The 285,026-nt window shown below is 37.0% G+C and overlaps 6 protein-coding genes and 1 long non-coding RNA gene across 15 annotated transcripts in view; 6 read left to right on the top strand and 1 right to left on the bottom strand.

Annotated features, from left to right (window-relative positions):
• Positions 1-11,529: 11,529 nt before the first annotated feature.
• Positions 11,530-57,768, top strand: mtmr10.S (myotubularin related protein 10 S homeolog). The gene is given in 16 exon segments (NM_001095007.1): positions 11,530-11,807; positions 12,117-12,177; positions 34,334-34,470; positions 35,552-35,624; positions 37,066-37,208; positions 40,933-41,023; positions 41,429-41,588; positions 43,782-43,869; positions 44,310-44,398; positions 45,992-46,122; positions 48,573-48,642; positions 48,979-49,049; positions 50,304-50,473; positions 50,742-50,912; positions 53,105-53,287; positions 53,936-57,768. Coding segments are annotated over 16 exon segments (2,298 nt in total). The 5' UTR covers positions 11,530-11,750; the 3' UTR covers positions 54,539-57,768.
• A 2,597-nt stretch (positions 57,769-60,365) lies between these two features.
• Positions 60,366-68,903, top strand: LOC121393122 (U3 small nucleolar ribonucleoprotein protein MPP10-like). Its single transcript, XM_041587761.1, has 2 exons — positions 60,366-60,389; positions 67,899-68,903. Exons 1-2 carry the CDS (start codon positions 60,366-60,368, stop codon positions 68,658-68,660), a joined length of 786 nt encoding a protein of 261 aa, XP_041443695.1. The 3' UTR covers positions 68,661-68,903.
• A 2,964-nt stretch (positions 68,904-71,867) lies between these two features.
• LOC121393113 lies at positions 71,868-73,199 on the top strand. Its single transcript, XR_005966636.1, has 2 exons — positions 71,868-72,975; positions 73,132-73,199. It is a non-coding gene; the product is annotated as an uncharacterized LOC121393113 (long non-coding RNA).
• An 847-nt stretch (positions 73,200-74,046) lies between these two features.
• Positions 74,047-76,298, top strand: LOC108712325 (U3 small nucleolar ribonucleoprotein protein MPP10-like). Its single transcript, XM_041588329.1, has 2 exons — positions 74,047-74,147; positions 75,912-76,298. The coding sequence occupies exons 1-2, from the start codon at positions 74,085-74,087 to the stop codon at positions 76,152-76,154; spliced, it is 306 nt and encodes a 101-aa protein (XP_041444263.1). The 5' UTR covers positions 74,047-74,084; the 3' UTR covers positions 76,155-76,298.
• An 8,789-nt stretch (positions 76,299-85,087) lies between these two features.
• Positions 85,088-92,138, top strand: mcee.S (methylmalonyl-CoA epimerase S homeolog). The gene is given in 3 exon segments (NM_001096150.1): positions 85,088-85,152; positions 86,073-86,413; positions 91,594-92,138. Coding segments are annotated over 3 exon segments (525 nt in total). The 5' UTR covers positions 85,088-85,121; the 3' UTR covers positions 91,747-92,138.
• A 32,704-nt stretch (positions 92,139-124,842) lies between these two features.
• apba2.S (amyloid beta (A4) precursor protein-binding, family A, member 2 S homeolog) lies at positions 124,843-270,944 on the top strand. 7 transcript variants are annotated; one of them, XM_018254382.2, is made up of 14 exons: positions 124,843-124,954; positions 178,619-178,679; positions 203,803-204,787; positions 221,647-221,727; positions 222,601-222,640; positions 234,095-234,240; positions 235,114-235,149; positions 245,750-245,836; positions 250,510-250,695; positions 255,771-255,950; positions 256,033-256,245; positions 257,364-257,483; positions 265,680-265,820; positions 270,197-270,944. In XM_018254382.2, the coding sequence occupies exons 3-14, from the start codon at positions 203,843-203,845 to the stop codon at positions 270,266-270,268; spliced, it is 2,247 nt and encodes a 748-aa protein (XP_018109871.1). In that variant the 5' UTR covers positions 124,843-124,954; positions 178,619-178,679; positions 203,803-203,842; the 3' UTR covers positions 270,269-270,944. The 7 variants fall into 7 exon arrangements, with proteins under 7 accessions (XP_018109871.1, XP_018109870.1, XP_018109872.1 ...); XM_018254381.2 differs by lacking the exon at positions 124,843-124,954 and adding an exon at positions 124,977-125,050; XM_018254383.2 differs by lacking the exon at positions 124,843-124,954 and adding an exon at positions 131,766-131,964.
• An 11,453-nt stretch (positions 270,945-282,397) lies between these two features.
• fam189a1.S (family with sequence similarity 189 member A1 S homeolog) overlaps positions 282,398-285,026 on the bottom strand; it is a 333,221-nt gene continuing 330,592 nt past the window's right edge. For all 3 annotated transcript variants that reach the window (XM_018255499.2, XM_018255500.2, XM_041588328.1), the window contains 2 exons: positions 284,211-284,539; positions 282,398-283,086 (listed from right to left, as the gene is read on the bottom strand). In XM_018255499.2, the coding sequence (XP_018110988.1) occupies positions 282,901-283,086; positions 284,211-284,539 (515 nt within the window). In that variant the 3' untranslated portion in view covers positions 282,398-282,900. The remainder of the gene's footprint in view (positions 283,087-284,210; positions 284,540-285,026) is intronic.

Here is a 285,026-nt window from a genome sequence, read left to right as displayed (position 1 = left end):
GATGTTCGTAATCGAAGTATTCCAATTCGATGGTCGAATTTCAAAGCTCTTTCTACTTCGAAATTCGATCCTTGATAAATCTGCCCCTTAAAGTCTTAAGCAAAATATGTTTTCCATTTTTATTTCTCTAAAATAAAACAACACTATTACAGTGAATCCGACAAATACAATTCCATCTCTACACCACCTCCATTCTTCTTACATATCTCTTTACTGAAGTATTTGTCTTTCCAAAATAAGGTGCTATGTTTTGTAAAATAAAATACAGTTTTTCCACATGTTTCTATGTCTTTTTTTGTGTCCTGGTGTATTCAATTGGTATAAAAATGCTTACATGAAAAAAGTATTTTTTATTTATATATCACTGATATAGGCACTGACTGATTAAGAGCATATTGTTTCTGTTTATGCACCATTGTCAGCCCTATGTATATTTTACTACCGTTCCTTATAACTACAATTACTAAAAATAATTGTGCAGTGTTAGGACCTTAATTTCAGAAAAGTTACCCTCCATTGAATGACCAATTGCTCTTTTCATTTTTTTCATCATTTTATTTAATTACATTTTCAAATAATTTTCCAAAAGTGATACATTTTTTCCAAATTGCTTTTGTATTGAAAGACATTGCCTTTGAAAGTTATTTCAGCAAATATGATGTAGCCGCTGCAAAAAAGCTCAATAAAAATATACACGTTGCGCACACAATTGCAAACACAGTTGTAGTCACACAGTTGTAATCGCTCTAAGTTATCCTCAGTCTGGTATTAAAACATTCCATCCTTGCAATTCTGTTTAGCTTGCTGCAATCTCCACGACAATTATGCTGGAATCATGGGAAGTAAACCGTGCGTTGAACTTGTTGAATAGTTTTACTTATGTCTATTCACAGCTTTTGTATTTGTCTTGAAGTACTCCAGCACTAGTTTGCTATCAACTATACAAAGGCTACACAGAAGAAAAATAGGGGGTGGTATATTTAAATATAGAAATGGAGCTGTGGCATGGTCATTTCAAACTTCACATGAATACACACATGGGTATTTTTTGTAGCTTTTTCCAAGATAGCTGTAGCCTGTAAAAGACAAAATCTTTCCAATGATTCTCTTCTGTGGCAGCCATTATAATACCAATAACAACAATGTGGCCAGTACCTTATATTATCTTAGCTATTCAAGCATTAAAAAGCTTTTGCACCTCTATTCCACATACTTAATCCGGTGTTTCTAAACATTTTGTTTTGTAACCCAAAAGCTGGTTCAAAATCAATAACTCACCTTGGGGCAGATTTAGTAAAGGGCGAAGTGGTGCTAGCGACAACTCACAAAAGTGCGAATTTTACAGAACGTTACTTCTTTCGCCAGCGTTTCCTTTGCAAACTCAGTTACCAAGCTAACTGATAACACAAAGCTACATCCTGCTCAATTTAACTCCTGACGAAGTGACACAAAGGGGCACATTTACTTAGCTCGAGTGAAGAATTAGAAGAAAAAATACTTCGAATTTCGAATCTTTTTTTTGGCTACTTCGACCATCGAATTGGCTACTTCGACATCGAATCGAACGATTCGAACTAAAAATTGTTCGACTATTCGACCATTCGATAGTCGAAGTACTGTCTCTTTAAAAAAAACTTTGACCTCCTACTTCGCCAACTAAATCCTAGCGAGATACAATGTTAGCCTATGGGGAAGGTCCCCATAGGTTTTCTAGCTATTTTTCTGATTCGATGGATTAAAATCCTTCCAATCGTTCGATTCGAAGGATTTAAGCGTTCGATCGAACGATTTTTCCTTCGATCGATCGATCAAAGTATTTGCGGTAAATCCTTCAACTTCGATATTCGAAGTCGAAGGATTGTACTTTGACGGTCGAATATTGAGGGTTAATTAACCTTCGATATTCGACCATTAGTAAATGTGCCCCAAAGTGTCGCCTTCGCTGGCGAATATTCGCCCTTTAGTGAATTTGCCCCCTTTAGCTCAGGTTCAGACTAGCCTGCTATGATACCAGAAAAAAAATCCTGGCTTTCCTTTCTGAAGCACTTCATATTAACACTTTACTACCTTTCATTGGTTTTGGCTTGATTTTTTAAACAGGTTTAATTTGTTGATTTCCATAATATCCATATACGTGTATGGGACCTATTATACAGAATGCTCGGGACCTGGAGCTTTCCGGATAAGGGGTCTTTCCATAATTTGGATCTTCACACGTTACGTCTACTAGAAAATCATGTAAACATTAAATAAACCCAATAGGCTGGTTTTGCTTCCAATAAGGATTAATTATATCTTAGTTTGGCTTAAGTACAAGCTACTGTTTTATTATTATAGAGAAAAAGGAAATCATTTTAAAAAATTTGGATTATTTGATTATAATGGAGTCTATAGGAGACAGCCTTTCCGTAATTCGGAACTTGCTGGATAACGGGTTTCCGGATAACGGATCCCATACCTGTATACATTATAGCAAGCAGGCAATGTTAAAAAAAACATACACCATTATTTTAGTGTTTGTTAACATTTTGCTTTGTATACATTGTTGGAGGGAAGCAGGTATAACAGCTGCCATCAACTCAAAGGAATTTCTTATGTTAGTTTAAATAAGAACTACTTGACATATTTCCCTTAAGCCTATGTGCACACTGTCTGTCTGTGGGCAAAATGTCTGCATGCTATCCAATGCATTGCTCTGCGCTCTCACACAGCTTGTATAAGCAAATGAAACACAATGCAACAAACAGAATACACAGAAATCACTGCGTTTTGGCATAGGCAGAGAGAGCAGCCACAATGGTAGCAGTGATATTCTTTGCATAAAATATTAACCTCAAACTTTAGTTACATTTTAAAAAAGACAAAAGCGCCAGATGTAAGTGCACTAAGGGGACCAAAAGCCGCTAAGTGCTTATTCACACAGCATTTGCATCCAGAATATAGCTGCACAACTTACATCTGATTGTTATCCAGAATGCATGGGACCTGTTATCCAGAATGCTTGGCACCTGGGATTTTCTAGATAATGGATCTTTACACAATTTGGAACTTCATACTTCAGGGGACAATTTATCAAAGGTAAAATTTCAAAGCTGTGTGAATTTTTTTAACTCTAATAAGTTTGAATGTACTCACAACTCGAATGGGAGGTTATTTATGAAAAAAACGTCTAATATTTCATCGAATACGAACGACCCAAAATTTCAAATCTAATTGTAATCAAATTCAAATCGAGTTTTCCTCCGAAAAAAAAACTTGAATTTTCAAATGGTTCCACGGACCTCTGCCACTGACTTATAAATCAACTCGGCAGGTTTTAGGGGGTGAATATACAAATCAGAACTGTTTCCAGGGTCGAGATGTGATAAATCTCATATTTGAATTTAAATTCGAGTTGGTGATTTAAAATTCGAACCTGTGAGTTTTGATCAAAAAAAAAATTGAAAATTCAAATTTGAATTTACCACGAGTAGTAAATAAACCCTTTGGTCCTTATGTGTTGACCAAAGATGTTCTGCTGCTGAAACTTTTAGATATTACACAAGGATACACTGAAAGAGCACAAGGAAATGTATATTATGCTGTACAAAGCTGGCTTGACTTGTCTATAAGGGACAAATACTACTTTTCCATAAATAGTTTACTTCCAGCCGTAGCAGTGAATGCTGCCTTATGTGTTCAGCTTATTTAAAGTGAAAATATTATATTTACATGGGGAGGCAGCTTTATCGAAATTTCAGTTTCAGTATTTTCTATTTTTATTCTAAGGGGCAGATTTACTAAGAGTCTAAGTGAATTAGAGGGAATTTTCGAAATAAAAATTTTTTAAATTCAAAGTAATTTTTTGGATACTTCGACCATTGAATAGGATACTACGACTTTGAATTTACTTCGACTTCGATTCGAAGTAAAAATCGTTTGCATATTCGACCATTCGATAATCAAAGTACTTTAAAAAAACTTTGACTTCAATACTTCGCCAAATTAAACCTGCCGAAGTGCTATGTTAGCCTATGGGGACCTTCTACAACATTTTTGTAAGTCTTTACACATCGAATAAAAATCCTTCAATCGATCGCTAAAATCGTTCTATGGAACGATTTTCATTCGACCACAGGATTGCCAAATTTGTTGAAAAAACTTCGAATTCGATATTCGAATTTGAAGTTTTTTAATTCGATGGTCGAATTTCGAAGTTTTTTGTACTTCAAAGTTCGACCCTTGATAAATCTGCCCCTAAGTGTATTCAAAGGTTTTTTAACATATAATGGGGTAATGTAATAAAAGGCACTAAGTTTACCCTGGGTAACTAACTCATAGCAACCAATCAGCAGATAGAATTTACAAGTCGGCTGTTTAAATGCAAGCATCTGATTTGTTTTGTTGCGCTAACGAAACATATTTCATTCTCCCAATAGTGCCTTATATTACATATAGAGGATAGCGTATTTACTGTATATATATTTACAGTGTATTTATGATAATAAACTGGAACTCAACCACTTAAAAATGTGAAAAATAACTTTTGCACTTGTATTTTACACTTTGTTTTGTTTTTTGTGGCTTCCACCAATTAATAATTCATTTAAATAGGTGCTTTTCCCTAATTTTACATGATGTTTTCCCAGATGTTCCCAAAAATGTTGCCCTAATATTCCCAAAACTGTTTGTCCACTGTGAATAGTAATTAAGAGGTTTTAAATAATAATAGTGAATAGTCAGCACCTCATACAGTCATGCTCCACTTATTGCCTTAGGTTGTGTATGCAACTGTCAGAGAGGCCTTTCACATGCTATCCCATAGTGTAATATTAAGGGGCCGATTCACTAAGCTCGAGTGAAGGATTCGAATGAAAAATACTTCGAATTTCGAAGTATTTTTTGGGTACTTCGACCATCGAATGGGCTACTTCGACCTTCGACTACGACTTTCGACTTCGATTCGAACGATTCGAACGAAAAATCGTTCGACTATTCGACCATTCGATAGTCGAAGTACTTTCCCTTTAAAAAAAACTTCGACCTCCTACTTCGGCAGATAAAACCTACCGAAGTCAATGTTAGCCTATGGGGAAGGTCCCCATAGGCTTGCTAAACTTTTTTTGATCGAAGGATTTTCCTTCGATCGTTGGATTCAAATCCTTCGAATCGTTCGATCGAACGAAAAATCCTTCGATCGATCGAACGAACGTTTAGCGCTAAATCCTTCGACTTCGATATTCGAAGTCGAAGGATTTCAATTCGAGGGTCGAATTTCGAAGTATTTTTTACTTCGAAATTCGACCCTTAGTGAATCTGCCCCTTAATGAACACTACACTCCTGAACAATGTTGGTCTCTATAAAAATATATTGCATTAAACAGCTCATATGTAAAACCCTGCTTCATGTAAATAAACCAATTGTTCTATAATAATATACATTTTAGTAATATGTGCCATTGGGAAATAGAAATAGAAAATTGCCATTTTAAGACATAAGGGCCGTCCCCAGGATCCTACGAATCACAGTCTTTTGCTTCCACCCTTCTTCCTGTTACAGTTGGAACTGCAGTATTTCTGGTCAGGTGATCTCTGATGCATCACAGAGATTACTTTAAAATGGGGGCTCAAGGGAATAGCTGAAAAGGGCAATATTTACTTACAGTATATTGCAGTTTGGTAAAATTCTTAAATATGCCACTTCATATTATATAAACCTGTTTCTATAGTATTCATTTTGGAGATATAGATTTCTTTTAATGCTGCCCTGATTAACCCTTGTAATTAACACAGTAAATATTGTATTTCAAAATAAAATTGATTCCAGTGCGTATATCATGTGGTTACTTGAAGAATAAGTTGCTTTAGCACAAATCCTTGATTTTATATTTACCCGGATTTTACACAGCTTTTCCTGGTCCAAGAAAAATGTAAAAAGGGGGGTTCTACTGTAAATGCCTACAGAACAGTTGCATTTTTACCGTTCCTTTAAAACAATGACTGGAACGTTTGGTTCCTTTCCTCTAGCTAAACAAACTATTTGAATAGAATTAAACACATTCTGACTGTCAAGTGCAACGTCACAAATTCCACTCTAATATTTTCAGCTGTTTGATTTACTCTGTCTCTTACCTCTTCAGCCACGTGGAATGACACTTTTCTTTTTAAATGAAATATATGCACATTCTTTAGAAATCCAGTTAATATAAAAAAAAACTGAAAAAACTAGACTTTATCAAATTGCCATTCGGAAAATTAAAATTGTTGGAGTTTTTGAGCAAAAACCAGCATCAAACACCCCAACATTCATAAAGGAAACATCTTCAAATGGTTAAAGGGACAGCTCCATTGACTTTTACATGAATTCAACAGGTTTTACATGGAGTATTATTGGATTCAGACTTTTAGCAGCTTCAGGGCCTAACACATCTCAAAAATTCTAGGGTTTTTTTTCCATAAAAATTCTCTACAAAGTTTTTTTACTAAAAAAACATGACTAGCAAAACCCACATTTTTAAAAAAAATAACCCCTAGGAAACTTTAGGGAGTTCTAAGATAAAGCTATAGTAGCAATGACATTCCTCTTTGCTAAGCACAATTTAGCGACTTTGGGAATATCAAATCTGCACGGTAGACATCTGCTCGATTTTCAGACAGATATCAGTTGGGTGGGCCTGTCAAAGAACCCCATTCATCATGGGTAGATAAACTTCCAAATTAATCTAAAGGACCCAAATTAGCAGCTTCAATTTGCAGGTATATGGCCACCTTGAGGGCTCATACAGACCAATGGTTTTGCCAGTGCTCCCCTGCGTTCAGTTTTAAAGTTTTCACCCACAGGGGAGCACAGGAAGGTACACAACTTATTCATTTAAAAGGGCCCGTACTCACACAGGCCCATGTAAATACCGAACGCAGGTGGAACACAACATGCTGTGTGTGAATAAAGAAAAGCTGAGAATCAGCCACTATACTCAAATCAGCGATCTTCTGTGCCTGCACCCAAAACAACAGCTTCACGTTTTAGCACTGGAATCCACTGTGCCTGCATGCAAAAAAAAATATGCAGACTGACATCCAACTCTCTATGTGCCCTGGTCCTAAATAATAGAGAACTTAGACAAAATAATTTTAAAATATCATACTAAAAGTACATGTAATGGTAAGCTACTCCTTTAAAAGCTGAGTTACAATATTTGTCAAACTAACAAACTTGCAAATTTTAGGCACAATTTTTATATGCACCCATAACAATTATTTCAGCAGTACCCAGAATAAATAACTGTTTAAGGAACAACAAAAAAACTGAGGATGCTCCCTTCATCCCAGTAAAAATGTATGCAAAATAGATGGCTGTGGATTTTAAACATCAAAGTTACAAAGCTTAAATATTGGACTGAATAATATCTTGGCAAAGAAAGTGCCTTTTAATTTACAACTGCCCTAGGCACTGTCATTTCAAAGCAGGGCCATAATCTTTTCAAAACAACCAAGTCATGTTTGAAATATGAAGATATGTATATCTGACCCTTGAGCACTTGCCACGCTTTTGAAATATTAGCATGTTGTGTTCTTTGTTCATGTTGTGACACCAAACAAAATTGTACTTTTTGGAGTAAGAGGCATATTCAATAGTTGAAATTCCACCAATTTGAAAGGCAGAGTCAGATTTCACTGATATGTAAATATCTTTATCTAGATCCTGTATCTATGGGTCGTGAACCAAAACAGTGATCATGTTATTAAGGATGGGTATGAAACCCTTTTATACACTTCTTCCTAAAGAAGAAGAATTATTAAACTAATGTCATTAATTCATATACAATTCTTTTTACAGTTATGTAATCCATTTTTGGGAAACCTGTTATCCAGAAAGCTCTGAATTACAGAAAGGCCATCTTCCATAGACTCCATTTTCCTTTCTCTCTGTATTAATAAAACAGTACCTTGTACTTGTTCCCATTCCCAACTAAGATATAATTAATACTTATTGGAAAGATTTAGGGGCTGATTCACTAAGGCTCGAATATCGAGGGTTAATTAACCCTCGATATTCGACTGGGAGTTGAAATCCTTCGACTTCGAATATCGAAGTCGAAGGATTTAGCGCAGATAGTACGATCAAACGATCGAAGGATTGTTCCTTCGATCGAACGATAAAATCCTTCGAATCAGACGATTCGAAGGATTTAAATCCGACGATCAAAGGAATATCCTTCGATCAAAAAAAGTTAGGCAAGCCTATGGGGACCTTCCCCATAGGCTAACATTGACTTCGGTAGCTTTTAGATGGCGAACTAGGGGGTCGAAGTTTTTTTTTAAAGAGACAGTACTTCGACTATCGAATGGTTGAATAGTCAAACGATTTTTACTTCGAATCCTTCGATAGTCGTAGTCAAAGGTCGTAGTAGCCCATTCGATGGTCGAAGTAGCCCAAAAAAACCTTCGAAATTCGAAGTTTTTTAACTTCGAATCCTTCACTCGAAGTTAGTGAATCGGCCATTAATGTTTACATGATTTCCAGTTAGATTTAAGGAATGGAGTGTCAAATTACAGAAAGATCTGTTATTTGGAAAAAAAGTCTAGAGCATTTTGAATAACAGGTCCCATACCTGTATTGCAAAGTTAACTCCCTGTTTTCGGGACATATTTTTCAAAGAGTAAAATAGGTAAACGTGAGAGTTCACTCCTTTAAAAATCTCATAGCAATGAATAGAAAGAAATGGAATTCTTCTCTGGTGGACTGTAGGGAGCTCTCCTGTATTGAAAACTATACCTCTCAAACGATGTACGTCTCTATAAAAAATATTGCATAAAACAACTCATATGTAAAACCCTGCTTCATGTAAAGAAATCATTTTTAGTAGTATGTGCCATGGGGTAATCATAAATAGAAATCTTCTATTTTAAAAAATAAGGGCCGCCCCCTGGCATTGCATGATTCACGGTGCACACAAACATACCAAAAAACTATATTTGAGCCTATGACTATTTATCAAAGTCCGAATTTATCTCAATATTTTCTGCTACAAATTCCGATCAAATGTGCTTGGGTTTTTTGCACTTATTTATTCGAAGATTTTCCAGAAAATTTGCTTTGCAGGAAAAAAAATCAGATTTTCATGTTTTTTTCAGATTTTTCATGCGATTTTCACAACTTAGTTTTTTCCTCAAAAACTTCAGGGATATTGCGCGAAACCCAGCGCACATCAAAAAATCATTGGGACTTCTCCCATTGACTTATATGCAACCTCGACAGGTCTGAGATGCAGGATTTTTGGACTTTTCCAATCTCGGGGTTTAATAAATTCTGAAAAATTTATGATGATTATTATGATTTTTTTAAAAGTCCGATTTTATAAAATTATTTTATAAAATTATTTTTTTTCAGAGTTTAGAAAATAACCCCCTAAGTGTTTTAACACGAAACGCATAAGGCTGTGGACACAATAAACTTTTTCACTTTGATTCAACCACCTGGTTGGAAGATTGCCTTTATTGAATCCCTGCTCCAAAGAATTTTCCTTTTGTCCACTCCCTGTGCTGAGGGATTAGGGCGGTGCACCTCAACCTCTTCTCTGATGTGGTGAGTTACTTTTTCACTAGTGGAGACCCCACTTTCACATTTATTATATTTGTTAGATCACATGAGCCAATAAACAGACAGAGTTCTGTTTCACACTTCTTCTTGTTACAGTTAGAGTTGTAGTATTTCTGGTCAGCTGAGGCAGCACACAGACCATCGCAAAATGGTGGATTGTAGTAGTGAGTAGCTCTCACCTAGGCTCTGAGACTGCCTATAGTGAAGTGACTGCAGCTGTTTAGGGTGTCAAGCTTTAGATTTATTCTCTCTGATCATTCCGCTGTATGGGATCTGGACTACGCCTGGGCATTCCATTCTAGAGTTGTATCTTAACCTACCCTGATTACGTCCACATGGTGTCACATCATGCTGTCTGTGCCTGAACTGTCCTGGCATATTGATTTCTGAAATACCTTGCCTCTGTGTATCTGTGAGTATTAACCCTGTGGATCATTTGTCTCTATACAGCAGTGATGTGCAACTGTTAGAGGGCCACATTCAGCTGGAAGCTGGAAATTACAGGATATCCTTCTGAAAGCTGTGCATAGAGACGCCTGTCATTAGGAACTTTGTTTTAGTTTTCAAACAGTGTTGTCTTTTCTAGGAAACGTATCATCTGTCATTAGCCTTAGAAGTTCCAATATAGTTGTTTTATCTCTTTAACTGCTAGGCTAGGCCATGCATTCTAAGCAACAGTACAGTCAATGTTTATGAACTATTAAAGGAAAACTGAACCCCCCAAATAAAATATTAAGCAAGAGATAGTTTATATCAAATTAAGTGGCATATGAAAGAATCTTACCAAACTGGAATATATATTTAATCAAATATTGCCCTTTTACATCTCTTGCCTTGAACCACCATTTTATGATGGTCTGTGTGCTGCCTCAGAGATCACCTGACCAGAAATACTACAACTCTAACTGTAACAGGAAGAAGTGTAGGAGTGAAAGACAGAAATGTGTCCATTAATTGGCTTGTGTGGCATAACATGTTCGGTTTGTTTGCGTGCACCTTGAGTCGAAAGATCCCGGGGCGAACCTTAGTCTTTAAAATGCATACCTCCCAACTGTCCCGTTTTCAGCGGGATATTCCCGCTTTTGACAGTTCAACCCGCAATCCCACATTTGTACTGAAAAGTCTTACTTTCTCTGCACTGAACAGCCAGAAATTTTCTAACTTAATTGGCTTTTGGCAGAGAGCCCACAGGTGCAACTAAGATACTTTGTAACAATTTTGAGATAAGCAAATAAGTAATTGTAACTATTTAGATAAGGAGGTCCCTTGGGAAAAGTTAAACTCACAGCTTAAAGGGCAATTCACCTTCATTAGCAAAACTGTAAGAACTGAAAAAAACACAGAAATATGTTCAAACTTTCATAAACTGCCACATTTTGTAAAATTAACATGGTAATTAGGGGGTGTGGCCACAAATTTTCTATTTATGATTACCCAATGGCACATACTACCAAAAAAGATTTTTTTTTTATAAATGGTTTATTTACACGAAGCAGCCAGTTTTACATATTAGATGTTTTATGCAATATATTTTTATAGAGACCCATACTGATTGGGGTATAGTTTTGCTATGTATTATGGGTCAGTGTCTCTGATCAGGGGAGAATATAATAAAATCCCTGCCGTAAAGCAAGATTGGCTTCCATTGTTTGCTTGAAGTAAAAAAAAGAAGGTTGGGAACCAGAGAGGTAATTCAATTAGACTAAAAACATAATAGGAGTTAGACAGGAGTTAGAAATGTGTTGTAAGAATATTCTAAGGAGCATGTGTTGCGCATCAAAGGGAACAAGCTGAGGGGAAAGGAACTAGGAATGTGGAGGTAACGCACTATTCGGTCAGCAGATGGCGCTACAGAACCCCCTAAGCTCAAGCGGCAGCGCAGCACTTCTGCACATGTGCACATGTAGGGAAAGAGAAGGGGACAGGCTCACAGGAAATCAGTGCAAATACTCAGTGCGTGTGGGAGAGACTCGCACACAGGGAAATGTCTGCCCTGAGACGCAACAAAAGCCAGAAGATCCCAGTCATGAAGGAGGCTGCACGAATGTTGAAGGGACTGCACTGAGCTGTGAGGGCTCGGGAGAGCAGTTGCCCCGCGTGTTTTCTGTTCCGGTTGCCTTTAGGCTTCCAGTCCCAGTGGCTGAGGTGGAACCCCACTTGTGGCTCAGCAATGTTCTCTCTCAAGCAACCCAAACCTTCATTTAGATCCTACCTTCTGCCTCCTCAGGTGAGTGCCTCAGAGATTGTCTCCTCCTAGATTTCAACTCCCAGCAACCTTAGCCAGCCTGGTGGGAGTTGCAGCAGAGTTGGAATTGGACTCCTTTTGGTGTGGCATGACATCCCTGGCAGGGTAAAGAGCTCTGTTCACCCCCAGTCTGACTTTATTTTGCAAGCTGTGGCTGCTTAGTGTTATATTTTAGTTTCAGGATGCTGGGAGTTGTAGTTCACTGATAGCACTATGAGAATGGCAGGTTTACGCACGCACCTGTCTATTTGCACCCAGACTAAGCGTGCATTGTTTATCTCATTTATGCAGCAAGAAGACAAACTAAATCCAGAGACAAAGATAAAAAAGCTGAAAGCGGTCCTTCTGCCAGGTGAGTGACGGTAAGATGTATGTGCCCATGTAAGTATGCTAATGTGACACACACACGCCCAACCTGTAGCACCCTGTCTATGTAGGAATGCTGGGACGTGTAGTTCAGAAGTAGGGTGTTTATTCACATTGTATTCTTTGGAAATTGCCCTGAGGGCACACAGTGTAAATGTGTGCCAATAGCTTTCTTCAAAGGGTTTGCCCATAAATTACATTGTGCTATGAGCTGATCCTATAAACTTCATTATGTCTTATGGGCACTTCGAATTAAATTGATTTCTTCTCTTTTATTGGCCGGTTAGAAGCATCAAGCATTACGGCGGGGTTAATACAAGCCGATGCAGAAATGGTCTGACATTTGTGCAACCCCATTCATTGAAATGGAATGCGAGGGCAGGCGTTGCTCCTCCGCTGGAGAGAAATCATGGCATTTTCTCTTTATTTTGCAACCCCCCTAACTTTGCCTCCTAGGGATCGTTGTTGGGGGAGGGGACCTATTAGGAAATCTACCCATGAAGACTGGCACTTGTACAACCCAATGGCAATTGCACACTGAAATTGTGAAAGTTTTCTTCCCTCGTATAAAGCCGAGTAATAGTTATTACTTTGTGTCCCATCATTACACATTTGGTCCCTTGCTCTTTTTCCTTTTAGACTGTAAGCTCTATTGTGCAGGCTCCTTTTTTCCTCGTAGTAATTGGCCACATTTATCTCTATGTTCAGTATCTACACTATTGTACAGCTCCGAGGAATCTGTTAGCACTTTATAATACGTTTTAATAACAATATTACTTGTGGCAATAACTGCTGTCAGCATTGGAAGTACTACTGTATGAAAAACGACATGGTGAATTTAATGAGGGAAGAACAGACAGGGTGCTTAATGACATGCCCATGACTTGCCTTAGTTTAAGTCTAGCAGTTGAACCTGTGCAATGCTGCACTTACTTGGTGCTCTTTAGGGCAAGGTGTCATGGCGATGCTGCATTGGCTTGATCTACATACATTGCTACGTTGATGTATTTCTGATTTAGATGCTTTTTAGAATCCCTTAGGCTTGTTTAGTCCATTTGAAAGATCTAAAAATCATTAAACATGATATAAAATTTGTGCCAGTGACTATGCTAGGTACTCGTGCACTCCTGTTCTAGAAGATAACTTCATTCTCGTGCAAAAGGGGGTCTCTGGATTTTCCAGCAACTACAGCCCTCTTCTGATCCCTTGCATGCAAATCAGTGTCTGGGGCATGCGCAGAAAACGCAAGTGGGCCAGTGTAGCAAGCACCATAGTGAGACACTGCTAATCTGTCTATGCCCAAAGCACTGATTTGCATCCCTGGAAAAAGAGTTTTAAGATTGGGTACAGCTGAGCTTTGGCCATCTCTCTGATATGCAAAAAGGCTATTTCTGCTTATTTGGTGTTAGTTAACATTGAACCTAAATAGCTGTAAATGTATAGGATCTGTTATCCAAAGACATCTCATCTAGAAAGCTCTGAAATATGGGAATGCCATTTCTATTGTGCCCTATAACAATTCTTAATTTTTGACTGATTCAGTTTTACTAATAAGGCAGTACCTTGTAGTCAATTATAACTTAGCTGAACTAAATTAGTTTTTTTATTTGTAGCCTTATGGCATGTTGTTTCACATTAAAGAAAGCTCCCTTATCCAGAAGACCCCAGGTTGCAGGTATTCTGGATAATAGATCCCATATATAGTGCCCAGTGTAATATAGCTGTTGCCAAAACAAAGAAGTAGGAATGTCCGTTCCCATGCACCATATACACTTAGAACTGTGACCCTTGTTGTTGCAGTGATAAAATAAAAGTAATTTGTCTTTATCTATATGATCTACTAGCATGGACCTCACAGGGTCTGGAAGTGCATATGCTTGCAATAAGCTTGTGTTATAGAACTAAAATTGTAACAATGCTGTGGAATGCTGGTAGGGACTGCAGGGGGGGGGGTTCAGGATTTTAGCCTTCAATCTGGAGTGCCAAGCCCATTGGTCATGCTGCAGTTCAGGGCAGTGTGCTTTTTTTTTTTTTTTTTTTTTGCAATTTTCACTTTGCCACCACTTTGTAATCGAGCCCTTCTGTGTTGCAATACTACTATTCCCAGCATTCCTTCCAGTATGTGACCTTTCAAGGCAATGGTGGGATTTGTAGTTCTGAATGGCAGGTGTGTAAAGGATTCTTACCGCTTACATGAAGTATAAGTGGCTTTAATCTGATTTAATGCTGGCTTCTTTGCACGCACCATGAGTATAGTTGTAGTGTTCATCTGTCGGTCCTTTTAAGAAACTCATGTGAACTTGAGATTGGTCACTGGGCTTTGCAGTTGGATACTTATGTGGCCAGTCTGAAGCCTTGTCACTTCTAGTTGGTCTGTTAGTAGTACACACTGTTTTTGTGAATAGCGTGAGTATTTTTTTTTATTTGTATGCAGATCTCACCTCCTCCACAATTTGCAGTGGTTTACTGCAGCATTTTTTGCACTTAGTAGCTGCAGACACTTAACCACAGTTCCCCTTTACACCTTGTAGCAAAGTACCACATTTTTAATGCTTGGAAAATAAAGTTAGCGTGCAATGCACTGGCTCATAATATTTCTGTAGTAGAGGCTGTAAAGCTGGCCAAAGACGCAAAGATCTGATCGTACGAATCGAGGATTCGTACGATTTTCGGACCGTGTGTGGAGAGTCCCGTCATTTTTCGTCCGGCGGAGATCGGTCGTTTGGTCGATCGGACAGGTTAGAAAATTTCTGTCGGCTGCCGATAATATCGCTGCGTGTATTGCCGATCATACGATTTTCAGTGGGAGACTGTCACTAGCTTTGGTTGGACATAGATATTGTACGATTGCTGTCAGGGGGAGAACATTGCTGATCTGTTCTTTTACTAATCTGACTGGTAAGACTTTGATTGGAATGGTTAGTGGCGGGTCGGGAGATGGGAAAGTCCGATCGTACGATGATTTGTACGATCGGATCTTTGCATCTATGGCCAGCTTTATGCCAACCTATTAGCCAGATAACTTGTGTGTCTTACTCTGATGGAACTTCCATTGGAGGCATTTCACATGCTCAGTTGCTTTGATTTAATATAAGTTATTTGTAATACTTCTTCTGCAGGGGCAGAAGGTATCGTAGATATCTGCTTCAAAGTCCAATCTGTCTTCCCCTTTTCACTCCAATCTGTGAGGCATCTGCAAAGAGGCCACTTAATGACTTTTGTTACTCAACCTTTTAAGCTCCTCTAAAGGCTACAGCCCCTCTTAAAGGGTTTGTTCACCTTCAATCACTTTTTTTCAGTTCATTTGGTTTCAGATTTAATATTGAAGTGTAAAGTTTTATTTTTCACCTTCTAAAGGAGCTCTGGGAGGGGGTCACCGACTCTTTAACTGTTTTAAATTGATACATTTAGTTTGTATCTTGTCTTTCAGTCGATTTCCTGAGTTTCGTTAAAGGCAGCTGTTAGAATTGATACAATAGTTGCTACTATTCCACAGATACGGCTGAGGAATGTATCAACTAATTGTATCAACTAAATGTAGCAAATTGTAACCGTTCAGAATCACTGAGCTGCCAGACTGAAACACCAGAGACATGAACATTAAACTTTAAACAAAATTTTAGGAAAACTGTATAAAATTAAAGATGGAAAGTAATTGAAAAAAAGTCTTTGTTTATGGTGAATAATCTGAAAAAAGTGTTTGTAAGGTGAACAACCCCTTTAAGTAAATAATAGTCAGGGGGTTTAATAGGTAAGATATTAATGACCTTTGTAATGTGACCTGAGGCCGCACACTGCTTTTCAAGTCTGTGCAGTGACTCGTCTGTATATACATAACTTGTTTGGCATTATGGGATTTGGGACATTGCCATATTGGTAATTATTTGCTCTTTCTTGTCACTGAAGATAACCGATTCCTGAGACGGAAGCAAATACAGAAAAAGCAAATGCTTTCTCTCCTAGCCTGCTACAAATCAACATAACTGATACAGTTGTAGCAAAAAATAAAAAATGGGTTGCTGATTGGTTGTTAAGGCAACTACATTTGTGCAGTTTAGCACCTATGATTGTAAATGAACAGTACGGAGAGTAGGGATGCACCGAATCTACTATTTTAGATTCAGCCGAACCCCCGAATCCTTCGCGAAAGATTCGCCCGAATACCGAACCGGATCCTAATTTGCATATGCATATTAATTAGGGGTGGGAAGGGAGAAACATTTTTTACTTCCTTGTTTTTTGGCAAAATATCACGTAATTTCCCTCTCCATCCCTAATTTGCATATGCAAATTAGGATTCAGATTTGGTTCGGCCAGGCAGAAGGATTCGGCCGAATCCTGCTGAAAAACGCCGAATCCCGAACCGAAGCCTGGATTTGGTGCATCCCTAACGGAGAGTAGTACAAAAAATGCTTTCTGGTTTCCCAATTCTATATATCTTTGGGTTTTTTTCAAGTCCTTTTATTTCCTTTAAAAGCAGTATGTTACTGCTATACAGCTAATTGTGGCATCAAGCCAAGTTCACTCACAGATCAGTGTAACGAAGTTTTGGAACGATTGTTCTATAGCACAACTGTTACTAGGGGAGACTGCAGTCATGTTGGCTGGCTAGGCAACTTATAAAGGAGTCTGTACTCTTTATCTAAGGTTTGCATGAATGCTTGTCACTAGTTATGAGTAAAAATTTTCACCAGGTTTCACAGCGAAAAAGACGCCCATAGACTCCAATGGATGAAAAAAGTTGTAGATATCAAAAAAATCTGTTGTCAATTCATTTGGCAAATCTTTGCCATTTTGCTAATTTTTTGCCAAAGAGAAATGGGTCAAATTTTCCCATCACTACATTACTTAGCATTGTGGGTATTTACAACAAAACTGGCAGGGCTATGACACACTGGGAAATGCATGCAAAAACATACGTTTTTTCTGGTTATACAAACACTCAAGTTATTTATCCTTTTTCATCTCCAGACACATGTCCTGTGATACAGGCTCACTGGTAAAAGAAGCCTCATGGCTGCTCTGGGCTTTAACATATTTCTTCATTGTGTCAGTGGTAAAGTAGGGAATTTTATGGAATAACATAGTAGGTAAAGTGTAGATGTCTCCATCCAGGTTTATAAATGACCATTCATTTTTCATGCCCAGATTCTTCAATAAAAGCTGGCAGAATTCTCATATATTATGCAAACACACACACACTTGCTTATTTGTTTTCTCATGAATCCTTATCATAACATTTCTACAGTTTCACATTTAGGTGCACAGAAGGAAGCTGTGCAGTGTAAAGGGCGGGGCAGATGAAAGGCCAATAATTATTTGCAGTTTTTCTACATTTTTCCACAAACATTAATTCCATCCAAGTTAAACAGATGGGGAAGATTATATTGGTACTATGTTGTATTTTTTCAAGCTGTTTCACCCTTCACGGTTTTGTTTTTTCATATAAATGGTAGGATGAGAATATCCACTGCTGATGGTTAAATAGTATATTTAAAGTTTTCAGCACTATCTATCTAAACACTTTCCTGCCTATCTAAACATTTTTTTTAGAATATTCTGGTTCTGTTTAAGAGATAGTAACTCTTCTTTTAATCATTCTCTCTTACTGTTAGGCCACAGATGTGATGTGTATGTCCTTCTCACAGATCTTCTTACAGATCTGATGGGCTTGAAATTATAGTATGCAAGTTATAATATGCAGAGAGTAATTTCTGTGTATCCTTCTTATGGAGGGTACACTTTATTTTCATAGTAGGCAGAGTCCTACCATTTCAGATTTTTATCTGTGGATATCCGGAATTGTAACCTGTTGTAAAGATTGCCCAGTAAGAGGATGTTCACACAATTTGGGCTCCAACACACTGAGCCATATCAGGAGGATATCTAGGGGGACTCATCATGAATGCACCTCATTGCTGCTCTGATGGGGTCCTTTTCTATGCTGCCCAATAGATATCAGATAGAGCTCTGGGAGGCTGTCTTGAGGGTCACAATAAACTAATAAGCTTATCTTGCGGTGCCCATCTGTTCTGTAAGTATATTGTTTGACTGAACAGTTCTGTGTGAACAATTAGCACTGTATTACTAAATAAATTCACTGTGCATCACTCCATAATAGGCAAGGATTCTATGAAGGTGAAAAAAATGTATTCACATTTCTTAAAATCAAATGGGAGTATATGATGCTCTTAATACTTAAGGTTTGAAATTTGCTCTTTAGCAAAGTGATATCGGTATTTAGCATTCAGTCTGGCTTTCAAGTGCCTTTTGTTGCTCTCCCCCTGTTTTGTCATGTTAAAGCTTTGGTATGATAAACAGCTCTGCAGCAGTGTGAAATTAGCATGAGGACAATAGTGGCCTGTCACTCCAACCGATTCCAATTATGTTTGGGATACTGGAGTGCTGTAAGATGAAGGGTCAGCCAAGGGAAGGCCCCAGTGAAAGTATAACAGCTGCACAGAGATTGACTGGCATTCTTTTAACTGGGTAAAGTGATTACAAACTGCAAAAGAGACAGCTTCTGGAAAATGCAAAAACATTTAACACTTTACACTTTGTAACACTACTAGATGTGTAAATGTTTTCAAATTATGAAAGCTATAATACAGTGATGGCATTTCTGTACAGTCCTACCATTTCTGACTCACGGAAAACGTGTGTATTATTTAGTGAATAAAGTACCCCCTCTTGTAAAATATAAGGATATTATAAGTTACCGAGGAGTTTCATGACTATATAAAAACACGAGGCCGAAGGCCGAGTGTTTTTATACAGGTCATGGAACTCCGAGGTAACTTCTAATATCCTCATATTTTACAACTGGGGGTACTTTATTTATTATAATACACAAATTTCAGTGAGTCATGTGACAGAAATTACATCAGAACTCACCGTTTATAACTGATGACATCAGAACTCACCGTTTATAAGGATATAATTTACAGGATATTCATGACTTTTGTGTATTATAAAAAAATAAAGTACCACCTTTTGTCAAATATGAGGGTACTAGAAGTTATTTCTGAGTTCCATGATCTTTATAAAAGGTATATGTTCATGGAACTCCTCAATGACTTACTTTATGCTCAATATATATACTCTAGAGTATATAGAGGAAAGTCACTCTTCATTGTGCTGTTTACTTTGAGGATTGTGTTCTCTTTCTTTTGTAAGATAAAGGAAGAAGTAAGAAGACTCGAATATACTTTTTTCCCAGCAGGGCCCTCTGTCTAATTCTGGAACCCTTATGAGATCTGCATAAATAAATGATGAATCTCAGCTTATACAATATTAATGAGGAATTAAAAGCACTGTTTATATTTAATATTTTTTCTCCAGATGGCTTCTAAAGGGTCTACAATTTGGAAATGCTATTATGTTAGCAGTGAACAAACGTTACTTTAGTTTGTTAATGTATGTAAACATCTGGTTGTTTGGCAGTTTAGGGACTGGTCAGACTGCATCGGCTCTCGTCAGTTGTAATTTTTAAAAAAAATAATCTGGCTAGATTTTTTTATCATATTATTTTATCATCCCATTAAATTTACTGTTATATATTAGTTGCATGGTATATTATCCTTTGTATACTTCTTGGTGCTTTAATGCACACATACTTTATAAGCTTTTCCATGTGCATATGTTTTTTCATGTCTACTTTCATTTGCATTCACAATCTTTTTATTGTATCATGTGATGAGCTTTTTAGACGTCAAGGAAGCAGTTTTACATTACTGTGTGATATTGTAGAATCCTATTGATCCATTTATATGTAAACATATCATAAACAACAGTCAGGAGGGAGATTTATGAACTATGTTGCTGTAGATATTTAGATCTGTCTGTCCTTGGTTAAACAAAGAATGGCATGTCATATGATGTGGCTAGAATAGTATTTGGTTCTGATGTTTCTTTATAAGTGAAGGTAAATAGAAAGGTAGACAATACCAGTAGCACAAAAGATTCAAGGAGTGCAAACAGCATCATAGATTTTCTCAGTCTAGTAACGTTAGTGGCAAAATCTGTATAATAATGCAATAACAAAATGTTCAGCAATAAATACTGGGACTTTATTCTGTATTTAGTAGAGTTGTCTCTTGAGAGCTTTTGGCAGTTGACTGCACACAGTGTTTTGCTGGTTCTAGAACATAATCGCTGGTGGTAAAATAGAAGTTTCAAGTTTTTCACATGCTTCTCCCATTTTGCGAAATTACAAATTTCGGGAAAAGGAACGGGAGGCAATATGTTATTCAGATGTCTGGGAAGTTATTTTAATTGTAAGCCTTATCCTAAGGCCCTCTGATGGAGTTGGGCAGATAATTAACTCTCATTAAAATAACAAAGCTGGGTTCCTAATGACTGGGTAATATAGTATAAGGTTATCATAGGTTGAAGGTTAATAATGATAATAACCTACCATCTCAAACTAAGTATAAAAACTGGACATGGCTACTTCTTCTAATGTATTAATTTTATTGTATAATGTATTATAATTAACTGTACATGAAAGCATATTCCTAAATATATGGGTAAAAGTACTATACCAGTACATTGACATAACCATACAATGTACAGTGTCATTGCACTTAATATGCTGATGTTTTCATTAGCAGCTTTGCCTTTTAATAACACATGGGATATGTGGTATTTGTTCTCTCTGATCTGTCTTTTTGGCTAGTAGAATTTACTGCTGACATGTTGCCACAATCTTAAACCCGGTATTATTGGTGAGATTTTGCCTCCAAGTTTGAGAACCAGTGGCGGCGCTGAGCAGGAAAATTCAGCCTTTAGGCCAACTTACTCTCTTTAGCTCCAGCATCCTATGGGAATAAAGTTCATGCTGATTATGCTTTGCTACATTTATCTAGGCACTACGTATTGCTTAATGCATGCCTTATGATGATGATTGTTCAGTTATTATGGGAAAATAAAATGTACCACTCATGCTTACAAGCCAGAAATGCAAAGTGCTTGACGTGACAAAAGCACACAACTTCGGTATCTTCCAGTATTTTTTCCATGCAGAGCTGGTTGTTGTTGCTATATTTGTCTCTTTGCAGGGATTGATCTCTGCTAGTTAGTCTAATTCTAGTTTATTAATTGGCTCTAAGGGGATATGATTTATCGTGGAATTGCAGATGTAAATAAATCTGAGGCCAGCTGACATCAGAGCTGAAACATAAGCCTTATTCATTTTCAGAATGAACAATGATTATTTCAGTGATTGTCTGTTTTATTTCAGGCCTTTCCCTAAAACCAGTGTTGGTTACTGTTCAGCAGAAAAAGTCCCTCATCCTTACAAATAGTAAACAGAAGTGAACAGAAGAGACATTTTAGTTGGTTAATCCAGGCCAAATAGGAATTTTCACATGAATTGCTTATGTCCCTGATAGTTGCTGTAGTTGCCATTTTAATGTCACCTAGTATCCCTTGTGGTACTGATCTAAAAAAGTGGCACAGTGACCACCTAGCTTAGCAAATGTTCCATAGCTTAACCACTTTAGTGCTTCGGTTATCTGCTTTGCTGGCTCATAGTTGTAGATTCTCTGGGTTTCCAGGTTGTCTCTTTAATCTTTGCTATACTTTTGCTTATATGGCAAAATGCAATGTGGCATCACAAAAATTCACAGGAACTAAAAGGGTTCACAGTAGGGATGAGCGTGAGCCGTGGATTCGCTGTGAAATTCCGCGCTTTGCCATGTGTGAATTTTTTGACAAAACTGAGGCAAAAATTCACAGCGGAAACATTTGCTGCAATAAAGCACCAATTATAAAAAACACCCATTGACTTTAATGCATTAGGACAGAAGAGTGACCATAATAAAAAAAAACCATCGACTTTAATGCATTTAGACAGAAAAGTCACCATCATAAAAAACACCCATTGACTTTAATGCATTAGGACAAAAGTCTGCCATAAAAAAAAACGCTCATTGACTTTAATGTATTTGGACAAAAAATTCACCTTAAAAAAAAAAATTTAATGCATTATCAAAAGTCCGACATAGGAAAAAACGCCGATTTACTTTAATGCATTTGGAGTGAGAAAAATTGTTGCTCACATAAAAATTGTTGTGCGTAAAAACGGCCATTCACTCATCACTATTTAACATCACTATTCAACAGACTATTAAATCCTGAAAAATACAGGAGCTGCCATGTTCTTGCTGGAGTTCAACCTTATAAATATAGAATTTTACACATTTAGATGTTTTGGTTTCCTTGGTATATTTCATCATTTTATAGCATAGTGTCTACCACAAGTCAATAAGCAAAGAGGTTTGGGCTTGGGCACATACACTTCAAGCGAATCATAACACATTGTACTGTGTATTACAGATATTGTGAAGAAGGGAATGTGTAACTATTGTATGAACCTGTTAGATGCATTTTGGTGATAGCCTTACACTAAGTGCTTACTATACTTGTCTTAATTGCAGATTGATGGGAAGAGATGGAGCAGAGCTATTAGTGTGGTCCTGACAGAGAACAGAAGGTCTCACTTCTCACATATGCCAGAGAGGAAGTGTGGAAACATAAATAAATTGGCTATAAATAAATCCAATTTTAGAAAGCAAAGGGAGTATTGGCCTCACAGCTCACAGCACAGAACACATGACAATGATATAACAGCATTGGAGACTTTGCTTTGCTAAGAGTTGAATCCCAAAAGAAAACTTTTGTAGTAGCTTTTTGCTGTATATTCAGTCTTATCCAGTCTGGAAAGGGGCTTTAGGCTTTCCAGTGGTAAAAAAAAACCCAGTTCTGAAGATTTTTCATGGATATATATTTGAAAATTGTTTAAAAATGATTCTTTTATTATGCAAAATTTTGTTTTGTTTTTTTTATTGTGTGGGTGGGCTCCTCCTTTAATCCTTTCTTTGTCTATGCATTTTGGTCTTGCCATACCAGTTTTTGCCTGTAACTATGTCAATCAATAGACAACCCAGAACCATAGAATCAATATTGATTCATCTTTCAATAGCAATTACAAATAGATTTTAAACCCACTGAATACATTTAAGTAATGTATAATGTAAGGTTGCCTAGATTTTAATTTTTTTGTTATTCTGTGGAGTTCCCCTTTAATCTCCATGTTTCCACTGGACAAATACAAAAAGGAATATTGGCTTCCTCATTATTGGTAACTAGACAAACTTGTATAGCAAGTGAATGTAATCTCCAAACCCAGGCATGAGGCTTTGAGTTTCATTAATAGGATATGAACAAACTATAACACAGTATATATTTACAAATGCTAGATCCATGAGACAACCCTTTGGATAATAAGCATTCTAATCTATCTAGCAGTTTGTCTTGATCCATTCATGTGAATCACAGCCTGTGTATTATTCCTGATATGTTCTATTGCTTCATCATTCTTTGCACATACAGGAGAAGTGGCCAGCTTCATGTTGTAGCTCCGAGCCTTTCCAGCTACAGTCAGGTGATCCCAGTGTTGGCCAATAAAAAGGCAACCATGTTTGGGAGTTTTAATCTGGAAAGCAGCAAGTAAGTTGCAGGTAAAACTTAGTCCCTTTGTAAAATGTATAATGAAGCAATAGAATTCTTAATGAATCAGATGAAAGTTGAGTGTAGGACTGGCCAGACATGGGATGACACTGACGTAGTTGGCCATCTTAAATATATTGCAATATATGGACAAACAATCCCTGTTTTGTTTAAAGGAAGGCATTTTTTTTGGTAGCTTAAAGGAGAAGGAAAGGCATTTTTATACTGCTATTGCAAACTGTTGGATGCATTCCCTTCTCCTGAAACGCCATAGTTTGACTAGTTTGAAAAAAATCACTACTGTGGACTTTGCGGCCTCCATCTTGGTTAAGGTTGTTTCATATCCTCTTTCTCCTGGCTGGAAAGTGCACATGCGGCAACTTAAGTCCTCCCGATGACTCCTTCATGTCACACTTTCAATGCCCAATATAGACCCCAGACAGACAGAACGCTTCAGTTTTTGATCGCTCCAGAGAAGCTACCAAGCAAAAGCATTCACATTGCTATGGTAACCCGACACGATCATTGGTGTTGATGCAGGGGAGGTCATTGAGGATGTTCGTTTTTACCACATGACCTGAACGTCATCGCTGGTCTGAGGGAAAGTAGACTATCATTTGCATATACGCAGGGCTTGAATGATTTATTCTGTGCATGTACAAGCCCTGTTGTGCAGTTTTCAATCAGCAGAGGGATGTCTTTTATATTTTGTGCACTTTTCAATATTTTTACAGTCAATCTTTGCATACAGCTGATCAGGAACTCGTATAGAGTCAGCATTATTGTAAGTAGCTAATCATTTAAGGGGCAATCCATAGAGCTTTATTTATATTTTACCTTTCCTTCTCCTTTAATGCACAAAATGTTGCAATGTCTTCAATATATTGATAATGGGTTGAGTGCAGAGGAACTCTTGTATTTGTCTGTATTGAATGGATGCATTTTATTCCCCCAGCTTAATGGTTCTGAAACCATTTCTGAAAGTATTGTTATTCTTTAAAGTTTAAAACTAGTTAAGTACATGCTTTAGAATAAAACTTTTTTTTTTTTTTTTTTTTTTTTTTTTTTTTTAAATATACTGCACCCTAACTATAGATGGGTACAAATAGGTTTTCACCTCATGAACCTGTACCATTCGTTCTGTCCCAGACAGCTGAAAAAAGTATCAGAAAATAGCTGTGGAGAGCATCCCTTCTGTACAGACAGCACATTAAAGATAAAGGGTTACAGCCGCATGTTTCTTGGTTTTTACTTCCTGTAAATATTTGTTTCCTACCACCAGAATCTGTTAATGATTTTCCCAATGTGTGCACATTATTTTTTAATCTTGACCCTGAAAGGTACAGATAGACAGCTTTACAGGCAATCTGTTTCCTTCCACTATAATATTATTACTTATAGTTCTGGTACAGGTGTGGGATCCATTACTCGCAAACCCATTACCCAGAAAGCTCCGAATTATGGAATGGCTGTCTCCCATAGACTGCATTATTATAATACAAATTTTTAAAAATGATTTCCTTTTTTTGTAATAATAAAACAGGACCTTGTACTTAATCCCAACCATGATATAATTAATCCTTATTGGAAGCAAGACCAGCCTTTTGAGTTTATTTAATGTTTAAATGATTTTCTAGTATACTTAAGGTATGAAGATCCAAATTACGGAAAGATCTGTTGTCCTGAGCATCCTGGATAACCGGTTTCATACCTGTATTTGGTGTTTATACGGCATTTTTGCGCACTGGTAGATTAGTAGCATGGTAACAGTACTGGCTAAAACCCTGGCTCAGTGTTTGTTTTTTAAATCATTCTAATACAAATTAATTCCTGTCTTGTATAACATGCTACATGTTCTTGGTAAAATGCAACAATGTTTACAGGCCCGGATTTGTGGACAGGCAAAGATCCGGGGCAGCTAGATCAGAGAATATGACAGTTGTTTGAATCTCCTGCCCACCCAGTCCCCAGCAACGGGGAATAGGTAGGGAAGTAGGAGTGTGAGTGTTTTGGGAATGGTGTGAGTGAGTGATAGTGTGCGAGTAGTGGAAGGATGAGGGTGAGAGCAGTTTTGGGACACTGCGGTTTGAAATCCGGTCCTGTATGTTTAAATGCCACTTTAAAAAATATGTAAATTAGTTAAATCTAAAATCTGTAACTTTAGAGGTAGTGCTGCTGTGACCTACTGTCGGCAAGTAGGAAGAACCCCTTCTGACATCGTCTTGGGTCAGATGCAGGCTTACTCCAGCACATATCATATCCAAATATCATAATACTGTGAACATAAAACCTAGATTGCACACTTTTTCTTGATGAGGTTCAGTACGGCTATCTATAAAGTCATTCAACAAGATTATGGTAACAACGCAAGTAGATTTAGTCTGAAAGAATATCACTTAAAACCAATCTGAAATGTAAAAGATTTAGAAATAGTTATAGAAACTTTCTACTTTGACAGCTAGTGCACATTTCATCTGCAGATAAGGAAATGAAAAGGAGCCTTCAATTGTGAACATTAATCCAGGGAAAGTGACCACACACAAATGTGACCATTCATGCATTGTCTGTTTTTTAGCCTATAGAGACCAGCTAGTTTATGGCCACCTTAAACACTACATCTGACAGAACATATCTCATATCCCAGGAGGAAGGATGATGATGATGATGATGATAATGTTCCTTTTAGCAGGGAAGGTTGTTCCACAGAACAATATGACCTTTTTATCTGCAAAAGGGTCACTGAACAAACAAGCAAAACTTTTAGGACTAGCAAGGTGGGGCATAATGAAATGTTTTTTGTTTAAATTGCAGTTGTACTCTTTTTATTGCTGTACACGTGAGAATACCGTAAGAACACATTTCCTGTTTCCACTATTACAGGATAAAAAGAAGTCCCCGTATATAACTTATTGCTAAGCAATATAAACATTGGCTACAACAAAACAGCAGTGCTGACTTCCCTTTTAGGCTCACATTTTTTTAATGTAACTTTGCTTTCAGATGTGGGCTGTTTATTTACTTGTGTTTTGCTGGATCATTCCTCCACCCCTAAACAGAGACCCCGCAGGGTCTGTGATATGATTATGCCTCCTACACTTGCTGTGCATGTGTTGTGGGTAGATTGGCTGTGCTAGTACAGCAACATCATTAACTGCTTAATTTCAAGTACAAGATACTGGCTTATTACAGTGCAAAGTGTTCATTAGTATGCATGAACGCACTGCTGTATTTCAGAGCTTTCTTAATTATGGAGTTCCTAATAACAGATCCCATACCTGCCCTATATTTCAAAAATGACAAGTAATAAATAGTTGTGTGTCATCCTGTTGAGATGCATGCAAAGATGTTAATATCATTTGAGATTCCACTCTATTAATTTATTAATGGCAGATTCCGACTTCCTGGATGTATTTCAGGGAAGAAATGTTGGTGCTGCGTCCCCAATGCGAAAGATACTAAGTTGATTGTTGAAAATTAAGTTGGAAAATAAGCTCTAATGAACCACCCTAAAAGTCATGGGGTTCCAATTTTTGGGTCCTGATCAAAAGGCTAGTAATCCCTATCTTAAAGAAAGACTCACATTTGGCTCTGCATATAGGTGCTAAAACAGAACCAGTTTCCTCCTTGTTTGTTTTTTTGTTTTTTTTTACTATCTTCACATGGCAACAGAACAAAATCTAAATATATCCTGTAAATTGTTGGGAAAAAATACACTCAAAATGTAGCTAAAGTTGATAGAGAAGAGTTGGCAAGGCAAGTATAGGCGGTAGCTCCTCAGTTAACATTCCAAATCGCTGCTTATTTCAGGGGATGGGCGGGGCGCTGTGGTTGCAAGCTATTGGCTGGGTCTTCTTGTTCTGCTCCCAGTTTAGTAAGTGACTAAACTGGTATAAAATAAACTGTAAATTATGTTTCCCCCAAGAAAACCAAGATTTTAATGATAGTTCTTTCACTTGTTTTGGATAAACAAGGTGGCCGTTGTAATTCTCTTTTGAAAACTATGCATTCTTATCAAAAGAAAATACATTTTCTAATGTATTCTGCAAGTCAACAACTGATCTTTTTGTTGCTCTTACAGAAATATATTAGAAGTCTCTCATTTGGTTTACAATGAGTTTCAGTGGACATGCTCTAACCCTTTTTACATATTGTGCTTTGACTTCAGGGTGGATTGTTAAACTGTCATATATCCCTGATGGTGTATTGAATAATTTTGTATTGTCTTTTATAAGGACATTTAAAACTCCAGGCATAGTCTTAATTGTATGTTAATATTAGCGTGGGAATCTTTGACGTTCAGCATGTAATCACAGTAATCTGGTTAGAACTCATTTTTTTTCTCAGTCTTTACAGTTGAGTTTGAGTTAGATGAGTACCCTGTTATGGTAGGTTGTGTTCTTATAGGTATATCTGCATGCCAAACAATTTATAATATGTTGTCTTGGTATCCTCCTCTCTCCTTGACTTCCTATGCTGGCACTATGTACTGTAAATTACTATATTACCTCTATGGGTAACATGCTGACCACAATTTGCTCATTTTGAATGGATCTGTTTGGTCAGTGTTTATTACAGAAAACCTAGTTAACTATTTACCTCCCATCACCACCTGCATCTGGGACATACACCAACCAGAAGTGTACCCAAAATTACCAATGCAGTGCAGTTTTAAAAATAAGACGTTGCCCAGTTCATCCAGAAATTCCATAGCCGTGTAACATATTACATGCAGTCTACATGGAGCAATCCATTGATTAGTCCTTTACTCTTACATAGCCTCAGACTCACTGGAGAAGGCCCAAAATGTAACTGTAAATTTACTGTAACTGGCATGCACAGCTGAAGACTTGACTTGAGCCCTACTTTAAAGCAAGAAGGCACAGCTTCCCATCATGGGGTTTTCACAATTGCTGTAGGGATAATAAAAATAAGAGACTGGGCCTTGTAGGCAGGAAAAAAGCCATCTCCCATTCTAATTTTTAAAAATGATTTCCCTTTTCTCAGTGTTAATAAAACAGTACATTGTAACTACATGGCATCAACATATTGGTAGAAAAACAATTCTGGTGATCATTATTGTAAAAAGATCGCTTTATACAGAAAACCCCTGGTCCCAATAGTAACCCCCTATACCTGTAGAATGCACAAGATATAAATTGATTTCTCCATCTGTATTTTCTTTTCTGCTTCTCTCTGGCAGTCTTTATAAATCAAATTCACTCTGTCCAAGAAGTGGCATTACAAGTTACAATGTTTCAAAAACAAATATTCAGGCAAAAGTGATAGTTTGCTTTAAAAGTAACTTTTAGTATGGTATATAGACGGTAGTATTCTAAGACAATTGGCTTGGAATGTGGACTGTTATTAACTCAAAGGGCTTTATTAGCCCAGTTAAAGGGAAGCAACCATTAAGCGGGACTATAAGATCAATAGTGGAGGGCCTAAAAAAATAAAAATAACAAAACTAAAGCCTCTTAGTCAATTAGCTTGTTTTGTTTTGGTTGGATGCTGATGTCAGTGACCCCAAAGCAGTCTGCTGCAGAAGTGAAAGAAGCAGAAATCCACCCCAAAATATAAAAAGAAGGCCATCTGAAAACTTGCTTGGAGTAGGTCCATCCATAACAGATTAAATGTTATTTAAAGTTAATTGTCCCCTTTAAGCAACTGGCAACATAACAGAACCTTCCTTTCAATGCTTTGAATAAGCTTTCCATATTTAGATTTAAAAAAAAAACAACTTTTTATAATGCATCACCTTTAAAGGGCAAGTAAGCCCTGATTCACTGAGGGATGCCAGTGTGTTACATTTTTCCACTCAGCTTTTCAGCCTGCATGTATAGTGTTAATGTGAAAGCATTGTATTTCAAGCTTACCTTACAGTACAACTGGCACTTTTGGCATGAGGGCTTTTCTTTTGTTTGACAGCAGCACCTTCAGTTCATTTGCTTGGAATGTAAAACAAACGTTCCAATGAATTTACAATAAACTGCTGCCTTACAGCGCTGCTACCGGGAATATAATGGGGAAAAGAGAGCCTGATCCGATAATGACTTGGCTTGCTTCCCCACCCCCCCTACTTCTGGTTGCTATTTCAAATGAGGGTAGAAGATGTATCAAGCTGATCTAATTCCTTCATAATTAAATTATTCACTTATTTTGTGCAGGGATACTGTAGAGTTAGCCAATGTTGGACAAAGGACTGTGTGTTCGTAGACCTTTAACATAAAAGAATGTTACTGGCACAGTTTTCCATCGATGACTAAGAATCCATGCATGTGTCAGCCGTTGGGCCTGCCAAGTAACAAGGAATTTCAGCAAAATAGTTTAACAAGAAGATTTGTATTTTAGTCGCCTTTCAGTGTGGCTTGTCACATTAACCCCTTTGCTGGACCTATATTCTCTTTTTATATATTTTCAGTATTTATGCAGTGGCGATTTTTGTGTTTGGAATAATGGCAATTTATTGTGGTTATCACCATAAATTGCCATGTGACAATGTGAACATTTTTTTTTTTTTTATACACTGGCGTTTTCTATATCTGTATGAACTGAAGCCTAGTGCTCCTGCGGGTTGCAAGTAAATCATACCTGTGCAGGACTTGGTGGCTAGCCTGGCATGACTGCAATAATACTGTGCATGGAGCACTTCAACCAGTGTAAATGGTGCTCTCTTATATTTTATAAAAACAAATACACATGATGCATATAAAGCTTGCCCAAGCTTAATTTCCCTACTGTCTGACATAAAAAACAAAATAATCATGCAAGTTGGTGTATAGAACCTCATTTACTAGAGCAGTGGTCCCCAACCAGTAGCTCGCGAGCAACATGTTGCTCACCAACCCCTTGGATGTTGCTCCAATGGCCCCAAAGCAGGAGCTTATTTTTGAATTACTGGCTTGGAGGCACGTTTTGGTTGCATAAAAATAAGGTGTACTGCCAAACAGAGCCTCTTGTAGGCTACCAGTCCACATAGGGGCTACCAAACAACCAATAACAGCCCTTATTTGACATCCCCATGGACTTTTCAATGCTTGTGTTGCTCTCCAACTCATTTTTACATTTATATGTGGCTCACGAGTTAAAAAGGTTGGGGACCCCTGCACTAGAGTATGTATAAATGGCACATCAGCTCTAGGCAAGGCAAGGATCTAGGCAAGGCAGTTTTTAGACACTAAAAACGCAACAATCTCCAAATGTAAAATAATGATTCATTTAATTCCAGTTAGAGCAGAAATCCTAAAGCAACAGTTGAATGCAAAGGGATACATAACAGTATAATGTACACAGCAATAGTCTAAAGCAATTAGTCTTCTTGTTTTTCAATTTTTTGAGATTTTTTTCAAATATTGTATTTTGGTTTTTCAACTTTCAGGCTTTGAATTTAGGCTGCTAGTTGGCTGCTAAGGCTTAATTGTCCTAGCAACTAGACTGCAGTTAAGAATTTGGAATAGAACATCAATAACGGAGCGCCAGAAAAGAAATATATCCAATGAAAAAAACAAACATAAACACAGCAGTTAAATAGAACCTTCACAGTCAACCATTAGGGGGTTATTTATCAAAATCCGAATTTCTCACTTTCTTTGGAAAACCACTCCAACCAAATCCGCACAGACTTTCCCCTTCTATTTATCATTAAATTTTCCCTAAAAATTATTGTGCGGGAAAAGTCTCGGTAAGATCTAAAAAAAATCCAAAACTGCAACTTTTTTTGGATTTGACGCCCGAATAACGTAACTTTTTTGGAAACCCATCGCAAATCAGGATCTCTTCAGGACATCTGCTATTGACTTCTACATGTCTGAGTTGGAGTACTATTTTTTTATTCAGACTTTTAACACCATCAGAGTTTAATAAATCACAAAAAATTCTGAGTTTTGATAAATAACCCCCTTAAATTTGACCTGTCTGCCCTTTAGCAGTCTAGAGTTCTTTCTCTGTAGGAAACCCCAGTAGCTCCCCATCTTTTTTATGCATGTTCACAGCACTGGGCTGCTGTCATTTACCTGAGCTATGGGACCAATTCAAAATATGCAGTATATACATAATATAAAATGTACAATACAAGGTTGATTAGTAATTCATTCAGATTCACAATACATGGCAGCATAAAAATCAGTGCATCAATATATTAATGATCAGTCTTCCCACATCAGCTTCTATGACAGGTATAATCTTACTGCTACTACCCCTTAGCTTTCAGCTTAGCTTCCCATCAACAGCCCAGAGCATACTGAGCGTGTGCAGTTTCACTGACTCTCAAAACATGGCCCAGTGAGATCCAAGATGGAGAGCTGCTGTAAACACCATTGAATGCATAGGTCATTACTGTTACAGGGCTGCTGAGCCTCTGGTACAGTAAGTTCAGTATATAAAATACAGCCTTTTGACTTTACTTGTCTTTTAAGTACCCTATTGCCAAATGATGTAACAAAGAAATGTCCAACTTTATTCAGTTTCGTGCAGGTATTTTATACAGAACAGTATCTTCAATGGATATGTTATTGCTATTACATATCTCGTCAGCATCATTCCGATGTGCATTAGAATGTGTATGCAATTAAGAGATGTCAATATTTGCATATTAAGCCCTGGTAGAAAAAAAAAGAATTTTATAGAATCTGTGTCCCTACCTTTATAGCTACAACTGATCACAAGTTGGTTGTTTCAAATACCTTAAAATGTGTTGCGATAGTAACCAATCCCTGTGACACTTTTTCATGTCAGACTAACGATTGAGTCACGTTACACATTCATTACAAAACTGACTCATCAAGCTCTCAATCTTGTCTTTTACTAACTGAGAACAATTCAATAACTCAGCCCTCCTTAAAGGAAAGGGGAAGGAAGCAGTAGAATGATTAGGTAAGTGTTTTGCTGTGAAGCATTGTAACATGGAGTTAAGTCCAAATCACTCTTCTACTTACTCTTGCTTGCCGCTTCTCCAATTAGGATAGGCTATTGATTTTACTATATTTTTAGCAGCAGAGTTGTCTGAAGAGAAACCAATGTTTGTTGCCTTGCAAGGAAACCTTGGGGCAATTTCGGACATTTAAGCACAACATATGCTTCCCCACTGGTGATTTACTTTATTGCTGGTAGGAAAGCATTTTTGGATGATTTGTTGCCTGCCGTGGCACAGAATTAAACTCTGTGGCCAAATCTTCCCCACGTGCCATTAGCCGAAGGGCTTATTTAATAAAGGTGGCATGGGGCATGTTCATATTCCGCAATGCACTTTTCTTCCCCATTTTAGTGCTTATTGATGTCAGATGAAGATGTAATCTACATTAAAAGTTACCTATAGGTCATGTTGATAGTTCTGCTTTTGTAAGTGTCACTTGCAGTTCCTAAACCTGACTGTTTTGCCAACCTCTGTCCCTTCTTAACCTGTCCGTAAGAGTTTCTAATGCTAACGGATATAACAAATATGGCAGCCCCCTCATAGAGGAACAGGGTAGTAAGAAAGGTAACGTAAAAGCATCAGGCAAATAATTTTATGACAAAATTGTAAATAGCATTCAAAGACAATGTTATGATAGATAATAAAAAAGGTTATTTTCTGATGTCAGTATCACTTTGTTACGTTTTAATATGCAATACCCTATTCCTAGCAACTTAGCAATTAGTCTTCATTATTTTTTTATATAGTTTTTGAATTATTTGCTTTTCCGTCTTAGAATATCATTGTCTACAACATGCTACCGGATAATTTAAAGGGGAACAACCCCTTTAAGTACTTCTGAGTACAGAGGTACTTCATTGCATTATGGATATGCTTTTACCTGTAAATTTGCATTGGATTCAGAGACAATTAAAGCTGCTATTACAGGTTCATATGATATATATATATATATATATATATATATATATATATTATATATATATATATATATATATATATATATAAATAAATATATATATATATATATATAATGTGTGATATGTGTATGATGACACAGGAATGCAACACACATGCCATGTAAGCTCTCTCAGGTATGGGATCTGTTATGTGGAAACCGATTATCAAGAATGTCGGATAATGGACTCTATTTTATCCAATTAATCCAAATTTTTAAAAATGATTTCCCTTTTCTTTGTAATAATAAAACAGTAGCTTGTTAAGATATAATTAATCCTTATTGGAGGCAAAACCAGCCTATTGGGTTTATTTAATGTTTACATGATTTTCTAGTAGACATAAGGTATGAAGATCCAAATTACGGAAAGATCCATTATCCGGAAAACCCCAGGTCCCAAGCATTCTGGATAACGGATCCCATACCGTATTACTCCATAAATCAATGTGTTTTATTTTTAGGTGGAAGTGTATGGTGTTTGCACCGTGTCAAACTGGCCAAAATACTGTACAAAAATAACTTGTTCACACTCAGTTTTTCTTTTATCTACTGTATCAGCCACTTGCATTAAATCAAGAAACACATTTATTCTTTAGTCTTAATTTGATTTGATGACATTTGTGGCCTTTTAAATGAAACCACATGGCATGGGTCCCAGACCTCCTTGTGTGTTATTCCAGTGGTGATTTCAATTTGTCAAGAGTGAGGAAAATGACTAGCATTATTGAAGCTCCATGTTGCCTAACCAAATTATTCTTGTATTTTTAGGGGAGATAGTGGTGAATGAAGTGAACTTTGTCAGGAAGTGCATTGCTTCTGATACAAGTCAGTATGACCTCTGGGGGAAATTGATCTGCACCAACTTCAAGATTTCCTTCATTACCGAGAACAGCGTGCCCTTCCAGGTTTGTCTAAAATATGTTGGATACATCTATTGTTTTTACCTGCATAGCAGTCTTTAAAAACTAAATCAAATTACTATGGCCTAATTGAAAGTTGAGTGGCTCCTCAGTTTGGGTTCACCCTTCCCTTATTGCTTTGCCTGGCACAGTCAGGCCTGCAGCCCTGCTATCATTGTACAGGGGAATCATTTCCATATTAGAAGCAGTAGAGGATTCCCCTGCAGCTTTACCCTTGAGTGCAATGAGCTGTAGTGAACATCTGGAACAGCTTCTCTCTTCCAGCAGGCTTTGACCTCCAGATGTGCTGGCAGAGCTGCAGTGATAGGAGCCACATTGCACTGCAAGGGTTAGTTCGGACTGTGCTAGGAAAACTGTGCAGACCAAACATATTTTTATAATTTGGACTTCCAAGAAAGAGAGGAGACTATTACACAATGACGGGACACAGGCATGTGTTAAAAGTGTATTATAGTTATACATGTGAAAACCAACAATTATTTTACATTTGCTTTCTTTTGGAGTTCAACTATGGCAATATTGTATCCTAGTTACGAAGTCAATAAGTAATCACTTTGTAAAGGTAAAGAGTTATTTAGCCTTATGAGTGCGCTGAAATGTGCACTGGAGTCCATAGGTGATTGTTAAATCATTACTTTAATGAAGAGCAGCTTCCACTCATATGAATAAATACAAATCTGACATCTTTGTAGACAAACTGATCTCTGAAGAAGATGGATGAGAAGCATATTTAAGTTAAATAGTGCTTTAAAATGTAAAAAGGACCAATATTTTCCTTGTGCATGTAACTTCATTCATACATCATTTGCATCAGTCTCTGCCCCAGTGAAGTTTACAAGCTGCGTTGCTAAAACGTTTACCATTTAACCCGCCTGCAAGGCAGCAGTGCTAATAACCATTTTGCCAACGTCCTGCCAATATCTATTAATTAGTCATTGTAACAAATTCATTGTTGTAGGGATAGATTTCAGCAGATTTTGCTTGTTTGATATACAGCACTATAAGTACAGTTGTGTATTAAGATATTATTTAATATGATTTTTTTTTTAAATATGTCATGCTTCAGAGATTCCACTATAAGAACCTCCTCCTGGGTGAACATGATGTCCCTTTGACGTGCATAGAACAAATTGTTGTAGGTATGTGATTTTTATTGTCTGGACAAGGTCATACCATTCAAACCATTCATTGTTGCATTTAAAATGGCCAAAGGCAATTTTGTGTAATTTATGCTAACTTATTGCCTGTTCTATGTGCTCGGGCTATGCTTATGGTTAATTCTTCATAGTTAAAAGGTTGAGGGATGGGTTCTGGAAAGTTGGTTCCTCTTTTGAGGGATCACGTCCTGCTGGTAAATAATGAAATATTTGCTATTTTGCTTCTGTGAATGCCACCCTAGCTATTTCATATGTCATTGTCTCTCCTAGGAGACAGAAAGGAATTTTATATTCCTAAATTTGCTTGCGTGCCTCCTTCCTGAAACGCCATACTGTAATTTACAGAATTGCTATAGTTTAGCTGTACAGGCACCTTGAAATAAATCACTGCTGCTGACTTTGGGTCCACCATCTTCAGAAGAGCACATCACTTCCTCCATGCTTGCATGCGCCAAATTAATTCCTCCCCATGACCCTTTGCGTCACTCTTACAACGCCCCCAAAACATAAACAAAGGCACATTCTCTCTGGGCACGTGCAAACCCTGTTCTGGCAGTTTTCAATCGCAAGAGTGATGTCTGCTATATTTCATGCACTTTTCAATATTTTTAAAATCAACCTTTGCATGCAGTTGAAGGGGAACTCATGTAGAGGGTGCATTACTGTAAGTAGCTCTTGATTTGGCAATACATAGACATGGGGACTTTTCAAACTATCATAGAGCACTTGTGTATATTATTGCATTCCATTGTGTTCTGTCAGTCCCCGTGAATCCGATCACATCTACACAAAGTAAATTTTGAGGTCTGCAGGAAAAGCAAAGTGCTGGGGAAATATATATTTAATAGCGGACCTCCTTTGCTGTTGAATACAGAATATTGTTGTGCAGCTGACAATCAATGTGTGCCTTTGAAAACATAGTTAAAATACTCTGATTAATGTAGTGCCATCTCCTGGGCGTTTGTTGTACTGACAGCATCTTTGAATGTTGGCATATTTCTTTTATCCCATAATATCCTAATTCTAACATTGGTATATTTTCTTGTGTTTTTTTTATGTACAATATCCAGTTTTTAGAAAATTACTTATTATACATACATTTTGTTGCAGAGTTTTTTTTTTAAATTTTATTTAAAGGGGAGCAAAATGATTTATGTAGCTTATTATGCTTTGCTCTAAAATAATTGCAATATAAACTAACAGAATACTTTACACCTTGCACTTTCAATCAAATTTATCAGATAGGTATGATAGACAATATATTCGGAATTAGTAACCTGGTTATCTGGAGGTTGATATAAAAGGCTGAAAGTAGGTAAACCAATGCATCCCCTGCCCCATAGTAGTTACACCAATGTTCTGTCATAAGGTGTTTGTTTTCCATCTTGACTAAAATTCAATTTCCATTTATTTTTTTTCCTAGTTAATGACACCAAGAGAAAGCAAAAGATTCTCTCTCACAACCAGAAACTGAAGTTTAACCCTACAGAACTTATTATTTATTGCAAAGATTTCCGCATCCTGCGCTTTCGTTTCGATGAAGCTGGCCCAGAGAGTGCCAAAAAGGTGAGGATTCTTTATGCACAGTTTCCCCAGAAAATGTATATAAGATTGTACCATCTTGTACCAAGATCTAGCCTGCAGTTATATTGTTAGCATATTGTTACAATATGCTATTTTCTGCCAGTTAGATCTTTGTATGTTTCTAGTTATATAGTGCAACTTGTATACACAGCACTGCTAATTGAAACAATGCATTATTACCTTTATACAATATATACAGTTACTTAGTTACAAGATTAATTGCTATGTGTTAAAGGAATATGGACAACCAACTATAAAAAAATGTAATTGCAGTAATTTTATTGCAGTTTAATGGCAGTAGTACCTGATAGCTTTGTAGAAGTCACTTCACAGCTATAGCAAACCCTTAAATACTTCCACTTCATTGAGCACAAGAAGTATTGAACTTTTTGTGAAGAGCATGACTTAACTTTTTTAATAGGTCAATGTTAAAGGAAGTCAGACCTTTAGAAAATCCAAATACATGGGCCAATAAGCTGCCAGTATGGTCCAGAAGGACTGTACCAGTAACTTATTGGCTTGTGTTGACCACCTTTTGTTACAAGTATAATTAAATGAACAGTGGATGATCTAATAATGATGCTATTTGTGGGCAATATTGCAATCCCATCAGGAGCGGGAGGTGACTCATGCGTTACATTTTAAACAACACTGCTTTAAAAACATGTTTTACTTTGCTCAAATGAAAACAAAACAAGTGTTTTCTCCTTTAAAGGAATAGTAACACCAAAAAGTTAGTGTTTTAAAGTAATAAAAATATAATATGCCCTGCACTGGTAAAAATAATCTGGTTGCTTCAGAAACACCACTATAGTTCATATAAACAAGCTTCTGTGTAGCAATTGCAGAAATGTAACCTGAGCCTTTTCTCCTTTGAATGGCTGCCCCCATTGCTACACAGCAGCTTATTTATATAAACAATAGTAGTGTTTCTGAAGCAAACACAGCAGTTTTACCAGTACAGGGCAACATTGCATTATATTTTTGTTACTTTCAGGGCAGAGACACAGGATGTGATTCGGGGAGATTAGTCGCCTGGCGACAAATTCCCTCTTCTTCAGGGCTACTAATCTGCCCGAACTGCCTCCCAGCCGGCTAGAATGTAAATCGCTGACGGGATTCGAGTGCCATCCTGCCGGCGATTTACATTCTAGCCGGCAGGAAGGCATGGGAGGCAGTTAGGGGAGATTAGGCGCCCTGAAGAAGAGGAGATTTGTCGCCGGGTGACTAATCTCCCCGGATTGCAGTGTGTCTCTGCCTTTAAACACTTACATTTTTTGATGTTACTGTTCCTTTAAGGTGAACATCCTTATGCACTGTAGTGTTCCATCCTAATTTACAGCATTTGCATAAATATTCTCTGAAATAATGGTGAATGTATATTATCTTCCCATTGTACCTTCAGACACAACTTTACATAGAGATTTGTGCAATACTCATGAGCTTTTTGCATCTAGCTGATGTGAGCTGTGGGGGCTTGCTGGTATATGCAGATCCTTTACAAAAGCTGGGGATTGTGCGTTTTGATATTCTTGATTTAGGGGCAGATTCACTAAGGGTCGAATTTCGAAGTTAAAAATACTTCGAAATTCGACCCTCGATTTGAAATCCTTCGACTTCGAATATCGAAGTCGAAGGATTTAGCGCTAATCCTTCGATCGCACGATCGAAGGATTTTTCGTTCGATCGAACGATTAAATCGTTCGAATCGAACGATTCGAACGATTTTAATTCAACGATCGAAGGAAAATCCTTCGATCAAAAAAAGATTAGCAAACCTATGGGGACCTTCCCCATAGGCTAACATTGACTTCGGTAGGTTTTACCTGCCGAAGTAGGGGGTCGAAGTTTTTTTTAAAGGGGAAGTACTTCGACTATCGAATGGTCGAATAGTCGAACGATTTTTCCTTCGATTCGTTCGATTTCGTTCGAATTCGAACGAATTTAACCAATTCGATGGTCGAAGTACCAAAAAAATACTTCGAAATTCGAAGTATTTTTCATTCGAATCCTTCACTCGAGCTTAGTGAATCAGCCCCTTAATGTTGAGTTGTTTTTGTCGTTTTTTCACACATGAAAGCACTTGCGGATCATCTGTATACACAAGTCTGATGAGCAGATAATGTTTCTGTAGTTAGAGGCAGAGCGTTTTAGTGGAAATAACTCTGCATTCTGCCAATGAACTAGACTTGCCGTATATGGTTTGCTATGTTAGGCTTGGAGGTACCTGCATGCATGATTAAAGATGTGTGATATTTATCCCATCGGCCAGTTCCTTTTGTGAAATGGAAAATGTTTCTTTTCCCAGCTTTGCAGGACATTTACTCACTCATTAATGTAATCTGTGTTCATCTCCTGGAAATTGTGCAGAACTAGCATTCCTTTGGCAAGGGAGCCGTGCTTCCTCACACCATTCTACCTGCCAAGTCAGTGTTAGAAGGTTCAGGAAAGGGTGAACAACAGAATTATTCATCAGAACTTCCTAAAAACATCACAGCGTGCATTTGGCTACTCTGAAACTCTATAACCTGGCTTGATTTGGAATTGCCAACATTCTCTGAAACTCTGTATCATACATGCATCTGTCTGCTGTGAATCACATATTCATGCGAAAGAGCCACAGCTCAGTTCAACTGCTTGGAGTCATTCCAAGGCATAAAACTGCGTGTGGCTATTTCAGAGGCATGTCCTAAATGCCTTATCCGTAATATCAGGACAGGATGCTAATTGTTTCCAGTAATGATGCATTAAGTAAGCTTATCTCCAGCAGGTTGCAGTGATGGCCTAGATAGAGTTAAGAAAATAACCATAACTTAGATTTAATGTGCTGTGTCAGTGAGGTCTTTCTAATTACTGAAGCCTTCGTATTGGCCAGCTAGCTATGCCCTCTGTTTTGGTTAGGGATGCACTAAATCAAGGATTTGGTTCAGGATTCGACCTGGATTTGGCCTTTTTTTCATCAGGACTTGGTTCGGTCGAATCCTTATGCCTGGCTGAACAAAATTGGAATCCTAATTTGCATATGTAAATTAGGGACAGGAAGGGAAATCGCATGAAATGACATGAAGTAAAAAAAATTCCCCACTTTTTCCTTTTCCTAAATATGCAACTTAGGATTCTGTTCAGTATTTGGCAAAATCTTTCACAAAGGATTCAGGGATTTGTCTGAATCCTAAATAGCGGATTTGGTGCATCCTTAGTTTTGGTATGTAACTTTCATCATGGTGGGGTTGACAAAATGATTTTTTTTAAAAAACACCCTGTATGGGTGAACCTGCTTTCAGTGTACTTTTTTGCCTCACACTTGGCTGATTTTGCCTGTAGCTTCAACAGTAGATAACGATATAGTTCCCAATGCTGGGAGCTGCAATTCAGTAAGTTTAGTAATTCCATTTTAAAACATAAAATGAAATATGAAACCAGAATATTGTATTAATAGTTTAAGTTAACCATGGTATTGGTTTCAGGGCTGGTCCAGGCAAATCTGTTCATGTTAAGGCTTCTTGCTATGCCTTGTGGGCATAAAACCTGATTGGTTTGTATGTATTATATGTACAGATCACAACTGCACAGTGCTTTGGAATATGTTGGTGGTATGTAAAATTAAATTCACATTTATAATAACACGAATGCTACACGGTCTCATTGGTAAATATTTCTTTATTTTCTTGATTTCTCCTGATATGTTGTTCTTTTTTTCACTTAGGTATGCCTTGCACTTGCTCACTATTCCCAGCCAACTGATCTCCAGCTTCTTTTTGCATTTGAATATGTCGCTCAAATGTATCATAAACCAGGTAAGATTTACTTCAAAAATTCCTGACAAAATATCACAGGTCTAATTTTTGGAATGATAAATACTAATGTACCTTAGCTTTTAACTCTTGGGATATTTCCATTGCACAAATACATATTAAGAGGGGTCAAATCAAGCCCGAAGGATATTACAGGTAAGGTTACACTTTGGCTCATATCAATTGGCTACAGCAAATTGAATTGTAGGCTGCTAATTAACCATGTTGTCAAATGCTCTGTCTTCTGTTAGCCCACAAGTCACAAGTTGCTGGCCAAAACTTCCCAGCAAATGGCAGCAGCAACTGAGAAGTGATAGCCAGGTGTTCTGAAAAGTACCTCAGCCGACACTTATTTGTTCATTTTGGTTGATCTTCGCTGTACTCTAAATATACACCTTTGTTTCATAGAATATAAAGTCAATGGGATAGACCCTGGAGGAGGAGGGGACTTTTGCCAAAGAACTCCTTTATTTGAAACCTACTCTGACTGGGATCGAGAGATAAAACGGACAGGGGCTTCAGACTGGAGAGTTTGCTCTGTAAACGAGGGATACATGATTTCTACATGGTAAGTATATAATGATTTCCTTATATCATTGCCTAAAAGTGAGTGCACATACACTGCCTTCTGAAGCTTGCTTATCCCATGTGATGATCTGATATAACCAGTTGGTTTGGGGATCACTCGGATAACTGTGGGTAAATGGTTCCTATGCATTTTTTAGTTGGACCATAACCTTATTAATTCACTAAGCTGGTCGTTTCAACTTTAGTTCATTTGCCAATATTGGTTGTTTAATGGGCCACACCTACAGATGATTATGTATTCAGAAGTAGCTAAATAATTGAGAGGGTCATCTCCCATCAAGCCATTTTTAAGCAAAAAAAAAAATCAAATTTTTAAAAAATGATTCCCTGAAAAGAGACCCTAACTTATTTTAGCAGTCTTAAAGGACAACACGGCAATATACTACTGTGTTGTCACATCTGATAGACCCCCTTCTGATGTCTTTAGTCGTGATGTTTCCTATTGGCTGGAATACTTTGGAAGGAGGGCATTAAGTGGGTTACTCGTGATGTCTACTTTTGAAAGCTTGATCTAGCTGGTCTGTTATGCGAATGCTCGGGTCTTGGTCTGAGTCTCAGACCACAACTTTATGGGAAAATACTATGGGACAACTCTGATTCCAGAGCACTGCAGAATGTATTTTCATTTAAGACTACATGGCTTTCCTTGTCATATAAGATGTGATTATTTGGAAATCCCCAGATTCCAAGCATGCTGGATAATACATCCTATACCTATAAATGTATAAGGATATTGTTAAGTTTACCATGCAGTTTCTTCGTAAGCAACGTAAAATCATGTTTTAGTAAAATCATGTTTTACGACACTACTTTCACCAATATGATATACAAGATAAGATTTTTCAAACAAAAAATATTAACAGATGAAACTTAAAAATAAAAAAAAACAAGCTTAGTCATCAATATATCTAGGCCCCGCTGCCTGCAGTAAAATATTACAGCTGTCAGTTTGTGGACATATAGTAAATTGTCTGTAATGAGCTACATTGAGAAAGTTGAGCACAAATGGGTAGTTTTGCTCTTTAGCCTTGTGGAATACTCTATTACTTATCAAAGAGCATACAGATGATAGTGAGTGGACACACCCTGCTAAGCATATGTTAACTAGTCAATATTGTCACTAATGTGTAGCAACTGCACTTGTACACATTGTATTGTATTGGCCAGGGATTTATCCAGCTCACACATTCAAACCAACATAACCTGTAAAATAAGAGCCATTAAAAACCCCTGATTTAAATTTAGTTGCCTTTTAGGGCAGAGACACGCTCAGATTCGGGGAGATTAGTTGCCCAGCGACAAATCTCCTCTTCTTTGGGGCAACTAATCTCCCCGAACTGCCTCCTGCCGGCTAGAATGTAAATCGCCGGCAGGGTTGGTAATTGGTGCGCTTTGTTTTCTGAAGTTGCCTCACAAAAAAACTTCGGGTGACTTCGGAAAATGCCATCCCGTCTGCAATTTACATTCCAGCCGGCAGGATTAGTCGCCCCGAAGAAGAGGAGATTTGTTGCTGGGCGACTAATCTCCCTGAAACTGAGCAGGTGTCTCTGCCCTTAATATTTTTTTTCAGTAGGGAGTGCATGAAAACAGTTGTAGGAGCCATGAAGGTAATTATAGGTAATCAAATGAAACTCTTATGGTTACCAATCTCAGACCTGCTTTGCACAGATAATTTCTCATGAAAAACACAGTATAATTGGAAGCTTTGGCTGCCAGATAAAAGGAAGGGAATGCAGACCTATAATTACCGAAATTATAACATGCTGATTTGGCTGCCTGATTTCTGGTGCAGTTCTGAGCAATTATTTACAGAAAGTATCCTAATCATTGTCCTTTCCTGTGTGGAGCTATGCACTGATATAAAAATGCTTCCTAACTAGTAGCAGTTGTCACATGATAGTTCCTTTCTACATGACTTTTGCCTTACTCTACACACTAGTCTATCAGATTCTTCAATTTACTGATGAAAGTTAGTGTACAGGGGGGGGCTTTGGGGATTCTTGATAATTAGTATAATTTCCTACGATAATTAGTATCATTTCCTTCATAATTAAACACATTAAAAGCTTGAAACATTACCACACAAAGGTGTCTCCTTAACCATTACATGTTTGGTTAAAGTTGACTATATGTAGTGTGTATACCTTACAGAAAATGCTGTGTTGTCTTGCAGTCTCCCAGAATATTTTGTTGTCCCTTCTTCTTTGGCCGATCAGGATTTGAAGCAGTATTCACATGCGTTCGTTGGAAGGCGTATGCCAGTGAGTATATATTGACCTTAAGGTGGATCTTCAATAACATATGTGTGAAAGATGGGCTAGACTCCTAGGAACATTTCTTGCCTCAGTTCCCAAGCATTGTAGGTTTCTTTTAAATTGTCATTTAAAATTATGAACTAATTGATATATTTCTGCATTATATGATTATATGAGATGTATAGTTAATACCTTGTAGCTGAGATATAACTCTCAGCAATTCAGTCAGTGTTCATCAGGCTTGGGGCTGAAATTTGTAATTCAGCTACAGCATGAGGGGTGCAAGTTGGACATCTCTGATATAAGTTCCTGTGCTTCTCTGTACTTCTCTGCATCCCTCCCAGGGGCATTTTGGGATTTCAGTACTTCCGTCACAGTGCAATAGAGTTTGTGCAGAATGAAATATAAAGCTTTCCTGTACATCTCCTTGTGTTTCCCTAATACAGTTGTGGTGCTGGAATCATTCCAATGGGAGTGCCCTGGTGAGGATGGCAAGCATTAAAGATCTGTTACAGCAAAGGAAAATAGGCCAAAGGTAAGAGAAGAGTTGTACAAATTGGGACACTGGGAAAATTCCTGGCGCATGTATAATCATAATAGTCTTAGTATCTAATCTGCTAGTAATCCATAGCAGCAGTCTTGCCTAATGCTGAACTTGACAACAGATGCAGTGCTGTTTGTTCTGCAGTGGGTTATTTACTGCATTAATTTAGTGAGGGCGATGCAGCCGGACTGGATGCTTGACTAGCTCCCATGATAACATGCTACAGGACAATAGGACAATAGGTGTATTCAGCTGCCCCATAATAGAATGGCTGATAAGAACTATTAATGTCATTGAATGGAATATATATATATATATTATATATATCATATATATCATATATATATATATATATATATATATATATATATATATATATCATATATTATATATATATATCATATATTATATATATACATGTTATTTAGTGATCATTTACCATTTTTAAAAAAATTGTTACCCCCAACCGGAGTGCAGGCTCTATTTCCCGCAACTTTGGTTGGGGATAATACATTTAGCCAGCAGGTGCCCTTAAAGTGATACTAACTCAGTTTTTTTTTTTCTCAAAATATTAATCTACATAAAAAGTCACCTATAGGTCATGTTAAATCATTTTTCGCTGATAGTCTGCTTTTATAAGTAATTGTCTCTTGATGTTCCTAAACCTGACTCTTTTGCCAACCTGACTGTCCCTTCTTAACGTGTCAGTTAGAGTTACTAAAGCTAACGGACTATTGCTGCACAAATATGGCAGCCCCCTCATAGAGGAACAGGGTAGTAAGAAAGGTAATGTAAAAGCATAAGGCAGATACTTGTATGGCAAAATTATAAACAGCATTCAAAGACAATGTTATGATGGATAATAAAAAAGGTTATTTTCTGATGTCGGTATGCTATTTGTTAATTGTTAGGATTCTAAGATGACGAAATTGTAATATTGTAATATAACTGAAACTTGCCAGGATAAATAAATATGATTATTCTTTTAATATATGTTTCATTTACAATGGCAAATCCTTATTTTTTGCATGTAGAAAGTATAATGTGAAGGCCAGTTTGACTCTGGTAGTGAGTAGTGACCTTTTACATATGTTGGGTTGTCTCAGTCCACAGTGTACTAAAAACGGTTCGATCAATTAAGCTGTTCTGCTAGACATTCGTTCTTTGCAAGTGCACATGTTTTCAAAAAGCATGGAGATTTTACCAGAATAATGCTGCTAAGCAAAAAAGTCACCTTCTACTATTAAATTACCTTTAAGTGGTATGATGGTTTAACAGCTTCATCATCTGAAATGTATTCCTTTTAACCCCTTTTTTTTTTGTAAATGTAGACACTTGCAAATAATGAATGACTAATACTTGGAACAAGGTTATGCTGTACTGTCCACAGTCCTTTAATAACACAAAGTATTCATTACTCACAGAAACACACTAGGATGCCATTGGTATGCCAGATCCTCCAAGGCAAACTCTACTATCATAAAGATTATCTATATTGTAATATATGTAACTTTCAGTTAATGTAGTCTAATGGTGATAGTGATAATTAGGTTTATAGTGAACTGTTTGATTTGTGTTCATAAGGGTTTGCAGTGGAATCACCCGCAGCCACCCTCTACGGAGCGATGTTTACAAGTGTGATCTAGATCATAATGTGCCCAGTATCCAGGACATCCAGGCGGCATTCAGCAAACTCAGACAGCTGTGTGTGAATGGTGAGTAAAGTCAGCTTTTGTCTCTGCATTCTTTTTGTAGAACAGAATTTAAGGCTAGGGGCACACGGGGGGCGAAATGAGCTTTCCGAAATCCACTGTCTGATTTCAGCCTTAACACGGGCAGTAGCATCCTCTCTTTTTTACATTGAATAAGATCTGTGGGTTTCAGTGAAGAACCTCAAGTCTTTGCATTTTAAGCCTAAATGCACCAAAGTCTGTTAGCGACAAGCTGATTTGAAGCAGAAAAGAGAGGAGAATACTGCTCGCAGTAGGGCTGAAATCAGCCATGGGATTTTGGCTAGCCTTAGGGAACAGTATGCTGCCCAGTTATGACAGAGTGTTTTCCTTCTTTCTAGGCAAATCAAAGAACTATGAGAAAGGGGAACTATCAGAAATGAAAATTTAATATAAGCTTCATCTCTTGATGAAAAAAAAAATCAATTAAAATATTATCGCATAGCTCTTCATTATCCCTCAATAGGCAATCTGTCTTTCTACATGCAGCATTATGTCAGGGTTGGTTATTTTCAGCACACACACACACCAATTTATTTGACCTGTTAATCATATTCTCCTGCATATAGAGAAAATAAAGAAACAGATTACTGACAGTGGAGATAATAAAGAGTAACTTGGTTATATCAGAAACGATAGAATGTTTAACTGATTATGTTTAAAGATCATACCAAATTTATACTAACATTTTATTTTCACAATAGTTCTGCTTAGTTCAAAAGTAAAATTGTAAAATCAGTCCAGCATCCTACCATTTGTAATGATAGAAGGTAATGTGTGATTTTATGTGTATTTTTTAAATGTATATATGCAGAACTGTTAGATGTGGCCTGGCAAGCATATACAGTAATTGCTTCAGGCATTTGGGAACCTAGTGGTTCTTTGTCTCAGGAACAGACTGATTTCCATTGTAACTTTTTCCAACAACTATTGCTGTTGAGGAGAGCAGCTGCTATAGCCATAGTGACTGTGAGAGGCAACAAGGGGAATTGTGATTGTACAGTAGCTCTGCAAGGCAGATGGAGGCATACAATAAGCAGTTATTTGGATTCATATTCATGTAGAAGAAATTAAATGGAAAATAAACCCTACATAAATGTTTGTGTGTCATGCTTTAATTTCCAGATCGCTGCCAACATATTCTTATGTGGTTCAAACTACCCTGCATCTCAGTTTGCAGTTTTTTTAAAATCATGATTACTTTTAAACTGTGGGTGTAGACCCTTAAGGACAGGTCACAGCAACATTCCTTGGTAATCAGAGTGCGCATGGTGTGAGTCTAATACAATTCCTCGCAGTAAACAAGTTGAGAGTCAGCAGTGCATGATGACTTTCAATGAAAAGCACGTTTTGAATAGTTTTTTTTTTGTCATTTGGTTGCTGATAGAATTTTTATCTTCCTGTTTTGTTTTGTTTGTTGTTCGTTTTTTTTTTTTTTACCTGTTATCATGGCTGAAATCTTTAAAATAGTAAATTAAAATAGTAAAACTATTCACATTAGGGCAGTTATATAAAGCCAGTTCTATGTGAATGTCCAGAAAGACCCAATATGAGTGAACCAGAAGGTTCAGAGAGCCCTGTTACAGCTTATATTTTTCCATAAGCTTTTAGTTGAATTTTACTTTCCGGCACAGTAAATGCATAATTTTTTTAGGTCTTGCCCCCAAAACATACTGCCCATATGTTGTTTTTCTATTGTTTAAAGAAACAGTTCTGTGTAAAAATACTGGGTAAATAGATAGCCTGTACAAAATAAAAAATGTTTCTAATATATTTAGTTAGCCAAAAATGTAATGTATAAAGCCTTGAGTGAGTGGATGTCTACGTAATAGCCAGAACGCTACTTCCTCCTTTTCAGCTCTATAACTCTGAGTTAGTCAGCGAGTTTAAGGAGGGCCACATGGGGCATAACTGTTCAGTGAGTTTGCAAATGATCATTAGCATGCAGATTCAGATTCAAAAGCTATGACCCATGTGGCCCCCCTTAAGTCACTGATTGGTAACTGCCTGGTAACCAATCAGTGGAAACCAAGAGAGCTGAAAAGCAGAAAGTAGTGTTCTGGCTATTATGTTACACATCCAGTCACTCCAGCCTTTATACATTACATTTTTGGCTAACTTACTATATTGAAAACATTTTTTTTTTGCACAGCCTATCTATTTACCCAGTTTTTATTTTAATACTGGAAAATTCCTTTAGCAATAGACAATAAGCTCTCTTCAAAAATGATTAGTTCAATGTGGCTGCTGTTAAGTAGCCATATATACAGTATACTGGGTAACTGCCCTTCAGTGTGGCTGAAGTTCATCTGTAGCACCATTCCCCATGGGAACATGTTCATCTTCTTGTCCAGTTTATTATGTGGAAACTATGTTACAAAATTACTTGCTGGTTTACCATTTACCTATCCTGACATGCTTCTATGCACTTTTAGAACCGTTTGATGAAACAGAGGAGAAATGGCTTTCATCCCTTGAGAACGCACAATGGCTTGAATTTGTCAGGTATAAACTGTGTATCTGTTTTGTTGCTAATCAGTAATAAGCTTATTGCTAACTGGTATTGGAAACATTCTGTATATGTTTGCACTTTCCTTCATTTATGTGTGGATGCAGTCAGGTGATCTAATCTAATCTAATCTAGAAGATTGTGGGGACAAACTGTTCCCATTAAGGTTTGTGGAAATTCAATGACTTTCGTGTCCAGAAGATAAGAACACCCGCACCCCATACACCCTTAGATCAGAGTGGCCTCTAGTGATTCCAGGGAAAAGCACATTATTTATATGGTAGTTTTATCTAAGTAGGATAAATACTTTCTTTATTCTCTCTTCCATACAGGACATTTCTGAAGCAGGCTGCTGAACTTGCATATGTGCTCGATTTCAGCCGGCGTTCTGTGGTTTTGCAAGGTGATTATGAACAATATATTTTCATGCCGCGCCTCTAATTTCCCAGCATTCTCATTTCCCACTATACAAATGTTTTATTATGGGCATGTGTTAGCAGTGACCATCCCTTCTGTTTGTCCCATACATTCCTAATCCTCTAGTCCCTAGAGTTACTTCAAATAAGATTGTATTCAGTCTGCTGAAGACTGAGGATTTCCCTCCAATCTGCGTGACTCATACTCTGCTCTTGCCAAGTCAACTGATCTAACATGCTCATTGCTCATAAAGTTACTGAGTCAGAATATTGCTATTTCACTGAAGCCCCGAATACTTTCCAGCCAAATATTTTAGTTCCAGCTCACTTATTTTCTTTTTAACCAGTCTCAAAGTCTCTCTTTTAACTATCAGTGAATATTGAGAGTTAACTGATGTGAGACTTCTCTTGACCTTTCAGTAGGCTTTAACCAGTTTCAGATTGTGGTGAGTGTAAATGAACTGGTTATGGAATGGTAACCCAAAAGAGAAACTGCCACTTATGCATTATCTGTCACTTAAAAGAACCGTTCGGAACAGTATCATGAACTCATAAGCACAAAAAAGTGGTGCTTAAAGCTTGTGAACCATTTAAACATTTTCTATATTTTTATATGAATGTGACCTTAAAACATTATCTGATTTTCAAACAAGTCCTAAAAGTAGATGATGACAACCTAGTTAAACAAATAACATTATGCATTTATTGAAAACATTTTCCAATTACATCTGTGTGTGGCAAAAGTAAATGAATAAGTATTCACACACTTTCACTCAGTATTTGGTGTGATCCCCTTGTGCAGCAATAACTGCAACTAAACATTTTTAAACATTGCGTTAACTGTTGATCGGAAAAATTTTAGCCCATCCCTCGATACAGGACAGCTTCAGCTCTTGGATGTTGGTGGGTTTCCTTACCTTGAACGGCTTGCTTTAGGTCTTTCCACAACATTTCAATTGGATCAAGGTCAGGACTTTAACTTGGTCATTCCAGAACATTCATTCTTATTTAACCGTTCTTTGGTAGAATGACTAGTGTGTGACTAGTGTGTTTAGGACCATTGTCTTCATCCATTTTTAGGGCTTGTTTGAAAATCAGATGATGCTCAAAGTCACATCCGTATAACAATAAAGAAACTGTAAAGGGTTCACAAACTTTGAATCACTACTGTATATAAATCCAGTTCATACCTAAACTTGATACATTTGGGGTTATATTACATGTTTTTCTCTTTTTTGTAGAAGAGGAAGGCCGAGATGTCAGCTGTCTGGTGGCCTCTCTTGTCCAGCTCATGCTCGATCCATACTTTCGGACCATTGTTGGCTTCCAGAGCCTGATACAGAAGGAGTGGGTCATGTCTGCATATCCATTTCTTGACAGGTGTAACCACTTGAAGAGATCTGAGAAAGAGGTACCTCACTTGCTTGACCTATACAGCATTACGTACAGTATATCTCAGCCAGCTTTCTAAGGAAAGTTAGTCTTTTCTCAACTAATCTTTTGTAATTTCATTTGATAGTTTTTTCTATACAGAAAACATGTTTATTTGTTAAAATTAAGTTGCTTTTTGTTGTACATGTAACGCTGGTAGGCTGTAACCCAGAGCAAGAAGCCAGCAGAAAAAAGCATTTATATTTTCTACTTTCTTATAACTAAAAAATGCTGTTTTCTCCTCCTAGAGCCCACTGTTTGTGCTGTTCCTGGATTGTGTTTGGCAGCTACTACAGCAGTACCCAGCAGCTTTCCAGTTCACAGAGACTTACCTGACCGTGTTACATGATAGTACCAGGATCTCACTGTTTGGAACATTTTTGTTCAACTCCCCTCACCAGCGTGTGCAACAGAGCACTGTGAGTCTCTTCCAGCCTTTAATACTTGGTAATCTCACCTTGTTGCAGTTTTCCATTAATACCAATGATGGTGCAAAATTGATGTTCAGCATGCCCCTGCCAGCCTCCAGTGAACTTCTAGCAAAGGGAACTGAAAGGCCTCAGGTTGCTCACCCCTGTGCTACAGGCTCTTGGGCCTTAAAGGAGAAGTAAACCCTTAAAAATGAATATGGCTAAAAATGACATTTTATATACTGAACTTATTGCACCAGCCTGGTGTTTCAGCAATGATGCAGGATTTCACACTTGTCACAGGGGGCAGCATATTGGAAAGTGTCTGCTACACTCACATGCTCAGTGGGCTCTGAGAAGCTAAGCTTCGGGGTCATTGCAAATTATCAAGCAGAAAATGAGGTTGGTCTGTAATATAAGCTGATGCTACAAGGCTGATTATTACATGATGATGCTAATTGCACTAGTTTCTGTGCTGCCATGTAGTAAATACCTGTATTAATTATTATCAGCCTTATATTGTGACATTTGGGGCATCTTTGGAGACACAGATCTTTACTGCTAAAGGGCTGTGGTTGCCTTGGGCTGGTACAGAAGCCCAAAACATAATGTACAACATTTGTAGCCTACGTCTTTAGTTAAGATTTAGTTCTCCTTTAAAGGAGAAATAAACCCTAAAATTAATATGGCTAAAAATGCCATGTTTTATAGGCACCAGCCTAAAATTTCAGCTTCTCAATAGCAGTAATGAATCTGGACTTCAAATTTGTCACAGGAGGTCACCATCTTGGATAGTGTCTGTGACACTCACGTGCTCAGTGGGCTCTGAGCAGCTGTTGAGAAGCTAAGTTTGGGGGTTGTGGCAAATTACCAAGCAGAAAGTGAGGTTTGCCTGTAATATAAGCTGATGCTACAGGGCTGATGCTAGTTGCACTGGTTTCTGTGCTGCCATGTAGCATGGTAATTTTTAAAGCTCTATCATGAATCAGAAGAAACTGAGTAGGTTTAGGTTCTTCCTTTCTTGTACTGAAGGATTCAAGTCTATTAAATAGGTCTTACTTTTCTGTTGTTGATATATGAAACATGATATTTGACTTCCAAAAAAGAAATGGTATCTGGAACCAGTGCATTGACCATATAATAGATGGCATTGCCAGATTAAGTACCATGACCATTAGAGGGATATAGTGATCAGCGTGCAATAATGTGCATTAACAATTCATACAACCTGCAAGACTTGTCTGTGTCCTGTGTCCTGTGTGCTGAGTCTTAAACCAGTCATTAAAAATGGAATAATTAAAGGCCCAGTGCCAACACAGGCATATTCTTTAACCACAGCTCATGCTATTTTGCAGTTGTTTCCCTTACTTTTAATTACAGTATCAGCTCTGAATCTCTGTTCATCCCTATGCTTGGCTTTGTGGCTTCACTTCCATGCTACTAACATTACAACCACATAATACTAAGTTGCTTTTCATCTTGCATGGTTATAGGATGAATCACTTTGCATTTACCTCTTTAAAATTTGTTTTAAAACAAAACGTGTAGCCACTAGATGGCACTTCTATAAAGAAAAACGCTGTAGAATGCTGAAGTATGCATTACCTAATTTTGTCACTGGGGCTAGAAATTAAAAAAAACTAGTTTTGTGCTATGGACATGCACAAAATATACATTAGAACTAGTGGCATTTAGAATTAATTTGCACAGTATCTGTTAACCCTAAGTGCATGAAAAGCTTTACAAAATAGTTTCAGATACAGTCTAAAGTGCTAATAGAATCTCCGTATCAGATGGACAGCTGCAACCACTAACCACAGAGAAAACCGCATGAAATTATAGATTTTTTTTTTCTGGTAAAGGTAATATGAACAGAATACAACAATTTATCCATTGTGAAGCAAGTGCTCACCCACTGTTCAGCTGTCATATAATAACTTTGAAAAAAAAGTTCTGAGACTTCGCCATATCACATAGCATAAATGTCTCAAATTATGCCCATTTTCTGCCCTCTCTAAATGGAACTTTATGTAAGCAGTACTGAGCTATCCTGCTGAATAATTAAAAACCTATAAAATAGCAACATCTGCAATGGAATTTCCTAAGTTATCTGAGGCTTCCTGATGGATCTGCTACTGAAAGTGAACTGATATATAATGTGTTTATGGCTGTTTTTTTTCTCATACTGTCTTTTTATATAGGAATTTGCTATTGCCAGAAATATCCAGTTGGGAGAAGAAAAGGGCCTAAAGTTTCCCTCTGTGTGGGACTGGTCCCTACAGTTCTCTGCCAAGGATCGGGCTCTGTTCAATAACCCCTTGTATATAGGAAAGAGTGTTCCGTGTGTGCAGAATGGAGCTGTGAAATCCTTCAAGCGCACAAAGGTAGGACTGATAACTATTCTACTGTATCTTGTAACATCTTGAATCCCAATAATCTGACTTACAATGGAGCTCAGGTAGTGTTTTATTTTTCATAATGTTTTCGAGCAAAGTTCCATGTATTTAAGGGCTAATAGGCATCCCATTATGAACCACTGATCCATTTTGGGACTCCTATTACTCCTTAAAAGCCAATCCAAGTGAAAAGGATACTGGTGACCCTTATAGTTCTATATTATTATATTATTCTATCATAAAGATCAGAATGCTACAAGGACATATCGTATTTTTCACTAAATATCGACAGATCTGACACGCTTCCATTGCCTAACTATAATCATTTAGAATCAAAAATATATTAGTTTGGCAGTTTTGAAAACCTTAATCAGCAGTTCACAGTGAAAGGGCCCCAGCAAATTGCATGCAGGTCCTCAACCCAAGGACAGTCAGATCAAGATGACAAACCAAATACTGCAGTCTTTCATTTGATCTAGGTATTGACCAAGGCATATTTTGGTGTTGAATATTGCTGTACCATTAGATAAAAACAAATATCTTGGAAACTTGTATTGGTTATAAAAAGTTTTAGATTCAGTGTGATTCATGACTGTTGCAATAAAGCAGCTATACATTGTCATTTTCTGATTCTAGAACTACAGTTCCACAATGCGTGGGATGCCGCCCTCTGTGAAGAATGGAATGGCGATTCAGCAAGACTTTATGCCTCGCAGGAACTCTCTAATACTTAAACTGAAACCTGAAATTCTCCAGCAAGTGCCAGTAATAATACCCAGCAGTGGCTTTGAGCAGTACCTCAGAGACTGGTTTACCAAACCTGCAGACCTGCATGGGGTGATCCTACCCTGCCTGCATGGAACACACATAAAATTATGGAAGCTTTGTTACCTTCGCTGGACACCTGAAGCACAAATTAACCATGGTGGCTTTATTACAGCCTTCCATAAAATCTCTCTTTTGGCAAGTGAGATTGAACTGCTGCAGTCAAGACTGCGTCAATATAGGGCTTATCCACTATCTACTGTCACTTCCCCTGTAGGAGAACAAAACCGAATGTTCTTCAGACCAGACGAGTTACACAGCAGCAATGGAAGCTTGGACATTCTCACCTCATCTTTTCCATTCTCCCCTATTGGGAACTTGTGCCGCCGAAGTATTTTGGGGACCCCTTTAAGCAAATTTATAAATGGTGCCAAAATATGGCTATCAACTGAAACACTTGCAAATGAGGACTAAGGTGCATTGGGATGTATGCTGCATTCTGCAGGATTTGGATGTTTTTATTGTGATATAGAGGTGAGGCTTTTGCACTGAATTCGTATTGTAGAAGCGCTAACATCAGTGTTTTAAAGGAACAGTTCAATGTAGAAATAAAAACTGGGTAAACAGGCTGTGCAAAATAAAAAATGTTTCTAATATATGTTAGGCAAAAATGTTATGTAAAATGGCTGGAGTGACTGGATGTCTAACATAATAGCCAGAACATTACTTCCTGCTTTGCAGCTCTTAAACTCTGAGTTAGTTAGCGACATAAATGTGGGCCACATGGGACATAACTGTTCAGTGAGTTTGCAATTGATCCTTAGCATTCAGCTCAGATTCAAAACAACAGTTATGACCCATGTGGCCTCCCTCAAGTTTCTGATTGATAACCAGTCAGTGGAAACCAAGAGAGCCAAGAGAGACATCCAGTCACTCCAGCCTCTATACACCTATCTATTTACCCAGTTTATATTTTTATACTGAAAAATTCCTTTAAGTAGAAGAAATATGGGTGCATCAACTCGTGGAGTGTTTGTGTGGCATTGTGAACTATGCGTTTCTAGAGAATGAAAGTGTTCTTGGATGTTTAGGCTGTGGCTCTCCTGCGCTGCACTCCAAAACAACTTCAGCTATCAACATTTTTGGAGCTGTACTGTAGTTTGGCAAATGACAGACAGCCACATTGCAGCTCTATGTAATTAGATGTTTGGATGCCTTTATGTGATGCTTGGAATTCGCAAAAACACCACTTACGTATATTGAAATTATTCAGATTTGTGTACTAAAAGCTGTGACTGAACTTACACATAATGACAGACTTCAATTTACAACTGTGGTGCTGAGGTTGCGCCTATACTGGGGGGCACATTTCCAAAACTGCCATTGTGACTTGCACTCAACCAGGTACAAGACAGACATCAGCCTTGCAAAGAATAGAATCTCTGTACCTCCAATATATGCACTGATTAGCACATTCATTACTCCAGTAATGTCTCTGTGGAAAGCGTCTCCCTTCCTTGAGGTAATACTGATGTCACTCAATGTCCTGTGCTCAGGGTACAACTTGTAAATGAGCTGCCTCAGTGCATTCCATTCTTGGTTTGAGCTTTGATCAGATTACATGTTACCTTTTTTGTAAATTTTAGGAAATGTATGAATAGGGTACAAATTATTACTTAAGCTAAGATAGTCTTTGTACATTTTCCTGAGACTGGAAAGTATCTCAGTTGGGTACTCTTGAGTTTGATCAAATCTGTGGAAAATAACCTGCAAGGTAATGTGCACTGTTAATCTCTGTTTGTAGATAATATAGGTTTAGAAGTGCCTTAAGAGACCTTAAATTAAAATATGTATATAGTTAGAGTTTATAGGTTGATAACGGTGGTACGGTTACCTGCATAGACCCTTTACTAAATGAACTGCATTTATGCACAGTTAGCAAATACCAAATCCCAGCTTTGGTAAATCCTAGTTTTAAATGATAAAGAACCACCAAGGCAAAACAAAATTTAAATCCACGAAGGTTAAAGGAAATATTCAGAAAGTGAAAAAAATCTACATACATCAGAAATGTAGAATTTACAGCACTGGAATTCTATAATTTGGGTCCAGTCCTTGCAGTAATGGAATTCTAACTCTATAGGAGAGTATTGGGTATGAGCAGTGATCCATATCTGACATACTGTTACAGGTATGGGACCTATTATGCAGAATGCTCGGGACCAGGGGTTTTCCAAATAATGAATCTTTCCGTAATTTGCATCTACATACCTTAAAGGAGAATTCAAACCATAAAAAAACTCAATCCCCAAACTTTACATAGACGCTGCTCCCCCAACCTAGGTGTTACCCTGGGTAAATGCCCCTAGCTCTTTACTTAGCCTTCATTGCAGGTTCAGGGCATCGGAGTTCACAGGCACCATCATCTTCTCTTTGGTAATCTTCAGAATGAGAGTGGTATATCAGTGCATGTGCAGTTTGAGCAATATTCCGTTTTGCGACAAATGTGCCAAAAGTCACGGGAATTGCTGAAGTGAAGGAAGAAAATCCGTAGTTACTGAAATGCTGGAAGATGGTGCCCATGAATTCCTCTTGCCCTGAATCTGCACCGAGGGGTAAGTAAAGCATTAGGGGCATTTACAAGTGGTAGTAGCTAGGGTTTTTTTCATTAAGGGTTTAGTTCTCCTTTAAGTCTACTAGAAAATCATGAAAACATTAAATAAACCCAATAGGCTGGTTTTGCCTCCAATAATGATTAAATATATTTTAGTTTGGATCAAGTCCAAGATTCTGTTTTATTATAACAGAGAAAAGGAAATCATTTTTAAAAATCTGGATTATTTCATTATAATCGTCTACGCAATTCGGAGCCTTCTGGATAACTGGTTTCCGGATAACGAATCCCATACCTGTAATACTAAATAAGCAAGTACCATGAGAAAAATAGCAAGTGATACTATTGTCATCTGCAATATTTTCCTCTTTTTCATTTCAATATTGCATATACGGATATGTGTTGATTGTTTAAGCCAATTCTTCCCTCCACCTTGCCTGTACAGGTGTAGGATCTATTATCCAGATAAGGGGCCTTTCTGTAATGGGAAGCAGTGTCATAAGGCTACTAAAAACACTGAATAGTTTTGCCAACATGGACTTGTGCCATCTTATTTAACTTTTAATACAATGCTGCTGTCCTTCAAAGCTTTCTGTATAATCTGTTTCCAGATAATAGATCCAGTACTTGATAAATATTATTGTGCTGTGTTATGATAGAAGAAAGCATATGACAAGATTTTTGAACTTGATGTTGCTGCCGTGGTCTCCCAGTGAGTGGATGGGAAATGCCCAAGTGTCAGAACTGGTGACTGTCAGGAAAAGAACATATTTGTGTCAGACCTTTCTGGACAGTGATGGAAGAGGAATTAAAATCATGGTTTGATTTGAACTGGTGATGTTGAGTGGCAAAGCACATGTTATTTAAGCGCATATCCAATAGAACCCTTAAAAAAGCAAAAAGACAAGTTTTGCATTGGTGACATTTCTAATGAAAAATATCAGCATACATGATAAAGAATAAAAGCCAAGTATGTTTAGTCTGATTTATGGTCAGGGTGCGCTTCCTTTTGCTTGTTGGCTGCCAGCCATTTGCACTATGTACTACTGTGTGTTACATTTGTGTATAAAGTATCAATGACTTGTGTCTACTTGAGCTTGTTAACAATCTTTATTGTTCATTTTAGCCACGGTCAGTTTTAAAGCATTGTACCTGCGTGTGATTACAGACCCCTTTGAAAGCATAGACTGTGACTGTGCAGGTAAAAACACTTGTCAGTAGGAGCCCTTACAACTTCATTATGGAGAATCGCCTGTACCCTATTGTAGGTAATGTTATATGAATATCGTGAGTTTTTCACAGTATGAAAGAAACATATTGATGGGTATCTTGGCTAGATTCAAAGAATATTAATGCTCATATAATAATAAATATCTGATGAGAATGATATATTTGGCAGAAGGCAGAATATATTGAGTTTGTTTACCCAATACATAGAACAAAAAGCCCAATACTTTACAAATAACCATATTAACCATTATTACTACTTTAAGATACTATGGTTCAATTCTATGGAGATATAATCAACCCAAGTCTCCTGATCCAAGGGTCGTTTTTTTCAGCGGAGAATGTGGAAAAGCTACTAGGGCGCTGGCTACGTATGTTGACATTAATAAAGGTCAAAGCTGCATTAAAGCTGCCTACATGTTTAAGGGTTGATATGGTTCATCCACGTAAGGACTCATTTAATTTAGACTGTAAGCTTTTTGCCCACACTGATCTGCAGGAAGACCTGTATCTTCTACCTTTGCTACAGTGATTGGTGCAGGTGCCTATAAATGAGCTACTGGACCTGCCAATTAAACTGGAAAAAAAAACAACAGTTCCACATCATCTGGCTCTGACCACATTAACCTGAAATAGTTGAGGCTTTTTGTTCAAACGCAGCAAAGGGGAACAGACTAAAACCTTTGTGCCTCTATGGGCTGCTCACTTGTTGTTACTGGGGGAAATGTATGGAAAAAAAATGGGAACTCTCAAAACCTTGTTTTGTGGCAAATATGAGTGACTAAGGAACGAAATAAAAACCGTTAGTTAATTTTATATTGAATATTTTTACAGACATGCATATACTGTATACTAACAGAGAAGAATAATTTCAGCTAACTCTGTTGCTTTTGGCTCCAACTGAAACAACATGACAAGTGTCCACTTTGGCTCCCTGGCTCATGTAACCAAATGATTTGCTTGTGTACCAGTCAATCATTGGAGCCTTTCACATCCACCAGCTACAGAATAAGAAGTTGCACATCATGGAGTTTAACCACACATATGGAGTATATATAAAACAAAAAAGTAAATGACACCATCTTGGGCCTCATGCTTACTGTATAAGATGCTTAAGTGTGTGACCAGTTGAAGCTGGACTGGATGGGTTAGAAATCTAGTTTGAAAATATTTTGACATTTTGGGTAGGATGGGAAGTCTCTTTTGCACAAGAGAAAAGATATAGGTTCATATAGATCCATCTAAGTGTCGTTTATAGCAATTCTGCCACCATTGCAGACAAAGTGCCTTACTACCAGGCATGGATATTTGGTATTACAGGGAAAGATGGATCAACAACTGTTTGGTAAAAATGACCTTACACTTATATAACTGTCTCTACCTAGACTTTTAATGGTTCTCAAACTAGGTTCCAGCCAGTTCCAGGAGTATGCAAATCTGACTCTTTGAATGAATGTTTTAGGGCAATGGTACATTGTGAATTTTTCCACCCACCCACCTTCTAGTTTGTGGGTGGCAAAACACTGGAAAATACCTTTGCAGTGACAATGATGGTGCACCGTCAGGGTCAGCCACCTTTTCATATGTCTATGGCCACTTCAATAGGTCTTTCCCCAGTGATTATATAAGATCATGATCCATGTTGAACACAGTTTAAACAATGAGATAACCATGGCACCAACAAATCAGAAAATCTCAAAGTCAGAATTGATTAAAAATAGTACAATAAGATCAGTCCAACTCCCACTGACTTCTTTAAGATGATATCATTGATATGAAGCTTGGATATTTTACCAAACTTGTTTATTAGATTGTATAGATTAGGGAGATATACAACAGAGAAAATAAGTATTAAACTCGTCAACATATTTCTCAGTAAAGATATTTGTAAAGGGGCCATTGACGTGAAATGTACACCAGATGTTGGTAACAACCCAAGTAATCCACACATAGAAAGATGTCCATAAATGATGTGTAATAAAGTGGAATGAAACAGGGAATAAGTATGACATGTGAAGAAAAGGAGGTGCAACTATGCATTGAAAGCCAAGAAACCTGCAGAAATCTGTCAGTATTTAGAAAGCAATCCTGCCCCCTATCAGTGCAAATTAATATCAGTTGGTTTAGCTGAGTCTTAAAAGGTTTCTCATTTCTATGGTATCACACAAGAAGCATCTCATGATGGGCAAAAGCAAAGCGATCTCTCAAGACCGTCACAACCTTATTGTTGCAAAACATACATTGGTTACAGACATATTTCTACGCTTCTGAATGTTCCAGTGAGCACCTTTGGGGCATAATCCAAAAGTGGAAAGAACTTCATTTCACCCTAAACCGGTCACGACCAGATGCTCCTTGCAATATTCTGATAGAGGAGTCAAAAGCATAATCAGAAGAGTTGTCCAGAATAAGCAGGTCCAGTTATTTTAAATAAAACTATAAGTAATGCACTCAATTGACATGGCCTCTGTGCACACTGGAACGGTTAGAATGACCCGACTTGAATCCAATTGAAAATCTATGAAAAGAATTGAAGATCAGAGTTCATAGAAGAAGCCCCCAGAACCTTCAAGATCTGAAGACAGTTTGTGGGCCAAAATCACAGCTGAGCAATGCATGCGACTAGTTTCTTCATACAGGAGAGGCGTCATTGTCAACAAAGGCTTTTCTACTAAGTATTAAAAAAATTTCAGTAAGTGTGTTCAATACTTATCCCCTGTGTCATTCCACATTACTACACATCATTTATGGACTTATTTGCTTTGAGTGGATTACATCTCATACTGTCGTGTCCCGTGACAGATGTGAAATAATAAGGGCCAATGGTTACCATTACTATTGGATCTTTATATAGACTTCTGAACCATTTAAGGGCTTTCATGCCAAAGCCCAAATATTGTAGTGGAATTAAAAACCGCTACTACTATTAACTTGACTTTGAGAAACTGGCTATGTTTACCTGGGCTTGCTGAAGAGATGAAAAGCGCTCCCAGTTAACTAATGCTTTACCCTCATGAGCATTCCAAACATCAGCACTGAGCTGAAATGGGGTCTCTGTGGCGCATTCCTGGAGCAGCTGGAGCCGGTGTTCAATAGCTTCTCTTATATTATCATAAAAGCTATCTGTGTACAGATCCAAAGGGAAGGCCTGAATCAAACACACCAACAGCTTCAGCTGCACTTATCTTACTGTACATAGAACTTAAAATATTTTGCCGTATTTAGGGTAAATTCAAACCGGATTTAGAAAGGAAACGAACAACAAATGCTTGGGAAAAATTTGCTGTGTTTTGACATGTACAGTTAGGCCCATAAATCTTTGGACAGAGAGAACTTTTTTCTAATTTAGGTTCTGTACATTACCACAATGAATTTTAAATGAAACAACTTAGATTCAGTTGAAACAGTGGGTTAAACAAAAAGATTGCATAAAAAGCCTTTTTTTTTAACTCAATCACTTTATTTCTGGGGCTCAAAAGTAATTGGACAAATAAAAAAAACTGAAAATAAAATGTTAGATTTCTAATACTCGGTTTAAAACCCTTTGCTGGCAATGGCAGCCTGAAGTCTTGAACTCATGGACATCACCAGATTCTGGGTTTCATCCTTTTTAATGCTCTGCCAGGCCTTTACTGCAGAGGCTTTCAGTTGGAAAAACCCGTACCCCCCACCCTACGTAGACCCCCTCCCTCCTCCCCCCAGCCTAACTGCCCCCCAGGGAAATGCCCCTAACTTTATACTTACCCCTCGGTGCAGATTCAGGCATCAGAGTTCCCGAAGACCTGGAAGATAGCTGCGTGAAACTCCGATGTCTGAATCTGCGCCGAGGGTTATAAAGTTAGGGGCATTTCTCCAGGGGCAGCTATGCTGGGGGGGAGGAGGGTTTTTTTTAAACCGGTTGAATGGTTCTTTAAAGGGGGAGATTAGTCAAATTTGAGTTCTTAAAGCGCCAGAGTATGATAAATTTCAAAAATCTAATTAAAACTCACATCAAGTTTGAATAATTCACAATTCGAATTTGAGAGTTTTGACCAAAAAAAAAAAAATAGAAAAAAAAAACTAATTTTCACTTTGACCCCGAATAAATCTGCCCCCTAATGTACTGTATATCCACCAACATATAATATAAAGCAAATATGACTGAACTACCATTCTCCTTTTCCCAATTTAGTCATCTAGCAAGGGGTGCTGGGAGCAGAAGTTCTGTCCCCAGTTTTGAATATCAAGCCAATACTGATAATGCACACATACATGATTGCTTACATACTTTAATCAAAGTCCTGCTGTCTGTAATGGGCGAGAGACAACTCAGAAGACAATACATCACAGAAGAAAGAGCATTTGCTCCAACCTCTTCAGACAATTCTTCCATTAGAAATACAGATTTGCGCATTCCAGTCTACAGATACATTTTGCCTTTGAACCTACATATTACAGAAAAACCTACATATTACAGAAAAACCTACATATTACAGAAAAACCTACATATTACAGAAAAATTCAAAATTGCAAAATTCAATATTAGGGTTAAAAACTGTCAATAAAAAGGTAGTTTGACCATAGATAAAATTGTCACATCTTAATGTACAGCAGGCAAGTTTCTCCCTCAGCACATTGCCTGTAACCTGACGAAGCATTAATGAAGAACTCATGAAGAACAAATGCATCTATAAGGGGGGGGGGGGTAGGAAAAGACTTGGTGGAAAACAATTACAGAAATAGGTAATTATAGGTGAGTGGCAATTAAAAATGTCAATATCACAGTAAACTACTAGGGCTTACACACATCATTCCTTTCATTTTTGCATTTGTATGAGCTCTGCCTTGTTTATTACTTTCCAACCAGGCTTTAACTCACATGAGGTGCATCCTCCACTTCAATAAGAGGCAGTTCACAGAACATCTGGTGGAATTTTTTTGCAGCTGGGTGAGTCTCTTATTCGTACAGAATGTTGATACAGTGAAAGTTGGTTACCCGAGTGCACGTGAAGATCAGACAAACCCTCTAGGACAACACTAATTGCCTAGGAAATAAGAGAAGTTTAGTATGACCAAACCAGTAGCATACAACTTCAGTATACATACTACCTAGAAACATTTACACATGACTGTAAACTGCAAGGAGAATTAAGAAAAACAAATCCATTTATTATACTTGCCATGGTTAAACTGGAGAATTATGTTGCTCACCTAATATCATCCCACTAACAGATAATTAGTTGCTGCCTCCATGCTGATGTATAGCGCGGGATTTGGACTTTTTACCGATCGCTATCATAAATATTTTAAACTTCCAAATATCAAATAACTCACAAGATGTTTTTATCAGATTTTAATATAAAAATACATATGAATGTAAAGGTTATGAATGCATACACATAGTAACTGTTACGCATATAGAAAACTCTACTATATCAAAAATAAACCAGTAACGGTATATAAAAGTATTCCTTCTCTGGACTCTATATTTAGATTATAGCAATAGTAAATTAAAGACTTTTTCCCTTCTGGGTGTGATTTAAATGCTAATGCAAGTTAAGAGTCAGACAATCCCACCAGCGGCCACTACTCTCAGGACAGTAAACTTTCTGAGACAAAAGGCACTGCATCAGTTCTGCTTCCTGCAGGAAAGAAATACAGATGGGAACCAATGGAAAAAGACCTTCCCTGAAAGGTTTACATTAAGTTAGCTAAAATAGCTTCAACATTCAGTATGTATTTTTGGTGATGTTCATATTCAACATTTTAGGTTCAATTGACATATTTAAAGGGAAAGTCAACCCCAAAATATCTATTTGCCTAATTCTAAGGAACTTTCCAATATACATTACACATTTTCAGTGCTTTTAAAGTTATTTGTAAAAATATTTGATATTGAAAGCAACATTTGCTTAACTCCCAGTTGTCACTTTGTAAACAATGTTGCAAAAGTCTTGGTTCCTCAGCAAAGACAGGTCTGTTAATCAGTCTTACATTGTAGCAACAGTCTTAGACATCAGAGCAGAGAATAGAAGGGGACAGACAAACACTGCTTTCAATAACAATACATATACAAATAACTTAAACACCATAGACAATTTATAAAGAATGTATATTGCAAAGTTGCTTAGAATAATGTTTTGTTTTATTAGGCAATTTTTTATTTTGAAGGTAACTTGCCCTTTAAATAATATAATAGTAATAAAGCAGGGCCTTTAAACATTTTGCAAAATACCATCATTACATACATACATTTTGAACAAATGTAACTGCTTCTCACCTGTCTCTACAGTGGCAGTCCTGGAGATGGGACAGACCCACTGGAGATGGGACAGATCCACTGGAGATGGGAACAGACCAACAGGACTGGACCAGCTCAAAATTGCTGAACCATGATAGTTAGAAGCAGATGATGGCAATGAACCTAGCAAGGGTATTAACTGTCATCCCAGAAACTATCCTATCTACACGCCTCCAGCCTTCTCCAGCCACTACACTACCTCGGTGGCCTGCTTCTTGCTAGGAAGGAGCCTACATAAAATAATGCTGATGTGAAAAAAGTGGGCATGTTTTTGCAGTGACTGTATCTGTTCTGTAAGATTAATGTGATTTAATTCTCCTTTTAATCTCTGGCTGAAGCAAAGCAAGAGTATGGCACCAATAGACTATTTTGTTCATCTTTCAGATTACAATAATAAGTGAGGAGTACTGAAACGCACATGCCTAGGAATGATCAGCAGAAGTTTAACCATCATATTGTAGGCTGTATAGATCTGTTATTAGGGGGAAAAGTAAAATATTCCACTATAGTGGAATACATGGCAGTGCCACTTTATGCACACATAAACTACACATGATTTATTGAGGCCCAGGATAGATCTGAACCACTTCCTCGTTATATGCTACCTGTAGCCAAAGACAGTAATTATAACATTTGTTATAGATTGGTGTAAATGTGAAAGTCCACATCATCCTTGTTATTTTTTTTTTTTTTGGATAAACATTATCTATGACAGGTCTGAATTAGGGATGCACCGAAGCCAGGATTCAGTTCGGCATCGGGCCTTTTTCAGCAGGATTCGGATTCGGCCGAATCCTTCTGTCCGGCTAAACGTTACCCGAATTTGCATATGCAAATTAGGTACAGGGAGGGAAATTGGGTGACTTTTTGTCACAAAACAAGGAAGTAAAAAAATATTTTCCCCTTCCCACCTAGGGTTGCCACCTGGCCGGTATTTTACTGGCCTGGCTGGTAAAAATGATGGCTGATCCCAATGTTATTAATAGGGAAAAATGATAAATATATAGGGAGGCCGGTATTTTTTACCAGAAAAGGTGGCAACCATAATGAGGCAGAGGCTGGGGAACCAAGGCATGGACTGGAACAGTGTATTGAGTTGCTGGAATCAGGGGCGATCCTGGCCCCTCCGCTGCCTGAGGCAGCAGCAGTTGCTGCTGCTCCCCCTCCCCTGGAAATTCGCTCTTAAAGTACCAGGAGCAGCATTTTTGCTGCCCCTGGTACCTAGTGGGGCGCTGCCACCTGAGGCGACAGCCTCAACTCGCCTCATTGGCGAAGCACCCCTGGCTGGAATCCGTGAGTGCCGACCCGGAGCAGCTGCCGAGGTACAGAGAGACAACTCCTTATTGGCAGCCTAATCCTGGAGATTTACAGAACTGTCTGTGTTGTTTATTTTTGTATAATGGAATAATAACACCTCATTCTAAGCAGCATTCCAACATATATTAATGATAGCTTTTCATTGGTTGAAACGTTGTAAATGTAAGTGCAGCTGAAAGCACTATCCGTCTGCCCCTTTCTTTTCTCTGCACTGCTTTTTCAGACTCTAGAATCTGTGTCAAAGAAACTGCATGAACAGACCTGGAAAATAAATGACTGGTTTTAAGGATCAAAGCCAGAGAACAGAATAAAAATATGGCTTTCAACTGAAAACTTTAAACGCAATGTCTGAATTAATATACCTGTAAAAAAAAGCTGCTTAAAATTACAGTTTGAATAATTGAAAAAAGCGAAACAGCTTTTTTTTTTTTTTTAGTAGTGGAGAGTGAAACAACCACCCATCCATTTACAATGTAGCAAGCCAACCAGTTCAGGCTATGGTTGCAACAATATCATAAAATATAACTTTTAATTTAAATTAGTAAAAAGAGCTTTAACTGGCAACACCAACAAATACACTCACAGCGTGTGAGACTCTACGCCATGCGGGACAATGTCCCTAAAATCACATACAATTAAAAACAGTTGCGCAGGCTGGAACAGTGGTGGATAATGCTATAAGCTAGTAACGGATTTCCATTTCCATCAGTGCCCTCCCTTCCACCCTTCCCCCAGCACACCTCCTACCTAGCTACGTTGGGAAGAGTGGGAGCTATCCACACCACCTTCCACCTATGCCGCCCTACGCGTTTCGCTGCCAAGCAGCTTCGTCAGGATTACAGTTTCTTTTATGATGCCAAAAAGCTTCTAGACAGACATACTCCTAAAGTTGTGTTGAATCCAAAAGTCTGCTAACTCCAGAGAGCAGCCTTGCACACCAGAGCCACAGCCCACAGATAATTTAGAAGACTACATATTTATTTCATTTTTGCTCAGGTTGTGCTAGGCTGCTGCAGGCCCATTATGTCATTCACAACTCATGGTCATGTTGTATTTTTTGTGTATAGACCACTGCTTCCGTGGGTAACAGGTCCGGACTGAGAATTAAAATAGGCCCTGGCATTTCAGGTACACAGAGGCCCAATCAGCCCACATAGAGGCCCAAACAGCCCCCACCAGCCCACTAAATACTGACTTTCTATGGGACCTTACAGCAGCCCCTCTGGCATTTTCCAGAACCCACAGATTGCCAGTCCGGGCATTGGTAGGTAATGTCTGAAGGGTACAATAGAAAAACACATGCAGGTTTATATCCAAAATTTTCTAGACACGGTGAACAGAAGGTACCCCAATTGTAATTCCAGTCTCACTGTGTTTAATCATTAAAAGTAATTTTCCCTGATCTTTAAGTGGGCAGCCATGTGATGGTTTATTTGGAGTTAGCACCACCCCCAAGTTTAAAGGCTAAAAGCTAGATTGAAATCAGGAGAAGGCCACGCCAGTTTCTAAAACCTTTTTGGTTGCATACTTAAAGGGAAACTATCGCGAAAATGAAAATGTAATATTTATGTCCACATACTGAAATAAGAAACTTTCTAAATACAATTAATTAAAAATTCTGTACTGTTTCTGAATTAATCAAGTTTATCTTAACTATTCCTCTCTCAGCATCTGTTTCTTCTCATTCTGTCTTCATTCAGGAGTTGGGTGTCAGATGAATGATCCAATATATCTTATGGGGGGGGGGCTCCTTTTGCCTAGAAGATGTATTAGAGCTCACTCTATTAAAATCATCAGAAATCCTGTCTCTCTACATGCAGAGTTTGTGCAAAGGGCAGTTATTTTGTTATATTTTGTTTCTACTGGAATCAGTGAGCTCTAATACATCTGCTAGGAAAGGAAGCCCCCCTATACGATATATTGGATCTAACTGTTGATGACTATCTGACACCCAACTGCTGCATGAAGAGAGAATGAAGAGAAACAGATGATGAGAGAGGGATAGTGAATATAAACGTAATTATTTCAGAAACAATGTCGAATTTATAACTGATTGTATTTAGAAAGTTTCTTAATTCATTATGAGGAAGCTTGTATCAAATTTTAATTTTCGCGATAGTTCCCCCTTTAACACCAAGGCACTTACAGCTGTTTATTTGCATCTAGTACTGCACTCTTGTTTTTTTCTTTTTGTGTCTATAAGATTTTTCTGTTCTGAAATATGCTTTGCTACCTAGCAATGTGGCCAACAACTATATTTTATAATTATATTGCAATATTGCATCTGAATTTTTTTTTTTTTTTACTGCACAGCCAAGTTTAACTTATTTGAAGGATTATTTTACCTTGTTTTTTCAGTGTGCAGGATGGATTGGCAACAGAGTTCTCTAGTTTAGCAAAAGTGCTATTATGATTTGCAAAAGTCACAGCTTGCACTAGCGGTTGGAAGCCCATTGGAGGTACTGATTATTGAGAATTTTGATGAAGAGCAAATATGGCAGCAACTGGAACTGCAGAACAATGCTGTTCTTAGCTACTTCAAGAAAGCAGTTAGCACTGCACAAAAGGACAAGGATATTTATCTTGCACAGTCAGCTGAGGAGGAAACCCCAGACGAAGGTGAAGGTGTGTCAGAAGAAGAGTCCGAGTTAATTAGTGAAAGTGAAGAGGAACAAAGAACTCAGGAGAAAATACTTGCTAATACCAAAAGACCCAAAAGAACACCAGTGGAGACATTTAGTGATGACGATGATGATTCAGATATGGACTTTGATATTGATAAACTGGAGAAGCAAAATAAGCAGAAACATAATAATAAAAAAACAATGGCTAAAGCTAGTGAAACGTCAATACTTGACGACAAGTTCTTTAAATTGTCAGAAATGGAGGCCTTTTTAGAAAAAGTTGAAAAAGAAGATGGCGAGGAAGATGACAATGATGAAGTTGATTATTTTGAGGATATTGACTCTTATGATGATGATGATATGGATGAAGACTTTCACATTACGAAAAGCAATAAACGGGTAAGCTGTGTTTTAAGGAAATGGCTGGAGAAATCAGTAAAGCGCATAAAAAGCTTTGCAAAGCATTTGTATCTCAGTCTAAACATTAAGATAAAATGGTTTGAACATGAGATCTTCAGGATGCTATGGTATTAATTAACCAGACACAACTGGTCGATAAGGAAAAATAATCATAAATTGTTTCGGCAAATGGCTAATTTTTAATAATCAAAAAGGTATCCAAAATATCATTTTTCAATTAGTGTAGCATTCAAGGACAAGGAAAGGTAAAGTCATTGGGGGAGTGCCAGTTTGTGTGCCAGTGAATTTAATTGCTTACTGAGCATACACCAAACCCCAACCTGCCACTGAGAATTGCACTGAGAATTGCACTGAGAATTGCTTAGCCATCAGTTGTTCAACACTTTGCATTTCCAGTATTGCTTTGCCCTAGACAGAGTATGGGGTACCTTCCAGTGTTGGGCTATCAGTCTACAGGCATGAAAAAGTACTTTATGAATTATTTGCTGAACTGGTTGTGTTAGTTAGGTTGGTGGGTCGATACCAAATAAATACCATCTAGGTTCAAGGGGAAGGGGAAGTTTGCTAATCTACTACTAGATTACTATTTTCTATTTGTGACAGTTTTTCTAATATTGAAGTGTAAAGTTTAATTTTTCACCTTCTAAAGCAGCTGGGGGATGGGGGACGCTGATTTGGTAACGGTTCCATTAAAGGCAGCTGTTGCTGATACAATAGTTGCTAATGTTTCACAGATGCTGCTGAGAAATGTGTCAGCTAATTGTATCAACTAAATGTAGTAAATTGTAACAGATCAGATGCTCCTGGATCGCTGAGCTGCCAGACTGCGACACTAAAGACAAGCACATTAAATTTCAATTATGAGAAAAAAAGTAAAAAAATAAAGATAGAAAGCTGTTGAAAAATATCTTTGTTTATTACATCTGAACTGAAAAAAAAGCATTTGAAGGTAAACAACCTATTTTTTAATAAATGAATAAAACACAAACATTTGGCTATTTACAAAACATCAGGTACAGCACGTAAAAAAAGAGATGAGTTCAATTCAGTCCAATGCGTTTTGCGTGGTTCAACGCTTCACGCTACTGAATTTATGAAAATACCGAAAGATGGAGACATGTCGGCATTTGGTTGTCATAGTAATAAAAAGACCTCCACCTTCTTGTATTCACATTGCACACCTTTCAACCATTTTAATCTATGCCATTTAAGAAAACCATGGTAACCATGTAAAGTTATTATTATTATTATGCTTCTGTCTGTCAGTAAGGGTCCATGGAAGAACATTGAGTTCGTTCAGATCTGCTATATGTAATTATATTTGTCAGTATTACAGTAGAAGCTAAACGCCTACTGAAGAAAAGCCTTGAAGGCTTTTTATGCTCCCTTGTTTTCCAGTGAGGTATGCCTTTCTCCAACAGCAACCTCCCCACAGTGCATTTCCACATGTTTGATGAATTTGCTATGTCTCACTTGAGCAGATGTAATTTTCTGCCACATTAGCTTTGCTTCTTCTATTGCCAACGTATATTAGCAGTGCAGTAATTCATAGAATTGCATAGTTCTGTTACACAAACCTCTCTTCAAATGCACTCGATTGCGAGCTGTGTCTATACATCTTTCCTAGCTTGCTCAGAACTGTATTTTACCATGTTGTTGTTTATTGTAGTACATAACATATCTAAGCTGATAAAGAGTGAGCTGTAAATTATACGCAGGTTGTACCATGCAAGCTCAGTCTTACAAAACACCTAGAGCAGTAAAGACAAATGCCTCCAGGCTGGTTTGTAGCTGGGGCAACAAGAAGGTTCTTATTATTGGCCAGTTCCAATGACAGTCTTTTGTAAATTTGGGCTTATATAGTATAACCTGTGCATGATTTATTGTGAATGTTCATCTACTGAGCAATAGATGTACTGCAGTACCTATTTGTGCATCTTATTGCACTGACATTTTTCTCATTAGCAGCGATAGCTTGGGTTTAATTTTTGCTACTTCCCTTGTCCACTTCCTCTGTGAAACTTGAGTTATCTATATCCGGTATGGCTGAGCTGGACATCAAATACTCTCTTGGGAGTCTGGCCTGAAACTCTGTTGTCTATCTGATGTGTGTGCCATTGCCCCAAGTCTTCATATTCTTTACCAGAGGGAGAAAAAAAACTAGAGCTGGTAGTGGCAGTTTTAAGCACCTACGTGTAACATTATGAATAACTCATTATGATTAAAATTCCATTAAAACTCCATAAGAAAACTTGAATTATTTGCAGTTTATATTTCTGTTCTCTGCATAACTACATACTTAGCAGTAACTTGTAATATCCGGTTTAATTGCTGTTCCCCCACTTGCTGAACACACGTTAGAATGATACCTATGTCTTTTTTTAAATATTCAAGCAACATAGTTGCCACGTTGTAAAAGAAGCCTCTTATTACAATACAGTAGTGACAAGCCGGTTAGAACGTGCTGAATTGTTTTATCATATCTGCTCATGGTTTTTTTTATTATTGTTTCAGATGAAAAAAAAGTTCAAGAGATCTTCAATACCAAGATTTCTTTGACCCTTTTGACGGTGAAGAGGGATATGGCACAGATCCTTCTACAAAGAGAAAGGAGGAAGAAAATGAAGAGGAGGAGGAAGATCTTTTAGAAGAAGACGAAGGCAGATGTTTTGGAGGAAGATGAAGATAAAATGTGTGACAAGTAAGATATATACAATGAGAAGTTATATGGTTCTGGGTTACTGTAAACTCTAACTTTAGTCAATATGTAAATCAACTATCATACATTATTTATTGCCTTAATGATGTATGATTTAGAAAAAAAAATGCATATGACAGGTCCCCTGTCATTGAATAATCATTCCACTTTCATCGTATCTTCATGTCTTTGGCCTTAGTCAAGGCTTGATAAAGGACCCTGCGAGGTCCGAAACGTTGCCCTGTCTACTTTGCATGAGCCAATAAAATAGCGCAACTAAAGAGTTTATTCACCTTTTTCAATGTGCAGCAACTTTTTTGACTGTATTTGGCCTTAGTACAGTCTCTAACCTGACTGTGTCAAATATCTGTGCGAGACTGTTGTAAATCCTTTAACCAGACATAAAGTACTAGTCAAAGGAGACCGATATATTTTTCTTTTCAAAAACTTGGACACCCTAGAAGACACCTGGATCTGAATTAAATATATTTCATTTTGCGAATATCTAATGTGTTCCTGCTAACATATTTTTGAATAAACATTGTGTTTCTGAGGGATACTTCATTTTAGAGAACTAACTATGGCATTGTGTTTTTTTTTGTTTGTTTGTTTTCTAGTGAAGAAAATGAAGAGAGCCAAAAAGCAAAGGAGGCATTTAAACGTGTAACATTTGATCTCTCTGATGAGAGTGAAGGCGAAGATGTTGGTGAAATACTGGGTGGAAAGAAACAGGAGCTCTTAGAGTCTGGTGAAGTCAAGTCTTCCTTTGAAAAAAGGGAAGAGAAGGTCAGTGACTTCTGTTTTATGCTACATAGTGTACAGCCAGGTGTGGACCGAAACTCAAAATAGTCCCCAGCATCGCAAGTACATATCAACAGCCCCCAACAAGTCCAATAAATATTAACTGTCTATGGTGTTTCCCAGCAGCCCCTCTGGTATTTGCCTGAATCTACAGTTTGCAGTCCTGTGCTCTGCGTCAGACTGAAGAGGTCCCAGGCCCACAAGGGCTTCTGACAAGAACCTCCTCTCCAGGGCCCTCCCTTGTGTACCTGTTGGGGCTGGAGGAGAGCAAGATCAGAGGGAGAACGGACTTTACGGGCAGCAGAAGGGTGCAGGTCTGGGTCGGCAGGGAACACCGAGTTTTTACCTGGTGTCCAGCTGGCCAAGTCCGACCCTGCCTGTGCTCAACTGATGAAATAATATCCAAAACTTCAAAAATAGACCGGCTATCAATAGGTTTTTTTAATTCCCCAACAACAAGGTGTAGTTTTAAGCAAAATAATGTTGCCCAAATTTAATTTGGAAAAATTCTTTCAGTTTTCATTCAGGCTACTGCACACAAAACATTTTTATCACCTTTAATCAGTAGTGGCACAATACATACTGTCAATCCAAGCACAGATATCCTAAGGATAAGCTAAAAATCAAACCCCACTATATGTTGCAAGTACTGATAGTACCACAGGTGTGACGCATGTTGAGAATGCAGTATTTTAGGAGGACATGCCCACCCTCCTTCACATCAGGAGTAGCCATCTATCTTTTTGTATTTTTTTTCTCAACTGCAATCATTTTTTTTTTTATTTTAAGATGGCAGAAAAGATTCAAACGCTGCAAAAACAAATGCTATAAGAGAAGCAATGGCAGTTATCTGGTGAGATAACTGCTCAGAAAAGGCCAGAAACAGTCTACTTTCAGAATCATTGGTATTCGACCATGCTTCCAGGATGGGTAAGTAATAGCTTTGTCCAGTTAGGTTCTTTAGGTAGAATAAACTGCTCAACATTTATGGAAACCTTACTTTAGACAAAAAAAAATTACTTGTGGTCCATTTTTGTTGGATGGGTACAGATTTATTACCATAAACCCTTGTGTTTTTTCATATAGCACCTGTTATCTCAGAAGAAACCACAATGCAGCTTGAAGATATAATTAAACAGAGAATAAAAGACCAGGTGTGTATTGGTTCATTTGATAAGCTATTAGTTATTTTATTATTATTTTAATCAATCACAAGCAACTTTATTAAGCTTTGGCATATACTAATTACAGCCAGTTTACACCACTCAAATCATTGATCGGTAATATCATTAAGGTTCCAAACACGGCTTGTGGGAAGAACAACTCAATATGGCACCCATACCATTTCACACATGCATGACCAAACTGCACTGGTCCAGGTATAGGATTGTGAGAAATGTGCCTTTCTGCATTATTTATTTTGTTGGTCAGCAAGGAATTGTATTCAAAATCCAATACTTATCGTGTATAATACTCCATCAGCACTTTTGCATTATATCAACCAACAAGAGTCCACTGTTGTAGCTAGAATCAGATTTTATTCTTTTGAAGAGGCATTTTGCTTAAAATATAAGTTTTACTTGTTTTTTTTTAAACCTGTTGAAAGTGTTCTGTGCTAATTCCTCTGTATTTATTTTGCCAAGCTATGGGATGATGATAATCAGAAATATTGCTGTATTAGTTATTAAGTTGTAGTTCGAAGGATATACGTTTCATGCTAAGTAACTATGAAGCTGAGCTTTTATGCCTATGTAAGTGAACAAACAGACATTCTCTCCAATTTTTACTTTAAATAGCATTGGGGCTGAGCCTCTCCTGTAACTGCTTGAAGCCCTGTCCCAAAGTTTGGTAACCACTGCTTTGTAAAATAAGTTGTAAACGCCACTATTGCTGTTTTAGGTACCAGGACTAATGATAAGCAACACTCTGAGAAACTCTGGCAGCTCTTGTAATAATATTACTAATAAAAGTTTTTTTTCTTAATTACAGAAAAAAAAAAAGAAGAGGAAGAAAATCCAAAACACACGGAAATCCAGAAAATGATGGATTCCCTCTTCCTAAAGTTAGATGCCCTTTCAAATTTCCATTTTATACCCAAACCAGTAAGTATTTGTTAAGGACTTATTTTCTCAAACCTCTGTATTTACAGTGTAAAGATCTATGCTTTGTTCTTTTATTCAAGCTCTGACATACTGACTTCCAGGAAGACCTTTTTGAGCTGCTGTATTGTCGCCAGACCACACTGAGCTTGTGCATGGTCTTGGTCTTGCAAAGATTTTTAACAAAGTTACAAGATGATGACCCCCTGTGGGCAACTTTGTTTAATTAGGTGCTGTAAGTTTATGTTTAGTAGACAAAATACAGCATTTCTAGCATTATTCTATTTTAGACTTAAGGTCCCCTTTAAAGGTGTAGATTGTGTTTATAGGAACTCTTAGTATGATGCACACAATGATATACTACTACGGCTGTTCTTAATTTTTTATTTTTTGGTTTTTAAATTATTTAGCTTTTTGTACAGTAGCTTTCCAGTTTACAAGCTGAAATTGTGAACGCTCAGTCTAACCCATGCTGTAGCATTGACCAGCTGCTTTATTCCCAGTGACTAAACTACATTCTGGAGTTGACTAGCTGCTACAAATGATATTGCCAGAGCTCAATTGCAGCACATGTGAATTTATTTAAATACATTTCACAAACATTGAGGTCTTAGTACTACATTTTACCCAGAATATGTAAGCTCACATGCCACATTAAAGGTCCTCATTTAAAGGGATTATTCACCTTTAAATTAACTTATAGTATGATGTAGAGAGTAATGGTCTGAGATAATTTGCAATTGGTTTTCATTTTCTATTATTTGTGATTTTTTTTAGTTATTTGGCTTTTTATTCAGCAGCTCTCATGTTATTCAAATTTTCAGCAATCTGGTTGCTAGGGATCAAATTACCCTAGCGACCAAGCACTGATTTGAATAAGAGACTGGAATAGGAAAGGCCTGAATAGAAAGAGGAGTAAAAATTGCAAGAACTATATTTGTAGCCTTACAGAGCATTTGGTTTTTAGATAGGGTCAGTGACTCCCATATGAAAGATGGAAGAAGAAGGCAAATCATTTAAAAAACTAAAAACTAACTATATTAGAAACATTTTTTATTTTGCACAGCCGATCTATTTACCCAGTTTTTATTTTTACACCAAACTGTTCCTTTAAACCATATTTTCTGGTTGCCAAGCTACCCCTGACTTGAGGACCCCTGAGGAAAAAAAGTTAAGAAACACTGTTTCAATGAAATGTTCTACATCCCATTTTGCTAGTTTTTGCAGATACAACTAAAGCAACAAAATATACAATGCAATTTATATTGTTAAAGCAAAAACAAGCTAACTGAAGCAGTAGTGGTGACCAGCAAACACATTGTATTTACTGTTTTTATTCGCTTTCTTAATTTGAAAAGATATCATGCATTATTAATGGGGGATCATGGAGACTCACCACAAATAGCCCGGGGACCTAATTTTGGGACCTGTCCAAGGTAAAGAACTGAGTTTGACGTTTGGCAGAACCAAGCTAGAACCGAGTTTGGAGTTGATTTTTTTGATTGTATTGGAGTATTTTTACATGTGCTAAATACCATGATAGCCTAATGATGGGATACTCACAGCAGTGCCATAGTGCTAAATGGAGCCTGTATCTATGTGCACATACCAAGGGCAGTGAAGACTTTGAGCGTAAATAAGTATGCTGACATGTGCTCTTTGTGGCTGTTCCCTAGAATCACTGTAATCATTGCTTATAGGAGTAATATGTTTTGCAAAGCTAAAATCCTATGAACACAAGTTCTTTGTTTTTTTTTTATTTTACAGGAAAAGAACAAGGCTGGAGATGTAAAGACCAGTGCAGAGAAAACAATCACTGATAGGAAACGGGAGAGAAGGAAGAAGAAGGCTGTGAAGAGGCAGAAAATAAAAGAAAGAGAAGAGAGGAAGAAGCTAGCTGACAAAATAAGAGCAGAAGAAGGAATGAAAATGTATAATAAAGCGGCTGCTGCAGCTGATCTTAAAAAACTGACCAAAGAGGGAAAGGCCACAGTATTAAAGGTAATATAATTTATGCACCTGTTCACTAGTAGTATTGGCATATGTAAATATCTGCAATCATTTACTTTAATAAAATTTGAACTAGTGCAATTACTGATCCATTTCATTTTCAACTTGATCCTTCAATTCGACAAATAAGGCAATTTTGTCCTGGTTTTTATTTTAGGAAAGGAGAGGCTGTAATGATTACTTTATTATCTGTTAAATAGCACCAACAAATTTACACCGCTTTTTAGGTAGACTGATTGTTAATTTTATATGAAATAAACATGTATTCAAGGCTGGAGCACTGCAAGGCCATATGCTAATGCTGGAGTTGCACATATATAGTATATCCTAATTTTCAACATTGAAAAATTCATTGTGGTTTGTTTGGTTTTTTTTTAAACATTACGTTAGGTCATGGTGTACTACCTCTTTAAATCTAAGCTGGACTCACCATTTCATCTGACAAACTTTCTTATCTCTAAAAAATTAAGCACTGTGCAGATTGCAGTGCCTGGAACTTTCCCCTAACAATGGAGGAAAATTGCAGAACACAGAATTCTCTGTGTACATGAACATATTTAATGTATTTGTGGCACCTCTTGATTACTTCTTAAAAACTAGAAGCATCACTACTTTCATAGTGCCCGAGAGAATGAGAAAATTCAACATTGTACAAAGCGCATGTTTTTGTGATGCATTTTTTTATCAGTAAAAAGCTAAATTTTGATTTGCATTCTTCATAACATACATTTTTCTGTTTCAGGATGAAGGGAAGGATAAAGCTTTAAAGTAATTTCAAGCATTCTTCTCTCAGCTGCAAGATCAAGTCAAATTACAGATCAAGGGAGCCAAGTCAGCACAGAAGAAACAAAAGAAAGATAATTAACTTTCGGTCCATAAACTTAAACTCTAGTGCACATGTAGCTGCTTCTTTTTGCAACATATTATAAGATAATACACTGATGCACAGTCAATATACATCCCTTAAGACTACACCTCAGTACAACTTCAGTAACTTTACTGATGAGCTGTCAAGACTGTATGAAACCAGCAGAGGGAGCCTAAGGATTTGTAGGCTCCGTATCTGTAGCTAATGGAGTGAAGAGGGGAATTGCAGGCAAGAGATTGTGTTTTTTTGTTTGTTTTTTAAATGGTACATATTTTTAAATTAATACATATTGGAAATATGTGTCCAGGCTTTTAGGTTTTGACTTTACAACCCCTTTTAAGGGGTCCAACAAAAAACATTATTTAATATTTCATTTAAAAAAATGAACTGTCCAGTATACATTAAAGGGGTGGTTCACCTTCCAAACAATTTTGCAATTCACTTGTTTTCAGATTCAGAAGAAATAGATTTTTTTTCAATTGCTTTGCATTTGTTTTATTCTTTACCGTTTTTCCAAAATTGAAGTTTAAATGAATGTTCCTGTCTCTGGTGTTTCAGTCTGGCAGCTCGGTGATTCCAGGTGCTGATTGTAAACTGTTAAAATTTGCTCCATTAGTTTATACATTGCTCAGTAACATGTGTGGAATATTAGCAACTATTGTATCAATTCTAACCTCTGCCTTTAATTAAACTCGGGATAGTGTTAAACAGGGACAAAGATAACAAATGTATTCACTTATGTATCAACAGTTTGCAGAGTTGCTTCAGATAGACATAAGGTGAACAATAAAACTCAGAAAAACTGTCACAAATAGAAAGTGATTGGAAAAAGTATTTTTTCTTTGCGTCCTCCAGGCAGCACACCAATGGGTTAACATCCTGTTCCTCTCTGATAGGACAGAACTACAAGACAGAAAAAACATTCATAAGCTCCCCCTACCCCCTCTCTGGTATTGTTTTTTTCTGTCCTCAAAAAGATAGGAAGAGGAGTGGGCCGAAGGGCCTGAAGAACCAGGTTTTTTTTCCAAAACTTGAAGGCCGCATGAGTGACCACCTTATGGGTGGGTCATTCAGGGGTTGTATACCCTTAGGCTTACCAGGGAGCGCATGGGTCCGAGGTTGCAGGCGGTGGCTTGGCAAGCTGGAAGACAGGTGTGGCAGGAGGCGTCCCTGTAGTTCCGTTCGTTCGCCTGGCGTTTTTTTTCGCCTGGCGTCCGTTCGCCCTGGTGTCTGGGTCAGAGGCGCAAGATGATGACGTCACGGGCGCTAAGGACGAGCGCGAGCGGCGTTCGGGTGCAGGGTGAGTACCCTAATTTTATGCTCACTTCCTGGGGCAAGTAGAGGTATTTAAAGGCCCTCCTTGGTGTAGCTCTTTGGCTGTAGTTCCTGTAGCTTGTGCTGCCAGGCTGCATATTTGGACGGAGGCTGCTAAGGTAGTGTATCCTTTAGCAGGTCCACTGTTGTAACTTGTTTGATTGATACAAAGTAAGAGCTACCTCTCTCTCTCTCTTTTTACTAGATGTCTGATCCTAAATCTGGGAAAAGAAAGAGGAAGTCGAAACATAGTGCATGCTCTGATTGTGGTCAGCCTCTGCCAGAGGACTGTGTGGAATCAAAATGCAGAAGTTGTGCTAATACCACGAATGTGCAGGATCTTTCTAAAGTGGAGGATTTTGTGTCATGGTTTAAAGACATGTTATCTAAAACCTTTGAGGAGGTTAAATCATCCGCTGTTAATAAACCTTCAGAAAGGGCAGAGTCGGATTTGGAAGATGGGGTGTTACTTGATTCAGAGTCATCTGACACGCTTGAACAGGAAAAGTCAAAAGATGAATATTTTCTGTTTCCCCTTGAAAAAATGCCACGTTTAATTAAAGAAGTGAGGAGAGTAGTTGGTCCCCAAAGTACTTCCTCTGAGTCATCCAAACAAGAGGATTTGTTGTTCATGACTCCAAAAAAATCATATAGCTTTCCGATTCATTCCTCTATTAAGCTGTTGTTTGAAAAGGAGTGGAAGAATCCAGGGAAAAAGCCAGAAAGCACGAAGAGATTTAGGGAAATGTTTCCTTTTGACTCTCAGGATGTGCAACAATGGGAAGAGCCTCCTAAAGTAGATGTGTCAATAGCCCGGTTGTCCAAAAGAACGACTATACCGGTTGAAGAATCAGCCATAAAAGATCAAATGGATCGTAGGGCTGAGTGTGCTCTTCGGAGGTCTTATTCAGCGGGGTCAAATGTTTGTAAGCCATCGCTGGCTGCGGTGGCAGTCTCCAGGTCCTTAAAATTCTGGCTATCTTCCTTGGAAGAAGAAATCAATTCGGGCACCTCCAGAGATACCTTACTTGATATGTTGTATCCAATCAAGTTGGCATCAGATTTCTTGTGCGATGTTTCCATTGAGACTTTGAAGTCAGGGGCCAGGACAATGGCACTCTCCACAGTAGGTCGAAGAGCTCTTTGGCTGAAGTCGTGGTCGGCTGATGTGACATCAAAGAATAGTTTGATCTCTATGCCATTTGAGCCTGGGAAACTTTTTGGATCACACCTGGATAAGTTAATTGAGAGTTTGGCTCCAGGAAAGGATAAAACACTTCCACAGGATAAAGTGAAACCGCAGAAAAAGCCTTTTTTTCGGTATTCAAGAAGCTCTCCAGCTCGGTCTTCCTCTCAGAGAGGACCTTCCTTTCGTGAATATGATAGACGAAGGGAGTTTTATCGAAACCGAGGATTCGGAAGAAGAAACTTCAATAGCAATCCTAGCCAGAAAAAAGATTCCCCAAAGAAAAAATCTTCTGAGTTCTGACGCCAGGAGCCAGGAAGCGGTTGGGGGAAGGCTAGCCTTTTTTCTACCAGCTTGGGAAACCACCACCAACGATTCCTGGGTGCTAAGGATAATAGAGAATGGTTATTTGATAAATTTTCAAAAATACCCCCTACAAAGATATTGTCTGAACAAAAGGAAGTCGGATCCAGAAAGACGTTTGTTCTTAGAAAATGCAATTTCGGATTTCATCACCTCCAAAGTGTTGGAACCAGTTCCTGTGGCAGAGCAAGGAAAAGGGATCTATTCCCATGTGTTCCTAGTACCAAAAGCGGATGGTCGATTTCGACTAGTGATAGATTTAAAGCATTTAAACAAGTATATAAGGAAAGAAAAGTTTCGCATGGAAACAATAAGATCTGCAATAGGAATTCTGCAAGAAGGGGATGTGATGGCGACCCTAGATTTAAAAGATGCTTATCTTCACATACCAGTTCACCACGAAAGTCGAAGGTTTCTCAGAATTGCAATTTTTCTGGGTCCAGTCCTTCATCATCTGCAGTTCAGAGCCCTTCCGTTCGGATTAACATCAGCGCCAAGGATCTTTACAAAGATCATTGTCGTCCTTGCAGCGGCATTGAGAAAAAAGGGAATATTCGTGGTACCGTATTTGGACGACTGGCTTCTAAAAGCTTCCAGCGTAGCTCAGCTAGAAGATCACCTGAAGCTGACAATAGATCTACTTACAGCGCACGGATGGATCTTAAACGAAAAAAAGTCGAGTCTGCAGCCTTCTACCTCTGCCAGGTTCTTGGGGCTTATCTTGGACACAGTCCGAATGAGAGTTTTTCTTCCGCAAGAGAAGATACAGAGATTGTGTTCAGCAGTGAAAGATCTCAAGAGAGCTCGTTCAGTGTCTATTCGTCAAGCAATGAAACTGTTGGGCCTGATGACTGCCTCATTGGAAGCAGTTCCTTGGGCGAGAGCGCACATGCGTCCCCTGCAGAGGGCGATTCTTCTGCAATGGAACGGGGATCCCAATTCATTGGATCGTTACTTCAAAGTTCCAGCGGAGGTGAAGAGTCAATTGAGCTGGTGGATGAATCCCCGGAGATTGGCTCAAGGAAAATCATTCAAGACACCTTCTTTTCAGATAGTGACGACGGACGCCTCAGCCTGGGGCTGGGGAGCTCATATGGAAGGCCAAGTGATCCAAGGGAGATGGAATTCTTGGGAGCAGGTTCGGTCTTCGAATTTCAAGGAGCTCAAGGCCATCAGGTTAGCCCTCAGGTACTTTCAACCTCTTCTAGGGAAGAAGGAGGTACTGGTACGGTCAGACAACGCGGCAGCTGTGTTTTACGTCAACAAGCAGGGGGGAACCCGAGCTCCATTGTTGATGGAGCAATGTCACAAACTGATGGTATGGGCAGAAGGTCACCTCAATCTCCTCAGAGCAGTCCATATAAGAGGAATGGACAATGTGCTGGCAGACCGTCTCAGCAGATCTCACATAGATCACGGGGAATGGGAACTCAATCCCCAAGTCTTCAGATTATTAGCCAACAAATGGGGTTATCCCCAGATAGATCTAATGGCGACAAGGGACAACAAGAAACTGGCCTGTTTTTGTTCATTGAACAAAGGAGACAACCCGAATTACCTGGATGCCATGTCGATTCCTTGGGGCTTCAGATTGGCTTATCTGTTCCCTCCCTTACCAATGATACAGAGATCGCTACAGAAGATCAGGGTAGAGAAAGCTTCTGTGATACTAATTGCTCCGTTTTGGCCAAGGAGGACTTGGTTCTCGGATCTGATGAATCTGTCCAGGGGGGAATATTACAGACTGCCTATCAGAGAAGATCTTCTGTTACAGGGCGAGATGAAATATCCAAATTTGGAACGCCTGAGCTTGACGGCCTGGAGGCTGATAGGGAAGCATTGACAGGTCAAGGTCTTTCGGAGGAAGTAGTGAATACTTTGATGAATTCAAGGAAGAAATCCACTTCAAAAATATACGGAAGGGTGTACCTTTGTTTTCAAGAATGGAAGAAAGATAAGGGGCTGAATGAATCTAATTCCATTCCAGTGATTTTACAATTTCTTCAAGATGGGTTTACAAAGGGGCTGAAACCGAGTACACTTAAAGTGCATATTTAGGCATTGGCAAATATGTTACATCTTAACCTGTCTTCGAATCCGTTAATCAAGAGGTTTCTAAAAGCTGCATCAAAACTTAGACCTTCAATAAAACCGTTGGTGGCTCCTTGGGATTTAAATACAGTCCTTTCAGCCTTGTGTGAGGTCCCGTTTGAACCCTTGCCTGATATTGGATATAAGTTTTTGTCATGGAAAGCTTCCTTCCTTGTGGCGATAACATCAGCAAGAAGGATTGGAGAGTTACAGGCATTAGCGGTAGACCCGCCTTACACCACCTTTTTCGATGATAGAGTTGTTCTAAGGACTTTACCTTTCTTCCAGCCAAAAGTTCCTTCTACAACCAACATTAATGCGGAGATTATTCTTCCAAGGTTTAATGAAACCTTGACAGAGTCAAATAATAAGCTGTGCAGTTTGGATGTCCACAGATGTCTATCTACATATATTGAGAAATCAAAATCCTTTAGGAAATCTGAGCATTTGTTTGTTCTGTTTTCAGGGAAAAGAAAAGGTCTCAAGGCCTCGAAATCCACCCTCGCTTCATGGGTGAAGAATTCCATTCTATCAGCTTACACAGCTACTGGTCTAAAGGCTCCAGATTTGATTAAAGCTCATTCAACGAGGGCCGTTTCTACATCCTGGGCAGAAAAGTCTGCGGTGTCTGCAGCTGATATATGCAGATCTGCGACTTGGAGTAATCTACATACCTTTTCAAAGTTCTACAGGTTGGATGTGGCAGCCTCGCAAGATGCAGCGTATGGCAGCCGGATTCTTCAAACAGCCTTGTAATTTTCTCCCTCCCTTAATATGGCTTGCTAAGTCCCATTGGTGTGCTGCCTGGAGGACGCAAAGAAAATTGAAAATTTGTATTCTTACCTGAAATTTTCTTTTTCTTTAGTCCGAAAGGCAGCACAGATATTCCCTCCCAAAATAAATTACTGAAGCATTGTGGTGTTGTCTATCTTTTTGGTGCTATGAAAGTTACAATACCAGAGAGGGGGTAGGGGGAGCTTATGAATGTTTTTTCTGTCTTGTAGTTCTGTCCTATCAGAGAGGAACAGGATGTTAACCCATTGGTGTGCTGCCTTTCGGACTAAAGAAAAAGAAAATTTCAGGTAAGAATACAAATTTTCAATATTTCTGTTGAACTATCTCAAAATAACAGAACTGAAAAAAGTGTTAGAAGGTGAACAACCCCTTTAACAAAACATTAAAATGTTATTTGTACATGTAATTGCAGCATTTGCTTACCCCTTTCTGTTCCCTGCATCTAACTCTTAAAACAATGTTAAAGAAAGAGTTCTCCTCCGGGTTTGTTTGTTGAGTAGATTCAATCAGTGTATGAGTTTTTTCACGCTCAAACCTTTGTTTTAATGCGGGTCAAACGGATAAAAAAAATCATAATTTTAAAGTATATGTGGTGTTCAAAGTACAAATAAAATTGCACAGTAGATTTTGAACAATTGCGAGGCTTTCATTCTAGTGTTAAATGCATTTATATGTATTTGTATTCAGGCCCTCCCCTCCTTACATTTGCATTATTGCTGGTTGCCAGAGTTACAGAGGTATAGCAACCAGTGCAGCTGCCCAACAAAAATGACACTCAAAACCCACAAACAATTAAAAAAAAAATCAACCACAAAATGTATAATCTGTCCAGAAAGATAGTACCGGTACCCAAAATTGTATCTAAAAATTCTGAATATGACTGAACAGTTTAGTATCCTGTTTGCACTGCTCGGCAAGGACGCCTGGAACTGCTGTCCGGGTCCTGTAGCTCAATGTTCCTTCTTGTACTGATCCAGTACCTGTTGGAGCAGAGGGGAGGAGCATGTTCACAAAAGTGCTATGAGTGGATGGCATAATAGAGCTGCAGCAGTCTGCCACCACCTATGAAAATGCTGCAGGTTTTAAAGAAGGAAAGGCTGTATTTATTTGGGGGTGCCAAAAGTTAGGCACCCCCAAGTGATTATATTTGTTTACCTGAAACCCAGTGCCGGTGCTCCTTTCAGCAGAAAACCACGGAACGATCAGCTACCCTCGTCTTCTTTCTTCGTGTGGGTGCGCATATGCAGTTGCGTGAAAAGCTGAACTTTAACGAAGAAGTCAGCTATTTTGTTCTGCTGCACATGTGTTTGCCCTGGGAAATTTGAAGAAAGAAGAAGGAAGCCAATCGCTCAGTGGTGGTCGCTGGTAGAATCCCCCGACCGGTGCAATTTTCTGCTGATAGGAGCACCAGCCCGGGGTGTTGGGTAAGTACGTACATCCACTTGGGGGTGCCTAAGTCAGTTGCCCAGCAGAAAATCGCTTCTTCTTCGGGCGACTAATCTCCCTGAACTGCTTTTCCGCCGGCTATAATGTAAATCGCCGGCTGGATGGCACTCGGAGCGATTCATTTTCCGAAGTTGCCTCGCGAGGAAACTTTGGGCGATTTTATTCTAGCCGGAAGGCAGTTCGGGGAGATTAGTTGCCTGAAGAAGAAGCGATTTGTTTCAACAATGAGGCTAAATAGATAATAATTGATTATAGTATAAAGAAAACAGACTAGGAGAATAGAGATTGAATGAGGAGATGAAGAATATTAGTACTGAGAGTGGCCTCTGGTCTAAGGTTTTTGGATGGGCCCCTGGACTGTCCCAGTCCCACACTGTGTAATTGGAATGCAAGCAATACTTGTGCATTCTCATTCTCGGATTCTGACTCTTGAAACAATCATGTAGAATAAATGAGTCCTCCTCCTGCCCCAGGTCTGTCCGTCAGCTCAGTTGGCTTCTGCTACATTGATTTCCTTCCAGAAGCAGCAGTGCAGACTAGATACAGAGATCGCTGCTACTTTATATTGCAAATAGCGAGTGTCATTTAATACCTGAACGGCGGAGGGCCGGACTCACACATAATAATGTACTAATGATTGTACGTAATACAAGTGGCCACAAGTCCACAGGATTCATTTTGACAGACATCACTCTATAGGGTTCATCGCTCGCTTTACATTCAGCCCTGTGGTAACTTTTAACTGCGATTAAGCCGCTTGCTGTCAGCTCTCTTGCCAGTGTTGTGTCTGCTAATAAAGCTATGCTTGTTTCGATAATATCCATGACGTCACGGAAGCCGCGCTCACTGGAACGCACGCAGCGTTTGTTTATGTGTAAAGGTTTGTTTCAATGACAGTGGAAAGATGGCGGCGCACAGAGTTAGGACTGCTGCAGGTACAGTGACCGACTGTAATGAGAGCAGTCAAGGAATGGTCCTACTGCGCCGTTAGAGCACCCTTTATTTGCTGGGAAAACTGTGCCGAGAACAAGACAAATAAAAGCTCCGCGTTATGTTATATTTAGATTCCCCTTTAAGCTACATTTTTGACAGAGGGGAGACAATTTTGTTATCGGTCTACCTGCATCGTGATTTTCGGGCAGTTCTTTAGTCTGTATCTAAGATAGAGCATGGGCAGTGGCTGTGGATCTGGTCATGGCCATACCTCCCAAAATTTTAGAAATAAAAAGAGGCACAAAAAGATTTAGGGTTGCCACCTGGCCGATGTTTACTGGCCTGACCTGTAAAAATTATGTTTGACCCCAATATAATTAATAGGGAAAAAATCAGAATGTATGGCAAGCCTAAACGTGACAACTTTTTGCCCACGCCCATTTTTGCGGCTACACCCCCAAATTTGGCAGTTTACGAAAGTTTAAACACATTTCTGTGGTTTTTCTGTGTTATTAGTTTTCTTAGTGAAGGTGAATTGCCCTTTAAGCTGCAAGTCACAGTTTCCCCCAAAGACCTGCTTATCTTAAATAGTTACAATTGTTTCTTTGCCTATCTTAAATTGTTACAAATGTATCTAAGTGCACTTGCCATGTATTCTGGGCTCTCTGCCAAAAGCTAATTACGTTTTCGAAGCTTTGTATATTTTTCTGGCTGTCCAGAGATCAAAGAAAACGTTGGGACTGCAGGTTGATGTGATTCCCAGGAACTTTTCAGGGCTGGTACTTCTGCGGTTGGTGTGGGGGCAAGGGGGTTAATAACGCTTAGTTCTCTTTTTATCACTTTGGTTGTAGTTTGCATAATTTGCCAGCAGATGATCTGAATTTCTTCTTAATTGTATTTCTTATTCTTTCCTCCTCCACAGGCCTATTAAGCAGAGTCTGTGGACTTACCCAAGCCCGGAGAAACTTTGCAATTTCGCAATCTGTAGGTCAGAAAGTCCCCGACCCCGTATGGAATCTGGGACGTCTCAATCATGTTGCCATTGCTGTGCCTGATTTAGAGAAAGCCCGCTCTTTATATGAGAAGGTTTTAGGGGCTCATGTGAGTGAGACTGTTCCTCTACCTGAGCATGGTGTATACACTGTTTTTGTGGAGCTTGGGAACACAAAACTGGAACTTCTACACCCCTTGGGACAGAACAGTCCAATTTCTGGGTTTTTACAGAAAAACAAGGCAGGTGGATTGCATCATATATGCATTGAGGTAATGTATACTGAATTTGTCATTATTTACATCACTTTCTCACATGGTCATTTTGATTGGACAAATATAGGACAAATCAGTCTGACTGAATACAATATTATTGTAGTCAAAATGGTCCAAGTGCTGAAATGAAGTTGATTTTTTTTTAATAGTAAAGGGGGTTAAATATTATCACATTTAAATTGTGAGAAAATCAAATGCAGTGTCAGCTAGTTAGAGTGATATCAAAGTTGTTATATAAAATTATATGCTATTGCTTTGAATTTTTACTATATTGTATAGGTATAGGATCCCTTATCTGGAAACCCGATATCCAGAAAGCTCAGAATTACGGAATGGTTGTCTCCCATAGACTCCATTTTATCCAAATAATCCAAATTTTTAAAAATGATTCCCTTTTTCTCTGTAATAATAAAACAGTAGCTTGTACTTGATCCCAACTAAGATATAATTAATCCTTATTGGAAGCAAAACCAGCCTATTGGGTTTATTTAATGTATAAATTAACTTCTAGTAGACTTAAGGCATGTAGATCCAAATTACGGAAAGATCCATTAACCGGAAAAACCCAGGTCCCGAGCATTCTGGATAACAGGTCCCACACCTGTACAGGCACAGGACAAATGAAACAGAGACGGTCTAAAACCTCCAGCACGTACAATTGAAAATAATTGCTACAATGATTCACAAACAGCTTCCACTTTTTTCCAGGAGATGGCAGCACATGTTTAATTTTATGCTTCTCAGGATATAGAAATACTGCTTTGATAATTCACTTGTTATGGTGATGATTTGAAAATTTTGAATTGAAATTCTATAACCCAGACTGCAAATTCAGTGATGGATTGTGCATAGGAATTAAAATGGTCAAACACCATACAAACCAAAGTTTCTTACTTGCTGGGCCATTTTAAATTTCATTTCACAGTGTAGTGTGACTTCAGGTACTGCTTTGCATGCACTGTCTCTTCAACACTCATTTGAATAGCATTAATTGTGTTTGACAAAGTACAACTGATATGTAATTGAAAAAGAAAGAGACAGGGTATGCACAATAGTACTTAAAGGGGAAGGAAACCTAGTCGGCAAACCCCCCACCCCCCCTCCTGTTTGTTGCCCCCCCTCCCTCCTCCCCCCTGGCCTACCTGTCCCGCTGGGCAAATGCCCCTAACTTGTTACTTACCCTTCTGCGCAGGTCCAGTCCAGGGAGTTCACTGCCACTGTGGGCACGGGGGGCTCCCCCTGCTGTTCATAAGTATGATTGTTTCCCTGCAGAGCAGTTAGGGAACGTCTGACAATTCCTATCCACAGCAGTAAAGTAAAGGAGAATTTCACTGCAGTCAGGTTTCTTATAAAAATTGTACACATTATTTAATAAAAGTATATTGAGAGAGATTTCTTTTTCATTAAAGAAAGTAAAAATGGGATTTATTTTCTTTACATGCCCCGTAAGGTCTTACCTGTCTTAAAGCTTCTTAACTCTGTATAAAGGTAATGGAGCAAAGGGTGTAGCACCCCTTTCTTAAGTAGGACAGTCCTGAACCTGAGAATGCCTTAAGGGCTAAAGCCTGTGAAATATTCACCATAGGACAACATCCCCTTTTATCACTGTTATACCAGAGGAATGACAAGGAGACCACCACCAGTGATGAAGCAAAACGTCAAGGACTTGATGATGAGGCAAGATGGTTATTTGCCAGCAGTCTTTTTAAAAAATGTAATTATATCTCCAATCCTCAGGCCCATTGGGCTTCCTAAAGCCTCCAGGGTCAGTGCATCGGTTGTCCTGTGGCTAATATCACATTTGCCCTTTAGTCTAATGTACAGATAACAATTATAGGATCATGTTTGCATTTTAAGGGACAGCAATTACACTAAAAATAGTCTAAACACAGCACCACTGAAACATAGTAAATATGTACTAAACTTTCTCAGAATAATACTTGCAGTGTTTATCAAAACATTGTTGGCATTATATCCTCTTAAATTATGTACAATCTCAGCTTCTAAGGCACCTTGGATGTAAGTTCATCTTACTTTCTTTTGATTGGAAGTGCATTGTTAGAAGCCTGTGGGAAATGCAGCTTTTTATCAGAGGAATTATAGAAATGGAGGTTTTGGCTGATTCCCAACAGCTGCAAAGGCTCTTGCTGTAGATTGATGATACCCAATCCTCTATTAAACAATGAATTTCAGTGGTAATATTCCTCTTTATGTGTTGTAGTAGAACTAAGCTTGCATTTTTTATCTTGCAATATCTCTTTGATCATCATAGACCTTGCAGGAAAGAAGAGTTATAATTGATTTTGCTGAGAGGTGTAACTGATAGGATCAGCATAAAAGCTAAATGTAAACACCACTTGTGCTAGATTCGCTTCTACTATAGTTAAGTGTCTTTCCTGTTCTTTTACCAGATGGGTACCAGTGCTATTAATTATGTCAAGCTGCAGACTTTTATCAGTTCATTAATGGTGCAATTAATTAATTACATTGACCCTCCTGAATAAGGCTCATTGCAAAAAATTCTATAAATCATAGGTGCCATTGTTACTTTATTCCCATTTGGGGTATATTATATTTGGGGTCCGCTAGAGTGAAATTCTGTCACTCTCCATTCATTTCTATGGCATTTTAAAAAGAGTATTTATCAATGGTTAAAAGTGAAAATTCACCCTTTGATAAACACGCCTTTTAAAATGCCAAAGAAATGAATGGAGAGCTGTGGAATTTCACTCCGTGGTGATCTCAGACTTCACTCTTGGATAAATATACCCCATTATCTATGCTGAAATCCAAGTGCTGGTAAATAACTACATTTCTTCCCTGTCTCATAGACTTCTGTCATATGGGGAGCTTTGATCATTCCTATTTGTAGCAGCATCCAAAACATCCACTTACTGCCACAAATTGCTTCTGTTGTACTCAGTAGTACGATGGTTCTAGAGATTACCATCCCCAATTTAAATCATCCATATTTCCATTTTCATAATCACCTGTGCAAGGTCACTTGCAGTGTTTTCCACTGAAGTCAATAGGAAGTGGCTTACAGGTAATGCCATTTTGTCCAAATATGCCAAAGATGTGTGTCATAAGGGAAGATCAGTAACTCCTACCTGCAACTAGGTAGAAAGAAGCATAGTTGTTGTGTGGGGAATGTAAGTTCTTGCGCCCATATAGGAAACCATGCAACTGTGTTTTAACTAACTACAAGTTAGTCTCCCAGTGTAACATAGGCATACTACTATCTTTAACTTTACCATCAAGTTCAGCCTTATAAACACTCTACAAGCTTATCCAGAGGAAAGGAAACCAAAAGACTCGGCAAGATGGTTCTCAATCAGTCTCTACAGTTTGGGTAGATTGAGGGAGTGAGTGGAGCTTGGGCAGACTGTGGAAGTGGTTGGGTAGAATAAGGGCATTGTCTTAATTGTCCCTCATTTGATGATTCATAAATCTATGTAATTAGTGTCATTAAAACCTTGTGGAATGAAACGTGGCTAGGCTGTGATTTTAGATATCTGTATTTCTTTCAGGAGGTCTAAAAGGGTAGAGGGGTTGTCTTTATGTCTAACCAGAATTAATGCCATGAACTAAAGGCATTAGCAAGGATAAAGGTGTCCATACACGGGCAGATTAAAGCTGCTGATTTTGGTACTTTAGACCAATTTCTGCATCTTATCTGCCAGTGTATGGGGGCTTCCGAGGGGTCTCCCTGATCGATATCTGGCCAAGATATAGATTGGGGAGGTTCGATTTTTCTGGCGATCAAGGACCGCATTGGCTAGTTGATGCGGTCCTCATCCTGTCTGCGACCAGTCTCTTTGTAGTAATCCGATTGTTCGGATTAACCCGATATTGCCCAGCCGTTGGTGGACGTATCTGGGAAAGATTCGCTCGTTTGGAAAGGTCTTATCGCGTATGGCTACCGTAACAATGGAGGAAATTACAATTTCTAAAAAGTAATTATTGTAAGCTGTAAACTTTGCATTGATGAGAACAAGGTATGTTACTATTACAGATGGAAAAAGCTTCAGAAATAGACCAGGTTGTAATTATTTGTGATTTCATTTTCCTGCAATTAATTGGATTAATAGGCCAGCCATGTTAAAAAAACACAGATTTGTGAATATGTAACATAACAACTTTTTGTCACAGCTAGTTCAGAAACTTTTTTGGAGGTATGCTCTTTTGGATCATGGATCATGAATTATACAAACTATATCTCCAGAACTACTCTGGGTAAGTATTAAAGGAAAAGTCATCATAACCTGATCTGTGAGATTATGCTGCAGAGAACTACATAATGGACATTCATTTTAGACATTCAAATTACCTCAGTATAAGGGCAATTTACAAACCTGTCCTGAACCTGGTCACTGCAAACTGAGCATAGGATGAAAAAATAAATTACCAGAGGTTACTTTCAGCAAAAGCCACATACTGTATATAATTCAGAGATATTAGGTCTTCGTAATTCCTTGCCCCATCTCTTTGACTTCCAAGCTTTTCTTTTGGTAAGTGAAGCTTTCACATTGCAGGCATGGCCAATTATCAGTTCACGAGAAAACACCAGGATTTACCAACGTTTAGCAGCCTGGATTTGCTGATTTATTTTTGAGTTTGGTTTTCTCTGAAGGTAACTCTTTACCTGAATGTATTTACTTATTCCAGTTGTTGCATGGTTGCATTTAAGTATATTACCTATTTGGAACTCTTCACACAGCACATTCATTAGGAGACAATAAATTAATAAATGCCTGTATTTAAATTTACTTTTTTTTTTTACAGATTATTTTACTTAATTCTATTTAGAGTTACATTATATTTATTTGTTTTTGTAACCTGGCCCATAATTTGTACATTTTCCAAACAAAGCTCCACTAAAATCCTTGGGAAATAATAAAAAAAAGCAAGAGAAAAAAAGAGACCTGCTTGCTTGTGTGTATACAGACAGCTGTCCTACTGCTGAGACTGGTCTTAGGTTTTTTTTCAACCCAACTTAACTATGTAACTGTGTAAGAGAATAATGAAGATTTTCTGGAAAAAATGCAGTACTAACTGCATACACACAGACAAACCCTTCTCTTTCCTTTCTTCTAACCAGTAACATTTGAAACTTACGTATATGTACCCCTCCTGCAGGTCTCATTCAGGTATGTTTTCCTTTTTAATTCACTTAGGTTGATGACATTAAAGCAGCAATGACCAGTTTAAAAGAGAAAAAAATCAAAATCCTAAGCGAAGAACCAAGAATAGGCGCACACGGAAAGCCAGTCGTCTTCTTGCATCCAAAAGATTGCGATGGAGTTCTCGTAGAGCTTGAAGAAGCCTAATATGAATGGCCCAGTCATAAAATACAGGAACGTCTGGAAAATGAACCAAGAATTTATATTTCATTTCCTATCTGTCCAGATTCAAGCCTTTAAAATTCACCCTAGCCAATGTAAACTATTCTTAGTTACTTGTTGTAATGCTAATCATCTTGTTTAATGGCAACCAGCATTTAAAGGTGATGTCCAATTAAATAACGGAAAAACTTTTTTTGCATAATGAAAGATTAATTCTAACCAATTTTCAAATATACATTTATTTAAATAAAACTCATTGATAAATATGAATAATGTGAATATGATTGCTATTGAAAGCAGCATCTGTCTGGCCTTTGCTGTTATATTCTCTGCTTGCCTGACTACAAATAAAATAGCAGAAAGCAGCTCTCCACCAATCAAGACTCCAGCTCCCATAATGCTTTGCATGCTTTAGTAATTCTTGTCTTCTCAGGTCTGTTTATTACAGATTATGCAGGAAATTGGGTTGAGGAGAGCTTGTTTCCCATACAATGGGTAATGGAGGGAATATAAAGAGACACATATTGTAAATGTAGTATTACATTAACAAATGATTGTAAAGTTATTGAAATGTTTTTATAATAATGAAAAGCTTTCTATTATTTGGGTAAACATTCCATCTAGGAAAGCTTTTAGTTAATGTATGTTAGATAATCTGTTAGGCCTCCCAGTATGCCATGGCTTTTACACCACAAGCATATCATTTACAAAACATTGATTTTTTTTTTTTTTTTAAAAGTGGTTTCTTCTTATACCTTAAAGATTAGGGTTTAACTATTCAAATTATGCATTTTCACATATCAGTCTCAATCTAAATAAGATTTACTTCAGATATGTATATAATGCAACTTCTCTTTATAGGGATTGCGATAAAATGTAAACTACTAAATTAAAATCACTTTTTAAGACAGATTTTCAGATCATTGTTTTGGGTACAAAAACATTTTGTAATTAAATATTCATTACGCTTCTCTGTTATCTTTGTGCCAGTAATTTATTTTTAGTATAAAATGTATTCTAAAATATAAAGCAGGATCATAGTTAAACACTTGTTATACAGGTATGGAACCTTCTATCTGGAATGCTTAGGACCTGGGGTTTTCTGGATAAGGTATCTTTCCATAATTTACCTTGCCATACCTTAAGACAGTCTACTAAAAAAAAATGTAAACTTTAATTAAACCCAATAGAATTGTTTTGCCTCCAACAAGGTTAAGGATTATATCTTAGTTAAGATCAAGTACAATGTACTGTTTTTTAATTACAGGGAAAAGGAAATTGGAATTATTTGATTTAGATGGATTATTGGAGATGGCCTTCCTGTAATTTGAAACTTTCTGGATAATGGGTTTCTAGATAACAGATCCCATACCTTTATGTATTTTCCAGCTGAGTACATATATAAATAAATTACAATTTATTTCTCTTCTTTTTATGTTGATAACAGCCAAACAGCTTGGTGTGTTGTTTTTGTCACTGCAACTATATTATGTAGTGAGTCTCATATAAAACACTGAGGGGCAAAGTCACTAATCTGTGGAAATTCGTCATGCTGGCGAATTTTCGGTAACGTTAGTCACTTCGCCCTTTAGTGAATTTCCCCCTAAGATGTGGATTTTAATGTACGTTACGTCTTGCGCTAGACTTGCCTTCGCCACCTCAGACCAGGCAAAGTGCAATAAAGTAGATATGAGTTCCTCCCAAAAACGCTGGCAACTTTTCAGGGTGATAGGCTGCAAAAGATCTTCCCCCCTACATTTCCTTATATATGGCACATAAACTATACACTGGGATCATGTGTAGGGCATTATAACAACTCTATTTTCTTTTATTAAGGTTCCCTGGGCTTGTGTAATGTAATGTGTTTGCTGCAACATATACGTCCATTGAAATTTAACTTCCCGCCGTATGCAAATTACCCAACGCTAGCGCAACTTCGCTTTGCTTGCCGGATTAACGCTAGCATAACGCCCTGAACGCAACCTCACATTTTAGTTAATTAGCGTTGTCCTGGAGATTTTTTGTGTGGCGATGTGAGCGAAGCCGTCGCTGGCGAATTTCCGCAGGTTAGTGAATTTGCATAGTTACGTCCATTCGCCAGAACGAAAATTCACCTAACGTTAGAGTGTGAAGTAGCGCGACAGTCCATCTCCTTCGCTAGCGAATTTACGCCTGCGTCTGTTAGTAAATTGGCGAAGTCCCGAAATGACGTCACGCTGGCGAATTTTCGTTAACGTTAGTCACTTCGCTCTTTAATGAATTTCCCCCTGAGGGAATGGGAGTGCTATTCATGTTTTTGCCAACACCATGGATAGCTCAACTGTTATGCATGTGCTTAATGGGCAAGACAGCAAGTAGTAAATGCTGCTTGCCACACTGCAATTGTAATGTTCAAGTCCAAATCTGTGTCTCTTGCCATCTACACAACAAAACACTGAAACAAGGAGCATGTTAACATAGATAATGAGGTTGCTGTTCAATAAAACAGGGTCCATGTTGGCTACAATCTAATTAACTTCCTTGTTCCTTTGACTTAAGTCACATGACTTTAAAGGGATACTGTCATGGGAAAAAAAAGAATTTTTCAAAATCAATCCTTTAATAGTGCTGCTCCAGCAGAATTCTGCACTGAAATCCATTTCTCAAAAGAGCAAACAGATTTTTTTATATTCAATTTTGAAATCTGACATGGGGCTAGACATTTTGTCAATTTCCTAGCTGCCCCAAGTCATGTGACTTGTGCTCTGATAAACTTCAATCACTCTTTACTGCTGTACTACAAGTTGGAGTGATATCACCCCCTCCCTTTCCCCCCCAGCAGCCAAACAAAAGAACAATGGGAAGGTAACCAGATAGCAGCAAGATAACAGCTGCCTGGTAGATCTAAGAACAACACTCAATAGTAAAAACCCATGTCCCACTGAGACACATTCAGTTACATTGAGAAGGAAAAACAGCAGCCTGCCAGAAAGCATTTCTCTCTTAAAGTGCAGGCACAAGTCACATGACCAGGGGCAGCTGGGAAATTGACAAAATGTCTAGCCCCATGTCAGATTTCAAAATTGAATATAAAAAAATCTGTCTGTTCTTTTGAGAAATGGATTTCAGTGCAGAAGTCTGCTGGAGTAGCACTATTCACTGATGCGTTTTGAAAAAAACATGTTTTCTGATGACAGGATCCCTTTAAGGATTCGGTTTGGTCAGGTGCTTGGATTTGGCCAAATCCTGCTAAAAAAAGGCCAAATCCTAAACAGAATCTTGGATTTGCTGCATCCCTAAACATATAAGGCACAGCAGAATAAGTGAGTCCCTTTCCCTTTGTTAATGATCTACAACATAATTAAAGTTTTGAAAACAATCTTGGTTTAAGATACTGGCATGACAGTGGCACTTTAGCTATTGTTAAATGGCTTGTTCCTATTGGTACAACTAATCTATCCTTTAATAGTACAGTCATTTGCTAAGCAAGCCATGCCAGTTACAGTACACATTTATCAACAGGGAAGATAATCTTCCCTAATATGTAATGCCCACTGTATCTCAAAAGACAATTCTAATCACCTTCACCAATCTCATTATTTTATAATACTGCATTAAAGCAAGTCTCGTAAGCAGGGCTTGGATCCAAATCCTTTGGAAGGTATAGTCAATGGAGCTGAACCTACAGCATCTGGCAGAAAATACTCTAAAATCACACACTAAATGAAAAATTGTGCTAATGGGATTGTTTTATTTTTTTATTTAACTGAGCTAAACCACATCTCAATTATCTCAATAGCTGGGGGGGTTATAAAGTAGTGGCATTCATTGCTTTTGTTTTGGTCACTGATCCCAGCTAGTCACTGATTGGTTTTTGTGGTTTACTGTTTGAGACAAAATTTACACCAGTTTTGTGTACCCCTCCCTAGAATCACACATCTAATTGAACAATAGATATTAAAATATGTTATATTCAAAAGATCTTGAAAATTCTCAAGTGTTACGTGCAGCTGAAACATGTTTTAGCTGTTTTTTCAAGAGCTATTCAATGAGATTATTCCTTGGCTTTGTTATATGAATATGTTATATAAACCTGCTAAAACTGATACTCTTACCAAAAGACAGACATTATGGTGGAGATCATTGTATAATCCGTATGGGGCTACCGGTTTTCTATTTTGAGCTCATTCAGAACTAGAGTTTGTTGTCCTAGTGATTGCTTTGCTCTATTATATGTTGATAAAGAGCATTTCATCCATATACGTTAGTACAGTACACAGTGAAACGAAACAATGTTCCTCTAGGACCATGGTGCTACACACAACATAGATGTACCGGACAATAGACAAAAAGTGCAAGTGCAAAAATATGCAACTCCAGATGTAATAATGCTAAATATGTAATAATGCTAAACGTCAGACATGATGGGTGTATTGTGATATGATAGTAGTAAGAACATGATAAAGAACATGATAAAATGCAGATGTGCTCATAGAGAACAATTGTATCCAATGGCTATTTATTTATACAATGGCGTACAGTGGCTGTGTAACGTTGTGGTATATAGTAAGGTCAGATGGAGTGTGTGTGCGTGAGAGAGATCTGTCCCTGAGTATTCAGAAGCCTTATGGTTTGGGGGAAGAAACTGTTACACAGTCTGGTAGTGAGGGCCCTAATGCTTCGGTACCTTTTTCCAGATGTCAGGAGTGTGAACAGTGAGTGTGAGGGGTGTGTTGGATCAGCCACAATGCTGGTGGCTTTACGGATGCAGTGAGTGGTGTAAATGTCCATGATGGAAGGAAGAGACACCTATGATCTTCTCTGCTGTCTTCACTATCCTCTGTAGGGTCTTGCGCTCCATGACAGTGCAGTTCCCAGCCCAGACAGTGATACAGCTGCTCAGGATACTCTTGATAGTCCCTCTGTAGAAAGTTTTGAGTATGGATGGTGGGAGATGGGATTTCCTCAGCTTGCGCAGGAAGTAGAGGCACTGTTGGGCTTTCTTGGCTAAGTAGCTGGTGTTGTGGGACCAGGTAAGGTTCTCAGCCAGGTGAACTCCATGGAATTTGGTGCTTTTGACGATCTCCACATTAGAGCCGTCGATGTACAGTGGCAGGTGGTCACTCCTAGTCTTCCTAAAGTCAACAACCATCTCCTTTGTTTTGTCTACATTGAGAGACAGGTTGTTGGCTCTGCACCAGTCTGTTAACCGCTGCACCTCCTCTCTGTATGGTGACCCTGATGGTTGGCAGGAACCATGTTGACTAGGGAGCTCCTGGAGTGTAACATCTGACATTTCCACCAAGCCTAAGGCTCTATACTGCACACAGTATATATTAGTGAAGTGTTTTGCTACATCTTGACAATATTATAACATATTCTTAGAGTAACAATAGAGAAAGCCAAGGTTTTCTTTAACCAGTCACACTCAAATACTGCTGAATTCTGTTTTCACTGTTCATTAGAACCCATGTGACTGAACCCCAATGAACCCTTCCTTTTATTTTCCATCACTTTAAAGGAACAGTTCAGTGTAAAAAACTAGGTAATTAGATAGTATGTGCCAAAAAAATGTTTCTAATATAGTCATTTAGCCAAAATGTAATGTATAAAGGCTGGAGTGGCCGGATATCTAAAATAACAGAACAGAACTTCCTGCTTTTCAGCTCTCTAACTCTGAGTTAGTCAGTGACTTTTCGGGGAGCCACATCGGACATAACTGTTCAGTGAGTTTGCAATTGATCCTTAGCATGCAGGTCAGATTCAAAAGCAACAGTTATGGCCTATGTGGCCCCCTCAAGTCACTGATTGGTTACTGCCTGGTAACCAATCAGTGGAAACCATGAGAGCTGCAAACAGGAAGTAGTGTTTTGGTGCTTTGGCATCCAGTGCAATTGTTTGGAAGAAGGAAGCAATACAGCATGGCACTATAACCATGCATTAATCTTTTCAACTGTTACTTCTTCCTTTCTAGTGTATATCAAAGTAGTTTAAGTCTCAGTAAAACAATGAAACATGTTAAGAAATAAAAAATACCATTGCAGTACTTTATCCATAGTTTTAAATGGAAAAACGTTTCATAACCTTATCTATTTTGAATGATTAAAAAAGGAATTGATTGACAGGAGTAGTGGCATACCACCACTCTGAAATCACTGCCACACATCAAATGTCCGCATATTTTCCATTTGTTACTGTTTTTTTCGCTTTGAAAAAAGTGTTTTTAAGTGTAAAAGTTGCATATAAATACAAAAAAAGTTTCATGTTTTGTCTTACTGCACGCTAAGTCGAGTTAGTTACAAATGTTTCATTTTTTAAGCTTCTTCTCTTCACATCAGGCTTATCCTAATGAGCATTTTGTGCTAATCCTTGTGATGATGTAATAATGCAGAAAGAATAATTGCCTAATTTGTGTTAAATAGGTGTTCTGATCTAATTATAACCCCTTTCAAACGCTTCAAATATAATTTTCTATATTGGTGATTACAGTTATTTAACACACTGTGACTTGTGGGTATTCAACTGCAGAGCTGAAAATTCATTATCCCAGAAACCCTTTGCATAAAATGAATATAACAGCTCTCACTGGTGTTGAATATTTTTGCTCTGCTAAAACTTGTTTTGGTGTTGTACTAATTACTCTCTCGCGTTTTCTGTCAGAATTTGAGATGAACTCATGTGTGGATAATACAACATGGAGACTGCAGCCTCACAGAACATTGTCAATCTTACAACACATTTACAGCAACAAAGGTACAATGTGATTTTACTAAAGAACTGATCCCATACTAGTTCAAAGGGATGCAGAAAATGCAGCAGATATAAGAAAGGTTGCTAAACTGGATTGCAATGAAAGGGGTTACACCATTTAGTGCAAAACTACAGCATAACTTTTAGAGGGGTCATATTAACTGCAGTAAAGTTTGCAACAGTGCAGTAGCAACAAGACTGTCTGATAAAACAAAGACTGACTGCTAGTGCTCAAGTGCTGGTTGATCTAATCTGTTAGTGATTGTACATGTACTTTATGTGATCATCAGCTTAAAAGCTTTTAAAGTCCCCTAAGTCAACTGTCAGAAGACTAACCTCCATATGTAATAATAGGCATAACGTTTGCCCAGGGGCAGCAACCAATACCTTTGCTTTTTTGGCATCTTGTCGAAATATCAGCTACTGTGTGCAGAGTTCCTATAAATATATGCTCTTTGCTTTGGCTTTAGCTTGTATAAAGAAATCATCCAGACAATTAGGCTAGCTGCAGAAAGCTTTTATATCCAATTTGCAAACTTGTGGATCAGACTCATCATGATCATTTTGGCCATTTGGGACTTCTGCAGATTCAGCCGTTTTCTGTAACACTATAATATTCATAAAAAGAAAACTTGAAATTCATGACGCCAATTAGGGTCTTCATTTACACTAGTGCCTACAGGAGCATCCTCATCAGCATATCTATTAGAACTTCATCTAGTTAAAAGTGAAGAACTGTAGTTTCAATTTTTTTTTTGGACTGAAATTTCAGATGTGGTGATGGGGCAAATAACTTCATAGCTGAGGCTTTCAAATTTATTGAGACATAATGAAAATGCTTTTGCTCAGACAGTGCTGTGTTTGTAATGAGAAGGATTGCATTTAAAGGGGATTTGTAGTCAATGAGAAAATTAAAGTAAACCTGCTTGGAATGCTCTTCTGAACACTATTGCAATTTAATTTTCTTTTTTCAAGAGTTTTTAAATATATTAGCTGTTACTGGTAAAGGGAGCTTACAGCTCAGAAGCCGTATGTTAAAGCTGATGGGTTGGTGCCCCAAAGCATCTCTGTCCCTCCAGCTGTTAGCACAGCTTTAAACTCCCAAGGACGGGAGATGCTTATTGCATATGCATTTATCCCTCAGGCTGCTGATGCAGAGCTCAGAGAAAAAAGCAAGCTGTTAGCTGCTTTTAAACCTTTAAACATGAAAGACATTGGGAAACTAAATTAAATAATAAAAATGATGAAGTGCAACGTGAGCAAGTTTTTATGAATCTTCTTTTTTGCTTTAGATCCCCTTTAACCCCTTAGCCAGCAGTTTATTGTCCTATAAACATACATCTCTATGGTATTTGCATGCCATGGTATTTGCATGCCATTGTATTTTCATGCTCACTGAAGTTTGGAATTAAATGTGATGTCTCCCTTGCACTAATATCTCATGTGGCAGGACAAGTGCTCTCAAGTAAAAGTACTACGAATCAACAACCATCCCTACCATCAGTTGTACAGATAATTCCTATCCATCAAAGGTACTTGAATCAATAGGCGCTCTGTGCACTTCCATATAGTTGTGTTCGACAACACTCAGTCTTCCCTGCATCCCAATCCTAATCTAGCACAGTTGCACGCACCTATTGATGCTGGGCAGGGCCTCCATCATAAACCGCAGGGCCCCATACGAGCCCCACCTATGGGTCCACCCTCCCCACCCCACAGGTCCACCCCCACCACACACTAAAAAACATTGGTGGCTATGGTTCCCACATGTTAGTAAAAAAAAAAGGGCCCCCATTAAAAAATATTGGTGCCCCCCCCCACGTTATAAGAAAATTGGTGGCCAGGGCCCCCCTTAAACGTCCACGTAAAAAAACTTGCCCCCCCAGAAGTTTAAAAAAAATTTGGTGCCCAGGGACCCACCACACAACAGGGACCACAAAGGGTTACCTTTAGGGGGGACCTGCCATGTTACACTTACTTCATAAGTGTGGCCCACCTGCTGTCAGTGAACTGCCAACTACAGAAGGGAGGAGGGGAGCATAGGTGGTTGCATCTTCTTCCAGTGACAGCATTTTCTTCTCTTATTGGAATTTCAAGTCCTGGTAAAGCTGCATGGTGATTGGATGAGCTGGAGGAGAAGATCAAACCTTAACTATCCAATCCCTGAGCAGCTCAAACGGGACTTAAACTCAGTGACCAATAAGGGGAAGTAATGGACAGAAGTTACCTCCCCTTGTGCTCTCACCCTGCTTTCCCAAATTCGGCAGCTCTCAGAAAGCAGGGGGGCCTGGCTAATCAAGAAAGTGAGGCGTGGCCGGGGCCCCCCTTACCCTCGGGCCTCCTATAACTCTCCCCCCCTTACCCCCCTGATGGCTGCCCTGATGCTGGGGAACCCTGGAACTATCGCTACATCTAAACCAGTCTGTACTACTCCAGCATTCCTACAGCACCTTGAGACAATTTCCACAGCTGAAACAATAGGATACACATTAAACCAGCTGGGCCTAGAAAATATTCAGAGCAATTGCGTCTGATTCACAATGAAGTGTGGGGGCAATTGAGCTAATCTGAATACATCATCTGCTATTGTGTTTCTGTAGCAAGCACAGCATCATTGGAAATAAGGGTTAAAAAAACATGGCAAATGCGGTAGAAAATCATACTTTCTGTGATACAGCTGTATTGATATAAACATCACCTAATTCCTTTTGTTTGCACTGTATATTACTTCACCTAAAGGCTGCACATTATTTTTTTTTGTAACAAAGTTTTATTTGGTTTTGCCATTTAAATTTCCAAATATTTCTCAAAAAACAAGTATATAAAGTCATGGTTGCTGTTTTATAAAGTAGTCCTGTAATGGGATTATAAAATCTTATACAGGTAATATTTGCATTATTAATATCAGATAAAAAAAGGGGTAGGAAATGGAATTATTAAAGAGGTAACAGGGGGAGGTTGTCATCTCAGGCTTGGGTAGCATATTCTGAGATACAAAGTAGTCCCATTTTGACCATATTTTCTCATGTTGAGATATGGACCCTGTATGTTTTAGGTTGCCACTTATTGAGCGCCACTTGGAAAGTGTACTACTAGAAAGAAGAGGACTAAGAACCTACCTGCTATGGATTTATAGTTAGTTAAAAGTTTTTTTTGTAACACAGCTTAGTGCAGGTTATGCAGGTGTAATGTATTGAAATGTATTTGTGTTATTTGTGTTTAAATGTTTGTGTGTAATTAGCTATACTATATATGAACTTCCACAATTTCCATGAGTTTAAAGGGATTCTGTGATGGGAATTTTTTTTTTCCAAAATGCATCAGTTAATAGTACTGTTCCAGCAGAATTCTGCACTGAAATCTGTTTCTCAAAAGAGCAAACAGATTGTTTTATATTTAATTTTGAAATCTGACATGGAGCTAGACATATTGTCAGTTTCCCAGCTGCTCCCAGTCATGTGACTTGTGCTCTGATAAACTTCAGTCTTTCTTTACTGCTGTACTGCAAGTTGGAGTGATATCCCCTCCCCCTCCCCAGCAGTCTAACAACTGTACAATGGGAATGTAACCAGATAGCAGCTCCGTAACACAAGATAACAGCTCCCTGGTAGATCTAAGAACAGCACTCAGTAGTAAAAACCAGGCCCCACTGCAACACATTCAGTTACATTGAGTATGAGAAACAACAGCCTGCAAGAAAGCAGTTCCATCCTAAAGTGTTGGCTCTTTCTGAAAGCACATGGCCAGGCATAATGCCCTGAGATGGCACCTATACACCAATATTATAACTAAAAAAAATACACTTGCTGGTTGAGGACTGAAATGTTATATTGTAGATTACAGTATTTGCAGTGTAAACAGTGTAATTTAGAAATAAAAACTACATGATAAAAATCATGACAGAATCCCTTTAAGGAGTACACTGAAACCCATGTTCCACCTGGCAGCAGGCCACAAAAGGTGTGTCTATGCAAAGTGTTCTATCCTTAATTTTTAAAAAATGTACAGCTTGACTTTTAAATTCAAATTTTCCTTCAACAGAAGCTGATGACGCAGGACATTCTGGTCTTACTGCTGTTGATTAATATTTGAATGCAGCTATTCAGAAAGCAAAAATGTGTGCAATAAGTACTTGGAAATCTAATGTTTGTTTTGCTTTCTGAAACATGTCAATTGTAGAAATGTACGACCCATCATAGAATTACACATGGGTGGCACATTCAGGTCTCCAACACAAACTGATCCATGAAATAAAAAGCATGAATTTACTGAAACAAAGCTCATATTAAATAATCTATATCTGTTTAGTGCCTTCAATTGTCATAGGCTGTGTTTTACAGTCTAATATCCGACTATTACCATACACTTGCTAAGTGGCAAGATTTTTATCAGCCCTATATTTTATATTTATGTGACTCATGTCACATTTTGTGGATGTGCAAATGTTTGTATTGTAACAAAAGAAAAGAAAACACTGTTATAGAAGAAGCTTACCATTTAACCTATATGTTTCTTTGTAATAAAGTCACGTTTGAACCACACGGAGCATTTCTGCATTTTGTCTCCTTCAATGAATTATTTAGTTTATACATAAATTGTTTTTATTTAATAAAACATGCCAGTTCAATCCTCTTAGTAATAATCTACTTGCTCTTACATCTGGATCTGATTTTCTTCTTATCTATTCTTTTCAAGCTGAAACTCTGTTACTATGTTAAAAATCAATATTGCTGGATGTAAAGAAGAAAAAGAAAAACACGCTGCATCGTCTTTGCGTTTATTAGAAAAATAGAACGCCATGGAGAAGGTACAGCAGTATTGTAGTAGTGATCTTTGTAAGGAATTTGCCTTCTACTGTGAGGTGATGCTGTAGGTTACATTTAGTAAGAATCAAACAGTTATTAAAAGTCTTTTTGTGCTTGGAAACTCTCATCACATTGAACACATTGGCACACTCACTGTTCCCTTATTATGGTCAAACATATAGGGAATAGTTCAAAAGCATTAATATAGCAAATGTGTATGTATTTGGGCCTAGAATTATTTTAAACATTTACAAATGGGTAAGTCGGGCAGTGTGGTCAATATTGGCGAAATTGCCTGACCAAATCTGGGTAGGTGTGTCTTATCTTAAATTAAGCCTTGACAGAGGGATATTTTTTAAGAATCTGCTGCTTTTCTGCTCTAGAAAAAATATTTTTAAATAACTTTGTAAATTAGATAATGGTTTCAAATAGTATATAAATAAACGATGACCCCTGTAACTGCTAAAGTGGTTGTTAATAATTGAATTCATTAATTCATAAACTTTTTCTTTTCGGGACCCAATTTAACAGATACAAACCTTGTTTCAATTACTATTTTCTATTGTAGAAAGAAATTTCACGTTGTTTTAGATGACCTAGCTAGTAAAACAGCGGCCAAGGTTAGGGCCAGTATTAACATTAAACATCAATGTGATTGGCAGTAAATGTGTGTTTCACTTTTGATGAGTTCTGAAAGGGAAAAGTGAAGTCACATGATGCAGTGATGCCAGAGAAGATTATTATTACAATATATGACATTTTTTGCTACCCACAGAATGCAATATTTATACAGAGCTTCATCTCTTTCTGTTATTACTGATCATGGTAAAATATAATATAAAAAATACATTTATTTTTCCAAGCTGAGCGGGCTAACACATTAGCTGAAGCAATTGGCATAAATCAGTGGTTTTAACATTGTTTACCTCAATTGCTCTATATCACAGAGGCTCATAAAGTGTAGGTGTTTTCTTATAGGAGCTGGAGATGTTACTGTTTTATTTTGGGCTGGAAATCATAACAGCAGGAAAGGATTCTGAATCACTTATTAACATTAGTGTTTGAGTACTAGATGGAAACAGTACTATTGAAGAAGTACATAAGGGGTAAACAGAGGGATTCAATTAGACAGAAGGGGAGTTATAGTTCAAAGTGAGTGAGTCACAAATTAAGGTGAGTCACCATACATTGTGAACGTCACATAAAAAGAAAATCCTGCTGCTATATTTGTTTATTGCCAGGTGACCTAACTCTGTGAAATGAATTGAACCCTTCGAACTATATAAATGAAACACGCACCTGTTACTCCTGTAACTCAGTTTTTAATCATGCTTTATATAGCACCAACACATTTACACAGATTTTTACAGAGTATGTTCACCATTCACATCAGCCTCCGCTCCAGTGGAACTTACATTTTATCACACAGGGTTAATTTCATCAGGAGCCTGTTAACATACCTGGACCTTAGTGATGCGTGGGTAGACATAAAACCCATGGTGACCCATTGGTCTACCACAGGCTTGCCCAAAAGGTAGATCAGGATCTACTAGTAGACCCAAGACACAGTCAACAAACAGCTTGTCTAAATCACCCTCCTGTTTTATTCTTTTCATTCAGATATTTATTATGTTAAGGTTACATAAGAAATACAGTAATTGATAGACATTTTCTCATCATCATAAATCAATATTTAAGTTATAGTTTCCATGGAACAGAATGCTAACAATGCTTTTATGGATGTAGATCATAATGGGAAATCATGACTAAAAGTAGACCTTGCATTAGTAAGGTATGAGCACTCCTGGTCTACCAACCAGTTGGGGGTGGTTCAGGTTGAAATTTGGTGACCATTTGGGGTTATGGTTGTGTTTGGGGGTCAGATGGGTGAAGTACACTTCTCTTCTGCTTCCGAAGATTCCCTGTCTTAGAACCAGATGTGCACACAGACATAGAGTACAAAGCGAAAGGCTCATGTACCAGTTGGGTGCAGGTTCTGCAATCGCAACATTTTGTGGGTCAGGGGTGAATTTTTCCTGACCTGCACATCAGGTTACTACTGTACTTTTTTTCAAAATGTACTGAAAATAGTGCACAATTTGGAAATTTACTTTGCAAAGCAGAAATGCTAAAAAAAATGTTTTTTTGCCTTTTGTTTTTATTTTGTTTACAATATAATCATTGTCAGGTTATTAGTTATAATGTATTAGTTACAATGTAAAGGACTGGTAACAACATTCAGTGGAAATATTTTATTAACATTTCAGAGGGTTGCTTGGTTTATTTAAGTGCAAGAGCGCTAAGTGAAATTGCAGCTTTTAGATCAGCACATTATAAGCCACCTAGCCCTTTGTCAGAGATTGAGGCACAAGGCAAAGAGTACTGAAACCTGAACGGCCTTATGTCTATTTACTTTTATGTTTATCCCTGCAATGAATGCAATTAGCACCTGGCAGGTATTCAGAAAGATGTTGCTCCTTATGTATCTTAGCTGTACCAGAGGTTAGAGCACTTGACCCAGTGATGTTACTTGACAGATGACAGAACCAGGCCACCTCTACTCTCTTCTGTCTTGATCATGCCTTTGAAAATCAGCTTTTATGTCTACATTGTCCAGTACCTGCAAATAAAATATTTATTTTTTATTATATGAGAAGTATTTATTCTGTGGGTGAATAAAGAGCAGTGAATGGTATGTAGCCTTTTCTTGGCTGTGTGGCCTAAATGCAGCTGCTCTCAGGCAAAACTTTTATAACATTTACAAGCCCCAGTAATAAGTGGAGGAAGGGTCAGAGCAGGCTTAGCCATAACTCTGAACACAGATAGTGCTTGAACAGTCAAGGGTGCCAGTGTTTCATGAACCAAATATTTTTTTATAAAAAAAAGTAGCAGCAAATACTGTACTTTTCAGTACATAGAATATTTCAGTAACAAGAGTTCTACCAGTGTATTGGGCTGCCTCAAGAGATTACAAACAGAATCTCTACACTTTGCTAGGACTACTTAGGAAATAGCCCACATTAGATCTCCTCAGTGGAGCACAAATTACTCTTCCTACTACTCTGCCTGTCTTACCAACCCTAAGAGGGTGCTGCCACAGGATTTGCTATCCACTGTATATACCTCATGCGTGGGGTCCATTTCATTGATTCTCAAGGGGTTTCACTTCCCTTAGGATACTTATCATCTTACTGGGGCTTTACCCTCTACACTCCCCAGTACATCTACCCTTTGTACCAGATGGAATCTAAAGAGAAAGAACCATGCTCCTTCCCCTTATAACGCCTAAGGTTAGGAACAACGTAAATTACTTTACCTCTAGGTTTCCTAGAGGCCTTTAACCCTTTAACTTAAACTCTTCTTAAACCCAATGGGGCAAATTCACTAAAGGGTGAATATTCACCAGCGAACGATCCGCCACACTTCGCACCACTTATGCCAGCCATAAATTCATTACTACGCTATTTCACTAAAATGCAAAGTTGCGTCTCAGCAGCCTAACGCTGGCAAAGCAAAGTGTTAATTCGTCAGCTCGAGCATTTCTTAGAGATGTTTCGCTAGCGTTCAATTCTGCCTAGCGAAATTTCGTTAGTACACTTACGCTTAGTTCAATTCGAATAGGGCGGGTAGAGATGTTGGTTAAAATGCTTGAAGTGGCCACTTATTATTACACATATCCAAGGAAGCAAAATAAAGATACTCTAATGCCCATGAGCCCACCCTAAAACAAAAGTGGCATGCCTCTCAAATTGGTTACTAAAAATTGTTAACACGAAAATCTTTTGAAGGCAATGGCGATTTAAAAAATTAAAATCCGGCAAACAGGATATGATGCCACTTACATAAGATTGAGGAGGTTGTAGCTTCATCTTATCAGTTTGCCTGGTCTAAGATGGTGAAGGAAACTCTGCTGAAAGAAGTTACGTTCTGTAAAATTTGCACTTAAGATTGTTCGTCTGATTGAAAATTCACCTGGCTATAGGGTGCTAAACTATGCTAGCGATGGTCTTTTTCGGTAGCGGATTGTCCTCTAAATCTGTTAGTAAATTGGTAATGTCCCTGTGGATGGGATTTCTGGAACATTTTCGCTAGCGGCGGCCACTTCACCCTCTGGGAAATCTGCCCCATTGTGTTCAAAACTGACTACCTGTTATCTTATATTGAGCCCGGTTAGATACTGAATGGCAGAACCCATTGCTAATTAGCTTTTAATATATAGGTTTGTATTAAAGTATCGTATCCAAACACAAATTATTTTTGACAGGGCAGTTTTAAGGCCTTGGTGGGCCCTGGGCAAAGAGCTGACTGGTGGGCCTCAAAACCCGGGCTCGCGCAGCGTGCCAACATTTTTTTTGTGAAACCATGCCCACTTTTGGCCATACTCCCAAATAAAACATCCAATGTTTTAACAAAACATAATTCAGTCATGCCACTATTAAATGAATAATCAGAATATTAAACGCAGATCTGACAGTATACTTCATAAAAATGGAAAATTAGCATATTAACCCTAGCTGTGCCAGTATAATCACTGTAGAAACCATGAAGGATGAACACAGTAGCAGTTCTATGTATAAATACCTACAGAATTTATAGTAGAATGGCACAGGGACAATTACATGTATACATACTCACAGAATTCATAGTAAGATGGCACAGGAGCAATTCCATGTATAAATGCTCCCAGAATTCATAGCAGTATGGCACAGAGGCAATTCTATGTATAATACACCCCAGAACCAAACGCAGGATGGCAATTCCATGTATAAAACAAAACCATAATTCATAGTAGGATGGCACAGTGCAATTCCATGTATAAATACCCCCCAGGCGGGGCTTGGCTTCCTTTCCTTCGTGAAATTGAAGTGGATCGGCCTGGGGAGCCAGCCCTGACACATGACGCACCAGGTACAAATAGGCCCAAAAACAAATTGTAAGAAAAAAAACAGTAAAAAAAAAAAAATTTACGAGTCAGCAGTGGGCCCCAAAATAAGTGGGCCCTGGGCAGACACCCCTTCATTTGCATTAATTAAGCAGCCATGATTGTTGAATGCAAATAAAACTCTTCCAATATTATTTACTGTTACTTTTATTTCTCCTTTTAGCACTGTATATTGGAAACTTTCTCTAATGTCAAGGGAGCATGCTGGTACTGACATTCTCCACTCCTAGGCAGCCAGCTGGAAACCAAACAGTGCGTTTGTCAGAGCTCTGTCTCTCCATCCTACTGTGATGCTTGAGACAGTTAGAGAGACAAGAGAATTACATAGCTTTCTGCAAAACATCAAATATGTACCTGACATCTTACAATTTATAGAGGATTAAACACGCAGTTTAATAGTAAATCATTCTTGCAGGGCTTTTCTGGAGTGGAGGTGCAATTTCATCACTAGTATTGAAGAGGTTTTATTTGATGGTTTAAAAGTATTTTATACACTGGTTAAAAAACAATACAATCCGAGTTATTAGAAAAGCAAAACTTCTTCTGACTATACTTTGTGGTCTTGATTTTGTTCTACTGTATGCCAAAGGTTTGTTTAAAGAAGAGTATTTGAACTTGTAAAAGCAATCTTTTCATACACAAACCAATTAATTGCTGCTGTGAACTGATTCTTGATGTCCTTGAATGCTTAAAGAATAACTTTTCTTTTGGACACTCAGATATGTCAGTTCTTATCAGCTATTCAGTCAGTGCAGAAGAGCCTTTTCACATAATGATTTTCAGATCTAGATCTTGTTGCCCTTTTGTTAACAACAAAAACAATTATTACTTATGAAATGCCATCATTTCCCAAAGCAATTTACAGAGTAAGAGGTTGAAAATGCAAGTCCTAACACATACATACAAACATTTCACCAGAATACAGTATATGCACAGTTACAATTATAGTTATAAGCAGGGTTCAACCAAGTCCAGTTAAGTAGCAAATCTTGAGGCATTTCAAGTTACACACAGAAATTAGATTTTTTTTCAAGAGAGAAGAAACTATTATTAGATTCCATTTTACTGGGATTATTGAAATTGAAGACTGTTAAAGGAAAACTATACCCCCCAAACAATGTAGGTCTCTATTAAAAGATACTGAGTAAAACAGCTCATGTGTAAAACCCTGCTTCATGTAAATGAACCATTATCATAATAATATACTTTTTTAGTAGTATGTGCCATTGGGTAATCATAAATAGAAAATTGCCATTTTAAAAAATAAGGGCCGCCCCCAGAGATCGTAAGATTCACTGTGCACACATACAAACCACATGTAAGGTCACATGAGCCAATTAACAGACAGAGTTCTGCCTTTTGCTTCCTCACTTCTTCCTGTTACAGTTAGAGTTGTAGTATTTCTGGTCGGGTGATCTCTGAGGCAGCACAGATAGAGTCACGAAATGGTGGTTCAAGGCAAGAGATGTAAAAGGGCAATATTTATGTAAATATATATTCCAGTTTGGTAAGATTCTTTAATATGTCATTCGATTTGATATAAACTATCTGTTGCTTAAGTATTCATTTTGGGGTATAGTTTTCCTTTAACTGTGATCTTGCTGATGTCAATAAATACGATTTCCAATGTTCAGCTGAAAGTTGGGCAATGTAATAAAACAGTTAAATATAATACACATCTTCTTCATGAAACTTATGGCACAGGGATAGTCAATAACTAATTATCAAACTGTATAGAACTACAACTCCCATTATCTCATCTGTAACCAAATCTCAAGGTGGCAGATGCAAGTTGTAGCAGGAGTGCAAAATCTTGTCTGTCTCTGATATAGGATCTTATTTACAAGGTACAGAGCAGTGCTAGACATCATTTTGTCATCTTGCTTTGTTCATGACACCCAGACACTCAGGGGCAGAAGTGAATATTTGAATTTTCAAATTCACATTTTCAAATTACTTTGGTCAAAACTCTCATTTGAATTGTCAATGATCCAAACTCGATTTGAGTTTTAATTCAAATTCGAATTTATCATACTCTGGCCCTTTAAGAACTCAAATTCAACTATTCGCCATCTTAAATCTGCCGAATAAGTCAACGGAAGAGGTCCAGGGATGAATTTGGTGATGTTTGCAGCCTTCCTGAAATTCAAGCTTTTTAATTCGATTCAAGTTTTTCTAATTCGATTCAAGTTTTTCTAATTCGATTCGAGTTTTGGGAGGGTTCAAGTTTTTGGGTGGATTCAGTTCGTCCAAACAGAGAAAATTAGATTTTATTAATACATTTCGATTAGTTGAATTTCAAATTTATGGAAGTCTATAGGAGTTTTAAAAAACATGAATTCGAAATTCGACCCTTGATAATTGTGCCTCCCTGTTTACAATTATTGCATTTAGCTAAAAAAAAATAGCATGGTCAACAATGTGACATTTAAAGGAGAAGGAAATGTTAAAACTAAATAAGCCTTATCAGAAAGGTCCACCTAAATATACCAGTAAACCCTCAAAGTAGTGCTGCTCACAGTCCTCTGTCAAAAGAAACACTTTTCTGTATCAGACTTCCTGTTTTCAGCTTAAACCTCCTTGCCCAGGCGTGAGCATGCTCAGTTTGCTTCTCTTCCCCTCCCTCCCTTCTCTGCTGTTATCTGAGCCCAGAGATATAAGTGAGCAGGGAGAGAGTCAGGCAGGAAGTGATGTCACAAAAAGCTAATACTGCAACTGCTATACTAAACAAACAGAGAGCTTCTAGAGCTTTTTACTTAGGTATGGTAAAACATTCTACAGAATAAATATAGCATTCTAGCTTGCACTATTGCAGCTAATCTATTAGCAATAAAATGCCTCTGTAGCTTTCCTTCTCCTTCAAGATGCAACTCTTTTATAAATGAGCCCAGTGTGTGTTAACAAATCTATTAAACAAAAAAAATTGTGTGTTCAGATTGAAGTAATTTAGTGGTTAAAGGAATACTGACTTTTTGAAGATGCTGATGTCTAGTTTATCTCTCCTGGGAGAGAAGTGGGCCCCAAAACAGTATTAGGTTAAAGTTGGTTTTTGTGCTCTGCATGATGTCAGCTTTCTCCATGGCATAGTCACAATAAGGGTATGAATATGAATAATGTGTGTAAATAGAGAGCATTGGCAAATGCTGACCCCTTAAAACTCAAATCCAGTTAAAAGATGCTAACAGGGAATTGCATGCACTCTGCACACAATTCTTCAGCCAGTTCTTTATCCATGTACAAATATTGTATGTGAGACCAACAGATCTTCATTCAAAAAGCAAACATTTACTTGGCAATATAAAAAATACTTTTCAAAATGCATCATATCTACTGCAAAAGCACTATAATAATTCCTATATAGTTCCTAACTATTGGGACATGTTGGCCAAGGCCACATGACAACGATTATGAGTTACAAGGAATGGCCTGTGAGACAGATTAACTGCTCAAAGTGATTTTATTGTTTGCAAACAATAAAATCACTTTGAGCAGTTAAACTGCCTCACAGGCCATTCCTTGTAACTCATAATCATTGTTTCTACTTGAATTTGTTCCTGTGGTAGAGGTATACACAAGGAATTGGCTGAACAAGATTCACAAGCTTTGTGTTCAAAGGTACCAGTCACACCTGAGTATACAAGGCCACATGACGTTATTGGCTTCTATATCATAACAGAAAAAATTTTAGAACTATAGTCATTTACCTATGTTGTGCCATCAGTTCACCTTTGGAGACCAGGAATGTAAAAGATATTTACTTGTGAATGATAGATATCCTATTCTATATTTCAGTATTTCTTCCCACAGCATGTCTTTAGTGAATCTTTTGCAGATAATCCATATTTTATTGCTATTCCAAGATTCAGCACACAGTAAATATGTTATGATGTCTAAATCTTGTACTGTTTCTGTTACCATGATAAATAACATTTTGGGGCAAATTTACTTACCTTCGAAGTTGTGCCAGCCTTGGCTTCGTCACACTTCGTTGCACTTCGCTAGGCATAGATTCACCAGGGCTGCGCAAATTCACGAAGATCTGAAGTTGTGTACAAGTTACCGATCATTTGCGAAGTTGTGCTACCGATGTTACGATCAGTGGTTCGAAGTTACGCTAGCAAAGGCAAATTTGCGCACGGCGTGCAGTTAAAGTACAATGGCCGTATATACAGCAGAAAACACATTACACTACACAAGGCCAGGGAACCTTAATAAATGTGTTTTTATGACCTACACATGTGCCCACAGTTTAGTTTAGGTGCCATATGTTATCAAATGTAGGGGGGGAAAGAGGGTATCCTTAAAAAAAAAAAAACTTAGGAAAAAATTCAACTTTTTTTGGAGCAATCCCTATCTACTCTATTGCACTTCGCCTGGTCTGAAGTGGCGAAATAAAGTCTGGCGCAAGAGGTAACGTTCATGAAAATCCACAACTTAGTGAAATATTTCCCTTCTCCAGAGCACAACTTTGCCTGGTGTAAGGGTGTAAAGTAGCACTAGAATATGTCCACTTCGCTAGCGAATATACGCCAGCACCCGTTTGTAAATCGGCGAAGTGGCAAAATTTTCGCTAGTGTTAGCCATTTCGCTCTTTAGTAAATTTGCCCCTTTGTCTCTTAATGATTCCACTATTGTACCTGCAGCAATATTTTCTCTTGTCTGTATTTTTCCTCAGATTTCAAATGCCCAAGGTGACATTTCCTAATCTTAAATCAGTATTTTATTGTATATTAGGCACCCCAAACCCATACAACGCTAACAAAATACAGCTCAGTGTGCTCATTAACCTAAAGCTGGACAAAAATAAGGACTAGGCGAAAATCTGTGTAAAACAGGGACAAGGTGCCCCAGCAAGCAAAACAAAATAAAATAAATACATAAGAAGAAGGAACCAGAAAAAGGGATAGAATTAAGGTCAGAACAGGATATCCAGGGACAAATAGAAAAAGGAACTCACAAAATGCGATTTGTAACAAAGGTATTTGTCATAATTAGCTATAAAACCATCACAGCCTAAGATCTTAGTTCAAATGAAAGCTATACCCCCAAATGAATACTTAAGCAACAGATAGTTTACATCATATTAAGTGGCCAATACGCAACTCTAAGGGGCAGATTTATCAAAGGTCAAAGTTTGTAGAACGAATCGTACGATTCGAAGCAGCGCTACTTCGATCTACTTCGATTCAAAGTTTTTTTAACTTCGACCTTCGATCTTCCAAACTCCCCCAATTGCCTCCATACAGGTTCTAGGAGGTCCCCCATAGGCTAAAATAGCACTTCGGCAGCTTTTAGGTGGACGAATGGTCGAAGTCGAAGTTTTAAAGAGACAATACTTCAAAAAAATTCGACCTTCGAATTTCAAAGTTATTTTCAACTTTGAATCGAAGTTGGACTATTCGATGGTAGAAGTACCCAAAAATTACTTCGAAATTCAATGTTTTTAACTTCGAACCTTCACTTCGACCTTTGATAAATCTGCCCCTAAGGAAGAAGAAGTGTGGAGGCAAAATACAGAACTGTGTCTGTTAATTAGCTCATGTGACCTTACATGTATGGTTTGTGTGCACCACGGATCTAAGAATTCCAGGGGCGGCCCTTAGTTCTTAAAATCGCAGTTTTCTATTGGATTACCCAGTGACACATACTACTAAAAAAGTATATTATTGTGAACATGGTTTATTTACATGAAGCAGGTTTTTACATATGAGTTGTTTTATGCAATATATTTTTATAGAGACTTACTTTGTTCGGGGGTATAGTTTTCCTTTAAGCAGTGGTCATCCAGGCCCGGATTTGTGGAAAGGCCACCTAGGCCTGGGCCTAGGGCGGCAGGATTTTAGGGGGCGGCATGCTGCCCAACCACACCCACATTGGTTCAAAAACACTGGGGATGCGCAGAAGATACAATAATTTTGTAAGTTTCCTGTGCCCAATACACATTGCTTCTGTCCTGATTATGAAAATTTGCATGAATAAAAGGGGGGGGGGGCACGGGCAACGAACGGCAGTGGGCCTAGGGGCGCCTGCTATGTAAATCCGGCCCTGTGGTCATCAGTTGTTTAAATTTTTGTTTGCTCATCATTAGTGACATTTTACATCAATCATAATTGATATCTTTCTCACACTTGCTTCTCTCTGTGCACAAGTAATAGTGAAGTAGCATTGAGATGGTAAATAGGCGCTCTCTCCCTGCCTAGGTGTGGGTTTGTGCCACCGAACATAACTTAAACCTATATACAAGGGCAAGTAAGTAACAGTACCTTCTCCAATAAGATCAGGCTTTAATTCTTATTATTGTGATATTCACCAATGATTCAGCGATATGAACTATATGCCAGTTTTTTGATTTGCTACCATATTATTGCACATTCAGGGGAATGTAATTGAAGTTGTTATTGGAAAAATATTTGTGATGCAAAAGTGTATTCATTTGTGCACAAATTTAATAAAGCTTTTGCAAACAAGGAAACTTTTTAGTGACAACATCCACCAGTAGAAGAAAGATTGGAAATTGTATAGTTTATTCCAGTGTTCAGTGTACTGGAAAAGTTGTTAATGCTTCAAAAGAGTACGCCACCTTCAAGTATGCCTAAAAAGTGCAATATGTGTAATAAAAATTCACTGTGCAGTAACTTTGAATATTACATTGCGAAATGCAAATTTTTATTTGAATCTTATTATTTATAAATTATAAAAGTGCAAAGATAATGCAGGGTTTGACACCTTCTGCACTTCTACTTAAGTACATTACATGACTATATGAGTATCAATCCCTTATTTATAAAGTAGAAAAATGCTGAAGTCACAAAGCTTCACTGCTTCCTGAATGGCCAAATAGGATTTACCTGACATTTTATATGTTGTTAATGTGCGTAACCATTCTTTACCCAAGCACATACATTACATATTGTATGCTTTGATCCTCCAGGATAAGGAAATAGAAACCAGCATATAAACATTTGCTGATGGCACATAATGTAAATTGATAATGGGTCTCTGATAAATGTGAAAAGAAAACTAATTTGTAACACTTAGCACATCACAAACGCCATCTATTTAAATAATGCTTGCTGAAACCAAAATGTATCTCACATAATTGCTACTGATTGCGTTCACCATAGTATTCTGTTTTTAAGCACCAGATGTGAATTTATCTGCATATTGTTTAACTTTAATACTAAAAATGGCCCTTTTTCTACTCTACATAAATGCAAAAACAGCTCAGTTGTGTAATTGCAATTAAAATGACAAAGTGCGTTTTGAAAGTTCCATGTTGTTAAACTGCAGAGGAAGCAGACCTTTCAAACTGCAGGGGGCCCAGGAGGTAAAGGAGCCCAATGAGGCCCTGACTAGGGTTGCCACCTGGCCGATATTTAACCGGCCTGGCCAGTAAAAATGATGTTTGATCCCAATGTTACTAATAGGGGGAAAAAAATATATGTTTTTTTTTATGGAAAAGGTGGCAATGCTAGCCCTAACTCATGTATAATCTCAATAAATATTGTAAAACTGGTCAACCTCTAGACATTTTGGGGGCCTTAAAAATTATTTGCTGTGGAGCTCAGTAATATCTAGTTAAGCCACTGATGGTGTTGTCCAACTTCTATACAAGGAGAACCAACAAGAATGACTAACCTCACACTTTTCCTAATTGGTAAAACATACTACTTGCTCTGTCTTTCTCACACTGTTAGAGCCTGTTATGACAGGGGCTAGGTGCTTACTAAACCCCTCATTCACGAGGTCCATTTCATTAATTTCTGCTAAAGTTTTCAGCCTACCTAAGGCTTCTACTACTAGAGAAAGAACTATGGAACCCCTGCAATTGTATACAGTAGGTTAGGGAATAACTGTAACACCCCTGGCCCAACAATTACTTGGTGTATAATGGGCCAGATTCAGTTGATTCGCAAAATAATTATATAATGGAAGTCTATGGGGAAAACTGCAATTCAGTAATGAGTATTTTTATCTTATTGAATTGAATCTGGACCAATATTGGGAGTTCCCAGCTCGTGTGACCATTCACATTGACAAATCACAAAGGACATGTTATTACAGTCCACCATATAATTTCCTATTAGGTATGCCACTTTTGATCAGGAAGGCCGAATTACAATGACTCAAATGGTTTACACTTTTAGGGTACTGGCTTCAGAATTAGCCTTCACTCCATCTATAATGCAGTTTAAGCATATGTGTGTTTAGTAAGTACATATTTAATATATGATTTATTTTCAGTGTCCATCAATTAAAACTTTTTTGCTTGATACACTACACACATTTCTGTTGGTAAGGTTCTGAATATGAGGACATCTTACCTTTAATAAACATTGATCCTTGTGTCATTAAGGTTGGCCTCCATTAATATGTCATCAGTGACATCCAAAGTAAGATCAGCAGATCATGGTACAATTCCAGTGGATGCTACTTAAATATAATAACATCATCGGTATTATTCTTTCCATATTGTTTTCGACCTGGACATATTTTATTTAGACACTATGTTCTTACTCATTTAACTTATCTGAGTTGGTAATTTGCATTGTTCTTAAAGGGGATGCTCACTTTTGAGTTAAGTTTCAGTATGATGTAGAAAGGAATATTCTGAGACATTTTGTTTTGACAAAATGACAATTGGTTTTCATTTTTTATTATTCATGGTTTTTGAGTTATTTAGCTTTTTATGCAGCAGACTCAGCAATGTGGTTGCTAGGGTCCAAAATGCCCCAGCAACCATGCACTAATTTGAATAAGAGACTGTAATATGAATAGTGGAAGGTCTGAATAGAAAGATGAGTAATAAAAAGTAGCAATAACAATACATATGTAGGCTAACAGTGCTATTCTTTTTTTTAGATGGGGTTAGTGACCTCTATCTGAAAGCTGGAAAGAGCCAAAAGAGGAAGGCAAATAATTCAAAAACTATAAAAAAGACAAAATGAAGGCCAATTGAAACTTTTTTTAGATTTAGCCATTCTATACCATATTTAAGAGTAACTTAAAAGTGAACCAGCCCTTTAAGTTTTCTGTTTAAGCTATAGCCATGAGAAGTTGCACTCTATAGTTAAAGAATTCTTTACTAATGTAGACTGAATGGCAGGTGTTTTAAACATTTTCACTGGAACATTTGTCTTTCTTTTTTGATGTCACAATCCTCTTCTACCGCCACATCCAAGAGTTACATACAGAAACTGCCATCATGAAGGCCCAGTTTATATATTCTCTGTAAGATAAATGTAAAGGATATATGTACCCTAACAATATAATGCTACAACCTGGAAACTACTCTTTCAATTAAACACCCTGGCTATACAAACTAGCGGGATCTTAGTAGCATAGTCTAGCCTCAGTTCCATTGTTTAACAAAAGAATACATTTCTGACCATGGCTCTAGGTTAGTCCATACATTATGCAATAATCTTGACTGCAATCCCTATTGAGATATCCAGGAGCTCCTTCTATCTTAAATCCTAATCAGTGTACCTTGTGTGATTTATGTTGTGTGTAGGAAATGCGTAGTGGCCTGTATAATCAATAAAACCCATTTCTGATCTGCTACATGAAATCAGGAAACTTGAGATCTATTTGTGTCCTGAATGCACCAGAACCAATTATGGTGGGGGGGGGGGGGGATGCTCACTAGCATTTGCTCTAGAAAATGTCTTATTCCACATGTACTGTAGAAGAAATGGAAGTTAAAGTGGATTCATTATGGAATAGCATAGAAAAATAGGCGTATGGCATGCTGAAACTAATGAAAATGTTACAGTGTGAATGGACTTATGAGGGTTAATAAAATGAAATATGGATAGGAAGGGACTAGCCCTATGCTAAGAGGATAACGCTCTATACCGAGTAAATGTGATTAAAGCCAGATTTGAAATGGAATGCAATCATTGTCTACATAATTAAAACCTAATTAAGGGAAATACTGACAGCTACATTACAGGATAGAGTAGCTGAGCAGTTTATTAAAATATTTCAGCCATGGGGGAATGGAATATATACAACAAATATCTGGAACAGAGAAACAGTGCAAACACAGTCTAACAAAAAACAGAATTTTAGATAAACTAATTTTCTAGCACAGTCGTGACGTTAGGATATTCTATCTTATATTTTTTTAATAGGGCCACTAATCCATACTATTATGATAAAGCTATTAGGCAACATCAAAATGAACATATTTCTAGGATTGCCATTTTACAGAAACAGTTCAGCCCTTCCAATTGATGTTAACTCTGTTGATAGTAATAGGCATAAAAAAAACAATTTTACTTGCCAAGTGGCAACCCTACATCTTAAAAACAAAAGACAGTGTAGGAGCTTGTCACCAAATATCTTGAACCTGCAACAGATAATGTTATCAGTAGCAGCCATAGTTTGACATGAATAATGTGGGCATAATAAGGCATTGTACTAGGCAGGTACTGTGCAGGGTGGTTCTACATGCAATGTCTTCATATTATGGGGCTTACTGGGAGTTGTGTGACATTTTTCTATAAGGTGGATCCACTACTGAGTGATGTGGGCATATTAGGAATGTCTGCATTGTTTTCTAGTAGGTTGGGTCACAGTTCCCTCAAGTTGTTGATAGGTGCCATGATTGTAGTACATTGCTATGTAACGCAAAGGGGGTGTATACATGGTAATCTTACACAGAGTAGATTTTGGCTACAGGTATTATCTAGCACATGGGTCAGCAACCTTTACTTAACAAAAGAGCAGTTTTGCCTCCTCTTCCACTAAAGAAAAATAGTCTGGAGCCATAACACCGCTTATAAACTTTTAAAAGTTTTAACCTTTTTTTAATTTTAACTGTTACAGTAACAAAAGTGCAATGTGTAGGCCTACCTTGAAATAAATTAAACACTGAATAGCCCTATTAAATGATAGTGTTCTCATCTGTTTAAAGGTGAGGGCTATACACGTCGTTAAAATATGCGTCACATCCACGTCTATAGCCCTCGCACCTGCTGCAGTTGGACTCTGGAGGCTTCTCTCTTGTCTTGAGTGTTCGACCTCGGTCTTGCCTGGGATGTCTATACAACCCTCACACCTGCTGGAGGCTTCTTGAGCCGCCAGCAGGTGTGAGGGCTGTATAGACAACGTGTATAGACAACGTATAGACAGCCGCAGCAAGCAGGATGAAGAGCCGCATGAGGCTCCGGGGCTGCAGGTTGCCTACCCCTGCTCTAGCATCTTCAATTGTGAATATTGAGGTTGGCAGTGGGGCAGAGAAAAATATGAAAAACTCCATCCTCTGTCAATTAAGTAACTTAATCTGCCACAAGGCATAGAGACTTTCAAAATGGTAGAGGAATGAAGTCTGCTGTAAATATGAGGAATAACTAAAACAGATTGAAATCATGTTTAATGCATCATATGTAAGGCAATTTCACTTAGCATCCCATTTAATATATTTTTTCTGATTTAACAAATTGATCAAAAAGTCATGATTTGGCAAGCAATTCTGGTTTCTTATGTTTAGAAGCCTTAATGCATGCCCCATGTAACAGCAAGACTGTGCATGCAGGTATGAATTATTTTGCATAATAAATCTCCTACCTGTATTTAATTCATATTTTACCTTGGGTGGGGTGCTTATATTGCATTTTTAATGGCTCTCCCATTCAAGTGTTAAGCACCTACTGTGATCAGTTAGGCACCTGCTGTTCATATGTCTGTCTTCTCCACCCTTTGTTCTTTTACACATATAAAATGCTGCCACAGACTATAGCTGTTTTATTATTGCATATAGTAGACTGTCCATATGTATTAATGTGTCAAGCAACAGGCTATTCAAATCATTTTGTACAAAAAAAAATGTCTACAGGACAGAATAAAAGAATAAAATTCCTTGAAAGCCTGCCTATGATCTGCTGCTTATGTAGTGTTATAGCACATCTGCAACCACTATGGTTATTGTCTGCAGTTTATTATTACATAATGTATTCAATTATTAAATGTAATATTGATAACATTTCTTCAGTCACACACACTCTCTGATGAGAAGAATGGTTCATCGTCTGAAAAGGGACTGTAATAAATCACAGGAAACATGATTTGTAATTTATAAAGACACGGCATTCATTTTATGGGTTGTCTTCATATGACCCAAGTATCACTGTGCCCTCATGTGTGTGTGTGGCAGAAGAAGCAGCCTTATATGACTAGCAGTAATGTGGACTGTAAAGAGGAGCAAAATATGCAACCATGAAGTACAGGAATGGGATCCGTTATCTGGAAACCCATTATCCAGAAAGCCTTGAATTACGGAAAGACCATCTCCCGTAGACTCCATTTTATCCAAATGACTGAAAAATTATTACAAATTATTTCCTTTTTTTCTATAATAATAAAACAGTACCTTGTACTTGATCCCAACTAAGATATAATTAATCCTTACTGGAAGCGAAACCAGCCTATTGGGTTTATTTAATGTTTACATGATTTTCTAGTAGACTTAAGGTATGAAGATCCAAATTACAGAAAGATCCGTTATCCAGAAAGCCCCAGGTCTTGAGCATTCTGGAAAATGGATCCCATACCTGTATCTTTAGAATTCCATTTGTAAAATTTACTGGAAACCAAGGGCTCAGTTTAGTGGGAACTTCAGTGGTGTTGCAGTTCTGATACAGTGCCACGAACGTTCCAGACATACATTGCAATGTTGTTATGATGATATGACATTTCAATTTATTTTTTTTTGTTGCAAAAATGCCTTTTGAAGTGTAAGATATAAAGCACATTAATGCAATCTAAGCAGCGTGGTTGAGGGGTGGTGGTGTAAGCACCAAACTGTAGAATAAAAACACTTTTTCAGACAATTTTCACATAGGGGCAGATGTATCAAGGGTCGACTGGCGAATTAAAATCGAAGTCGAAGGATTTTGCGAAATTCCTTCGATCGATCGAACAATTGAAGGAATAATCGTTCGATCGAACGATTGAATCCTTCAAATCGAACGATTCAAAGGATTTTAATCCATAGATCGAAGGATTATCCTTCGATCAGAAAAAACTTGTAAAGCCTATGGGGACCTTCCCCATAGGCTAACATTGGCCTTGGTAGGTTTTAGGTGGCGAACTATGGGGTCGAAGAAATTTTTAAAGAGACAATACTTAGATTATCGAATGGTCGAATAGTCGAACGATTTTTAGTTTGAATCGTTTGATTCGAAGTCGAAGGTCGTAGTCGAAGGTCGAAGTAGCCAATTCAATGGTCGAAATAGCCAAAAAAACTATTTTTCCTCTATTCCTTCACTCGAACTTAGTGAATGGGCCCCATAATGTGTGCTGTAAGGATAGCATTGCCAAAATATTATGTTTTTAAAGAATGTTTTTGGCCACCCTGTTCACATAAGCCAGAAGCACCTTTTACAATCTGCATTCTGGCACTGTGCATTCCACTTTTTTCTGAAGGGATGGCATGATGTATTGATAGCCTGTCAGAGCTATGAAGGTTGACCCCCACGCAGTCCAGCATGGATGGATGAACAGAACTGGCATGGAAATCTGATGAGTGCCAGAGGCCAGCATGTGGTATGTAGCCAGGAGAGTTGCATCGAGTCACTAGATCACGAGAAACTGAATTAAGTGAACACTCAGCAGTAACCAATAGGACACGTTTACTTTCTTGGTTATTCTTGCAGTAGACTGATCAAAGCTAATTGCTGTGGGTTACTACACTGGCACATATGTTTGCAGTTTTAGCATATGAGGCTTACTGCGTAGGTTACTTTACACGTCTCTTGTGTTCCTTATTCATGTATTCTTTTATATGTACATTTTTCTGTCTCTCCAATCCATAAAACTTTACATTACTACAATCTGTTCTTAATGTGGTTTCATGAATCAGTTTGCCCTGTCCTCTTCTAAATTTTCTTAAATGGCTCTCCTGGCACCCAATCAAACAGCAAATAAATCACACATTAAAGGACTTTTTGACTTTACGACTATCTATATGAAACAAAAAGTTCTAAGCTAAAGTTCTAAGCTAAGGTATCTGGATCCTTTCCTGATGGAACTGCCATGTCATGAATAGTAGATGCAAGTTTGTGCAGACAATGAGATATCATGACTTCCAGTTAAAAGGAATATTATATAGGGTACCCTTCTTGCTGGGACATAATCTGCAGACACATTTTCTTGATAAGCTGTAAACGTTCATATTGCTCATCAAAGTATTGACTTTGCAACTGAGCAATGCAATTTTTTTCGAAAATCATAATTGAAAATTAACTGCTGTAAAAAAAAAAAAAAGAGAAATTCACATTAAAAAGGGGTGGGAGTTAAAGGAGAAGGGAAAGTAAGATCACTGGGAGGCTGTCAAAAGTTAGGCACCCCCAAGTGATTGTAACAACTGACTTGATACCCTGGGCCAATGCTCTTGTTAGCAGAAATCTGCACCGTTCCCTTACGTCCCATACGGCAGCAACCGTGAGATTTATCTCCCTCCTTGTTAGGTGGCCAATCACAATTTAACTAACCCCGCTCATAATTACGAGTTAACTCCCCCTCCTCACCAGTGTTTTCTTGTCCTACCTGCGGTAGGTAAGTGGTCTTCAGTAACTGATGTTTTTTTTTCTTTTCTCTTTTCAGTATGTAGCTGTCCAGGTCCCAAGGGGGCTTGATGACCGCAGGCATGACACCCAAGTGGTAAATTGCAGAGGGTAGACTACTGGCCTTAGGTGATGGTCTATCTTCTCATTATGCAGCCTTAGGGTTGCTAGTCCCAAAGATGGCTGATGGAGATGTATTTATGGTTCAGCAGTTAACTCCTTCCAGGAGTATGTTTTTTTGGGAGGCAAATGGTCACCTCACAGTGACATCTAAGGTGATGTGCTCTCTGGAGAGGAGTTACTAGTGGTCTGAGAACGCTGGAGTCTCAAGGAGTCAGGAGCGTTCTGATGGGCAGGTGTACAATATTTGAGCGCGGCGTGGAAATTGTCGCACACCGGAAATAGTCGCCAGAAATTGTCACACGCGAGAAGTGTGTCCCGTGAGTACAAATCATGATGTAATTTACCCGCGTCGTCTTCTAGATGCGGAGGAGAGTGCACGCTGAGAGCTGCTTTGATTCCTGCCTGGATTGCAGTCTCCTGAGTAGGCTATAAGGTACCTTGTGGTGAACCCCCCCCCTTGTTGTTAATATGTTTCACAGAAACTAATGATGTTGTTCTTGTGTTGCAGATGTCCACTGTTGCAAATAGTGAACCACCTGCAAAGAAGCACAGGAAATCTAAACATTTGCAGTGCAGAGCTTGTGAGGATCAGCTGCCTGATAATTATGACAAGAGATTCTGCATACTGCATCTTCATCATCTGACTAGATAAAAATGTATGGTGACGGAAATACTTTTTTTCTCTTTGAAATATATTCACTGTCGGATGCAAACGCATAAAGAAAAAACTCCATCTGACTTTATCTGATCCGACTTTACATTCTAGCCTAGGGGGATCAGATTTTGTAGCATCCTACAAAATCTTGTGGTGTTGCATGGTATTGAGTGGTGTTGCTGGAGGATCAGATAAAATCTGACCACAAAATCAGATGCAAAGCTCATATGGAGATTAGTCCTAAGGGTAGGACTTCACGGACGGTATCCTGCCGCGATCCGACGCCCTGTGCAAAAACGCAGCGGTCACGTCGGCTGCAACAGAAATAAATTAAGTAATGGAAATGTCGGATGAAGTCTCAGTGTTGATCTGACACGACTGTCGGATGCAGATGCAGCGAGCAGCGTCTGCATCCAACAGTCGTGTTGTGTCGGATTAACGATGCGACAATGAAAAAAAAAGTGTAGTGAAATAGAGTAAAAAAAAATAAAGAGTTTAGGAGTTTGGCATTTAATTATTTTCAAGTGTAAATGGAAATTTTATTCCATTTTATCTCCAAAATTTTCATGCCACTTTTATGTATTCCCCCCAGCAGGTCATAATGCTTGTCTGGTAAAGACATTTTTGTTGTTAACTTGTTATTCAAAGACCATCAAATTCATAAATGCCTTAGGGCTCTTACAGACGAGCAGTTGAAGCTGCGCTCCCCTGCGTTCCGTTTTTCTGCGTTCAGTCACAGGGGAGCACAGGGATAGACGCATTTAGCTTTTTTCAATGGGGCTGTACTCACATAGGCACGTGTAGGTGCCGAACGCAGGACTTATGTTGCGTCTCAACCAGCGTTCGGCGCCTACACGCACCTGTGTGAGTACAGCCCCATTGAAAAAAGCTAAATGCGTCTATTCCTGCTCTCCCGTGGCTGAGTGCAGAAAAACGGAACGCAGGGGAGTGCAGCTTCAACCTCTTGTCAGTAAGAGCCCTAACTCTGTGTTGCAAATTTATACCATGGAATTGCAGTTACAAATCCTGTGTGTATGAGCCCTTGCTGCTAGTTAGTAGGTTTGTTCATAAGCAATCTTAACCTGCACACCTGCTTTCATTTTCATGTAGTGGAATGCAAATAAAAAAAACACCATATAGGAATGCCTGTGTGCAAGTTGTATTGCAAACACATGAAGTCATTATTGGTACTAATAAACAGAATTTGTGTTATGTTTATTTATTTTAAAGGGATCCTTAGCTTAGCTGTGGCTACTTGTAGCAGGTAGGTATATGTAGGGGTTCTTGCTCTGTATGTGGCAAACCAAATGGACATTATCCTCCACTGTACAAGCTACTTGCATGGCATGAGCCACAGATGTGAAAGCAGGTAAGTGTGTGTAGGAACACAGCTGAAGGTAATCACTATTTACTGCAATTCTCCTCCTTGCGACCTATATTGTGCTGCCTGCCTTGGGAGCTGCTGGTAAGCTATTGTTTTCCTTTTTACATTATTTTCTTGTCATTTTAGGTTTTTTTTCTGAATTCACAATTAATAAATATCTGCTCCCCTTAAAATAAGGTTTGTTGCCTTGCATTTGACATGTATTTGGTGCATATATTTTGCAGGTGATTAGAATTATCTCTATGTATCTCACTCAGTGTGTGTGTGCATCCGACAGTCGTGTTGCGTCGGATTAACGATGCGACTCCATCCGACACACTGTGTGTGTCACAGTTAGGGTTGCCACCTGGCCAGTATTTTACCGGCCTGGCCGGAAAAAATTATGGTTAATCCCAATGTTATTAATAGGGAAAAAAGATAAATGTATAGGAAGGCCGGTATTTTTTCCTGGAAAAGGTGGCAACCCTAGTCACAGTGCATTTCTATCAGTATACAGCAGGGCTGCCTAGGGCGCAATCATGGGGGGGGTTGGTTTGGTTGACCTTTAATAGTTTTATAAACTGCGTGTTCCAACCTCGCTTGCCCGTGAGTCGTACTGAGGGCAGAAGCACTCCCCACCTCCCTCTTGGCAGCTGCTGGCACATGTACATATTTGTGGGCAATGTATTGGCTGCTGCTTGCACAGGTAAATAGATTATTAGGGGCAATATGATGGATTTTTGGCTGCTGCTGGCACAGGTATGTATTTGGGGGCAATATTGTAGCTTTTTTGGCTGCTGCTGGCACAGGTACAGATTGGGGGCAATATGAGGTATTGGCTCCTGCTGGCTCAGATATATGGGGCAATATGATGGCTGCTGGTACAGGTACACAGATGTTTTGGGCAATATGATGTATTTTTGGCTGCTGCTGGCATAGGTACAGATTGGGAGTAACAATATGATGGATGTTTTGGCTTATGCTGGCACAGGTACAGATTGGGGGCTTGGGAGCAATCTGAGGGAATGACTGCCGTTGGAACAGGTACATGGGGCAATATGGTAAGTCCTGGCACAGGTAAAGGGGGCAATATGAATGGTAAGGTGGGAAATAGTAATGCAGGACCAGGTGGGTGGGGGGTCACTGATTGAAGCCCTTACCTAGGGTGCCAAAATACCTTGGCCCGGCCCTGGTATACAGTATATATGTGAAGTTGCCTAACAGTTGTTGTTAAATGATAACTTCAAGCACCATCATGTAGTAAAAGAACCAGTAACTGTAATGCAGTCACAGCTGGAGGACTTGTTGGAAACCTTTAAAAAAATGTCATTCTCTTAAAATAAAACACTAATCACTTTTATATAAAAGCTATTATTGAGAATAACTTGAAACACAGGACACAACCTCTAAAAAGCACTGGCCTGAACATTGGTGCATATAGGCTTATTTGTTCCCTTTATGGAAGGAGGCTTATGACACATACATAACATGTTATGCATATCCTTCTGCACTATCCTGCACAATGCATTTCTCAAAAGTCTCCCTGTATCAGAAGAATGCGTGCCATTAAGAGCAAAATAATCACTACAGATGAATGGCTGTATAGAGGGTAGGCCAGTCTGCAGCATGCAGTAGTGTCCGATCTTAAAGGGATGAACTGATGAACCTTTCTGAGATACTCTGGGTATTGAGAGTGGATAAATATCAGCTACCAGGGCCATACAAGGAATGACATAGTTCTGCCTTCAGACTATGGTGCCTGTTTACTAAAGTTTGTTGAAATGGTCTATAAGTCATCAGCCTTTAATGCTGAAAATTCTTTTTGTAAGCAATTTCCATTTATGAAAGCGCAATTCAGCTAATAGCTGGCATATTATGTACAAGCATTAAAAACCGGCATTAAATCTAGAGACCAGCAAATTTTTTGTTGTCCATTTAGTTCCATATAAATGCTTGCACACATGCTTTTATAAGTGTGTTCCTGTGTGGTGGGTTTATTGTGCATTCCCATTCACAGGAATGCAGGAGTTAAGTGACCCCAGCTTTTTCTATGAGAACTGTACCCACACGGAGACCAAAACACTGAATGCAGATACAACTGGACATGGAGCAAAGTTTCTGGCTTTGAGCCCCTGGCACAAAGCTCACTCTGAGTCCCTGACCCTGCAGTAAATTCAAACTTGTCCACCCCTTCCCATGCACATCTGTACCTTTTTCATTTGCCACCAGTGAATGGGGCAGAAGAAGGAAACCGTGGGCAGCAGTGACCGGTTTGGGCAGGGAGCATCAGAGCCGAGACCCACCGGGTTTTTTCCCAGTGTCCCGCCAGCCCAGTCCAACCCTGTTTGATAACATTATTGAATATTTTGCAGGGGTTATCGATAAACTGTATTAATTCATAAGTAATTATTACCAATTATTGCATATTGGTTATAAATTATTTTATATTGTCAATCCATGCACTAATAATTGTACCTGACAGTTCAATTGAATTGCAGTTTTTTGCACATTCCTGTTATACAACTTTTTGCACCATCAATTACCATTATATATTGTGTCAGACTCATGGTACAGTTTATTTATGTGTCCTAAAAGTGGATTTGTTGTGATCTGTTAATGATGGTATGGTGTAATGCGAAAATCTCAGGTTTATTATATAGGCTGTGCAGATTGTATTATATTATTAGCAATATGTATTACCGGTACGTTATTTATTGCATCACGCAGGCAAATGATTTTTCAAGAATGGTCACTTCCTGAGAAAAAAACATTTATGATGTTATTGTATACATGCTTCATTCCATGTTATCATGCAGTCCTTGGTTGTGTTCCTTATAGTTATGTATGATCCTGATAGTGTTATATGGGTGTGGGATCACTTAACTGGAAACCCAATAACCAGGAACCTCTGAATCACTGTAAGGCCGTCTCCAACAGATGAGAGAAAATATTAAAATTTTTAAAAATAATTTCCTTTCTTTTCTCTGTAATAATTAAACAGTACCTTGTACTGGATGGTAACTAAACTGCATGAATCCATATTGGTAGCTCAGTAATCCTATTAGTTTTTTTTTTTTAATTTAAATCAAACAAGGGTACACTTCTAGCATGATGATTCTAGGAAAAGCAGTGGCCCATTGGGATACCAGGAAAACTCCCGGTTGGCCCAGGTGTCAGTGGGACCTTGTGCTTCTAAACATTTAGCCCATTTCATGGCCATTCCATATTTCCATGAGAACAAAGAGGTTAAATAGATGGAAAATAGATTATTGTATGTAAAGAAAAGAGAATAAAATAGGAGAATAGAGGTTATGAGGAGATGAAGAAAATAGTACTGAGGGTGGGCCCCTGTTCTAAGGTTTTTTTGGGGGGCCCCTTGTGTCCCAGTCTGACACTGAGGATAAGCAATGGATTTTGTTTTTAATGTTCAGGTATAGGATCTCCAGAAAGCTCTTGATTAAATGAACTCTATCACCCGTAGAATCCATTTCAGGCAAACAGATCTATATTCTTTGGTTTTTTACTTATTTTAGTATTATTTAAACTGTATCTTGTACTCAAGGGTAACTAAGTGGCATGAATCCATATTGGTGGCAAACAACCCTATTCAGGGTTCCTAACACATGGCCATACTTTTGTGTGTTTTACGTGCAGTTTGACCACACCTAAACATACCAGCTAATTAATTCCATTATATTCTGCCTGTTTGTTCTCATGAGCATTTAGCGTTGTGTTTTATGACCAGTGGGTTTTATTTATGACATAACATATTCTTGAACATAATGTGTGTTCAGAAGACAATAGAATTGTGTCGGCTTGCGTTTGGAACTCAACGCTAATGCACATACTGTAGTTGCATTTACAAAAAGGCATATAAACATAATATGTGTTTTTACACTCTCGGCATGCGTTTGTGAATGCATAAAAACATGTATAAAAACACTGTTTTGTTGTTTATTGAACTTAAGGTATTTAAGGTATTTTGATACAAATTATGAGAAACCTCTTATTTGGAAAACCCCAAGCATTCTGCATAATAGATCCCAGCTAGGTTTTTTTCTTCACTTTTGTACCCTGTCCACACTTTTTGCTGGCCTTGTCACAGGTGTTTGGGCTGCCTGTATTAACATTGTGCAACAGGTACAGGGCTGCTTTATTCAAGTAAGTGCTGCAGCAAAGCTTTAAGTGTATGTGTTGTGTAAATAAGAACTATGGGGCATGCTTTTCCTCTTGCACTTTCACTCTAATCTTAGTCATGTCATTTAGACATGTTATTTTTCTTTTGTTTCTATAGTGAGTAGCTACCATTCATTTTGACGTTATACTGTGTTTCTTAATGCCCTGTGTACATATATCAATGCAACTTTATTGGTCACAGTTGGGTATTTGTGGTTTCTGATGCATTTGGTCTTTCACGTGGTGTATGGTGTATGCACACAAATTATGTTTAGAGCCCATCAATTTTTGTCTCTATCTTCTTAGTTGTGTGTGTAGCCATGGTGCCTAAAACTGTTTTTGTTTGCCTATAAGATGCTACAAAGCAATTGTTAGATCTGCTGATGAAATGTCACCCTGACCTGTTAGTCTGACTCCAGCCTGTAAAATTATAAATATTTTTCTATGGGAGGTGCATTTTTTTTAAAATCATGCACCCAAGGGCATGTTTTTTATTTCTTTACTTTAAAGAGAACTAAAGACTAACTAAAGAAGTAGCTTAGAAATGTTGTACATTATGTGTTGGGTTTCTGTACCAGCCCAAGGCAACCACAGCCCTTTAGCACTAAAGATCTGTGTCTCCAAAAATGCCCCAGTAACTCCCCATCTTCTTTCAGTATCAGAATTAAATATTAACTTTGTAGCATCAGCTTATATTACAGACAAACCTAATTTTCTGCTTGATAATTTACAACGACCCCTAAGCTTAGCTTTTCAACAGCTGCTCAGAGCCCACTGAGTATGTGTGTCACAGACATTTTCCAAAATGGTGACCCCCTGTGACAAGTTTCATCAGACATCAGATTTCTGCTATAAGTACTGGTTTGTCACAGAAATATGTTTATTCTCTAATCTTTAAAACCACAGACAGCAAAAATGATCTGGTTTCTAATCCATCAATTTAGACAGTTTATTCATAATCCAAATGAGGGAATCAGCTCTGAGATTCAGCTAAGGACATGCCCTCCACTGAACTTCTGCATTGTTTTGTTCATATTCCGTACATATTCTGTCCATCTGCATGAATAGATTCCTTTATTTCCCACAACAGTGAAGTGGATAAACTTGAATCCTCACTCCTGCTGAGGTATTATATTTACACTGATGGTACCCAATACTGTTGTATGGAGACTTACTGCATAAATTAAAGGGGTTGTTGCCCCATAACTTAGCTTTTAATAATGCTACATTTCAATTGCTTGTCTTTTATTTTTAGTTTTATAGTCTCCTGCCTGTTTCCAGATTTCAAATGGGGTCACTGATGCCTACAGCGAAAATTCGAAAAAGATTGCGAATATTAGATGGAAAAATTCCTGAAAATCAGATTTTTCTTCCCGGTACGAAAATTTCGGGAATAATAATAAATAAGAGTAAAAAATCCAATCGGATTTGGTCGGAGTGTGTAGCAGAAAATATTTAGATAAATTTGGACTTTGATAAATAACTCCCCCAAGTGTCTGGAGATAGTACTTTATTACGCCCTCGGTGGGAAGATTGCTCCGGGAAATGTTTTCACTTTAAGTTTCTCTGTGTTAACACTGCATAAAGATTTATGTTGTTTTATAGGAAATAACTTCTGTGCTGTGTTAGCTCCAGGTTCTTTATATACAATAAGGTCATTTCGATTTGTTTTCAATAAACACTGAACCTGTCCGGCCCTCGACCGGCATTTTTTAAATTTTGGCTCAATGTGTACACATGAAGCTACTAGTAGCAAATACTTATCATGGCTACAAAATGCCAGAAAATACACTGCCATGGACAATACTGAGAATTGCCTCTGCTAAAACACACACAGAGACAATTATCGGTAAATAATCAGCATTGTCTATTTTTGTAGCCGTGACAAGTAGCTGCTACTTGTAGCTCTGTGTGTCCTCACCATAGACTGGCTGGCAAGTAAGGGACCTGACTGCAGCTGTAGTAGATTATACATTCCTGAGTTGACTTCTGATCTATGGTGCACCTCCTGCTGTCTAACACCCAGTGACACTGCCAGATCAGAGAGCCGTGGCAGGCAAGGGGTTAATTTAAACCAAACTTTCCGCACTGTTATTTCCTAATTAATTTTTATAAGACAGATTGTTAGGCAAAATACTATGGCAAAAATATAAAACGATGAAGTTGTGTATTCATCTAAAACTGTACAAAAACCAGTGTAAATTGAGCTCCAACTTTTTTTTTTTTTTGTTGCTCAGTTTGTGCCCAGTAACACATGAGAAGCTTTGCAATATCACACCATCGTCAAGTGCTAATTTCCTACGGCACACGAGCAGCTGCTCTGCACTTATTACCCTGTAAATATGCAACGTTACATTTTAATGAAAGGACACGTGATACTTTCCTATACAATACATTATTACCTTTCAGGCGATGCAATAATATTTCATTTATGCAGAAACATTTAGTTAAGGTGAGCTGCAGTAGATGGGGATAAATACACATTTACAAACAATCCCCCTCTAGTGTATTGCTCACATTAGGTATTGTTTGTTTTTTTTTTTTTTTTTTTTTTACTACAAGGCACAGAAGCCTTCAGGAGGAGGATGGGGCAGCCATCTCTATGGTTACAGCCTCTCTCCCCTCCCTTCTCTCTCTGGTGCATTCTTCTCCCTTTCTCCATCACATTTAGCCTATGCATGTTCCCAGGCGATGATCGGGGCTGGTCCATGCTGCTTCCCGGGTTAATTAGTAGTCTCAGCGTGTGGCTGGGAAGCAGGCACACAAAAGAGCTGTTTGCTGCCTGAGAATCCTGAGCTTCCGCAGAGAAAGGGTGAACAGAGCAAGACACTGCAGAACAGGTAGGCTGAGCTACAACTTGGTAGGGGGTGAGAGACCCTTTGCTTTGACACCCTGTTGTGGAAAGAGATTTCAGAGGGGTCTGCAATGAAAGTAGAAGCTGCTAAAGAAACCTTGTGTACAAGACGCCTGGTTGTGGTCACATCTGTGTGCTGTGAAAGGCGTGCACATTAGGCTGGGTCTGGAGATGAGCAATATAATAATTTCATGAAATGGGATGCAACAAGGAAACAGAGGAGTGGTGATAAGACATGTTATTGAGATGGCTTGCTTCCTTCTGTGTGTGCTTCTGCTACTGCTTCATCAAGACTGAGGAGCTGATGGCTGGAAAGATGTGTTACTCTATGCACTAATAAACAAACCCCAGCTGATGGCCAGGGGTGGGGATAACAGCTGGTGGCAGCTGGAGAATAGAGCTGTTCTGGGTCCTGACCATCTGAAATTTAGTACTGACCGCTCAGCATGATTTTCTTATATATACTATGATCCCTACAGTATATTTTGCTGTTCTGTTTTTACAGGCTCCCTAACGTTTATTAGCTCCTTACATAATAGCACAGCATGACTATGAGCTAGACATTAATAAGGAGATGTACAGCTTACCAGTTATCTTTTGAACTGACAAGCTGGCAGCAGGGTGACACAGCAATAGTTTGAATCAGAATACCTTTTAAATGATGAACTATGTGTTTATATGGTACCAGTATGAAATTGGTGCTTCTAACATGCCCCGCCAATAATTCAGTTAGTTCAATAAGTTAGTTTTCCACGATACAAATTTGGAATATTGGAAACGCTTTAAAAGGTAAGGAGTAAAGAACCACTTTAAGGAATCTGTGATTTATACAGAGGATGACTTTCATACTGTTCTCTTAATGGTGTCAAGTACAACAATGCCTGAAGCCAAAAACTCAGAGAATGAACCTGTGTGTAAAAGAAATGAAATTGAGAGTCGGCTGGGCCATATTTAGAAGACTGTAAATCAGTGAAAGCGTCACTCAAAATAAACCCCACTGGTATTAAAGTTGCACTCATATTCAATATGCAGGCATGACCTTTATAGAAGCAATCTGTGTCGATTACAGATGATTCTATTAAGTCATCTTTACTACAGGTTACTTGTTCCGCGGCTTTGTTCCACTGGACATTTATAGCTAGGAGGGACAGAGAAGCTTATATACCTCTTGCTTTCTTTTTTCTCTGATATATAAGTAGTCTCCTCCTTGATTCAGTACAGGTCTTGTGCGTTCCATATAACAGCTCATCACATGCTCATGCAAATGTCTCTCCTGTGTATGATATTTTTACACTTTGCCACTACTTTGTGCTTCAAGCTTAACACAAAAAAACAGCATGTAACGTTCAATTCTTGTACTGCACCTTATGCAGGTGGGACTAGATGTGGATCACTATTTTCTGAAATATCAAGTTCTCAGCCTGAAAGCATATTCTCTGATTTTGCTTTACATTTTTATACATTGCTTAATATGTTTTATTTGTATTTATAGCCAAACAGCCTCACTTTTCTGTCCCATAGGGGCTGTTTAAAAAAAAAAAAATCAACTTTCCCATTTGCTGTCCCATGGGGGTTAAGCAGATTTAGGATCTCTTGTACCCTAGAGGCATGGCCCTCCTGTCATTGTACACTGCATTTCTTTTCATCCTCTGATGGCTGCAGATGCCAGGATTTCAATTTCATGTTGCATGCATAGCTGCAAGTCTGATTTGACTATTATAAGAATACAAAAATGGTGTTTTACCTTTGCCATATTATTTTTATGCTTCGTGTAATTAAATTCATGTTGGGTAGGAAAGAAAAGGAACTTTTTTTTTTTTTTTTTTTGATTTTCAGCAGTTATGTTCATTTTTGTGTCAAGGTATACATACCCAAAACCTTTGGAAACAGTTCTCTATTAACATGGAGCTATTAGGCGGGAGTATAGGAGCCCAGATAAAGCACATGGTCCTTATTAGCTGACCAAGACAAGGTTCCTACATTATTCCATTATACCAATTTACCACTAAGATTTCTGTATATTGTGATACATTATGATACACGCCTACATGATTCTCAATTTGTGTAACTTATAGTTATTTATCGCTTCTGGTAAGCAGTCATATATCATATCATATGGAAAAAATATATACACTGCATAGTTGTCAGAATTGACTGCCCATTTTAAGATCTGTGCTGTGAAAACCTCACAGTTAGGGTTGTGTTTTCGAAAGCAGAACAGCTTAAGCAAAGGATTTGACTTGCTTTTCTTTAGAATACTTGGGTATCTCTACTGGAAGAAAAGCTTTTTAGAAAGGATACAACTGCAGATGTTAGTTTTGGGATTTCAGACTTTGAGGTACCACGATTAAAAGCAATGGTTACATAAATCCACTACATTAGCAAAACACGTATTTGCACTTTTACATATTCATTTTTTTAGCAATTATCTGCATCATCATGTCTCATTGTTGTTTCTAACCCTTACTGTTTGCAACCTATGCAGCGCAGGTATCATCAGGGCCAGGGCAGTGAAGATACCTTATTGGTTCTAAGTAGAAGATAGTTTGAAGATAATACTTGTTGAATTTTTTTGCACCACTTTTTCCACAATTCTTCACAGAGGAAATAATAGCGGCAGGAACCACTTGAATATTGGTGTCACATTTAGGTAAAGTAATTTGTTTTCAGAGAGGCTATTGGGAAGTTGTGACCAGCCAGTCATTATCTTATTTGGCTGAGGATATGTTTATGCTGTTAACCAGCAGGATCTATTTTACTGTAAAATCTTACACTGGAAAATTTTGAAAAATGTTAATTTTTAGATGATGTGTTTATCACCAGTTATCATTTATTGTAATGACTTGGTGACTGAATGCTTCAAGCATTAACAGACAGCTGGCCATTTTGTGAGCTATGTGTTTTTTGTGCGTGTGTGTGACGTGAAACACATGCTGGATTTGTGAGCAACAAAGCTATTTATGAGGATTGATGTCAATTATATCCCATTGATGGTATGATTACATCAAAAGAACTTATATGTAGGCTGAATAATCATACTTTCACCATATATGCTGTCTCTAGAAGAGCTATAATTACCCAAGCAAAGGAGAGAAGCATTAAGAAAAGCTTTCATTATTCTACTATGACAAAATAGCACTGAACAATATCTTTCTGTAATTTTCTAACGGTTCTGTGCATGCAGAAGCATTAGTAACTACTATACATGGTTCATTTGGTTTCCAATTATAGAGTTTCTTTGAGATCAAGAATGGGCTCTACTTAGAGTTTTTCTTGTTGCTTTTTTGCATTTCCCTTTGTTCATATTGCTACTGATTTTAAGGATACATGTTCTCAGTAGCAGACTAATGCCATGTGGGGCCCCTAGGCTATATCCACAGGTCCCCCATTCTAGGCTACTGCTGGGTCTGGATACGGCCAGATCCATGCAGGTGTGTACCCAAGCTCTCTACACTGGGCCGGGTTTGACATGCGCCAGTGACATCACTAGATCTGCATGCTTGCACGTCTTTCCTGCTTTTTTCTACTAGCAAGTGTACCTGACCAGACCCAACAGCAGCGCAAATAAAAGTAAATATTAAAGAAAATAGAAATAATAATTGAAAAGAAATGTTAGATGGGCCCCTGTTCACACTGGGCCCATAGGGAGCCTCTGCATTAATTGGCCCCTGCATATTCTCAGTATTTAATGGATGGACTCTATTGCCCCATTGATGAAACCAACCTTATGGTATTAAGAGGGAGCAGATCCCCGATATTTTTAATGTGTCTTAGTTGCCGTTTTGGTTTTGAATGTGATTTATAATCATAGTTTAGCTTTTGGAATGCTGCATGATATTGTTGTTAACCTGTGATAACATAGATGTCAGATCTGGCTTAAGAAAAGGGGTTCCTTTATAAGTGTAGGGGCACATTAAATTGTCCAGGAGAAAGCTGGCATGATGAGAAAAGAGGAAAGAATTTATCTGCTGAAACCCATTTACAGCAAAGTTATATTTTGTAGAAACAAAGATAACCCTGAAAAGGCTTTGGCTGAAAAATGGTACGTATTTAGCACAAATCACATAGGTTGTTTTATATAGTTGATGAGCGCAGTCTAGTTACAGGAACTGTTATCCCAAATGCTTTACGTCATTTGGATCCATATCTTAAGCCTACTAAGTATAATTTAAACATTAAATAAACCAAATAGGATTGTTTTGGCACCATTAAGGATCAATTCCTGTATATTAGTTGGGATCAAGAACATTGTACTGTCTTATTACAGAGAAAAAGGAAATTATTTTTACAGATGTTAATTTTGCTTAATTCAGAACTTTCTGTATAACAGGTTTCCAAATATATATATATATATTCAGTACTGTCTCATTTGTTTTAAAGGAGGCTTGGATACATGTTACTAAGACAATTTCATTGATTGTTTGTTAATAGCCAATTTAATTTTAGGGTAATGGCACATGTAGGGTCAATATTCCTTTCTGCCACCTGCTGTTAACATAAATGAGGGTGTTTTCTATTCCTCTGAAGGATAGGCTCCACAGAAAGGTACAGCATCAGGCATCCCATTGCCTACTAGGCCGTACATGGGCTATAGGATTTATAGTGGTTTAGATTCAAAGCTTTACAATGTATAACTGGTGACCTGAATATATCATTTGATGTAGAATTTGAGTTTTGAAGTAGCATCAGGTTTGAACAACACAGGTCTTTTTTTCTATTCTGCAAGAAATCCTCTACATTTGCATGCATTTCAAAAGAATATTAGGGTGTTAGTTGCATGGCATATCTTGGCTTGCAAGGGGTTAATGCTCAGAAAAAAAAATTGAGAATTGTTGTGAACATTATCAACCAAATGCAAAAGCCTTTGCCTTGAGACGGGTTAATTCACAATCTTTATATACCTCTGTTTTGTTATGTGCATTTATAGCACGGAACATGTCTAGATTTTTAGAATGACATTTTCTAGGAATTTGAGGTTGAGCAATCTCTTTATATATCTCGTAGACTAGAGGTTATTCATTATTTACATCAATCCTGATCTACATGCTATAGTCCAGCTAAAATAAAAATGCTGTTTATGATATCTTATTTTTATGTTATATAGAATGAGTGTATAGCTGGGTAAATAAAGCAGGTTTAAGAATTGGTTATTTTTGAATAACTTTCCCTGGTGGACATTTTCCTTTAACTGCTTTTTGAACATTGCTGCTGTCTGTCTTCTTCTAATATGTAATCAAATCACATGGTTCAGTATAACAATATAATTTCATCTGTGGTTGCTAGAGGAGACAAATTCCCTGTTCCTGAACATGGGATATTGTAAGAGCACAAAAGATCAAAATTTGAAAGCATGTCAGCGGTTTTGATACTAGCAGATTTCTTTTTTATCTTTTATTTTTATCTTCTATTGGGCCTGCTCAGAATACACTTCTGAGCTTTGAGATCACAAAAGCACAGTTTCAGCACAGTTTCAGTTTTGCTAGTAGATATTTGACTTCTGACAAAGGCAAAGGCAATACTTTTTTTTTTATTGCTAAAGGAAAGCAATTATTACATTTTATTATGTCATTATATATTCCACACTGCTCTACACAAATGCAGATTAACATGTGACACTAGATAGATAAATTATAGCTGGCGTTTTAATTTTACAGACAGTGATACCATATTACAAATATAGGATCTATTATCCATAATGCTTGGGATTTGTGGTTTTCCTGATAAGGGGTCTCTCTATAATTTGGATCTCTATACCTTAAGTCTATCTAATAATTTTTTCAACAGTAAATCAACACAATAGGATTGTTTTGGTACCAATATGGATTCATGCAGCTTGGTTACTATCAAGTACAAGGTATTGTTTTAATTTTACAGAGAAAAGGCAAATGATTTTTAAAAATTAAAATTAGTGGTCGTACCCGAAAATACACATTTTCTACTGGATGCAGGTAGCAGAAATTCCAATTAAACCAACCATAGACTGGGCTTTATTCGGTACTGTAACATCCTACTGAAATCTAAATAAAGGGGAAAAACATTTGGTGGGGAGGTTGGCAGTGGCATCTCGAAAAGCAATACTTCATCAATGGCTTTCTACAGAAGCCCCATCACTGACACTTACCAAACAAAAATGCCACCATATCCAAGCTATACTTCAAGGGACCAGAACAACAAGTCCCCACCCGCCAGGAGTCACTGCATCAACAGGCATTTAGCATCTTACTTAAGGTAAATTAGATTTAGCCTGGGAAGATTGACAGAAGAACTCGAAATTTGGTTTATATGAACATACATTACTTTATTAACTTTGTTTAAACTTAATTTTTTTCTTATCTTTACTCTCTTTGATTTAATACATGTACTGCCAATGGCTATTGTGAATCATCAAACTGGACGCATAAGACATTCAGGAAATGTTGTACATGTTTGAAAATTTTATAAAAATAAGTTTACATTTTTTTTTTAATTATTTGTTTAAAATGGAGCTTGTGAGAGATAACCTTGTCGTGATTCTGATATTTCTAGGTAAAGGGTTTTTGGATAGCTATGCATGTATGTTTATTAAAAGGAGAACTAAGTCTAACTAAAGCAGTAGGCTAGAAATGTTGTACATTATGTGTTGGGCTTCTATACCAGCCCAAGGCAACCACAGCCCTATAGCAGTACAGCAGTATACTGTAGCAGTACAGTACAGATGGGCCTCTGAATATGCCCAGTAGCTCCCCATCTTCTTTTCTGCTGATTCACTGCACATGCTCTGTGCTGCTGTCACTTACTGAGCTTAGGGACCCACTCACAATACAGTAGATTGTATATACAATATGTATATGACAGAATAGAAGGCTGATTAGTATTTAATACAAATAATTATTACATTGCAGCTCAGAAAGCCATGCAATTAGCATCAGTATTAAACATACAGCCTTGTAGCATCAGCTCATATTACAGACAACCCTCAATTTCTGCTGATAATTTGCAACAATTCCTAAGCTTGCTCAGAGCCCACTGAGCATGTGTGTGTCGCAGACACTTTCCAAGATGGTGACCCCCTGTGACAAGTTTGAAGTCTTTATGAACTTTGTAACAACATTTAAAAAAATTGGTGTTGTTTGCCTCTGCTCAGCTAGTATTAGCCAAACAGTGCTCATACACACAAGCATTTAATTTACTTTCTTAATTTAACATGAGAAATGAAACTGGTGGCTTTACCGTGGGATTTTCTTTACCTTCCTCTTGGTCAACTTGAAGATAATTTGGAAGTTCTGTTCCAGATGTACCTGTATCTGTTAATTTAGTATATTGCTCAAGGTAAATGATTTCATACCTCTCAGCTGTCCTGTTTTCTGCAGGATAGTCCTGATTTTTACAGCTCAGCCCGCACTCCCTGGTTCTTATTGAGTTTCTCTTTCATCTCCTGCACTGATGCCAGAAAAAGATGCAATGTTTCTGAAACTTAATTAGAATTAAGAGGCTTTTTCATACATTTGTAACAATTTAAGATAAGCAAAGAAATAATTAACTATTAAAGATAAGTAGTAGTTATATGTGGGCTGGCCCGATACCCGCAGGTTTGAGCTGACCTTGTTGCCCCATTTGCTAGTCGTGGGTGGGTTTGGGTTGAGTTCTTCTCACATTGCCGACTTCCAACTTCTGGGCAGGCATGTTCCTATAAAAGGAAGCCGGAAGTCAGGTGCGGGCAGGCGCTGATCAGGAGCATGATGTTCCTGGGTCAAGTTTTTCTCGACCAGCACATTACTAATAAGCAAGTCTCTTGGGGAAACTGTGACTCACAGCTTAAAGGGCAATTTCAGCTTCATTAGCAGAAATGTTATAACACCTAAAACATGGCCCTTAAACTCTAAAAAATCTGTTAAAACTTTCATAACTTGACAAATTTTATAAAATGGACATGGTAATTATGGGGTGTGGCCACAAAATGGCATTGTCAGAAAATGTTGTTGGCTGATGAACTTTACATTTTTCAATTGTCGGGGCCCTTCTTAGGGCTCTTGTCCTTTTGCAAACAATGGTAACAATGATCCATTTCACATTCATGTAATGATAATGTCTGACGGCCATGGGCTATCCTTACTGCTGGGTCTGTTTCAATTGTTGTGTCTCTGCATTTATAGCTTTATTGTCTGTAAGTATGGTTTAGTAGCTGGGGATAACTAAGGGGCACATTTACAAAGCTCGAGTGAAGGATTCGAATTAAAAAAACTTCGAATTTCGAAGTGTTTTTTGGGCTACTTCGACCATCGAATGGGCTACTTCTACCTTCGACTACGAATCGAACGATTCGAACTAAAAATCGTTCGACTATTCGACCATTCGATAATCGAAGTACTGTCTCTTTAAGAAAAACTTCGACCCCCTAGTTCGGCAGCTAAAAGCTACCGAACTCAATGTTAGCCTATGGGGAAGGTCCCCATAGGCTTGCCTGTGATTTTTTGATCGAAGGATATTCCTTCGATCGTTGGATTAAAATCCTTCGAATCGTTCGATTCGAAGGATTTAATCGTTCGATCGAACGAATAATCGTTCGATCGTAGGATTAGCGCTAAATCGTTCGACTTCGATATTCGAAGTCGAACGATTTTAGTTCCTAGTCGAATATCGAGGGTTAATTAACCCTCGATATTCGACCCATAGTAAATCTGCCCCTAGGTATCTGATTTGAAAATGTGGTTTGTTTGTCTATTTTCCAAAGGACAGGTTTTCTGTAGAATGCAAATGTGGGTGCTAGGGCTTGCAGTTAATTACAGTTCTGCGCATATGTAGTATAATAATATGTGGCAAGCAGAATACTTCAGTGATTTGCAGACCTGTTCTCTTTTCCTAGCCGCCTTGCAGATGACCTATCTGTCATTTTTGTTGATGGCTAAAATATAAATAATGAGTCATACACCACTTAGTGTATGTAAAATAGCTATGGTGTTATTGCCAATGGAATGAAATTCCTGTACAGTGAATTCTCAGTAGGAGAGCATAAAATGTCAAGTATAAGTTTGAAAGAGGAGTAGAGTAAAATAGAGAAATATTGGCATATTCCCCTTTTACGTTAGCGTAAGTGTGCAGCAAGTATTTAACATCAGTGAAACTGAAAGCTATGAGACGAATAGGCACATAGCCACATGTGGGAGGGTGGCAGTCCAGGGATTTAGTTACATGTTACAGCAGCAATTTGTGTAGTGCAGGTGCACCTGATTACTAACAGTTGAGAGGATTGAAATCGATACATTGGAATTGGTTTAAAAAGTGGAAAACTGGTCAGGTGACAACAAGGAGCCCTTAAATAAGCAGGTCCCTAGGGGGTACTGTATACTTACCAGTGGGAGCAGGTCTTGACATCCCTGAAGAACCAGGAGGATGGCATTCATGGCATGATTAAGGGGTTCGCCTTGAAATGTTGCACGTTCGCACAAAAATAAATAGCAAGGGGTAACCCTGCATTTCACTTGCCTCGAGTGCCAGCGTATTTCTACTTCAATTATATATTGGGGGTTGCCGTACTCTCTACACTGTGAACCAGGCCTTCTCTATGAAAGAAACCAGAGTGTGCTCTGCCTCACCTTGTTCCAGGCTTCATGGCAGCAACAGCAGAGAGGTAACAACCCGCCCCCCTTCCCCATAATTTAAAAACTGTGCTTTTAACTACCTATTAACAACTTGCTTGAAAAAAGTAACACAGTAATTAGCACTGTTGGGAAAATGAAACGTGATTATGTCTTCACTGCCACCAATGCATTGTCTTTTATTAACCTTGGAAATAAGCACATACTATGTTTTATCAGCTTTTGTTGTCCATGTGATGATTCTGTCTGTATAAACTCTGACCCTTCTAGTTTACTCTGGGACTCTGCACATTGTGCATTTTTCACGCACTATACCTTATTAATTTTGCTGTCTATAAAGAATTACTCTTTTCCATCAAGGTGATTCAAAGTATCATCAGGCCCAACTACTGTATTTGTATCTTTAAAGGGGAACTATCGAGACTGAGAAATTAATACAAGCTTCATCATACTGAATTAAGAAACTTTCTAAATATAATTAATTGCAAATTCTGTATTGTTTCTGTATAAAGCTCATCTTCATCCTCAGCATCTTTTTCTCTTCCTTCTGTCTTTGTTAAGGAGTTGGTTGTCAGATTTATTTAATGTTTTAATGTGCCATTGATTTGCATTACAAAAAACATCTTTAGTAAAAAATAATCTGAATTATAATGATTTCATTATTTCATTATTATCCAGATCAATTTACTATTTTGAAGATCCACCTTTTTAACTCTTAAGGCCAAATTCTTATGCTTGTAGAAGAGAATGTAGTTGGTACCTCCAAAAGTTTCATTGTATTCATTTATAACATGCCCAAGGCACATGCAAATGGACAAACATATATTTATAAATAAAATATGCAAATATTTAAAAGAAAAGATAACCTTGCCATAGTCTTAGGCTGATATATGTATAACCCTCTCTCTCTTTGATCTCAACATATAACATGAATTGCCCACTATTCTATGATTTTTACACAGCAGGCCTGAGGATTCATAAGCTACAGTGGCAGATGGACTGCATCCCCAGTCTCTCTCCATTAGAGAATTTATGCTGCTGAATTACATCACACACAGATGGCACAGATATTAACTTTTAGGCAATATTGGTTTAATTTAGGTCCACTGCTATCAATTACCAGCTATAGTTCTACTCCTATTGCATGGTGGCTGTTTTAATGTTTACATTCTGGCTTTCAACACTTCTTTATCTTCTTATTCTTTGGTCTGCATTCCACCACATCGCTTGCTTTTAACTTTTGCTATGTGAGGGGAAAAAGTAATGCAGTGATTTCAGATCTCAAGTCCTGTTGGGAGAAGAGATCAACCAATTTGTACATAAATAGATGACTGAAGAAAATGAAATCATTTAGATTCAATAAAATGAGAAAATGCTTTTAACATAATTTACACATGACAAAAGAAATTAGCCTTTCTCCTGCTGTGACTCTAGTGGGGCTTTATACCTTTATCATGTCATGTTCAGTAGTTGTGCTTATCATATCAGATAATTATGCTGGTTTCTGTCTTTGATACAGATGTTTGATTTTGAATACATTCTATTTGTTCCCAATCAAAAGTACTGAAGGTCATACCTGTAGTTATGAGCTCCATATATTCACAAGCTTTATGCGAACTCAGAAGTAAACAGAATGTTAATTTTGTGATTAGAAAATATAAAGAAAGCCTTGTTTATGACTGTTAGTTTTGCTGTTTCTCAGTAAATTTGTTGGTGTTGTAGGGTAAAGGAATTGTTGTTTATTATGTTTTCCATACCACGCAATGGACTCAAATGGCATAACATCCAGTTACTACTATTGAAGTAAAAAAATCCAACCTAAATAAGACCGCTGCATAAGGGCCCACAGCACGCAATGTCCAACAACAACAACTTTGCCTGTTGCATTTTTGTGCAGGCTATTCCACACATGTTTTGTAGAAGGCTGCCAAAAGGCTCTGCATGAAAAAGAGGAGAGGTAGCAGCAACCTATTACCACCAAGGTGAATTAAACAGAACACAAATCTTTTTAACATATGCTTAGAGTAGAGGTTTGTGTACAGATCAGTTTTAAGGCTGAGAAAGTTGGCTTCTTATTTCGTTGAAATGCATTATCACCTAGAGATGAAGAGGCCCTAGTCTAGTACATAGTTTTCTGCACTAGAAATGCAGAAATGTAAATTGTATATTCTTATGCCAATATTGCTTTTGTCTCATGGCTGTTCTTAAAAATACCAATGATTTTTGCTTGTCCGAAGTGTGTTTACAATTTTAGCCATAATTTTGTCTTCATAAAGAGGCTTCCAAACATCCCTTCAGAAAAGCAGTTCTTACTGATATTAATTGTGAGTGTCCCACCTGAGAACTTCAGGGCTTGTTCGCTCTTTCTATTTATTTTAATGCTTTCTCTGAAATATGCTTCCTTCCTGAACTTTGCTGATCATTCCATATTCTTTCCGCTGAGGTCTATACATATTTTTCTATAACTCTCTATTTTGATAAGTTCACAAGACTTATAATTTTAGTGTTCCTATAAGTATCTTCTCCTTGAGATGTGGTTCACAGAAGTAAACACAATACTGTAATTCTATTCTGACTAAAAGAAATAGCATGAGGTTAGAACCTTCCATGTTATACTACTACTACTACTACTACTACTACCTTCTTCTCATACAATTCAGCACCTTGCTGGCTTGCCCTATTAAGTGCCGGGAATAACTTCTTATTTTGGGTCATGTGAAATTGAAGAAGCTAAGTTCCTTATTAGTGCCTCATTCCCATAGACAACATAATGAGGTGTTGACTCCACAAAAAGAGACCAACTGCCATATGTAAGTACACAGTTATAGGTGCTCCCATAAAAGTAATCTAGTGGTAGCATCCCCAAAACAAAAATTCCCCTACTTCATTTTCAATCATATATGCACTGCTTCTGGATTCCTCCAACAGAAAATCGCAAATCCATTTTACAACTGGCCATCACATTAAGTGAGATCAAATCCAAGAATATGCATGTTTTATTATATAAATGAATTTAACTGGTTGCATAGCAATTGAATTGCATGTAATGTAATTGCAGTTCCTTGGAGATTAAAATTGATGCCCTTCTAACTTAGTGTATTGGGTCAATGTTGGCCATTGCTTCTGACACATAAGACCCTTGTCAATACACTAGTAAAATTGTGGTATTACTTACACATTCTGCTTATAGGTTGCTTTTGATTGTTTGATATAGAAATACAATTTAATTTTTTACCCATATTACTCTTATGTGTACTTTACGATTTAATAAACCTGTTTTATTTACCTGTGATATTGATTCTGTTTCAGTACTTTGTGTCCTTATCACAGAGGTAAAATTTCCCTTCATCTGAGAGAGACTTCTTTTCTAAAAAAAAAAACTCCATTGACCATTATAATTTAAAGCAGTTTCTACCATTACATATCTTGTATTCTAGCCTATAAATTTGCATAACCATACTGATTTTTGTGTTCACTCCTTATGCAAGTATAGAAAATGTTCCAGATGTTACATTGATTTCTGCTCCATCTGTTAATGTACCTAAAATATTAATTGAGCCAAAGAGAACAATCAAGAAATGTCTTGCTGATGGGCAAAGAGGCATTTTATTTATTGTACATGCTTGCTTGATATTGTAGCTTCTCTGATTATTTCAGGATTAGATCACGAGATTGAGAGATTTTCAGCATTAATATTTTAGCTCCAGAAATAATCGGCTTCTTGTGCTTTTTGAGAAAGGTTGCTGAATAAATAAGATAGGCAGATCTATAATGCTGGAAACATATTGTGCTTGTGTTTATGTCTGCTATGTTAGACTTGCAAACACTGCAGTATTAAGTCAAGTATTCTGGCACCTACAGAGCAGTGATAACCCAGACTTACAAAAAGTGTTTTCTAATTTAAATGATTAGAGCCACAAATTGTTTCTCTGCATCTCATTTTTCATGTGAGCTATAATAATTTCCTTTAGATGCTTATATTTTATTCTACATTAGCGGATAATTAAGTGGGTAGAAGTTCCAGTAGCTTTACAACTTTCAAAATAAAGCAAGTCCTCAGCACTTAGTAGCAAGTTCTTGGATGAAATAGGGATTTAATGTATTTTCTGATCTTTTCTCTACTACCCAGTCTGCAAACTGAAATAGTTTTAGCATTACTGATGTTAGACATTTTATTTATATTTTAGTCTACATTAAATACACAAGACTGTCTGAGGTTTCTAAAAAGAGCCACAAAAGCCACATTGGGAGCAGGTTGGTGGAGCAAAATCCATGGGACATTTTTGATAGGAATTAATTCAATTTGACATGTGGGTAGAAAAAAGTTCTCTTACCCCTGGGTGGCTAGCTTGAAAACAATACAGGAATAAGCATAAACCCACACCTGGCCTTCCAATTCTTAGGTGCCCAGTACTCAGAGATGGAGAGCTTGGCACCCTCTCAATCTAGAAGGTAAGAAAATGCACTGGCACACTTGGTGAATGCAAGCAGGGCCAAGCCCTTGTGGTTTATTTGTGAAAATGCTAAGTTTTTGGGTAACACCCAAAACAAAACATAACTCTAGTCTATAGGGTAACTGGGGCTTTTAATGAATGTAACCTTAAAGGGCCTTTGTTCATACATTCAAAGTGCATTGCTGGATAAGGCAAATGCTCATTCTATAGCATTCCCTGCATGTGCCCTATGATATCAGCAGTTGGTTGGGCAATGTCAGTGACAGAGCAACTCAGAACAATGGACACAGGTTCAGAAACTGCAGTGTTGTCTATCATAAGTCTGATTGAACCGCCAAGTTAGAAATACTGCCTTGTGACTAAGATTGGATATCCAAATCAAATTAAAGCCCTCAGATTAAAGTTGTAGTATGGCCCAACATTGGCTGAACCACTGCACAATCTAGTAGGCTATTACTATGGGGCATGTGGTTACAATTTTATATACAAAAAATTTTTGCTAAATCTGGTTCCGTTCACAAAAAATTAACAAAAGTGAACACCGCTTATTAAAGCACCAAAAAAATCTTGTACAAAAACGTTGCTATATGGTGGCTATTGCATCTCTAGCGGACAGTTCCAACATTCGCATTAAAGGAAAACTATACCCCCAAAATGAATACTTAAGCAACAGATAGTTTATATCAAATTGAATGACATATTAAAGAATCTTACCAAACTGGAATATATATTTACATAAATATTGCCCTTTTACATCTCTTGCCTTGAACCACCATTTCGTGACTCTATCTGTGCTGCCTCAGAGATCACCTGACCAGAAATACTACAACACTAACTGTAACAGGAAGAAGCGAGGAAGCAAAAGGCAGAACTCTGTCTGTTAATTGGCTCATGTGACCTTACATGTGGTTTGTATGTGTGCACAGTGAATCTTACGATCTCAGGGGGCGGCCCTTATTTTCTAAAATGGCAATTTTCTATTTATGATTAACCAATGGCACATACTACTAAAAAAGTATATTATTATGATAATGGTTCATTTACATGAAGCAGGGTTTTACGCATGAGCTGTTTTACTCAGTATCTTTTAATAGAGACCTACATTGTTTGGGGGGTATAGTTTTCCTTTAAGACCGCTCCCCCGAAAAAGGTGGTGACCTGGGTGTATAAACCCAGGGTCCCGCTTCTGGGTTCACGAATGCCTGAAACAGTATCAAGGGTAATTTGTAAGAAGGAACTCACTAAATCAAAAGGGTGGCCTGGGTGCATTGCCCCAAGTCCGTAGCTGTAGGTGAGTCACAATCAGTAGAAAAAGTTTGACAAGCACTCCATTAACCCGTTGAAATAAAAGAAGTAAATTTTTATTTTCAACATATTAAAAGAATCCGTTCCCTGACGCGTTTTGTATCCACCGATACATAGTCATGACCGATACCTACTATGACTATGTATCGGTGGATACAAAACGTGTCCGGGAACGGATGCTTGCCGTGCTTGTCAAACTTTTTCTACTTTTCCTAGTCATAGTACGTATCAGTCATGACTACTTATCGGTGGATATGAAACGCGTTAGGGAACGGATGCTTTTAATATGTTGAAAATAAACATTTACTTCTTTTAATTCATCGGGTGAATGGTGTGCTCGTCGCACTTTTTCTACTGAGGTGATTACAATAACACATAGGGGCAGATTTATCAAGGGTTGAAGTGAATTAGAGGGAATTTTCGAAGTAAAAAAATTCCAAGTCATTTTTTGGATACTTCGACCATCGAATAGGATACTACAACTTCGAATTTGTTTCGAATTAAAATAGTTTGAATATTCGACCATTCAATAATCTAAGTACTGTCTCTTTAAAAAAAACTTCGACTTCAATACTTCGCCAAATTAAACCTGCCAAAGTGTTATGTTAGCCTATGGGGACCTTCTAGAGCAGTTTTCTAAGTTTTTTGAAGTCGAAGAAAAATCGTTCGATTGATCGCTAAAATCCTTCGAATCGTTTGAGTCGAACGATTATACTGCGACCACAAATGGGCAAATTAGATGAAAAAAAACTTCGACTTCGATATTCGAAGTCAAAGTAATTCAATTCGATGGTCGAATTTCGAAGTATTTTCAACTTCAAAATTCGACCCATGATAAACCTGTCTTATAATTGAATATTTGTAAAAAATTGTTGTGAAAAAACAGGTGTTAATTTAAAACATATCTGAATAAAAAAAAATAGTGTTAACTTGCAATACACCCCCCTTTTTACATAGGATTATCGAGTCCAATTTCCTTGTATATCTTGGTACCTGTATTAATATAGAGCCAACACATTTCTGCAGCCCTTTAAAGCTCTACATCAGGACCCTATCACATTCACACACAGTTGGGCCATGTGCCATGACAGTAGTTGTCTCTCTTTTTTTTTTTTTTTTTTTTTTTTTTTTGCTTTGTACTCTTTTTTTTTTTTCTTTTGCATTCTAGTTATTTTTACAGTTAGTGATAATGCCAGGGTGCCAGCCATTGTGCAAGATAATGTGAATGTTTTTAAATTCCAAATAGCAGTTCTCAGTTATACCCTTTACACTATGATTTTTTTTCCATAAAAAGGAAAAATCAAAAAGTAGTTTTTCAAGGATTTTTTCTCAGATTCCATCAGTATTTTTATTGTCTTACACTTGGCATGCAGCCTGCTACTTTAACTCACCACAATTCCTTTCTACCATGCTGTGGGAAACCATATTGCTTTGTTGTTTCAAGATTCAGCTTTTCTATATAACAGATGCTTTTGTGTCATGTTGCAGTTAATTGCATTCTTACTCTAATACGAGACACAGTAGTTTCCATCTGTCTTTTCCTTTACAAGTGGTTTTTTTTCCCATTGTCTGGCATTTAGCTGATAGAACTACATAACACCCAACATTTGAAATGTAAAGAGAGACAAAAAGAAACATTTTAACTACTCCCATTTTTTGGTCACATCCCCTAAATGGTACTTCCATTTTCAAAATTTGGCAGGTAATGGAAAGTCTGAACACATTTCTGGGAGTTTTCAGAACATGTTTTATGTGTTATGACAGTTTCGCTAATGAAATTCCCCTTAAGCTGTGGATCACGGTTCCCCTATGAGACCTGATTTTCTTTTTACTCACAATAACGTGCAGTTGCTGAGTATTCTGGGCTCTCTGTCAAAAAGCCTCTTATTTAATAAAGTTTCAGAAACGTTGTATCTTTTTCTGGCATCAGTGCAGGAAATCAAAGAGAAACTCTGGAATTTTTAATACAAATTCAGGACTCGGGCTGAGCTATAAAAATCGGAACTGACCTGCAAAAAACAGGAGAATGGACAATTCTAAGCTTCAATTGGTCTTCATTATTTTTTTTTAATATTTGCCTTTTTCTTCTGATTCTTTCCAGCTTTCAAATGGAAGTCACTGACCTTATCTGAAAAACAACTGCAAAAACAAATGCTACACATTTAGGGGTTATTAACTAAACTCTGAATTATTTTTTTTTATAAAATCTTAGAAAAATTATGACTTTTTTTGACGTGCGCTGGGTTTCGTGCAATACCCCAAAGTTTTCGGGTGAAAAATCCGTAAAAATCATGAAAAACTGATTTTTCCGCGCAAAGCAAATGTTTTGGAAAATGTAATAAGCGTAAAAAACCTGAGCGGATTTAATTAGAGATTGCAGCAGAAAATGTTGAGATAAAATCGGACTTTGATAAATAACCCCCTTAATGTTATTACTACTTTTTATTTTGCATCTTTCTATTCAGGCCCACTCCTATTCATATTCCTCTCTTTTTTTCAAATCAATCCATGGTTGCTAGAGTAATTTGGACACTAGCAATCAAATTGCTGAAACTGCAAACTGGAGAGGTGCTGAATAAAAAGCAAAATAATCCAAAAACCACACGGAATAAAAAGATGAAAAACAATTGCAAATTGTCTCAGAATATCACTCTCTACATCATACTAATAGTTAACTCAAAGGTGAACAACTCCTTTAATGCACTCAAAAGGAAATAATAATGACTCAAGGTTGCCCAGGTTTTCTGACTCAAAATAATAGGAGCCCTGTGGACAACATAATATATATATGCTGCACTAATATTGCCATTTATCAGTGCTTCCATGTATGGGATGGGAAGAAGATGGCCGTGTGTGTGGATATTATCTGTCAGGTAATGGTACTGTAATTCAAAGCTGTTTGTGGCAAGTGCCAGAGAGGTTTTTTTTACAGAGTAAACTAATCACTGAACAGTGCAAATCTAATAAATTAAACACCTCCTATGTCCTTAACATGTCCTGTAGAAGTGTTTGACCTTGCAGTAACGATTGCCATTCACAGCTCAGTTTGTCTGATCACATTCTCCCCTGCCATGACACTATGCACCCAGACTGTTAGGTCTTGCTTGGTTTCGGTCTTATTGTAGTGGGATTATAACAGGAGGCCAGAGGCTTGTGATAAGGATGTGTGGCCAGAAGCCCAGAGACTAAATGGCTGCTTAGGCAATACTGCATGCTTAGCTAAAAAATACTTTAATAGAAGGATCACCGTATCAGTAATTCCACAAAAGATTTTGTCAAATGCTAAACCCGAACACTTCACATACCCCTTTAATGTTATAGCTTCCTCCGAAATGTATAGAAATCTTGGTGGTGGGTGGTGTAGAGAATGATGGCGCACTGGAAGAATATGGTGGGGAAAAAAGCACAATAATGACAAATCAGGTGCTGCTTGCTTTGGCAATATTAGCTGCTGCTTGGTCCGGTGAGGCAGGAATGCAGACAGAGCTGCTTGTATATTCCCTGGGGCCCTTAAATTAAACTCGGAAAATGACTTCCCAGGAAGAACAGGTGACAAACTGCCGTAAGGCATGTTCCTAAATAGTATGGAAAAAAAAAATCTACATTGAATCTAAAAAATCTCTTTAATTAGTAATGCACTGATGTGGATTTTGGCATTAAGATTATTTACAGGAAGGTTGTTGTTGGTCCTCTCCTGCTTTATCAGCATAGTGGACTAATCATAATTTAATTTATGTTCCAGGGCCAGATTATATCAAATAAGCATTTAATTAAACACTTGAGGAGGTTAAGGGACCCTTAAATTCGTTGGAGGGGGACATCCAACCAGGAAGTATTTCTGGGAATGTCTGATCAGCAAATCAAGGATAGAGCCTGGCAGGGGTTTTTAGACATTCATTCTCCATTGTTTTTAGGGCAATGCACAAGGGACAGCTTCTGTGAAGGAAGCAAATCAGTAATGTTTCCCTGGCAGACTGCGAAGGCCCTTCCTAAAATGTTTGTGGCTGCCTGTGAAACAATGTCTGCCATATTCATAAAGGCTAATAATTAGGCAAAGCTTAAACTGCAAGCTAAGACATCAATACCTTCATAGAGCTTACAGGAGAGGGCTGCAAAAAGAAAAATAAACACATTTAATCCTATTTCTATAAGAATATCCATACTGAAAAATAAAAAAATAAAGATAAGGCATGCCCCTGATAAGTAATACATTACTTAATATGAAGGAGTAAAAAATCAGTGGCCCTCAGGTTGGTTGGGAATAAGCCCCTGCCCTGGACATCCTGGCAGTAATTCAAGGTAAAACAGAAAATTATAATTTTTTGGGCTTATTAAAGAAAAAATCTAGAATAAAAATAGATCAGCAAAGTAGGTCACATTTCTTTTTCCTCTCATCCTATACACCATGATTTTTACTGATACCTTACATATCCTGCTCCAGTTGGTATCTGAAATAAAATAGTCAGCAAGAAAATAACTCTTATAATCCCTTATGGCAATACATTTTATATGTAATCAAAAAATGCACATATTATGAGGCAGAGGTATGAAATCATATACATGGTTTGAAAGTGCCAAATGGTTGTTAAGGATTATCCCTTGCACTTTATAATTGATATAAGAAAGAGGTTACTATGGGTTATCCAATATAAGCAGCAATGTCTAGTGTAAAAAGTGAGTGCTACAATGTAGAAAAAGTTATGAAAAATAGACATAAAATAAATATGCCTGTAATAAGTGAATGTAAAGTAGTATGACAGCTGGGACAGGAACTTTATTATGACTTTTCTATGACAAAATAAATATCTGAGTGTACAAAATGTGGTAGAAGTTTGCATAGAGATATAATAAAGCATTGCCAGTCAAATAGTCTCTGATCTTAGTGATATGTTTTCATGGATATATTGATTAATCCACATGGCCATTTGCAACTTCCCAAATTTCTAGAGGAGCTTTTGTGTTCCGATGAACTGTGTTATTTGGTTTAATACTCTTGCCAATGTATAGAGATGTGGTGAATATGCCTAAAGCTATTTGAAACATTACTAGTTGTTACTGATCCAACCATTAATAGCAATTAACAAACAAACTCTTTGGCTCGTGCCTTTATATGCTCATGAAACTCCTGTGACTTATAATATCCTTACATTTTACAATAGTGGGCACATTATATGCCTATAATACAAAAAAGCAATGAATATCTTGTAAATGATATCCTTATAAACGGTGAGTTCTGATGTCATCAGTTATAAACGGTGAGTTCTGATGTCATTTCTGTCACATGACTCACCGAAACTGGGGGTACTTTATTTATTATAAATAAAGTACCCCCAGTTGCAAAATATGAGGATATTCGAAGTTACCTCGGAGTTCCATGACCTGTATAAAAGTACTCGGACTTCGGCCTCGTGCTTTTATATGGTCATGCAACTCCTCAGTAACTTATAATAAAAAGGGGGTACTTTATTCACTATATATTATTACAACATCTTTAGTGGGGGAGACCTCAGTAGTAGTGATGGGCGAATAAATTTCGGTGTTTTGCCACCGCGAATAAATTTAGCAAAACTGTGATGAAAATTCATTGGCGAAAAATCTGCCGCATCAAAAAAATTTGGGCACGTGTCAGAAAAATCGCACATAAAAATTGTTGAGCAACAAAATGATTCGGAAGTCCATTGACTTGAATGCATTTGGACAAAATAGGCGTGTATATAAAAATTGTTGTTGCCTTTTAAATTAATTTTGATGCCCATTGACTTCAATGGGTTTTGCAAATTTTTTTCATGAATTTCGCGGGAAATTCGCCCATTGCTTCTCAGTGGCAATGCATTCGTTACATTCATTTTTCCATAGGGCTTATAGCCACATTAACTGCTAGTCTGCCGCAAATGTATATTTATTTAAACACTGTTTATAGACCTACTGTACGGAATTCTCTGCTGTTGATAATTGTGATGCAGAGCTCTATAAATAAATATCTGACAGCTTAGCAAATATAAACACTGCAAATGTAATCCAAATAGCAATTAATAACAATCATTTACGTTGAATGAATATAGCAGAAAGCTTGGAATGATTGAACATAATTGTTTCATTGATTAGGTAATATATTTTGGTGTAAATTCTACTCAATAACCTAAGGCCTTCCTTATGAACTATGAAATACAACTCCCAGAATCTATAAAAGGATCCTGGAGTTATTTCTCAGTGGCAGCTTATGAATATTATACTTGCCATGATGAGATTAAAAAATTTCATTTTACAAGCATGACTGTAGGTGCAAGAGGGTAAGGGTGCTCTAGTCCTTGCACAGATGACTGATGAAGGATGTTGTAATTCAACAACTTCAGCAGCAGCTGTTAGGACTACTGACTAGAGATTACTGCCTTAAACTTACCCCAAATATGAAGCACTGTGGAATGGGGTCAAATGGAATCCTGCTCCTCTCCAGGTACTATGTGACTCTCTTTCAGCTGGTCCCATCCCTAAACAATTGGGGTAAAGGGGATTTAAGATGAATTATTGCTCTCACACACTTATAGAAGAAATCTTGGGCCCTAATGGTTCATATTCATGAGTGTATTACACTGATAGCTTATTCACACGCATGACTATACAATAAAGGGTTATGACAGTTCCCTTAATAGGCTAAGATCACAATAGGTGTCAGCCCCTATGTACTGGATATTCTGTGGCGCCTCAAAGAGAATACTTGCTAATTCTACTACCTATACACTGCTTTGCAAATGGATTCACCTCCCTTGGCTTTTTACCTATTCCATCCAGTAATTTAAATGTTTCTTAATCTTATTTTATTTGATGGACCTGCACAAAATAAGTTGGTGAAGTGAAATGAGAAAAATATATATGAAAAAGAATTTAAAAAAATAAAAAACTGAAAATTGGCATGTACATATGTTTTCACCCCCTTTGCCATTAAGCCCCTAAAAATCAGTTTTGGGTGAGCTCCGCCATTTCCACATCGCTGTTTGCTGGACTAACTATACTAAACCCAGCTTGCAATGTTGTGGTTTATAGATTAATGCACATATACAGTCCAGTTACAGTATGGAGAACTGCTTGATGTGAATACAGATTCAACTAAATCCTGGCACTTCATAAGAATACAATTTACAAAGTAACCCAGAAAAAAACATAATAATATGTGCAATATTTGCCCAGTTTTACTAACCCATAGCTAATAATCAGCATTTACTGGTCTGCAGTTTGCAAACAGACATATAATTAGCTGGTATGGTGTATTAGACATATTTTGCCCTTGTAATTACATTTACATTGCCCTCATTACTGATATAACATAGAACATATGCTCCTTCTCATTACATTTTTCATTTTTGACACTTCCTTTTTCCCTTCATTTGAATTACTTCTCCTAATTCTGTGGGGTATTGCTAACAGTATACAAAGAAATACACCATAAAATATTAAAAGCCATGTAACTGCATTCATAAAGGCCACCATTATCTGTGTACCTGTTACATTCTGCAGTATTTATATGAACTGTATCTTATTATCAGCAGATTCAACATATTTTCTATAATAAATAATGCAAGATACTGTATATATTATAAAAACAAAAAAAAGCCCATATGAATATCATTTTGAATCAACAAGTGACATCACTGTTTTTATGGACTCATTTAACTTATTAGTAATGATAATTTATTTATATTCAAAGAAAACTTTGCTTTCCTTAAATCCTATATTTCCCAGAGTTATTTTGCTTTTTTTCCAGTCCATTGTGTGTGATTCTGTACTGTGACATTAATACCAGCAGCCTGCAATATCACTTTCCCTATTCTTCTGCTAAATTAAACCTGATCTTTCCCCTAGGCAAAATACAAGATATCAGAGTCCCTGATGAGCAGAATCCCTGAGTTTCATTAAAGGCAGCTGTTAGAATTGATACAATAGTTGCTAATATTCTACAGATACTGCTGAGAAATGTATCAACTAACTGTATCAACTAGATTGTAGCCGTTCAGATGCTCCTGGGTCACTGACCTGCCAGACTGAAACACTAGAAACAGGAACTTTAAACTTAAATTTTGGGAAAACGGTTAAAAAATAAAAGATGGAAAGCAATTGAAACAAAGTCTTTGCTTATGGTGAACAATCTGAAAACAACTGAACTGAAAAAAGTGAATGGAATGTGATCAACCCATAAAAACCTGTTTCAATAGCATCTAGTGTGCTATGCTTTGGTCCAGACATGACTAGTGCATGACAAATACTGGACAGCTAACTGGTTATCTTAACAAAAGCTAAACCGCTGATTGTTTGCCATACTAGCATATATCTGAGTGTTTTTAAATTGCTGTGGGTAAAGTGAAACCTCTGCATTTCATAAACGGCACCTTCATGCAAACACTGCATATCTATAAATAAGTTTTGCAGAGCTTTAATTACTGCAACTTGGGTTAATTTGCCTTATGTATGCTAGGATTTGAGTCATAAGTGTGAAGTTTTTCTATAAAATAGTATAAGATTGCTGTGTTTATTAGTGATGGGTGAATTTGAAACGGGAAAAATTTGCGAAACGCATTGAAGTCAATGGGTATCAAAATTATTTTTACGCGCGGCAAATTTTATATGCTTGCCTATTTTGTCCAAATGCAAGTCAATGGGTATTGGAATCATTTTGACACACAGATTTATCACCAGCGAACTTTCACCACCATTTCGAATTTATTCGCTGGCGGCGAAATGCAGAAATTTACAGTGAATTCGCACCTGCCGAATTTATTCGCTCATTACTACTGTTAATTGGATAATTATTTTATTTGTTGATACCAATCAGGCACCATGAACATGACTTATTTAATATTTACATTTTTACACACACACACACACACATATATATATATATATATATATATATATATATATATATATATATATATAATTTATATATTGCTTGCATAAGTTATGTATAATACACTGTGGACAACTCTGCATTGTTGTTTTCATTTTCAAACAAGATAACCTTGGATTTGACTGAGTAGGCAAAAGCATTAAGCAGATTAATGAACCATTGTATTTTCTCTGTTTCACCAACCTGCCGTGTAAGGAAAGTTAACAGTAGAAGTGTGTGAGCTGCAAGAGCAGAATCATTCTTGTTCAAATACATTTAGACAACGATCTTTTAAATTGTGATTGAGAGCAACTAGGCCAGCTAAATAAAGGTGGGATAATAAATACACAACCCCCCCCTTCATTCACCTCATCCTTTTTTTCCCCTTTACAGGAAATGGCGTGAGAATAATTCCCTCCCTTCTTCTTTAACCTCATCAAATCAAGTATCTGTTGGTCCATAACTAAATGAGTGCATTACATCATGGCATCTTTAAGCAACAGAACTAGGCATCTGTTATACTGGATTTTTTTTATATTTAATCAGGGCTGCCAGGAAGCTTTACAGTGATTCAAACCTACAGTGGAAAAGACACTATATGAATTGTTGTTAATATGAAAAAAAATTAAGCCATAACTAGTGACATGGACTTGAATGCAAAAGTTATAACTGTGTCCCTTCCTTGTCCTTCCCCAAGCTTAAATGCAAATTACTCAATCCTTCCATATATGGCTGTGTGATTGCTTGGCTCTTATTACTTTCGTGAACAATGAAAAGATTTGTGCCCAGTAGCCTTCCCTAGCTTGGACATGGCACAATGGTTCAAATATACATAATTTTTATGAAAATTCTATAAAAGACTATTGGTCTAAAAAGGCCTGTAATCATACAGTGATTTACCTTCCCTTTAAAGTTTTCCAAACTACTATGCCGCATAATATATATAAACAATTTTCCTTGTAACTCGCATAAAAAAGGGATGACTAGGTGCAGCTCGACCTGTTGAGAAAACTACATAAACAGAAAATGCAGGTTGCACTCCCGGTCTTTAAAGGGCATGTAAAGGCAAAAAAATAAAATCCAATTTTTACTTTCTTTAATGAAAAAGGAACATATCTCCAATATACTTTGATTAAAAAATGTGTAGTGTTTTTATAAGAAACCTGACTGTATGCAGTGCAATTCTCCCTTCATTTACTGCTGTGAATAGGAATTGTCAGACAGTCCCCAACTGCTGGACAGGGAAACAGTCATACTTATGAACAGCAGTGGGAGCCTTCGTCTTACTTCCCAGCCATGCAGAACTCAAGCAGCTTCGTTTGTTTCCCTCAGTGGCGTAACAACCGGGGGTGCAATTGGGCCAGGGCCCGCAACCCCTCAGGGCCCCCCGGCAGCTTGCGCGCCACTGGATTCCGGCCAAAAATAGTGAATGGAGGGGGCGGGGGGGCGCGGCTGCGCATCCTGCACCAGGGCCCGCCCCCCTCTAGTTACGCTACTGATTTCCCTGTAGAGCAGTTGGCAACTGTTTAGAGATTTGTATTGGATTTTATTTTGGCTTTGCAACCCCTTTACTGTTTCCAACTGCAGGAACAAAGATCATGGAGCCAGATTTAAACAGATAAACTGGAATTCTATTTGGAGGATTATTTTGCTGCAGCCACTGGTTCTGCAGAGTTGGAGAAAGTTTGTATTAAACAATACAAAAACTATAAAATCAACATTAGATTACATGACAACACAGGACCCAGCAAGGGGCACTGCGCCAATGAGGCGAGTTGAGAAAGTCGCCTCAGGTGGTAGCGCTCTGCTAGGTACCGCTACATGCTATTCCTGGTACTTCAAACCAATTTTCAAACTGGAAATTCGGCTCTTCTAGTGCAGAGAGTTGAATTATGCTCTCTGCGCTAGTTTCCTAGTCCTCTCCGCTGCCTTCGTGGACCTCGCAGACCCCCTCTGGCGCAAAAAGTTGAGCACATGGGGGGGGGCGGCAGCAACAGCAAGCTGCCTCAGGCGGCAAAGGGGCCAGAATCGACCATTGGAACCCAGTGCAGTCTGCCTATTCTGATTATTAATCAGTCTTGCTGTATCGGCTTCTGGCAGAAATTATTTGACTTGTGCTGTTTTGATAATATATGACGATCCCTAAGCAGCTCAGATCACACTGAGCATGTGCACAGTCTTGGTCTTGCAAAGATGTTACAAAATGGTGACCCCCTGTGGCCAACTTTGAAAGCATAAATCATTTCTTTGATTAGGCTTGTGGTGCAGTAAGTTCGTGTTTATGTTTAGTATACAAAATACAGCATTTCTAGCCTTTTTTTCTATTTTAGACTTTACTTCCCCTTTAAATCTGTCAGTGTTTCTGTTGGGGTTCTAGACATTTTTCAAGACTTGATCTTCTGAGAGTTAGAATTTGTGTTGCATATGGCTGCTCTACATATTAATTAATACAGCAGACCTGTGCATTCAGATAACTAAGAACCAAAATCAGGCTGGGAATTTAGAACTCATTTCAGTGCAATTAATCTTCAAAACAGCTTTCTTTACATAGATGATTTATAAAGCCTCTTTTACTCTTTATGTGGTTTACAGCTGGCAGATTTTTTCATATCTCATGTCACTAGTATCAATTAGATCTAATATTTTTAGTTATTATTAAATAGGGGTAACTTTGATAGGCTGTAGTCATTATTCCTAATCCAATCAAATGCCCCTTAATTTAATAAATACCCATTGCCTTCTGTTTTACCTTTGTTTCACTGTTCATGTTAATTGTGACCGTCTTTTAGGAGAATCTCCAACAGCTGTATCTCTTTAGGTTTATTCTGCATTGATTGCGGCAGCCTTCATGAATTACATATATTCTATGTTGAACGCTTTATGGACCCAAAACACCAGCATGGTCCTGTGTTTTCTACCTTATGAATTTATTTAATTTGTATCATTGTTTTAATTTTTTGCTTTTCTGTTTTAAAGTAAATCACATTTTTATAGCACGTGATCCCCCCCCCCCCAATGTGCAACTTTGGCAAACAATTGGCCACCATAGCCCATTTTTACGCACTCATATTTTTAGTGGGAAATCTCTTATTTTTCATGCAGTGTCTTATGAGAATTTTGCAGCCAGGATATTACTTCAGCTGGTGTTATACTTCCGGCCTGGAGCCTTTGGGTTATTTGTCTCTTGCCTAAACCATTGTAAACAACCCTCCTATCAGCACATTACAATCACTAAACAATTATCTAGATCCCCCATGTCTAGATTTTGGAAGCAAGCATGATGATGATTAAATGTTAATCCTGCCTTAATATGTTTGTCCTTGACTGCTTTATAGTAGCCCCAATTAGGGTTTGATCAATTATCTTCCTTAAGATATTAGTTGTTACTTGAAAGCTTCAACATCATTTTCAAATACAAAAAAATATTTGTTGAGCAGTGGGTAAAATATATGTCAACAAAACTGTAGCTAATGGCACTTTTTTGCTTTGGAGGTACTGGCCTGTGATAAGGTTTAATATGTTTTGTATTGGTTTATTGTTGCTTCCTATTCTATTGCAGATGGTAAGAGATAGGAGTAGGCCAGTTGGCTGAACAGCTAAGACTCCACTGAGGAAGTAATGACTTAGTACCCAAACAGCATTTCACATATGAGGATGACAGGGGCAGGAGCAAAGGCCTATAAGGTCCTATAGAACATTACCCCTTGGATGCTGTACTGGATAAAAAACCTGTGTACCAGTTGCCTCCTCCGAGTAAAGCAGAGACTCAGGATTTGGGCAGTGGGAGACGCTAAATGCACTCAGGGCCCCTTGATTGATTGAATTGTAATACTGTGACAGAGATCATCTAAAGGACTAGTGTGAATCTGTTAAGGACACTGAATAAAATCTGTGCACAGTCAAAATCTCACTGTTGTGGTGGTGTGAGCTTAAGTGCATGAGCTAAATGATAGTGAAGATCCCTGTCATGAGGGTCTAAGTCAAGTGGTGCATAAGTATAGAGTAAGAATTTGATCTATTTCTCTACTTCTTACCGTATATCTGCAGGCAAGCTCACACTCTACCCCGACAATGAAACCCTGACCTGTGGACTAGTACCTCCCTTTTGTTATGTCTTTTCATCATCGTAGGTCATAAGCTCTTCTAGGTAGGGATCTAATTCCAACTGTGTATTACACTCATAGTACTTGTGTATTTATTCCCACGGTCTCATTGTACTGTACAGCATGTTTGTGTTTATACCTTGTTAGCATTGAGTACACTTATGGTGCTATTGAGATAAATACCATAGAATGTAATAACTCTCTTAAGATCTGAATGTGAGTTCACAGGAAGGGGGCTGACTCATCACACCAAACCAAACAGAACTTTGCTCTCCTAGGACTCCTGTGCAACTGGACTGCAGCATTAGCATGTTTGCAGGGATTGTTTTTTTTTGGTGCTTTAAAGCAGTGGAACTCTTCTTTTTCACCAGCTGGATACCATAAAGGGGTTGTTCACCTTGCAGACACCTTTTTCAGTTGTTTTTTTCAGATTGTTCACCATAGACAAAGACTTTTTTTCAATTGCTTTCCATCTTTTATTTTTAAGTTGATACAATTAGTTGATAAATTTCTCGGCAGCAACTGTGGAATATTCGCTACTATTGTATCAATTCTAACAGCTGCCTTTAATAAAACTCAGGATAGTGATGTGCGGGTGGAGAATTTCTCGCACCTGACCCTAACCCGCCCGCTCCCTACCCGCACCCGACCCGGGCCCGTTGCTCCCCTTTATAGACGTCACAAAAGGGGCGGGGCAGGCGGAAGTCTATAAATTCCGGCGCCGGAAGTCGGTAGTACTAGGTCGCGACCCACGCATTTTATCCAGGGGTCGGCCCGAACCCGTGGGTCCCGCGGGCCTCAGGTCGGCGCGCACATCACTAACTCAGGGATTCTGCTTAGCAGGGCTAAAGATAAAAAATGTATCAACTAATTGTATCAATTTAAAACAGTTAAAGAGTCGGCGACCCCCCCCAAGTATTGCTTTTGAAGGTGAAAAATTAAACTTTACACTTCAATATAAGAAGAACAGTCACAAAAAGAAAATAGAAAGTAATTGGAAAAATACATTTTATTTCTGGTGAACTATCTGAAACCAACTGAAATGAAAAAAAGTGTTTGAAGGTGAGCACCCCTTTAATTACTGTAGGAGGAAATGTGTTACTTAGGATTTATTTTCTGTAGAGATCTCTCCTGCCAAATGCTGTACAATTCCTGGAATATATGAGATGGTGATTAAAATCTTGCATTAGCTGGCAGTTCTTGCTGCAGGACACACATTTTCTAAACTTGCAGTAAAAGTGTAATCATCATTTGCTCGCTGTAGCTGCTGAGCTGTTTCCAGAAGATTAAAATCCATGATAAAGTTAGTTGGATAATTATGAATAACTTTCAAACATAGGTTTAAGTGATGGAGTACAATTTTGTATTTATTACTTTGCAGCTGTACTCTGGATTTTCATATATATATATATATATATATATATATATATATATATATATATATATATATATATATATATATATATATATATATATATATATATATATATATATATATATTTTATATATATATTTTATATATATATATATATATATTATATATATATATATATATATATATATATATATATATACAGTGTGTGTGTATATATATATATATATATATATATATATATATATATATATATATATATAATCTTTCTGTAATTTGGATATTCATACCTTAAGTCTACTAAAAAATCATGTAAACATAAATACACATAAATAAACCCAATAGGCTGTATTTGCTTCCAAAAAGGATTAATTATATCTTAGCTTGGATCAAGTACAAGGTACTGTTTTATCATTAGAGAAAAAAAGAAATCATTTTTACAAATTTGGATTATTTGGATAAAATTGAGTCTATGATGTCCTTTCCTTAATTTGGATAATAGGTTTTCGGATATGGGTCCCATACCTATACCTGACTTTGCATTATTTTCATAAAGATCTCTGTGTATATGTCATACCAGAATCTGCCCATGCTGCTATTAATGAAATATTATTTCTATATCTTTTCTTGCCACGGGACACATACTTAGATCTGCTGTTACTGCTTGGTACAAATCTGTCACACTTCTACTATTTTTATGAATGATAGAGTGTAACTTCTGTCAAGCTAGTAGAATAGTAACTCTTCTTTGTATGCAGAATTGCAGATAGACAGGACTGCGTGGGACGATTAACCCATGCTAATATGTTTAATCTGGGTCGGACTGGTGATTTGGGGTCCCTGTTTTAATGATCTTCTATGGAGGAAAACTTGCATTCAAATATTAACTATTAGATTAAACCAAAATATATTCTGCACTTATATAACAGGAGTATTCCATAAGTACAGATCACAGAGACTGTATGACAGTTAAAGTAATCCATAGCTTGGACAAAAATAGTTACGATATGTACTGTATATGAATGTGTATATATAGGAAAATGTTAAATCAAAGTACTCTTGATACAAAGCAGTATGTGTGCTTGGTCTGAAGTAGACTGCAAGCTGTGTATATTTGCATGCTATAAGCAGGTTAGCCATTGATTTTGTTAGCTATTGTAAGGAATGTCAAGATGTCTAGAAGCTTGGTGCATTTTATAAATGTCTTTGATTCAGTAGGCTTTTGAGTAATGGCAAAAATGTAAAACATAATTTGCAGTAAAGAGGAGATGCCAAGGCCCACAGAAGATGTTAATAAAATATCAGGTTAATAGAAGATTAAACTAGTGTAGATTTATTTTAGAGGAGAGCAGGATGTTTCAATTTAAATTTATATTAAAAATCACAATAGGTTTTGTTTAATTAACTGTTCATTTACTGTTATTTATTTCTAAGTAACATTGTTTATACTGCAAATAATTCACTCTACAAAGTTTTATTCCTGAACCAACAAGTACTGTATATTTTATTTCAACTTGTAATATTGGTTTGTAGGCAGCCATCACAGATGATTTTGCTGGTCATGTGCTTTCAGAAAAAAACCAGCACTTCATGATGGAACTGCTTTCAGACAGGTTATTGTTTCTCCTACTCAGTGTAACTGGCAGAGTCACAGTGGGACTTGGATTTTTACTACTGAGTGCTGTTCATAGATCTACCACGTGGTTGTTATCTTGTGTCAGGGAGCTATTATCTGGTTACCTTCCCATTGTTCTATTGTTATGCTGCTGAGGGGTGGGGGTTTTGATATCACTCCAAATTGCAGTACAGAAGTAAAGAGTGACTAAAGTTTATCAGAGCACAAGTCACATTGACTGAGGGAACCTGTGAAACTGACAATATGTCTAGCCCCATGTCAGATTTCATGTATTTCATATACACAGATAATAATCAATCAATCAATAATTGCCACATATTATATTGATGCAGTTTACTGTTTAGTATATTTTGCATATTGCTATGTGCCAATGAATCATTTGCTGGTGGGAAAGCCTTGCTGAACCACCTGTGCTTTTGTGTAAAAGGGTTGTGGTGAAGCCTTTACATATTTGTGCATTAACTAAAGCTGTATTTGTGCCTCCTGTGTGCATGATTGTATTTTGGGGTATTTGTGAATGCCTGTATGGATAAGAATACATTAAAGGAGACAGGCTTAAATGCTGTGGGGTGGGGGCAATTTGTTAGGCACCTACCATTGATTATAATTGCTGACCTTAGGATGAATGGTTTCTATTGGATGATGGTTTCCTCTTCATTGAAAAATGCACCAGTATATTGTATTGTTGTAGTTACCAACTCACCCTCTTGCTTTTGGTCCCAGTGATCCTCGATGCTACTGTATCAACACGACTGTATTGGGTTTCCACAAAGTACAGGATGAGATTTGCTTCTCTTGCTTAAAATGCAAGTTTCTAAATTAGATGTTACCTAGTACAGTATATTTTCAGGATATTTTTATTTTTTGAAACCGCCAGTGTGTTCCTCTTGCATACCAAACACCTGTTTGTTTATTTGTTTCAGTGCAGCCACACCTTTCTTTTTTTTTTTTAATTTATCTAAATTGTGTAGTTCCAAAAATTGGTTGGGCCCATTTAGACCAATGACTATTGTTTCTTCTTATATTGCCTGTTGTCTGCCTGACTCAACTTTGATTGCTGTGCCTGCTGAACACAGCATTGGCTCTTTATTCTTCTAGAAGAGAGAGACTTGATCTAGCGCTCAGCCTCCCTTGATATCTTCAGTAAAGTGCTTGTCAATTTCCTCTAACGGTCCTGCTGTGGGACTAAATCGTAGGTTTTCAAGGGGAAGAGGGGTTTAGGGAACCTTTTAGGATCAAGATCTATGTTTCAGTCTGTGTTTTTCTCTTGCTCTCTTTCTGTAATTTATGAATGTGAAGCATAAATAAACCATGAGCTAATATGTTCAAGTAGCCAGGTCACAGCTGTTCAAGTAAAAAGCAAAATTGATCTTCGGCCTAACTGGTCATAAAAGATATGTTGTTTTCCATGGCAATCACAGAGAAGAGTGATGAATCTGATATGTAGTGTTTTAGTTTTTTCCATTCCTAGAAAGGCAGGATTTTATAACTTTCTTAAAAGATTGTCAAAAAAGCTAGTTACCGCTTCTTAACATTTCTTGGCATCCCCTCCCCTTTACTAAACTTTAACCAAATATATTATGTATTAACTAAAAACAAAGGAACTTTGAATTTGGTCAGGATCTGAAGAGCAGTAACTGGTGCATCACTTTATTATTGTTAATATTCTCAGTTTGTATACATTGTTATTCTTTGACAACCACACAACTAAACAAGGTCAATATTTTTAAAATTCAAAATAAAGCCAATGCCTACTTCGTCAGCTCAAGTCTACTTTCATATAATCATATTGTCACATTCAGAGTTAAGTATTGATTGTTTCTTCAATTAGCCCAATAGTATAGCTACCATAAGTCATTTATTTGAATAGAATGGTTAAAAATGTGTGTTAGGTTGAAGCAATACATTTTGTCACTGAAGTCATTTTATTAGCACAAGGTAATAATGTCAGAAGAACTTGTTAAATGTAAAAAATATATTGGCCCCATGGCTTTTATTGCTGTCCTTTGTTTGCAGAGATTATATTTAGTACATCAATGCTTAGCATTGTCTCTAGCTCACAGATGCTTGGTTTCAATAGTATGTTTTTCTGTGTCAGTACTGTCGCTCTGTGCTTAGCACCGTCACAAACCATTGTATAGCAAATGCATATATACCCACATAGGGGTTTGCTGAACTAGATAATATGCTCTGTGTTATTGATACTACATGAATAAGTCTAAAGAGACTGTAGTCAGTTGCTAATACACACCCATATAATTAATGCTACATTTCTGAAAACCACCTTCAGTTCCATCTGCATGCTTCATTTCTACTCTACACTGGTTTTTCACTTATAAAGAAACCACAGTAAAAATATGAGAAATGGCAAAACACTTTGGAGCCAGCGGGCAAATTATGCTGCACCAAATGGTGGAGGAAATTGCTGTTTTTCTTGTTTTTTTCCCTTCTGCTAAATGCAATAAAATCAAGGCCATTTTTTCCCTTCACATTTGTTTAAGAGCCAAAGGCATTGGAGTCAATTGGCATATTTCTCTACTTTTTTTCTGCACTAAAAACATCAAAATAAATGGCAAGATTATAGCAAAGATTCTCAGAATTCTTTTGTCAACTTGTGCAGTCTAACATAATAACCAGAACACTGCTTCCTACTTTGCAGCTCTCTTGGTTTCCACTGATTGGTTACCAGGCAGTAACCAATCAGTGACTTGAGCGGAGCCACATGGGTCATAACTGTTTGCTTCTGAATCTGAGCTGAATGCTAAGGATCAATTGCAAACTCACTGAACAGATATGTCCCATATGCCCCCCCTTAAAGTCACTGACAGAACACAACTTCCTGCTTTTCAGCTCTCTGTTATGTTAAACATCCAGTCACTCCAGCCTTTATAAATTACATTTTTGGCTAATTATATTAGAAACATTTTTTTATTTTGCACAGCCTATTTATCCAGTTGTTATTTTTACGCTGAACTGTTTCTTAAAATTGTATGATGTGGTCTTTAATTAGTGTATATTTTTACTGTATTATGCTTTGCCTAATCAATCCTTCATCCAGCATTCATAAGTCTTCTGTATTATCGAAAGAAGAGAAAAAAAAATCAGCATATGAATAGATCTCTCAACAGTGATCTGTTGCAAAAATAGAAATCAGAGACTGGTTATTCTGCAGGTCAGAGATAAAATGGTGAGCCGCTTATATCATATAATTGCAGTAAGAATGGGGAATTGCTAGAAGGGGTGCTACTTTGCTTAACAGTTAAATGTGATAAGCCGTTGATGAGACAGTGACTAATTACACAGCTCTAGGTTTATCTAAATTTTTACAGAAAATAGAAGCAGATGGTTTATGCTTTGATCTTAAAGGAGCACTAATGATTTACCAGATAATCTTGATGAGAGGGGAAAATAGTTAATTACAAAATAATCCGGTTGCTCTTATATGAATCTAAATAAGTGTAGTACATTATTAATCATAAACATTAGTGTTGCATGTGTGTATGTGGGTTTGCACAAATCTTATTTGTTTGTCTACTTTTTTTTGCATATTACTCAGAATTTGCTAATGGGGAAACTGGGGGCAATGTTATAAAAGACGCAAACCGGAAAAAGCACAAATAAAAAAAAAATTGGATTCCAAAATATAATAATCTACGTTTATTGCACTGCGATTTTTAATTGCAAATAACAATAAGGTGTTGTTACTTATGATTTCTGTCTGCTTATAGGAATATACTGCTGGAGAAAATACCAATAATGAACTAAGCTTTTCGGGTTTCGGCTAACCAGTTAGCATTTGTCTAAATCGGCATCCTTGAAAAATTCCTGGAATTAAATGAATTCCAAACTGAGCTATGAATTTGGTGCATCCTTATATAAAATGCTAATTGTTACACAGAACAAAACACTGCAATTTAATCTCTGGTTGGGTACCACCATGTATCACATAGCCCCAAGTAAGTTGGTCTCTTGCACAGACCATGGCATTACTGGGAAGATCAGAAGTGAAGCCAAAAATATGCCTATTTGTAAATCTAGAATGTGAAAGGGGTGTTTAATTAAACCCTCTGCCACAGTAGGTTTCTTTTCAATTTCAGCGTTTGAAATGTCTGGCTGCTGTTGCTTGGGAATCAACATTAAAGTTATGGTTTCTAAGAAATGACTGATTGAAGATCCTGGGGAAAAAGCTTGAATAAATGACAGGTAAAGAAGAGCCTAAGGGGACCTGACTGAAGTATTGTATGACAAATCCAATTTAATGCAAGTTATAATTCTCAGTCTTTGTTAAAAACCTGCAAATTCTGACTGTGACAAAGGGATATCAGCCTGCAACTGTTAGAACATAATATATAAATGAAACTGTCTCTATTAAATGTGTCGGAGCATAATCAGGTTATTTCTGATTTTCTGCAAAAAGCTAGTTAACTAAAAGGAAAATGGTTTTAGAGTGGGTTTTGGCTATCTTAGCCTTATTGGAGCTAGGTAGAAGAATCGGCAGGGGCGCTGCTGCCATGAGATGAGTTGAGAAACTTCCCTCAGGGGGCAGCAGCCTGCAAGTTACCAAGGGCGGCAAGAAAGCTGCTCCTCTTAAGAGACAAAATTCTGATTTTAACTAGGAATTTCGGCTCTGCTGGCGCAGAGAGCTGAAATGTGTCTTGTATAAAAAGTATACCAGACACAAAGATGTGTTTTTTTTATTACACTATAGTTTACTTTTTTTTTATTGAAATATTAATATTGGCACATTGGTACAGTGAAAAAACACTATATTCGATTTATATATATATATATATATATATATATATATATATATATATATATATATATATATATATATATATATATATATATATATATATATATATATATATATATATATATATATATAAAACAATATATTGGATTTTTTCATAAACACGAAAAATTACAATTTTTTAAAACTGCGACTTTATTCAAAGTAGAAAAAACCCCAAAAGTGTTTGTACGTTTTATTAGTGTATGTAAGCAGGGACATAAATGGACAGAATTCCTGTTTGGGACATGGTCAAAGTACATGGACAGGACAAGAGATTGAGCTGAATTGTTTTGGGTGAATTGGGCAGGGTAGTTCAGGAAATATGATGGCAATGGGGAGGCATGTGGGACCCCATTACTCCTCATGGCAATCCTGTAAATGAACTGTATTGTGAAAAAAAAAAAAAAAAATTCTACTGCACTGGACTTTAAATTCTGTTACATGGTGATGTTGATATTGTCCAAATGTTGTTATGCTACCCTCAGGCATGGACATTATGATCAATGCTATAAATAAATAGTAAAATCATGCATGCGGCTACTAATTAAAATTTAGAAATTTCATTTATTTTCAAAGTCATATTATTAGGTTTTTGCCATCTGTTCTCTCTCATTAAAATTACCAAAACATATATGTGAAATTGAATTTCCTCCCTTGTTACCTTAGCACTGAATTTAATAATGAAAGAATTGACATTCAAATAAGAACGAGTTCCTCTAAAACAAAACTTGAAAAACCACTAGTTATATGTTGTGTATGGCAGACTCATTCTTATAACGTATGCTGTTATTTTACACTCATACTTGACATTACGCATTTAAGTGAATGGCACATATTTAAGGAAAAAGTATTTCTAGTGTGACAAGTGTATTTTTGGCAAACAGATTGGTGTGAAATCATTATAGAACTTTATGAATGCATGTGATTTTACATAATACACCATAACATTAAAAATAGATCACTTTCCAATTAATGTTTTGTATAATAAAGACATTGATAATATTAGACTATTTGAAACACAGATTGGGCTGTAGTTTTCATTTTGTGTGTGTGTTTTTTTTTAAAATTATTTATAATTTTCAGCAATTTGGTTCCTATTTACCCAACAAAGCAGGCAGTGGTTGGAATAACAGTTTGAAGGTTAAACAGGAGAGGGCTTGATTATAACGATAAGTAGTAATCCTCACTGAGCAGTAGATTGCAAGTAGGACATGGGCAGAAGAAGAAGGAAAATCATTTGAAAAACAATATATATATATATATATATATATATATATAGAGTTCAAGAGGACCCGCACACCTTGGTTAGTGAACCAAAAATTTCTTTATTTTTCAAACTTGTGCAAAAGGGATGCACAAGTTTGAAAAATAAAGAAATTTTTGGTTCACTAACCAAGGTGTGCGGGTCCTCTTGAACTCTACATAAATACTTTGACCCAGCACCCACGTTCATGGAAGACTGGTTTAGAGTGCAAGCGTCTGATTCAGGTTATATATATATATATATATATATATATATATATATATATATATATATATATATATATATATATATATATATATATATATATAATTCAGTAAGCAGGACCCGCACTCGTTCAAATTCAGTGAAATAAAAGTGACTTTATTCACAGGTTCATTTTCCAACGTTTCGGTCCTCACTGGGACCTTTTTCAAGGATAAAGACACTTTTATTTCACTGAATTTGAACGAGTGCGGGTCCTGCTTACTGAATTGTATTACACTTTGACCAACGCACCAACATCGATTGAAACAAATCCGGAAGGAGTGCATCCACTGAACCGACAGTATATATATATATATATATATATATATATATATATATATATATATATATATATATATATATATATATATATATATATATATATATATATATATATATATATATATATATATATATATATATATATATATATATATATATATATATATATATATATATATATAGAGATATATATATATATAGAGATATATATATATATAGAGATATATATATATATAGAGATATAGAGAGATATAGAGAGATAGAGAGAGAGATAGATAGAGAGATAGATAGAGAGATAGATAGAGAGATAGATAGAGAGATAGATAGATAGATATATATATGTATAAATAAATGTATAAATAAAATAAGACCAATTAAAAAGTTAAGAATAAGAGTAGGATGTCCTATAACAAAATGAAAGTTAATGTAAAGATGAACTTAGCATTTAAAGTATTTTAACAGTACTTCTTACACAGCTGAGTGTGGAATATGGAAGACTAAAGATGAAGCTTGTATTTCATTTTCAGAATATATGAACTATGTCTGACATACAAGTATAGCATATCACTTCAATATTTGGTTAAAGAAGGCCATAAAACTAACTGTTTTTAAATATCCAACTGAATATCATATCAAAATACTGGCTATAATAGTATATATATATATATACTATGTTAATATGTTACTTAATATATATGTTATAGATTTCCTGTGTTCTTGATCCTTCAGTATAAAATGTTAAGTAATAGATGATAAGGATGCAAATGATGATACAGGATAAATGGAGGTAATGTACAGGTATAATGGATTGCTGCACCTGACAACTACCGATTTCTGGAAAGAAAAGTCCATACAGTAAAAAAGGGCACACTCATGTGAATATTTAAAGTAAGCAGCATTTAAATCAATTCTTACAGAGCTTGTAGTAAATTTTCACTACATTAATATAGTGATACAGGTATGCGACTTCTTAACTAGAATACTCAGGATATATGGGGTCTTGAGGCATGGTGCACCAAATTACTTAAAGTCTGCTAAAATTAATTTAAACATGATTTAATCCCAGTAGGATTGTTTTGTCTCCAGTAAGGATTAATCACATCTTATTCAGGATCAAGTACAAAGTACTGTTTTATATTACAGAGAAAAAAATATTACACTTTTTATTTGGTTAAAACAGAGTTTATGGGAGATGGCTGGCCCGTTATTCAGAACTCAGAAATTGAGAACTTATAAATAACAGATAATACATAATACAGGTATGGGACCAATTATTCAGACTGCTCGGGACCTGGACTTTTCTGGATAATGGATCTTTCTGTAATTCGGTTCTTCACACCTTAACTTTACTAGAAAATCATGTAAAAATTTAAATATCCTTTGCTTTAAATAAAGATTAATTATATCTTAGTTGGGAACAAATACAAGGCACTGTTTATTATTACAGAGATAAAAGTAAACCATTTTTAAAACTTTCGATTATTTGTATAAAATGGAGTCTATGGGAGATGACCTTTCCATAAGTCATAGCTTTCTGAATAACAGGTTTCGGTGTAACAGAATCCATACCTGTAATTAATAATAAAGGTTTACAGGAACAGACTACAATTGCTGGTGGTCTTAATGTTTGTTTTTGATGACTAAGGAAGGTGGGCATAACCCAGACCAGATTTTATGAATAGTCAATAACTTGCTTTGAATGGAGTTATAGTAACAAACAAGGACGTCTGATCAGGAACAGGGGCTGGCTTAAGGTGGCCATACATGGGCAGATTAAGCTTCATTCAGATAGATTTGGCAATTTATCTGAGCATGTGTGGGGGCATCGGATGAGTCTCCCCGATCGATCGGCATCATATTGTTCATGCATGTTTGATTTTTCCTGAGGTCGAGGACCATATCAGATCGTTAATACGGTTCTATGATCCATCGGCACCCATTTCCTTAGTATAATCCGATTGTTGGGCCCTAGGGCCAAATTTCGGATTAACCAGATAATGCCCTGCCATTGGTGGGCATATTGGGGAAAGATTCACTCGTTTGGCAACCTCGCCAAACAAAAAAGAGCGGATCTTATCATGTATGACCACCTTTACCATTGTTATAGCTGCATTTTGGATTTCTGCTTTGTGCCTGATGCTGTATGTAAAACTAATTTCAACAAATCTTTAGTATGTACTTTTATAGTTAGACCTTATATAGTTAGACGTTCTTGTGATGGCACTGTTTGTGTACTTGACTTGTAGCGCAGTTAAAAAACGGAATTCTGGAAAGACATTTGATACTAGTGGGGGAATGTGAAAAGTAGCAAAGAGCAAAACAATTAGCACAAATAAGAATAAAAATTTGCATTTCGCTATGTAATACTCTTTTTTTTAAATTATTGCATTGCAAATTCTAATTGTACATTGTCCTGTTTTAAGAAGTGCTTGAAAGTGTCATAATCTTTTGGAGCAAACATACAGGAAATATTTCAGTAAGAAGTTTTATTTCGTAGACTGGGTCCTGTCACAAACTATAAAATTTGCAAACCTTCTTCCCCTGTCAGAAGAGGTTACGAAATTGTTCACAAAACCTATATGAAATTCATGCAAAGGAAAAATTGTTCGCACAAAGGCATAACTTTTTACACAACTTTTATTACATTCTCCTAAATGTCTCTAATAAGTTGTTTGACTAAAACTGTAATTTGCTACACACCAGAATTCTACTTTGACCTGCAATTCTTTCATGCAGTAGGGTGACTCAGAAACAATTGAGTAATTCAGTTCAGTAATAAAACCAAAACATAAGATTTTTACATCTGTGAAATAAACATGTTCAGGTTGTACAGTTACTCCAACAAACCATGCAAAATATACTTAATATATTCTAAACAGACAGCCTGAGTAGTGATTAAAGATTCATCTTTATTGACTGAAAGGATCAAAGCAGTAATTAACTCCTCCATTGGTGGAGATCTGAAAGTAGATAATAACCACCTTCCTTCTAAGAACTGTAACACTGCTGAAGATCTGCAGTTCAGTAATTATCACCATCCTAGCAGGGAATCACTTTATCTTCCTGCAATGTAGGTGATAAGTGTTGTAGGTCAACCTATTCCTAATATTAAAACAGGATACTTTATATACTGTGTATTTCATTAGACTTACAGTGCACTCTGTGCCAGTACATAATTGTTAACCTGGTGCTGGTATGGATGAAATCCTAAACATACAAAACGAAGCACTCATTGGGTCCTTATAAATAGTGAATAAAAATAAATGATTATTTAGTCAATGTTTAGGTCCCTCAAGATTTCCATTCTTATTTTTTAAAGTCCCACCATGAGAATGAAGTTTTAATTATATATTCTGTCAGGGATTAGGTAGCTGGGGGTAGCTTTCTGGGGGTATTGCAGCCAATGGCACAATCACAACTCATGAGAGTGAAGTCTCTTTTTGGCAGTTTATTTTCACTTGCAGCAAAAAATTGTTCAAAATAAAACCCTTGCCGCTTAATGGGCTTCTAACTACCACAGGTCAGTTGTCCTAACTAACAGGAGTAGGCCTACCGCCTGTCTCCTCAAAACAGAAAATAAAGTTCCAAACCATGTGGTGATCTCAAGCCTCTTAGTTAGTTCACACAGACAGCTTTCCTGTGTCTTTCCCCCAGACTGGAGCTCTCTCACTCTGGCTTGAGCTGCCTTTTAATTATCCACCGGAGATGCCCCAGGAAGACATAGAACACCTGGGCTGGACTAGCAGTCCCGGAACCACTCTGTTAGGAACCTGGGAGATATATAAGATCTGTCCTGGACCTTCCCAGGTGACCTTACCACTATATATATATATATATATATATATATATATATATATATATATATATATATATATATATATATATATATATATATATATAATGTGTGTGTGTGTGTAGGTTAAAAAGTTCTGCACTCACAGATCTTTGTCAAATTATTAAAAATATGTTTTTATTTAATCATGTGCAAACGTTTATAAAAAATGTGTAAAATTGAAAACCGACTAAAACCCAATGGGATTTGTTTGCTACCAATATGGATTTGTGTAGCTTAGTTTCCATCAAGTACAAGGTACTGTTTTAAATAATAAAAGAATAATTTATACTGAAATATACTGTAACAATAGAAATAAGCCATTTTAGAAGCACCTATGTAAATAGCTGCCACTTGTTCTTTCACTCATAGGTCCTGGGGTACAAGATATATTTACAGCTGTATTTTTAATGAAAGTTGACATGGGCATAAATGTTGTCTCATATAAGGTTGTTATTCATTATATGTTAAATGCCTAAGCCATGGCTGGGGTGTAGTAAGGTGGGGGCTGTGGCATAAGACATAATAAGGGCATAGCAAGTTAGGTTCAAAGGATGCTAGAATACATCAGGATCAACCTTGCCACAAGTTTGCCTAACTATGAACACACTGTGAGTCACATTAAATTTAAAATAAAACAAAAGTAAAACCATAAGCAACAATTGATGGAAACCAATGGAACAGCTCCCCCTCTCCCGCTCTTTATCTTCCTATTGTGAAAGATTGCAGAATAGTAAATTAAAATAATCTTATTTCCTCTTTGTTTTTTGTAATGGTCCCTAATAATGTCTATATAAATTCTGAACAAAATGACTTTTTTCACTACTTAGGGGGTGAGTAATTTTTCTGAATGTTATAGTCACTGGGCAATATGTCCTTTGACAAACTTGTCTCAGCCTATATGCAAGGGGCAAGCGTAAATGCCTATATATACATACTGTACAGTTAGTCACTTTGTTTACCTACTGTAAACCATTTAGAGTATATATGTGTGTGTGTATATATATATATATATATATATATATATATATATATATATATATATATATAATTTGTGCTATTAGTTAATGCATGTAATGTACTTCCAAATATACTAATTTCATTCACCTTTGTGCTAAAGTTCATTGTCATTTGCGGAATTAATACATGCAAAATGAAGGCATCCCGAAATTAGGTTATTACCAGCAGGGACATATGTTTTTATTCCAAACACTTAATTAAGATGAAGTTTAATAAGCATTGTTACCACTTGTGACTTTGAACTATTTAATTTAAAATCTAATGGAATGTAACCTCACATGTGTTTCATATTAGGCATATCATTTATCATTATTAATTGAAATCTACATTTCCCTTATATCATTAATGATGTTGCTGATGCAGCAATTCTGGGAAGATTATGTTTAAATTTTTAATGCAGAGCTGTTAAAACCCCGTATTCCAATGTTTTTTTCTCACAAGTTTCACTCATTCTATTAAAACAGCTCATTGTGAAGCTGCTATAAAAGCTATTAAAAATACAATTTACACAGTTTGTATTTTTCTTGAGAGATCCCAATATGCACTGAAACAAAGAGAAATTAGGATCAGTTACATTAATATACTGAATTTGTCATAAAATGAGTGACATGGTGATGATTGCACCTTTCACCTCCACTAGTAATGGTGCGTCCGATGGATTTCTATTTGTTGCAACATAGGATATCAAACTTCCTTGTTGTTATGCTTTTATTGCAGAGGGATTCCCATGGTGCTACTCCAGCAGGTGGTATTCCTAAATAGTCAGTGTGAGGTTTTTTTGCAGCACTGTTATGTTCAGAGACATGGTAAAATAAAAGTCTTAGGATTTACAATCTAAAAGCAATTACCTAAGACATGTTGATTTTTCATATTTTTTTTACAGTGCCCTCAAATGAAATGTTAGTGACACTGTTCACTTGAATAGCAGAAGTGGTAATACGTTTTTCAAAGGAGGTGACCGCAAAACCCAGGGTAATTTTTCAGGTAGTCACCAGTGTATTATTTACAGCAGGGCTTTCTACAATGACTATTTTGTTTTAAACAGCATATTCAACAAACAAATTAAAGTTAATTTCTCTGATTTCCGAGCAGATTGACCCACTAGCAGTCTGAATAGCTAAGAATAATTAAAATTTCACTCCTCCTCAACTTTCTCTCCTCCATTAACTGTCTATCCTCCAGTGCCCGCGCATTCCCGTTCCCAATTTCCTTAACAAAGAGCGTATTCACTGCCCCTCCTTCTTTTGAAATCTCATGTTCTTATACTGGTTTCTCACACATAACCCCTGATTTTTTTTTTATGTTTTCTCTATTTAAGAGAATTCTGGGAAAGATATGCCTTACTTACCATCAGTGGTATCATCAACATTAGTATTCAACTTGAGTATATGCCTCTGAATCAAAGAGCAATTTTATATATCACTGTATGTTGTTTCATTTGTAATGCACCTGGACATTTGTATTCTCTCTTTTATAAAATGTAAAACTTCAGCATTGTAGCTGTGGGGTTTTTGCTAGATATACATTATTACAATACATTTGCATTCAACATTGCTTTGGGAGATAAGCCATTCATGAACAATTATCTAAATGGTAGGCTTCCTGTGGTATTCTCATACCAAAGGTTTTATGACTGTAGCATTTGCATCACATCTGAATATATCTGAAAGGGCCTGAAATACCAAAGTTTTTATCAGCTCCTCCAGCTTCTACAAATAAATTATTCTAGGCAATACATTTCCAATTGTATATGATAAAGCCATTTATGCTACATTCCTGCAGATAACAATGGCATTTGTTCCATATTTCTTGGTAAGAAGTAAAACCATTGCTTTCTACCTGTTTTCCAAATTTTTCTGATTATTTAATTAAAAAAAGTTTGACCAAATTACAATCCACGATTTGACCTTATTTATTATTTAAAAACCCCAATGTAATTGGAAAAAATCGAGCGAAAACGTTGTAGCAACTTTGTAGTAATGGTTCCTTATTTGTAAATACATAAAAAAAAAAAACATTTTTGGTGTTATTAGACCATTATGCTATTGTCAGTAAATATAAATGACTGGATTCAATCCTTCATAATATCCTCTGCTAGTAGGATACATTGATTTCGTCTAGATTTCTGAATTACAGTATAATAATAATTACTATATAATAATTGCATGTCGTAATGCACAATTATTTTTTCTGTGTTAAATCATAGAAGGGAAAGGGATATTCAGGCTTTTTTTTAATTAATATATCTTTTTAAAATTGCTAGGAAAATGTTGTTTGCTTGCTTCCTGCCAGCATACAGAATTACATTCCCTTATCTACATTACATTCTACATTACAAAAAAGAATGAAGACAATTCTTGCCGACAGGCATTTTCCTAATCAATCTGACTTACTTGTTAGAAGTGAATATCAATGAAATTAAATTCAAACCCATTAATCTATGGTGTAACCCCCCCACACACACATTTGTTTATAATAATGTTTATAATAACCTGTCAAAAGTGTGGGTACAAAACTATTGGCATTTCAGTGAAAAGCAAACAGGTTCTAATGGATCTTCTCTATGATATTATTAACAAATGAAAGCAGGTTTCCCTTTTTGGATCTGAAAGTTCAGATCAGCTAGTTCTCCTAACCCTAAATTGGGTAACGATCCTTATTTTTTTTTTTTTATTTGTATTCTCTGGGTGACACTGGCATATGTACTCCCTACTTGTGCTTATCTTTATCCCTCCTCCCCACTGTGCTGGACAATATTTTAGACAATGCACTAGAGTCTATAGATGCATATATTGTAATACATTTAGGTTTTTCATGTCAACAATAATAGTGAATGGACCTGTGAATAATCTGAGTCTGCACATATATACTGTACTGTGTATATAAATATATATATATATATATATATATATATATATATATATATATATATATATATATATATATATATATATATATATATATATATATATATATATATATATATTACACAGATCTGATCATTAAGGCATTTGTGATGATCAATTTTCCAGGTTCACTGACCAGTGGCAAGTTCCAATATACAGTAGGTCTCCCCACAACAAATGAGAAATGTAATTTAAATGTATTACAATTTATATGCTCAGAATGATTGCTTAGGAGACCAAACTCTGTATAAGGATCAGATTTTAAATAGAGCTTTACAATTTGTATGTTTGTTAATGATGGGGGGGAGGGTAAATGGTTGGCAAAGTAATGCATTCAAAATTTATGATTTTATATAGATAGCTTATAAATAAAATCTGTTACAGATCAGATCTATTATAAAAAAAGATGACACTGCACAATGTGTTCACAGTTTATTTTCAAACACCACGAAAGCAATTTATGGTTAACCAACTTCAGTTTTATGGTCCTCTTGTATACAAAATATTTTTATGACTTATGTCTATTGTGTAATTGCATTTTTATTAGACTGGCAAATTGTGAATGGGTGCCACATCCCTGTACCTTTAGGGACTTCCTTTTATGAATTGGTTGTAAATATTGCACTTCTCTGTGCAATAACTGTACTTTCTGTTTCCAAAGGCACCAGGAGAGATAAAGGCAGTGTAACATATTAACCCTCCTCCCAAAATACCCAAGGAGCCAACTGCTTTTCTGCAGAATGATCTGGCATATCTTTCAAGGTGCTATATTACAGAAGAGGGAAGCTTTGAACTGTGAGCCGTCAAAAAATGTTGGAATTCTTATTACAATACCCTGTTATGTCAGTAACTCAAATGTATGCATTGGACTCTCTGCCACTTGGGCCCAAAAGGATATTATCTTTAGTTCTGGTTTAGGTCTCGTGCACTTTAATTTGTCAGCTTTTCTTATACACAAACTTTTATTTTCTTTAGATACATCTTGTTCTGGACAACAAATTACTTATTGTTCCAAACCACAGGACTCCTCATAAAGGTAAGGTAATAGTATTTCTTTACTTTTTTATAGCAGATCAGTAGGTTATCATATCATAGTGAGAGATTAAAGGTGGCCATAGACGCACCAATAATATTGTACAAAATAAATTTTCGTAAATATTCGGTGCATGTATGGTGGGAAATGAGCCGGCCTATATCGGCAGAAGACTTGGATATCGGCCGGCTCGTCAATCAGGATGGCCCGAAAATTTTGATCAGGTGCATTTGAAGGCACCCGAACATCGGCCATTGTAGTGCTGAATCGTCACATATAGGTAGAATTCTATTGTTTCTACCTGTATATCTGACGATTCAGCTCTACATGTGTGTATTGAAACTAATGATCTTTCTTGGAAAGATCTTTTCCAGGAAGGATCATAATTGTAACCTCTATGGCCACCTTTATAGATTGTAATCCTAAACAATAAGACTATTGTATTGTGGTCCTTGCAGTGTTGGACAGAGTCTGGGTAGTTGCAATATTTTGCTTTTCTAGTAATTTACAAATCTGGGATCCATTATCTGGAAACCTGTTATCCAATTTCTCTGTAATTATAATGCAGTGCCTTGTACATGATCCAAACCAATATATAATTAATCCTTACTAGCGGGAAAACAATATTATTGTGTTTTGAGTAGAGAAAGTATGGAGATCGCAAATTTTGAAAAGATCCCTTATCTAGAAATCCTGTCTAATAACTGTATAATTTCCTCAGCCTACTCTGCACAAAACAGGCATTGCAGTGATTATTTTCTAGGTGTGCACATATTATTTATATACTGTAAGCATATAATATATAATAGCTGCAGTGTTAGTAAAGTTATTTTTGAAGAAAATGGTGTGACAGCTTCATTCATGACATATTGAAGCCAGTTTAGTTAATGGAACAGCACTTATAGTGCTACATAATCAACACATGATATAACGAGTGCAGAAATTTTACATCATCAGTGTTTGATTATTTAATTGTTCTGGTACTTAGGCTTGTTAAACACCAATATATTATTATTCATGTCATTTTCATTTAATACAATTTCACATTGATGTTTGTTTGCTATTATTAGTTATATCGGACACCTAAGTGTCCCTCAAAATAACAATAATAATAAAATAAAAAAACCAGTGTCATAAGCAAATTAGCTCTGTGTGTCAATACCATATAAACAAAATATATACATGAAGTGCCATTCATGAGATCATAAAATTCTATTTGTGAAACCTCATGTAGCAAATAGAACTACTGTGCAATTAGCAGATGGATTTCGAGGGTTCCAAAGCTTTAACTTACCTTTACCTTCATATTGAATTTTGTATAACAAATATTTTTTTAATAACTTAGCTTTTTGTTCAGCAGCAGACCAGTTTGGAATCTTCTGATTAATGTACAATACACATAGTTTAATAAGCCAATAATAAAACTGCTCCATGTTTTATTAAAATGTGCTTGACAGGTAATATAGTAGAAATTACTATAATTTTCAGTGGTATTTTAGGGTAATATATATATATATATATATATATATATATATATATATATATATATATATATATATTCAAACTGAGCCACTTTTTGTTGCTACATATATAATATTTTTATTAATCACAAAAATCAAAGCACCAGTAATCTACCATTCAAGGACCAGAAATGGAGTATCTTAAATTTCTCTGTTGCCATGTTTAGCTCAATAAATAACAACTATAGATTTTTTTATGATTAAAGCAAAAGCAATAGGTAATTTTAAGCAAGGTGCTATCCTTTAGTGCCGCACGCCTGCTCGCCCCGGCCTGCTCGCCTGGGTGGAGGGAGGGAGCCGGGTCCGGGTCAGACTACTATCGTGCCCTTTTTGCTATTGCAGACAACTATGACCTAACTCGTATTTTTCATCACAAATCATGAACATTGGACACCAGAATTGATTCACAGCATTCTGCATTCTGTTATTTCTACTTCATTCAGCCATTTCTACTGGGGTCTTAGGGTTAATGACTTTGGTTTTCCACAAGCATTCCAGTGTTATTTGCTAGCATGGATGGTTAAAGTTTAGATTAAAGGGATACTGTCATGGGAAAAAAAAAAATTCCAAAATGAATCAGTTAATAGTGCTGCTCCAGCAGAATTCTGCACTGAAATCAATTTCTCAAAAGAGCAAACAGATTTTTTTATATTCAATTTTGAAATCTGACATGGGGCTCGACATATTGTCAATTTCCTAGCTGCCCCAAGTCATGTGACGTGTGCTCTGATAACCTTCAATCACTCTTTACTGCTGTACTGCAAGTTGGAGTGATATCACCCCCTCCCTTTTCCCCTTAGCAGCCAAACAAAAGAACAATGGGAAGGTAACCAGATAGCAGCTCCCTAACACAAGATAACAGCTGCCTGGTAGATCTAAGAACAGCACTCAATAGTAAAAACCCATGTCTCACTGAGACACATTCAGTTACATTGAGAAGGAAAAACAGCAGCCTGCCAAAAAGCATTTCTCTCCTAAAGTGCAGGCACAAGTCACATGACCAGGGGCAGCTGGGAGATTGACAAAATGTCTAGCCCCATGTCAGATTTCAAAATTGAATATAAAAAAATCTGTTTGCTCTTTTGAGAAATGGATTTCCGTGCAGAATTCTGCTGGAGCATTTTGAAAAATTTTTTTTTTTTCCCATGACAGTATCCCTTTAAAGATTAGGCCACTAAAGTGACAGTAAAGGAGACTGTTAAATGCTTTGACTCTGTTAATGTTAGTCCTTTATATCCTCACATTTATATGAACTTTATTTGCTCCCTGAGTTTTAATGTAATTTCTAATATTTATTTTAAGGTATGTTGAATGCATGCATATAGCTGTCATCTATTACATTAATATCAAGCTTATAACAGTGTGAAATATATATTGTATGTCAATTTATTTTCTGGTCAGTAATTTATAAAAAAATCAAATAAGGTTTCCATTTCCTATTTACCCAATGATACAAAACAGACAATAAAATCATCCAAGTCTTATTCCCAAGACTACCAAGATTGTGCCGCAAAGTTTTTGCATTAAAATGTTGGAAATTTACACACCTTTTAATGGTGATTTTGAGACATTCCAGTGGGGAATAATAAAAGACTTGTCAAAAAATTCTATTGAACATAACATTAAAGAAAATATCTTAGATCAAAAGTTGTTTTGCTTTTTTGTTAAAGAGTACTGCCATTCTTCAAAGTAATTTGAAATTCACATTCATACTCTCATTTCAATTTGTTTAATATATTGTACAAAACTACATTTTGAAATGCCACATTTATTTATGAATATGAAGTAATAGGCAAAATTCCATTTATGCTTAGGAAATAATTCAGCGTTATGCAATTTGTTGAGGATATTAGAAACATACTAACTAAAATTGAAAAACACAATATTATCAGATTTTGTACATCTAGATTTATATTTACCAAGGGTATAAAGTCATGTATTGCTTTACAAATAAATAAATAAAACACACATACATACACATACATAATTTGCAAGCAGTCATTGAAAAACATTATAATGTATTTATTGCTGCTGCAGACAAATACAGCCTTATCCAATTATGAGGGCTGTACATTCGACTTTGATATAAAAAGCTTCATTAAAGACCTCTTATTATTGGCATGTGTTTGCTTCAACATCAGTGAATGTTTTCAAGATATTCAAGATATTCAACACAAATAAAGGGAGAAAGTATATGGAGTAATTGATGGGCTATCACCCTACAGTGTTTATTGTAAAGCAAAAACTAAAGACTCATGCTTTCTGGAACAACATCTTCCTCAGGTAAACCATCCTTGAACTTAAACACTGTAGGGCAATAGCCCACCATGAATTGTGTGTTTCTTCTTCCTTAAATTGTGGTGGATATTGGCCCAGAGGAAGTTGGACAGTATTCTAGATCTTCAAGCAACCACACTGCCTAATCAGTAAGTGAGTAGTCTTCTACTTGCTTAGCAGCACAGGTATTGGGAGTATTGTTCTGTTCGTGAGACATTATGGCAGGTTAAAGAAACTATGCTTTAGTTAACCATCAGGGTTTATAATTATTAAATGCTACTGTACACAGACTGTCATATCATCTGACCTATCAGCATGCAGAATGCACAGCCTGATATTATTATCCACTCTGGCCATATATTTGGTAATTCTGAGTGAGGTGAAGCCCTAGTGCCATACATGATAGCAACTAATAGCAGAAGCTTTTCATTGGATGTGCAGGATGGGCTTTCTAAAAGTGCCTTCCAGCAGGAGACCCATACATTCACCAATATTTGTACAGTAAGGCTGAAAATTTAAAGTGCCTAGCCTTAACACTGTGGACGCTACTACTCTTGGCATGCACACTGAATATACAGTATATTAACATAGTAAGTTAGGTTGAACAAAGACACTAGTCTATCAAGTTCAACCTTTTAACTCTATCTTAACCCGTCTAACTGCTAGTTGATCCAGAGGAAGGCAAAAACCTATTTGAAGCCTCTCCAATTTGCCTGTAAAAATTCCTTCCTGTCTCCAAGATGCCAATCGGACTAGTCCCTGTATCAACTTGTACTATGTTCTATCCTTCATAAACCCTGTATTCCTTCCTTTGCTAAAAAGCCATCTAAGCCCTTTTTAAAGCTATCTTGTGTATCTATAAGGCTGTATGACTTATTCATGGAGAAAATTCCACATCTTCACAGCTCTCACTGAAAAAAAACCTCTTCCGAATATTTAGACAGAACCTCCTTTCTTCTAATCGGAATGGGTGACCTTGTGTCAGCTGGAAAGGCCTACTGGTAAATAAAGCATTAGAGAGATTATTATATGATCTCCTTATATATTTATACATAGTTATCATATGATCCTTAAGTGCCTCTTCTCCAGCGTGAACAACCCCAATTTGTCCAGTCATATTTTGTACACTTGTGTTCATTTGGAGGGATTGAACTTTATGAACTTTGATCTTTTTTTTCAACCACTTGATTTTGTAACTGTATCACAGGAAGACTTGTGTGTTTTGAGAACATCCAAATATACTTGCCATAATAGAATGTCATGTATGGGTAGAAATTCACTCATCTGGGAATTCAATTCAATCATTCTATTGCAAAAATGAGGTTGAAGTCCCCATTATGGAGAAAGGTTATTTATTTAAGTTTTAATTGAAACCTTTCTGATCTTGCTAATTATTTTTAAAATATACACATTTTAACACAAGTTATACTGTAAATGTTCATTGTAGAAGGAGATTGTTTTACTGCTAAGACTGTGAAAGTAATTAATTTCCATGTATGTTATAGGGACTGTAGATGCTGAGACAAAATCTGATGAAAGGGCTGGTTCTTAAAGAATGAAATGTTACAAATTGTGAAAACCTTCCCTGTAGGGAAATTTCATGGACTGAGCTTGGGGAAATGTGTACTTAAAATGCATGGTCAGTCTTAGCCTAGAAATGTTCTGGTGTAAACAGTGTTATCCTATAAATTCATGTTTCTGTTGTCCTTGTAGGTAAGAAGCTATTTGTCAGTGAATATACTGGGTTATCACCCCTGGGAAGCTGACAGCATTTCTATTTTCCTTTTGCTGCAGACACAGACCAAAGATGCTATAGTGCACAAAACGTGTCACACCACAATGCTGATAAGACACAGAAAAGTGGTTGCGAGGGTGCGGGGGGGGGGGAGCAGTATTTAGCCACTCAATACAATTGTTTAAATAGTATCATAGTGCAAAGACTGAAGCTTCTTCATAACAGTTGCTAAGAATACTACCCTGACACATATAGGTTTCTTACACATCTGCATCTTAATGCAATTGACAATGTTCATGTTGATTGAAGTGGGATTTATTAGAATAGTGTTGTCATCACTCAATGAAGTGTTTTTTTACAGCTCCTCTGTATTGCACGTGGGATTCTGGATTTTAATTAGAAAGAAGCTCTTAACTGGGGCATAGATAAGGCCGGCAGACCCAGTTACTATTAGGGGGTACAGATTCCTAGGTAATGAGAACCCTGTGTAAAGTGGTATAGAGGATCCCAATTTCGGAAATTTGCAAAGCACCCAATCTAAGTCTTTAGTTCAGTGATTCTTTTATCTAAGATATTGTGAGCAGGGCACCCCATTTTATTCTGTGACTGTGGTAATCTGTGTCTCAAATGGACAGATTTTGACCAGCCTGAAGTTCTTGTCGCATATAGCGCTCATGTTGCACAGCCTGAAGGACAGCCATAGGCCCAGGAAGAACAGATAGCAATGTATGTTAGCAAAATAGGTTGTTTTAGTGAGGTTTTGTGTATTTTAATATATTTTTTGTAGGGCCCACTAATGTCTAGTTATAACAATGACTGTCAGAATATTTTAATAGTTTACATCATATCTACTTCTTTCTGTGCTTTAACTCTTTAGTTTGAATCCCATAATTTCCTTATGCAAAATATGATTTAACTGATGGATGTATTCATTTTAGGCTTCCTATCTAGGGCTGGGCTGGGGGTCCAAGGCACACCAGGGCTGTTACTTCAGGCCCCCCCCCACACCTCCCTGCCCCAGCCACAAAGCCCCTTCCGCCCCCCCCCCGTGCATTCCTTTCTCCTTCTTGCAGCCATGACTGGGACCAGGGTGGGGGCAAGTTCTGGGCAATAATGGGTCTGGACCAGCAGCAACCTGTTTGTTTCCTCATGTCTTTCCAGCCCAGTCCAATCTATAAAAGTAGGTTAGGCTTTGGAGGTTACTAAAATTAAAAATGGACGCACAGGAAATATATTTTTTAACATCCTTTATTAGTCCTTCATTTGTGCTTAGCATCTTATTTTATAGGTGTAAGCCCAAAAAATAACCTCTGTATGTATGAATTAGTGTTTATTTTCAAATCATTCCAATGCTTTTTTAAATGTTTTACCATATTTGACTCTCTCGCTCCCCCCCCCCTCTCTAATGGTTGCCGTAGTCATAATGTATGCTCACATTTAAGTAAAACGATTATTTTAAGAATTGCCATTACACTGCAACTGTGTGTATACTGGGATCTTGGTGCTACAGAGCACGAGGATAGATTTAGAAACAACTTATACGAAGGAAGCAATCAAACCAGCTCCAGAGTACATCTTGACATCAATAGCATAAAAAAATAAAAGTACAGATGGGCTTGCAGCACAAAAGAGATTGATTGACTGAATTGCATGGAAAGCATTCAGCCAGATGTAAGAACCAAAGTCTTTTTAGACTTTGCAAGAGGGTGTTATAAATATCTCTATTTTCTAATTCTTTAGCTCTTTTCCATCTCCTTGTGTTGCAGCAATGTATATTTTATTGTGTTGGTGCAACTTTAAAAGGGAATAGCAAACTTTTTTTCTTCTGAACTGCCAAGATTAAAAAAATCATTCTTCAGTGCCCATTATCCTATCTTTTTGAAAAGTTCCTGATGCTGTCTATTGTACAGATTTCACCCCACCAACAGGTGGAAACTGCAAGGGACATCACCTTTGAACCAATCATCTCAGTAGCATTCTAATTTCCTAACATGTCATAGTAAATTGGTGGACATGTAATACAGTACCTTGGGAGTAGCTGGATGTTCTTGCTTTAATACTCTGATGCTGGTGACAGTAGTATCTTTTATATCACACCTTTCCTAAGCCTAACCTACATGCCTGCATTTCTGTGTATTCTGTATATAGCTGTACTAGGATGGGCAGCACTGTACAATTTTGCGCTATAGAAACATACACACAGGAAGGACAAGCATTGTAATAAATAAGTGTAAATATACTGAGATTAAGTTCCATATGGTAAGAATTTCGTTATGAAGGCAGCCCCTATCCTTTACAGCTTGCAATCTAATATATTTTCTAAAATGGTCCAATGTATTTGAAATGTCATATTCTGGTACATTCTGTTCCTTGCATGTTTCTACTCCCAGCAGTTATTTTAATATGAAATGCAGAAGAATATATGGATAATAAAATATGAGGAGAGGATGATTCAAACCTAGCAAGGGGAATGTTTTCATCTTGGATGAACAGTAATCCAGAGAAGCTCGGATTGTGCTCAGGCACAGAGTTATTTTTTGTGCCCAATGAATGCCAGACGCAGACCTCACATACTGTTTCTCAACTGAAGCAGAGAAAGGCTTAAATTACTTTTTTTCATTCACGAGCCATCGGCAAGTTTTGGGGCAAAGTTCCAGTTGCAAAAATTCAAAGATATATTTCCAGTCAATTCTTAAAGTTAAAAAATCACTTTTTATTCATCATAAATATTAAAAAAGTAGGCATACAGACCAACCGATACTCCGCCCTACGCGTTTCGCACCCACAAGCACTTATTCACTTGTTCCAGTTGCAGACTGAATCTGAATGGAAGGTAATTAAAAGTGTCAGTATTATTCCTTCTCCACAATTGGAGTGACACACTTTGAGTATTTGTAAGACATGCAGGCACATTTGCTGACTGGCCATGGTTGAGTCTTTAGCTCAAATCTTTCATTTAACCTAACACCAAGACAATTATGGTTATCACAATATTGCAATAAAAAGTGGTCCTGTCTGTCAGTAAGCTTTCCTATAAGAGCATATTGGTGAAGTTTTTCTAAAGCACAGTTTTATTTTCATGTAGTCGGATGTCTATCCATTATATCACATGACTGGGGCCAACTTATCACATAGCAATGCAGTCATAAACAAAGGTTGAAGGGTGGATCACTTTTAACTTTTACTGAGTTCAAAAATGCCATATTGCTAGCAACTGGTCTTTGTCATTCATTTTTTATTGTTTTTATTTGCCTTCCTCTTTTACAATTTTATTATTATTGTAACTTTGTATTCCTTTTCTTTATATTCAGACCCTTTCTCAGTCTCTCATTCAAGCCACTGTCTGGTTGCTAAGCTAAACGAGATCCTAGCAACCAGAAAGCAGCTGGACAAAAATCGAAATAACCAAAAAACCACAAATAATAAAAAAATTAAAATAAATTGTATATTGTCTCAGACTATCAATGTCCAAGTCATACTTAAAGTTAATTGAAAGATGAGTAGCCCTTTATTTCAGTGCTTGGTTGGGCCATGGAAACGTTTAGGTGAGTCAGAACCAATTAAAAAAATAATTGAGGCAAAACTCTAATAACTTTTTTTTTCGCAATCACTAGCATATGTAGACAAGAAATGGAAAAAAATGTTGATTGCAAAAGAAAATCACATTATTCCATTTCCATGGTTCCAATTCAACTAATTTCTTAGGTACATTTTTTCTGAAATTGTGAAAAACCCTGCAGTCTCGATTTTTTTATATGTTTGCCCCACAGTATTTCCCAATATTATTTGGAACAACAAAAGGGAATAATAATTTAAGTTTTTGAGTATATTTGTTTAAGAGGTGGAGATAGACAGAAAAAAACATAAATATTCTGGATCTATAATCTGAATAATTTCAACTCAAATGGTTTTAATAGAGAACTCAATCTAGCTGTTTTTACCAAGGGGCCTCTATAGTTCAGGGATGTAGAGGCTTCATTTATCTAGTATACAGAGAGTATAAACTTTGTATCCATGGACTAATGCAAATTTAAAAATAACTCTCTGCAACCAAGTAAATGTGTAATACTCCAAGCCAATCCTCCTGAAGAAGCAGACCGTGGCAAGTGATATCGGTAAGAGCACGGTGGGTGGTGTCTCCTTGGAAGTGCTTTGTGGAGGGGGCCCAGTTGCAAATGTTGTTAATCTTTGGGTCTTTAGTCCTGTCTCTGATAATAGGGATTGACACAAAGTTAATTCAATACACTGGATATAGTAAAGGTGGTTGTTTACCAAATCATAAATATTGATTGCAGTATGATCACTAAAATCAGCTATTTTTGACCCAGCTATTTCTATAAACCTTGCTGGTCTCAGCTCACCCAAATGGTAGTTATGCATATATATTGTATAACTGTGTTTTCTCAGTAGGAACTTGCGCATACACATATTCTAACTCTCTTATACAGGGTTACGCTAGAAGAAGGTTTGTCCTTTTTGTTATGCTTCCTCTAAAGATGCCTGTGAAAAAAGTATTGACTATACATTTTCAATGAAACATGATACAAAAGAGTCAGTATTACCAATACATTTGTCTATGCTCATGTAAGAAAGCCTTGAAATCTGTCCTCTGTGTCTACACTGCAGTGGGGATGCAAACTCAATGTGTATGTGTAATACATTTCTGAATACAAAAATCCAAATTCTAAAACAAATTTGACGTTTTTGTTATTGTATGTGAAAATTAATGGTGATGGATATAACGTAAAGAATGAGCTGCTAGTTAAGCCAATCAAATGACAACTATTTCGTGGACATGGTTTTGAAGGATAGACTCAAAGACAGCGGTGTACACTTTACACAATTTGTAAAGTATGCACAGAAATATTGATAAGGGCTCTCACCTTAGGTTAATAATCATCTGGAGACTTCCAAATGCAGTCTTTTTGATACTATACAAGGTGGTCTGGTGCTCTGCTCATTTCTATATGTGCTGTGGGTACATAACTCACTGGATAAATCAAAGCTCTGTATTGTTTCTGTCCTCTACCACACTGGATAGTAAACAACAAAATAATATTCCTTTTTGCCTCACATTTGTTTAAAAATAAATTTCAAAGGGAGATTGCCATTCCTTTCAACAACCTTGGGTGAATTCAATTATCCAGACATTAAGGGGCAAATTTACTTATGGTCGAATATCGAGGGTTAATTAACCGTCGATATTCGACTGCCGAATGGAAATCCTTTGACTTCGAATATTGAAGTTGAAGGATTTACCGCAATTCGTACGATCTAACAATTTTTCTTTGACCCAAAAAAGCTTAGAAAGCCTATGGGGACCTTCCCCATAGGCTAACATTGACTTCGGTAGATTTTAGACAGAATTTTACAAACACCGAAGACAAAAGGAATGTCTTCATATACCTCTCTGTTATAACTATTCTGATATAACTAAGTAAACACTTTATCATTTGATTAAGATGAGTCTGAAGAAACTTTCATAAGGTCCAGTAGATATAGTAATTATTGATAAATTAAACAATATTGGCTTGTAAGTCCTCACCTTGAGCTGGAGAGAGAAGAGATGTGCAACTAAACTAATAAAAGCAATAGAACAATTAAAATATAAGGAAGACTGCAAAAGTTGGCAATTTCTCTAGAGAAAAGTTGATGTGGAGGGGGAAACAACTCTTTACTATTGCATAAAAGAACAGTTTTTATATAGAAACAAGATGCAAATCCTTTAGATTTAAAGAGCACAATTGTCCTAATTTGTCCAAAGAAGCAACACAAATGGTTCATTACAGTGAGAGCAGGTATGGAGTACCCTGCTGAGCGATGATGTGATCATGGGTTCCTGCCTTTTAGAGGGACTTGAAAGATTTTGGAATTATTTAGAGAATCTCAATAAAACGAAATAGCTAATTGGACAAACTAACATATTACATGTATTATCCAGAAAGCTTTGAAAATTATGAGAACCTTGCCTCAGATGGCACATAACAAAAACCACCCTGGATAACTTTAAGACCCAAATGTCTGTTTTCTTATTTTTTAACTAAAAGGCAGCTCTTCTAGTTTTGAGAGCAAAATTGTGTTTTCATTAAGAGCTGGAGGGATGCAAATTTTAATTCCATGCTCTCATGGACTGGAGAAGGTCATTGCATTAGCCCAAAACTTTCACTGTAACGGGAAACCAGGGTTTAAACATTAGTGTGGCAGCAGTTCCACTACAAAACAATCTTATTTAGTTAATTTAATGTTTAAATAATTTTTAGCAGACTTAAGGTATGAAGATCCAAATGACAGAAAAACCCCTTATCCAGAAGGCTCCAGGTCCTGAGCATGTACAGGTCCCATACCTGTACTTTAAAAAAACAAATGTGCATAAAAAATATAATTTAAAAAATAGTTAATTGATCTTTGCAATGTTAGTTTTGTGGCATTAAAAATTAGACTAGTGCTGCAGTGAAAAAGTTAATCAATTTACAGCAATAATAATATTTAGTTTTTAAAGGAGTTAAAATAGAATAATGTAGGGAATGATTAAGTCTGTGATTTTCTTATCATAGCTAGAGTTTTGTTTGTCCTCCAATCGATGAGATGCAAGATATTAGGTCCCGTGAAGTCTCTACAGAATTTGCCAAGCAGAGCCTTACCATGATGAAGCTGATAATAAAGTTGTATTTTCACAAGGAATATGCAAAGCTTTTATGTCTTGGATGTCAGATGTTTTTTTGTAAGCTGTTTTATATTCTCATCTAGTCTCTGTCCTGCTTTGTGCAATGAGTTGGATTTATTAAACTGTACAACCCAATGATGCTTTCAAAACTCTTTTGGAAAAGAGTGAATTAAATACAGTAGACTGATGGAGGTCTGCAAGATAATATAGTTAATAGAAGAATGAGCCAGCTATGGTCACTGCTGCACTTGTGCTACAGGCAGAAATGGCAATTAAGATGGATCCATGGAACCATTAAAATGCATGTTTCATTTTCTAATTTCTTATTTACACAATACAAATTACTTCGAAATACGTTTTTTAATTCGATAATTCACTTCGACCTTTGATAAATCTGCCCCATAATGTTTTTGTATGCTAAAACCTTAATTTTATTTTTCACTGTGTTTTCATTAGTGCATTTATTGAAAGCTCAGTACAAATAATGTATCTCTGTATTTCAATCTGCATCTGCTAGGTGATTTACATAAGGACACATACAGATTTTTATATGCTTGGAAAATCCAGAGATAAATCACACAGTGACTAGTCATATTAGCTTTTGGAGGCAAAGAACTAAAAGGATTTTGACAAGGAATCTTCATTATTTTATGTCTCTATATAATGTGCTAAGCAAGTAATTGCTTAATTTTTTGATCCTAAATGTATTTCAACATAAACTGGAGATTATTTCATATTCTTATTGCCTCAGCTGTAACACTGATACAATGAATACTCAACATGGGGAGGCCCATTTCTCAAAGGTAAATTTTTGTGTGATTTTTTTTTAATTCGAATATACTCTCACAATTCGACTGGGAGGTTATTTAAGAAAAAATTTGTCTAATATTCGATGGTTCCGACCCGAAAATTCAAATCGTATTCGATTTGTACGAATCAGGAATTTCTCCTGAGAGAAAGGGCAATTAACTTCTCTAAATGGCCCAATGGACCTCTGCCATTGACTTGTACATGAACTCGTCAAGATTTAGGTGGTGAATATTTGAATTAGATTCCAATGTTTAGAGAGACAAGGTGCCCCAGAATATATTGTAAATATCTCACCGAATAGAAGATGTGGTCTGGGTGCACCAGACCCCCAGATTTAGGTAGCGGCACGATGAAAGAACAGGGCTGCCTGGCACTCAAACGGATCCACAGTACCATAAAAGTTTTAAGTTAAAAAATATATCATTTTTATTATTCAAAGTTAAAAATGTATACTTGCATCTCCATCCACCTAAAAATATAGAAATTTTTTTCATACTCACCGTAATTTCTATTTCCAAGTCACTTCCATGGCAGCATTCACCAACATGGTTTAATCCCGCCTATCAGGTCACTGGACAGGAAAGAGTTAACGATCGGTATAAATACCTTGCTCCTCCCAGCAATCCTCGTCTAGTAACAAGCTCCAGAAGAAGGGAGGGAAGTTGGTGAATGCTGCCATGGAAGTGACTTGGAAATAGAAATTACGGTGAGTATGAAAAAAATTTCTATATTTCCCAAGTCACCCATGGCAGACAATTCACCAACATGGGATTTCCCCAATCTTAAAGAAGGGAGGGACCATTATCGATCAACCAAAAAACTTTATTTAGCATGAACAACAGATTGCAAAATCTTTCTTCCAAACTTTGCATCTTGAGACAACATCACATTCAGTCTGTAATGACGAATGAAGGTACAAGAAGATGTCCACCTCGCAGCCTTGCAGATGAGGTCTGGCGGGGCCTTGGCTTCCGCCGCCCAGGAAGTAGCCATGGCTCTTGTAGAGTGAGCCCTCAGGTCCTTAGGAATCTCATTGCCTGTCAACCGATAAGCTAGAGCAATGCAGGAGACAATCCAGCGGCCAATCGTAGATTTAGCTGGTGCCATACCCTTTCTAGGGCCCCTCGGAATCAGGAATAACTTGTCAGATTTTCGCCAATCCTTCGTTCGCGTCAGATAATGCGAAACGGCCCTCACCAAGTCCAAAGTATGCCATTCTCGCTCCTTGTTAGACTTTGGAGACGGGCAGAAAGAAGGTAGTGTAATTTCCAAATCGGCATGAAATTGGGAGATTACTTTTGGAAGAAACTCAAAAGATGGTCTCATAATCACTTTGTCCGGATAGACAACTGTGTCTGGCTCTTTTGCTGACAAAGCAGAAATCTCACCAACCCTGCAAGCTGAGGTAATAGCGACCAGAAACAGGACTTTCAACGTCGCATGCCAGTCCGAGGCTTTCCGCAAAGGCTCAAAAGGTGAAGACATTAAGGCTCGTAAGACAATCGTAAGGTCCCAAGGTGGAACTCTGGATTTCTTGAAAGGACACACCCTTCTCATTGCGTTGAAGAACCGGTTAACCAGAGGCTCCTCCGCCCAGGAATGACCACACAATGCAGATAATGCGGAGACTTGACCTCGCAGGGTGCTTGTGCTAAGTTTTCTCTGGAAACCCACAAACAGGAACTGAATCACCTGTTGGACAGTAGGATCTTTTGGGTCAAACTTGTGTTGTACTGCAAATTCTGCGAAACACTTCCAGACCCTGTAATATTGAGCCGAGGTAGAAGCCCTCCGAGCCTTCAATAAGAAATTCACCAGATCTTCCTGGAAACCATATTCTGCTAGCCTCTGCCTTTCAATTTCCATGCCGTCAGTGACAGGGAATCCACTCCCTCGTAGACCACTGGGCCCTGGGATAACAAATCCGGCTGAAGAGGCAGTCTCAGAGGTGGCTCCACTGCCAAACTCTGCAGGAGCGGAAACCAAGGGCGTCTCGGCCAATACGGAATTATGGCTATGACCAAGGCTTTTTCGACATCCACCTTTTTCAACACCCTCCAAATCATTGGAAAGGGCGGAAAAACATAACCAAATATCCTGCTCCAATCCTGGAGGAGTGCATCCACTGCTTCTGCCAGAGGACATGGTGCCCTGGAGAAGAACCTGCTGCACTTGTGGTTTTTGTCCGTGGCCATAAGATCAATTTCTGGCCTTCCGAACCTCTGTACTACGCCTTGAAAGGTTATTCCATAAGCATAAATTCAATTACAAAAGCAAGATTCCACTGGAAAGGCACTCACAGTCTGTAGCCGAGTGAACCAACGCTCTCCAACTTCCGGCGAAGTGTACTATCACATCCAGCCAAAACGCCAGCCTTGCACACACTGCCAGCGTCTTCTTATTGCGTCACTTCCTGACGCCGTTTTCCCGCGCGTCAGTCCGGTCGCGCGTCACTTCCGGGCGCGCGCGTCCATTTCCGGGCGCGCGTCTTCTTTGAGCGCGCGTCTTCCGCGTGCGTCACTTCCGGCACGCGTCACTCCGTACGCGTGAACTCAGGCGCGCGTCTTACACGCGCTTCCGCGTCCGTACTCGACGCGCGTCCGCGTCAATATTGGCGCGTGTGCTCTTCCATGGAACAAAACACTTTACCCAGCCTCGAATCCATCTGAAACGGCTGATCCTCTGGACTGCTTCATCCTCCTCTCTACCTTTAGGAGGGAATTCTTACAGCAGCTCCAGCACACAACCCTGCCCAACGGGTTCTTCTCACCACAACCCGTATAGGGTGCACTTGGAGGCATCAGAGGGGAGAGAGAGAGAGAGAGAGAGAGAGAGAGACCCACTCTGGTATGGTAAGCTTAGCAGCCTTTTAGCCATCTGTAGCAGCCTGTAGCAGTCTGTAGCAGCCTGTCGTGACCTGGACAGGAAAAAAGACGAGGATTGCTGGGAGGAGCAAGGTATTTATACCGATCGTTAACTCTTTCCTGTCCAGTGACCTGATAGGCGGGATTAACCCATGTTGGTGAATTGTCTGCCATGGGTGACTTGGGAAATACCTTTAGAGAGGCAACAACCCCAACTCCCAAATAAATATACAGACCCCTCATATAATCGGGTTTTAAACATTGCTACAGAGAATGACTTTTAATAGGACCAAGTTACTTAGCTGGGTAACTCGGCATCAAATCCATGCCTGGTGAAAAAAAATAGGTACTCGCTAAGCTTGACCAATAACTAACTAGCACTATAATGTATGTTGCAAAAATTTGAAAACCATTTTCATGGACCCTTTGCCAATTTACCTTGCTTGAAAAGTAGGCATGAGTATTACAATACAATAATTTAAACTGAGACAGTTCAAAAACCTTGACCATTCATATATCTGGAAATTAGGCATAGCATACTGCCTGAATGATTTAAGCCTGCCAATGGTAGCAGTTCTAGGTAGGTGTTAAGAAACAGTTAGTTGGGCTCCCATAGATAGATGCATCAACCAAGATGCACATTTTTTTATGCAGAAGATGAAGAGGGAGTTTATTAAACAATACAGCAACTAACTGCATTAACTAACTGTATTAACTAAAAGTAGAGCATCATAATATGTGGAGGCAATCATTGGCAATTTAAGCCATTTTCATCTCCAAAGCAACAATTTTAATTGTAGCAAACTGCAATCACTCCAATGAACAGTTACTCTAATCAAGGGATATTTTTATGCACAGAATGTGGCTTCTGAAGCATTATTATGTAATAGCAGAAAGCAGGCAAAATGCTTAGGACACCCCTCTGGATTTGAACTTGTCATCACGAGGCATCACATTCTAGCACACTGCTGTCAGACTTGTCATTTGATTTGTGCCCTGTGACTATAGATGCAGTAATAAAAAGAAAGGGCCATTGTGGCAAGAAATTGCCTCTTGAAAGCTTACTTTTAACCTTTTCCACTGCCACTGTGCCTTGGAATAGATTTAAATGAACAATTACTCATCAATTAGAGCTTATGATTATCCAATTAAATTATCTTTTCAATGAAAATAGTGGGAAATGTGTTTCAAAATGTCAACTGAATGCATTAAAATACTTTTTCCTTCCTTTTCCTATTTATTGATCTAGATAAAAACCAGTTAAATGAAATTAGTATGTTTACTATTGCATTGTTAATGAGTTAGTGAGTTAATGGGGAAAATAAACCCATATGAGCATCTTTAAACAGTGTCTTGATCTCAGTGCTTTTGTGTGGGTTTTTAGGCCAGTTGTGTATATTGGGTATCAGAACCTTCGTTAATATATAGAATGTCAATGGTGAAATAGGATAACACAGTTCATAACATGTTTTGGGAATACATGGAATCTAAAGCTCTTCTGTAGTTTATTCACAATAAAAAAGGAATTTCCCTCAAGTTCGTTTGGCTAGTAGATCTTCATGTTTTAGTGTGCATGGACTGTACATACTTTTTAATTACTCAATTCAGGAAGTTTTTTTCATTTAAAAGTGGCACAAGATAGCTGATGGTTTGGAATTGATAAGATTTTGCTTTTTGCTGAATACAGGTGAATATAAGTCTGTTAAATCAACTGGACCCACCACGATTATTCTCTTGTTGTGGCTTTGACTATAGTGGTACTAACCCACATCAAATAGATTTTTTTTCTCTTCCTTGCTTCTGATTTGCGCTCTGAAGTTGATATGGTTATTTATTATATATTTCTTATAAACATTTATAACCTCCCTATATGCTGTTTTACCCATTTTAGAGGCTAATAATTTACTATGTACCTCTTCTGAAAAATAGATCCACCCACCCCTATTAAAAAGTTTGATCTTGATTTTATATAGGCATGTACCAAAATCAAGAACCCATATACCTTTTAAATCCCACAGCGATTGTGGTATAGTTAACTGCTAATTAAATTGTCATTACATGCTTTGAATGCAAACTCACTGACCATCTTATAGTCAACCAACAAATTAATCATTTCCTGTTTATTGATCCATAATTGAACATCTAGCTCATAGATTTGTCATGAAATCTTTTTGAAAGACAAGCAGTTATTGACTTGTAGGACAAGGATTAACGTTAACATTGATTCCTTAAACCTTTTGATTTTTTCATTTAAGGATACTTCCTCATCTGCTATAATGGTTCTATACAGTTAGGTCCATAAATATTTGGACAGACAACTTTTTTTCTCTGTACATTACCACAATGAGTTTAAATTAAACAACTCAGATGCAGTTGCACTGCAAAGTTTCATCTTTAATTCAGTGGGTGAACAAAAATATTGCATACAAATGTGAGGAACTAAAGCCTATTTTAACACAATCACTTCATTTCAGAGGCTCAAAAGCAATTGGACAAATTAAAAAACTGAAAATAAAATGTTCATTTCTAATTGGTTGAAAACCCTTTGCTGGCAATGACAGCCTGAAGTCTTGAACTCATGGGCATCACCAGATTATGGGTTTCATCCTTTTTAATTCTCTGCCAGGCCTTTACTGCAGCGGCTTTCAGTTGCTGTTTGTTTATGGGCCTTTCTGTCTGAAGTTTAGTCTTCAACAAGTGAAATGCATGCTCAATTGGGTTCAGATCAGGTGACTGCATTTAGCTGGATTTGAGCAGACAGTATGTCTCTGAACACCTCAGAATTCATTTGGCTGCTTCTCTCCTGTGTCACATCATGGATAAACACTAGTGTCCCAGTGCCACTGGCAGCCATACACGACCAAGCCATCACACTGCCTCCGCCATGTTTTACAGATGATGTGGTATGCTTTCAATCATGAGCTGTTCCACGCCTTCTCCATACTTTTTTATTGCCATCATTCTGGTAGAGGTTGATCTTGGTTTCATCTGTCCAAGAATGTTTTCACAGAACTGTGCTGGCTTTTTAAGATGTTTTTTTAGCAAAGTCCAATCTAGCCTTTCTATTCTTGATGCTTATGAGTGGCTTGTACCTTGCAGTGCACCCTCTGTATTTACTTTCATGCAGTCTTCTCTTTATGGTAGACTTGGATATCGATACGCCTACCTCCTGGAGAGTGTTGTTCACTTGTTTGGCTGTTGTGAAGGGGTTTCTCTTCTCCATGGTTCTGTGATCATTCACCACTGTTGTCTTCTGTGGATGTCCAGGTTGTTTCATGTTGCATTGCTGAGTTCACCAGTGCTTTCTTTCTTTTCTCAGAATGTACCAAACTAGATTTGGCCACTCTCGGATGTTTTTTTTTCTGTTTTTGCAGCTTAAGGATGGCTTGTTTCACCTGCATGGCACAGCAAAATCTTCTACATACAAACACATCTCCCCTCATATCAGCTCCAGTACCTATACTAGATCTTGGGCTTGTATCTGCTTCATTGATAATGAAATAACGAAGGAATTTCCCACACCTGCCCATGAAATAGCCTTTGAGTCAATTGTCCAATTGCTTTTTAGCCCCTGAAATGAAGTCATTGCATTAAAAAAAGGCTTTAGTTCCTCACATTTTTATGCAATCTTTTTGTTCAACCCACTGAATTAAAGTCTGCAGTTTAACTGCATCTGAGTTGTTTCATTTAAACTTCATTGTAGTAATGTTGCAATGTACAGAACCAAAATTGTAAAAAAAAAAGTTGTCTGTCTAAATATTTATGGACCTAACTATTTCTGGCCATAGTTGTTATAGAAGCATTAACATGGCATGCATGGAGCACATGCAACAGATGAAGCTCATGAGATTAAAAAGTAATACATTGTCTCAAAAGCTTTTACTTATTCTTAGATGTATAATACTACATGGGATACATGTAAAAGAGTGCTTTTAAACTTTAATTTCCTTCATAGTTGGCTGTTACTTTAGGCCTGCTATGCTATTTCAGGATAAATTATAAATTGTGTGGTGTCCAGGCTTCTCCAAATTAGTTTGCTAGGAAACAGGGTACTTTATCAATGTTACTGATCACAGACTATAATCTCACAAACAAAGGTAATGTTCACACCATGCAAAGAGACAGAACTACTAATAAAATGTTTAAAATGATTTGTTATAGCAGCAAAAATGCATAAATTGAGCAAATGAGTGGTTTTCCTGCATAAACTGAGCAAATGTGTGGATTTCCTGCTGGTTGAGGGTGTCAGAGTGTAGTTTCCAAGAAACGAGGGCAGTTGCTTTTACCGCCATAACCTTAAATACGCTACATGTTTTGGAACCACTGTGGACATGAACAGGCCATTAGTAAATAACCAATAAAAAAAAATAATTCTGGGCCTTTTTTGTATCATAATTTCCTAAATCTGCCATCTGCCCCCTTTAAAGCTCTTATCTGTACACTGCAAATTAAGCCAAAACCTTGCTACTGGCATTGAGTTTGTATTCAAGGAACAGCCAGCCCATAATCCCATGTGGCCAATAACATAACGGCACTTACTCTCTAAAGCATACAAAAACCTCATTCCCAAATTACCCTATTATCGAGAACAGTTGCATTTTAGTGCCGTTTTTAATTCATCACAGTTCCATTAGCAGATGGAAATATATAATTTCTGTGTTAATGGAAAAATAGCAAATGAAGTTAATCATTTTCTGTAATACCAACAGAAACATAACTGCTTGCAATTCAAGAAAAGAAATGTCACTTCACTCTAATTGCTAAGATTTGCTCTAATGAGCGCCATCCATTATGTTCCTAATGCATTTTTGCATTCTGATCAAATGAGATTTCAGGCTTTGGGAATTCATGTTCACTTTACAGATAGGCGCAATTCAGCCTATGTTTATTGGGGTTCTAAACCTAGATATTCTTGGCATACCTCCTTCAGTTGTTGAGGTATGATACAAGATGTCATCCTACAGCTGCTGAAAGGCATCTGTCTAAATATATTTTTTCCCCCTGCATTTCACTAGGTTGTAAACAAATGATGTTGTAATAAAACTGTAGTTATCATTGCTCAACAGTGAATGAAGTTACAGAGTGCAATGAGCATATTTCTAAACCAGAGAATAGTATCCCCAGTTACTAAATCAGCCAGTCAGACTATTAGCAGATTTTGTGAATGCATATGGTGCTAATATAGATACACATGTATTGGCCATTAGTCAGTGGATTCATGTGTGTGCAAATGTTCTTTCTTTGAACATCTCTTCACATATGTACAAAAAATATACATTTGTCAGTACACCCAAACAACTTTTATAACTTTTATAATAATTTCTCCTAGCACTGCCAATTTGCACTATCCAAAACTATTCCTTCCATAAAAAAACAACTTTCTTTGTTTCACTTTCCCACATTCGCTTTTCTCTGTGTTTTTACTTTGTGTTACTATTCAATTACCATTTAATATAAGTCAATGAATATAGCTCAATTCATTCTCTATATTTATAATACTGGAACGCTACTAATTATAAAATCTCAATTCTAAATGCTCAATTCAACATTATAAATGCTAGAAGTAGTAATAATCTCCTTTATAGCATGAATTGCTCACCCTTTATCTAATGTGACCTGGGTGTATATAGCCCAGGTCCCACACTTATGGGTTCGCAAACAGCATGAATCTTAAAAGGGAAAACACATTCACCAAGTTAGACGAGTGGCCCAGGTGAATTGCCCTGAACCCGTAGCTGGAGGTGAAGTGCAGTGAAATGCCTATGACTATGTATTTGGGTACAAAAAGGGTCAGGACATTGATGGTTTTAAACTGCTGAAATAATTGACTTTTTTCTATTCAATGAGTGGCATACGAGTGCTTGCCAATTTTCTTCTTTGATTACTATTCTGTTTCATAAAACTATCAATATGCAAGCATTATTCGATCATTGCAGAATTTTATCTGTCTGTCTATCTAATCTTTATTTAAAATGTTCACCCCTAAAACAAGAGACGTGCCTTTCATCTTTAGAGCATATATTAAATCAAATTGTGTTATACTAATGAGCTATTTCCTCCACATTTAGAGGTTTTTGTATAGAAACAACATTTGGAATTCAATCCCCAAGGTGACCAAGAGGAATTTTTTAATGATCATATCACACAATTTCCTGTAGCAACAGGAGCGAACGTCAGAATTCCTTATTTAATGATGATGTACAGCCATTAAAGATAACATTTTTATATATTTATATAGATGTCTTTCTTCAGTAGTAGAGATGAGCGAAAATTTTCACCCAGTTTCACCGCAAATATGACGCCCATAGACTCTAATGGGTGAAAAAATGTATCGCGCATCAAAAATTTGTCGCCCATAGACTTTAATGCATTTTGGTACATTTTTGCCGTTTCACAAATTTTGGGCAAAGCGAAACGGGTCAAATTCACAAATCACTATTCAATAGTGCTTTAATGTGGACCCCATATAGTACTTTAATTTTTTTAGTATAATAAACAACATAAACAGAGAGGACAAACATAGCAATACATTAGTATAAATATACAGAGTTACAAAGATTAAGGGGCTGTGTAAAAAGTAAACACATTGCTGGCAATGTTGCTCATAGGAACCAATCAGATCTTTGCAAATGGCATTGCTATATTTTGTAACCTTATAGTCACAGATTTCTGATGTATAGATCAACTATATGAAGTATGGTGTCTCACTAGATCTAACATTCACAGTATTAGTTATCTTAAAATCAATATGGTATTAACTCGCTTTCCCCCTCTCTTTTTTGTAGGGCATATAACTAATGAACATGAATGTCCATGCTTTATAATTGGATTACATTTTATGCTTGGAGGGTGATTTATAACTAAATAATGACTAAAAGTCAACTGAGCCCTTGAACAGACTGGAGTGGCACACCTGCAGTTAGACAGGCCTGTCCTATGGTAGTACTTTGGTTAAACAATTGTATTTCGGAAGTTAGTGAAAATCTTTCAGTTTCAGTAGAAATAGATTTTTCCCAACTCTGCTTTGGAGAAGCCTCCCAGCATAGCAATAAACCTGTTATATATTGCAAAATCATTATCAATGTATACAAATAAATCATTGCCAGAGGATATCTTTGCTGGTGTGGATTTACACAGATTTTTACTGCAGTTCCTGTAAAAGGCACTTTTATACAAATTGTATTTGCAATTGCAAGTGATATCTTTTTGTGAAGCATGAAAATGTTCTACTGGCACATTACATACATGTTCATACAATGAGTTCATATTTTGAATACCATTTTAAGTGAGTGAAATCTAATTTGCAACATTAACATAACTGCATACCTATCCATGCAAGTGGTAATTAATTAATGACTTATTTTGTGTATATATATATATATATATATATATATATATATATATATATATATATATATACATATTATCCAGAATGCTCGAGCCTTGGGCTTTCCGGATAATGGGTCTTTCCTTAATTTGGATCTTCCTACTTTGTCTACTATAAAATCATGTAACATGAAAACATGAAATAAACCCAATAAGCTGCTTTTGCTTCTAATAAAGATTAATTAAAAATAATAAATTAATAATAAAGTTTGGATCAATTAAAAATATTTGCTTTATTATTATGGAGAAAAAGGAAATAATTTTTTAAACTTTAGATTATATGATTATAATAGCGTTTATGGGAGATGTCCTTTCCGTAATTCTGAGTTTTCTGGATAACGGGTTTCTGTATAATGGATCCCATATATATCGATCCTCTCAGGACCATCACCAGGATTTTTTGTATATACTGTGTATATGTATATGTATATGTATATATATATATATATATATATATATATATATATATATAATATATATATATATATATAAAATCCCTCCAATGACGGCACTCCAGAATCAGTCACGCTTGAGTCAGTAGATAAATATCTTAAAGGTTTATTAGCGGTTCATCCTAATAAACCTTTAAGATATTTATCTACTGACTCAAGCGTGACTGATTCTGGAGTGCCGTCATTGGAGGGATTTTGTATGTGTTTACAGACTGGCACCCGGCCCTTGCAGCATTCATGGTCGTGCGTTCCTGCTCGTCCAGGTATATATATATATATATATATATATATATATATATATATATATATATATATATATATATATATATATATATATATATATATATATATATATATATATATATATATATATATATATGAAGCTTGCACTCACAGGTCTTAAAAGAAATTTTCAAGTGTTTATTGGATCAAAAAACAACTAACGTTTTGGCTAGCACTCTAGCCTTTCTCAAAGTGTATATAAATACCTGTATACCTCCTGACGGTCCCGAGAAGATCGAAACACGTCAATGTCCACTATGCTTCAGTAAAGAGCTTTTCTTACAAATTTTATGCTGTGAGTGCTTTCATATTTCTCTGATTTATATATATATATATATATATATATATATATATATATATATATATATATATATATATATATATATATATACATACTACCATACTACTTTCTAAACAGTTTTCAGATTATTGAAATGTTTATATAATAAAGTCTTTTTACTGCTGGTGCTTGCTGTCGAGCAACATCAGCTGCTAACTTATTTATTTGAGACCTGGCATGACAGCCACTAGAAGGCTTTGTGATAGAAACACACATTATTTTAAAACTGCCTTTACTATAGATTACTTTTGCATTATTAACAAACAATGCTATACTCTTGCTCCACTTTATCATTTAAACAATGCTCAGAAAATCTATGGTCACTGGGTGCACTGCTCTTTTTATCAGAGTAGAGATCAAAGAAATGAATGAGCCATTTAATACTTTAATCTCTGAATCCTGCTTATCAATAGTCGGTAGTACATATTAAGGTAAACAAACAGAAAATGATGTATGAGAGTTATGCTTGTGTATGTAGAATACAATTTTCTTGTAATTGACTTGACCTTTGCAAAAGCATTTCAACACACATTGATAAGATATGTTTCACTGTAAACATGCAGAACAATTTGCTTTTCTTTTTGATTGTAGTCTGTTGCCTGGTATATCAATTGTTTTACAATTATAACCTGTTTTTCTATAATTTTATCAGCGCCAAATGTATGTATGTTCCTTTCAACAATAATCATAAATTGCTCAGAAGTACCATATACAATTATAGGTTGCTTATACAGTTATTTTTTACATCTCAGTATAACTTCTGAGTTAATAATAACTTGGTTCTTTTATTTTTCAGAGTATTTGTCAAGAAATAATGGTCATGTAAGTTGTTGAATATGGAAAATCGTAAATGTCAGAGCACAATGGCCAGCATAATGGATCAAAGGCCGAGGTCTTGTCCTCCTTCTCCTCATGCCATGGACCCTGGAAGTGAAGAATCTGTTTATGAAGAAGTTATAGTCCCAGATTTTGTTAACTCACGGAAGAGCAGACACATGTCAAACACACAAGAAGACCATGACTGTAATGACAACAGTGGTGATGGGGACTCTAGTTCTGATTATGTGAATAATACCTCTGATGAAGAATATGATGAAGGACTTCCTGATGAAGAGGAAGGGATCACCTATTATATCCGTTATTGCCCTGAAGATGACAGTTATCTTGAAGGCATGGACTGCAATGGCGAGGAGTGTATTCAACATGAAGAGAACCATATAGAAACAGATGAATGTGTGGAAGCAGTGGAAGATGAATGGACAGAATCCAAGATACAGCAGCAGCACTGTATTGATACAGAGACAGAAGAAGAAAATCAGATGAATGCATTAGGGGAGGATAGTTCTTTGGAGGTGCATGACCAAGTTGGAGAAGCCCATTTTAGTGAGAATGAGGAGGGATACCAGGACTATTACTCCCCAGAGGCAAATGGAAACTCACTTCCTCCATCTCCATTTCCTATAAGGAAAGGTGATGGAGAAACAGAAGAACCAGAGGAGGACATTGATCAGATTGTGGCTGAAATAAAAATTAGTATGAGCATGAGCAGCATCAATAGCACAACAGACACAAGTCCAGAACATAATGTCACAGAAAACGTTGCAAAGGATCTTAAGGAAATATGCCAAACATTGGACTCTGGCCATTGTGCTAGCAGGCATAATGGAAGACCCAAGTCATTAAATATCCCCTCTGCCTCAAAGCCTGCCATTGAACTGCAAAGGGGCTATAAGGCAAAAGCTAGGACTCCAGAAGAAAGACAGAAGTGGGTGCCAGAACAGGTTGGTTACACATTGATTTTTTAAACAATCAATATGAAGCATGTACATAAATACAATAATATAATAACTTGAACTTCTCTGTCAAACTTCCTGGGTGAAGATAAAGGAATAAAGCTTCCTTAAGGCCCACTCTGAATATCATACTCAGCCCTTTTCTGAGACACATGTACGGCATAAAACAAAAACTGTGGTACCATGTCAGCCAGTAGCAAAAATAACAAAAAACAAGTATTGTAGAAGTGATACCTATACTGGCTAACAATAAAAATACATTGCAAGCTTTCAGAGCACCAAGGCCCCTTCATTAGGCAAAATACAAATGAAAACTGGAAACGCAAAGCATATATACTGTTAAATCAGTGGAAGGTATTCATGGGCAATAAATTAGGAAGTTACAGATAGAGATCAATTTTACAGATACTACAATTAATTAGGGTGGGTTGTAAATAGTCCAGGGGTCTTGATTCACTCTGGTCACAAAGTGTAACATGAAACCTGACCCTAAATTAAAGCCTGTCTTAAGCTGGCCTTAAAGGAGAAGGAAAGCTACGGAGGCATTTTATTGCCAATAGATTAGCTGCAATAGTGCAAGCTAGAATGCTATATTTATTCTGTAGAATGTTTTACCATACCTGAGTAAACAGCTCTAGAAACTCTCTGTTTGTTTAGGATAGGAGCTGCAGTATTAACATGGTGTGACATCACTTCCTGCCTGAGTCTCTCCCTGCTCTGGGCTCAGATTACAGTAGAGAAGGGAGGGGGAGGGGAAGAGGAGCAAACTGAGCATGCTCTTGCCCAGGGCAATGAGGTTTAAGCTGAATGCAGGAAGTCTGATACAGAAGCCCATGTGTACACAATAGAAGGAAAGAAATGCAGTGTTTCTTTTGACAGGGGACTCAGAGCAGCACCACTTTGGGGGTTTACTGGTATATTTAGATGGACCTTTCTGATAAGGCTTACTTAGTTTTAATCTTTCCTTCTCCTTTAAGCACGCAATGATCCGTCTTAAGCACACAAAGATTGTCTTAAGCACGATTTTCGGACCGCGTGTGGAGAGTCCCGACATTTTTCGTCCCATGGAGATCGGTCGTTGAGACAGGTTAAAAGATTTCTGTTGGCTGCCGATAATATCTCTGCATGCATTGCCAATCGGACGATTTTTAGTGGGAGACTGTCACCAGTTTATCGGACATAAACTTTCGTACGATTGCTGTTAGGGGCAGAACATTGGCTGACATTGGCTGATCTGTTCTTTTACTACTTTATTTAAACTGAAGGTTAGTGGCAGGTCGGGAGATAGGGAAATCTGATCATTCGAGGATTCGAACGATCGGAGCTTTGCATCTATGGCCAGCCATAATATGTTAAAAAATTCCATAAATGTATTCTTCGTTTCCCGTTCAGTTTTAAAGTTCCTTTTTAGAATTAATACCTTCATGTCCTGAAGACTCTGATTTTGATTGCAGAAGTGTTGCCCTACTTGTGTATCACATTATTTGGTCTTGATCTTACAGTATGTCTGTGATGGTTCATCCTTGTGTGTAGTTTTTGTACTGTTTCAATGTATATGCCTCCTGTAGAGCACCTAGTACACTTAATCGTGTATGCCACATTGGATGAAGCACATGAATAGTAGTCCCGAATGCTGTATACTTTTTGTGTATTTGGTATAGCAACTTGATCTTTACACAGGATTTATTTGCAGCTTTCTCATCTGTTGCAGGGAAATGTACCTGCTTTTGTTGTTTTAGGAAGAGCACTTCTGACAATCATTTTCCTCAGATAAGGTGGTTGTCTATAAGACAAGAGAGGTAGTTCCAGGAATATTTCCTTTAGTCTGTTATTGGTATGGAGCAACCCATGCAATGTATTGGAACATTAACTGAGGGCATATCTGACTGTATGTGTACATTTGTGCACATAGTGTTAAAGCATACTTAAAAGATTGATGTCATTTAAAGAACTAGGTTTCAAGATGGTAAAGATTAGATATGGTCAGTACATACCTAGGAACATGGTGTCCAAAGAAACATACATTTATTATATCAGTCCTTGAGCAAATGCTTATTCTGTTTCTTTTCTCCGTGCTTAAGAGTAGCTTGTCTTGAGTGATGGATGCCCTTTGGCAGCTTCCCAGCTAGGTAGTCTATTGGGTGTAAGAAATCATTTTTTATTACCAGGTTCTTGTCAGTAGAAAATAATCTTGGAGGACCAAAGCATTAATGCATGTTACTGCTTTCTGAAATTAAAAAGAACTTTGATTCTTTTTATAAAAAGGAAGTTTGCATGGTAAATAAAATATAGAAACATGCATGATCTCAGCCGCCAACATCTGAAAAAATCTGCAGTGATACTTTGCTGCTGGAATGGAAAACTACATCCTAGTAATTCTTATGGTGTGTAACTATACACATATAGGGTGAATTATCAATTTGAGAATTATGATTTTTTTTTTTCCTTGCCTTGGAATCTGAATTGCCAGTATGGGTGGATTGGGTAAATGTTAGTTCCACAGGGCAAGGAGCAAAAATGCACTCAGTATAATTAACTTGTCATGTGTTGCCTGATTTGTAGATTACTTTTTATGCCAAGGAAATACAAAGAGCAATATGTACCAACAGTACCATGCAAATAGAAAAGAAATTAGTTGTAAAAAGATTAATAAGCACTTTTCCATTAACAACAACATATCACAACATATATTTTATAAACATGTCAGGTAGTGTGTTCCACAGGGGAATTACAACACAGCAGTTGCAGACCCAGTGCCTGCTACGAGCCTAGCAGTAGATCTGGAGTAGTGATGGGCGAATTTGCGGCGTTTCGCTTCGCTGTAAAATTCGTGAATTTCGCGAAACGGCGAAAAATTTGCGAAATCGCGCCGGCGTCTCGTTTTTGGCGGCAGCATCCGTTTTTTCGGAAACATTTTTTTTGACGCCGGCGAATTTTTGCCGCGAATTTTCGCGGGCGTTTGGCGAATTTATTCGCTGGCGGCGAATCGCGCGAATTCGCGCCTGGCGAATAAATTCGCCCATCACTAATCTGGAGGAATAGATCATCTTGCCTAAGGTTTTTTGGGCTGATGAAATACTAAATGATAATTGATCTTACAGCTATAGATAGCTTCGGAGATCCAAACAGACTATGCAACATTAAAGGGGTTGTTCACCTTTAAGATAACTTTTAGTATGATGTAGAGAGTGATATTCTGAGATAATTTGCAATTGTTTTTCATTTTTTATTATTGAAGGTTTTTGAGTTATTTAGCTTTTTATTCAGCAGCTCTTCAATTTGCATTTTAAGCAATCTGGTAACTAGGGTTCAAATTACCATAGCAACCATGCACTGATATGAATAAGAGACTGGAATATGAATAGGAGAGGCCTGAGTAGAAAGATGAGCAATGAAAAGGAACAATTACAATACATGTGTAGCCTTACAGAGCATTTGCTTTTTAGAGGGGGTCAGCGACGCCCATTAGAAAGCTGCAAAGAGTCAGAAGAAAAAGGCAAATAACTATAAAACTATAAAAAAATAAATAATGAAAACCAATAAAAGCTACCTTAAAGGTGAGCCACCCCTTTAAGCTTATTTACTGGGTCTGTGTTGTATTGTCCCTTAAAGGAGAACTAAAGCTTAACTAAAGAAGTAGGTTAGAAATGTTGTACATTATGTTTTGGGTTTCTGTATCAGTCCAATGCAACCCCAGCCCTTTAGCAGTAAAGATTTGTGCCTCCAAAGATGCCCCAGTAGCTCCCCATCTTCTTTTCTGCTGATTCACTGCACTTGCTCTGTGTTGTCACTTTCTGAGCTTAGGGACCATCTCAAAATATACAGTACACATAATATAAATGTCACAGTGTATATATAAGGCTGATTAGTAATTAATACAAATAATTACTACATGGCAGAACATAAACCAGCACAATTAGCACCAGAATATAATAATCAGCCTTGTAGCATCATCTTATATTACAAACAAACCTAATTTTCTGCTTGATCATTTGCAATGACCCCTAAGCTTAGCTTCTCAACAGCTGCTCAGAGCCCACTGAGCATGTAAATGTCACAGACACTTTCTAAGATGGTGACCCCCTGTGAAAAGTTTGAAATCCTGGTTCAGTGCTGCTGTTGAGAAGCTGAAACTTTAAATTGGTGCAGTAAGTTTAGTATGTAAAATATGGTTACAAGGTTTTAGTTTTCCTTTAAAGGAACAGTAACACCAAGAACTGAGTGTATCAAAGTATTTAAATATAATGTACTGTTTCTTCACTGGTAAAAATTATGTGCTTCAGAAGGACTACTATAGTTTATATAAACAAGCTGCTGTATAGCCATGGAGGCAGCCATTCAAGCTGGGAAAAATGGAGAAAAGGCACAGATACACAGCACATAAGCCCTGTATAATACAATGGTGTTTTATTTGTTATCTGCTATATATCCTGTGCCTTTTCCTCTTTATTTTCCCTCTAAATTGAATCGCTTCCCCTATGACAACACAGCAGCTTGTTTATGTAAACTATAGTAGTACAGCATTTCCAGACCCCTCATTTAAAGCAGTTGAAATAGCATTGCATTGTATATTAGTTATTTGTTTCTTTTGATGTAAAATCACCCTAAAGCAGACAGATCCATGACCTATTTTGTTATGATTGTGCATTATATCACTTTCCAGTTAGCCCTAAACTTTAGAATGCTTTTGCCACCATGTTCAACAGGTCCAATAACTTCTGTTCCCACAGTCCTTTGCTTCTGCATTGCTTGTGTTTGGAGACCACTTAATGGATGTAAATTAGAAATCTGAATACTTACTGCTGCTTTGCTAAAAAGCCTATAGTCCGCCCCTGAGAGATTAATTAATTTGTTTAGCCTCTTGGGTTTTTTTGCCAAGTAGCTTAAAAGCTCTGACTTTGCAGCTTTAGTTGGCTGTTTGTTCTTTTAGCAGCAGGAAGCAGACTTACATTACAAGAGGAAAATAACCAATAACCATAAAATTAAAAACATTACAAAGGCAAAGCAGCTTTTAACTAAAAATAAAAGATTCATACAAACAAGATACCCTTTAAAAATAAGACACCCCTATATATTTCATAAAATCAGTCTATCGGCGTCCACTGCAAAATAATCATTTAGGTCATTGCCATGATGTACTGGGAATAAATCATTGTCTCTAAGCTTTTGTGCAAGAAAGCTTTGACTCTATCTTTTAAGGAAATGTGCTGTTACAATCATGATTTTTTATGCTCGGACGGGGTTTAAAATTCATTTTGGAATTTTCACAGGAAGCAGATTTGATTAAAAAAAAAAAAAAGGGAAACCTTTTTCCACAGCCCATACAGAAAAGGGAAAATGATAAATAATAATGACTTGTTTTTGTTTAACATACAGTACAAATACACTGTGTGCAGCTTCCTAATGGTCACATTTGCACACATCTTTTCAATTTAAAAAAAACAAATCGACTTTGTAGTCATTAATCACCCCGGCAGTTCTCTGGATCTCACAAAGGTAATGCAAATGAGATGGCAACCTTTTCACCGAGCTGAGTCATCATAACTGTTGTCCTTGCCAAAAATCCATTTGGCTGATCCCACTCATCTGGGTGCTCATGAAGTGACCTGCAATTTTAAACCATTGAGCTTTGGTTTTCTATGTGAGTCCAAAATACTGTATTATCAATATAAGTATAAAATCAGACCTTCAAATCCAGTCCAATTTAGATGCTAAAGTTTCAAGTCTTTTTGAACTACATCTGTATTATATGTTTGTATTTTAACCACTCAAGCATTGCTTATTTTATTTTATGGACATGGAAATAGTATTTTTACAAGTGTATGATTATTTTATAAATGTATGATTATAACAGTTTTAAAGGGACAGTGTACACCTATTTTTTAACATGAGCTAAATGAATAAGAATTTTGCTGAACATACTTTTTGCTTATTCTTTTAATTAAGAAAAATATACTGTGTTTTTTGTTATAGCTGGGACTAAACAAGAATATAAAGCTAGTTCCACTTCCTGTCACTTTATGGTCCCACAGAGCTTCAAAGGATAGATGATAGTATCCACTACTAGTTGCAAGTCCACTGAGAAGCCCCTTTTAATGACCTGTTTAAAGTCTGTTGCTAAGAGAAGAAAGGGGATTTGTTTGTTCCCAGGTAGCTAGGAAGCTCTGAACAAATTTCTCTATTTTTAAATTGGGAAATATCCCAACTTTCAAATAAGTTCTTTATAATGACAAAAACGATGGAAAATTTAAACAGGCAGAATGTACAGTAATATCAACACAAGTCCAATTAATTATGTTCACTTGTGTTTTTAGGTGTATACTGTCCCTTTAAGAGCATTTAAAGAAAATGAGGAGTACATTAACTACTGCAGTCTGTAATATTATAACAGACCCCATTTACTGAAGCGAGTGTGTAGCTGGAAAATGTTCAACATAAGCAACATGAACTGAGACTTGACTTTGCTCTTTGTAGTAAAATGAACTGGTAACCGAGAACATGGAGACATCAAGAAGGGCAATTTGATAAAAGAAAAATGATCAGACTGTATATTTAGTAAGACAGACAACAAGGTGAAAATGAGCTGTGTCTACCGGCCACAATTTTAATTTCTGACTCATAGCACTAGCAAAATCTTCATCACAAAGCCTCCATGTTCTGCCTGTTTAGAAAATGTTTTTAATAGCTGAGGCCATTGAAAGATGATTTACATGAATAAAAGAATTGCCAGCACGTCGTCTTCCACTTTACAAGAACTTTAATTTGTGTGTCAGATTCAAAGGGAAACTTCAAACCAATCTACAATCAGCTTTGTGAGGATGATAAAGATATCCCTGCAGGTGCCTCAGCTCACAAATTATGTCTACAGTCTGACAAAAAGAATAAATTGGCACTGCATTGCTATATATATTTTTGTAACAATAATTAATCCAATGGCTGTCTACCAACTTTCTGCTTATTTAGGATAATTGTGTAATTAAAAAAGCTGGTTTTTATAACTATAGTTCTTCCACTGACATCTGTTGAACAGTGCAAATAAGTCACTTGCAATTCCCTTGCCTGTGGAATAGATCAGGTGTTTGACAGGAAATGAGCGCAATTAAAGAGAATCAGTGCTTGGAATAACAAGTATTTGTATGGCCCCTGTGACTCACGTAAAGCATCAGTTATTATGGTAACTCTCTCTTTGAAGTGGATCGTTCATGTTCTTCTTAGGGAATGCACAAAAATGTTAGTTTAAACAGTTCTTAAAATGATGGTTGCCAAATTGTAAAAATTGCACGACAAATTCACATCTGTAAGAAGCCCCGGGAGACCGGCGTGTGCACTTACTTTTGGTCACACTGGTTCCCCGGCTTCCTTTGTATCTGGAACGAGGCACGTGTCGTATGTTTCTACATGCGTCTAGATTGACGCGTGGTGTGTCATGACGTCCCCAAGTGTGCTGACATCACAATTGCCTCCAAAATTCGAAAAAAAGAGCGCTTTCTGTTTGGATTCTTTGCCCAAGCTGGTTTTCAGTACTCTTAACTCCGCTTAAGCTATTTCCTGTATTCTGTATTGGTTTTTGACTCTTGCCTAGATTTCGACTTCTGATTCTTGCTGCCTGCCACTGACCCTTGACTTGACATGACTTTGACCTTGCTTTATCATTTTGTACCACGCTTCTGACCTCCGTGGATGTGGGTAGGATCCCTACCTGCATCGCAACAGAAAGTCCAGGGCCCCAAAAGTGCATCGGTGAACACCGGAGTTAGTAGGGCTCTCCCGCTAAACCTAAGGGGTAGGTCCTGGCAGTTACGGGCTTCTCCACACTCCAGTGCTGTAACAGTATCTTTTAACTTTATGGATTTGTTGATCTATTATTTAACAACATTTTTGAAACTTGTCGGTAGAGGCAGAAAAATAACTGAAAATGGGTCTGTGAATAAGTTGACGCAAATACAACATTTTTATCAGGCATTTCTTTTTCATTTACCGTATATACTCGAGTATAAGCCGTCCCGAGTATAAGCCGAGGTACCTAATTTTACCTCCAAAAACTGGGAAAGCTTATTGACTCGAGTATAAGCCGAGGGTGAGAAATGCAGCAGCTTCTGGTAAGTTTCAATCAAAAAATTGAGGGTTTCTGCTCCCATTGGAGATGCCGGCGACCATTCTTGGACGCCGGCGTATATTCTTGGAGACTATTCTTGGACGCCTGCTACTATTCTTGGACGCCTGTGACTATTCTTGGATGCTGGAGACTATTCTTAGGCGCCGGCGACTATTCTTAGACGCCGGCGACCGTTTTTGCACTTGACCCGAGTATAAGCCGAGGTAGCGTTTTTCAGCATATTTTGGGGGCTGAAAAACTCGGCTTATACTCGAGTATATATGGTACTGACATTTTTGTGATATAGGTGTGCTGTTTATATATAAATTTTTATAGGTACTTTTCCCGTGACATCAAAAATGCAGGGGAGAATTGAATTGTTATTCCAGATAGAGCATTACTATTTCTAGTGATATCCACATATTTCACATATATCTCACTTATGGGAGTTTTTTTAAATTCCATATATACAAATGAACTGTTAAATAAAATCTTATTAATACGTATCATAATGTGAGTCTAAGAAACCAGTTTTCCTTTCATAAGAGGTGCAAGAAAGAGTAACACTTCTTACCTGCACTTTAAATTATGATTACTTCAAATCCCTAGTATTAAAGCACATGCCCAATAAAAGAACAATTTGCCAAATTCTTTACAAAAATGCAGTTGGACAAAGGTGTAATTTCAACTTTGCTCAGAATCTGGACAAACATTCCTATATAATCATTACCCCAGGTACTTCAGTTAATTATGGTACAATGTTAGCCAGTGATAGAAGCAGGAAGTATCTGAACTTATGTTATATCCTGTATATATCCTGTATTAAATAACATATTAGATTTTTAAATTATATCTGTTTGGGACCAGTGTTTTATGTCCCTTGTCAGTGCAGTTATGTCAATGAGTTGGAAATTAAACTTAATAATTAAAAATATAAATAATGAAGTCTGTTAATGGGTTTTGGGGGGCAATAACAGGACTAAAAAAAGTACACAATGGTGGAAAGGTTGTGCTCTAAATATATTAAACAGAATTCTTTAAATTGGGATTAATTTGTATTATCTTGTATTTCATGAGTAGAGCACAGAGAATGGTTGAAATTTGGAACAGTTTTTAAAGACTTTAAAGATACATTTACAAAATTTAAAAAGTGTGAATGTGTGCTGTGGAGAAATGCAAGCAATCTACTTGATTATCTAAAGATTACTTCTACTTCTAGGGGGTAATTTACTAAACTTTGTTTTTTTCTGATCAGGGTTTAAAGAGGAAAACCCAGAGGCTGCTAAGTCCAAATAAAGTAGGACCTGCCAAAGTTATGTACAAATCAAAGGCAGATATCCCATTTACAATTGGAAGATATCCTGATCTGAACTGGGATTTGTAAAATAATCCAAAGAATTTGTGGGTTTAGGGCAATAATCTGAAAAATATTATTTTCCCTGGCCCTCTCCATGTCCATACTTGCTGGGATAGCCCCTCCCTCTCCTTCATGAAGAACCCAACCCCCTAACTTATAAATTAGGAGGACCTCCCCCACCTCGGTGTCTTTTTGGGTTCTTTCTTCTTCCTCGCTCCTGTATTCAGGAGCTTAATTTTATTTTTCAGGGAAGGAAGCAGGGGCTGAAAAGCGTCCCAGAGACGAGGGTTTTTTTGCCTAAAGTTTTTCCCTCTGCAGCGTACCTCATGTATGCGGCTCCCTAGTGAGTTTGCTGGCTGCGTCTCCCTGTACCTGTTCCGAATTGGCCTGCCTCACCAAGGGCGTCCGAAAGGAAAAGGGCTGTTCCTCCCAGCCTAGTCGCATCAGCAGGTATCAGGAGGGGTGGCAGCAGTCCGGGATTCGCGTAGGCGCCGTCTGGCAGAGCACAGGTAATTCAGTGTGTCTTTCGCGCACCGATGATGTCATCCGGTATGGAAACGAGTCTTGACACGCACAGCATTGCCTTCCGGATGCGCTCAGCTTCCTGGGGGCGCATAGCGGTGGGGAAGGCGGAAAAGCCTCAGGCTTGGATCAAAAGTCTCCGTATAGCCCTCCTCTGCACGGCAAGGGCTCGAGGAGTCAGGAGGGGAGGGGCAATACCTATTTAGGTGGCTCTCCATTGTTGCCTCGTGTTTGATGGCGTCCACATCACACGCTGGCAGTATAGTGCTCTGCTAGGTAGGTAGAGGGATGTTTTAAAGGGGACCTGCTCAGAATCCTAGAGGTTCTGTTTTGTGATTTTTTTTTTTTGCGTTCCTTTTGCAGGTATTCTTTACTCCAATTCATCCCAACTGCCACCCCAGATAAGTCTTCCTTCCCTGGTTGAGGTAAGAAAAAAAAAAAAAAGGATCACTGACTCTTGGCTTACCATAATTTTTGGTTACAGTGCCAACATGCGACCATCAAGGTCAAGAGAGAGTTCTAAGAACATCGCAGAAGATAGAGAGGAGGCACAACAAACAGGATCCAAGCAATGCTTAGGATGCATGGAACCTCCATTACCCGACAAAAAGTTATGTCAGGCATGCCTAACAGCCGCATCGGGAATAGAGGCAGGCACAAGCGCAGGAATTCTGGCTTGGATAAAGGAGGCAGTAGCTAGAGAAGTTTCCAGTGCTACAGCTTCTACTTCAAGAGGTCCCCAGGTGGAATTTGATCCAGAAATGGAGGATACATGTGCAGGAATGGCTGAAGATATGTCTTTTTCTTCTTCTGAGGAGGAAGAAATTCAATCTTCCTTTGATTTTTCCTTAATACAGCCCTTAATTAGAGCAGCAAGGGCTTCACTAGCCTTGGAAGATGATAATCAAGCCTCATCATCGGCATCTTTTTTACCTTGTTCCAAACCAAAGGGACAAACATTTCCTTTGCATCAGGAAGTTATGGATCTTATTAAAACGGAATGGGATATTCCATCAAAAAGAAGTACCATGCAACCAAGATGTAATAAGCTATATCCTTTCAAAGAAGATGAAGTGAAAGATTTTTGTACCATGCCTAGAGTGGATGCACCAGTCTTGAATATCTCAAAAAACACGTTATTGCCGATTGAAGACCATGGGGTAATGAAAGACCCAATGGACAAGAGAATGGATGCGGATTTAAAAAGAATCTTCTCGGTAACAGGGGAAAGCCTTAAACCAGCAATTGCTAATATTTCAGTGGCCAAGGCACTGGAGGTTTGGCTAGTCAATCTAGAGATAGCATTAAAAGAGGGCCGGGATACATCTGAAATTCTGGAAGGCCTGAAGGAATTGAAGCTTGGTTCATTGTTTTTGGTCAATTCATCTGTGGATCAAATAAGGCTGGCTTCAAGGTCATTGGCGATATCAGTCTCAACAAGGCGGGCATTATGGCTTAGAGCGTGGGAAGCAGATGCAGCATCTAAAGCAACTCTATGTTCATTACCTTTCCAAGGACAAGTTCTTTTTGGAAAAAAATGGAAGACCTCATATCAAAGGCATCAGGAGGCAAAAGTCAGTTGTTGCCTCAGAAAAAGAGACTTCAGCCATGGAGACAATCATTAAGAGGGAAAACTTCAACTAGAGGCAGAATCACACCATACGATCGCAGATCATTTCGGTCGGGAAGGGAAACTGCAAGACAAGACAGTTGGAAGGCAGGACAATCTGGTTTCTTTCGTCTGCCAAGGGGTAAGACAGGAGAGAATACCCGCAAACCATTATGAAGGTGGTGCGACCAGGGGCCTGCCGTAGGTGGGAGACTTCATCTTTTTCAGGCTGCCTGGGGAAAATCCATCGAAGACAGATGGGTTCAAGGAATTGTGAGAGAAGGTTACAATCTGGAATTTTCATCCATTCCCCCTTCTTCAGGATTCCTGTTATCCACCCTACCTACAGAGGTGTCCAAGAGAGAGGCGTTTCTAATCTGCCTTGCCAAACTGGAACAGCAGCAAGTGATTGTTCAAGTTCCACAAAACCAGAGAAGAACAGAAGTTTATTCTCGGTTTTTCATAACAATAAAATCCACGGGGTCATGGAGACCTATTCTGGATTTAGGAAGAGTCAACAAAACATTGAGAATTCAACATTTCAAAATGGAATCCATCGAATCGGTAAAGTCAGCCATATCACCAGAGGACTGGATGTGTACCATGGATATCAGGGATGCGTATCACCATATCCCGATAGCAGCAACAGACCAAAGATTCCTTCGGTTTGCAGTGAAAAACCATCATTATCAATTCAGGTGCCTACCCTTCGGGTTAGCAACAGCACCAAGAGTGTTCTCAAAGGTGTTAGTTACCCTAGTGGCTCATCTCAGATGGAAGAAAGTGCGAATCTTCCACTATTTGGACGACCTAATCCTATTAGCTTCATCCAGGGAACAGGCAATCTCTCACAGGGATCTGTGTCTGGAGACCTTAATAGCACATGGTTGGCTCATCAACTATACAAAAAGTCAACTCATTCCATCTCAAAGGATGACGTACCTGGGGGCAATAATAGATTCAATCTCAGGGAGACTGTCTCTTTCAATGGAAAGGCAGAAATCTCTAATCATGATGTTGGAAAGACTAATGTTAGTGACAGAAGCATCAGCAGAAACATTGCTGAAAATCCTAGGAATGATGTCCTCGTCAATAGGATTAGTCCAGTGGGCCCACTGGAGGATGAGGCCTCTTCAATGTTGGTTTCTGCGCCAGTGGGACGGGAAATCCCAATCGCAGAACATAAAAATGCTGCCTCAAATGAAAACATCTCTTCTTTGGTGGAAAGAACAAGTGAGCAAAAACACGGGTACAGAGTTGTTTCCAGAAGCTTGGGTCGTCATGTCTACGGATGCCTCAGGTCTAGGCTGGGGTGCAGAACTAGGATCAAGGGTAGCACAGGATCGCTGGCCCTATCCATTATCAGACGTACCATCAAACGTCTTGGAACTAAGGGCAATTCGACATGCCTGTGTTTTCTTTCAAGATCAATTAAGAAGCACAAGACTAAAGATGAGATCAGACAATGTCACTGCCGTAGCTTACATAAGAAGGCAAGGAGGCACAAGAAGTCTGGACCTCTTGGAAGAAGTGTATCCCATACTACAGTGGGCAGAAAATCTCTTGAAGGATCTGACAGCAGTGTACGTTCCAGGGAAAATGAATATAGTGGCAGATCTGCTCAGCAGGAATTTTGCAGACAGACACGAGTGGATTCTGAATCAGACAATTTTCAGGACACTAGTGCAGAAGTGGGGTCAACCTTCCATAGACTTGATGGCATCATCCATAAACACCAAGTGTCTTCAGTTCTATTCGAGGAGTTGGGATCCAAATGCATTGGCGGTGGATGCATTGACACAGACATGGAGATTCCATTTAGGTTACATCTTTCCTCCTCTTCCTCTGATACCGAAAGTGATTCAGAAAATAAGAGAGGATGAAGCGGATGTACAGATGCAGCCACTTTGGTTTGTCTGTTTGACACAGAATAACTAAACACAGATATCCCATTTATCTCATTTAACACAGAAAACTGCGTCACAACATCCCATCTAATTAAAGCATTCACCATTGTTCACAATGGTGCTTTGGTATGCTAATGGAAAGGTTAAATGCATTAAATGAGTTAAGATGACTTTAGATAACGCAGTTTCTTCAATTAACCATGAGTCATGACGCATTTATCTCACAAATCCAAGTGGCTTCATCTGTAATTTGTATCGCTCCAGCATGGCCACGAAGACCCTGGTTTACAGACCTAATCCAGCTGTCAATAGACGAACCTTGGAAACTTCCAACGTCAAGCAACCTGTTGATTCAAGGACCATTTGTCCATCCAGATCCAGGAGCACTGTCCCTTACGGCTTGGAGGCTGAGAGGCAAGGTCTAGAAGCGCATGGGCTATCTAACAGGGTCATTCATACCCTACTACAGTCTAGAAAGCCCTCAACCAGCAACAAGTACACGAGATTATGGGAATTGTTTAAAACACATTCTAATATGAGTTCCACAGAACAGATATCAGCCTCAAAAATCTTGGAATTTCTGCAGGCAGGCATGGATAGAGGCTTAAGCGTTAGTACTCTAAGAACGCAAGTATCAGCAATTTCGGCTATCTCAGGGACAACATGGGCTCATCACCCCTTGATGATTTTAAGGCAGCCATAAGAATACTTCCGGCAAGACGGTTAAGATGCCCGAACTGGGATTTGCCATTGGTTTTAGCTATGCTGTCTTCAGATCCATTTTCAGTCAAGCATCCTATGACTTTGTGGAATTTAACTCTTAAAGTGGTGTTTCTAGTGGCAATCACTTCAGCCAAAAGAGTGGGGGAACTACAGGCATTGAGATTTGGGGAAGATAGTCCTGATATCTTTCCGGATAAATTAATCTTGAGGTTTTGTTCTTCATTTAAACCGAAAGTCGTCTCTTCTTTTCATTTGAAAGACGAGATTGTAGTCCCTACATTTGTTCACCAAGATTCGGATATGGAATTGAAGGAACTGGACGTAGCTGAACATGTGAAAATGTACTGTGAAGCGACTTCAGCAATCAGGAAGTCAGACTCTTTGCGGTGCCCGGAGGAGCAAGAAAAGGGGAAGCTGCGTCCATCTCTACAATTTCTACTTGGATTTGTTTGGTACCGTATATACTCGTGTATAAGCCGAGTTTTTCAGCACCCAAAATAAGCTGAAAAACGCTGCCTCGGCTCATACGCGGGTCATTTAAAAAATATTACCTATTTGATGCGATGCGCGTGCCTCCTCCCTGCTGCGGCGCTTCCGACCGGCAGCTCACTGATGCGCGTGCCTCCTCCCTGCTGCGGCGCTTCCGACCGGCAGCTCACTGATGCGCGTGCCTCCTCCCTGCTGCGGCGCTTCCGACCGGCAGCTCACTGATGCGCGTGCCTCTTGTAGTGCCTCAGCGCTCCTGATCTTAAACAGATCCACAGCTATGGAAGTGGGAACCACGCTGGAAGGAGAAGGGAAGTAGGGCTCTATGTAAGGCGCTGGCACAGGAGTGCAACAGTAGCAACAGCAGCAGCTCCCTCCCCTCTCTGGTAGCCGGCAGCCAGTGGCATAGAAATCAAATCCGATTGGCTGGTGGGGGGCTAGACAGGGTAAAGCAGGAGAAAATGTAAATCGATTTGAGGGACGCGAGTGATACGAGGGAAGGGCTTATTATAATTAGAAGAATGTGCAGAAGCTTCAGAATCTGTGAAACACGATCCTTCTGTGCCCGAGGCAGCAGGGAGGGAAGCCAAATAATTTTAGTGACGTCACCCTACCAGAAGACTCTGCTTCTGCAGGCAGTGTATTTGCACACATGAAAGAGAAGAGACAGCCTGGATTCACTGGGTGCAGTAAGTTATAACCTAGAAAGCCTTTCATTAAAGACAGCATGTTTATTAACCTTTCGTTCTCCTTTAAGGTGGAAAAGCAGCAATGCAGATGGTGATGGACCTGCTTTTTCAAGCTGCTGCATGTCTCACCCTAGGCTTATACGCGAGTCAATAAGTTTTCCCAGTTTTTGTAGGTAAAATTAGGTACCTCGGCTTATACACGGGTCGGCTTATACACGAGTATATACGGTAATCAAGAAAGCCTATTCTTCGGCAAATCTAAAAGAACCAGAAGGAATTAAGGCACATTCAACCAGGGGTCAGGCAACCTCTTGGGCGGCAGAGGCAGGCATTTCACTGGAAATGATTTGCAAAGCAGCATCCTGGTCTTCTCCGAGCACTTTTATCTCACACTATAAGCTGGATGTCAGATCTTCTGAATATGCACAGTTTGGTTCAAGCATTTTGATATCGGCTACCTCAGCCAAATAAAATTTTCAGCATAATGGCTTTGAGTCTTATTTACCCACCCAGGGACAGTATGCTTTTTAAGTCCCAGCAAGTATGGACATGGAGAGGGCCAGGGAAAAGGGAAGATTGTATCATACTTACCGTGATCTTCCTTTCCCTGGCCCTCTCAATGTCAGGTTCCCTCCCTTGGTTTTGGTAGAGTTTAGAACTTTTTACTAGACACCGAGGTGGGGGAGGTCCTCCTAATTTATAAGTTAGGGGGTTGGGTTCTTCATGAGGGAGAGGGAGGGGCTATCCCAGCAAGTATGGACATGGAGAGGGCCAGGGAAAGGAAGATCACGGTAAGTATGATACAATCTTCCCTTTTCCCGCACTCGATTTTTTAGAGTAAATTTATTGACAAATACTGTAAAAATGTCCACGGGAGTTTGGTCGAAGTGGTTTTAAGAAAATAGTGAGAAATTTTTGTGAATAACCCCCCTAGAGTTTTATAAAATATTTACTCCAAAAATCTGCTTTGTTACTCTTAACACTAGACTAGTGTACAGATGCAGCCACTTTGGTTTGTCTGTTTGACACAGAATAACTAAACACAGATATCCCATTTATCTCATTTAACACAGAAAACTGTGTCACAACATCCCATCTAATTAAAGCATTCACCATTGTTCACAATGGTGCTTTGGTATGCTAATGAAAAGGTTAAATGCATTAAATGAGTTAAGATGACTTTAGATAACCCAGTTTCTTCAATTAACCATGAGTCATGACGCATTTAACTCACAAATCCAAGTGGCTTCATCTGTATATGAAAATGAGGTTAGAACAGATGCTGCATAATCTATAAAAACAAAGATTGTCACTACATAGAGGGGGAGAAACGCATTGAAATCAATGCGATGGTTGAGAAAATTGGTAGTTTTTATCATTGATTAGAATAATAAAAACAAGCCATGTCTCAATGGGTATATGCTAAATACTGTCTAACTTAAGGTTTATCTGTCTTCAGGTGTGTAACAGTGTGGATCAGCCAAGGAAACAGCAACGTTCTGACCTCAATGGACTTGTTGACAATAACAATGTTCAGGAGGTAAGTAACACACATTGGTATAATTCATATTACTCTAAACCTAATACCCCTTATGTTTTCTTACTGTTAAATAATAACTTTTAGCATAGGCTGTGCAGCTTTGATTGATGGGTGGGCATTGCTTGACTGGCTGGATTCTCCAAACATATTCATTAATTATTATTAATAGTGATTTCCAAGGAATTGATATTTGAAAGTTTTTTCAAATAGAAATTTAGATATTTAGCATGAATTCCCTGAAAGTGTGTTTGTACCTCATCTCTTAACAGAATGTATGCTTTGAAAGTAAATATATATTTTATAAATAAAAAATAAATAAATAAATATATATAGATAGAGAGAGAGAGAGAGAGAGAGACTACATTATGTTAAAATAATCATATCTAGGAGTGTACGTTTATATTGGTAATTACCAGTTTATAACTCCTGTAATTATAAACAAATGGAGAAAGTCCTTGCATCTAGTGTTTATAACTATACCCCTTGGTTAAGTGTTTGTTCATACAAAATATAGTTACTATACATTTAAAGAACAATGCCCAACCTCATACATTGTCAATTCTTAACTTGTTTTTCAGGATTTTTTAAATGGAATATTAATATTTGTGGCGTGCACTGGTATATTTATGAGAATTGTATGTCTTATAATGTACATATTGTTACTTATTGCAGTGGCCACTTGTTTGTTACTACTAATTTATTGTTTTGCTGTACAGTGCTTTGCCCTCAAGGAGCGCTATACAAATAAAAATATACATACTAAACATACATACATACATACATGGTGGTGGTGTTGGTAAGGGGCTTGATTAGAAGGTTTGCATTTAATTTATCGTTCATTAGGTTATACACTGTTTTTCTTTTGCTTTGCAGCAGACAAAGAAGGTGGCATCATTCCCAAGTTTTGTGGATGGTAAGGGACTTTTAATTGAACTTAAACTTTGTAATTAGATAATTCATTCCTGATGAACGATGGCTCTTTTTCAATATGTTTTTATTGTAATTATTTATTTTTATATGCAAAATATGTTAATGTGTGAATTTAACAAAACAAGATGGAAATGACTGATGTCTAACAGTTTTTTATATTTAATTACCTCGTCTACAACAGGATTTGTCTGGGGACATTTATAACTGAGGACATTTGTTGTTTTTAAGGAACAGTAGCACCAAAAACTGAAACTATATCAAGGTAATGAAAAGGCCAATTTATCAAGGGTCGAATTTCAAAATTCATGTGAGTTTTTTTAAACTCCCATAAACTCGAAATTCAAAAATTATCATTAAAATCGAATGTTTAAAAGTCGGGTGAATAGGATCGACCAGGAAACTGAAATCAAATTCGAATCGAATTAGATTAGATTCGAGCTTTTAAAACTCGATTCGAGTTTTTTCTCCGAAAAAAACTTCAATATCATGAAGGCTGGAGACATCAACAAATTGATCCCTGGACCTCTCCCATTGACTTATACAGCAATTCAGCAGGTTTTAGTCTCATTTGAGTTCTTAAAGGGCCAGAGTATGATAAATCTTGAAAATCAAATTCAATTTTTTTTAAAAAACTCAAATCAAATTTGGATAGCTTTCTAGTCGAAATTGACAGTTTTGGCAATAAAAAAACTCAAAAATTAAAATTCCAAATTCAACCTTTGATAAATCTGCCCCCTAATGTCTGTCACTGATAAAAGTTGTGTGTTTGCTTCAAAAAGACTATTATAGTCTATATAAGTAAGCTTCTGCATAACTAAGTAGGCTGCCATTCAAGCTGGAAAAAAGGATAAAAAGCACAGGTTACATAGCAGATAACAGACAAAACACCATTGTATTCTGCAGGTTGTATCTGTTATCTGCTATGTAGCCTGTGCCTTTTATCCAAGGTAAAAGTAAAGTTCACTCTGGAGAACCACATTCGATTCAGTGTATTTTATTTATTTATTTATTTATGTATTTTATTTTTGTGTTTAAATTAAATACACTGAATCGAATGTGGCTCTCCAGAGTGAACTTTACTTTTACCTTGGATATATTGTGGCTTGGACGTAGCCACTGACTCTGTTGTATAGAACCCTGATACATTTGGAGTGAGGGACCACCCGACAATCAAGAGAATTACCTGTGCCGTTTATCCTTTTTTCCAGCTTCAATAGCTACGCTCATGGGTACACAAGTTTTAGTTTACTTATATAGACTATAGTAGCCTTTCTGACACAATCACACAACGTTTACCAGTGCAGCGTAACTGTATATTATATATTTATTGCTTAATAACACCTTTCATTTTTTGCTGTTACTATTCCTAGCCAAAACAATGCTATATCTTATGCGGATAGTTCAAAGATTTGAATTTCCTCATCATACTGTAGGTTTCATTTATGAACATCAGTATTAAATTGAACCAGTTAACCATAACAAGTTATAAGACTTATGTGTTGGTTTTTTAAACTGTAGCTTAATTTTGATTGGCAACTACACTACTGCACTAATTAGAACTCATGCTAAATTAGCCTTTATGCCTGCAGTTTTCTCTTAACACGTCTAAATTGACCCTCAAATGACCTGATTGTTAACCCTAGGTCACTAAATATTTTGAGTAAAGGTTAATTTCTTTAGTGACTTCAGTCTACCTGATGATCTACTGTATGTGTTGCCAACCTAAATGTTTGGGGGTTTGTGTCTGTTTGTTAATGACCTACAAGAGATCCTCTGCACTCAACCCATTATCAATATATTTAAGACAGCGACATTTTGTGCATACTGCTACTAAAAAATGCCTTACCCTTTAAACAACACAGGGATTGTTTGTCCATATATTGCAATATATTTAAGCTGGCCAACTACGTCAAAGTCATCCCATATCTGGCCAGTCCTACGCTTAATTTTCATCTGATTCATTAAGAATTCAATTGCTTAATTATACATTTTACAAAGGGACTAAGTTTTACCTGCAACTTACTAGCTGCTTTCAAAGTAAAACTCCCAAACTTGGCTGCCCTTTTATTAGACACCAGTGGTATCACCTGACTATAGCTGGGAAGGGTGGGAGCTACAACATGGAGCTGGTCACTGCTCCTGTATAACTATAAAACACTTTCTCTTGTTTGTTTGTTAGTGACCCCTATGTCAGCTTCTTTAGACCTTGGGTCTCTTTGCCAAAGTTACAGATCTTGTACTTTTGTTTTAAAGGGTTGGGACGGATTCAACTTGAATATTTATTCATATATGAAAGCTTTGTATATAAATAGTACTATTATATAACATAATATTAATTATATTTGCTGTTTTACTTTTTTTCTGATTTCTAAAAGTTAGACACTGGTTTCTCAGATTTTGAGGGTAATGTTTCTAAGTTGAGAGTATTCAAACATCAGCAGCATCTGATATGCACTAGCACAATATATATTTTCCTCTTATATATAAGACATGTTACATAGCTCCTTTGGTTCATTAAAACAAAAATGAATATTTGTTTTAAATGCTATCAAATAGGATATAAAATAGGCAAAATTATTGTACCCTAATAAATTCTTTAGATTATTTCCCAGCGTTGCCCTTTATTATGCCAAAACATTTTGCTATTTCTATGCAAGCAATTGGATTTATGCCACAAAGAGAGATATGTAGCTGCTACTTGTATCAAACAACATACGTTTTAATGTTTTCTGTGGGCATATAACAAGATACTTGCTTCTTAGAAAACAATTAAACACATTTCTAGACTTCTATGAGTACCACTTTCTGCAGTTTATCTGAAAACTCAAGGAATAAAACACTCACCATTTCATTAGTTTACATATCCATTTCCCACAACATCTAAACTGTTAGTTCATAAAATCACTCTCATTAGAAGTTTTGGTCCTAACATTGCAACACAAGTAAGCTCAGTTGTGTTTATTGCGTGTGGTTTTGGCCTACACTCTTAGGTCCCCTGCAGTTTCTCCTTCAAACTGACTACGTTTTAAAGCATTTTTAAATCTCTTTGATCTGTATTCAGTATAGAATATTCACATTTTTAAGCCATTCTGAAAAAATAATTATTTATGCACTGTTAATAAAAGCTTGCATATTATCAAAGGACATAGGAAAAGCAAAAGCTTAATTGATATGTCTTGTATTAAATTATAGATGCTATTTATATTTTTCACTTTTCTGATGATGGTTGTGTCTTGTTTTATTCCTATTTAAAAATTTTTTTTAGCTTACTGTTAATTATTCGATTTCAGTTTTAGGCTTGCCGCAGACTTCAGTACTTACTACTGTAACTGTGTGTGGCATCCAAGGAAAAGTAACATGTCATTGCTGATATTTACTAAGATCCTTGCTACTAATATCTGTGCCACACAGTAGTTTGATAGACAGTGCAAAAGAGTCTATATATATATATATATATAGGCATGGGATCCGTTATCCAGAAACCTATTACCCAGAAATTTCCAAATTACGGAAAGGCCATCTCCCATACACTCCATTATAATCAAATAAGTCAGATTTTTTAAAATGATTTCCTTTTTCTCTTTAATAATAAAACCATAGCTTGTATTTGATCCCAACTAAGATAAAATGAATCCTTATTGGAAGCAAAACCAGCCTATTGGGGTTATTTAATGTTTAAATGATTTTCTAGTAGACTTAAGGTATGAAGATCCAAATTACGGAAAGATCTGTTATCCAGAAAACCCCAGGTCCGGAGCATTCTGGATAACAGGTCCCATAGCTGTATATATATTTAAATATATATGTAAATCATAGGAAGACTGTTTGGGACTGGTAATGGTAATTCATTTTTAGAATCTACTGATTCCATTAATTTTTTTTGTAAGCTTACTAGACTTTCTAGGTTTTTGTGTTTTATTAGCTGCACCAAAGGATTAAGCCTTTAATCAAATGGGTGTAAGTGCTTTCTTTTTTTTCTTAGCTAATGAATACATTTGTTGCGTTATTTCTTTAATTTATCATGATTTGTTTGTGAAGTTTTTATTTTTCATTTCTAACCTTTGCTGTAGGGTAGCATAGTATGTTCTCATGAATATAAGAAGGTAAACTAAAATGTTATCAGCTTATTATAGAAAACAATTAGGCTTGGGCGAATTTGACCAGTTTCGCTTTGCCAAAAATTTGCCGCCAACGCCCATTAAAGTCTATGGAGGTGACATTTTTTTTTTTACAAGTCTATGGGCATCATTTCCACTGCGAAACAATGCGAAAAAATTTGCCCATCCCTTAAAGCAGCGATCCCCAACCAGTATCTCATGAGCAACATGTTGCTCTCCAACTCCTTGGATGTTGCTCCCAGTGGCCTCAAAGCAGGAGCTTATTTTTTAATTCCAGGCTTGGAACCCTTATTTGGCACCCCAAGAACATTTTTCATGCTAGCATTGCCTCCCATCTCCTTTTACTTCTGAATGTTGCTCACGGGTTCAAAAGGTTGGGGATCCCTACTTTAAAGCAATAATTTCCAATGACAATAGACAACACATCTTGAACATGTTTGGGAAAGTTCATACCTAGAGTATGAGCTATGAAGACTGGACAATCAGTAAAATATCAAGTAATCTAATATTAGTCTCTAAAGATATCTGTTGGTATTGTTAAACTGTTATCGTGTAACATTTTTCATTATTATGAGTTTCAGTATTATGGAATTTATCTAATATTGGATCAGTTATAAACTGGTGTCACCAGCAATTATTAAAAACCTCACTTGATAATTATTTAGAATGGGTAAAGCTTGTTTAATAAAAGATACTTTATTTGTAGCATATACATTAACCATAGTAAACATGTGAATTTTTTCACCAGGCATGATGATGAGTGAATTTTTTCACCAGGCATGAATTCTCAGCAAAATTCTGCATTTTGCCATCTGCAAATTTGTCACTGAGATAAAAAGTCGCCATAACAAAAAAAACACCCTTTCAGCGATTGAGTCGCTGAGACAAAAAAATTCGAAAAGAAAAAAAGTCTCTGAGACAAACAAACAATTATATGTCTCTGAGACAAACAAGTTGCCACACGAAAAATGCCCATTGACTCTAATGCATTTGGAGTGAGAAGAATTTGTCGCGTGCATAAAAATTTGACGCCCAATGCAAAGTTCTTACCGTTTTTTACCGTTTTACAGATTTTGCGAATTTTTTGGTGAAGCAAAATGGGGCAGATTACCTCAACACTAGCAATTATTAGTACTGTAAATAACAAAATGAATCATCTGCTTAACAAGTCTACTAAGTATTTATCAATTTAGAATTAAAAAATCTTGTTGCTGGTGTTACAGGTAAAAGTAGGTGCATAAGTCCTACCTTGAACATAAATAGAAAGTTATTCAGGTTTATGGGAATGCCTTTAAAGCATATATTGTTCTGCTTAGGTCTAGCTTCAAGGCCTATAGGCGTATTTATCAAAAATCTAATTTGTGAGGTTTTTTCTACTTCGAATAAACTCACAATTTAAAAAACCGAATGTTTTCTTATTAATGAAAAATTCAGTTTTTTTTACATTTACATTTTTACATTTCAGTTTTTTTTTGTGGCTTCAAAAATACCAGACATTCAAGTTTTTGAAAATATAATTCAAAAATTTAATTGTGGCAAAAATTGAAATGTGAACCTTGATAAATCACCCCCCCCAGTATTTGTAAGAAATCTAACTACTCATAATGAGTTTTACTTGCTTAATTGACTACTGCTTCAGTTTCTCGGGATATATGATTTTAGTGTTACTTCAGTTAAAGGTGACATTTGAGGCAATGAGAAAATTTTGTATTGGATAGTTTTGTAAAATAACCCCAAATCATGAGCAGTTATTAAGGTTTATATAGGGTTTATATAAATAAATTAAATTAATCAAATACAATTCAGAAAAAAACTAACATTTTCAAGTTTATAGGCTTAAAAAACTCGAATTTGTAAATTTACAAACTCAAAAACTCGAGTTAAAACTCGAAAACTCGAATTAAAGAAATGGCTACAGTATATGAACTCGCTAGCTTTTAGATGCCATTTTTTTTTTAATTTGAGTTTTCCAGTTTTTTTGAGGCTTAATAAACACCAGACATTCAAGTTTTTGAAAATATAATTCAAATTTGTGAATTCTATTTGCAAAAAAATAGAATTTTGGCAAAAATTAAAAATTGAACCATGATACAAAATCACCCCCCTAGTATTTGTAAGAAATCTAACTCCTCATAATGAGTTTTACTTGTAAAGATTAAATTTTATGAGTATTGACTACTTCAGTTTCCCTGGATATATGATTTTAGTGTTACTTCAGTTAAAGATGACATGTTTGAGGCATTGAGAAAATTTAAGTTTTGTATTGGATAGTTTTGTAAAATAACCCCAGATCATGAGCAGTTATTAGGCTTTATATAAATTTGTTTTTTTTTTTAAACCATAATTATTCAATAATACATTTTATTCAGTTATATTTTATAAGCCAAATATATGCCAAGGTTGCCGTGGATCTAATTATTAATAGAAATGATTCCTTTGCGTAATGATTATGCTACTATTAGGCTTGACAATAGTATTCAGCAGTTTTAACAGCATCTTTTAAGTGTAGTACATTATTAGTTCAATTGATTCCTTTTTAGACATTTTAATTATTTCTTTTATTTATGTGTAAAAGTCATGTATCAGCAGATTAAAACGGAGCCTTTTCAGGGAGCAAGCGTGTCCCTATGCATATTCCGGACAAAAGAGACTATTTTTACTTTCACTTGGAAATTATATTGAGTTGTACCCAATGGGTTGGATCTAAGATGGTGCTGTTATGACTCTCACAGAACATCAGCACCTTGGTTTTGTTAAGGCATGGATACAGAAATTACCCAGATATAGTCACTTCCAATTAGTAGATTGGATCTTCTGGCGGTATAATATGTGTAATTGGAAAGTTTTCTATTTATTTATTTCTCTGCAAGTTGTCTTTCTAGAAAGACTCTTGGAGGCAAAACTATTTCATTGAAGATCTTTAAAAAGGTACAATGGCATTAGGTTCACACTACAAGAACTTGCATATTGACCACGCCAGTTAGAAAGTTATGTTTTAATCCTTACAAGTTTTTCCAAAATCAAATGCACATAGAATTAGCACATAAGTAAATACACAATGTTTTGACCATTGTGAGAATTAGCATGCCTTTGTCAGAAATCAACACTAAAATATTGTTTTTTCAAACTGTGTATCTGTAGTTTTTGAGATGATCACACAGAAGTAATATAGATTTATTCCCAGTACTTGGAGATGCAGTTGCCTTCAAAATTTTGAACAAAAACAAAAGATTTACTGTGGGAAACAAAAGTAATATAGATTTATATAAACAGAAGTAATATAGATTAATCCCAGTACTTGGAGATGGAAGATGCAGTTGCCTTCAGAATTTTGAACAAAAACAAAAGATTTACTGTGGGAAACAGAAATGCAGCTATTCATGTCATTATCACAACATGATTATTCATCATAAAAACATGACAGTTCTAATTACAGTAGTTTGTTTTCCAGGGAGGGTTTTTGTTTACTGTATTGATGCCAATTACATTATAATGAGGAGAATGTTGAACTGTACTACTGGTGGCCTGTATACTGTCTTGAGAAGTTATGTTCTATTGTAGAAGTATGGACTTGCTACTGAAAGTTTCATTGATGTCATGTAGCCCAAAAGGTTGTTTATAATGTGAAATCAGCTAAAGTCATAACTTGATTGTAGTTCACTTTATAATTTGACATCTCACTGATTTCGAATAATAAGCTCTAATTTTTTCATGTAGCAGCATTTGGCAGAGAAAAATAGATAGATGTAGGAGACATACTTCATGTCATTGGAAGCAAAGAAGGCATGCTGCTTTTGGCCCTGTGTCTGCAGTCAAGCCGGGTGGCTGCATATTAGAAATGACCTTTAAAACTCAGAATGACAATAGCTACTTGGTGCAAGAGGGTGACATTAGTATACATGTGAATAGCTAAGCAAAAGGAAATTGTCAATCAAGTGCTGTACAAATATTCATGTTGTAGAAGTATAATTTGTATTTATGAGCTTGATTTAACTAGATGAATAATTAGATTCCCGTAGGCAAAAACATGAAAAGTTTCCTTGCGTTCCCTTTTGGTTTTTTATTATTGAAATTCCAGTTGAGTGAAGAAAAGAATCTCACTATTGCTGCTTTTTTCATGCTGGATGAAATAAACACAGAAGTTGAAAAAAGGTTCTAGATCCATAGATCACACTCTAATTTTGGAGAAGATAAATATAAAATGTGATGTCCGCAAACTTCTAGAAACTTAATTTTGACAGAAAATGGAAAACACTGTGGTTCCCATTGTCCCATTATAAAAAACAACCTAGTGACAAAGTTATGCACTCGTATTAAACAGGGCACACATCCATTAAAGTGAACAAAACATTATTGAAGTATACATATTCATTTGATTATTATTTAATAGCTGACAATTCCACGGTATGCTTTCTGACTGCAAAATAGTACCTAGTACTTGAAATGATCAACTATAAGTGACTGTATTATACAAATTATACAATTACACACCTTTTGCTGTAAAGACAAAACCTGATAAGTGAAGTTCAGATACTACTTTGTTCTAAAGAGCAATGGATGATCTCATGTCTTCTATAGGCCTATGATACAAGGTGCAGCACTTTAAAAAAACTTAAAAAAAAACTATAAAACTTTATGCATCATTTAAATGCCAACAAATTGTATTGTATTTGTATATGCCATCTACAGAATTACATATTAAAGAAGAATTATACCCCCAGAATGAATGCTTAACCTACAGATATTTTTTATATCATATGCCTATTAAATAATCTTACAAATGGGAATTATCTATATATATATATATATATATATATATATATATATATATATATATATATATATATATATATATATATATAGTGCGTATGTATGTGTGTATATATATATATATATATATATATATATATATATATATATATATATATAATGTGTATGTGTGTGTGTATATATATATATATATATATATATATATATATATATATATATATAATATATATATATATATATATATATATATATAAGTATATCAGCAAATATCTATCTATTTTCATTTAGATGTTCTCTGTGCTGCCTCAGAGATTTCCTTACCAGAAATACTGCAGCTCTAAACTTTGCCCATTAAAGGAAAACTTTACCCCCAAAATGAATATTTAAGCAACAGATAGTTTATATTATATTAAGTGACATATTAAAGAATCTTGCCAAACTGGTATATATATTTAAGTAAATATTGCCCTTTTACATCAGTTTATATTATATTAAGTGACATATTAAAGAATCTTGCCAAACTGATATATATATATTTAAGTAAATATTGCCCTTTTACATCTCTTGCCTTGAACCACCATTTCTTCATGGTCTGTGTGCTGCCTCAGAGATCACTTGAACAGAAAGTGTTGAAGCAAAAGATATAAACTCTGGTTTATATACACAAATCAGTGTTTACACATGAGCTGTTTTATGCAAAATAGTTTTATAGAGACCTGCATTGTTCTGGGGAGGAATATAGTTTTCCCTTAATTGGCTCATCTGACCTAACATCTAGTGTGCCTTTGGTTTGTTTGTGAGCAGCATGAATTCTATGATCTCAGGAGGCAGATACAGTTAGGCCCATAAATATTTGGACAGACCACTTTTTTCTGTTTTTGCAGCTTAAGGATGACTTGTTTCACCTGCATGGACAGCTTCTTTGACCACATGTTGTCTGTTCAAGCAAAATCTTCCACATACAAGCACCCCCCCTCAAATCAACTCCAGGGCTTTTATCTGCTTCATTGAAAGACATACAAAGGAATTGCTCACCTGCTTGAGCTTAGGGACCTACTCAAAATATACTGTATATATAGAAAATAACAGGATTTATTATACTTACTGTATAACCTAATTTGGTTTATTGTCTCTTTAAATAGCAATTAACCCATCGCAATCCAGGGCCCCAAGTCCATTTTATGTATGAAAAGTACTTGGAACTGGAATTTACAGCGCAGTGCCTCCACCTATGGAACACTGAGGAGCACACCTCAGGGGATTTCCACTAGGAAAAATAAAACACGCACAATTTGCAATGAAACGTTTATGTAAAACTGTATTTAGTAACTGCAAATGCAATTCACACAATATCACTTTACTCTGGGGAATCTGTGTGGACTATCAACCCCTGGCACAGTCTCTCGATGCCACAGTCCCACACTCCACACCGGGTGGATAAATGTAGAATAAATCCAGTCAGTTTAATGTCCTTCCCCAAGAGCTCTTATGTCCCCAGGTAGCACTACCTGCCCCAAGGTACCTTTCCATTTGAAATTAGTAGCCGCTCCCATGTAGCAGGTATACAAGCAAGACCTGTCCTCACCCTGAGGAAACACACAATAGCCAAAGTATCCACAGGCAAAAGATAGAAACTGGCTCTCCCTGATGCTCAAATACTCTCTCAAAGCAGAGTAAAATGCAGCCCTTTCCTTTTCCTTCTCCCTGGAAAATCCTTTCAAGCAGCACTGTCACACTCCACAGATCTGGATCTCTCTGGCTGCTGCAGCAGGGATTCGTTTATAAGCTCTGTTAGAAACCCTGTACATTTGACTCCAAAGTCAGGCACTCCCTCTCTCCCAAAGAAGGACTGGGGCGCCCAGCCAATCAGATGGCTCTCCAGCCTATAACTGGGCTGGGTGATGTCACAGACAAAAACAGGGGAAGGATTTATCTGACCCCCTACATTCACCTTTAAATCCATTTATCTGTTGTTAACAGGGGGACACAGGAGACAGTCTCCCCCCCAGTCCACTGGCCAGTCAAAGACAGTTGCATTATTATATTTGTCCTATTGAAATTGATTTTGATATTGTACTTTCTTCTCTACAATGCAGCTTAAGCAATGGAAATCTCTGGTCACCAAATGTAATGTATAAGGTTCAAAGAGTTAATACAGGGAATTTTATATGAGTATAGGGAATAGGGAGTCATTCTAAATCAATTTTATGCTTAAAATCTTTTTTTTTTTTGTTCTGTATGTTGTTCTGCCACATCAAATAGTGCAGTGCATAAGTGAAAATAAGTAAAAAAAACAACAAAAGTCAAGGGCAGCAACCACAATGAAAGCATTCAATTATGGCAGTAAATCAGAGGGAGTAAACTTTCTTTGAGTCTGTGCATTTTATAACACTTCAGGCTCACTGAAGTTTGAAATCAGAATTGTTTTGATCTTATCTAATTAGAATTCAGCATTTTCTGCAAGTTTATGAAACCTCGTTGATCAGTCAGTCATTGTATAATTACTCGGCTTGCTGTTTCTAAATGGTTTCGTGTGTCTATGAATCTAGTTCCTGGCCCTTGTGAGCCTGAAGACCTGATTGATGGAATTATCTTTGCTGCCAATTTCTTGGGATCCACACAGCTGCTGTCAGAACGCAACCCATCCAAAAACATCAGGATGATGCAGGCCCAAGAAGCTGTCAGCCGCGTCAAGGTAAGAAGCAGAGCCGCTTTCCTTACCCAAGTAACCTACTTAATTACTTTGCGTTTCCCATGATTTTCAAGAAACACAAAGAAGGCAAAATGGTAATTTCTTAGAATTAATATTAATTACCATTTAATAAATATACTGGAGTTTTACAAATGTGTTAATATACAAATGTAATCAATACTTTTATTATATAATGATGAACTAGGGATCCCCAGCCACTAAAAACCTTTTGGCATACCACTTGGGCTTTTCGGGTAAGGGATCCCATAGCTGTATAATTCATGCTCAGACACTAGAAGGATGCACCCCTTGCTTCTGTGGTAATCAAGTTGTTCTTTTTCTCATGTTATGTATAAGTAATGCAAATCATCATTTCTATTATGAGCTTTTTCCTATCCCTGGCTTAAATCAACAAAATGTTTTGGTAATGGGCTATCATTGTGCATCTGAATCACAAAGTTGTTGTATTCAGTTCTGTGGATTCTTAAAGGGGTTGATGTTCAATTTGCTGTTGTTAAAGGTGGGAAGGTAATTGCTCTAAATTCTGCTTAATGTCTTTCTGATACATTATATATCATATAATATCATATAATATACTATAATGTCCATGAACTTCCTGCATCAAATTGATATTTTTGTGTCTAAACTTAAGTACAAAAGCAAAATGGCAAGTATGTTCATAATGTCAATTTATTTCATCCCACTCAGTCTTTATAGAAATCTTAAGTAATACAGCATTTATATTTAGCAGGGTAGCAGCTGGTATTTGTGTGTGGGCTTTCCTTGCCATTTTCTGGACTTGTATTCTAATACTTTACTCTCTTTTTCTGTGTGCTACACAACTTTCTTCTTTCTGTCATGTTGCTGCCTGTTCAGAGGATGCAAAAGGCTGCTAAAATCAAGAAAAAAGCGGTGTGTAGAATATTTCATTTGATTTAGCCCATTTGCTGACTTTTTTCCATTATAAGATAATAATTTGTGCTGGCTTGATTGTATGAATTCATCTATCTAAATTGTTTTATCATTTGATTAATGGTCAGCTGTAGAAAAATGGCCTTGTCAAATACAGTTCAATGTATATTGAGGAAAAGGATTTGAACGATAAAGCACTATACAGTATGATGGACATATTTTGCCTTTACGAGACAGAAAATAACAAGTCTAGTGGCATTTTCACTTTGTTATAAAAGTGACTGACAGAATTTATATAACGGTAAATACCGTCAAAAGTGAAAATCATTGTGTTTCCAAGAAAGCAAAGCATGTCATTGATTAACTGGAAGAAGATGTTGCTTGTCAGGCAGAACACAGAAGACCTACTGAAATTGCAGAATACCAATGCATCAGCCAGTGTGGGTGCCGGGATACAATCTAATCTGTTTTAAAAGGCTTTCAGCAGTCCCTGATAGTTTCTATGTCTCCCAGTTAATCCCTCTTTACTTGAGGCATGCTGTTTGTTGTACTTCTGCAGCTTATGAGCCACAGGATGATGGTTAACAGCTTGCTCCACAGTATAGCCTCTCAAACCTTTCCTAAAGCCCCACCAACATTTCAGCAAAGATTAATGACTAAATGGACATACTTTTCCATGTATGAAAGATGCCTCATATAAAAGTAATGCTTTTATAAATTATGTTTAAAATGTAAACAAAAGAATTTATAGTTTCATTTGAGTTTTGAAGATGAGGTTGCTATGTCAGAGCAACCAATATGGTCACATGAATAGATATTTATGCAGATATATAAGGCTTTTGGTTTATTCTGACTGATAAACTAGTGATGCTGCTTGTATAGCCATGAAACATATTGGTGGCTAGGTCTGAGAAGCTTTGATTTACAGTTTAGAGTTTGATTTTCCCATAAAATTCTAATGCTGTTCCATTCACCCTGCCCAATTATTGCTCAGCTGTACTCCAGTTTGCTTTGGGCCCCTTTGTCTCGGTACTCACCTACTTATAGAAAAAATTATTCAAATTAAAATACAGTATACTTGTAATGTTGTATGTAATGTATTCAAGTTGACAGTCACGTGAACAATAATGAATGGTAAATTGCATTTGAAAATACAAGACTTTAAACCTAGGGAATAATAAGGTGCATGCCAAAGAATATTCCCCAGCGTTGGATCTTGTTTATATGGCAACTAAAGTGCCAAAGTGTTGCTATATTCTCCTCTTAAATGACGGGGAAATTCGGTCTCAGAGGTTGCATTAATATCCACAAAATATAGTGGCTGATAGGGTTGAGTCTGTGAGTAAGATGTTGTCCTTCCCTTGCCTCATTCTTTGTTCCTCATTCGGGAGGCACAAGGATGAAGTGCCAGAGGATGCAAGGAATGTGGGAGTTCCTTTGCTTAACACCTTCTCTACTCTTACCTAAAGTAACAGGACAAATCTACAAAATGTATAAAACAAATTAAAAGAAGGGTGTGCTCCTCTACTGTAATCCTTATAAAACACTTCTTTATTATTAATAAAAACATACAAAATTGCAGTGATCATTTGCTCATCAGATAGCAAGTATATGGAGCACAACACATTTCTTCACTTTACTGTGACTTCCTTGGGGAGAACAATCATAATCATTTCAGTATCTAGAAAATCTAGAAAATGAGTGTCAAGTAGTGATGCACGAATCTCTCTGAAAAAACTTAGCGAAAAATCGTGAAATCAGAAAGTTCAAGAAAAAAATCGTGAAATTCAATTTTTTTCACGAAAAAATAGAGCAATTCGAAAGTTTTCACAAAAAAATTGAGAAATTCTAATGTTTTCACTATAAAATCGAGCAACTAGGACCTTTTCACAAAAAAATCGTGTAAGTCGAAAGTTTTCACGAAAAAAACACGGGAATTCACCGCAAATTCGTGCTAGGTGAATTTATTCGCCCATCACTAGTGTCAAGTTACATGGAATATTGCTTAAAGGAAGACTATACCCCCAAATTTTGTATTAAACAGCTCAGACGTAAAACCCTTCTTTATGTAAATAAAAAAAATCCTAATAATATACTTTTTTAAGTAGTATGTACCATTGGGTAATCCTAAATAGAAAATTGCCATTTTAAAAAACAAGAGCCACCCCCTGGGATCTTACGATGCACAGTTCACACAAACAAACCAAACAATCAAACTATACATGTTAGGTCATATGACAGAGAGAGTTTGCTTCCACAAAAGCTCACTTAGAGCTGTAGTATTTCTGGTCAGGTGATCTCTGAGGCAGCACACAGGCCATCGCGAAATGCTGGTCCAAGGCAAGAGATGTAAAAAGGCAATATTTACTTATATATGCCAGTTTGGTAAGATGATTTAATATGCAACAGTTAATTGAATCTGTTACTTAAGCGTTTATTTTGGGGTATATAGTTTTCCTTTAATTGAGACTAAAGTCCATAAACTAGAAATCAGTTAAATTTATTAAAAAAGCCTTTATTTTTCAGCTTGGCAGTTCTTACAGTTTCTGCACCAATGAGGCTGCAAAAATATTCACAAAATAACTATGTTGTTGCTATCATTAATGTAATTGTATAGCTATATTATTACCTAAATAAAATTCAGTGAGCTTCTTGGCCAGATAATATGCAGTGGTTAATTGTCCAGTGATATAGCCATGTCTATTATATTGTGTGTTTTTCATAGATGAGAAAATATCAGAGTTTAGTTTTTGTAAGAGAAACCAAATTGTAGTTTAATGTATTTTGCTTCCACACTGCCTTTCAATTCCCTTATATCTTCTTTGAAGGAGAAGCACATAAAAGGCAGAATGCTGCAGTTTATTATTTTAATGCCATCCATAATATTCTGTATTCTGCATGGTTTACTGTAGTTGCAGTAGACAATTAGGTTGTCATTTTTAGAACAAAAAGTAGTTATTCATTGTGAAGGAAATATGCAATCCCTGTGACTGACTTTGTGTGAAAGCAACTGTCAGAAAGATAGCTTTAAATAATCCAGAAATTGTAGAAACCTTTAGGCACAGAAAATTTAAGCATTTTATTTATTTATTATATATATTTATTGTATAATATGGTGCGAATGCATCTTTATTATTAACTTTGCAGAAATGTATTACAAGTGACCAGCCCATCCACTATCAAAATAATATTATGGTTTGGTTTTCATTTTGTTTTGTAAACCTTAGCCCAAGCAAATGATTGGAAATTACAAAAACATATTGGATGTGCTAGGGTTGCAAAGCTTTCTTGGTGCATATAAAATGCTACCACAATTGGATAATTAGTAGTTAAGTGCAAAATGCATGGCAAGTCATATTTTATTTTGATTGTTGCCTGTCTCTAAACAAGCTGTCTATTTGTCACGCAGTGCATTAACTTTATATGACTCAGTGTAAATTTGAATAATTTGATTAAAATACAGTCTATGGGAGATGGCCTTCCTGTAATTTGGAGCTTTCTGGATAACATGTTTCCTGATAATATATACCATAACTTTATAAATATGCCCATATTCAGCAATGGACTTCTGTCTATATAATTGTCTTTCTATCACCGTTCTCTTTAGATATTGCTTTAACAATTAATGAAACATTAATCATGTGCATATAAATCCCAAATGCACAATATGTATAATTTCATACATATACATCTAAATATAAGTGGTAATGTGCTTTTAGAATCTCACATTAAGCGGCTTGTATGACTAATTTTCGGACCGTTAGTAACTTACATTAAACTGGAATTTAGAATATACACAAGCAGAATCCCTTTTCTGCTGTATACTTCATTTGCAAATCTTCCTTCTCAGGATTATTCAGATAAGCTATTTTAGATGCTTTATTAATGAAAATGTCTGTCTTGGGGACAGTTCTACCTGTACATCTCCTGTCACTTACAGGTCAACTGAGTTATTTCTGTGCTGTACAGATTTATTTTCCAAATGGGTGGCCTTCATTTTAATGATCTTTATGTGAATACTGTATATGTGGCACAAGTGTGTCTAAGGTAGGCAGGGATGTGGGTAAAGAGGTGTAAAGGGAGACAGAAGAGAGTCAGAAAAGCCTGAAAAAGACAGGCCAGGGGAAAGGCAACAGTCACAGCTGCAAATAGGGTAACATGAATATTATTTAAAAATGGTTGATGGCTTCTAACTTTTTAAATGCATAAAATTGTATTCTACAAGACATTTAAAATAACTTCAATTGTGGCTTCAAATATTTTTTTACTGAATTTTGAAATAAACATACCATTGATTAAAACAGGTATTAGAGTAACAAAACCTTTTAATGTCATGTTATTCAAGTAATCTGTACACGTAAAAACAAATGTGTATATATTCTCTCTGCTGACTCTTTTAGAGTAGAGTGTAAATGTCTGCGAATAGCAAAAAATTTATTTGTATCAACATTCATGAATTTGAGAATCAGATTCCTGTCTTTGTCAGTAGAGGAATCTCTGTTTCGGAATCTAATTGTTTCTTAAAACAGAGATTTTTTTTGGTGTGCACTATTTGTAGTTGCAGCCATAACTAGATATAAGAAATGTATATATTAACACTATTTTGTTCTACCTTGACCACAGTCAATAGATAATAGTCCATATTTTACCATAAACCCAAAGCCTTTGGCCAATCCCATAGAAATGAATGAATGTCCTGCTCAATTAAGGACAAAGGAAGCAGGGTCAGGGAATTATCAATCTTTGTATCATTCTAATTGTGTAATAATATCACATAGATATGCTATAACTTTTTAACTTTTAGCAAAGCAGACAGAGTTAGGCATGCAACTATACCAAATTCCTACCAAATTTCTTTCTGACCAAATTCATTCAGTTTTTATGTTCTTGTTTCCATAAATAATGAGAATAAATCTCTTTTCTGTATAATATGTGTTGACCTAGTAAGCTGGAGCTGTGGCTTGTTATAGCAGTAAATAAGTTCTCTGGAGGAAATCTGACCTCCAAGTCTGACTGCTTCAAAAATCATTATGCTTGTAACTGCTTCTCACCCCATCATGTGTTTCTTTTCTTTCCTAAGTTAAGCCATTTTTATATATACCATAATTAGCCTAGCAGAAGGCAGGGATTTAATTATACTGTAGGTTTTCTACATGCTTTATGTTTACTGCACAGTAAAGTGCATTATCAATATATAGCTATTAAGCTCAATTACAAGGCCCAGTGAGTATACACTTTGCTCTGAAAGACTGACCCTTCTTAGTCTCTATTCATTACTGCTCTTTAAGTGGGGGGGGGGGCAGTAGATGTGATCTATTTGGATTTTGCCAAAGTGTTTGATACTGTGCCCCACAAACGACTGCTTTCTAAACTAAGGTCTGTTGGGCTTAATGAAGTCGTTTGCACATGGATAGGAAACTGGCTACAGGATCGGGTACGGAGGGTGGTTGTTAATGGTACATTCTCTACTTGGAGTAAGGTTCTTAGTGGGGTCCATCAGGGCTCGGTATTGGGGCAACTTTTATTTAACTTGTTCATTAATGACTTAGGGGAGGGTATTGTAAGTAATGTATCAGTGTTTGCAGATGACACAAAACTATCCAGCCCAATTAATTTCATCCAGGATGTGGCCTCCTTGCAACATGATCTTGACAAACTGGCAATCTGGGCAGCTAAGTGGCAGATGAGATTAAATGTTGATAAATGTAAAGTCATGCACCTGGGATGTAAAAATATCCAATACACTTATTCCCTTAATGGGACTGCACTAGGCAAATCCATTATGGAAAAGGACCTTGGAGTCCTTGTAGATGATAAACTTGGCTGTAGCAAGCAATGCCAGTCAGCAGCATCAAGGGCAAATAAGGTCTTGAGCTGTATTAAAAGGGGCATAGAGTCACGGGAGGAGGGGTCATTCTTCCCCTGTATAGAGCACTTGTAAGGCCCCATCTAGAACATGCTGTAAAGTTTTGGTCTCCATCACTCAAACAGGACATTATTGTATTAGAGAGAGAGGGTGCAGAGAAGGGCAACTAAGCTGGTGAAATGTATGGAAAATCTTAGCTATGAGGAAAGACTGGCCAAATTGGGGATGTTCACGCTGGTGAAGAGGAGCTTAAGGGGTGATATGATAACTATGTATAAATATATAAGGGGATCATATAATAATCTCTCTAATGCTTTATTTACCAGTAGGTCTTTCCAGCTGACACGAGGTCACCCATTCCAATTAGAATAAAAAAGGTTCCGCCTAAATATTTGGAAGGGGCTTTTTACAGTGAGAGCTGTGAAGATGTGGAATTCTCTCCCTGAATCAGTTGTACAGGCTGATACATTAGACACCACTAACCTCAAATTTGAATACTTTATTTACCAGTAGGTCCTTTCAGCTGACACGTGGGCACCCACTCCAATCACCAGAAAGGAGGTTCCGGTTAAATATTCTGAAGAGTTTTTTTTTACAGTGAGAGCAGCGATGATCAGTTGTGATGACTGATACATTAGATAGATTTAAGAAGAGGTTGGATAGCTTTTTAGCAAGTGAGGGAATACAGGGTTATGGGAGATAGCTCATAGTACAAGTTGATCCAGGGACTAGTCCGATTGCCATTTTGGAGCCAGGAAGGAATTTTTCCCCCTCTGAGGCAAATTGGTGAGGCTTCAGATGGGTATTTTGCCTTCCTCTGGATCAACTGGCAGTTAGGCAGGATAAAAAAAAAAAAAAAGGTTGAACTTGATGGACGTGTGTCTTTTTTCAATCTTACTTACTATGTTACTATGTAATAGTGACTTTATCAAAGGAAGGGTGTAGAGTATATTCAGATAATATCTCTGACATTTGTAAAAATTAATACAGGCCCATCTACAGAATGATGAAATGGGCTTCGGTGGGCTTCGGCTCTTCGGCGGCACATGCTTTATCAATGGCACTGATTAAAATATCAGACACACTCTGGAAAAATTGTGTGTCTCTATATATATACTGTATATCTATATATCTGTATCTATATCTATACTGTATATCTATCTATCATCTATCTATCTATCTATCTATCTATCTATCTATCTATCTATCTATCATCTATCTACACACACACACACATAGACACACACACATAGACACACACACAACCATATATACAAACACACTATATATATACTGTAGTAAGTTTGTGGAATCCACAACAGACATTTTCTTCTTTTTAAGGCAGTTTATTTAGACAGGTTACTATTTCAGCATACCAAACATAATCATAAAAATTAATCCTGCTCACTTGGCTCTACCTTCACACATTTGGTGAGTTATTTCATTAACCTGGGCCCCTTGTGGACTACCAGTAAGAAAACACATATACTGTCATCAGCCCTTTTCTCACAATACTTTTTGGGGGGTTGTTCGGTCTTTTCACAATTCCACGATGACTTATACTCTTAGTTGCTAGGCTAAAGGCTCCCTCTGCTTCTTGCTATAGCATGCAGCAAGAAAGCCCCTCTGGGAGTTCACAGATAGGTATACCCAGGGCATCCATCAGGGGGAGGAGAGTTGTAGGGGGCCCCGAGGGTAAGGGGGCCCGGCCACGCTACACTTACTTGATTAGCCGGGCCCCCCATCTTTCTGAGAGCTGCTGATGTTTGGACTTTTACGGGGCCATGGCCACTAATTTTCTTATAACGTGGGGGGGGGTTCCCTGGCCACCAATTTTTTTTCTCATGTGGGGTCCTAGCCACCAATATTTTTTAATGGGGGGGCCCTGGCCACAAATGTTTTTTTATGGAGGGCCCTGACCACCAATATCTTTTTATTTTTTGTTAACATGTGGGAACCCTAGCCACCAATATTTTTTTTGTTTTTTTACTGTGTGGTGGGGGGCGGACCTGTGGGGAGGGGAGACCTGTAGGTGGGGCTTGCGGTGGGCGCAGCCCAGGGGGCCCAGGAAATTTTGTCGTATGGGGCCCCTGTGATTTCTGATGGCGGTCCTGGGTATACCCAGACACACACAGAAGGCTTTGGTTGTAGGATGTTTTCAATACATTGTAGAACTGCCAACTTTGCTCCACATGGCTGTGTCAAAACCATAGTGCATAGGATACTCTCTGGCCTGCTATAGACGGCACCCTCTAATGTTAGCAGTGCTGCATAACAATGAACTTCAATATAATAAACTGAATGGAAAGAATACCTTTCCTCAAGAATGCCTGTGGAAACTGAACTCCAGTATGCGAGCTGGATTGCTGGAATGGATTACCTGGCTTTTCTATTTCTTACAGAACACTTAAGCTTCCAGGGCCAGATGGCAAAAACCTTTAAACATTCTCTCTTTTGCAACATCTCCCTTGAAACTTACATGTCCCACTATGGAGAACTTAAAGGGAATACTCAATTTTGGCCACTCTCTTACAATATATACACCTATGGCAGTTAACCAACATAAGACTACATTGCCCATCACAAAATTGCACCTGTCAACCAAATCCTTACCTGGTGCGTACATCTGATTCTGGTATCTGTAGAACTGCAGAGTGTAACAGGAAAAAAAATCACACACTTACTCCATATACTGTACCAGACCTCTGTTTGGCAAATAGCCTTGTGCTAGTTGAGACGAGGTCAAAATCAAAATTTAGTGGCAAACTTCAATTTTGCATATATGTAATGAATTAATCAAAACATAATGGGGATAAAGTGTCTGGTGCTTTTTTAATGTTAATGGAGATATTCATATGAATTGATTTTAACAAATGTATTTATAAAATCATTGATAAGGAATTTTATGAATAAAGTGACTATTTCAGAAAGATGAAGATTAAAATTACAGATATGCAGCACAGTATGTAGGTTACACAAATTCTGGCATGGCTCTGAATTATTTCATCTTCCCATTTCCAGAGCTGTGTGTTAGAATGTGTTCTGATGCTATGATGTCTCTTTTCATTATGTAACAGCAATGCTTTCATGCACATATTTAATCATTCATTCACTGCCTTTACATTTGAACATGTTCTACACTGGACTTCATTAAAGTAATACCAAGTACAATTTATCAGTTCATGCAGGTTTTATATAAGACACACTTTGATATTGTCATATTCATGCTCTACATTTTTACTTACACTTTAGTCCTAAAATTATTTGATGCAAGGGCCAATGTAATAACAGAAGTAATGTTTGCTCAAGTTCTAGCAACGCATAGGAAACAATCCAAAATAAGCAATATGTTCTATATAAATGTAAATATCTTATTATACTGCTATATTTTCCTAGACCTGGTACACACTTTTGTAATTGCAAGATGTAAGATGCAAGATGTAAATTCAAAAAACAGTTTTTTATTTAATGTTTAAATGTTTAATTATAGGTATCACCTCATGCATACTTGTAAGTAGGTATGACTTGGCTTTTCCATATACCAAATTTTAAAGAAGATTTATTCTTATATGTATAGACTATGCTTTATTATATATTCATTTATATGCTCAGAATATGTATTTATTCTGGAAAGCCAGGAGTAATGAGATATATTGGGAATAAACACATTACACAAAAGGGGGCTTAAAGTCCCAGAACATCTTTCCGCCAATTATTTTGCATGAAAGCCCAAGGCCATTATACTTGTGTTCCTTAAACTGGGACACCAGAATCACTTGTTACAGGGACAAGTCATGTGAGATTTGTGCAGACTTTCCATACACGGGAGCAGTTGCTTCTGCTACATAGAACCTATTTTAGTGCAGATGCGTTGCATTTTACTTGTTGCAGTTAGGATTTTTTTCTCTGGAGATAGTGTCTTGTAAATATTTTTCTATAATTTCTACCACTTTTCTATAACTTCTGTGAATTTAGAGTGTGTTGCTGATAAGTTTGTTTGGGAGAGGTTTTAATAAATCACTTATGTTTAATCATTCATACAGATTGAAAAGACTGAATTTGGGGTCACGAGGAAGCATACATTACTTAGTCTGGCATAAAATGTATACATGACCCATGTATCTATAATTTTAGTAGTGATTCTTAGTGATAATGGTTAGATGCTGGTTGGAAACTGGCTTATGTAAAAAGACACAAAGTTTGCTACAGGCCAATTCATCTATAGCAACCAATTAGCTGATAACCTGTTTAAAAGCATCTCATTGGTTGCCATGGGTTACTGCACCCGGGAAAATTTTTGTATTTTTTATGACATAAAAAGGGTGTATTAAATACAAGAATGTGCACAACAGACAATATTTGTGCACTTAAAAAAGTAAAGAGAATAGTTTCCCTGAGTTTATACCTTCCATGCCTTTACTGTAAATACACCGCATAATAAATCTGCACCTTAATGTAGGACTCACTTTTTCAGAGGCACATGGTACTTAATAGGAGAAAGTAAAATGTGTACAATAGTGGGCGAAAAAGTACTTAAGTATAGGGAAAATGCTACACAAAATGCATAATATAGAACCCTTATGCTTTCTGATTGTGATGCCACACCAAAAAAAAAGTGATTTTTCTCCTCAAAATGTATAAATAGTTTAGGACTATATATAGTTTAGGACTCTTTTTTTAAATGAATGTAAAACTAACACTTCTTATCATTGATATGTATGTTTTTTTCTTTAGAACTCTGAGGGAGATTCACAAACATTAACAGAAGTCGATCTTTTCATATCAACACAGAGGATTAAAGTATTAAATGCCGATACCCAGGTATGTAAGATTGGGTGCTTTTCTGTATGCTTTGGTTATTGCTGCTTCTGAAAATGTATGCTTTAGGCTAAACTAGGGTTGCCACATTTTCCCCCCATAATATAAGCTTTTGGGTCAAGGGCTGGCCAGGATTCAGCTGGGGGCAGGGTTGTGATGTCAAAGGGTGTGGAAATGGTTAAGCTTGGTGGGGAAATCGGTGGAGCATATGCAAGCCTATGGTTATAAGGGTTAATCAGCAGTGCAGAGGATCAGGGACAGGAAGAAATGAATAGGGTATTACAAATTTACCAGCAAGTATATTACCAGTAAATGTGTAATACCGTCCCTAACTGATGATTTACCGACGAGGCCAGGCAAATACCAGCCAGGTGGCAACTCTAGGTTCAAAATATTTATATAGTTATATAAAAATAATCTAAGATCCTTATTTCTAAATTTACATTATTGCTGGAAAAATTTTAAAACTGGCTTGTTACAATAATATGGCCTTGTTGACACTGGGACTGGCATCACTTTTGACAGTAGATTTAGATCTTTAAAATACCTCTTTAAGACTAAAATGCACCCCCCTTATAGAAACAAAATACAACTGCTATTACCCAACATAATCTTACCAAACAGAACAGGGAAGCTTGGAGTCATTTATGGCTAGCAAATTAAGTTTTCATAAAAAGATAATTTGTGGTGGAAAACATGAAGTTGAGATATTCAAATATCCTTCATCTTGGATAAATCCCATACAGTGTTTCTTATTAAAACTGGTTTGTATAAAAAGTACCTTGCAAAAATACTCATACTTTTGTACAGCTCTCACAAATAAGATTTTCAGTCATTGCTAATCACATCCCTACAACATATTCCACCTCTGCTTTTCATAACCAAGAACTGGACATCTGGAAGATAAATCAATGATACAATAAAACAGGGAGATATAACAAGATGATCTGATTTTATAGTTTGCCCCAGTGCACAGTGAATGTAATAAACTTCTTACTGAAAAAATAGTTATGTTTGCTCCAAAAGATTACAACACCCTCAAGCACTTCTTAAAAGTATGCAATTAAAATTCGCAATACGCAATTTGAAATTCGCAATGCAATAACCATTGCGAAATGCAAATTTTTATTCTTATTTGCGCAAATAGTTTTTATCTTTGCGACTTTTATTACATTCCCCCATTAATGTTTCAAACTGTGGTAGTTCAGTTTTATTTATTTTTCATTAGATTACATTCTAACATAAAACAATCTCACAATAAAACACAAATTTAGAAAAGAAAAGAAAAAATTTAGAAAGAAAAACGTCTGACAGCAAAAAATATGTTTTTGTTACTACTATAAACTGTATATGCACAGTGTTCTCATAAAATAAGTGGCAGGTGCCTCTGCATATGGCATAGTCTTGTTGAGTTAATTAAATACGTTAGATAATTATAACTGCTGATACATTCATTAAAAATAACAAACTTTTCACTGGAGCAGGTGGTGTTTTTTGTATATTGCAGTCAACTCTCTAGATACTGATTGTCTAAATAGCTACCATTGTGAGCATATGCATTCATTTTTTCTAATGTTATAAAAAAAAGAATCCATGACTAAGTTACTAAGCTGGATAGCAACTTTGATTTCTATATAAATGTGGAGTGTTTTTAGTTGGTTCTGTACCACTACTGCTTACCACAGTTCCTTATCTGAAATCTATGACTGATTTTCGCTTTACCCTATAGACCTGTTTACATACAGCCAAGCTTACTTTACTTTATTCCATCTTGTTTAGTACTGATTATTCTGTTTAATTTTGCTAACACCCATTAATCTTATCTTGGCTAAAACAGGCCTTCCCAAGCTAGTAAACATTAGATTATGAGTCACACTGGACTCTCTCCTCCAGATGGTCCTTTGTCAAAGGAACAGTACCACCAAATGAGTGTTTTAAAGGAATGACAATATAATGTACTGTTGTGCTGCACTGGTAAAATTGGTGTGTTGGCCTCAGAAACTCTACTATAGTTTACTGTATATAAACAAGTTGTTGTTTAGTCTTGGGGGCAGCCATTCAAGCACAGGGTACAAATAGATAACAGATAAGGACTAAGGAATACCATTGTATACTACAGCGTTTATCTGCTACCTGCTGTGCCTTTTCTCCATTTTCAGCTTTGAATGGCTGCCCCAATGGCTACACATGAGCTTGCAAACAAAAGTTTTTTTTGTCAAAATTTTAGTAGTATTAATCACTGATGATCATGTCAGATACAGTGGTAGGTAGAGCAGGGTTGTATGACACCACTGTGGAGACTGATATGTTTAAAGGTTTACCCTCAGCCTCCAGATCCCCCACATTAGAAATGGATTAGACGGAAAAATATAGCCTAAATCCCTTTTCAATACTGACCATCCTTCACTTAATGCTAACAGAGCCTATGGGACCGATTTTCCAGCTATCAATATATGCTGCTCTTTTTAGCTTTTCCTAACTATCTTGAGTTCCTACAATGTACTATGAGAAAAGCTAGTCCAATAACTGACTTTACCTCATTCAAGTGGTCCCTGTTTTCCCCAACTTTCACTAGAAGGGTTGTCCCTCAAGGACAGAACAGTTTCACTGGACATTGTTGATCCCAGGCTCTCCAGTTAGCAGAGGAGGGCAAAAGAGAGACAGACACTATAGTAAAATGTGACAAAGAGTGGATACTATTCTCAATAATTTGAGTCTGGTGCCATCTCTTAAAAACTTGGCTTACTTAATAAATTCTAGTGCATAGGGAAAAAGGGAAAGATGAATGGAGGTACACAGCAAGAAAATAAAATGGGTCATAATCAACCTAAGGTCTATTTTAGCAAGGCAGTCCAGACATGGTTGCAGGGGAGTGTGGTGACGTGAATTAATTTTATGAGCATGGAATATCTCTGTACTTTCTATGAAATGCAATTTGTTGAGCTTTACATATACATTAGATATTGGTCTGACTTTATCCATTTTGGCACTTAAGACACCACACAGAATATAGAAATTTGTTTTCTAAAAATATTTCTTTTCAACAAAGTTTGTGCATTTTCAAGAGCTTAACGTCCTTGTTACAGAGACATCTTAATAGTCAAACACTGCATCAAAATGGCATGAAGCTAGAAGCTAACAAAAGCTAACAAATCAAGAGAAAATTACAGCACTGGAACCATAAGACGGATAAAACAGCAAACTATAAAAGCCATCTTTGTGCCAAAAGACCATAGGACATTTCATATCTGTTCATTCTCTTGATTGCAAAGTCACAAGATGTTTGACAGTCCTAAAAACAAGCATATAAAAGATACGTCTCACAGGAAAGTAATTTGAACTCAGGAGGAAAACAATGGAGCATTGCAATATATATACATATACCATGGATTAATTTTTTTCTGTAGATGAATGAATTGAAAGAAGATATGTCAATTCTAGACTGGGGAGGTGTTAGGGCCTTTCTAGAAATGGAAAAGGATTTTAGTTCTGCACTGCCCATTCCTCCACTGTGCTGATTAAATCTTCATCCTTGCAGAGATTGTTTCACAAATTTACAAAAAATAAAAATCTTTGTTGTAAATGTGCTGGAAGCTGTCACTTGTAGGGTCAGTGATCCCTTAAACTGTCAGATCCATAGCAGTTGCACCCAGATGCTGCTTCTAACAAAGGTCAATGTTGTCCCTCTCTGAAACTGTCCCTTTATTGCACATTCTCCTAATGTCCCTTTGTCACTTAGGAAGATAACATCCTTGTTGAAGAAATAGTACTGATTTGCTAAATGAGCCCACAAGTACACTCTAGACAGATTAAATATAATACAGTTTAATCATACTAGGATTGTACTACATTACACATTACCTCTTGTGAGACCTCTGCAAAGAATGACATATGGGCAGTTTGATTACAAATAACTGAATTGCTTGACTATAACAGCCTCTTTAGTCATATACCACATGAAGCATAGCTTTCAGGAGCATATAAAAATGTTTTATTACTATTAATTGAAAACCATTGGGAAAGCTACATTTTCTTTTGCTTAAGAGAAAACCAATGAAACAAAATCAAATTACTTTTATGGGATTCTGTGTTTAAAAATCGAAATATTTGTACGTCTTGTTTCATTTATAACAAGGCAAAAGATTATACTGCTTAAACATAGGCTCCATTAAAAAAGGAACTGTGTGGGTGTGGCAGCGCACATCCCGATGTTTCAATGCATTTGGAAGTACGCATATTGTGGTGTGCCATCAGTGCTGAGCTTTTGGAGCCAAATTTGAAAATTAAAGCCCTAGCTTTGCCCCTTTTCTTTGTCCAAGCTGGCTCTCTTTGTTACAGTTCCTGCCTTAGCTTAGTTCCTGGTTCCTGACTGATTGCTCACTGCCTGCCCTTACTCCTTGCTTGCCTTGACCACATCTTTATTGAACCCTTATCTGTACCATGTTCTGGATCAAACTCCACTGTGTCCAGGTTCTCTCTTTCAATCATCAGTGGAAAGTTCAGTACTCTTCTTTCTAACTAAAGAGTACAATCTTTCATGCAGTAACTGGGTTCCTGCTACACAGATTGAGAAACTCTCAATGTATTCTGAATTGTTTTGCCTATTTATGCCATGTGAAACAAAATGTATTTAGAAACAAAACATACAACATTTTTGGCTTGCTTTCTCTGTTTAGGAAACAATGATGGACCATGCACTACGGACAATCTCTTACATTGCAGACATTGGCAACATTGTTGTTTTAATGGCCCGGCGTCGCATGCCTAGATCAGCCTCCCAGGACTGTATAGAAACAACACCAGGAGCCCAGGAGGGAAAGAAACAGTATAAGATGATATGTCATGTATTTGAATCTGAGGATGTAAGTAAAGAACCTAATACTTTTGTGACGTTTTCACAATAGTAGCATCTTAAAGCAAGATCAGTTAATATCATGACAAAGACAGATTAATGTGCACAGAAGCAGCCATCTAACAAGCTGTACAATGAATTGGTGTATTGTTATGTACATGCTGGTAATGAAACCAGGCAGGAGTAATTCTATGACATTGGTAAAAGATAGTTTTGCCTGATGTCAAACTTTCTGACTTGGAATTAGATGTTCACTTTTATCATTCCCTTATCATTATCTTTATTGCACGTAAATTAATGTAATAAAAAAAGACAGTTTGCACAAATAAGAATAAAAAATTAGCATTTTGCAATGTTCTTCATTAGATTGTTATTGCATTGTAAATTTTAATTGCACACTTTTAAGAAGTGTTTGAAGGTGCATAATCTTTTGGAGCAAACATAACTTTTTCAGCAAGAAGTTTTATTACATACATGGCTTACTTACGCAAACAATAACATTTGCAATCTTTCCGCAAAAGGTGTATTAAATTAGCACAATGGAAATTTTGTTCACACAAAGTCATAAATATTCATATTGCAAATATTTACTTCATTATCGACTTTTATTATATGGGCCTTAGTGTCTTTTGGGCAAAAGAGGCACTTGGCTTGGATACTGTTAGGGAAAACTGGCAATTTGAGCTCTAGTTCCTCAGCCTTCTGAAACCATTCCGCACATTTGGTGGTTCTTAGGCAATAGCTAGCTGGTGTCTACATTGCATCATGCTCAATCTATATTGGCATATAGATTATTTTTTACAGTGCAATGTCCATTGCACTGTTTTAGTTGTTTTAAAATCTTCCATGGAGTTGGTAGAAATTGTTGTTATGCAGTAGTCAGAAAAGGCTTCTGCATATAGCCACTTCTAAAGCAGTGTTTGTTTAATTTATTTCACACTTGAATGGCTTGTATGGGAAGCTGCATGTTATTTGTCTCTCCCTGAAATCAAAGAGTGATAAATTCTAGGAAATATTTAATTTGTTCACTTATTTAAAGTACTTTTCTTTTGCAATATATTTTAAACATGTTTGGCTAAATGCAGACATACTGTATTCTTTAAATAAATATTCTTTGAATAAATTAAATACAAAAATCACTTAATATCCGGGCTGACAAGATGATCCATTTGGTATGTTGTTCTTTATAAAATTAATTATGTTATGTTTTGTGAACTCTGTGTAATGTATCAGCCTGAACATTTTCAATTATATTTTTCCTTCTTTGAGACTGGATATATTATTTACTTGACTGTAGTTAGAAAATGTGTTATGCAGAGATAATTTCCATACCCCCAGGGAAGCAAAGGAAATGTGTTTTTTAACCATAAAAAGCAGCATATTGTATCTGTAAGAAACACGGCTCCCGCAAAGCATTAGCAATTGGTGTCCTAGCCGTACCATTTGTGGCTGCAGAAGTTAATTGGATGCTCATGTAGTTTACTCTGTGCAACAAAGAAAATAACATATTGACTTTGGGATTGCTAGAATTAAATAACCATTCCTCTGCAGGAAAGCTTGATTTTTAAATATGCTGCAGTACAGAGGCAAACTTTGGAACTGAGAGCAAACAACTTACTCCCAGCAGATCATAAAGGTTAAATGAGCTATAATAGTAATAATTTTTTGTTTGGAAAGTGTTTAACCTATGGTATCAAGCAGAAAATGGATGGATTTTTTTCTTTGTGTCATTTCAGAAAACCTAGAACAAAAAAAATAGAGGGGCCAAACAACACAAGTAATACATATAGATGTACAAGCTTCATGCCATCCTCTAACTTTTCTGCTTGTACACAGTGTAACTGAGTCCATATTTTAGATTACGTAATAAAAAACACAGGTTTTTCCAACTTTTTAAAAGAATGTATGAACTGCACCTGCCTGGGATACACAGATACTTATAAAATCTAATGTTTTAGTTCACTGTTGAAAAAAGTGTGATTGCTTTTTTCCCCCGAATTTTCAGTTTCATGCATTCTGTCTTGCTGCCACCTGTGTTTGAGAGCAGAAGGGAAATAAATATTAGAATGAAAACGTTTGCTGCAAGGGAAGAGACTTTTAACTAATTATACACTGTTCCATATAATAAAAAAGTAGTAATGTTGCCTATATTAACAAGAACAAATGTTACATTGTTAATTTGTGTTATGAAAACACCAAAGTCCATCAAGTTCAACCCAAACACACACACACTTCTGTAAAAGGTAAAATATATTTGAAAATTAACATTTAGTATATTAAAAACTAATAATTAAAACATTAAAACTAAACATTATTTAAATTTTTATAGTGCAGCAATCAGGTCTTATGACTGCTGGGTCAGTAACTCTAACAACCACATAGCATTTTCAGTGCAGGTCAAAAATGGGCCCATTGCTGTGATGTTTTTTGCTTAATAAATACTTTTTTGCTGCATCGACTTGTGGAGTGTGGTCCAGATTGTGCCAGCCTTTTTCTATTTGGAAATTGTTTGCCTCCCTGAGCTGAAGGTCTGTGGCTTGAGCACCTGGACCCCTGTCTTTTTGGGTACGTTTACCCCAACTTACGTCATTTCAGACACTGAACACCTTTTTGTAAATAGTTTTTGTCAGACTTTTTCAAAAATTGTCTTTTGCCACTATTTTTAGTTAGTTGTATTTTTGTTAATCATATTTGCGATGTTGAATAAAAGGAACCAGTTAACCATTCCTTCAAACAGAGATCTACTGTGTCTCAAAACTTCACGTTAAGTCACTCAACTTCTAATTATCATATATTGTTTGTCTGATTTTAGGGAAGCCCGACCAATCCTTATTATCGTGCGGTTAGTGGGATTCGAACGATCGTACATCTTACGATTTTTCGGCCGACATCTGTCAGGAAATTGATCGGCCAGGTCAAAAAATCTTTGTCGGTCCCAGTGCAATCTATCTATGTTTGCAGGGCCAAGCAGGCAGCTTCCCTTTGTTTTCCTGGCAAATTGGTCTTTTTAGTTGATGGTAAATTCCTACGATTGTACGATCGTTCTGAGAAGATCGTGGTCTCACGATCAGGATCTGATCTTTTAAAAATCTCAACATCTATGGCCAGCTTTAGATTCCCAAACTCACAGGTAACAACCAGCTCTCTCAAAGCTGCTACAAATTGTTCTGTGGATTCGCCATTACGTTGTCCACGTTGGTGGAATTTATATCTTTCAGCAACCACAGTTACTCTTGGCATGAAAAAGTTCTTTATAGCAGTAAGTGAAGTTTCATAAGTCTCATCAGGTAATGGTAATGTATAGAATATATGCTGTTCCTGTGCTCCCAGGCAGTGAATAAGTAAAGCACGCTTTCTAGCAGCAGAAATTTCCCTTTGGTCAGCAGCAATAATGTAATTTTCAAACATACAGATCCAAGCAGTAAAAGGTATGCTAGGCTTACCAGGGTTTGGGAGAAAAGGTGCAGGCTACTGCAGAGGTAGAAGAGACATTTTGTTGCCAATTTGTTATGTTTTGGTAGCCGAGGATGAGTAGAGTATAACAGTGCTTTATTAGCAGGCTCATGCAGCCATTACACAACAGTAAGCAACTCTAACACCACAAGTTGTATAGAAAGTATGCACAGTATAAATCTTGAGCACAGGGACGTCTACAGGCCATTTTTAAAAACACCACAAGTTGAGTAACCAGAAGTCCCTTTACAACACATAAATTGTAACTGATTTCTGAGAGAAGTAAAGTTTGATTTTTTTAGTAGTTTTTGTTATATGGAGGGAAAGCCTAAGATGAAATATTGTTTCACACCCTAGTGATAGCCTTCATTAATATGGCCACCCCCAACAATTGCCAACTGCATTGGCCATCTAGAAGAGAAGGGGTCAAATAATTTTAATACAAGTTGCAAAAAGTTCTGTTAGACATTTAAATAGACATTTAAATAATTTTTTTATAGTGTATTATTTATACTACTTCCCTTTCTTCTGAAACCTACTTGTCCTCCATCCTGATAATGAAATCACTGTTTGCTAAGGGGAATGAATTTAGCAACCACACAGAAAGTGAGCTGGATTGTGCTAAATAATGTCAAAAGAAGAAGTGCAGAAAATAGAAAGAAATGCACAGATGTGGCTTTTAACAGCAATTACATTTAATAAATAATTTAAAACCACTGAAAATATAAGTTGTTTAGAATGATACTTTCTTTTGCAAAATTTAATTTTTTCCATTATTTAAATGTAATTCCCCTTTAACTGAAGACACCAAGTATGTAATGGTTACCATCATTGGTTTCATCATTCTGTGGTTCAGTAATGCCTTTTAATGTTCTACACTATATATACAACTACAAACTATACCTGCAGTGGCTTTTGATTTTAACAGCCTCCAATTATGAGAATTAAATCTCTAATGACTGTATAAAGGTTTTAAAATTTGATGGAATTGTTATTGTTATGAATTCCTCCTTGATTAATATTAATTTCAAAACTTTTTAACACACTGTATGTATTACAGCTATTTATTGTTTTAATTAGTGAGGTATATTAAGGTAGTCCGGCCATTTTTTTTATTATATGTATGATAGCATGAATTCTTGTTACCAATAAAATTGTAATCAATGTTTGGGTGAAGTTCCCCTTTGATCATTTGAAAGCAGAAAGTGAAGATCATTTATAGATTGTACTTGATTTAGATGAGTTGCATCAATCTGTGGTTCAGAAATGCCTTTTAATGTTCAGGAATGGTATAATCAGCCATTGAGTAATGTTTCTTACCTACTCCATGAGACATATGTATGTATGTTTGTAACAAATATACTTTACATAATAAATCTAAAAAATAAGTAGTGTTGTGGAATAAAAATGGGCTTCCTTGAACTGTTAATTGGCAAAATGGGGTTTATTATGATAGATGATAGAATGCCATCTAGTGTCAATTTGAAAATATACTTTCAAAGATTTATATTTTGCCACAGCAAATCTACATGGACATAGTGTGCCAAAAATTGTAGGCTATTTAAAATGTATCAAATATTGTTTTTTAATTTTAAATATTGAGTTATTTTAGCAGTTGATATATTTTTACAGGCACAGCTTATTGCTCAGTCCATTGGCCAGGCATTTAGTGTAGCCTATCAGGAATTTTTACGAGCAAATGGCATTAATCCAGAAGACCTCAGTCAAAAAGAATACAGTGACATCATCAATACCCAAGAAATGTACAATGATGACCTCATTCACTTTTCAAATTCTGCCAACTGTAAAGAGGTACAGTATTTTGCATAACTATTTGTGTGTGTTGTGTTTACAGTTTGTGCAATGTAGAAAAATTCACTTATTTCTTTAACAGCTGCAAGTGGAAAAGCTCAAAGGTGAAATCTTAGGCGTGGTAATAGTGGAGTCTGGCTGGGGATCTATTCTACCTACTGTCATTCTGGCAAATATGATGAATGGAGGCCCAGCAGCACGTTCTGGAAAGCTCAGTATTGGCGATCAAATTATGTCCATCAATGGGACGAGTTTAGTTGGTCTTCCTCTGGCAACTTGTCAAGGCATTATAAAGGTATCTTAATCCAATGAAAATCTTAAAAAAGAAAATATATATATATACACACACACACACACATACATAGATACAATTATACATTGTATATTTTTAATGTGAATTCCTATATTTCTGTTATCTATTAAGAATTTCAAGTGCATCACAGCCTTGGCATTCTTTTGATAAAGTTCATGTCTAACGCAGGGGGTTAAAACCATAGAATTAAGTATTGGTTCACAAAACAGGGATGGGGGCATGTTATTGTGCTTTGCACTTTCCTCCATCTCATTACTTTGCCTATAGAAATGGTTGACTTTGATTATCCAGTACTGGGATCTGTTCACTTGTAAAACTAAGGGAAAAGTAATTTTTGTTGTCTTCTGTACGTGCCTTCTCTTATAATTAGGGGACTTTCTGTGTTTCTCAAGCGTATGATAATTTCTAGTTTAATTTTTAAACATATTTACAGCTGTAGTTAGGACAGCAAAATGTGTAAAAGTCTAGAAAAATATAGCCATGTAGCAGGGCCGCCATCAGAAATCACGGGGCCCCGTACAACAAAATTTCCTGGGCCCCGCCCCACCACAGGTACAGGTATACAGAGGTGCTGTGGAGTGTCTCCTGTACATGAGGAGAGGGTCCATAGAACTTATGAATGGATACTTTGACCCTCTTGACAGTAATAAACGAAAGTGCTAAGCGCAGGCACAGCTGCCAGTGTTGTTTGAAGCCCAGTAGCGGGTCATTTTGGCGGCTTTCAATTCTTTGCGACTTAAGGGGGCCTGCAAATCCAGGAAGTGTAGCACTGTGGGCCCTTCTTCACGAATCAAAAAACGCCAGGCCCGGTACAACTGTACCCGCTGTGCCCCCCTGATGGCGGCCCTGCCATGTAGTAGAACCAAAAATGTTCTTGGTCTCATTTTTTTTGTTTTTGAGAACCTATAAATTAAATACTGAGCTCAGTGTAGTTCATTTCATTTATTGTTTAAGGAAGTATAGTCATAATTGGAATATAGTAATTTGGATTTTGCAAAACGAATAATGAACTATTGACTAATTAAGAGCTAATATGGCTGAACTGTAAATTATTATTTGCGTTTAATGCATTCATTTATTTATTGGATTTATTTATACAGGGCCTAAAGAATCAAACACAACTAAAACTGAACATAGTGAGTTGTCCACCTGTCACTACTGTCCTCATTAAACGACCTGACCTTAAATACCAGCTGGGATTCAGTGTACAGAATGGAATAGTAAGTACATTATATCGTACATCAAGTGCATTTTTTTGTCTCACACTGTATAGATACATATAATATAAATTCCTTACTCATGTTTTCTATCCAGTGGCCCTGACAAGAACACTAATAATAGGACAACTATTATTGTCCTCCATAATTACCGAAATGTATTTCTTGAAGAACGTGTTCCTAAAGTGTGTCTAACATTAGTTCCAGATTTATTTATTTATTTTATATTTCCCAATATGTATGCAATAAGAAGTTTAATGAAAGAGAAATCTATAAACAGTAGCTTGCTATTACGTTTAACCCTGTTTGGCTAAACCAATTCCATAATGCAGTATAGGGTTTATAATTAGTGATATTTGATTATCTATTATATAGGTTCTGGTTGAGGAAAGTAGAGTCTTGTTCCATCATGTTGCTCAAGTGCATGAAAGGGATTCTTGGGAAAATAATGTAGACATAGCAGACTTAGAAATTAAGATAATTCAAGACTGACCATAAGAGCAGATGTTGTCTTCTCAAGCTTGTTATAGCTTTGGCACATTCATTTTATCTAATAAATATAAATAATACATAGCAGGAAAGAGTAAAGAAAACAAAGGAGTGTATTTAAAAAGTACATAAATGTATAAGGCAGAGTGCATTCTTATACAAAAAACTTCACAAAAACACCAGAGTAAGCATTCACCAATGCGACCACTTAAGTGAAGGAGACGGGTCTTTAACTATTCCGTTGGTGGTGTTGAATCAGCTGTGCTTAAAACTGTGTTTATGTGCTTAGATCTGTATACAGTTTTACTGCCTTGAACAGTAAATAACTATTAAAGTAGACAAGTAGGGGTTACTTTCAATCCAAGGAAATAGGGGTTGCAGACACCTCCAAATGACATCAAAAATAGCAGGCCGGGGAAAAACAGGCTTGACGCGTTTCGTGACGACAAGGTCACTTCATCAGAAGCATGAATGCCCCCTGCTGGAACCTCACTGAAATAACATTCACAATTAAGAACATTGAAAACAGATGTTAAAAGTCACGTAACGAGTATACTTAGATAGTACATATATAACAAAAATATATATAACAAAAATCTGAAAAAAACCTCTATAATATAATATGAATATTAAGTGAGGGTATACTAGCAGCACCCATCATATACAGTTGAAAAACCAAAAAATCAAAAAATTACTAAATTATTTTTAAACATAAGATGATTGGAAAAATAAGATAATTGGAAAAATAATAATTGGAAAACACAGCGGGCAAACAGGCAGCTGAAAAATGATACACGCAGGGAAAGAGGTGTACAGAAATTAAATAAATAATAAATGAATAATAAACTAAATTAACGATCAATGAAGCATGTCAATTTCCATTCTCTATTCAGCCCGTGTGGGGTCACCGTATTTAACTTATGAATCCAGTAGGCTTCTTTCCTTAAGAGGGAATTATCGATATCACCCTTGCGTATATCTGCTACAACTCTATCAGTTACCAAATTGTATAGATTCATGCTTCTGATGAAGTGACCTTGTCGGCACAAACGCGTCAAGCGTGTTTTTCCCCTGCCTGCTATTTTTAATATGTTCAATAAAGATGGATTTGTTTTATACTACTTCGGTTCGCACGTGTTGATGTCATTTGGAGGTGTCCGCAACCCCTATTTCCTTGGATTCTTGTCTGCCGCGGCCAGAGCGGATCTAGCGGTTACACCTGCCAGGCAGTTTGCTGATGTGCGCTCACGTCTCCACTCTCGGATCGCTCTCCTTCAAATCCTCAAGTAGGGGTTACTTGTCAATTTTTGTTTGTACGTTATTGTATAAAGGTTCATTTCTTAAACTCATTCTATTTCTTGTTAATTGTAAAAAGCACCAAGTAGATTGCAGGTAAAATACTTTCTTGTTTTAGTCTGTATAGAAAAAAATGTGCAATTTAGTTTCAGATCAGTGTACTGGTATGATGAAGCACTTGTGTTAATAAATCAGCCCCTATCTCTCCTAAGAAATACACATTTTGGGCTAAGCCTTTTATTGATCTTGACAGGCAGGGCACTGGAATATTGTTTTGTTTGGATATGTGCCAGGATCAGTGTCAGCTGTATAAAGTGCTTGATAACAATTACTAGATAACATTACTGTTTAATCAAAAGTAAATCTTAATAGATGATACAGAGCATCAGCCTTTTCTATTATATGTAGATGCAAACACAAAGGAGGATTAGTTCTTATGACATATATAAGTACATCATGACATTTACACATTTAATTTGACCAAGTACAAAATTCATGATTGGATTAAATAAAGCCTTAAGTTTAATTAATATCAAACATTTATAAATTTAACAAGTTTTGCTTCTTTTAAAGCATGGACACCATCTAGTGGAGAGATTGTTAAATCACATAAGACTAATAAAAGCAGGAGATGAAATGTTACTGTATTCGTCAGTAGATATGAAGAAAAAAAATGTTTTGCACACTAACAAAATAAGTTTTTATTCTTGTGATTGAATTTTTATATCATAATTAGAGAAAGTATTCATTTCTATTCTGCATTGTTACATCGTAACAACATTGAAACAGCCATACATCGTTATTATATATAATTAATACTTTATTATATCATTAATAAAGTATAATTCTAGTTATAATAATATGACATGTTCTCATTGTTTTTACTTCTTGTTTTCCTATTTACCATTGAATCTAATTTACTCTTTGCAAAATAATGTATTTTTCACTTGAAGAGCATAACCATGCTACTACTTTAATGCTACTTATAGGTTAAGAATAACTGGTTAACTGAACCTGTTAATGTGAAAGAGCAGATACTAAGCTAATTGAGGTATGCTGATTAAAAAGCATAAACAGCTCTATAGTAAGAGAAGTGAGTATTAAGATGTGAGTGCCATGGTACACTTTAGGTAGGTTCATTCCTCCTTTAACTATGAGATGTAGGTTTACAATGATATCTAAATTGTATTTTCTCACCATCCTACACCCGCATTACCACAAAGAAGGGCTAGAATGAAAACTCAAATCGAATTCGATTTTCTCTGAAAAAAACTGTCAGGAAGGCTACAAAACTGTCAGGAAGGCTACAAATATCTCCAAATTGATCCCCGCACATCTCCCATTGACTTAAACAGAAATTTGGTAGGTTTTAGGTGGGGAATAGTCAAATTCTAATTTGATAAATCTCGAAAATCGAAATTCAAATTTTTTTAAAATACTTTAATACATACTTTATATAACTCCCTAGTCAAATTTGAGAGTTTTGACCATAAAAAAGATTTGAAATTTAGAACTTTCAATTCGACCCTTGATAAATCTGTCCCTAAGGGTTTCAAAAGGGACATGCCATGGAATAAAAACATCTGATGGCATAGTTGATTACATCTATATATGAGATACAGAGTTGTTATCACTACAAATATCAATCGCTAGCTTATCCATATGTAATCAGAAAAATAAAGGTTTACTCAGACAACCTCAGTACAACAGAGCCCCGTGTACCATTCCTGTTCTGTCAGAAACCAGTAGATGGTAGACTTCAGCAACATAATGCGAATAGTATGCTGGGCCGCGATGTGCATCACTGAGTTCTGAATCATTTTCTGGCTTTTGATGGTATTGTTAGTATTCATGGGCAGCACAGTTTAGTGCTCTGTAAGTAGAATGTCTTAGAACATTTCTGACAGCTGGAGCATGACTGTAGTGTTTGCTGCATTAGCTGAAGAGGCTAACGCATAGCTGATCATTGGGTTTCATGATACTCTTCCATTATGAAACTGTTATGATAACCCATGGAGAAGCCAGAAAGCAGAGAGATGCCTGTTGTTTAGCTATTATAAAGAAGCTTTTACAATATAAAAGAATTTCTTTGCATTTAGTTATCTTTTTCAATACAATCTACAGAGTTACTGTTATATAACAGGCAAAGAAATGTTAGTTTGACAAAGGCAGATTAGTTCTAAAACATAAAGAAACTTAGGAAATGTTTCCATTGTTTGGTAAAGTGAAGGCTATGATAAGGTTTTCTTTCATTGCCAAGCACTTAGAAGATATTTAAAAAGAAGTTAGCTTGAGCCTCTGTACTTGCATTTCTTATATCTAAACAAAGAGCAAAGCTCTTGAAAATATGAGTGTTATGGCTGAAGTATTAGTCATAATACAATAATACAAACTCAATAAGCTATTGTACCTCTTATGTATTCTGCCATTAGAATTACACCTGTATTTATACATTAGTTACTCTGTTTGTCTCACTGGTAAGACCAGGGGCCAAGCTAGTGTTGATTCGTCAGTGCGAGCATTTCTTAGCGTTCAATTTTGCCTAGAAAAACTTCATTAGTACTCTTACGATTAGGTCAATCTGCATAGGGCGGGTGTATATAGGTCGTATAGACGGATTTATTGGAGATGTTGGTGCAAATGCTTGGGGGTACATTTACTAAGAGTCGAAGTGAATTCTAAGTGAATTTTCGAATTGAAAAACTTCGAATCTCAAAGTAATTTTTGGGTACTTCGACCATCGAATAGGCCAAAATTCGATTTGAATTGAAAAAACTTTGAAAATTCGACCATTCGAAAATCGAAGTACTGTCTCTTTAAAAAACTTCGACTTCGACACTTCACCACCTTAAACCTGCCGAATTACTTTTAGAAGTCAAAACCTCAGAATTTTGAAGTTTTACCACTTAGAAATTCTACCCTTAGTAAATGTGCCCCTTGAAGTTGTTACTTATTATTACACATGTCCAAGGAAGCAAAATAAAGAGATTCTCTAATACCCTAGACATTAGCCCACCCTAAAACAAATGTGGCATGCCCCTTAAATTGGTTGCAAAAATTGTTAAGACAAAAATCTTTTATAGTTAGAACTTTCGAAGGCAATCCCGCTTTAAAAAATGAAAAAACGCCAGCGTTTTTTTTTTACAACTTTTATGAGTTTCCGGCATACAGGATTGCTAGCTATGGCCACTTCGCCCTTTAGTAAATCTGCCCATTAGAGTTTCCATGTCCCCATAACATTTTGTCTATAACATTACATTTTATATACAAACATATCTTCAGTATACAGAATCAGTGTTTCTTGGGGCAAATATGTAATTGTGGCCATATACACTGGAAAAAAAATAAGCAAAATCAATTTTGTGTACAAGAAAATAACATTATATTACAAAGTGTATTTTTATTTAACAAATTATGAAGCCTTACGCGTTTTTGCCTTGTGGGAGCTTTATCATAGGCTGGGCATTTCCCCAACAAGTCATCAATGAATAGATTAAATAAAAATCGACCCAATACAGAATCCTGTGGCAAGAATCCTACCAAGACCAACAGATATGGGTTTAGAAATCATTCTTTTATGCAAAACTTTTGGCAAAATCCAAGTATATCACATTTACTGCAACCCTACTGTCCAAGTTCTTTCTTACTTTATCATAAAAAGCAATCACATTTGTTTTACACAGTCTGCCATTCATAAAGCCACACTAACTGCTATGTCTACTACAATTATATTGAAAACAACATTTCAAATAAATTTCCAACTGTCGATATTTAATGTATGGGCCTACCATGGCTGAAATTGTGACCCATTTTTAAAAATATTGGAATCACATCAGCATTTCCAATCCATAGATACCATTCTAAATAAAAGTGAGTGGAGAAATCATAAAAAGTGACTTGTCTAAACAACACTAAACTCTCTATTTAGTTGAGTGTGTATTCCATCAGGCCCTGGGGCCATTCTCACATTAGTTTCACACAAACATATATTGTGTGAGCCACTTGCTTGACTTGCTTAATTAAGTGAATGCTGTAGCCTTACTATTAACCTTTATAACAACCAGAATGACAGGTATTTAAAGATTTCAAAGGGGCTCTTTTTCTCTCTTTTTGTAGGGAGTTTACATGACATTTCAGCACATTTTTTTCAAGTGTCTCTTAGAACCAAATTATTTCCAAGTAATGGAGCTAAAGTTTTGGATTTGTTTTTGCTTGTAATGCAATCAGTTCCCCGTTTCTAATATTGTCTGCGTAATTGCTGCTTTACAGTACTTGTTTTAGTATTTATATGTTTTAAAATAAGCATCTGACTCCTCTGTTTGTAATTCCTTAATGCTTATTTCTTCTTTTATATTAACGATTTTAATATTTTTACATTCCTTAAGGGAATAAATTGAGAACAATAATGATCTGATATAATTTTAAACAACAGCATAGGTAAAATCTGACTGCCTTGGAGGGTTGAACTGCCATTAAGCTTCCTTAGTTTCTTAATATGATGGCTGTGTATCAATATATAATTCTGATTTCTGAATGCATTTTTCACTTTCTGGATTAAAACACTACTGTATACATATCTGCAAAGATACTAACATTAATATTAACAAACTTTCCCAAAAAGGATCATTCATAGCCACTATTACTACATGTTTTCCTCACAATGGAACTGTTGTTGCTTTAACTGAGATGCAGTTTAATCTCTCTGTAAAAAGGAAACATTGTTTTTCCCAATGCACAGACTGAAATCTGTCAAAAAACTTTGCTGATGTCTAAGTTAGTGTTGCTCTAGTGCTTTCCATTTTCAGCTACATTAGCCCTGAAGAATCCCATGTTGCAGCTGAGAAGTAAAATGTACCTCCTTGTTTAAGATAGACCATTGTATCATCTGTAATGTGTCACTATGTTTTCTCTTTATATATAGCAAAAGCTGGGTCAATGCACTCTTTTAATTTTAGACAAAGGCTACTAACTGGAGACAAATAATGCAAGTAATTATTTGCAAAATGGATTTTGTACTCCATTAAAACTAGGTTTTTAAAACAAAAGTTCAAATCCAATAAGATTCCTCTTCAGGAGACAATACATGGTCTCAGAAACTCCACTATATGATCTCTTGGTATTACAAATAAGGCCAGCAATAAGAAATCCAATACACTGCATTTCTGTACATCTAGCATTTGGAAGTAAAATGTTTCTTACTACAATTTTACTTCTTTTTGGTAAGCATCATTCTGATTTGATTTATACAGAACTAACTTTAATAACAATAGGAACAATTTGTGAAATGTATTCAGAATATATGAAAAAATAAGAGATGTGCATTCTTCCAATTTGTAAATAGATCCTGACAGCCATTCATAAAAAGACATCACAGAAAAACTACTTGTCCCTCAAAACTATTTCATACAACACCATAATCTTAATAGCTTTTTTTTTGTTCTCCTGTACACTACTTCAAAAGCTTCATCTCGTTACAGGAAGCTATTTTGTTAATATATCAGGACACAAATGCAAATAGAGGAAATATATACAAATATTCACAGCCACAGAATCAAGTTTGCAGTTCTTTACTGATCTCTTTTGTTGTAGGCTTACTGAACCAATAGCCATTGTTATTAGCAGAGGAATTGATCAGCATGCTAGCCATTGTGATCAACAGATCATGGGTTAAATATTGTAGTTCAAACTGCTCCCACAATATTAAAATAAACAACACAATGCTTTGACGCTTGAAATGAAAATAACCTTCTCAGGAGTTTTTATCAATTACTTACATCAAAGACCTACAAAATATAATTTTTAATTAGGTGAATAGTAAGGCAATTTGCCTTGATGTATGTAAGTAACATTGGCTACTGTACTATCTTTTGTAAGTCAAACTTACTATGAAAGAATATTAGATACGCATATATAAGAATTTAAGAATTCGAGAAACTGTGAAAAAAAGTTGCAAACCGCATTGAAGTGAATGAGCGTCAACATTTTTTTTACATGCAACATTTTTTTCTCACTCCAAATGCATTAAAGTCAATGGGCGATTTTTCTTATGGAGACTTTTTCGTCTCTGAAACTTTTTCGTTGCGGAAAATTTTTTCGAAGCAGATATTAGCAAACAATAATTTCTGAAAGGAGTTTTGCACAAGGAAAACAAAGTAGCACAGTAGTTACTACTACACTACTTTGCAGCTTTGGATTTAATCCTCAACAGGTATAATGTTCATTGAATTTGTATTTTCCCCCAGGGTTTTGTAGTTATACTACAGTTTTTTCCCACATGTGTGTGTGTGTGTGTATGTGTGTATGTGTGTGTGTCAGTAGTATAATAAGGAAGTCTAAAAATTAGACTAATACACCATGTCTATAGAAATTGCAATACCCATAAATCCAAACCCTCTTTACTGATTTATCTTTCAGATCTGCAGCCTTATGAGGGGTGGAATAGCTGAGAGAGGTGGAGTCAGGGTTGGACACCGAATCATTGAGATCAATGGACAAAGTGTTGTTGCTACAGCCCATGAAAAAATTGTCCAAGCACTATCCAATTCCGTAGGAGAGGTAAAAATATATTAAAGTGAAATGTTGACTTTAATCCTGCACTTTTCTACATGAGGGTCAAATCAGACCTGTCACCTACACATAAAAAGCCGTATAGTGAAATTCCTTTGCAAATTAAACATTGAACCTAAATTATTTTCTTCATTAAAACATCCATACTTGTTATAACAGTGTTATCTGTTCACAGCAAAATCATCCACATACAAGCACCCCCTCCCCTCAAATCAACTCCAGGGCTTTAATCTGCTTAAAGGAACAGTAACGTCAAAAAATAAGTGTTTTAAGGTAATGAAAATATAATGCAATGTTGCCCTGCACTGGTAAAACTGCTGTGTTTGCTTCAGAAACACTACTATTGTTTATATAAATGAGCTGCTGTGTAGCAATGGGGGCAGTCATTCAAAGGAGAAAAGGCTCAAGTTACACAGCAGATAGCAGATAAGCTCTGTCTGTCTAATGGTGTTAACTGTTATCCACTATTTAACCTGTGCCATATAGGCGTTTTTCAATTTCCGACATTGCTCCACAGCAGCTTGTTTATATGAACTAATGTTGTGTTTCTGAAGCAAACACATCAGTTTTACCAGTGCAGGGCAACACTACATGATATTTTCATTACTTTAAAACACTTACATTTTTTGGTGTTACTGTTCCTTTAATTGATAATGACATCATGAAGGAATTGCCCACACCTGCCCATGAAATAGCCTTTGAGTTGATTGTCCATTTGCTTTTGAGCCCCTGAAATGAAGTGATTGTGTTAAAAAAAGGCTTTAGTTCCTAATATTTGTATGCAATCTTTTTGTTCAACCCACTGAATTAAAGCTGAAAGCCTGCAGTCAACTGAGTTGTTTCATTTAAAATTCATTGTGGTAATGTAGAGAACCAAAATTAGAAACAAATTGTCTGCCCCAGGGCCGGACCAAGGTAGTTTGGCACCCTAGGCAAGGACTTCAATCAGCGCCCCCCCCCCTGTCCTACATTACCATTTCCAACCTTACCATTATGGTTTTTTTTAATAAAGAAAGCTTACAACACATTCATGAATGAAAGCTTTGTATAAATATGTAATGTTAACAAACAAAAATAAGCTACACTAAAAAATGTCAGAAAAACCAAAACAGTAGGATCATTTTATCCTGTTAATCAAAGTGCAAATGAAGGGTTCACTTAACATCAATACTGAGAAAAGTGCAATTTATGTTAAAGCTGAAACCTCCTTAGCCATGAGGTAGCCCTTCCACTGCCAGAATGCCCATTTTTGAGGTAGCTTAGTATCTGTGATAGCAGTACCCAAAATATTGCCCCCAAATCTGTACCTGTGTCAGCCAACAGCGAAAATATTTTCCCAGAATTCTGTGCCTGTGCCAACAGTAGTCAACATATTGCCCCCAAGTCTGTACCTGTGCCAGCCAACAGCCGAAATATTGCCTCATATCTGTACCAGCCAATAGCCAAATATTGCCCCCAAATTAATACCTGTGCCAGCCAGCAGCCAAATATTGGCCCCAAATTAATATATGTGCCAGCCAAATATTGCCCCCAAATTAATACATATGCCAGCCAGCAGCCACATATTGCCCCCAAATTAATACCTGTGCCAGCCAACAGCCAAATATTGCCCCAAATTAATACCTGTGCCAGCCAGCAGCCAAATATTGCTCCCAAATTAAAACCTGTGACAGCCAGCAGCCAAATAATGCTCCATATCTGTGCCAGCCAGCAAAATATTCCCCCTTTAAATGTGTGCCAGACTAGAAACCAACAGCAGCAAGATTATTGCCCAAAATGATCTGTACCTGTTTGTGCCAGCAGCAAGCAGGAAGCATAAACTAAGCCCAACAGTCTTCTGGTTTTCAGTCAGTGTGCACAAGGCCCAGGTCCAGCTCTCTTCAAACCACGCCAGCCAGGTTCCCAAGCCACTTGCCGCGCCAGACACCACGCCAACGCGCCAGTCTCTCTGCCTCTCTCTGCTGCTGACCCACTGCAGTCTCAATGTGTGTACCGCTGACGTCTACACGCGCCGCTTCCTAGAGCGCATGCGTCACACAGCACATTAAGAAGAAGGGCAGTGGCAGCATGCATGCAAGTAAGAGGGAGGTGGGGGCTGGAGAGCGCTGCCGGAACTAGATGACAGCGCTATGCTAGCAATATCACACGGCCAGGCAATCTGATATAATAAAGGCTTATTTGAAAAAAAAAAAAAAGTTTCCCCTTAATAGTGCGCCCCCTTCCGATTGCGCCTACTCTGCCTACCCCTAGTTCCGGCCCTGGTCTGCCCAAATATTTATGAACCTAATTGTATTTAGCACACCATGGTATTAGCAAAAGCAAAAAGCGAGAAAAGCCTGCCCAAAAAAACTACTTTGCCATGGAGTTTTTCTAAAATGTTGGGGTTTCTCAACTTTTTGCACAATGTGCCTGCTTTAACATATTTGCTTATTTGCACTATGAACACCACTCGTATTTATATGCTTTAGTTTGTAATATGGATGTATTGGCGTATACATGTTTTAAGCATATTAACACATTTTTTTTGGGTTTTGCAAATACCAGGGTGTACTAAATTTACTAAGGTGTACGTTAGGCTATTCTAGAAGGTGTAGTTTGTTCAGTTTTGGTCATACTAGACCTAAGGAAAACAGCATGTTCCTTTTGCATCAATAATAATATACATATTTATTAATATAAACAATCAAAAAGTAATTTCTGTATAAGAGTGCCCTCCTTACTTTAGATTTTGTCAAACTGTGTTCATTACTATGTACCTATGGTAATATTTCATAGGCAACCACCTCCATGTTTGGTAACTTTTATTACAAAAAGAGTCTCCTGATCAAAACATTGGTTCCTGTATTTAAACATGGGCAGCTGGGCTTGGGTTGACCTTGGTATCAAGGTGCTATCCTTACAGAGTTGTCATTTTCCCTACACTTTGCATTGGTTTCCTCAAAGTAGTTGAGCTTTCTTCCACCCTACTAATTGGTCCCTGATGAACCTAGTGTGTATATGTGTATGATCATGTGATGGAACCTATAAGGGAAGGGAATGTTATAGGTTGGAAAAAAGTTTTCAAAATAAGGAAAAGTCGCATGTTCTACTGTTATATTGTTTGTTAGAAATACTGTTAATATTATCTCTTTTCTGGTGATGAATTGCTAAATACCTGTTGTTGGTCTGCAAACTTATCGTTCTATTACTTTTATTACATTCCCCATTAGACTCTTATCTCTGCTGGGATAGGGACTAATGACTATAATGAATATTCTCTGAATAGATATTTATAACATGTCAGCACAAAGTAAATCATAATAGCTATAATAATCCATTTGTCAACTTTTAAAAAAATCTATATTATTGGGAAGTCTCATAAACAGTCATTCTTTCAGCGGCATTGTGAAGCCTGAGGCTTTGAACATTGTTTAAATGAGTTAAATTTATATTCAAGAAGGAATAAGGTTGCTACCAAAAAAAAAATTCCTGCTGCTCTGTTTTTTATGTTTATGTGTGATTAGAGTGACCGAGTGAGGTTACTGTCATTTTCTATTCATGTTTAGATTTATATATTCAGTGAAATCAATAGGTGGCATGGCAGGTCTATCTTTATAAGAGGCCTGATTTACACATACAGTACATACAGTAGGTGAATACAGATGTATCTCTCAATCAAACAGCACATAACAATGCACTTGTGTTTTTATATAACATCAGCACCATTATCAGTAGTCATAGCCCATGTGCAACATAGCTTTCTGAGATAATCTAATAATTGTCCCAATCTGAGTAAATGGTAAATGTATTGCTGAATTTTGGCTAATTCTTTTTATTTCCATTCCCATATGTTATAAAGAGTCAGAGGAGTATTTTCTAAATATTAAACACATACACAGCTCCCAAGGCAAAGGGCGTGCTTATTATTTTGCATTCTACCAATACATACCGTACTATACATATGCCAGAAGACCTACTTTAGTTAAATTCCAAAATACATTTACACTACTATGACTACCTGGTACCAATAACCACATTAAAATGTTCAACTATTCAAACATTATCTACAGCATGGCCTATATTTGTTGAATGGGAAATTTAAACTTAAAATGGATATACATTTTACAGTGGTCTTAAAATCACTGTTGCATGGCACTGGCATGTAGCTTTCAGTACCATATGTTATCCTTACATCCAGCTGCCTTCAGTTTACTCATTTTACTCTCATGATTATTCCTCCCACACATTTCAGTCCCCCGTTTAATTCTGTGCATTTTCACAGTTTTCACCCCCAGGCAATGAGAAATGAAAAACACATTTTAAATGAACCCTCTATTAAAAGTTGGGAAATATAATCTATTTTTGTCTTACCACTTTTTCTACAGATTCACATGAAGACTATGCCAGCAGCAATGTTTAGACTTCTTACTGGACAGGAAACTCCACTCTACATATAAAAAGAGGCAGCCATTGCCATCCATAACACATTTGCAGGCAAGATCAATAAATCTGCACCTCAAAAAGACACCGTGCATATGTATATACAGTATATATTTTTTTTTTCCATTTCAAACAAGGATGCAAGGAATCTCCATGGCTGATTGGTACTGCCTTCCTCTCCCCTTGCTTTTGCCAAAGGCAATAACCAGTTCCGAGCAATTTCACCATTACTGTCACTGAGTAAGACAGTTAAAACACTTTAAACATCATGACAAGTGATATTGATGATATTTATTTGTAATGTTAAGTAGTGTTAACGTGTATGTGTAGTACATTATAATGGTGAGTGTGGGGATGTGAGCCAAGTGATGACGGATTAACAATGGACTTCAGAAACTTAAAACTAAAAATACCGCTTCATGTCCGCATTGGAAACCGTGGTCTCATGATGGTTCCGTAAAACAAAGGCATTGTGTACATTCACTTATTTATAATGTTTTATACGATCATTAACAAATTAAGAAATATATATACCATCTTGTTTTCATGTATTGCTGTATGTAATACCTAACCACCACAACATTTCACACATAAGTGCTACATATTATTTTCTATTCCTTGTATTGTACTTTCCAAGCATTCATACATGGCATCCTTTAAGATGTTATCAATAAAAGATGTTACTACTTGCAACCTCTAAAATATTCTCTAGGACTCGGCAATAATTAGGGCTATTATAAGTATTTGTAAAGTGAAAAAATCTATATCTAGGCAGCAACTAGTGGCACTGGATTTCATTTTTCAGTTTTATTATGGAGACAAATTAAGAGGGTCCCTAAAGGATACACAAACATTTTCTAAACATTTTCAAAATGGAATCAAATAAGATTTTATCTATTGCAGAAAACTGATGGATGTATTTTGGGTTAATCTAAATATTAGAATCTAAGGGTGTTAGTACAGTGAACCTTTCAGGTTTAAATTAGTTTGTTTCCATTACATTTTTAAAACATTTGTTGGTTTTTTAATTTCTTTATCATTTTCTTGACCATTCTGACCCCTCCACAAAAGGAGACAAATAGGGGAAGAGTCATTGACGAGTCATTGACTTATTTTAGTTCTGTATGTGTAAAAAAAAGGGACATGGATGGAAGAGAGAGACTTCTAGTCATTTTATTCTCTAGTCAGTCTTGCATCTTTATATTGCTGTTAGTCTCACAGTGTAAATGGGATTTCTGGTGAATGTAAGTGCTGTATCTTTCATTGTTATTGTGGGCCTTGTTATTGTATATCTAAAGTTGTTCCACTTAACGTAGAAAATCTCTAAATCTAACAAATGCAAGAAAAAAAAAATATAATCATGAATCTGTGGGAGTGAGAAGAGGTGGATACAGAAGTGGCAGTGAAAGCCTCAGCATCTTAGAATAAGCTTGGTGCTTTCTGTGTAGCTCTTTCAGAAATATATTCATGTGTAATGGCTTTTATGGAGAAAAGTTTAGCTAATTTGGGAAGCTTCCAGCAGAATCCAATCACTTAAATGAGATAAGACAAGGGTTCTGTTCATTTGTGAGATACTTTGTCAAAATATTCCATTTCGTAGCAGAAACTGATTATGGCAAACTTGTTATGAGGGAAAGATATACTTTAGCATCAGAGGAATGCAGCAAGCTAGCTTTCATTTTAAATGGTCTACACTTTAGTGCGGGTGGGGGATAAACATGAATGGCTTCAACATGATAGGTTTGGTGAAAAAGCTTCCTTCACTAGTCTGCTTCCTAAAAAAACTAAAATACAAAAGCATGGAAGAAACGGACACAAATTTCAAGTCTAAGGGGCAGATTTATCAAGGGTCGAATTTAGAGTTCATGGGAGTTTTTTTAAACTCCCATGAACTCGAAATTCGACAAAAATTTGACCAACTGCAATTTATTAAAAAAATTAAATGGTGAATGGGATTGACCCGCAAACTTGTATCAAATTCAAATCAAATTTGATTTGCGTTTTTTCCAAATTGATCCCAGGATGTCCCCCATAGGCGAAAACAGCAATATGATAGTTTTAAGGTGGCGAATAGTCAAATTCTTAAAGGGCCAGTACATGATAAATTTTGAAAATTCAATTTGAATTTTTTTAAAAATGCTTATCAAATTTTAACTACTCCCTTGTCAACTTTCACAAAAAAAACCTTGAAAATTTGAATTTGAAATTCGAATTTTCACTTTCGACCCTTGCTAAATCTGCCCCTAATAATAAGAAAGTGTCTCCTTCAGGATCTATCTCTTATCAAGTGTAATAAGTCACCTCTAGACATCAATTCTGGCAATCCTGGACAGAATTGATGTCTACTTTTTTTGAGCCAATAAAAATAACCGATCAATGTTCTACATCAATTTTGGGCTCTCTTATAACAAGTCACCTCTAGTGATGAACAAACTGCAGCAAAATGCATGGAGTTTATGCTGCATCATGGCCCAAGGAAGTTTTCGACTTATATTGCACCTTGCATCTTTAATGTTGACTGAAAAACCCCAGAAATATATGCAGCAATTTGAATACAATAAATAGATCTATTATCAGGAATATGTATATTGATGTTAACTAAGCTAGCATAAATCTTTGTTACTTGTAAATGTCAGGCATACTAGGTTACAAGCATTAGAATAATATATACCATACCTGTACATCTCAATCTTATTCACATTCTAGTGTCAACTGAAAGCCCTAATATTCTTTTTCAGCAACCCACCACTAGTTCTCAAAAGAAGAGAAAATGTTACGGTGTCATTTTTTGTCTGGAGCCAAAGGTTGTTTAAAGACTAGGTCTATTCTGCTACCTTATGGGGGTTATTTACTAAAGTCCAAATTTTACTGATTGGAGTTTTAAAGAGGAAAACATTTTTTGTTGGGAAAAAAATAGATTTTTCGAGACCCAGAGTCCTAATCAGAAAACACTCCCAAAGTCATGTTGAAGTCAATGGCAGATGTCCCTTTTACAGTTGGAGGATATCATGATCTGCGCTGGGTTTCATATGTTCCGAATAATTTGTGGTTTTCTGGGGTGTCAAATCCAAAAAAATCATACAATTCAGATTTTTTCACGATTTGCTCGTCTTTTCCTGCACCAGAATTGCAAACACAATTTAAGTTGAATATGGGTGAATATTGTCCCTTTCATTGATAATATTTTGCTAGTAACTATAAAGTGTCTACAGCTATTTAATGACAATACATTGTCCATGGTATCATCACTCTGTTCTCCATGTTCCTAAATTTATAATTTAAGTATTCAGAGGTTTTATTTAGTGTTTTAAATGTGCTTTTTATTTTCTGTTGTAGCTACTACCCATTTGTTTTCTAATACTAGTTGACTATGCATATATATTTTTTAACATCATTCTTCTTAAAAATAACTTTGATTCCTTGCTGAAGGAGAATATATACAGTATATTCTTCCTGTTGATGGCTTATCCTTTGTGCCCAAGACATATTTTCTCCATATGTGCCATTTCACATGTTTAACAACCCTTAAGAGAAAATATGTTGACCTGCTCGATTATTATCCAGGCAAGCAACCATATGGCCTCTTGCCTTTATTTAGAAATGCAAATTCACAGAGAGCAGTGCTCTTTGTACATATTAGGCCATACCTGTTATAAAACAACAATCAAAATTAGATTACCACTAGATATACCACTAGGTATAATAATATTTTGACAAACATGGGGATTAATTATTCAGTGTTTACTTCCCACAGTTTAACCCTGCACTAGCAATATTTCTGATATAAAAATTAGTGGTCACATTTTCCTCAAGAACCTTGTATATTCTGTCATTCTGAATTGAGAAAGCCAATCAGTTGACTAGCAAAACGTCTTCAAGAGAAAAAAATGCAGCAAGTCCAGTTGATTTGACTTATTACTATAGATATACCATGACCTGGATGAATGAAAACCTTGACAGACTTCCCCATCACCAACACCTCCAGAATGGAGTCTGAAGACCTGCACTGAGGGGCATATTTATTAACATTGTAGACAAACATCAATGGTGATGTTGCCCATAGCAACCAATCAGCAGTTAGATTTGAACAGACATCTACAATTTAGAAAACAAAAGCAAAAATCTGGTTAAGGACATCCTCACTGGTGATGATTGTATCCAATGTTATTAAATGTGCTCCTTAATGTATAAATACAGTGCAGACTGGACTGGATGAAACCCTTCCTGCCCCTACCACTAACTTGTGTGCTCAGCATCAAAAGTCAATGCAGAGAGAAGATATGCCCAGAAGCAAAACCATAAGTGGCAGAAGCCAATTCAGCAACAGCGATTTCCCCCCCAAGGTCTTGCATGGAGATGCTACTTTCAATAGCACTTGCATTTACAAATAACTTCAGAATTAATAAAGAATTGTTGGAATCAAAGTTCTCTCTAAGCTGTGTGCTTGTTCGTGCACACACAGATTTTGGGACCAGTGCACACAACAAATTGTGGTGTGCCCAAAGACTTTGGTGTGAAAACACAAGTTGGTTATTTATTTAAAGTCTTTTTCTGGTCAGACTTTTGAGGGGAAAACCACCAATTTTTTGTACAATTTTTTTCATTTAACCCTAATGATGCTAAAAGTCTAAATAAAAAAGTACTCCAACTCAGACCTGCCGAGTTCATGTAGAAGTCAATGGCAGATGTCCCGTTGATATCCTGATCTACGTTGGGTTTTGTCCAATAGTCTTAAGATTTCATGGTTTGCGGTTGTCAAATCCGAAAAAGTCGCAGATTTCAGCAAAAAGTCGAAAAAATCGCAGGTTTCAGCGCCAAATCCAAAAAAATTGTAGAAGCAGACTTTTTCACAATTCAAACAATTTTTTTTTCCAGCACAAGAAATTTTTGGAAAAATGTATTGAAAAATAAGGGGGAAAAATCCGTGCGGATTTGGACAGAGTAGCTTTCAGAAAATAGTGAGAACTTTTCTGATTTTGATAAATAACCACCATAATGTTTTTTATATTCTGTCCTGAGCAGAGTTTTCAAGATGCTCACACAAGATGAAAATGTGCGCACAAATTAAATTTCTTGCCCATATAGCCAAAAAGGAGGGAACGTTGTTAAGGATCATATACTGAAATGTTGCTTTAAGTGATATTTTCTTTAAAGGGGAACTTCCAAACCAAAATTTGATAAAGAGGCCCGCATAACACAGAAACCCCTAATATCCCCATCCCCATCAGATAGTATGACTAAATGCCATTTTCTATGCTGAAATCCAGTTGTTTAACAGTTCTTCTCTTTCTGCATCATTTGAAATCCTGGCAGGGAAGAAGGGGCTAAAATACTGATACTCGAAAACTTCTCCACAGTTTACAGACAGCATACATTGCTCTGTGATGTCCCTTTCCTTATTGAAATCACATGTGCAGGGAATTGTGGGGTTTGGAGGACAAAGGCTGAGGACAGATCGCTGCTAATACAAAGTAACAGTAGTCAGCCAGCTCAGCAAAGTAGTCAGACAGATCAACAGGAGAGCAGGGGCCAGGCTTAGGGAACTGTCAGGAAAGTCTGAATATTTTTTAAATGATGATGTATATTGCGAAGTTGCTTGAAAATATGTTTACTTTTTAAAAAGCTTGTTGTGTTTTTGTGGAGTTCCCCTTTAATTATAGGAGTTTTATGGGGGGTTCATATATAAAGCCATAGCTGTTACTAACAACACTTAAATAGTGAACAACAGAGCTAAATAACTGGGTCACAGCTATGCAGTGTTAAGCCTCAAACATTTTTTGGGATCATATCATTATCTTTCAAATTAAAGTGTTATCTTACCTATCAACACACTTCACACATAGCAGAACTGTTTTATCAATGCTGGACAATATGGTTACTTGGTTATAGTTATTTGGTTACATTCTTCAACCTGCAGCTTCCTGTAAAAGACCTAATCACTGACAGGCTAGGTTGCTGCTGAGTTACTAATTTGCCCAGTGTTAGTAAATCAGCATTGAGTGGAGCTTTTTACAATGTATAAGTAGTGATGGGGGAATTTGTGAAACACGAATTTTGACGCTCATTAAAGTCAATGGGCATCCGTTAATTGATGACTGTTTGCAGACAAATATTCGTGTCAATTTCGTGAATTTATTCACCCATCACTATGTATAAGTATTCTAAAATAAATTACATGCACAGGCCTCAAAGTCTCATCATTTTCATGTGAACTGTGCATGGACCATTACTGAACAACACATTTTAAATAATGAAAACACTTTCAGAAAATACTGTTTCTCATCAAGTTAAAGTGACTTTTCCATTTGACACAGTGGCGGAACTACTGGGGGAGCAGGGGGGTGAGAGCGGGCCAGGGCCCGCACCCCCTCAGGGCCCCCCGGCAGTTTGCGCGGCTTATTCCCTGCCAGTTCCGGGCGTACGGAGGGGGGCGGGGGTCCCGGCTGCGCGTCCTGCGCCAGGGCCCGCCCCCCTCTAGTTACGTTTGTGATTTGACATGTCTTTTCATTTTCACCAAAAAATGAGAAGGGAAATTGTTTCAGAAGTAAGTGTTCAGGGGAGATGATTCTTCCCGTCTTGTGCTGGTCAACCCATAAGAGGGAACACCTGGACAATTATTTTGCTGGCTCTGTCATTTTGTCAGCTTGGTAGCATAAGTATTAAGATTTCATCGGAAAAAAAAGCTACATTGTGTTTCATTCAACAAAATAAATGTTTATTAATGACTTGACTTTTTGGCTTGGACCTCGAAGAGTTTACACTGTGACTTATAAAGCCTTACCATACAGTGATTAAGACATACTGAGTGCGGTATATTAAGGAGTGATTTATATGTTGCATGCAGCTGCCAACTGTAGAAAGGGGATAAGCTATCACTGTTAATAAATTTAATAACAATGAGGAACTGTTTGTTTATAATTTATGTATCTGACAAATGCACACTACTGCTTTAAGTGAATTATATGTGAAAGATTTGAATTATAAGCATTATTCCTGAAATAATGAGCTGATTCTACTAACGGAACCTTTTTTTATTTTTTTCAAATCCTTTTGCTCATAGATGTACTTCCATTAAGCATATTAGAATGTGATCAACGAAAGCTTCAGGCTTTAAAGAGAATCCCACCCACAAGCACCGTATCTAACATGAGCATGACCATAAACATGGCCCTTTACTAACAAGTATTTTCAATCAACATTTTTAAGAGTTTCATTTAGCTACCTGCAAGAGCACAGGTAAATCTGAGTTGGCAACAATAATGCATTCCACTGTATATATATATGAACTGTATAATTACTTAATAAAAACATGCTTTCCTTTCTAACCCCAGGCTTCTTTCTGTTAAAGCATTCTCTTATTTTAGTACTTAATTACATGCTGTAATGAGAAGACTTTCAGTGTACAGCTAATTCATGTCTACTGAAATGTTTTAGTGCAGGGTTCAACTGAGCCATTACTTTGGTTTGCTGGAGCTGTTGTTTTTTAATTCCAGTCTTTAAGTCACTAATGACTTGGAAATATAGGATACAGTTATGTTTGCTTCAGTTCATAAGCTTATAGACTCGGTTAGGCTCCATGCACAAGGTGGGTGGTTGATCTACAGAAACTAGTTACTGAACAGATGCACTAGTGACCTCCACTACATTTTAAGAGCTAATATATCTGCAGCAAAATACATATTCCTAAATGGATAACGATAAGGTTAAATCACAAGAACACGGCATAATTATCATATGTACTTGTGCACAAGTCAATGTAACCGTCTTAAATTGTTTTCTTATGAGCGGTATAGGCTGCTAAGCATAGTTCATTCCTTCATTAATTTTAACTTGCTGCTATTAGAAGAAGTAACTACAGATGGGCGAATAAATTTGCGAAATTGCAGTCAAAATTCGCCAGCGTCCAAATTGACTTTAATGGGCATCAGAACAGTCTGAATTGTCACCGGAGTCAAAAAAGATTTGGACGCTGGCTTCAAAATCCGCGTTTCGCAAATTTTTTGCTGTTTCACAAATTTTGTAGGAAATTCGCAAATTTTTCTGTGAAGCGAGACTGGAGAAATTCGCCCATCACTAGAAGTAACAAGTCCAAGGTTCTATTAGATACTCCAGGACAATAGTTTTGAAACATACTGTAACATATCCCCTTGTGGCTTAAATTGTCTTTAACACTTTAGAGCTATATCCATTATTGTTTATGAACTGCCAGTGAAGCACTTATTAAGGCAAAGTAATCCACTGGGATGGACTAAATATTTTAAAATTTAGTTTTTTCTAACTGAGGTGAGTTACAATGGTTAGTGATATTGAGAGAGGTTTGTCAATGGCATTTTTTTCATGATTAAACTGCTGTTTCATTTGACAACCCATAAAATAATATTTGCTGAAATACTCAGGATCTTTATGTTCATGCCCAATAAAAAAAAACTACTAGTTTTCATGTGACAGCCATTGATAACAAAGGTCTTTCACCTTTATTTGGATTGACAGCTTTTGAACTACTTTTTACCTCTGAATAATTATTTTCTTTTATGGAATGCACTGAACTGGATACACATCTAAATAGGATTTTTATTTACATTAAGGATAACTGGGGATATTAATATTTTTCCACTTACAAACAAAGGCTGTGACATTTAACTCCTTATATTACACTTGTCAGTGTGCTAGAAAAAGTGTCAAATAAAAGGACTTTCAGCCTTTTTTATGAATTGTTTGTTCTGCATTCTAATGGCTAATAAATGTAGAAGTAACAGGAGTATGGTTAGTTATTAGAGTGATTTTTCAATACTTTGACTGGAGAAAATATGGCAAGGCAAAGTTGTAAATTTTATATTTGCAAATGGATGTTTTCAGAGGCCTTCAAGAACCTATTATATTTATTTAGTTGTATAAGTAGACAGGACATATACCCTATATTTTATGATAAGTAGTGATTGGCGAATTTACATTTGTGTCAAAGCTTTTTCCGGTGACGATAAATGGACGCCCTTTGACTTTAACGTTTGCCAGCGCCAACTTTGACGCCAGCATTCATTTTGACACTGCCGAATTGTCTCAGGTGTCAAAATCGCCGTTTCCCAAATTTTTCGACAGTTTTGCGAATTTCGCAGGAAATTAATGGCGAAGCAAAACGAGACAAATTCACCCATCACTGATAAGGGCTCATTCATATTTCATCTTCAGTCTATGTCTTGAGTATATGATCCAGCGCAATCTAATTTGACCATATGCACCAAGGTTGCATCAACTTTGGTTGAATACATGTTGGATTGCCCACTTGTTTTATTTCAATAGAAATGTAATTGTGAGTGATGCTGCAGGGATAGAAAGAGTCACATCCAATTTACTCAATAGACACTTGGAGGTTTATGAAAAAGTGAAATAGAGGGAAATACCGCCTCTCTCCATTCAACTCTATGGGATTTTTAAAGGTGTATTTATCAAAGGGTGAACTTTCACTTTCACCCTTTGATAAATACACCTTTAAATTCCCATAGAAATAATTGGGAGAGAGGTGGTATTTACCTCTAGCGGACTCTAGTTATCTCTAACTTCACTTTTTCATAAATATACCCCTTGGTCTAACTCAGGGGTCCCCAACCTTTTATACCTGTGAGCCATATTCAAATGTAAAAAGAGTTGGGGAGCAACACAAGCATGACAAAAATTCCTGGAGATGCCAAATTTGGGCTGTGATTGGCTTTTGGTAGCCCTTAAGTGCACTGGCAGCCTACAGGAGTCTCTGTTTGGCAGTACATATTTTTTTTATATAACCAAAACTTCAACCTCCAAGTCAGAAATTCAAAAATAAGCACCTGCTTTGAGGCCACTGGGAGCAACATCCAAGGGGTTGGGGAGCAACATGTTGTTCATGAGCCGCTGGTTGGGGACTACTGGTCTAACTGAACAATTCCAAAAATACATTTTCAGACTTGAAAAACAAAAAGTAATGTGTTTTTGCTCAGTTATTGCCTAGAATTCAGACAATGGCTGAACTATCGGGAGTGTGTGTGTGGGGGGGGGGGGCGGTTCAATCACACCAGGGCCAGCACCCCCCTCAGGGCCGCCGGTTGTTCGCACAAATGCAAATCTGCTGCAAATATCTCTTTTGGAGGGGGGTGGGGGGTGCATGGCCTGCACCTGGGCCCACACTGTGTAGCTAAATTACTGAATTCAGGCAGTGTTTGAAATTAATACTAAACCTTTGTGGCTTTATAGTGAACTCATCTCTTGTGTAATCTATTGCCTGAATCATTTATATACAAATTGAAATAATTTGTAGCCCAACACAATGATTTCTCAAGGGAAAAAAATTAAATCTACCTTATAAATATTTCCCGAAATGGCACCTTGTTTAGATTTGTGACATTTTTTCTTTTGTTATGGACCCTTTTGAATGTGGACTCTTCTACTATATGATCATACAACTGGGTGGTGCTAAAGCAAGGTACGCTTTGTGGAGGCCTTGGTTTAAGCCTTGGTTAAAATTACATGCCATGTTTACTTTTATTAAGAAAACATGTTGATTATCTGACTTATGTAATTACATGTATTGATTAATACAAAACAGACCACATCCGGCCATGCACAGAGGGTTTCAATGTGAATTTTTCATCAGCTGAAATGAAGGTTGACTTTAAGTAACCCATAGTCTCCTGGAGTGGTTTACCTTCCACAAATCATATATGGGGTAACATTATAAAAGCCATAAAAGGAAAAATATGCCTTAATTGCAACAATTTTTTTCTGTTAGTGACATTTACTGCATATTCCATTAGGCTCAATTTTCAATGTAGATCAAGATCAGCATGACTGGTTATTTAAGGAACAGGCAGTAGACAAAACAATCCAATTCATGTCCTGTTTGAGTACTACAATATTCATACCACCTCATACACATTAGACTTGAGCCTGTTAACTATGGAACAATTACTTGGACTCTAAAATGTTTCTAAAGATGATATTGAAATGACTATGCTTATGAAAAGGTGTAAATGCAATTCACTCAAAACTTTTTTACAGTATTAATTGAAACACAGTTACACAAGTTGCCCCAGGTCTGCCTTTCAGGGGTACTAAAGCAGATGCATAGCAGAGTCTAAAAGTCTGTTTGGGTGTGTCAGTTCTTATGAGTTGCCTTACATGATTGTGTTTACAATGTTTCTGATGAGACTTGGGGCAGAATTTACTGTCCTTGGCACTGTAGTAGAATAGAAATATTTGTGTACAACTGATGAAGTGAAGAAGTGAGCTGACCAGGTGTTGGGACTGTACAGAGAGGACTTTACCCTTAAAGGAACAGTCATACCAGAACATTAAAGTGTACTGAAGTAATGAAAATATAATGTACAGATCATGCTGCACTTGTACAACTGGTGTGTTTGCTACAGAAATTCTACAATAGTTTATACAAACTAGCTGCTGTGTAGCCATGGGGGCAACCATTCAAAGCTGAAATAATACAGAACTTATCTGTTATCTACTGTGTATCCTGTGCTTGAATGGCTGCATTTCTGAAGCAAACACATCAGTTGTACCAGTGCATAGCAACAATACATTGTATTGCCATTCCTTTAATTTTTTGGTGTTACCGCTCCTTTAAAGTTTAAAACTTCTCCTTTAACTAAAGCATTGCTCAGTAAAAATGGGATATTTCTCTCTAAAACAGCAGTTGACTAGGTAAGAAAAAATCAGTATGGTCAACATCTGTAAGTAGATTTGTGTTGCTCAACACAATAAATACATGGTGAAATATAATATAATGTATAACAGAGTATCAGAAAATAAATTACAGCTCTGCAGTTTTAATTACACATAGGGTAGTTCACCATGAAACCAGCCTAGTAAATAATGCAGACAATGCTTTAGCATCCAGTGAAGTCAGAATGGAAGCTGAATAAAACCAGACATTAAAAATGTAGCACAACATCACATCAGTTGCTTAGTTAAATTCCAGGTCAGTGACCCCGAAAACCAGAGTCTAACCATTCTAAAAAATAATGCCCTATTATACTATTATATAAGTAAACAATTATGATGGTTTTATCTTGTGTGTGTAAAATGACTGTACAGCCAATATCACACATATAAACAGCTAAGGATGAGATGAATGGAAATACACATTATATTGAAAGTTTTTTTTATTAAAACACATTGTGAAAACACTTTAAAGTACATAAAGTAATACATTTGAGCTGTATAACAATATTTTTCAGAAGTATGGGGTTTCTTGATGATTCAGTCTGTGAATCTGATGATGGGTGCAAGCCTTGAAAGACCTCTTTTTTTAACCCTTTTCTTTTGGAATGTAATTATTAAGAGATGATGTTGGTTTTACAGAGCTACATGGCAGCAATATTGTAATCTTTATTTCAGAAAGAAAATAATAGATGGAATTCCAGTCATCTTAAAAAAAGCTCTTTGTGTAGAAATTTAGTTTGTACTGTTTGTTTGCAAAACATTACATTCAGCAAGATCTCCATAGTGACTGTCCTTTATGCTTGCTGTCCCATGCCGGAGCAAGTTCTACAAGGAGAAACTGAGTTTGAATTCAATATAGTTGATGGTGCCTGAAGAAGTGTACTGGAATTGATCAACTTTAGTTTGCATGCAATTCTTTTGTTTTAATTAATCTTATAATCTTTTATCAAAGAATTGTTTCCCTACAGACTCCAATTAAGCTGCGTGGCCTGTCCTGATCCGTTTCTTGTGTTAGATGTATTCTGTGAAGGCAGGCAACTGGAGAGCTTAGAGCTCCACAACTCTGAAGATGAAGATCTTCTTGAAGACGTTTTCTAGAGATATTAATGTTTTGCTGTGAACTTGTTATTACCTGTAGAAAAATGATTACAGTTTAATAGACAGTTGTTCCTGTATCATTTTCCATTTCACAAATGGTGTAAACCACAGATAAGCAAATGTTTAAGTTGGTGAGGGCTATATTCAAGCAATAGAGGTAATTTGTTCAGGGTAATGTTGTAAATGTAGCTAAGAGTGAACCATGTAACTTAGAGCAATAGGTGATAAGTAAATAGGACCTGCTAATTATTGGTTGTTGTGGGTTACAAGTCCTCATACAAACTATTTAATTAAATAAACCTACAAAGAAACCTACAAGCTAAAGGCTTCTTCGTGGCTAGTTATGGACCTATTTTTATGTTTCCATTTTTTGTAAGCAGAGCTAAAGGGCACCTGTCAGCTGAAATTCCCCTTATTAAGAAAACATCAGTTCCCAATAAATTTGTGGGTGCCATTCCTGTATTATGTATTAAAGGTGAGGGGCTAATTTATTTATGCTTATATTTTTATGAAGCTGTATGTAAATGGTACCATTTGTAAAAACTATTGAACATTTCAGATTTCAATCCATGCTCATAGGTATATAGCTTTATAATTTAACATATATACATATTGCTTTATTATGAAAGGCCTCAGCATGCAAATAAGAAATGTAACTCACTTTGCAAGGTGACATATCTGAAAATCAATATATTTTCTTTTAGCTATTATTTATGTATATAGAATACATAATTAATAGGCATTCTCAACGATAAATGAGATGTTACGTTTTTGTAATTATGACAGAGTGAAGAATATTCCAGAGTCTCATATTACCTGTTTGCTTTAAAATAACTGTTATTTCAGATTTCTGGTGTAATAAGCCTATTTTGCTTATGCCTAAAGTAGGGCAGTATAAACAGTAGTTTCCTGACAAAATCTAAAGCCATGTTACAATTTGTGAGTGGGGCATCTACTAATATTCAGACATTTGCTTCATAGAAAACCAGCCAATAACAGTTGCCATTTATATTCTTCATACAGCCATGTTACCGCCATGTTAATGTTTATTAACAACCCTCTGACTTGGTTGGATCATTTTCTACTTGAACATTATCATTTGTATCTGATAATTACAGTAACTGGAATTTTTCTAAACACACAGCATTCACTTATTACCTGGTCTATAATATTGGCGCTGAAGATTGCCTCTTCCATGTGCCTTTCATCGGACTTAATGACAGACTTGATACTATTCACCACGTGTCGCACTTCTGGAGAGAGATGGCAATTTGAATGTTCCAAAAACTTGGCCACTAAAATTTTCGTGTCCTTGTAGGTCTTCAGGTCAACTAAAGAATTGGGCCGTTCTTTAGAGATGATCTTAATTGCCTTTGGCTTTATGCGGTGGTTACTTTTCCGTGCTTCTTTGTGTCTGCCTGTAGATAGTAAGTGGTGTGCAGTGTCCTGGTAGACAGAGGCGGTTGTCCGTGGGCATGAATATGAAGCTGAAAGCATGAGGAGGAGGAAATAGAGTTAAAATATAGCAGAGAAAATGGTCATAATGACTTAATTTTCTGTCTAGACTAAAGGTGAAATCACTCTACTGAACACAAACAATAAATAGATTGCATTTTCAGCCATGAGTAGTTCAGTTCTATTCTATTTGCATCTTTACAGCACATTTTGCAAAACTAAAAGAGAGTCACTAGACTTGATACACCCTGGTTTGCAAGTACAATATGAAACATACAGTACACAATATCTTTCAGATACATATTTCTGCTTTATCATGTAATATCTACATTCAGTGTGCCCCCCTTTTCAAAGAGATACATTGCGAAAAATACATTTACATTTTAATAATGATGATAGACTGGAGGGAATGTACAGTATGATGTATTCTCTGACTTCAATATATAAATGGAGTGAAGGCTTTAGCCTGTGCTCTTGGCAAATTGCCTCACAATTGCCTGCACCACTGTGCTAGGGAAA

Source organism: Xenopus laevis, chromosome 3S (genome assembly GCF_017654675.1).
Source record: "Xenopus laevis strain J_2021 chromosome 3S, Xenopus_laevis_v10.1, whole genome shotgun sequence".
In the NCBI taxonomy this organism is placed as follows: Eukaryota; Metazoa; Chordata; class Amphibia; order Anura; family Pipidae; genus Xenopus; species Xenopus laevis.
Note: the sequence above shows the minus strand (reverse complement) of the source record. Positions and strands in the feature narration are given on the sequence as shown.

Bases quoted from the DNA above. Each gene is read 5' to 3' on its own strand.
- LOC121393122 (XM_041587761.1), top strand. From the start codon at position 60,366: ATGGCCTCTGTGCACACTGGAACG. The intron at 60,390-67,898 runs GTTAGAATGACC...TCTCTAGTTTAG, and splicing joins CCTCTGTGCACACTGGAACG to CAAAAGTGCTATTATGATTT.
- LOC108712325 (XM_041588329.1), top strand. From the start codon at position 74,085: ATGATGGATTCCCTCTTCCTAAAGTTAGATGCCCTTTCAAATTTCCAT. The intron at 74,148-75,911 runs GTAAGTATTTGT...TTTATTTTACAG, and splicing joins TCCATTTTATACCCAAACCA to GAAAAGAACAAGGCTGGAGA.
- apba2.S (XM_018254382.2), top strand. From the start codon at position 203,843: ATGGAAAATCGTAAATGTCAGAGCACAATGGCCAGCATAATGGATCAA. The intron at 221,728-222,600 runs GTAAGTAACACA...TTTGCTTTGCAG, and splicing joins ACAATAACAATGTTCAGGAG to CAGACAAAGAAGGTGGCATC. The intron at 222,641-234,094 runs GTAAGGGACTTT...CTATGAATCTAG, and splicing joins ATTCCCAAGTTTTGTGGATG to TTCCTGGCCCTTGTGAGCCT.